This window comes from Mauremys reevesii, linkage group 27 (assembly GCF_016161935.1).
Source record: "Mauremys reevesii isolate NIE-2019 linkage group 27, ASM1616193v1, whole genome shotgun sequence".
NCBI classification, from domain to species: Eukaryota; Metazoa; Chordata; order Testudines; family Geoemydidae; genus Mauremys; species Mauremys reevesii.
In genome coordinates, this window is record NC_052649.1 from 7,428,118 (window position 1) to 7,711,514 (window position 283,397).

General features: G+C 42.2%; 10 protein-coding genes and 3 long non-coding RNA genes across 25 annotated transcripts; 3 read left to right on the forward strand and 10 right to left on the reverse strand.

Moving 5' to 3' along the window:
- The first annotated feature begins 915 nt into the window (after positions 1 to 915).
- On the forward strand, positions 916 to 18,045 carry LOC120392281. 6 transcript variants are annotated; one of them, XR_005591647.1, is made up of 5 exons: positions 916 to 1,020; positions 1,955 to 2,087; positions 2,959 to 3,162; positions 3,320 to 3,406; positions 14,978 to 18,045. It is a non-coding gene; the product is annotated as an uncharacterized LOC120392281 (long non-coding RNA). The 6 variants fall into 6 exon arrangements; XR_005591644.1 differs by having other exon boundaries at positions 1,020 to 1,122; XR_005591645.1 differs by lacking the exon at positions 916 to 1,020 and adding an exon at positions 1,046 to 1,109.
- A 5,972-nt stretch (positions 18,046 to 24,017) lies between these two features.
- On the reverse strand, positions 24,018 to 40,217 carry CCR7 (C-C motif chemokine receptor 7). Of its 3 annotated transcripts, none has more exons than XM_039516986.1 (3): positions 39,096 to 40,217; positions 29,690 to 29,739; positions 24,018 to 25,888 (listed from the first exon to the last, which is right to left on the reverse strand). In XM_039516986.1, the coding sequence occupies exons 1-3, from the start codon at positions 39,130 to 39,132 to the stop codon at positions 24,824 to 24,826; spliced, it is 1,152 nt and encodes a 383-aa protein (XP_039372920.1). In that variant the 5' UTR covers positions 39,133 to 40,217; the 3' UTR covers positions 24,018 to 24,823. The 3 variants fall into 3 exon arrangements, with proteins under 3 accessions (XP_039372920.1, XP_039372922.1, XP_039372921.1); XM_039516988.1 differs by having other exon boundaries at positions 39,088 to 40,217; XM_039516987.1 differs by lacking the exon at positions 39,096 to 40,217 and adding an exon at positions 37,375 to 37,468.
- A 15,224-nt stretch (positions 40,218 to 55,441) lies between these two features.
- On the reverse strand, positions 55,442 to 78,437 carry SMARCE1 (SWI/SNF related, matrix associated, actin dependent regulator of chromatin, subfamily e, member 1). 2 transcript variants are annotated; one of them, XM_039516692.1, is made up of 11 exons: positions 78,154 to 78,437; positions 75,500 to 75,552; positions 74,368 to 74,411; positions 70,823 to 70,990; positions 68,454 to 68,534; positions 67,154 to 67,285; positions 63,546 to 63,717; positions 60,386 to 60,558; positions 58,963 to 59,064; positions 58,118 to 58,328; positions 55,442 to 57,318 (listed from the first exon to the last, which is right to left on the reverse strand). In XM_039516692.1, exons 2-11 carry the CDS (start codon positions 75,504 to 75,506, stop codon positions 57,107 to 57,109), a joined length of 1,302 nt encoding a protein of 433 aa, XP_039372626.1. In that variant the 5' UTR covers positions 75,507 to 75,552; positions 78,154 to 78,437; the 3' UTR covers positions 55,442 to 57,106. The 2 variants fall into 2 exon arrangements, with proteins under 2 accessions (XP_039372626.1, XP_039372627.1); XM_039516693.1 differs by having other exon boundaries at positions 70,886 to 70,990; positions 78,154 to 78,436.
- On the forward strand, positions 78,406 to 181,750 carry LOC120392156. Of its 2 annotated transcripts, none has more exons than XR_005591607.1 (4): positions 78,406 to 78,535; positions 112,509 to 112,552; positions 180,452 to 180,511; positions 181,629 to 181,750. It is a non-coding gene; the product is annotated as an uncharacterized LOC120392156 (long non-coding RNA). The 2 variants fall into 2 exon arrangements; XR_005591608.1 differs by lacking the exon at positions 78,406 to 78,535 and adding an exon at positions 81,161 to 81,667.
- LOC120392157 lies at positions 79,836 to 80,983 on the forward strand. The gene is made up of 3 exons (XR_005591609.1): positions 79,836 to 80,018; positions 80,578 to 80,692; positions 80,833 to 80,983. It is a non-coding gene; the product is annotated as an uncharacterized LOC120392157 (long non-coding RNA).
- Positions 83,534 to 93,800, reverse strand: KRT222 (keratin 222). The gene is made up of 6 exons (XM_039516699.1): positions 93,681 to 93,800; positions 91,306 to 91,434; positions 89,894 to 90,114; positions 88,365 to 88,441; positions 87,339 to 87,447; positions 83,534 to 83,779 (listed from the first exon to the last, which is right to left on the reverse strand). The coding sequence occupies exons 1-6, from the start codon at positions 93,774 to 93,776 to the stop codon at positions 83,566 to 83,568; spliced, it is 846 nt and encodes a 281-aa protein (XP_039372633.1). The 5' UTR covers positions 93,777 to 93,800; the 3' UTR covers positions 83,534 to 83,565.
- On the reverse strand, positions 97,784 to 103,402 carry LOC120392145 (keratin, type I cytoskeletal 24-like). Of its 3 annotated transcripts, none has more exons than XM_039516689.1 (9): positions 102,890 to 103,402; positions 102,285 to 102,367; positions 101,690 to 101,846; positions 101,295 to 101,456; positions 101,074 to 101,199; positions 99,607 to 99,824; positions 98,544 to 98,596; positions 98,420 to 98,459; positions 97,784 to 97,916 (listed from the first exon to the last, which is right to left on the reverse strand). In XM_039516689.1, exons 1-9 carry the CDS (start codon positions 103,400 to 103,402, stop codon positions 97,784 to 97,786), a joined length of 1,485 nt encoding a protein of 494 aa, XP_039372623.1. The 3 variants fall into 3 exon arrangements, with proteins under 3 accessions (XP_039372623.1, XP_039372624.1, XP_039372625.1); XM_039516690.1 differs by having other exon boundaries at positions 97,784 to 97,907; positions 98,417 to 98,459; XM_039516691.1 differs by lacking the exon at positions 98,420 to 98,459 and having other exon boundaries at positions 97,784 to 97,887.
- LOC120392138 (keratin, type I cytoskeletal 12-like) lies at positions 126,266 to 133,294 on the reverse strand. The gene is made up of 8 exons (XM_039516681.1): positions 132,655 to 133,294; positions 131,953 to 132,035; positions 131,530 to 131,686; positions 130,055 to 130,216; positions 129,829 to 129,954; positions 129,202 to 129,419; positions 128,068 to 128,159; positions 126,266 to 126,772 (listed from the first exon to the last, which is right to left on the reverse strand). Exons 1-8 carry the CDS (start codon positions 133,255 to 133,257, stop codon positions 126,675 to 126,677), a joined length of 1,539 nt encoding a protein of 512 aa, XP_039372615.1. The 5' UTR covers positions 133,258 to 133,294; the 3' UTR covers positions 126,266 to 126,674.
- On the reverse strand, positions 140,105 to 151,594 carry LOC120392149 (keratin, type I cytoskeletal 19-like). 2 transcript variants are annotated; one of them, XM_039516696.1, is made up of 8 exons: positions 151,119 to 151,594; positions 145,827 to 145,909; positions 145,224 to 145,380; positions 144,256 to 144,417; positions 144,021 to 144,146; positions 143,672 to 143,892; positions 141,852 to 141,895; positions 140,105 to 140,848 (listed from the first exon to the last, which is right to left on the reverse strand). In XM_039516696.1, the coding sequence occupies exons 1-8, from the start codon at positions 151,551 to 151,553 to the stop codon at positions 140,751 to 140,753; spliced, it is 1,326 nt and encodes a 441-aa protein (XP_039372630.1). In that variant the 5' UTR covers positions 151,554 to 151,594; the 3' UTR covers positions 140,105 to 140,750. The 2 variants fall into 2 exon arrangements, with proteins under 2 accessions (XP_039372630.1, XP_039372631.1); XM_039516697.1 differs by lacking the exon at positions 141,852 to 141,895 and adding an exon at positions 142,538 to 142,594 and having other exon boundaries at positions 140,105 to 140,832.
- Positions 166,216 to 181,878, reverse strand: KRT23 (keratin 23). Its single transcript, XM_039516694.1, has 8 exons — positions 181,434 to 181,878; positions 177,535 to 177,617; positions 176,167 to 176,323; positions 173,010 to 173,171; positions 172,784 to 172,903; positions 169,653 to 169,873; positions 168,077 to 168,108; positions 166,216 to 166,659 (listed from the first exon to the last, which is right to left on the reverse strand). Exons 1-8 carry the CDS (start codon positions 181,848 to 181,850, stop codon positions 166,556 to 166,558), a joined length of 1,296 nt encoding a protein of 431 aa, XP_039372628.1. The 5' UTR covers positions 181,851 to 181,878; the 3' UTR covers positions 166,216 to 166,555.
- Positions 181,879 to 200,211: 18,333 nt separating this feature from the next.
- On the reverse strand, positions 200,212 to 207,175 carry LOC120392140 (keratin, type I cytoskeletal 15-like). Its single transcript, XM_039516684.1, has 8 exons — positions 206,455 to 207,175; positions 205,441 to 205,523; positions 204,074 to 204,230; positions 203,005 to 203,166; positions 202,585 to 202,710; positions 202,248 to 202,468; positions 201,200 to 201,225; positions 200,212 to 200,631 (listed from the first exon to the last, which is right to left on the reverse strand). The coding sequence occupies exons 1-8, from the start codon at positions 207,055 to 207,057 to the stop codon at positions 200,537 to 200,539; spliced, it is 1,473 nt and encodes a 490-aa protein (XP_039372618.1). The 5' UTR covers positions 207,058 to 207,175; the 3' UTR covers positions 200,212 to 200,536.
- An 8,650-nt stretch (positions 207,176 to 215,825) lies between these two features.
- LOC120392150 (keratin, type I cytoskeletal 19-like) lies at positions 215,826 to 224,639 on the reverse strand. Its single transcript, XM_039516698.1, has 8 exons — positions 224,042 to 224,639; positions 221,487 to 221,569; positions 219,871 to 220,027; positions 219,436 to 219,597; positions 219,184 to 219,309; positions 218,803 to 219,023; positions 217,929 to 217,957; positions 215,826 to 216,141 (listed from the first exon to the last, which is right to left on the reverse strand). Coding segments are annotated over exons 1-7 (1,188 nt in total). The 5' UTR covers positions 224,480 to 224,639; the 3' UTR covers positions 215,826 to 216,141; positions 217,929 to 217,956.
- Positions 224,640 to 248,042: 23,403 nt separating this feature from the next.
- LOC120392137 (keratin, type I cytoskeletal 13-like) lies at positions 248,043 to 257,487 on the reverse strand. The gene is made up of 8 exons (XM_039516680.1): positions 256,840 to 257,487; positions 254,154 to 254,236; positions 253,210 to 253,366; positions 252,325 to 252,486; positions 250,744 to 250,869; positions 250,278 to 250,504; positions 248,975 to 249,426; positions 248,043 to 248,266 (listed from the first exon to the last, which is right to left on the reverse strand). The coding sequence occupies exons 1-8, from the start codon at positions 257,485 to 257,487 to the stop codon at positions 248,241 to 248,243; spliced, it is 1,881 nt and encodes a 626-aa protein (XP_039372614.1). The 3' UTR covers positions 248,043 to 248,240.
- Positions 257,488 to 283,397: the final 25,910 nt, after the last annotated feature.

Sequence of the window (283,397 nt, forward strand, 5' to 3'; positions counted from 1 at the left end):
GGTGATACATTTTCTTACATCTACCCCTATTCCTCCTAGCTATACCATTTGTCTGCCGCAAACACATTACTTGCTCCTTTGGCAGTGTTGCTGTTTGTTATGTTATGCAGCATCTTCGTGTGTGAGTGCAACACTCCATGTATCACTAATAAATAATATTCAGGCCCCCCCCGGCTGGCTAGAGACGGCAAAATCCAGCCTCACGTGCAAGGCAAACGGGGCAGTTTGTGTACAGATGTGTTGTGTACAGACGGTGCCGTTCAGCATAGCTGACTGGATGTGAAGCACCTCACAATGGTTTCTCACATCAGCCCTCCAAGGGTGCAGCATTTTCCCTTCCACGGGGGTGAAGCCTTTGTTAGTGTTAAGGAAATTATGCTCTCAGCAGAGCCCCAAGTACCCTCTAGCCCGGCGCTGCCCACGGCAGGCCGGAGTCCTTAGCCACCGCACCATGCCCTGCAAGCCGCTAAACTACCGGGGTGGGTGGGTGGGTTCCCGGGCATCAGACCCTGCCACCGGGCCACGCTGCAGTGAGATCACGCAGGTGCCACAGCCAGGCCCTGCCAGGAAGCGGCTGCCAGTCCCAGCGCTGGGCGAGCTGCCCATGGTCCCAGAGCCCCCAGGGGCACCCCCCCCCGTGACTTGCTGGGCCAGGGGGCCCTGCCAGCCCCCAGCCCAGCCTCCCTGCTCCAGCCTCGGCCAGCACCCCCGGGGGCTGGGCCCCCTCTGCAGCACCAGCTGCTGCCCGGAGCCCCACGGACCGGACCCGACCGGACACGGCCCCCCCCCTTGCTCCAGCCCATAAGCCCCCAGCAGAGCCCCCCCCCCTCCCCAGCTCCAGCTAATGATGCGCCACGCTCGACCCCGCCCCCCTTTAAAACCTCCTGCGCCAGACGCCCCGCCCGGGCTGTTCCAACACCCCCCCCCCCGGGGGAGCGTCCCCCTTCTCCGGAGTGGGCGCGCCGCCGCCGGTCACGTGGTTTTGTGGTGGCCCCGCCCCCCAGCTGTGTTTCTGACCAGGTGTCCCCGCTGAGCCCACGTGGGGCTGGTCCCGGTCCCGGTTCCTCGCGGGGAGGAGAGGGAGACAAAAGCCGGCCACGCTCCAGCGAGTGGGGGGCAGCGGTGACTCCCTGGGGGCTGGTCTGGGGCTTGGGGGGCAGTGGTGGATCTATGGGGGTGCAGTAGCTCGGGGTGCAGTGGTGGCTGCCTGGGGGCTGGTTTGCAGCGTGGGGGCAGTGGTGGATCTATGGGGGTTGGGCTCTGGGGGGTGCAGCAGTGATTCTCTGGGGGCTGGTTTATGGCGTGGGGGGCAGTGGTGGATCTATAGGGGTGGGCTCTAGGGGGTGCAGTAGCTCTGGGGGGTAGAGGGCAGCAGTGAATCTCTGGGGGCTGGTTTGCAGCATGGGGAGCAGTGGTGGATCTATAGGGGTGGGCTCTGGGGGGTGCAGTAGCTCGGGGGGGTAGCGGTGGTTCCCTGGGGGCTGGCTTGAGGGGCTGGGGTGGTTCCCCAGCGGCTGGTTCTGGGGGGAGTCCAGTGGCTTCCGGGTGGCTGGTTAGCAGGTGGCCCTGGGGGCTGGGAGCTGGAGCTGTGTGGGGGGGGGTATTTTGGGGGGCAGGCTGCTCTTCCACACCTGGCTGTCAAATGGGGGGGAGTTTGCACCTGTGCTCCCCCCATTAAGCTGATAACTTTATTTTTAAAAACCCCACTCTTTCCCCACTTCATTGTGCCCCACCCCCGAGCACTGCCCCAGCCACCCCTTGGCCAGGGCTCTCCTGCCTCTCTCTTGGGCCATTGCTCGGCCCCTACTCAGCCCCTGGCAGGCCCAGGTCATTCCCTGGCGCAGAGGTTTGTGCATGCGGCTTCCAGGGTCTGTTTTGTGGCAGACTTGGGGGGGGGCAGTTGTCTTTGTTATGAGGGTGTTAATTCACCAACTGTGCCCCCTCCCCTTGGTAGGTAAGAATAATCGGGGCGCTAAGCGGGGTGATCCCCAGAGTCTGAAGAGTCCAGAGCGCTAACGAATGCTCCTGGGGTTCAGGCACGTGACTCGGCCTCAGATCAGTTTCCAGCACTGCCACAGACTCGCCAGGTGAATGTGGGCAAGTCAGAGACTCCTAGAACTGTAGGGTTAAAAGAGACCCCCAGGGCCATCTAGTCTGACCCCCTTTGTGCCTCAGCTTCTCATCTGTAAAATGGGGACATTCCCCGGTCCCATCTCATCTGTTGGGGCTGTAAAGTCTCTGAGGCAGGCGCCATCTCTTCCTAGGTATCTACGGCACCCGGCCCGGGGGGCTCTGCTATCGTATGGGCCTCGTAGGCATCGCTGGAACACCAAGAACAGCCTGCCCTGTCGCTGTGTGGCTGCTCTCCTGTGACATGTGTGGTGTTTGTGTAACCCACACACCTCCTGGGGGTGGGGTTCTGGACCAGCTAGTGGCACCGAGGCCACTTAGAGAGAGAGAATCTGAGTCTGCTCCAGCCTTAGCTCACAGCCCGTTGGTTTTTTGCTCATGCACTAAGCTCCAGAGGCCCCAGGTTCAGTCCCGCCTGCTGACGACCAGGCTCTGTCGGTGTTACGCTGGCCGTCAGTAACTCCACTGGGTGAGGGGTCCCCAGTGCTGGGGTTCAGCTCCCCAAACCGTCCTCCATTGAGGTGCTTTTCAAAGCTTCACTAGAGCCTATTGAATCTGTCTCCATTAACCCTCCGAATGTGCTGAAATCTGCTCCTCAGTCAGCTGCATGCACGTGCTGACTTAGTGCTGAGTCGTTCCTGAGCACTGGGCTGCTGGCAGCTTCCTTGGCTGGGAAGGGAAATGCAGCTTTAGGGGGGTGAAGCCAAAAGTATGTGGAATTTGCAGACTTACAAGGAGAGCACTGGGCAGGTCTATCGGAACCCCTCCCCCAGCAGAAGCAGGACTGTGAAGCTAATCGGCGTTTTCTTTGATTCTAACTTCTTTCAGTTGGGAAAAAGACCAACCTTTGCTGTCCCTGCCATGCTGGGAGTGCTGACTCCTCTGATTACACCGATATCCACGAATCACCTGAGGCGCACAGGGCGGGAGGCTACAGAAGGACCCCGCTGAGCTGGTACCAGGATTTCAGCCTGTCTGGCAGTGTTCAGCCTGGAGTTCTGGTAACCACGGAACTGCAAAGGGTTCTCAGTGGTAAGCCCCATGTCCATGTGCCTACAGCCGTCCTTTAATCACCTGTCTGGTCTTCATCTTCATCATTAATAGCCAAGCGTGTGTTTCTTTTGCATCCTGTTGCTTCTGTTTCTGCCTGTTGTGGGAGTTTAAATTCTTTTTCTTGTTTCTTTGCTAGGAAACACGTCACTGGTCTCTTCCCCAAAGAGTTCACAATCCGGACAGACAAAGGGTGGGAGAAATAACTAATATCGTCGCTTTACAGGTGAGGAAGGGCAGCCCTGAGGCATTAAGCGGCTTGCCCAGGGAGCCTGTGACAGAGCTGCCAATTAAACCCAAATCTCCTGAGTCCCAGTCCAGAGCCTCAACCCTGAGACCAGCCTTTCTCCCAAGGTGGGACCTCAGGAGGTATCTAGTCCTGCCCCCTGCTCAAAGCAGGGCCAATCCCTAGACAGTTTTTTTTTTTAAACCCCAGTTCCCTAAGTGGCCCCCTCAGGGATTGAACTCACAGCCCTGGGTTTAGCAGGCCAATGCTGAAACCACTGAGCTACCCCTCTCCTGAAGAATTTGCTGTTCTGATTCCAGGTGGGCAAAGCCAAGGGCCGTGCTGGCAAGGGCGCTATGTCCTGCGTATAAAATGGAGCAAACGCTGCCTCCTTTGATAGCAGGAGGGAGGTGCGGGCCCTGGAGATTGCAGGTTCCAGCGGGATCAGCGTCTCCTACTGCCTTGCTCAGCTGGAACAGTGCATGGTCCCTGCAGGCTGCACCCCCAGATGGTGTGTGAAGACCCCTGTGGGCTGCGCAGTTGGGTGGGGGTGGGGAAGGAGACGCGCACGTCATTGTTTTCTATGTGCCGGGATTATTTGGATTTCAGGTGTAACTTCCCCCGTGGGGGTTAACTTTGTTTTGATCAGGGGGTTAACTTTGTTTTGATCTCGCCATGACCACATGGGTGGTGATGGGGCCACACCAAGTCGCTTGCCAGCTGGAAGTGTGAAAACCGTTTGCACAATTGACGCTTTAGCAGGCAGCTCCTCCCAGCTCGAAGTTAGGTGTTGTGTCTGTTTGCTTTTGGAGATGAGCCTCAGACCCCACTTGGTATGAGAGAGCGTCTGCAGTGCTTGCGGGAGAACAGCTGTGCCATTTTTATTTAGCTAGTAGGGAAACCTGCATGGAGAAGAAAGAGGAGGAGAGGAGGAATAACACTTAATTCTTAACTAGAAACCCCCTCCTCCAGTGCAAACATCCCTGTATTCGGAGTGGGCCCACACTGCGATATAGGGGAACGCTAGTGGCGAAATTTTAAGATGACTAATACTGCGCAGGACGACAGGATTTTCTTACTGGGTTTGCACCACAGACCTGATAAACAAGCTATTGAGCTTGTCAGTGTGTCCCAGTGACGCGCTCTCTGCGTGGCCTAGCAGTTATGTGTGGATTGTGAATACCCCGGTTTTACCCAGTGTGATGTGCCCCCCCCTCCCCCCCAGTTGGCAGCCAAACTTCTGTTTCCTTTTGAAAAACGATGTCTTGACTGGAGACTGAGCCCTGGCGTGAACAGAGAGCTTCTAGCGCAAGAGTTCTGCCCTTCTACGGGAGTCGATCACATTTATCGTCCAGGTGGAGACATTGTGTCTTGTCCATTCCTGTTCGCATGCCCAACAAGACCCCAGTTCTGTTGCTTTGGGGCGGAAAACCCTCTGCCCCTTGTGCTGCTCTGAGCAGAGGGGTTGGGTGATGGTTATTTTGGGACCGAAGACTAGTCCTGCTTTGCCTTCGCTGTTTGGCTTCTTCCCTGGCTCTCACGCTCGAGCAGATGTTCATTCTCCAGCAGGTCTGGTGAAAAAGATTGTGGTAAGATATTGGGCATCTCTGAACCTGTCTGCTCTGCTTGGGCACCAAGACGAGATCTTTCCGCCTCCTCCCTGGTGCTCAGACCTCCCACAGGTTCATTATCATTAGGGTGGATTGCATCACACGGGGAGTAGAAACCATCTCTCTTCCCCTCACTTGGTTCTGTCTAAGCCCTGTGTCAAGCCCTAGCTTATGTCACGCGGGGAACTTGTTAGCGTTGTGGTTCCCGTTGTGCCAGGCGCTGTACAAAGACAGAACAAAAGAGCTCACGCTCGGAGCGTAAGACAGAGAAACGGGCAGCACAAGGGAACAAGTAGAGCCCAGGGGTGGCCAACCTGTGGCTCTGGAGTCGCACGCGGCTCTTCAGAAGTGAATATGCGGCTCCTTGTACAGGCACCGACTCCGGGGCCGGAGCTGTGGGCGCCAACTTTCCAGTGTGCCAGGGGGTCCTCACTGCTCAACCCCTGGCTCTGCCACTCCACCCCTTCCTGCTCCCCCCCCCCCCCCAAGCCTGCTGTGCCCTCGCTCCACGCCCTCCCCCCAGAGTCTCCTGCATGCCACAAAACAGCTGATCGGCAGGGAGGGGGAGGCGCTGATCAGTGGGTGGGGGGAAGCTGATGGGGGGGCTGCTGACGTGTGACGGTGGCTCTTTGGCAATGTCCATTGGTAAGTTCTAGCTCCTTCTCAGGCTCAGGTTGGCCACCCCTGATTAGACCACAATGGTCAGCGTGTTGTTAGAGACAAGCTGCAGGACATGGTGTCCTAAGTCCTTTCCCTGCTCTGCCTTCCCAGCATGCCTCACCTCCGATTTCCCATTGCTGGAGCACACACTAGAAAGCAAGAGGAGAGGGGACGGCAGGTCCCTGGGGGTGGAAGTTGTTCAGCTTCCCTTGCAGCTTCCGCGATTTATACTGAACTCCTCACCCCACTGCATGTACGTTGTTATTCTAGGTTGCCTGCAGCTGGGGTGGAAGGGGAAGTCAATGAACAAAATAGTAAAACACTTGGGGTTGGGGTGGGTGGGGGAATGTTTCTAGATAACAGACTTCACACATAGATATTTTTTTGGCAGGGGGTGGGGTGTGAAGTGTGGGCAGAGCGTCTTCCAGGTACCCGTCAGTATAGGTGGAGGAGAGACAAACGACAGCAGTTGTTTTTGTTCCTTTTAACCGCTGCGAAAAGCCACAGCTATGCACCTCTTCAATGCAATGAGAGATCGGCAGAGCGAGCCGCCATGGAGAGGGGAGGTGTCCGTTTGTGACAAAGGCTCTCATTTCCCCTTAAAGCATAGTGCATTAATACTGAGCAGTGCAGAACCAGCCCTTCTGGTTTCATGAATGGCAGAGTCCATGTGAAGATGAGGAGGAGTATGGTACAGTGCATCCCCAGTTGTGAGGCTGGATCGTGGGAATCCTTCGGCGAGAGGGAGCTGTACTGGAAGCATTGGAAATAGTGCCTGCAACTGACGTTAAACCCTTGCCAGTGTTAGGCTCCATTGAAGTAGAGCATCCAAAACTAACTTAGATTTTCTGCATATTGGACAAGAACTGCAGCTGCAGACGTCCCAGCAGCGGTGGGCAGCCTGCGGCCCATCAGGGGGAGCTGATTTGCGGCCGCGAGACATTTCGCGGACAGTCAATGTCCTCAGGCACAGCCCCCCCACAGCTCCCAGTGGCCGCGGTTCCCCATTCCCAGCCAATGGGAGCTGCAGGAAGCGGTGGTCAGCACGTCCTTGTGGCCCGCAGCTCCCAGTGGCTGGGAACGGCGAACAGTGGCTACTGGGAGCTGTGGGGGGGCCGTGCCTGTGGACGGTCAACAGCTGCAAAATGTCTCAGAGCCTGCAACCAGCTTACCCTGTGCTCACCACTGCTTTACAGGTCTCTGAAGTCTCTAAAATGACCTAGGGACCTGAACACTCCAGTTCATGGAAGGTGACATGGCTAAACCCCAGAGCCTGCTCTGAAAATCTTGTCTGCTGAATGCAAGCAGAGCGGTCTGTATAGGGACCATTTACCAACATTTCCCACAAGGTGTCAGCATCCCTTAAAGAGAGCTCAGTCAGTGTTCCTGTCCCACAATGTGCTGGCTATTTTACCCAGGCCGTCGCCTGATCCCAAGGAAGCTTTCCAGGAGTTAATACCCGTGCATCTCTTTATTCCCTAACCCAGCGGGAAGGGAGCAGGTCAGAGAGAAGAATATGCAGTAGAAATGTTCATGCTGCTGTGCGTTCTGCAGGTGTCAGGATCCAATCAAGGTCGGTAGCCGTGCACTGACTGCTTTCCACATGCAAAGAGCAGAGCAACTGCATCAGCGTCTGAGTTTTAAAGCATCAGCTAGACACGGCTTGATGTGTGCGGGCTGTTCCTGGAACCAGACTGGTGGCAGGCAGCCTTTTGTCGTACTCCTGAGACACCAGTTCAACATGTATGTTCTTTATAACTAGGTTGGGAAGTTGTCTAGCCTGGTGGTAGCACTTGCTTCCAGCATTGCTGGGCCTCTTACACGAGTTACTGCACAGCGTGTTCTGAGTTTGTGGCAAGGTTTAGAAGTAGCTGCTTGTCACTATTCTTTGTGCAGCTCTTTGCCTGTTCTAGCAGGCATTGCATTTCCTTGCTCATGCTCTGAGCACAAAAGACCATCTGGTCGCTTTCATTTGTTATACAGTTTGAGAAGCAAGCCCGATGGGCTCCCCTAATTAAGACGCTCTCTCTGCTCAGAACGGCAAACAGTCTGTGGTTGCGAGAGCAAAAGGCAACTCTCTGCCTTGTTTCTAATGGCTTCGTACAGCAGCGCAGCGTAATTCCCACCTTCAGACCATTGTCTGGTATTGTGATGTTCTCCTAACGCGCGGTCTGAGTTGGTGACTGCCGTGGAATTCAGATCTTGTGCAGGTAGCCAGGCTGTCCCTGGCTGGCTAGTGGCATCGTCCCGGTTACGTGGCTCTGGATAATGATTTCACTTAGCACGAAGACAGCTGTGCATTGTAAGAGTGCAGAGGACGCTGAGCCAGGGCTCATGCTGCTTTCATTTCAGAGTGAACCAAAATCCAGGCAGTGGAACAGATAAGAACAAGGCCCAGCAGCAGCATGTGCTTCCCCTGCAAATGCCTCAACCTGGGGCAGTTAGTCTCCATGGTCCTTTAAGGACCTTATCCTGCAAGGCGAATGGTGACCTCAGCTCTTATCAGAGTCCATAGGAATTGAGCGTGCTGGGCACGCAGCAGGATTTGGCCTCTCTATGGCCCAGGGGAGGCCTGCACTCCCCAGGGTCACATCATAAATGGCCCACTTTGGCCTTCAGATCTCAGCATTTGTCTTCGGCCTCTCTGCGGAGCCTGCCAGTAAAGGGGCCAGCTCTTAGTGCCTTTTCTGGTGTGGACCCCTATCCCAATGGGGGGCTGGACTGAAACCCTCCCCCCCTTCCTCCCACAGAGACCATGGGTGGGTTGGGTTCCAGTCTGTGCCTGACCTGAATGCCTGATATGGTGAAGAGCAAGTTGTCACATGGGAATGTTCTATAAACCCTGCTCTGGTGGTTTTCAGCCTCTTCGTTGCGGACAGCTTGGGAAATCTATTGTCTGCACAGTGTCTATAGTTGAATTCTGTCCAGTCAGTTTTCAGTCTGTCTTTCGCGGGACTCTAGACGCAGTCTGCGGACAGAGCACACGCTGAAAACCACTGCCCTAATCTGTGCATTTCATCTGTGTTCTGTCTTCAGATAGCTTCCCCTCACAGGAAGAGTGAAATGTTTCCATTTCAGCTGCTGGTCACTGCAGAATTAGTGCAGTGGATGGCTTAGGCCGTGACCCACATACCAGACACACGTCTGCGGGGCTTTACGGGGAAAGAATCCCTTTTTATTAGTGATAGAAAATAAATTAACTTTGCAAGCGGGGGATCACCACTTCTGCTTGGCAGGCGTACGCCCCCTGCCCTCCAAAACATTGGTGTGAGAGCCAAGGGATTAGCCAGGAAGCCTGGTGAATTGTTACAGACCTGAGGCATCCTGCTTAATCACATCCTGTTTATGTATCCGCGCCCACACCCATGTGTATTGATCCCTGCCAAACAATTCTTGGATGACTGGCGGGAAATACATGGCGTTGCTGGTGCGTGACTGTGCTGCAGCTCAGACAATGGCCCCGCTGGAAGAAAGAAGCAAAAGCCTCATGGCACCATTTCTATCCCCCATGCCGGTCACTGGAGCTGCAGAGGGGACATTGGGGCCGTTCCCTGCGACACGTTGATGCAGGAGCCTGGATTGCAAAGCGCAGCTCCTTCCCTGCTCTAGGAATCAGCATCTTCAGGCACAGTCCCAGCTCCTCGGCGGAAGTGGGTCAAATGAAGGCCTCACTGTATGGGTGAGTTTCAAAGGGCGCATCGTGTCCGGTCCTCTTTGGCCAGAAGAACAATGGCTCTGACATGGGGACTGGTGGAAGGGGCTCTGGTTATGACCAAATGTAAAGGGGCAAATGCATCTCATTGCTCAGTCTTCTGGGTGCGCCTTGGCAGGACGGTGCAGTGTTCAGCCATGCAGTGCCCTGAATAGGATGCTGGGCTGAGCAGCTGGGGTTTGAAGGCTGTTTCAGGTCTCGGTGGTGGTGGCTCACAGGCCTATAGCTATAGCTAGCTAGCTAGATCGATCTCCCTATCTGCGGTGTGCTTTAAAACAACCTCCAGTCTGATGCTGGAGCTTGCTGTCTGTCTCCGCTTGCTCCGGCATCGCAGCCATGAGGCGCTCTCCTTCGTAGGGTTACCTTGAAGCCACGTCAGAAGCAGCCGGCACCCAAGACATGGTGATAAATTATAAAATATTTTATTTGCCAGCCCTCTTGCAACCCCTTCTAACGAGCTTGTGAACTCAGGCCCTCGTGCAGCACGGCTCCGTGCAACCAGATAACCTGCTGCCTGTGGTTAGGTTTGGGGGCGTTGAGTGTCTCTTCTTGACACCTGAGACGTCTCTGGGAACGTTCAGCTGCGCTGAAGAAAATGGGCTGTCGCTGAGTCGTCTTAACCTCTTCAAAGGAGCCCTGCCTGGCTCCAGGCAGAAGCTGCCTGGCCCGCTCTTGCTGTTCGCTGTGTTTAGTCATTCTGAGAGAGGCTGGTTTTTTCCTTCTGTCTTCTCCCTCGCAGCCTGGACGCCGCTGTACAGATTGTGTCTGCCCGACTGAACGCTGCATGTGGGGTCCTTGGGAGCCTTCACAAACTCTTCCCACAAAACCACCAACTCTGACTTGCCAGGCTCTGCTGGTGGGACTTAGATACTGTTTAAATGTGTGTAATGGCAGCAGCCAGGGTCTGCCTGCGTTGGGCCCAGGGCCCTCCTGCGCTGGGCCGTTTGCGAACGTATATAGGGAGGTTCCCTGCAGTCTAGAGTCAGGACTAACACGATGTTAAAGTGGTTGGGGGGGGAGGGGAATCTCAAAGTTACATAGACCAGCTGTGCTCGTTAAATAAGAGTGAGTGATGGCTGTACAGGCTAGTCATCGTGTACATAGGTTACCTTGCTCCAGGTAGAAGCAGCAAGAAGAATGTTTCCCCTGCCTTGTAACTGGGGTGGGTGACGCTTCGGTGAATTAAATTGAAGGTTGTCTGGGATTAATGTCAGTTTGCAGATCTCTCTAACTCCTCCTCCTCCTCTCTGGAAATCTGCTGTGAGGAGTCGAGGGTCTGAGATCCCTCCTGCTGACGTATGGAGGGGCTGTGGGCGCTAATCATTTTGGGCATGTCTGAATTCCAAGTGACTTAAAAGCATAATTTCCCTTGACTTTGGCCAAGATTTTCAAAAGTGACTTGGGTAGTTGTAGTTTTTCGGTGCCAGGCATGAGAGACCTTAAAGGGGCCTGACTTTCAGAAGGTGGGTGTCTTTCTCCTTGACCTGCTTTCCAATGGGGCACCAAAAGCTGGAGGCACCCGAAATCTCTAGTCATGTCTGAAAACGTATGAGGCTTTGTCCATACGCCAGGCAGGTGCCAAAGTTGCTTTTGAAAATGGGCCTTAGGCTCGTCGCTCCTGGGTGTCTTAGGCACTCATGGAAACGTTACCCTTCCTCACGCACTCCCACCTGCGCTGTGTGGGGTGCGGGAATACTTGGGCTGAAAAGGTGCAAAATCGCATTTCTGCAGAAGAGTTTGCAGAGGATCTTCTGAAATTCTTTAAGCCTTTCTGTGCAGTTATGGAGGAACCTGCTGCTCCAGTATCAAGGGAGGCAGAACAGCTGAGGAACAGGTAATCGATGGCCACAATGTTTTATTCAGTAAAACTTAAAAATTGGTGCAGCTTGTGGGTCTGGGGGTCTCCTGGGGTTTTACTCCGGCACTGTTGTGTGTGTCAGAGTGTAGTGGGGGGGGGGGGTTACCCGCTCCTGCCCCGTGGGGCTTGGAACAGCCCAGGAGAGGGTGGGAGCAAAGCCCCGGCTGATTGGGGGAAGTGGCTGCAGCTGGGGCCATGCCCCAAACAGACTAACTGGGCCTTGTAAGAAGGCCAGGGCAGCCAGGAGCTCAGGACTCTCTCTCTGCTTGTAGAGGGAGAAGGGCCTGGCTGCAGGGAGCTAGTCCCAGGGTACCTGAGTGGAGCAGGGCTGGGGAAAGGCTGAGGAGCTGGGGAGCTCCAGCCTGGAAAGCCCCAGGCTGCGGCCTAGTAGAAGGCAACAGGTCCTGGGGGTTGCAGAGGGCAGCTCAGGGCCAGGCAAAGGCAGTAAGTCCAAACCCACCCTTGCCAGTGATGAGTGGCTGATGCTGCAGTCTGCCCAGGGCGCGGGGGCTAGACAATGGCTGGCAGTAGCCATATACTGAGGCAAGGTGGGGATAGTGGGTGGGGGTTCCCCAGGGAGGGGAGACCCTAAGACTGAGGGGTAACTGCCAGGGGGCAGCACCCCAGATAACAGGGCACCGGGTCCGGGAGGGATGCGGGGGCCAGCGGTAAGGCGGATCAGCAGCCTGCAGGGGGCGCTCCAGGACACTGGAAGAGCTAATTCCCATGGACGACCAGCAGGAGGCACCGCAGGGGTGAGTCACTCGCTGACAGAGATTCATACAGAAAGACTCCCATTAACTTCAGTGAGCTTTGGCTCAGGCAAATGGTGAAACAGGAGGGAACTAGAATCAACTAGGAGAGAGAACTCAGCAACATGTTTCTTTAACAGTGAAATACCCAAGACTTCGGTTACTAAACTGATGCCCATCTGACTGCTTTGCACGTGAGGTGGCTTGGGGTTTTTCCTTCCTTCTTAAAAATGTAGATCTACCCCAACTCGCACATTGTCCGAAATGGTAGGCCCAACCTGCGTATGGCACCTGGCACTTTTGTAAACTGCAGAACTGGGACTTTGTTAACGAACAAAACACAACTAGCAAGAAAATAAATAGCGGTTCAATACCTTGTTTTAGACAATTAAATTAAAAACAAAGCAGCAAGAAGGGAAGTGGTAGTTTCAGTTCCCACAATCTGCAGATTTGCATTTGTACTGCAATGGCAACAATACCAAATCCTTCCAAAAGTCGCTCTCTGTTGAGAACTGAAGGCTTCTGTTTGCTAAGGCAAGATTTTAAGATTTTGTACCAGTTGTTGGCATGGCAGCTGCCTAAATCAGTGTTGGGAGAGACAGCTAGCTGCCCTTCTGTGTCTCTCAGCTGTTTGCAGAAGAAATAGACCCTTGACACAATATCTTGCTGGATGATTAAAGTAAAAAATATCTTCCAGCAGTGCTTTATCTGTAACTTAAAATTCTGTGTATGTCTGGTGACTTGAGATTTTAATACACTGTTGCCAAGATCAGGTAAGTTTAACAAGCTTTTCCGTCTTAATGAGCAAGGGGAAAGCTCCCACATTTAATAATACGTAGCTCTTCCTTACCTCCTTTGTAAAGTAGCATTATCCCCATTTTACAGATGGGGAAACTGAGGCATACAGTGTAATATGACTTTCCCAAGGTCATATGGGAAGCCAGTGGCAGAGCTGGAACTAGAAACCACATCTCCTAAGTCTCAGTCCAGTGCTCTGTCCTGTAGGCCACACTACTCCGCTACGTACCCTGACTTTGGGTGGAAACATTGAAGCCCATCTAAAATTCTTCAGGAGTGTATAAAAACTGAACCCAGCTTAGCAGTGTCCTCTTCAGCTGTCTTCATTTGGGGTCAGCGATCTGGCTGCACCAAAGAACTGCAGCATACATGCACTGTAAGGGGCTTTCAAAGCAGAAACAGCTCACGTGGTGGGCCATGATTGCCAAATCGTCGTCTACCTCCGAACAGCAAACCTTTCGTGTGCATCTTCTTATGTCTGTGCTATTCTGACCTTTTTAGCTCGTCTCGTAATTAACACAGAATGGCTCCAGCCATAAGCTACCAGTTTTGAAAGACATCTTTAAAAAATTGTCATGTTTCCCCCTGTGACGGGTTGGATCACGAACCCCTCTTGGGAGCTGCCACATGTGCCAAGACTACTTCCGGGAGCTGCTTTCAGCTAGCCTGAACCTGCAGCTTCGGGGCAAGTAATTCAGCCCCTGGGCCTGTGCTGGAGCAGAGGGGCGTGTCTGGCTGAACAAGACAGGGTGCTGGGGTCCTGAGCTGGCAGGGAAAGCAGGGGTAGGAGGAGTCTTGGCACATCAGGTGGCAGCTCCCAGGGGTTTCTGTGATCCACCTGTCACCCACCCTTTTACATATTTCATTTTATGGTCACCCATCTTCTCAGCACTGAGTGCACTGTATTAAATGCCTGCTCTCGAATAGCTTATTCTCTTTCAGCTCTTCCAAGCAAACTCTCATTATAGCAGGAGCCATAATGAGGGTGAGGCTGTCTGACAAAGTATCTTGTTGCCTAGCGTTAAATGTAGCATTGTGTTGCTGTTCATGCCCTTAGCTTTTTCAGTGTGTGTTGTGGGGAGCTGTTTCCCTCCACGGACCTGTACCTCTTGTAGGAACAACCAGACAGAGAATTGTGTGTATGGCAGAGCCTGTCTTTCTTCTGGTCCCCTGCACATGTTGGCTCAGGAGTTCCTGACCTGGGCTAACTTCCCAGGAGGGAGGCAAGGGCCAGTTGCAAGAATGATGGTCCTGGCTAGATTGGACGGGGAGAGGGGGGTCCCTGGTACACACAGGTCTCAAAATTGCTGTATTAAATCTCTTAAAGCTACATTTGATGGGAGACAAACACCTCTGTAAAGTGGCTAATAACAATAAAAACGAGTCGTAAGGATAAAAATTCCTCTTCTAGAGTGTTTGTAGCCAGTAGATCTCTAAGTGTCTCGCAGTCACTCACGTATTTATCTTGACAACCCCCCTGGGAGTCAAGGCAGGGCTGTTATTTCCCCATTGTACAGCTGGGGGAACTGAGGCACAGAGAGGCTCGGTGGCTTGCCCAAGGTCCCATAGAAAGTCTGTGCAGGGAATTAAATCTGGGCCTCCCACATCTTAAGCTAGTGCCCAAACCACTGGACCATCCGTCTGCTAGTGGCCAACAAACATAAGAGCGGCCAGACTGGGTCAGACCAAAGGTCCACCTAGCCCAGAGTCCTGTCTTCCGACAGTGGCCAATGCCAGGTGCCCCAGAGGGAATGAACAGACAGGGAATCATCAGGTGATTCATCCTCTGTTGCTCATTCCCAGTTTCTGGCAAACGGAGGCTCGGGACACCATCCCTGCCCATTCTAGCTAATAGCCATTGATGGACCTGTCCTCCAGGAACTTATCTGGTTCTTTTTTTGAACGCTGTTATAGTCTTGGCCGTCACAACATCCAAAGAGTTGTGTGAAAAATACCTCCTTTTGTCTGTTTGAAACCTGCTGCCTATTCATTTCATAACGTCCTCCCCAATTCCCAAAATCTGACACTCCCCACCCACCATTCGACAAACTGAACCAGGCCTGTGCTAAGAGGTGGGGATGGGAGGGGAGCTCTTAGCCCGCCAGGGGCTGCGTGTGTCACTGCTTTTCCTTGTTTAGTTTTCAAGGCCTGTCCGATTTAGCCTCTACTCATTCTTCCTAGGGCAACGGAGACTTCCCCCTAGCCGCTGCCCAGGTGGCTCACCAGAAACCGCAGCCCTGCCTGGAGACGTTTGCCCCACAACGTCGCATCAATCAGCACATCCCCCAGCCCCGCAAGTGAACTGGCAGGAAGCAGCACCTGGGCCTGAAAAGGAGAATGAGCACGTGAGAGAAGGCTAAAATCAGCCCGGGGAGCAAAGCCAGACCTCGTGCTGAGCCACACAGAACAACAGCACCCTTTGTAGTTAGTGAGGCTTGAAACCAATTCACCCTTCATTTCTCCCTCCTCCCCCAAGGGTCACTCAATGTCTAGGGCTTTTAAAACTCCCTTTAAAACAGCGAGAGCTGTGTTTTAGAATGTATGTTTGGGGGGGATCAGGGAGCTGCCCTTAGTAAACGGGCGTCGTCTGTTCATGTCTGGAGCAATCTGGATTGAATTTGGATCCCAGCCCTTGAAATGGTGACAGCTTTCTCTTAAGCTCTCAAAGTGACTCAGAGGAGCAGTAGCAGTCGTCATGCGGACTCCAGGTGGCTGAATGGCTACGTAGCCGGCTGTCCTGCTTTGTATGTGGGGCAGTCATTCATTCATTCATGCCCGTCACCCCAGTCGGGATATGTGGGGCAGTGGGGTCTTGTTAATGGGGACAAGAGGTGCAATGCTTGGCTGCAGGAGGATGGGGTGGACGTGCTTTGCACCGAACACCCACCAGAGAGGGAGGAAAAGAGGGTTTCCTGTGACTTGCACTATTTGATGTGGCTCTGGTGTAGTGACCAGAGACTGAAGGGGACTGGGAGTTCGGGAGGGGCCAGCGAACTGCTTGGCTATGGAGCAGCCGCAGTGACAGCAAGGCTCCTTTTCAGTCTTCACTGAGTAGTGAGATAACTCGGTGCTTTGAAAGGGAACGTACCTGTCTGAGTTCGGATTGGTTTTGCCTTTTGGAGGGGACCAGCTGAACCTTCAGACTAATTACATGGTTTCGCCTGGTCCCTTCTAATGTCCTGGGAATTTATCTTCACCCCACTACGGAGCTGGCGAGCTGCTCTTTATGGCAGGGGCTGTGTTTTATTTCTCTTTCTGTGCCTGTATGTTTGGGATTTTTTTTCTACATTTCAAACTATCAAGTCCATTAGCAGAAGAGTTCAGTATTAGTCCAGATTCATTACTGATTGGTTTGGTTTTGCCCTGCCCTATGGTTAACGTAGCTTCCAGAGACTGAATTGTGCTTCCACGTTGCTGTTTTGCCATGTGTATTTTGACAGATGTGTGATCGGGAGCTGGGCTCTGAAAATGCCTGAACTTGAGTGTCATGTAGCTGGCTCCAGACCCCATCTGTAAAATGCTCATGTGACATGTTAGTAGTTAAACCTGGAATCCCCTCTTCTAAATTCAGGCATCAGGGCCCCTTAATCTTAATTACTAAGATTACCTTGACTGCATCATGCATAACAAATTCTTTCTGGTGATCTTGAGGTTGGTTTGTTTAATTGACTTTTATTAAAAAAGGTTTAAAATTGAAATGCTCATGAATCCCCTGAGCTGTTAGGTAACTTTTCTTCTAAGGCTGTAATCTGAGAAGGTTGTTAATGGACCTTGGCTGCAACATTCTAAATGAAGATCTGAACTTGCCCGAAGATCCAGGGTTTTCAGATTGGGACGCCTGGGTCAGATCCACCTCTAGCAGGACAGGTTGGTTACCCACACCACAGGAGACACAGATTGTAAACTGCGGCCTGGCAGGAGCTCAATGGTCAGGCAGACTTGGAGGTCTGATCCAGAGTGCGGTAATTAGTATATTATTGCTTTCTACGCAGTAGAGTTGCTCCTGCTTAACTAGTTGGTAAATTTGGCCTGAGATCTACCCCTAGACTTGTGACCTCAGTGTGGCGGTGTTGCACCCTTTAGATATCTTATTGCTACCTGAAGTGTGGGCCAACTTTCAAACTGGTTGAAAACTTTAGCTCTAGAGAGGAACCATTAGTAACTTGCGTTGCTTGGTGAAAGCTGAAATAAGCCTTATTCTCTAGGTGCTGAAGCCTAGGTGTGTGTGAGAGAGCGAGAGAGGGGTCTCTGGTGTCGCCTGAGGTTTTGTTCCCGATTCCACACACCTCAGGATGCTGACTGACTCTCACCTGACCTGCTGTTATTGATGGCAAAAGGATATTTTTGTTTGCTTTGTGTTCATCCTGATTGATACCTGCCCAGGAGCAGATGGCAAACTCATGCCTCTGAGCTCTCACAGGGAATCCACATGTGCTCTGCAATCGGGAATCCAGCCATTTGTCACTGCATTCTTGTGGCTTGTTTACAGATCTTTCATTCACTTCTCTCTCCATTGGTACTGTTCCCAAAATACAGTTTTGCTCTGACCATGTCACCCAGTTATTTCAGTGACTTGAAATTGGCTTGCTAACAAGGGATGGAGACCACTCTGTATTTCAGGAGCAGTCTGTATTTTATAAGACGAATTGGAAGCTGTGGTTGTCCCTGGTATGTGAAAAGACCTTGCATCATGTTAGTCCAACATGAGGAGTTCGCCATTAGTGAAATGGCTCTTTGCAGAGGGGACAAGTGTGTGCCCTTTGAGAGCCCAAAACTGGGCCAGAGCCTGGTGTCTCATGCCTGTCAAGCATCACTCAGTGTCCCAAAAAATTACACATACTGCTGCTGTGTGTCTGCCAGCAGATCCTAGGGATTCTCTAGTGATGAGGTCCTTGTGCATCAGAGATCAGAATCCAGCCCAGACTTTGCAAGTGCACAGGATGCTTGCAAAATGCTTCACATGTACAGTTCCAGATATCGCTACATGCCCGTAGTTAGTTAAGCACCTTAATTCATGGTTAAAATGTTAGTTAGTCAATGGGATGCAAATTACAAAAAGGCGATTTTAAAGAAAAAAATATTTAAGCCTAGTTTTGTTCATGGCCCTTTGAGTTTTTTAGGCCATGTTGGTTAGATCATCTTTTACCAAAGTGTGTATGTAACTGAATATTTTATACGATGTGGTTGGTCATTTTAAATGGCTTCGGTTATTTCCACTTGTAAAATAATAAAGGTTGATGGACTGAGAAGCATCTTTCTGCTTCTTTATCATTAGATCCCATCCACATCACAGGCCAATTTAATTTTCCAACAGCAGTAACTCCTCCTGATTTAACTGTTGTCATGTCGTTAAGGGTTAAAAATATCCCAGGATAAAACTGCCATAGTTAAATTATGAGAATTTTTATATGGATATCAGCCCTCATGCTTCAGGTAAGCCAACCATGGAGGTTAGGAATAATTTCCCTCTGTGTATAGATTGTAGGATAAGTGTCCATCATGGGGTGTTTTTGTTTTGTACCTTCCTCTGTGATATCTGGCACTGGTCAAAATCAGAGACAGGAGACAAATAGCTAGACAACTGGTCGGATCGTTTATAGGAATCCTGCATTTAAAAAATAAAAATAAGGGTGAATTCCAGCCAGGAGCAATGCTGTCATCTCATTATGTGAACGACTTCCACAAAGTTCCCAAAAAATAAGACCTTCTCGTTAACAAATTTGTTTATCTTTAATAAAAAAAATTCAGTAACAGTACAAAATACCTTCTTACATAAGCAGTAATAAAAAAGGCATCAATTTACACAGTAATTGAGCAGCATTGAGGCACATGGGTTATGCATTAGAATAAGGATAAACACCACTGTTTAAAATACACTGGTAACTTGTTTTACTGTATTTATCACCTATAGGTGAAGGAAAAGAAGATCTCCAGATCAAGTCCCAATTAAGGGTATTTTACACACCCTTTTCTATAGGGTAATATTGATGTGAAGCTAGGCTGGGCAAAGGAAATGAACCAACAACCATCTCTCTAGAGGACTAGACGGATTGAACATTAACCTTTATGATCCGTACAAGCTTCACATCATGGAAAATATACCAGTGGTGGGAAAAAACAAGGTGTGTTTTTTCAGTTAACGGTAATGTTACTTTTTGCACCACCAGCAAAAACTCATTTTGACCCAGTCTCAGTTTTCAGTTTAAAACATGGTTAAGAACAGGTTAGAAAAAAACATCTGTCAGGGCTGGGCAGGGCAGGGCAGGTAGACTTAAGCTTGCCCCAGTGTGGGGAAGGAACTAGAGGATCTCCTGAGGTCCTTTTCAGCCTGACATTGCTGTGATTCTATCGGGGTCCTAAAGTTAGGGTTCTGAGTCAATATTCGACACCTAAATAAGTGGCTGGTTTTGGAGTAACTAGGTACATTGAGTTCAGCAGTATCTTCTATGGAAGGTGCATTTGAGTCTTAAGAATCAAATCAGAAGGGGCCACTTTGATCACCTAGTACAGCAGTTCTCAAACTACGGGTCAGGATCCCAAAGTGAGTCGCGACCCCGTTTTAATGGTGTCGCCAGGGCTGGTTTAGACTTGCTTGGGCCTGGGGCCGAAGCTGAAGCCTTGGGCAGATGAGGCTCAGGTTACAGGCTCCCTGCCTGGGCTGAAACCCTGGGCCTTTGGCCCCGCCACCTGGGGCGACAGGGCTTAGGTGAGCTCGGCTTTGATTCCCCCCCCCCCCCTTCTGGGGTCACAGAGAGTCATTTTTGTTGTCAGAAGGGGGTCGCAGTGCAGTGAAGCTTGAGAACCCCTGACCTAGTGTGACAGAAGCCACAGGACTCGCCTGAGTAATTCCTCTTTGAAACAGAGCAGATCTTTTAGAAGGAAAATCCAATCTTGATGTAAAAATTTCCAATGATGGAGAATCCACCATAGCCCTTGGTGAGTTGATCCGGTGGTTAATTTCTCTCTCTCAAAAATGTACAGCTTAGTTCCAGTCTAAATGTGTCTAGCTTCAACATCCAGCCCTTGAATCTTGTTAGACCTTTGTCTGGGAGATTGAAGAGCCCTGTATTACGCGGCGTTAGGAGGGCTAGACACGTGGCTTGACTTACCAACTGCCTAATGTGGACTTAGAGCTTAACTTAAGGCCCCAAACTTTCAAAAAAATCTTGAGCCAAATGTTGAAGTATCTGGTTCTTCTGTATCTACATAAGTTGTGTGTGACTTTACCCAGCATTCGGTTCCTATTCCTTTAACAGTCTGTCTCATGTAGGCACTGATGCCATAAAGGCTGGAAGTGTGTCCTTATTTGAGAGGCTGGAATGAGGATTGAGAATCAACATGGCTTTGGTGAGGCAGGATTTTCCTCTACAAATCTACTACAATTCTTTGAGGATGTTCACAAACATGCGGACAAGGGCAATCGAGTGGATACAGGGTAGTTGACCTTTCAGAAAGCCTTTGACAAGGTCCCTCAATAAAGGCTCTTAAGCAAAGTACGGAGTCATGGGATAAGTGGTTAAAAGATAGGAAGCAAACAGTAGGAATATGTGGTCAGTTTTCACAATGGAAAGAGGTAGATAGTGGGGCCCCACAAGGGTCTGTACTGGGCCCAGTGCTGTTCAACATACATTCAACAAGTAAACAGTGAGATGGCAAAGTTTGCCGGTGATACAAAATTACTCGAGAGTTAAGGCTAAAGCTGATGTGAAGAGCTACAAAGGGATCTCACAAAACTGGTCAGGAAACTGGCAGATGGAAATTCAATGTTGATAAATGCAAGGTAATGCACACTGGAAAACATCATCCCAACCATAGATACAAAATAATGGGGTCTAAATTAGCTGTTACCACTCAAGAGCGAGATCTTGGCATCATGGATAGTTCTCTGAAAACATCTGCTCAACATGCAGTGGCAGTCAAAAAAAGCAAACAATGTTTGGAGCCATTAGGAAAAGGACAGATAAGAGAAAATACCATATTGCCACTCTATGCCCACAACTTGAATACTAGGTGCAGTTCTGATTGTCCCATCTCAAAAAACATATATTAGAACTGGAAAAAGTACAAAGAAGGGCAACAAAATGAGAATGGGTCTGGAATGGCTTTCATAGGAGCAGAGATGGAAAAGACTGGGCCCAATCAGCATGGAAAAGAGATAACTAAGAGGGGATATGACAGAGGTCTATAAAATCATGCATGGTGTAGAGAAAGTGAATAGGGAAGTGTTATTTACCCCTTCACTTAACATAATTAAATTAATAGGATGTAGGTTTCAAACAAATAAGAGGAAGTATTTCTTCACACAATGCACAGTCAACCTGTGGAAATCATTTCAGGGAATGTTGTGACAGCCAAAATATAACTGGGCTCAAAAAAGAATTAGATAAGTTCATGGAGGCTAGGTCCATCAGTGGCTATTAGCCAAGATGGTCAGGGAAGCAACCCCATGCCCTAGGTTTCCATAGACCTCCAGCTGCTAGAAGCTGGGACTGGATGACAGAGGATGGCTCACTCAATTGCTGTTCTGTTCACTCCCTCTGGCACTGGTCCCTGGTCTAGATGGACCATTGGTTTGACCCCATATGGCCATTCATAGGTTGTTCGTCTAAGACTTGATAAAATTACAATTGCATTTTCTTGGTGAAATAGTTTAAAAAAAAAAAACCACACTAATTCGCTTGAACATGTTTAGGCCAGAAAAAGCTCAAGGTTTGTCTCCACAAACGGTTCGCCGCAAGCTGTAGCGTGACTCTACCAGAACTTGTCTGCCACAGACTGACTGTTGGCGTAGGCCTTGCTAGTGCCTGTTAACCATTTGTTAATGCGCTTTGATCTAGTCCCATTTCAAAGAGGATTAGATCAAAGCATATTAACAAACTGTTAATGCAAATCAGCAGAGTGTACTTGAACAAATTAGTCCCCAACAGATTAGTGCAGGGAAGATTCACACCCCAGGTTCCCATAAATGAATTGTTTGTATAGAACTAGGGTAGGCAACCTGCGGCACGCAAGCTGATTTTCAGTGGCACTCACACTGCCCGGGTCCTGGCCACCGGGCCGGGGGGATCTGCATTTTATTTTAATTTTAAAAGAAGCTTCTTAAACATTTTAAAAACCTTATTTACTTTACATACAACAATAGTTTAGTTATATATTATAGACTTGTAGAAAGAGACCTTCTAAAAACGTTAAAATGTATTACCGGCATGAGAAACCTTAAATTAGAGTGAATAAATGAAGACTCGGCACTGCCGACCTCTGGTATAGACAAACCTTGTTTCTAGGCAGTACAGCCTTACAGAATATATTCATGTACAAATTCACCTCTTGTTCTATATATAGCAACTTTATATGTCTGAATATACAGTACAAGTCTATCATATTGATGCACCAAAATAAGACCCTGTATTAGACGTATTCCTTGCGCTGACAAATACATTGAGAGATGATTGGTAGCTTTCCTGAATAAGGAGTGCCGGATCAAACCAAAAAAACTAAATATCCAGTGTGTCAATTCACAGCCCTCATTACTAGGGCGGCTAAGAAAGCAGCGCTCATTAGGCAAGAGACATGGGCACCACAAAACACTATAAACAATCAGATAGGAGAATTTGTTTTCTCCTTTAAGGCCGTGTATCATTTACTGGAATCTCTTGCTCCCGACCAAAAGCTTTCAAAAGGGTTATTTTTATAGTGGACTATTGTGTAGCAGGTGAAGAAGGATCTGCTAGAGGCTGTTCGGCTTCTTGCCAGGGAGGACAGAATTTGTGGTTAGTGTGCCAAGAGGATGGGAGTTAAGAGCTTCCTTCTGTGTCACTCGGATGGCCCCTGCCACAGACGCTGGGATAACACCAGGACCTTTTGCCCTTGGTATCTGGTTCAAGGGAGACCTGTGTCTGTGTGCGCTTTAGTGCTGACGGCAGAGCTGTAATAACAGCTGCAATGGCAGATTGAATTACGGCGACTCGCACTCAATTGATATTCAGCCATCCCATGACAGCAATTCCCAGGATGTTCCTCCACAAGAGTCCTTCAGGTTTCCACTAAATGCACCAACTGGCATTACACTCTGGGCTTATTTTCCATGTCTTAGTTTACGTGACAGTAATCTGTTGCTTAGCTGCCACAGCCACATGGCTGGCTGCCACTCTCAAATCAAACTGTAACGAAGAGCACCATTAATAGCCCTGACTGTACGAATGTAGGATGCGCTTTCAGGAGTTTATGGAGGTTTATTTTTTAACTTTTCCCTTGCTTTATCAAAAGGCACCCGTTACAGCTTCTCCGAGGGAAAAGTGAGGTTGGGTGGGGAACTCACATCCACATGGTCCTCTATTAAACTGAGGTCAGCAAGTGACAATAAAGAACACGCCTCCTTGAGGAAAACCTGCCTCTCAGCTCATGAAAAGCCTGAGCAGCCTTTCTGACAGGCACCAGAGATTGGCATACGTGAGCTGTCAAACCAAGGGCAGATGAGAGCCTTCCACTGAGAAATATATTGTAGAGCTACGGGGCCCTGGACTCATTCCTGCTCAGAACTTTGGCCCAGTCCAGCAAAATGCTTATTCCACATGTGCTTAAAGTCAAGCATGTGAGTAATCCTGTTTGACTTCACTGGGGCGGCAGGGGCTGGGGACTATCCGAGTGCTTAAAATTAAGTATATGCTTCAGTATCATGCTAGATTGGGGCCAGAGTACTCTGCCATTTTCAGGATCATGCAGTAAAGCTCCAGATATTCTCAACTGGCAGTTTACAAACACCGAGGGCGTGTCCACACAGACACACTCAGGAAAGTAAAACCAAATTAACTAAAGGTGTGAATTTAAAGCACATTAGTTCTACTTCATTAATTAATTAAATCAGAATTAAAGTGGCCTTAATTTGAAGTGTCCACACAGGGATTTAATGTGGTTTAAACTAATCCACTTTAAAGTCACACCGTTAGTTAATTTGGATTATTTATCTGGAGTGTCCCCTTGTAGACAAACCGTCCCATTCAGTACTGAAGTGGCCTTGGTGCAGTTTAGCTTAATCCACTGCCGTAATGGAGAGGCTGCCTCCCATGATGCACAAGCCCTAAATCAGGGGTTCTCAGACTTTTGTACTGGTGACCCCTTTTCACACAGCGAACCTCTGAGTGCACCCCCCCTTATAAATATATTTAACACCATTATAAATGCTGGAGGCAAAGCGGGGTTTGGGGTGGAGGCTGACAGCTCGCAACCCCCCATGTAATAACCTCGTGACCCTCTGAGGGGTCCTGACCCCCAGTTTGAGAACCCCTGCCCTAAACCAGATGGAACTTTATAGGTGAAACCCCAAACCCCAGCACAAACAAAGTGAATTGAAAGCCATTGTTTCCCCCAACAAACTTTCGAGATTTTGCATTAACAGTGACTGTTATCAAACTTACTCATTTTAAAAATCTGTAGTTTTAGGGTTAATTATGCAAATCTGACTTTTGGAGTGGGGAGGAAGGAACTGGGAGTGGCATGCTAGGGATACTGATTCATTCCAGCATTCAAGCAACTGAAGCCTAATCAAGAATCACAAGTCAATGCTAGCTTATACCATGTATTGTGCTGAGCTTGGAGTTTGAGGCATGGCTTAGTCACGTTCTGTCTTACTAGCTGGATCAGTGCTACAAAGTTTGTGTGTGTAAGAAAGGGCAAAATGCAGTCTTGTTAAATGCGGCATTCAAAGCAAGGAGGTGCTCCGGAGAGCTCAGCTGTAACACAAATAAGAAAAAGGTTTTATATTGGAGCAATGAGGAATGATGCCCAAATGGAACAATTAACACAAGGTCTAATTGCTCCCCAGCTTAGTACTTTCTTGTAGCCTTAGCCGAGTCTCTCCCACCTACCTGGATTTCCTGAAATGCGGGGAAGTTAATAGGTTTTGTTCTGCACTGATACAGCTCTCTGGCCAAGGTGAGGCTGGCCCTGCTCAAATCAGTAATTCAAGAGGGCTGCAAGATGCAGGAATACCCCAGCCCTGGCCCAGTCAAAGCAGGCACAGAACACCCCTCACGGTGAGAAAGTGGTGGTTGTCTCGGTCTCCATAGCAAAGGAGAACCGCCTGTTCTCCCTGCAAGTCGACCGATGCCAGAGCCGATCCTGGCTCAGGCAACCCAGCTCCTTGAGAAGCTTGACGAGGTCACTGCGGAACTTGACGCCAATGAAGGCATAGAGGAAGGGGTTGAGGCAGCAGCGGAAGCAGGCCAGAGTGTAGGTCACGTCGTCTGCCACGTCAAGCTGCTTACTCTTCTCGCACTGGCTGTCAGTATTGTTGAAAGCTGAGATGGTCTTGGCCAACATGACGCCGTTGTAAGGCAGCTGGAAGACGACGAAGACTATCACCACAGCGATGATGACCTTGATGGCCTTGTTCTTCTCAAAGTTACGGGCTTGGAGCAAGGTCTTGACGATGACAAAGTAGCAGACGGACATGACCAACAGGGGTACTAGGAAGCCAAAGACCATCTGGGACACTTTGATGCCGGTGTCGAACTTGTGCAAGTCGGTGGCGATGATGGAGCAGCGGGGGGTCTCGGATGCGTTCATTCCACTGTGGACCAGTTCTGGGATGGAGAGGACAAAGGCCAGGATCCAGATGGAGAAGCACGTGATCTTGCTGATGAAGATCATGCGGGAGCGGAGACGGTGGGCGGAGGCAGCCTGGACAATGGAGAAGTACCTGTCAATGCTGATGGCCAGGAGCAGCAGCATCCCGCTGAAGAAGCTCATCTTGCAGATGCAGTAGACGGCTTTGCAGGCAAACTCCCCAAAAAGCCAGTACTTGGCTGCGCTCGCGGCCCAGAAAGGGAGCGTCAGCAGGAAGAGGATGTCCGCCAAGGCCAGGTTCAGCAGGTAGATGTCGGTCATCGTCTTAAGCCTCTTGAAGTAGATGTAGGTCAGCATCACCAGCCCGTTCCCCAGAAGCCCAACGATGCAGATGACTGAGTACATAGCTGGGAGGAAAGCGGCGCGGAAGCTCCGGACTTCGGCCTTCTCACAGAGAGTCTCGAACATGTTGTAATCGACAGTGATGTTGGCGTCATAGTAGTCAGTGACATTGTTGCCTGTGCACAGCTAGAAGGGGAAGGAAACAACCGTGCTCAAGGCCTTACCCTGCAATGAGGCAGATCCCTGGTAAATAACTCGTTGCAGGAGCGAGGCCTGAGCTGGGAGTGTAAAGGGAGTAAAACCACCAAGCCTCCAAAAGCAGAGAAATCCCAGATCACTTCCAAGCCTTTCCCTGGCAAGCGTCATGAGCAGAGCTGGTCAGAGCTTTTCAGTCAGTCAGGTTTTTGTTTGTTTGTTTTTTGGGGGATGAAAAATGGAAATTCTATAGGAAATGCTGGAGTTTAACTAACATTTTTCATGTTTTCATAGAAAAAACAGAAACTTCAGAAAAAAAGTCACTTATTGGAAGAAAAACTTTTCCTGACCAGCTCTGGTCACGAGGAATTTTCTGCTTTTCCTCCTTGAATGTTCACCCACACCACTTCCCTTAAGATAATGGGAAGTGCATATAAACTCTGGGAATAACAAATGGCATGGGACAGACAGAGCGGTGCCATTTAATAATAGCTGGCTTTTATACAGGGGCCATGATCCAGGATGGGGACCCTAGACACAACCATAAATAAATTAAAATTAGATCGTGGCTTTTGAACTTTTGGGGGATTCTTAGTGATGAAACTGCTAAACGAGAGTGATTGCAGGAGGTAAAGCAAGAAATCACTCTCGTTTAGCAGTTTCATCACCAAGAATCCCCAAAAGGTTCAAAGGCCACTAAACTTCAGGGGAGAAACAGACGCGGTATCATGAAACACCCAGCAACACATCAGGGTAGAAAATGTAGGCAACAGACCCTGGAAATCAGTGATTCTCAAACGTTTGTCCTGGTGACCCCGTTCACACAGCAAGCCTCTGAGTGCGACCCCCCTTATACATTAAAATTTTTAAATACGTTTAACACCATTATAAATGCTGGATGCAAAGTGGGGCCTGGGGTGGGGGCTGACAGCTCCCGACCCCCCCATGTAATAACCTCGCAACCCCCTGAGGGGTCCCCACCCCAGTTTGAGACCCCCTGCTGCAAATGGAAAGTAATGACCCAAGTAAGCCTAGCCAGGAAACATCAACATCCCTGTTCTCAAAGTGTCCTGTAGGTTCTTCAGAGACGCCCCCAGGGAACAGAATTTTGGATAAAATTAGAACTGACCGTGACAGGTCCCTAAAGGCCAAACAAAACTGAACCTTAATTTGAGCAGTTCAAACTTTGGTTGGCCTAACACTTCATCGACAGGCAACTCTGCAAGGGGGAAGCAGCTAATTACTGCATGAGCGAAACTGATCCTGTGAGGCTTGCAGCCCCGGGTGGCAGGGCTGAAAGCCCTGGATCAGTTTCAGATGCATGCTTTCATCTACATCCTTCGAAGGCAGTCAGTTGCTAATATCAGGGTGGCCTCTGCACCGGTGGGAATGGTGCCCTCGTGAGCAGACCTGTGGGTACAGCGTGAATTTGCAGAAAGACCTGAGGGGTGGCATTAGTCCAGACAATCTGGCCAAAGCTTCCCTTGAGCAAGAAAGCAGCTGGATGCTGATGAGGGAGTTGGATTCCTTATAGATTTTCAGGTGAGACAGTCAGTCTGGCACAGCCCACAGCTCATTCCTTAAAGAGGCTCCTTGTTTCAAGTGCTGTGCTCAGTGGTGCTGCCTGGAAGATTTTTTTTTTAAAAGTTTCAGCCTATCGTGTATTAAAATGTTGGTGTGTTTTTTTAAACTTAATCTGTGTGCAGGTGTGCTTTGAACTACTAGACTCCCCACTCCGCTGGGACCGAATTTCAGTGGCCCTCTAGTCATCTCACTAAAATTGAGTGTATTGTAGAAATGCCAACATGCACACCGACTGAATTACAAAACACCACTTGAATGCACCACAGTCACTTCACTGGTATGGAATGTAGACATGGTATTGCCAATCACAAGTGTTCAAAAACTGAGTCAGGTCCCCCCAAAGTCATGAGATTGGCTTCAATTCGGGAGGGGGGGGAAATTAAGATTCCTATTTGATTTCTGGTTTTTGGAGCCTTTAAGGGTCACATTGTCAAGCTTTCCTCACCAGCCAGAACGATTACAAACACTGGCTTTTTAAAAATGAAAGCTGAACACTCGCACATTTGCATGATGCCGGAGCCGGGGCTATAAGAAAAAACACCACATAGCGTGAGATGAACCTGAGGAGGAGTGAGAGAGGACTATATAACTAACAATAAAGGGGGGGGATAAAATCATGGTGGCTGGCTAAGTATGGCTATTAGCCAGGATGGGGGAATAAGGGTAATGTCCCCCTCTCTCTCTCAGAGGATGAGGATGGAGATGGATGGAGAGAGATCACTTGATTTTGCCTGTTAGGTTCACTCCCTCAGGGGCACCTGGCATTGGCCACTGTCGGTAGACAGATACTGGGCTAGATGGACCTTTGGTCTGACCCAGTACGGCCTTTCTTATGTTCTTATGAGATTCATGATAGAATGGTGAGAGTAGGCAGCTCTGAGACAGCTCTCCTTAGATGCTTTCTGGCTCTCCTAGATCCCAAGGCTGGATGGGTGCACTGCCATTATCTAATCAGACCTCCTGTGCAACACAGGCCAGAGAACTTGCATAAAACAATTGCTACCCTTGCTCTCCCTGTTATGAGTAAGCCTGTGAAGTAGCAGAACCGAAGAACTTTGGTGTGGTTGTGGACAGGGCCCCTGGGGGAATGACATGACTGGGGGCCCCCACCTCAATGACTTTCTGTATAAAACAATAAGAGAGGGTCCCTACAGCCCAGACAAAAGCCAGTGAGTGAAGCTGCCAGGAAATGAGTGACACTCTCTCACTCGTCTCCTGCTGTTTGACTCAAGTTCTGTTGCTGCTGCTGCTTCTCTCTCAACTTGTCTAAAGAGCAGCAGGAGCTTGTGATATCTGCACCCAGCTTGTCTCTGTGCCATGTCTCTACTACCCTCCCTTCCTCTCTGCAAAGATGAAAGGCTTCCCCTCTGGGTGGCATCTGCCTGTTATCGCCGTGAATCTTTGTGTGCTCTTCGGCTCTGCCAGGCTTGGCTTTCACCACATCCTGCACGGATCTGAAGCCTGCGACCCGAAGTGAAAGGGGAAAGAGACCCACCACAAAAACCATCCCTTGTGTCACGAGCCCCTTGCAGAGTCTCATACTGTGGGGCGGCTGAGACATGCTCCCAAAGATGCAGCAGTCCTAGAGTACAGCTGGTCCTGGCACAGAGTTCACTAGCAGGTCAGAATGGACAGTTCAGGAATGCTAGATTCTTTCACGTTTCCCTTTTCCAGCTCTAGTTTTACTCCGAACTGGAGGAAGAGGAGGCGTTCATGGCAGATGAGGAACTCTTCCTCCTCCTGCAATGTGCCACCCATCAGGCCCCAATCCTGCAGCCCTTTCTCACATGAGCAAAGGCTGCAGTATTAAGTCACTATGAGCAGATTTTTCCAAAGAGCTCAGCACCCAACAGGTGGGAAACCTGTCCATTTGGTTAGGTGCTGAAATGGGAGCAAGGCTGTCGGTATGGAAGCCCTTCTGGACATCCCAGCCTTAATGGTCACTTTGCATTACATTCCTTATCTGTAGTTCGTTCTTTCTTTCCTCAGATCTCACTGGCTCAGACAGTTGTTCTGTGAATTCTCCCTACTTTGCTCTAGGTGGTCACCTGAAAACCCTTTAGGATTCTAATGTGAAAAGTAGTTTCTATCAGAATCACTTTTGCTGCTGCTTTATCTATCAAAGTTATCCGCACCGTCACCTCTACATTCAGTGCATGAACGCAGCTAGATTTCAACCAAGTTCCTTTCTGGTTTTTAACTTCTTACCTGGAAAATGAAGGGAAGACTCAAAACAACCGTCACCTTCACCTGTTTACCTAGAAAAGGAGGAAGCACAATATTAGTGGTTCCCATTAAGAGGGGTTCCCAGGTAACGTACATTTGTCCTGGAAATAAAGTTTGAAAATGGTCTCCAAGTTTTAACATAATACATTGCACTGCTATAGCGTCTCTCATCCATGAATCCCAAAGCATTTGACAAACCTTATTAAGCCTTGCACTGATGGATAAACTGAGGCATAAAAAAAGAAGTTAAGGTCCAGATCCTCAAAGGTCTTTATGTCCCTAATTCCCACTGAAATCAGTGAGAGGCGCCTAAAGACCTTTGAGTTTCTTGGCTTATGTGACAAACCCCAAGTCACATAGCAAGTTAGTACAAGAGCAAGAAATAGAAACCAGGTGAATGAAGTTAAAGACTGAGTGAACTTGTGCTTGATTTATCACGATGTCTGGTTTATTTTTAGTTATTTCTTTACAAAAAGCCTACCACGGTTGCAGGGGATGAGGACACCGTCAGCAACCAGCCATGCATAGCTCATACATGCCTCTTAATTGTGGGCTAAAGCTTCCTTAATGTGAATTTAAAAAAAGTACGGCTGTGTCTGTGATAAATTTGGCCTGGCTGTTCCCTGACAGAAGACTACAGAGCAAGGAACTGAGCTCACCTACAGGATACATTTGACTGAAATTTATTATACTTGTCTAAGTGTCAGAGCTGACTTCTGCTTTGAACTCAGAGATGCTGCCTGCCGAAGACAGGGAAGGAAAGAGTAAATTCAGAACCAGGAGTGATGTGCTAGAGCAATCGCAGACAAGCAGCTCTTCCTCCTGTGGTTAACGAAGGCGCAGAGGCCAGTGAAAGCATTTTGCTTTCCGCTGTTTAAAACAAGCTCTGGTTTCTTGCCTCAGCCACCTAGGTTAGAAGTCGATCCTGCAAACTGTGAAAGCCCTCAGTTCCCTCTGGCTCTGAAGCCCAACTCCCTCCCTAGGCTTCAGAGATATACCTACCTATCTGATAGAGCTGAAAGGGACCCCGAAAAGTCATCGGGTCCAGCCCCCTGCTTTCACTAGCAGGACCAAGTGCTGATTTTGCCCCAGATCCCTAAGTGGCCCCCTCAAGGATTGAACTCACAACTCTGGGTTTAGCGGGCCGATGCTCAAACCACTGAGTTCTCCTGAGTAGACTGGGCCCTTCCTGCAGCTCTTAGGAGCAGGTGGGTTTGTTTGCTAGGACATCTGCAACCCCCTAGTAATATTTAGCACTTGCTTCACACAGGGATCAACCAAGTAATAACCCTGAGAGACAGACCCCATCTTATCAATGGGGAAATTGAGACACGATAAAGTCAAGGGATTTGCCCAAGGCCGCTTAGCAAGTCACTGGCAGAGCCAGTGATGACCCATTGGTTCACAGCCCTTTGTTTCTTCCCATGCTGCCTTTGTACCTTTAAACCCATTCATTACTGAGTGTGAATTATTCATTCATTCCCATTGTTGTTACCATCCTCCTCTGTGTTCAGCTCTACGCTCTCTCGGATTGCTAGCTGCTGTTTCTCTGCAGTGCCTTTGCAATGCCAGTTTGTGCCCGGGGCTCAGCTCTAGGAAGCTCTTGTGCAATTGCTCCCATGCACTGGGCGGATTGATAGCCATTATCTGTTGTCACTTTGCCGTCTGTGGGTGCTAGGTCTGTAGTACAGGTAATGGCTTTATTCAGATAAATGGTTAGCTCAGTACTGGGTGACAATCAGACTGTTCATGTTGATGTGAGAACAAATGAGGCCTAGTCTCTCTATAGAGCGATGCGAGAGTCCTGGTTCTCTTCCTCCCAGAGCCTTCTGGGAACTTACCACAAAGTTTCTCAAAAGTCAAGGCCTTGGCTGGAGATGGGACATGGGCAGGGCTCTCTCTCTCAGGGGCTTGGCTGGCTGGTGCTCCCATGCTCAGGGTCTAGCAGGTCGCCACATGTGGGGTTAGGAAGGAATTTCCCCCCAGGTCAGATGGGCAGTGACCTTGGGAGTTTTTCACCTTCCTCTGCAGCATGTAGCTGTGGGTCACTTGCCAGCTTCTGTCATCAAACATCTGATATGACTGTGTCTTGTGCACACACCCTTCCCTCCCGCAGGATCCAGGACAATCCCCCGTCTGGGGGCTCCTAGGTGCTACAGCATTAGATACAATACAGAAGCACACTTTGGCCTCCATGTTTCTCTGACCACACTACGTGGGGTACCAGGGAAAGCCGCAGATGAGCAGTGAAGACAAGTAGGACCAGAAGAGCTGCCAGAATGGATTAGACCAGTAGCCCATTCAGTCCAGTATCCTATCCCTGACCGTGGCCAGCACCAGATGCTTCCAAGGATGAAGTAAAACACCTCCTCCCACCTCCGAACTGGCAGCAGGAACGACCGTGGAGAGCTGCTACCCCCCACTGAGAGCAACACCACCGCATATGGGGCAGGAAACCTGGAGGGGGCCCACCATCAGCTGAAACAGCTGGTGGAATTTACTGAGGCAGAACCCAGTTTGGAGGGGACACAGGGGCGAACACCCCAACTCTTCCCAGAAGCCCAGTGGGATCTTCAGTGATTAGCGAGGCCTTTGTCTTTTGTTCATCTCCTCCAAGACCGCACCTCCAGCAGCGTGCAGCCTCCTAGCTCCGGGCTGTGGCAGGAGTTCTGTAATTTAAAGGGCACTGCATCTCTCATCCAACCGCTGACCAGATCTGCCCCCACTTAACCTCTGAGTGACAACATCACAACCCCACAGCGGTCTGGTTTTCGCTTCGGAGAGTGATACTGAACTGAAAACAAAAGTGACTCACTTTTGTTTTCCTGTGAAGAGCCCCTGTTTTGCTTTCTTTAGGAGTTTTCAGTGTTACTTGATTTCCAGTCCCAAGAAAAACTGCTCCTCCCCCCCCCCCCGCCCCCCGGGGCAGTTGACAAGCCAGAAAGGACTGACTAAGGAGACAACTCCTTCCTACCTGGCTTTCCCTCACCAGCTTGTTGAGCCAGTCCCATTCTAAGTGCAGTGGAGAGAGAGCCCACCGCCCTATCTCGCTAACCCCCCTGCTGGGAGCCAGGCTTCCCAAACGCACTGGGGAGAGGAAGTGGCGGGCAGGAGCGGAGTGGAAATGGGCCAAACAGCCCCTTGAACTCTGGAGTTTCATGGGCATGTTTAAGACTTTTTTTTTTCGTTTGCCTGTGGCTGTTCTTGGTATTTTCCTAAAATTTCATCTCTCCAAATACTAATAGAAAATCCCCCCCTTGAAAGTCCCTGTAACGACAAAACTCACAACCATGCTAAATCAAATCGAATCTCCAGGGCAGGGAACTCGTTCAGACATGAGGTCCAGTGGCCCCCCCATTCCAGGTCCCTTGGCTGTTTTCTGTACAATGCTCTTCAACCACTGGTTTCCAAATGCACCACGTCATTCCAGGAGACGTGCACAGAGAGGCTTCCAGCTCAGCCTGGTTCCTCTCCTGGATCAACATGGGCACAGCAATTCCCAGCTGAGACCAGCCTAGCAGTGGGGAGGAGGGGCCCAGCTGAGAGCTCCTCACTCCTTCTGGAGACAAGGTAGGATTAAAAAAAAAGCTCAGAATTGGCCCATCTCTGCTCCCATTAAATCACTGGCAAAATGCCCATTAATTTCAGGGGGCATGGAGGTAGGCCAGCACTGAGTGCTTTTGGCTATCTCCCTGCAGTGTATTCATTATCTCATTGCACAAGGGGACAGATCTCAAGCCAGATCAGGGAAGATTCTGCAGCAGGAGGCATTTGGGTTCAGCTGCACAGCCTATGCAGAAGTAAAGAGATGGAATTAGGAACAGGAAACTTTAGGCTGAGCATCAAAGGAAATGCTTCCAGACCATGGGATGTATTTGGCTATGGAACAGCCTCCCAAGCGTAGGAGCAGAAACCCCATCAACTGGGGCATTTAAAACTAGACCGGACACAGTCCTGCAGAATGGACCAGAAAACCATCCCACACGGACTCTTGCGCAGTGAACCACAAGTGACCTAACAGGTCTGCTCCACCCTCACCTGCTCTGAATCTATGATTCATGGACTGGGGTAGGCTAAACTCTCATCCAGAGATGGTCGTTTTACACCCATTTTGCACTGTAAATGGCTGCACCAGGTGCAGGGTTACAGGGAGTTCGCGATGCCACTGGATTTTCAGAAGATGGCTGGAGAAGACTTTGAACAGTAGCAGCAACAGACCCAATAAACTCAGCAGAAAACCTGCCCGGCTCTTATAGAAGAGAGTCTGCTCTGGGGCTACGGCCACAGGCGAATGATTATCGCGCACTAGCCAGAAATACAGAACCTGCGTTTCAAAGACCTAAACCCACATTTAGACTAAGGGCACATTTTCACGGCAAGTTAACGCAGTGCGGTTAGGCAGACGCATGGTAGATTTAATCTAGCCAGTGCGGGTAACAAGACGAGTGAAGATGTAGCCATACAGGATTTGGTGTGGGCTAACCACCCCAAACAAGCCCATTGGGGACCCTGGGTACATACCCAGGAACTGTCATGAGCTGAAATCCATGCCGCCACATCTGCACTACTATTGTCCTCGTTAGCTAGATTTAAACTGGCATGGGTAGGCATAACTGTGCGACCAATCGTACCTTCCAGTGCGGTGTAGACATACCTACGGGCTAATGCAATGGGTGTTTGTGGGCTTGTCTTCATGTGCAGTGTCGCTGTAGTGCTTTAGTGAAGACACGACTACACCAACAGGAGAGCTTCTGTCGACATAGTGCTGTCTACAGCAGGGGCCAGGTTAGGATTGCCAACCTCCAGGGTTGTCCTGGAGTCTCCAGGAATTAAAGATGAATCTTTCATTAAAGATTGTCACGTGATGAAACCTCCAGGAATATGTCCAACCAAAATGGGCAGCCCTAGGCCGCCAGGCTGGTATAACCATGTTGTTCAGCGGTGTGGATTTTTCACACCCTTGAACCATGCAGTTATGCCGATGTAAGTGTGTAGCGTAGACCTGGCCTGTGTTTCAGACAGGATGTCTGCTTAGGCAGATGCTGCTTCTGACGCCTCCCTCACTCTCTTCAAACTATGTGACCTTCATGGAAACAACCAATTTCTGAGAACGAATGGTTCATCATCATTCATTGGCATATTCAGTCTCTCTCGCGGAGGTGTTAGTGCCCATAGCGCCCCTCTCACGCTCTTATTCTGTCACTCAGCTCTTGCCAGAAAGGCCTAGTCCCTCATTTCAGTAGCGAAAAAGACCAGTGAGGTAAAACTGGGCCTTTCATCTCAGGCACTCGCAACACGTTGTGAGAGCAGCAAGAAATAAACGCTTTCCCCACCCCCTCATGGAAATTGTGAACCAAATGAGAGTGCTGCAGAGATAAACAGATTAGCAGAAAACTCATTCTAAAAAACAGTAACTTGCGTTTTCTGCCGTAAATGCGGTGTCAGTAATAATCACTCAGCCCCAGTCTGAAAAAGCACTTTAGCATACGAGTAGTCCCAGTGGCTCCAGTTGTGCTGGTAGTAAAGTTAAGCATGTGCTGAAGTGCCTTGCTAGATCAGGTCCTACGTCCCTTGAGCGGGAGCTTGCTATCTTTACACAACTGAGCAGGGATTTGTAACGTGAGTACATTTTGCAGTCTAGGGTTTCTAATCCATAATCTAGTGTCTTGTAGGCTTTCACAGGGCATGGACAATGAGGTGACCTCCCTGTCGTCTCCCCATATTTATTTAAGCAGAATGGCCTTCTGCACCTCCCTCCTTTGCCCGGCACGCCAAGGCTCAGGATTCTCTACCCCTGAACGGAGCACACGTTCCATGACAGCTGTCCTAGACCTTGCCCTGCGTTTGTCCGTTTATTATTCGCAGTCTATGTTCACGGTGGGGACGTGCCGCTGGAGTTTCAAAAACTCCTTCAGGAGGAAGCATGGTCTTGGGATTCAGACTGGACTGAGATATAGGAAACCTGGGTTCGTTCCCCAGCTCCACCACCATCTCCCTGCGTGACCTTGGGAAAGTCACTTAATTTTTCTGCATCTCAGTTTCACCATCTCTGAAAAGGGGAAAATACTTCCTTGAACCCACCTTTTCTCTGCCTTGCCTATTATGGGTGGGATTTTCAAAGCACGCACGGTAACTCAAAGATCCCACTGAAATAGTTAAGGGGCAGGGACTGTCTCTATGTGCACGTACAGCACCTACACAATGGGACTCATCTCAGCTGGGGCATTTAGATGCTACTGTGAGGCACATCCTAATAATGGCCCCCAGGCTGCTGTGCTGGCAGAGGCCTAAATGCACAGAGAAGCCTTTTAATTCCCTACTCGTTCCAGACTTCACGGCATGAAGATAAGGCAGCAGGACCCACCTTCCCTCTCAAAGCAAAGCCCAACCATCTACTGATGCCGTGAGGCTTCACTGTTCTGTACTCTGTGGTTTCTGAAGCCAGTACCTCAGAGCAGAGCATGCCCTGAATCTGTACCACACACTCACCTAACTATAGCACTGACCAGCCATTCATTCCCAGAAAATGATCTGGTGTCTTTCAATCCTACTTTGCTTAATTCATTTGCAAAGTGGTTCAAACCTTCTGCTTTCTTCTGATGGCAAAGCTGTTGCCATTCTGCATTCTCTGTTCTGCTCTCTCCCCCACCCCCCACCTCTCTTTGCCCCCTTCAGTCGTCTTGGAATTATTTTTTGCAAGTGTTCTGAGCACTAAAGAAAGTGAAAAGAATTATGTTTAGAAGCAAGCATCAGGAGGAAGGAAATTACTCGAATAGGGCCTGGAGTCTGAAGGATAAAAATATCTGCACTCTAGCTGTTCGGCCACATCTCTGACCCACTATTCTAGTTTCCTACGATTAATTCTGTGGATGCAACAAAACCACTGAAGGCAAATCTGGAACAGGTTCTTGCAAAGCAGACCTGAGCTATAATCAAGCACTCAAGGAGAGTCTTAAATGTTGACAGTAACAAGCTGCAAGTTCTCTCTCTCCAGGAACAAGGCTGATGCCATATTCCCAACAGCAGACAGCACCAGTGCCTGCTGCTGCTCATTTTGATGCTTAACAATGAAATAATCCATGGAAATACAACTCCAACTTGATTGAGTCCCCCACTGAGAGAATCCAAAACAACTCTGCATGGATCCACGGACCTAAAAATGCTTTGCAGACCTTCATCCACGGAGCATTACGAGGCCCCTTTGAGAGAGAGAAGCACTGTAAAATTATTCCCACTTCACACATAGGGAAATCAAGGCAGAGAGAGAGGAAGTGACTCACTCAAGTCTGCACAGGGAGTCTGTGGCAGAGCTAGGAACAGAATCTAAACATCCTCACTCCTACTTCAAATCACTAGACTGTATCAATGATGCTCGGGAGAAAGGGTCCTCTTTGCCATTTAAAAATAGGAAAATTACGGTAAGTAATTTTAAAAATCTGGTTAGCAAGATGTTTCCCCTGTTTGTTTTAAGATGTGACAATTGAGGAAAATTAAAACAATTTAAAAAGAATATTTTAAATAGAAATTTAAAAAAAAAAAAGCCATTGTAATGCCCGGCTGCTCCTTTCCTCTCAGTGCCATTTGGAATGCGGTGGGGAGCATCCCTCATAGCGCAGATGAGAACAGGAGCATGGGGTATAGCCAAAGGGTGAGGAAGATGCACTCACCACTGTCCATGGTCTGCCTTCTGCTGGCGTTACAATCTCAGGGTGGGTGAAAGCACCATATACTCCAGTGTGGTGTCAGAGTGCAGCATTTCGTGTGAAGGGCCCCTTTTGGGGAACTCTGGCTTTTATACCCTTATCACTAAGAAGCAATCACATGCTTGGAGGCTGCTGAGATTTATTATGCTCCTCCTACCACCTCAGTGAGGCATCCACACTATGCCTCACAGAGTGGCAGAGTGGCACTATGCCTTGGCAGTGGCTCTATTGCCAAGAGCGGAGCTCTCCCCAAACAGTGAGTCTGGCGCACGAGGATAGTGGCTATATCCAAGAGGGGAGGGCTTGTCATTCTTTTGTTATTTCGCCTCCACACTGAGGTGAGAATAGACTGCAGCACATTTAGCACATCTACCAGAACCCACGTACTGATGAGAAACAGAAAAAAACCACTCCTCCCCCATGACCATCTTTTCCACTCAACAGCTATGTGGGAAGGGAACAAGTTTTCTCCAGTGGTTTGTTTACAGCGAGGAAGCCAAGGTAAATCTATCTAGGTTATTATATTGGCTCCCATCGCCAAGCTGATCTCCCCCGTCTCTAAATGCTCAACAGCTTCCAAGTCAGCAAACAAATTGCCTCCTCTTCTTCTTATTTCTCTGTGGTTTGCATTATCATCTGCTAACTATCTCATCTCACACTATCTGCCTCGAAAGTCTCCATGGGTATGTGATTCCCCTGCTCCTTCCCCACCATCATATCACTCCAGGAATTTCAGAGAAATCAAAGGATCCTGAGTAAAGGTCTAGTTTCCGCAGCAGTGTCCTCCCCTCATTGTGGGACGGTGTCACTGCAGGAGCTTTGGACTCTGAAGGATACGGTATCCCTCCTTTGGCCTGATTCTTCCTTTCTGGCTGCTCCCTCCCAGGCCCCTCAGTACACAGGACGGACCCCAGGAGCTTCCCGAGCATACTGCCTCTGCAGAACTCCTAGTGCTGTGAGCGAGCATGAGGAGATGGCTCCTCCAGGTTAGCAAGGAGGCACGCTGCAAAGGTGGAGAGAGTGATCCTCCATGCTGGACTGTGTCACCTGCTCTTTGGAGGGGCTTTGTCCCGTGCTGCTCTCCCCTAATTGTGCTTTGCGTAATCCTAGTTGTCTCTCTCACACAACGGACCAAATAAATCCATGATGCAGCCCCAGTGACTGCAATGCATTTACGCCAAAGATGAATTTAGCCCAATAACTAGAACCATTACACTAGCAAATCGTTCTCCTGCAAGCATTACACTGATGGTGAGGGAGGGAGGGAGGGAGAGAGGGAGGAAGAAAAAATATTGCCAATGATTTCTGTGCCAACTCTGTAAAATTGCAGAACACACAATGTGGAGTGGCTCTGAAGTTTTAATCAGTCCTCACTTGGGATGATCTACAAAAATTCACTTGTGGCTTTCTAAGCACATACCACCATGATATAAGTCTCACACACTCTTTCTTTCTCCCTATTTCTCTAGGTATATGTAGGTCCATTTAACAACTGAATCTCTGACACTTTTTACTTTGACTGCACAACTTGCAGAAGCAGATGTGCTTCTTTGAGAGATATTCCCTCCCCCCCATTTTTTTTTTAAATACCTCTTCCTGGAATGAGGTCTGAAGAGAAAAACCATATTGTAGGCAAGTAAAACGTTTAGAAATGTAGATGGAAAGGATTTGACTTACACACTTACTGTATATAGGAGTGAGTGGAATTGGCAGGATGGTCATATTCTTCTGAACCCTCTCTTGGCCAGCAGTTACCAGATGTATAGGAGCCAACCTGAGCCTAATGCAGTGTCAATACAGAGTAATTCTGGCTGCGGTCAGAGACAACGAGAGTGGGGTAGCCAAGCAGATGTTGCAGTGTCTTCTGCAGCTTCCTGTACGCTCTTCACATGGGTTATCTTCAAAGCTGTCGTTCCTGCTACAGGTTAAATTATAAGCTGTCAGAGACGAGTGAATCTATGTAAATAACTTTCTGCAAGGTGCAGCTAGAAATGTTAAAAATAACAATGCACTATGTTTTCACTGTAAAATATCATCACCCCCGTTGCTTAGCAGCCATGTTCGTGTTTTTTCCCGAAAAGGAGATTGTGTCGGTGACCATTAGCTCAGAATCCTAGCAGACTGTTATAACTGCCTTCTCTGCAAGCACAGGTACACTGGTCCCTCGGTGCCCCTCCTCCATGATTGTCCTGTCCAGGTTACCATACTTTACAGACAAAAACAGAACAGAAGAGGTTAACGTCCCAATGGCAGATGACTGATTTCAGTAGTCAGGTGTATGGAGATGGATTTTCTGTAGGGAAAACTGATAAAGAAGAGTATGGCAATCCAGTACCCCACCCCCATTCCTCTGTTGTCCTTGATGCTACTAACTTGGCTGGAGGGGAGTCAGGAGGAGGAAAGGATAGATTAGGAGTGCTCCCTTTATTGAGGAGATGTGTCTGCTTCTGTGCTCAGTGGTATGGTTTCTTGCTGCTCCTTGGTTATCATATGACAGCACTAGCTCAAAATGCTTCTTATCATTTTTCAGGTAGCGGGGTCAGGACAGGGGGTCAGGCCCTTCCTCCCTGATGTGCTCCAATCCACAGCGCCCCATGCTTTTCTTATCTCCAGGCTGGAGGCTATTTGGAAGCTTCTGCTTGTTGAGTGGAGGATCATATAACACCTATGCCTCCCATCCAGTTCTGGGTGCAATTCAAAGTGTTGATGATTACCTATTACAGGGGCTAAACTGACACTTGACATTCAGATTACGCGAAGTTTTAAGAAACTTTTCATGTTGGGCCTGACCCAGTCAAGTCACTGCCAAGTGGCCCTTTAGGAGAGGAGAAAACGTACTACATTAAAATCCAGATTAACATTTTTTTTTCCAAACAAACCATACGAGAGAGAGAGGATTCAGGAAGTGACAGATATCATTATGCTAGATCCACCTTTTACTACTGCCAATCAAGACTGCAAGAAAAGAAGAAGAAGAAATCAGCATTACAATTCATTACATGAAAACCCAATTCTAAAACAGGTTAGGAATTGTCCATTAGAATGATGTTTTGGTAGCAACCTCCCCCCTGCCCCCACATTCACTTTCCACAAAATTAGACTCTTCTACAGGAAATTAAAAATAAATCGAAACAAAATTTGGTTCAACCTGATGAGAAACATTTTCGTTTGCTGCAATGAACTGAAACATTTTGTTTTGAATCAGTTTAACATTACATTGAATCTGCCTAGGATGTTGTAGTGCTTCATGGGAATTGTAGTTCAGATACTTCATGTCCCCATTCTCTTCTATGGGCTGTATTTCTTGGCTGGACTATATCTCCATGATGCCCTGAACCATGTGATGCATCATGGGAATCAAATACCTGCAGTGCATCATGGGAGATGTAATCTGGCCAGGTAGCCTGGCCCACAGAGAGTAATGATGGCAGAAGGCACCTGAATACACCACTCAAGAGGCTCTGTGCCAAAACAGATATTAAACTGTATCTGCATATCTGACCCAAAAGGAAATGATTCAAGATTTCCAAATCAAAATTTTTCTGAATTTTTCACTCCACAAAATTTTTTATTATTTTGACTTTTTGTCCCAAACAAACGTTGAGATATCAGAATTTCCCATCAGCTGGAAATTCCAATTTTTGCTCACTGCCACCTATTTCCATGTATTGAAGTGCAAAGAATCAGCCAAATTGCATTTCATGGATTATCTCATAAAATGCACTGAGCTAGCAGTATTAACAAATCCTTTCCAACTAAGGGATTGAAATCATCCCAGCAGAGAGTAAAGCTAAGGGTACGTCCGGACTACCTGCCGCATCGGCGGGTAGCAATCGATTTATCAGGGATCAATATATTGTGTCTCATCTAGATGCGATATATCGATCCTCAAACGTGCTTCCGTTGACTCCAGAACTCCACCAGGGCGAGTGGCAGTAGCGGAGTCGACGGGGGGAGCCGCGGCCATCGATTCCACGCTGTGAGGACGGGAGGTAAGTCGAAATAAGATACATCAACATGTGTATCTTACATTGACACCCCCTGCCCCAGTGTAGACCAGGCCCAAGTATCAGAAAAAAGGTTTTGCATTGCCAAGTAAAACGCTGAAGGCTAAATTCAAATCTCAGACATACTAGTCCCTGCCCTCCCTCCACGCCCTTTCTGTACTGCCACACATTACGGTACTGTGGAGGAATGCCTCTTGATGTATGGCGGCCCAGACTACTACCCACCCTTCTGCTTGCCCTCTGACCCAGCTAGGAAGATTTCTCCCATAATCACTGAAGGAAGCCCAGACTCATCTAGGCTGGGAAATCAGTAGGTCACTAAGGGGGAGGATTTCCAAAACCACTTAAGTGCCCAACTCCCACTGATTTTCAATAAGAGTTGGGTATCTAACTGCTTTTGTCAACTGCCCCCTAAATGAAAGTGCAGTGAAGCACCTGAAACTTTGTGGAGACAACTCTGCCATCTTCTCCCTATGTGCACAGTTACCCTTTCTGTGCCAGAGAAGTGCAGAAAAATTCCCTAAGCAAAATAAGATACACAGGAGAGCCAGAGTGTCACATCTCTGGATTCTCTCACCAGAAGTTTTGCTTCTAACTTCCTAAATGTGCCTGCCAGTTCTCAAGCTGGTAATACAGAGTTGCGGGGGGGGGGGGGGGACCCCTGGAAAAGTTCAGTTTCACAGAAGTCAGTGTGCCCTTTAAACAAACAAAATAGCAGAAGTGAAATCTCGAGGGAATTCCTAACATTAAAAGCCAGGGTGAGCTGGCATACATCAGCCGGGGGTAATTTTGTGATTTTAGGGGATATCCTGAAAGATCATGTGAATATTCTCTCCTGATGTGGTTGTTCCAGTGACACCCATCCACACGAAGGAGGAAGCAAGCGCCTGTGCAGCAGGCACATCTTGCAGATAATCAGAGCCAGGCAGTTCGCCAGAAGGATTCAGAATCCCAGCTAACCACCAGTCCATGTGACTCAGCCAGGGGCGGCTCTAGACACCAGCGCGCCAAGCAGGCGCTTGGGGCGGCCGTTTCCCGGGGGGGCGGCATTTGGCCCCGGTTGAGCTCCCGCCGGCATGCCTGCGGCAGGTCCACCGGAGCCCGGGACGAGCGGACCTGCCGCAGGCATGACTGCGGCGGGTCCCGTCTTCCCGCGGCTCCGGTTGAGCTCCCGCAGGCATGACTGCGGCAGGTCCGCTCGTCCCGGGCTCCGGTGGACCTGCCGCAGGCAAGCCGGCAGGAGCTCAACCGGAGCCGCGGGAAGAGGGGACCCGCCGCGGGACCGGGGAAGGGCGGCGCAGCGCTCCGCGCTGCTTGGGGCAGCCCGATTTCTAGAGCCGCCCCTGGACTCAGCATTCTCTGTTGGCCACACACATGTAAAGGGCACACACATGCTGTCACTGGGAATCCACCTCCCTCTCAATTATGCTACTTTGCTTCTCTTCAGTTCTCTTTTTGTTTTAAGAAGTAGGATAGTTTGGTGTGGGGTTATATTTAATATGCATTTTAGGGAATAATTTAGCATTCAAAGCAGGAGCTGAGCGTCAGGACTCTTGGGTACTTTTCCTGTTTCTTCTACTGACATGAGCAAACCACTTGGCAAGTTCTCTGCACATTTACCCAATGTCCATATGCTAAGGAAACTGGCTCCCAGACTCTCACATTTGTGTCATATGAACTAAGCAGAGCTGCTTTAGACAAAGCTGCCAGGCCTGTAGCTTCAGGGAGGCCAAAGGGCTCAGGCTTCACCAGGAATAGGACACTAACCGCGATGGGATTTAACTAGAAGCCAATGTAAAGCCCAGAGCTGGCTAAATGTGTAGAAAACCCTGAGTTTTAGTTCTGCCCACGGTAAGGGCTTTATACAGCTTTCCAGACAGACGTCTGATGCAAATCGATGAGATGAACAATAGTACAGGTAGGAGAGATTCACCAGAGTGAATATATGCCTGCAAGCAGGCATTGTTCTTTATAATTCAGGTGGAAGCAGTAAACAAAGAAAGGCACGAAGAACTGTTAATAATAAGCACCGATGTGGTGAAGTCATTGACACAACTGAGACAGCTCCAGAAAGCGGGTGTGCTGGCAGCAAAGAATGAACCTCCAACAGGAGGATGAGAGAGGAGATATTGAGAGGAGGCCAGACCTGGCAGAGCACAGGGTGGTTGTAGAGTTTGTATAAAGATGAGATCACAGGGATAGCTGGGGTCATGATGCCTATGAAGGACCTGGAAGAGAAGGAGCATGGTTTTGTAGATGAGGAACCAACAGAGGTCTTCACAACATGGGTATGAGGGTGAGGGCCTGCTGCAGCCTCCTGAAATTAGGATATAAAGCCTGGTTTACACTACAAAGTTAGGTTGATGTAAGGCAGCTGTAAGCGTCTACACTGAAATGTAGCTCCTACCAGTGATGTAGTGGGTGAGTTACGACTTCATAACTCCACCTCTGCAAGAGGCGTAGCACTTCAGTTGATGTAGTTAGGTCGACACAATGTCAGTGTAGAAGCTGCATTGCTTACGTTGATTGTTTCTGCCTTTCAGAAACTGTCCCACAGTGCCCCATACCGGCAGTTAAATCGGCGCAAGCACTTCTGGTGAGACGCACAACAACAGATGGAGTGTAGTGTGGATGTGTACAACTGATTAAATTACTGCGGTGGCTGTTTCTCGACGTAACTTAGGTCCACTTAATTTTGTGGTCGAGACTTGCCCTTAGAGATGTAGGATGTCCCAAGGGGAGGGAGTTTCAGACATCAAAGTAAGAAGGAGCAAATGGATGAAGGAGCCATTCAGCTGAGTGAGTGGCAAGGAGAGGCAGGCTGGTCTGGGCTGCAGAAGGAATAATGCAATAGTTTAGGCTTGCAAATTGGATCAACGTGCAAAAGAAAGTGAGGGCAGTTAACTCCTGGAGCCGAGGAAAGTGCTGGCTTCTCTATCACCCAAAGTCTTTAAGTCAAGACAGGACGTCTTTCTAAAAGATCTGCTCCAGTTAGTTGTACCACAAATCACTGAGCCTGTTTCAGAACGAACTGGGTGAAATTCTCTGGCCTGCATTATGCAAGAGCTCAGACTTGAATGATCATAACAGTTCCTTCCAACCTTATATTCCATGAATCTATGAAATCTCAGAGTCAATGATGCTTCCAAAATTACACTGAAAGGGTGGAGGTCAGAGTTGAGGAAAGAGAGGTAATGACTTATGAGACATTAAGAGAACTAACTGTGCATAGGTTGGCTAATCAATGGCTAAGAGGGGATACAATAGTTAACAGTCTCCAAGTATCTGAAGGGTGTTAACACCAATGCAGGAGAATAATTATTTAGGATGGAACAAGGATGTGTAATTAGGTTTAATGGGATGAATCAAAAGAGGGAATAATTAGGCTGCATAGAACAAAAAACTTCCTGCATTGTCTGGATCACTTTAATTGTTATTCTTCACCTCAAAAGTTCTATGATTCTCTGAACACACTCCATCCTTGATAGAAAATAACAGGGTATGCAGACTTTTAGTTTGAATTTTTATGCTCTCATCACCATGCCAATTCTCATTTTTATGTTTGTTTGTTTCTTTCATGCTTAAGGACTCCAGAAATGGTGATGGGATTTCAAAGGATGCTTTCTTGCCCCATCTCAACAGAACAAGAGAACAAAGAACAGAACTAAACTCTAGCTGTTTACAATGAATTGTGGCCTTTCACATCTAGCAGATGTGTAAGCAGGGCTAACTAAGAGTGATGTTGCTCTGAAATGATGTGCCGCCTTGACAATAACAAAAAGCCACTTCAAAGAAAGCCCTGAAGGTCAAAAAGCCAACGAAAGGAAAGAGGAGAGAACAAAACAGCAAGAGACAGGAAAAAACCACAGAAAGGACCAATCCTGCAGACCTACAGCTTGCCAGATGAACGCCCATTGGTTTCAATACGAGTTTCTTATGAGGAAAGTTTGCAGGATCTGGCTCCAAATCACTATCAAAAGCCAGTAAGATAAACAACGCCGCTTTGTACTTTTAGAACATCTGCCATGCTAGGTCACCTCACAGCACTTTACAAATACTGATTAAGCTTCAGAAGCCCCTGCGAGATGTACGTAATTATCACAGGAGTCATTCTGCAAAGCAGGAAACTTAGGCCTGGTCTACACTAGAGAAGCAGCTTACGTCTACACTACCTCTGTATCTACAACGATGCTTCCGCCGATATAAATCGCCCACTACATCAGGGGTTGCAACCTTTCAGAAGTGCTGTGCCGAGTCTTCATTTATTCACTTTAATTTAAGGTTTCGCGTGCCAATAATACATTTAAACCTTTTTAGAAGGTCTCTTTCTATAAGTCTATAATATAGAACCAAACTATTGTTGTATGTAAAGTAAATAAGGTTTCAGAATGTTTAAGAAGCTTCATTTAAAAATTAAATTAAAATGCAGAGTTCCCCGGACCAGTGGCCAGGACCCAGGCAGCGTGAGTGCCACTGAAAATCAGCTCACGTGCCGCCTTCGGCGCCCGTGCCATAGGTTGCCTACCCCTGCACTACATCGACTTAGTATCTCCACCTCTGCAAGAGGCGCAGCACTTAGGTTGATGTAGGTAGAGCAACGCAGTGTGTGTAGACACTGAGTTACTTACATTGCCTGTTGGGTGTCAGCCCCGATGATGACATCTGACAGCTGGAGCCCTGCTGCCACCTCCTGGTGAGGAATTGCAGGCAGGGAGAGGAGAGCCCCAGCCTGGCCACCGCCTGGCTCGGGCTCTCCTCCTCTTTCTCCCTCAATCCCTCACCAGGAAGTGGTAGTGGGGCTCCGGACTCTCAGACCTAGCAGTGGGACTGGCGGTGCCCTGCAGTGCCAGTTAAATCAGCGGAAGCGCTCGGGGTGAGGACGGGCACTGCCGACAGGAGCTAGTGTGAACATCAAAAACCGCAGTAATTACTTGGTGGCTGTACATCGACCTAAGTGAGGTCACCTTAATTTTGTAGTGTAGACAAGGCCTAAGAGTCACACAGAGAGTTCATCTTTCCTGCTGCAACCATTAGAAAGACCACTTGTGATCACTAACAAAGAACGTCTCTGTCCCAGTCCCAGAGAAGAAGGGATTTGGGGATTCTGGCAACAGAGGACTGTTATACCTATTCTGTGAGCACTCACTTCTGAAGTTAAAGGGTTATGGTCAATTCAGTAAAGGAGCGAAGGCCACCCAAAAGGATGACAAGCTTAAGATGTTGTCCATTCAAGACAAGATCCAAATGCTTAAGAATTTGGCTCATGGCAGCTTGTGAGAGCCTGTATCTTGTCCAAGTGCCATTCCCAGCCAAGTGTATAAAAGAAACTGAACAGAGCAGTCTGCACTCACGCAGTGCCCCCACTGTGAACAGGGCCAGCAGCTGGGGATACTCTGATCTGGTGAATGCAGGAGATTGTGTCTAACTCCCAGGCATATGGGTGCTTTTGAAAACCCCACTAGATGTCTAACTGCATATGCAGGGGCCTAAATACCTTCAAAAACCAGGACCTTTGTCTTCACTGCCTTAAGGTGTGTTCTTATAGCGAGAAAGCGAACGCGTGTTAGTGCTCTCAATGTAAAATCCTAGCGGAGGCTAGGCACTGTAGTTTTTGCCACAATGTAGCTAGTTAAGATCAAACTTGGCAGGAGGGGCAGGGGTATAGTGTTGAACTTGCCTAGTTACATTGTGCTTAAATAGCCGACTCCTGGTCTTCACTCAGTTTTACAACGAGAACATGCATTCGGTATCCCGTTCTAAAAACCCATCTTTTTTGGCAGTGAAGACACATCATCAGTTTAGTGTTGTTCTGCACCACAGACTGAAGTTTTTTGCACTTTCTTATCACCTTTCCCCAAGAATCATAAAGAACTTTGCAAACATTAGGGACCAAAATTTGCTCTCTGTTAAATAAGTGTAACTCCAGATTACTTCCACTAATAATTGAATTGACTGCAATGGCGTTACTCCAGATTTACACCGATGTATCTGAGAAAATAATTTGACATATACTAATTGCATGGCAAAGCCTCCATGTAGCAAAAACAAACAAACAAACAAACTCGTACACACTGAGTGCCTGGAAAGTTAAGAAAACAGGTATACTTGGCTGTATGATGTGTACTGACTCCTTTCTGTAATGCATGCAACAGACTCGGCCAGTGGATTCTGAAGGCATTTACTGACATTCTATGTGGTTCTTCTTCCTTTCGACCACATTTTCTCACATTTTGCAAAAACAACCTGAAGTTAAAATCTTGTGCAAAAAACCCACAAGACCCTTGAAGCTTTTTAGTTTTGGGGGAACTCAAGGTAGGCTGCAGATCTTGGGACAAGGTGCACAGAGCCACTAAATCCCGTTGACAAGATACTTCATGCAAACAGTACCTGGCAGATTGACACTTCACTCTGATGTGCGTCATTTTCAACTGCTTTCCTTTGCATGTAAAATCGGGCTTAGCAATCAATTATATTCCATATTAAAGGGACTGCTGTTGGTGACACATAGAAGGTGTCATTAAATTTCTCAGCTGTTCCTGGATCCCATCTTTTCTTTCCTTTCTTTAAGCACACGCAGAATGGATTCTGCACAAGTTCTTCCAAGGCATCGCTTTGCTTTCTGCTTGCTGCATGTGAAAAGTGGCTTTACATTTGACAATAAAAACATATTATGGTGTTTTCTTGATTTGTTCACTTATTTCTCTCATAGCTTGGGACAGGCAAGAAATCCACAGCCGTTACTCACAGTCAGTGATGGAGGAAAATCAGAAAGTTTGTATGAAATATATTATAATATGGGATCAATGTCTCTTACAGCCTTAACAGGCAGGGAAATATACTTCCAAATTAGATAACTGTGCAGTTTCAAGCTCTGATCAGAATTTGATAAGCCGTGTGTAATGTGCCTAACTAGAGATTCCTGCTGCTGTCCTTTCTGGAGTTCATTGCTGATAGCCTTCCAAGCCAGAATAGAATAAAATCTACATTCTTATCCCTGACAGCTACTTAACTGTAATTCTTACTGTATCTTGACAGCTATAGATAAAAGCTGACGAGGGACACCTAGTGGCTGCATTTGCTGTAGTCCTTCATGACCCTCATTCATTAATCCATCTCTCTCCAATTCTTGCCTTGGCGCCATATAATGGAGACAAACTGTCTCGGTAATTCACTCATTGATTTATGAACCTGGGATCGGTTTGTTTTGACCTAACTATTTGATTGGCCCTGGTAGCTACTTCTATTAAGGAAATGCATCTTTATTTTGGCAGGGGGGGATAAGCAAAGGTGCAGATAAAGGACAGTTTATGCTTTATGCATAAATGAAGGCATAAAAGCTTCCAGAGCCAGATTCTCCTTTTCATCCCACAGAAGCTGTTTCCCCCAGATCAGCTCAACAAGCCAGAAGGAGTCTCTTTACTCACTGGCTTAGGCAGAATCAAATTGCCTATCTAAATTCCCCACTTAACTTTCACATAGATACATTCTTCTTCTTCAATTCCTGCCCTGAACTGTTGTACAACATTGATGTATGTTTTAAATGGCAGCCTCATTTAACTAGAAGGCATTCAACCTTCATCCCCCACCACACAAGTGAGTCATCCTAGTTACCACCCATGTAACAGTTGATATTTACTTTATTCATTTTGATATTTAATCTGTCTTGGTCTCCCTGGAGATTATTTCTTAAATAAACAGCTATTTACATAAAAATGCATATCCTACTTGATACGGACGAACTTTACAAAAGTATTCCAAAGGATACTCAAGTGATTTTTCCAAATTAGTAGCATTAGTCTAAAAGAAATGCACTTCCCTGTTACGTAGAAAACCAACTTCAGCCAATTTGGGACAGATTTTTAAAAGGTATTTTAGGCACCGAAAGGTGTAGGCAGGCACCTGGTGGGATTTTCAAACATGCCTAAGCAGGTTAGGCCCCTAAATCCCATGGATTTCAATGTACTTGAGGCAGCTAACTTGTTTAGGCACTTTTGTGCCTATCTATAGCTTTAGGTCCCTAAATACCTCTGCCGATCAGGGCCTGATGTTGAGATTAATCCCATATCACTCAAAGCTTTCTGCACTTTTCCTTTTCTTATGCTTTCACGCCTGGGTTTCACTGTATATAAATCTTTTAAAAAGTCTCAGAGCCAAGCAGAGTGAGAATGACTCTGCAGCCTGGTTGTCAGGGCACGCACCTGGGAGACCCAGTATCCAATCCCCCATATGTATCACCAAGAGGTATAGGAGACCCCAATTAAAATCCTCTCTCCCCTGTTTGAGGAGGCACTTAACTCTGGGTCTCCCATGTCCCACGCAGGTGCTCTAACCATTGGTGCTATAGGAGATTCTGATGAAGGGCTCCCTCCTCTCTCTTGCTGAAGCTGTTCCACTCTGTGTAACTAATTAAAGAGAGTCATTGGAGCCTGGTGACTGGACTCTGGGGAAAGAGTCAATTTGCAGTTTAGCCACAGTTCTGTCTGCTGGGGTGCTCCTCAAAGCATTCTGGGAAGTCTCTTCTTGACTTGAAGGAATACTGCTTTGCTGGTGCTTCCTATAAACTAGATGTTAAAACCAAAACAAAATAATCCTAATAAGCTTTGATTTGGCCACAGTTCTCCTGGTTGGGCTGTGCTCCCTGATTCAGGCCGATCAGCTCTTCCACCCCGGCATCGTTTTATTTTAGTCTTTTCCCCCTTGGTGGTCCCCTTCCCCTGCGGGTATCTCCCTGTTCCGAGAACAGAGAGAGACCTCTTTCCCAGAGCTGGTCTTGGTTAGCTGGGAGAGACAGGAGCCTTGCCCTGCTCTCTGTTCAAGGCTCCTGGTCCAGGGACTTAATGGGAAAGTAGACCAGGTCTCCCCTCCTCCCCCCAAACACAAACTATTCCCCCAAGACTGCTTCCTCTCTCCCTGTAACTGCCTCTCCCATTTTCCTAGGCTTTTGGGGATCTCAAAACTCCCCAAACCTTAACAGGGGCATTCTATGGAACGTGGTCTGGCTGACCCCGTAGGCCCTACTACCCTTAAGGGGACAGATCACCCATTACAACTCCCCACTTCTTTCAGACCACTTTAAGCACTGGTTCTGAGCCAATGCCCTGTCCCAGGCTTAGGAGGTGGCGTCCTGCTTTCTTTTGGCTGAAACATAAAACAAAGGTCCTCTGAGCTTCATGGGCATTTAAAACAGCACAGCATTGCTTTGAGGGTGGACAAGTTATTACACCAAATTAGATGTGTATTCATTTCAAGTTTATTCTATGTCCTTGAGCTGGTACTTAAAATGTTTTTGCGGGTTTATCACTTACTAGGGATTATGTAAAATGGGTTCCATGGTGCTCAGAATAATTTTTATCACTGAAAAATTTACCTGCTCCTTTTCATACACACCCTTTACTGCAAGACACCCCGTCTCTGCCAGTAATTACTGTCAATTAAAATATGCCATGAGAATATGTTCTTGATGAAGACACAAAACAACTTAAAAAAAACAATCTTGCAGATAAAAGCTGTTACAACATAGGAGTTCACAATAACTAGGTCTCTTAATGTCAGCAAAGTCTTATTACAGAAGAAAGAAATCTCTGCATCTAATCAAAGGAATGACTTACCATTTTCTGAATGGGAGCTCAGCCAATAGCACCAACACTTCCTCATTTCTGAAGAACCTACAATATTGATCGGATCCAGCTCAGCAGCATAACTTGAAAAAATCCCAGGGCTATCCAGGGAGAATAAAAAGAGTTAGTGTGTGAGGTATTCCATGTTTTATATCTAAATTAACCATTCTACTAAGAAATATAAAAAGTGCTAATTAGGGCCAAAATGTTAATCAGTTAAGAAGGGCAACAGCCCTGCCTTTCTATCCTCTTCCAATAATTATAATCATTGGATTTTAACAAGGGGAATTCCCCACTGTACGTGTTCTGTTGCTAATTATATGTTTCAAATGCGATGAGAATAATATAATGGCAGATGCATGCACAATGTTTACCCTTGAGCAACTGAACAGACTCAAATAAAAGTAACAGAAATTAAGCAAATTTACAGAGAGGTTACTTTAATTGTGGAGTAAGAATAGGTTAGAGCAGGTTACAGTTTAGTATTGACAGTTGTCAGAGTTTTCAGACTTAAGAGCCTCTGCACTAATAGCGCAAAACAAAGAGAACTAATTATTTGCAAGAATCAATTACATTAGTAACTCCGGCCCATCGCCACACAGGTACTTAGGCACCGAAGTCTTGTGTTCGGGGTCTGTCCCACTTTTAGTCTCCACTATGATCCACCAAACTCTGTATGCACCTAAACTCACTCGGTGCCAAATTACTGGGCACATACACCGGTGCCTCTGTCTAGCTGTCCAGACACCGTATCTCCCACCTAAACCCCTGAGCACTTCGTGACCTGGGGGAAGGCAAGTGTGAATCCACCTAAGTTGTTTGCAGGACCCGACCCCATGGGCAGCCTCTGACTGACCAGATTTTAAATGCGACCCGATTTGGTAGACGCGGAGGAGGAGGTGCTGCTGCCACCCACCTTATAATTTTTAGCCCAATAATTAGAGCACTCATCTGGGCTGTGGGAGACCCAGGGACAATTTACCTGCTCTCCCGGAGGGTTGGCAGGGGAGGAGGATTTGAATAGGGGTCTCCCACCTTTCAGGAATGTTCTAATCACTGAGCTCTGGGATACTCTGATGCCGGGCTCCCTCCGTCTCTTCTGTTGACGCTCTTCCACTGTGGATAATGAGCGATTGGAGCAGGTGGGCTGGCCCCGGGATCACTCACCACACGTGGGTGCCAGAGCCGCTGGACTAGAGTCATTCTCACCACCTCTCTTCTCTCTCTGACCAAATGACTGTTGCACTGTGGATAAAGTCTCAAAAGTCATAGAGCAAGGGAAAGAGAACAATTCTAAACTCTACATCCGAGGTGGGCAAGCTATGGCCCACGGGCCTGCCCGGCCCTTGAGCTCCCGGCTGGGGAGACTAGCCCCTGGCCCCTCCCCCTCAGCTCCCCGTGCCACCAGCACTCTGGGTGGCGTGGCTGGCTCCTGCTGGGAAGCACGGTGGCGCGACTGATAGTCCTGCTGCTCTGAGCGGCATGGTAAGGGAACAGGGGGGTTGGATAGGCCTGGGAGTCCCAGGGACCTGTCAGGGGACAGGGAGAGTTGGATAGGGGGTGGGGTCCCGGGGTGGTGGTTAGGGGCAGGGGGTCCCAGGAGGGGGCAGTCAGGGGACAAGGAGCAGGGGGGGTTGGATGGATCAGGGGTTCTCAGGGGGTGGCCAGTGGGAGGGGGCGGATAGGGAGTGAGGGCCAGGTTGTTTGGGGAGGCACAGCCTTCCCTAACCAGCCCTCCATACAGTTTTGCAGCCCTCGGGCCAAAAAGTTTGCCCACCCCTGGTCTACATAGACTCTCTGATAGTTCAGTGGTTGGGGCACTCTTCTGAGATGTAAGCGATCCCTGTTCCAATCCTTTCTCCCCTCTGGCAGAGGTGGAACTAACTTAGGGCTCAAACACCCTAGGTGAATGCTCTAACCAATGGGCTAAAAGTTACAAGCTCCTTTGTGTGGACCGAGCCAGGCATCTAACCCATTCGGGGATCACTAAACAGAGATAGGCACCTGCCTCTGACAGAGGGGTGGGATTTAGCACAATCCCCTCTCATCAGTAGCTCCCTACTTATCGCATTGAAAGGCGCCTCTCTCCCCCCATTCATTGTATAGGGAGCCTACGTGCCTAATTCAGGCTTTGTGGATTGCAATGGTGTTCCTGTGATTTTCCAGGTACTATGATGCTCAGCACTGCCATACCCAAGTCCCTTTGTGGATCAAGGCTTCTGTGATCCAAATAAAGTATTTGTGTAACAATTTGAATATAGGAACTAAATGCTTTTGGAGGGGGTAGTTAAGACAAGTTTAGATTTCTTTGTGGCAAGTTTTGCCTTTGGTCTGGAAGGCAATTTTAAAAAGTCTTTTGTAGTGACAAGTATATAATTAATCTGATACTGCTTATTAAAGGTCTCTCTTCCACCCAAGAGAGCAAGAAAATGTGTAGCTGAATTTAGCAGGAGCACCTAGATTATCAAGCTTGTTTTGTGTCTGAATCAGATTTTTTTTTCCCCAGGGTGGTACATTTCTTTAGAAATGACAGGCCAAATTGTTAGAGGGACTTTTAAAACCACACATACACACCTACCTTTCTGGAGCAGTTACAATCAAACATGTAATTTCTAGAAAAATTCACTCCTCTCAAGAATCTTATAGCTGTGTTTCCAGGAGAAAATTTGTAAAGCTACAGGTGGGAAACTCCTGAAATGTAATTTAACCAATACAGATACAACTGTTTAAGCATAAAGTTGGAATACTCCTCTCACCTGCGGAGAGCCAGACTTTTTACAGACAGTATTTAGAACAGCTTTTAGGTTTTGGTCTTTGTTTCACGTGACTTGTTTTAAAAAGTATACAAAGACCTTAAAAATCGAGCAATCTTTTCCACAAGACTAAGGTGCAGCCAAAATTTCCATCAACACTTCCTCACTCACATTTTGGAATTCCCTGCCCCCACCCCCATGACCACCAATAAGCACTTTTCTCCCCAGGACACATGCCAAAATCAGAACTATCGATTTTCCTTTTAGAGAATTAAATGAGCCATTTTATTTCTGCAAAGCTACGAAAGATCCATTAACTACCATCCTTCCTTACTTCCAACTGTATTTTGATCTTTGTATTTTATGCTATTTAATCTGCAGTACTAGTTAAAAAGATAGGTATGTACATTTTAACAAACAAACATCTAAAGTTAAATTATCTGTAGTAAGTGGTTAATAATAATTCCTGGTGTGCTAGCAATATTCAGTTGTCACTGGCATGGTTATATAACAAGTGTATTCTTCTCTGTCTCAATAAGCAAATGTTTTGAAAATGTGTTGTTATTCCAAGAGTTGCCCAAAGGGTAAAACAAGACAAAACACGTCCATGCTGAGGCTAGGTGAAACTTGTGAGCATGTGTGTGTGGAGGATGTTAGTATAATTTCCACAATAAGGACTTAAAGCAATACTCTAGATGCCAAGTTCCACTGCTGTTTCACACAAGAACTCACATGTTCTAAAAATTACTGAAGGCAGTCCAGCAAAAGCCTCTACTCAGCACCAACTGTCAAGAGGTTAAGAAATAGCATCTGACATATTCAGTTCCCATCCTGGACAGTGTGTACATGAATCTAACCAGTATGTACTGCAAGAGGAAATGATATGCCCATAGTGCAATTTGCATGTATACACCACAAATGCACAATTTAAAAGGAAGTATTGCAAAATATGAGTTAGTGACAATTTGCCTGTGGGAACCCAAAGGCCAAGTCCAACCCTCCTTACTGTTTGTGAAATCCTCTGATGTCAATGGGGCTGCACAGCAGTGATTCATGGCAGAATTTAGGGTCGGATGTTAAAATACTCAGAGAACACAGCTGATTCTTCATCTCTTGCAAACCGATTATTGCTTTTAGTCCAATCCAAAATATGTTGTGGAAATTTCACTTTGTTCTAACAACATTTAAATTATTATTTCAAATCAGTCAAGGGGAGCTAAATGTTTATATGCAAAGAGATCACAAGTCAGCTGCTCCTTATGGCAGTTCCATTTCAAATCTTGTGTGTTCAGTGGTTTAAACTGAAAGACACGATCAGAATTATTTTCAGAGATATTTGGCATGTAAGCTCTCAGGACAAGAGCAAATACAAAAACAAAAACCCCAAACCAACCCAAAAACAAGTATTATTGCAGAATAACTTTTTTCATTTAATATACTACAGAAATGAGGCTTGTTTATAGTGGACTTGAAATTTTAGTTCATCTCTGATTTAAAAGGGAAAAGTGCTGGGGGGCGGAGAGCTCTTTGTATCAAACATAGTCAATGTCTTAATAGACAGATAACACAGACCGATGCAGATTTTTTTATAAAACACGTTCCATTTTATTATGTTTAGAACATTTTAAAAAAAGGCCAAAAGGGTTTTATTTTATTTTTAAAGAGAACACACTATCAGAAATACTACTATTCAGTAAAAACACACTAGAGTTTACATAAAGCAAATGCATCATGTGCTCTCTTTAGCTGGAAAAAGTCATGAAATGTCCGGTGTCTGCCTTAATTTTATCAAAAGTTAAGGAGCATTTTATTTGGAAGGGGCGGTTTTTGGGGTGGGGAACAACAGAATTTTCATGTTTTTAAACTGCTAGAGATTTTGAAAGTTCATGTCAAGGGAGGTGTCTATTTGTTACTGTTTGTTCTGTGTTTACAGCAGAGTCAGCATGGGAGGGCAAGAAATATGACGTTTAAGTATTCCCTTGCTTTATATTTTGCCACACCTTTGGATAAAATCGTTTGTATTGAACAAAGGGATCAAAGAGCATAGATAAACAAGGACTGATGCGGATATGAATCCCACATTACATAAAACAGCCCTGAGGCATACCATAACCACAGTAATAGCACTGGGAGCAGATCGAGCTTCTGATCATTTGGAAACGTGCATGTGACACTTCAGAGCATACAAGAACCACCTGCCTTTTCTCTCTTGTGAAACAGTTACTGTACAAAAGAGAGCACAGACCACACAGAAGAATTAGGACTAAGTCCTGCAGCCCTTTTTGAGGAAAGTTCTTCATAGATTTAAAGGCAAGTTTTCAGTGAGCAAAGGCTGAAGGACTTGGCACTTACTGGAGGCGGCTATAAAAGCAAAGCAAAGCGGCAATACGTGTCATGCCGCTGTGCGTTTATCCCTTCTAACACTTCATGCTCTTTTCCAGGCATATGGGTAACAACATGACACAACTACCTGAAAGACGAAGCCATTATTTTAGCCAGAGGAATTTAAGTTAGTTAGTGTGAGAGAGAGCGCGCAAAACCAAAACAAACCGTGGAGGAGCTTATGCAATAAGAGGTCTGATCTCGCTATTATGGCCTGGAACCAGTGGAGTTTCTTGGTTGGCACCAATGCAAACTGCACTAAAGCATCTAAAAATTTTAATCCCAACCAGTGTTTATTATATAGAAGTGAGTACAAATGCTGCAAACAGAAGTTTCCCCAACAGCCAATTCAATGCAACTTCATTAGCATCCAGGGTTGAGATACATATTTAGTACTCCCTTATGATAACCAAGATGATGGATTTGGAGGAAAACACCCGAGGCTAAGGCAGAGAACTGGAATGGTTCGGTGACCCTCACAAAAGGTCAAACCCAAGCTGTACTTTACCCAATCTTCAGCTGAATGGGAGGGGATGCCACACCAGTCATTGAAGGAATTCCTAGTTAGGACAGAGTAGGTACCTGACATTTCTTAAGGAAAAAATCATTAACTTGGGGGGGTGGGGAAGCAGGGGAGAGAGAAAACCCAGCCCAGGAAGGATACTATCTCATATTTATCAGAGCAATGGTTAAAGACACAAATACTGTCTTTTCCTTTGTAGGTTACTATTAAGACATTCCTCACCCCCCCAAAGGTCCCTTTAGGTTGGCCTTGCTGGTATTGATACATTATGTTAATCAAGTAGTTAATGCCCGTATCCTTTGGTGACAAATCATATGGACAAGGACGATTCAAATTAAAAAAAAAAAAAGCACACAGCACATTTTAAACTCAAAACAATACTTTGTTAAGAAGAGACATGGAATAAACCAATATTTATTCTTTCTTCTCACTATCCTCGGGGGCAGGGTCTGCTGGAGGCTCTTCAACGGTTGCGCTATTGCTCTCTGAACCAGTGTTACTATCACTAGTTCCTTCCTCTGCAGTACTGTCAACCCCTTCCTGGCCACTCTCCTTATCTTCTGGTGTGGAGGTTCCTTCTTCACCGTTCTGCTGGTTCTCTGTGGTTTCTTCTGGGTGAGCCTCCTCTGGAAGAAGACATTTCTCAGTGTCATTTACACCACTACAGTTGGCAATGCAAATACATTTTAGGAGCTAGAAAGCTACAGGGGAGAAAGAAATGTCAGCAATATCTTTGATACTATTTGATATCAATAATCTACATTGTTTAGAAATTTTTAGTAGTTACTGCTCTGGAAAAATCTCATAAAACATGCATGAATATACAAGGTACCTTCCACACTACTTCTTAGAAATAACCTGCAGCCTCTACCCCTAAGAAGAATGCTAGCCACAAAGAAAAAAAGAAAATTGAGCAATAGAACTCCAACTCCCCTACCACACTCACCTACCCCAACTGTTATGACAACAAGCTGTGGTTCAAAATGATGCAGTCATGTTTACAATATCCGATTCTTCCACTAGTGCCACCACTTTTGGTTTGGCAAGGAAATTTGACAGTGGGGAAGGTAAGCAAAGGTTAAAATAGTCAGGTACAGCCAGGGAAGTGCAGCTTTCCTATGTCTGCTAAAACCAGAGGGAGAGCTCCCTCTCCTCCTTCACTGGTGCAGTGAAAACGGCCTGTTTTGTTTCAATCTACATGAATGACTAAAAGATATGGTGAGATTTAGGGAAGGTTTGGAAATCAGACTTTTTCTGCTGGGTGCACCACAAATCCTGCACAATATACTGGTTTTGTTGCTATTCTTTTTTCCCTTTTCAAATTGAGGTTATTTAAAGGTGAAAAAACCCTAAATGTTAGTTATGGCCCTTCCTGCTTGTTCTATTGATGTAAGAATTCTGAAGCCAGGCTCCACGTGCAGTTACCTGTCTCCATGGGAGTGCTCTCTTCTTCCTTCTTCTCCTCTGTCTTGTTAACTGCTTGCTCTTCCTCAGGTGCTGCATTCGTCTGACTGCGTTCAGCTTGCTCAGCTGCTTCTTTTTCCCTTTCCTCCTGCCTCTTGCGGGCCTGTTCCTCAGCCTGAGCAATTTCAGCTGCTATTTTTTCCATGTCCACCTCCACCTTCAAACTGCATAACTAGCAATCAGAAGAGAAAAGTCCTTTTATTAATGCGGTACTTTGCTCTCTTAGTTTAGCATTTTGGAACATAACAGAGAGGAAATCCTCATTCTGAGTTTAGTAGTTCTGCATGGGAAAATGTTTGCACCTTGGTTTGCTAAATTTAAGAATGTAAAATGGAGAGCTCCAGCAGCTATAGAAGATCAGTTCTCTCAGAGATCTGGGATAAGACTATGCAGCAAAAACAGAAAAACAACGTAGGCCTTGATTCTCAGCTCTATTCAAGGAATACATAGTGCATTTGAGAGGCGTGCACACAAGGGTGGCTTTAAACCATCTTTGCCATCTCTTGACCTTGGGAGCACAGTGCTGGTCTCCTTGGCTACAATTAGATCAGTCTGAAAGCTGCTTTTAATTATGTTGGCTGCCAATAACCCCACTGGGCCATTGGAGAAACCTGGAATTACCGAGGGACATGGAAGCCCTCTGGCCAAGACTCGCTGCATTCTATAGCTCTGGGGCACAGAAAATATTCTAGAACATGAACCCTCTATATTTAGAAGAGCGAGACAGAAGCTGGGCAGAGGACTCTTGCTAAATAATGTGCAACACGTAGTGTCCTGGAAGGAGAGAGAACATTTTAAAGCTGTACCCTCTTCAGTTCATTGTTAAAGGATTCTGTGCTTTCCAAGAACTTCCTCTTCTTTTCCTGGTGGCGCTCTTCTATTTGCAGGAGCTCAGCTTCCAGTTTTCGCTAAAAATGAAAGTAACTGAGTTATGAAACTTAATACTCAAATATACCAAATGCTGGATAAAATGCTTTGATGCATACAAACAACGTAGATCAATTTTTTTATAGCCATCTCACCCTTATGGTGGAATCTGACTTTCCTGATTTGATGCTCAATAGCTCAAATGTGCAAATGAGGGAAGCCCCCCATCCCAAGTCGTAGTAATAAGAAACCATAAAGAAATTGGATGAATTATATTGTGCCCTAAGGAGTTCTAAGCCCTTTACAAACACATAAGATGATAGGTGCTTGACCTGAAGAGCTTGCAATCTCAGACATGCAATCTATGTCTTTCTGTACATTTACAGTGCTTAGCGCATTACTAGTACAATACAAATGGAGATTAAAATAGGAGAAGGAAATCGGATGCAACACATTTTCCCCTTTCTTTTGCAATTTAAAAAGAAATCTTCACTCTTTCTTGTCTCTGCCTAATTTGCTCAAGTGCTATGTATACGCATACACGTACAATATATATCAATCAGCCTTTTCTTTTCAATTGGTACACACACACAAAACACAGGAATCTGGTGTTGAAGTTAATTGAAATGTGTCTTAAATGTGAGTTATTAGACACTCACTTATGCTTTTAATTTTCAGTTACGAATGTTAAAAAGGGGGAGATTTACCACATTAAAAAGAGGGCCACTAACAAATACATAGCTATAGGTAACAAGCTATTGAAAGTCATAACTGCACCAATACCTTTAAATCAAAAGCTTTTCTTTACATGTTGAAGGGCTATATAACTGCAGAGGACTGTGACCTGATGTATAATTAAGAGGTTAATCTACAGCTCTTAATCACTGCATTGCATCTTTTAGTAGATACGATGTCACAATTTTGCATGATGCATGGGAATCACAGAAGTTTGGACTTATTCCTTGCTCCTCCCAAAAAGCCAGGGAGAGGTTAGTTATCTGGGGCATGAAGAGTACTGACACTTCAACAAGTACATTCATGTAGATGATCCAAATTATTTTAAACTTGGAGTACAGCCCAGAAACATTATATTTAATAAGTTTTAGGTAATTAATATTTACCGGATGAGTACTTGTGGCACCTTAGAGACTAACACATTTATTTGGGCATAAGCTTTTGTGGGCTAAAACCCACTTCATCGGATGCATGCAGTGTATTTTCCATTGCATGCATCCGATGAAGTGGGTTTTAGCCCACAAAAGCTTATGCCCAAATAAATTTGTTAGTCTCTAAGGTGCCACAAGTACTCCTCTTTCTTTTTGCTGATACAGACTAACACGGCTACCACTCTGAAATATCTACCTGATGAACCATTAAGGACTGAACTTGACGTTTGAGAACTTGCATTCTAGCTGTAGTGACAACGGAGCGGACGTCTGGTACCACACTTTCACTCAGTATCTCACTAATCAGACGGTGGTTCCTCTGGAAGCGGGCTGTAGCTGTGTGCTTCATAGAAAATCCATCATCATAATCTGAACCAAAAATTTAACAAGTTAGACAAGTCGAGTGGCAAGTTTCATTAAAATGTATCCTTAAAAATACATTGCAGTCTTCAATTCAACCAGGAACAAAACTGCTGCCATGACACCATGAATAAGTTTATGTACAAAGATACTAGAATTACAGAGCAGTAAAATAATCACACTCAATTTTGAGACACAGTATTTTATGTGCTGTGAGACAGCAGAGCATGGGAGCTATGATTTTAGCCAGATCCCACACATGGCTACAAACTGATCTATTCTCTTTAAACAGCAATTATCAGTGCCTATGCCAATGCATTACTCTTCATGTGTCAAGAACAAGAGAGAGAAAAACACACTGATTACTCAAACTCTGATAATGAAACTTCACAATTTATGGTGCTCACTACAATAAATTCCTCATTAAAACACAACAAGAGTTCAACGAAAGTAAACTTTGTGCCTCAAACCTAAAGGGCCTAGTTTTCAGAAGTGCTGAGCACCTGCAGCACCAACTGAAGTAAACAGAAATGGCAGATGCTCAGCCACTCAGGTCCTAATGTAAAAAAGCCACACTAACAAAACCTACTCTAAGTTTGTTCACAGAAGCCAAGCAATTAATTAGTAAAAATCACTTGGTGGAAAAAAAATTGAGATAAACATGCATTAGAAGAAAATTATAGGTTAACAAATGTCAGGTGCTAGTCTCCTACAAGCTTCTTGAGGGAGGAGAAGAAAATACCAGAGAAAGGTTTGGTCTCAAGCCTATGACAAACTGCCTTTTTTGATACATTTGTAGAAGATGAACTACCACAAAAGATATATGACAGACCAAAGAAATTTTTTCCTTAATTAAAATGGAGTTTTAGCTCTGTGGCAAAATAGGAGTTTAGGCAGATGTTATTCTGAGGATTATATGTAACTATTTGTGAAACTGTTATATTAACCAAATATTACTGAATGTACTAGATATCCACTTTAAAAAACAGAACAACATTTTGAGGCCACACCAGAAAAAAAAAAGTCTCCAAGCTTATTAAACTGGTTCTCTTATTTTAGGACTTCTCTACAGGACTGTTTAGTTCAGGCCAAACAAATGGGTCAATCTACCCTGCACTAGCCTGCCACAGTCTGCTGTCCGTTTGGAAACGGCTAATGCGCATTATCAATTCATTAATGCACTTTGATCTATTCCTGCTTCAAAATGACCCTGCCTCAGCAGGATCATCAAGGACAGTTAGACTGCAGCAAGCTAGCTGAGCTACATTCCCACTCCAGCTTGCCACATGACGACATGCCCGTAGTGTTTTCAAATAGTCCCATCACTGTAATCTCGAAGAGGTTCCTACATTTTAAAGGATGATAGTCCTCCTATGCTTTCATTTTCTATCCTCATTGTCATCACTGAAAAACCTTTCCCCATCTCCTTTAAATGTCTACGTTCTGTTTTTTATTTTACACAACTTTCCCAGTTATGGGATACACGTTGAGATTGATGCTTCACTCTTTACAAAACTGGAGGGGAAAAAATTGAAAATAAAATTCTGTTATGCCAGAAAGTATTATTGAGAAGGCCGATTTTGACTGAAACTCGTCAGACTGAACATTGCTTTTCTGGAAGAAGAAGAAAAAAAACCCAGTTTCACATTTGGGATGTATAAAGTATTAGATTAATCTGAAAATAAAAATAAAGTGGAAAATAGTAACAAATCCCAGGCACATTCATGTGCTTTACATAGCTTATACCGCACACAGCGGAAAGTGCTATTTACCATCGGAATTATCTCATGGCTGTGCTTGCTTGGGGGGTGATGGGGGAGAGGAGAAGGTGTAATTGCCTGGCTGCATTTTTCATCCTCAGGTTTCAACAGATAATTCAGTCAGCCTTTTAACATTTTAAAAACTGAAATTGACAATATCTTTGCCTGACTCTTCTCAGTGGGTGTGATATGGATGCCAACGTGGTATTTCCTTTCAATTAAAGAAAATGTTTTGACAGTTTCTTCATTAAGTTGCACTTTGCGTTGACAAGTTATCTTCTGACTGACAGAAGCCTTTAAGTTCAGCTGCCGAGGTGTGTTCAATCACCATAAGGAAGAAGTCAAAAGACAACAATTAAGTAGAGTCTGCCAGAACTACCTGCTGCACCTATTATTAGAGCACAACATTCCATCCAAGCAGGACTGACGGAGCCCTATGAAGTACAAAGTACTGCATGGACTACAAATAGGTCTATGGATCTTGTCACTGAGATCACAGAAAACGTGAATTTGAATAAAGTCAGTGAAATCTTAGAGATGGCTGTAAAAATACATATGATGAGGCCCCCAAATCAAGTGTTGCCACCTGTTCTGTGACCCCATATGCTAGGCTGCAAAGCCAATCAAATTTGACCCATCAGCTCCTCCATTTCCATTTACAGAGGGGCAAATGGGACAAGGCCTGAGTGGCACTGCAACCCCGTGCACAAGGTTACAATGATCAGAATGGGACAGGAGCTGCAGCACTAGCTTGCTCCCACTCTTGTGTATGTTGCTGTAGTGAATGCTACATTTTTTAACCTCTGCTGTGAAATTTAGAATGGAAATTTTTAGCACAATTGCAGCCTAAACCACAAACAACCATCAACTCGTCAAGTCTGAAACAGACATTTTGAAAATATTTTTAGCACCATTAGACGTTTACAAGAATTTTTTAAGAGTGGCCTGGCTGCTGGTGGTCAATTCAGTCTTAAGCGTAAGAACAGTTGTGTCACCTTAACATGTAGTTTGAGATAAGATGATTCTGAAAGTTAGTAATAAAAAGTTATACATTTCACGTTTTCTTTGTTATATGGTGTGCAAGTATTTCCCATTATAGTCCAGGAGTAAGTCAGTGAAATATTAACCGTTCTCAATACCAAGGGAATACATAAAACAGCTGCCTGAAACTTACTCTAGATTCTAAGGTAAAAATATACCTCACCAAAAGTGTATACCAATCTCCTTTCTGCTTACCATCTGGGTCTTCTGCTGGCTGGATGCTCATATAGGGTTCACCTTTCTCCATGCGTGATTGCCTTTGTCGGCTTTCTTCCTCTAACGCAGCCTCAGCCCGACTCTTTGCATTGATGTAGGCAAGGTAAGCTGGCGAGTTATGGTAGGCCTTCATGGATTCATTGTACTCTATCTGAAATTTGACGGATACTGTTTTACTGAAATAAAAATTATCTATTGTACCCTGGCAGCCCTGTTTTGCTTATTGACATCGGCCAAATATCCAAAAGGACAATTTGGTATAGACGATTTGCTTCCCTTTCTACCGCATTTCTCTTTTAGGTACATACACTCAGGGCTTGGCTACACTTACAAATTTGCAGCACTGCAGCAGGCACACACACACTCTCCAGCGCCACCTCCAGCGTGCGCGCGGCGCCAGTGTGTGAAAAGACCCCAGACTGGAGCGCCCCAGCCGGCGGCTGTTATTATTCCCCACAGGGAGGGAGGAGGTGCGGACAGCGGAGGGGAGAGAGCCCCAGCGCTGGTGGCTTGCTTTGCACCAGCACTTCGCGCGCGCGGGCAGCGCTTTGAAGTGCTAAGTGTAGCCACAGCCTCAGAGACTAAGGCCAAAAGGGACCATTGTAATCATCTAGGTGATCTCCTGCACATCACAGGCCACGGAACCTCCCCCATGCACTCCTGCAATAGACTCATAGCCTCTGGCTGAGTTACTGAAGTCCCCAGATCTTGATTCAGAGACTTCAAGTTAGAGAGAATCCACCATTTAATCTAATTTAAATCAGCAAGCAACCCATGCCCCATGCTGCAGAGGAAGGCAAAAAGTCCCAGAGTCTCTGACAATCTGACCTAGAGGAAAATTCATTCCCAAATAGAGTGATCACTTAGACTCTTAGTATGTGGGCAAGACCCACCAGCCAGATTCCTGAGAAAGAATTCTCTGTAGGGGAAAGAATTACACAAACCTCTTTCATATTGCTCTTGATTTAGGGTGCACTACTAATTTGAGTGGTGGTGGGACACCTACACACAAGAGTCAAGAAGAATTTAATTCTGGGAAGTCTAATGCTATCCTCACTGCTATGATTAAAGATTAAATCTTGCAAGCAATTCTTTGTTTTGTCTATAACTACTGTACAGTCATCCCAGGTTTCCAATTCTATCACTTCCAACTACTTTACACATCTAGAAATCCTGAGAGTTAACCTTGATCCTGATGTCCTCTCCTCCCTCACCCCAACACCTCTTATCTCAGAGTCTGCCTATCATTTCCTCCAGGACAGGCCAGAACCATTTTTTATTTTTGTCAATTCCATCATCATTTATTGAAATTCCCATTTTCATTCTTTTATTGTGTTCTTCAGTCCCTCCCTACACTTGGCTAGGGGTGATCCAGACAGTCTATTTTCTCACTTCAGGTAGCAGAATTGTATCACTCCACCTGCCTGCATTGATCTACTGACCATTTCAACCACTTCTTTAAATCTCACTTTTAAACCTTGCTTTAAAAACTCAAAATAAACATTTTCACAGAACCACAGAAATGTAGGGCTGGAAGGGAAGTCATCAAGTCCAGCCCCCTGCACTGAGGCGGGATCAAGTAAATCTAGGCTACCTCTGACAGGTGTTTGTTCTTAAAAATCTCCAATGATGGGGATTCCTCAATTTTCCTTGCAAACCTATTCCAGAGCTTAGTTTGGCTAGATATCAAGAAAAACTTTTTAAGACTCTCTTGCTTCAGATTAAACCCATTACTACCTGTCCTACATTAAGTGGACATGGGAGAACAATTGATCACAGTCCTCTAACTACCCTTAATATATTTGAAAACTTATAAGCCTCTCCCCTCCCCAGTCTTCTGTTTTCAAGATTAAACGTGTCCAGCCCATTTAACCTCTCTCACAGGTCAGGTTTTCTAAATCTTTTATTGTTTTTGTTGCTCTCCTTTGGATTCTCTCCAATTTGTGCACATCTTTCCTAAAGAGCGGTGTCTAGAATTCGACACAGTACTCCAGCTGAGGCCACACCAGTCCCAAGTAGTGTGGGACAATCGCCTCCCAGGTTTTACATACAACACTCCTCTTCATACACCCCAGAATGATATCCTTTTTTGCAATTGCATCACATTGTTGACTCCTATGCAATTTGTGAACCACTATAATCCCCACATAATATTCTGCAGTACTACTGCCTAGCTATTTATTCCCATTTTGTAGTTGTGCATTTGATTTTTCTTTCCTAAGTGTAGTACTTTGCACTTATCTTGGTCGAATTCAGTTCTCCAATTTGTCAAAGTTGTTTTGAATTCTTTTCCTGTCCTCCCAAGTACTTGGAACCCTTCCCAGCTGGGTGTCATCTGAAAATACTTAAGCATACTTTCCACTCCACTCCATTATTCAAGTCATTAATGAAAATATTGAATAGTTCTGGACCCAGGACTGACCTGTTATAGATACACCCTCCCAGTCTGACAGCAAACTATTGATAACTACGTTTTTGAGTACAGCCTTTCACTTGTTTTGAGATGCTCTGTATTAAAGGTCAGTTATACTGTATGATAGTGCTGTATGTACGTGAAGGTGCCTTTAACTTTTACTAAATTAGTCCTTTTTATTGAGTTAAAAAGTAGGAATCCTTGATTTTGCTTCAAATGGCAGAACCCTAATTTAAAATAATTTTTCTCTTTGTTAAAAACAGTAAGGTGGTATTTTGGATGAAAACAGTTCTAAGCACCTATTTGACCAGGTTACCTATGACCTCAGATGCCTGCAATTTTAACACAACACAAGAGATGTCAAACAACCAGCTTGTAATTGTCTTACATAGCTTTGGATATCTATTACTGTAGCAGCCTTGCAGAACTTTAAAACTATCAGCATGGACAGAAAATTATTGCTCTTTGCCATGATGATCAGTAATGAAAAACTAGTGATATTTTACTTGCCCGTCAAAAACAACAACCAAAAAAACATTCTGGCAGAGTAAAATTTTGCAAGGCTGTACCATGGAAACTAATTCTTACACACATATTCATAACTGACGAGCTGAAGCTACAGAGAATCAGTTTTGAAAGAGGATTTTGGTGTGGAAAAAATCAAGTACACCCAGTTAAAATTCCTATTAAATATAAACATTTCATTTTGAGTAGGGTCTAAAAACTGAAGTCCTTGTTGACATACGATTATGATCAAGAGGCTTATCAGTATACACAGGGCTTAGTAAATGACACACACAAGCCACCATATAGGAAAGATGAAATTTGATTCTCAGAGTAGTTTCTAGAATAAAAACCATCCAACACCACAAGATGGAGGACATATTGTGGGGAACAATCCTAGAAAGGATTAGCTGACCTAAGAAGTTATTTTCTATTTATATGTACTGTGAAATGTTACAAGGCCCTAATTCAGCAAGGCACTTAAGCATATGCTTAACTTCGAGCATGAGAACACTCTATTAACTTCAATGGGACTACTCGTGCTTAAAGTTGGGCACATGCTTAACTATCTTGCTGCACTGGGGAATAAGCTTAACTCTTCTATGACAGTGGTGCTAGGGGCATAAGGTGAAAGAATCAGCATTAACAACAAAAGATTTCATCCTTTTACCTTTTCTGCTTCATATTCATTCAAGTACTCTTGTTTCTCCTCATCAGTGAGATCTCGCCACATCCCTCCAATGATCTTGCCAATTTCCCATAACTTCAAGTCAGGGTTGGATGCCTTCACTTGATCCCAGACCTTAACAGAAACAGCTGGAGCTTTACTACTGATATGTAAACACTTCCAAATTAAATGTTTTATGGTATCATCTTAGTATTCTTTCTGAAAAGATCACTATAAAACAAAGCTATATTAAGAAAAAAGTCTGGCTACCTCCAGTGATTACTTTTTGGGGCAGGAAGACAGTAGTACAGTCATCTACTGAAACTGGCAACAGCCTGATTTATTGACACCAGCTTCAGTTGTGAATCTTGCTCTGAAACCTGTGAATTCTAACATGCACATCACTGTATCTCTGGGGAAAAATTAAACATATTACCATGCAAACACGTCAAGCAGCATTTATGTTCAGATACATGACAATGTGCATTGAACTTTTAAGATCAGAACTTGGACCTTCGTGTATTCAACAAGTTTTCAGTCACACTGATCAATTTCAATTCCAACAGGTTCTGATTCCATCAAAACACAGTTTCTAACTTTATATAAAAAAGAAAGCCATGTTATTCCTTGCCATGTGAGATTAGGAATGAGGGCTGTTGGCTTAATTCAGGCTGCTGGTAAAGACACTTTACCGGAAACAGGAAGGCATATATATTTCCTTCTGGCTCACCCACTCCTTGAAACTGGATCACACACCCTTCCCATGCAGAATCAGATTCCAGACTCTTCACAATACTTAATTTCCCATTGCCTCTCAAACAGTTCACAGAATAAATGAAGTAGTGCTACATGTTAGGTAGGTGAACACACATTCCTGCAATTGCTACTCTTCAAGTCTAGCTACAGCATCGCACTATGCCACAATGAGCACTTTCTATTGGATCCTTGACAGCAGGGGCAATGGTAGTTAATAACCATTGCAAAGAAAAATCTTAATTTCCCCTCCCCAACCCTGTAGATAAAATACGTAACACAGGAAAATAGAGGGTGCTGACCTTTTGTCTGAGGGATAATTTTTGTTTTCCTAGATGGTGGCTACCATATGGTTAGACCATTGTTGCCGTTATTCTGAGGGGGAAAGCAACTGTGTTTTAAAATCCCCTTTATGAATAAGTAAGCTCTGCAGGTTGTTAGAATTCAACAGAGTTTAGAAGTTGGAACTAAAATAACTAATCAATTGTTGCCATAAACTTAACCTTTAATGCTACTTATTCAACCTAGATCCAAAACACTGTGTACCCACCTTCCTGCTGTACCTCATGTAGGGCATCAGAGGCTTATCTGGTGGCTTTGGGGGTTTGGGAATTGTAATACCAGAGGAAGCCTATAAAAAACAAAAACAAAACAGATAAATCCATTTCGTAAGATGAAAACTAGGCAATTTCAATACACTGTAGTCTGGGAATATAAATACTCTTGTATATTAAATACATGTACAGGTACTATAACTGGTCCTCATAATAATTTGCAAAATTCCCCCTCCCCCAGCCCCAAATGTATTTGTCCAAGTATTAGTTTGAAAAAGGTTACTCAATAAAAGTCCAAAAGGGGACACTTTTCTCAAAACCAAAAGAGTCTAAATATTTGCTTCTGCTCACCAGTCCCAATAGTTTGTTTTCCTCAATTTTGATGAGAATCACTGTTATGGTACCTGCTCTGACAACTAAAGAAATTACTACTGGGAAAAGGATAAGGAGAAAGTGTGAAAGAGCAGGAAATTATCTAGACAGTCTTTCATTCAATCCGTCTTAGAAATACACTTCTTCCACGAAATCTTTCAATGGGAACTTGGGAGTCAATCCAAATATTTAAAAAATCCCTATGAGACTGATCCCTCAACCTGTGCATCATTTGTGTCCGAATTGCATTGTTCTTGTCCAAATTAGATTGTGAGCTCCTTGAGAGACCTTGTCTTCCTTTAGGTTTGTACAATGCCAAGCACGTTGCCTGCACTTAAAAAAAAAAAAAAGAAAAAAAAGACACTAAACAGTAAGTGTTATTGATTGAAAGCTGCAGCATCCACTTATTCTTCTGTTCTCTTCCATCTACACACGATCTCAGTTAAAAATAGTGCATTTATAACAGGACAAGGTTTGTTCCTCCTGGAATAGTATATTGACATCATATAGTTTGTAAGAGCTGTAGATTCTAAAGGCCCCAATCCTGCAAACACCCGTGAGCAGGTCCATGGGATTATTTTCAAGTCTAAAATTAATCAGACTCAAATAAGTATTAGCAAGATTGGGGACTGCGGTTCCACACTTGAAAATGGCCAAGAAGGTTAATGTTCAGTGTTTTTGCTTTCAGTATTTTTAATTTGGATATTTTTATGTTTCACTACATTTATGAAGTTCTATGAAACAATGCATACATACTTGCATAGAGTTATAATGTACATGAGGTGTATGCATTACCAAATGTATACATATATACACACACAGAGATGGATTTGAAAAACAGTAACTGAAACTGTTTAATGCTTTTAAATTAACAGGAATTTAAAGATACCATACACATTGATATATGCATGGCAGAGGAAGCTGTATATGCTTATGACATACAGAAAATGAAAATTCTGACAAATCTAACCTATTCATGTATTCAGTAACAAATGTAAGTTCAGACACTACATTCAATCAAACGCCAGCTCATACCTTCACTACAGGACAGGGGGTCTTTTCTTTAGCCACCTTATTAAACAAGCTGAATTTACGGAGTTTAAAAAGGTATACTGCATTAAACAGCAACATCTATAGATTAACTGAAATTCTTATTTGTATTACACTCTGAAGAGGCTAGAGTTGTGTAGATAAATTTTATACCTTCACAAAGAAATTACATAAAAATTAAAATGATCATTTTTATATTAATAATTTAAAAGAATACTGTATGTCTCTAGTTTTTACATTAAATATTAGGTGAAAAGTGTGCATTTAAAAGTTTATTTTCTTTCTTGCCTGTATGTGAATCGTGTTCTGCATCTTCACTCAAGCTCAGAGGCACCCCATATCAGTACATTTCCTCCCACTTTATGCCAAGTATTCCTTAAAGGGTCTACAAAGCATCCACATTTCATCCAGCAATGGAGGACAGAGAGCAGGCTCCCTCATATTTTATCGACACCACTCACTTGGTTGGAGAAGTCACTGTTGAATCTGGAGACCTGATACTAACCATACAAAGTAAGACTGGAATGGAAAATAGAAACATGGGTTCCTTACATGGCACAATAGTGCGATGTAATCACCAGTTACAATTTCTAGTTTGGAACTTGCCTTTCCTCTTGTTTCATGCCTATAATCTCAATAAAATGTATAATTCCCTCCCTCCAAGAGGAAAATATAATCCACACCCATACTTAAGGTTCTTTCCTTAAATGTGCAGTGATCACTGAGGCTTCAAGCCATGGAATGCCAAAAAGAAAGACTTTCCACATCTCAGATGGGAATAATAGATCTCTCTCGATCTATTACACTGAAGCTTATTTTCCAGTACAAGGCTTCAAAATGAAAGGCGGGGAGGTAGGAGAGGGGAGAAGATGGGGGAAAAAAATCAGAGTTAATTTTCTCTCTTTATAAAAGTGGCAACAGCCAAGATTCAGAAGAACCTAACTCTAAAGCCATTTCTGGTCAATTCCTGTTGTTTGCCGGATGATGTAATAGTTGATTCTCCTACCGTGACCCGGCTGTTGGTGCCCGGGTTCCCTCCCAGCCTGTAGTTGTTGTAGGCCAGATGGCTGTATGGATTGTATCCCACAAACCCTGGTGTGCTGGGCATTTGCTGATGGAAACAAATGAGACAAAAACACGAATGAGAAATGAGCTCAAACGAGGAAAAACACAGAAATGAAAATGATCTGCAATATGGCATGCAAAAACAACTAGAATTTAAACAAGCAAATGAGGTGTAGCAGTTGGTTTCCTCTCAACATGTGAAGTATTCCAATAGAAACCTGTTCAGGAAACAGGATTTTTAGCTGAATGTGTTACTATAAATTCACAACTGTCATTTGATGTTTTATTATCAAGCGTGCTTACTTTTAACATAAGTGTGCCATACATCCTGCTTATGGCTATTAAAGTTTGCCAACTTTTCATAAGTGGCTAAACAATTTGGGAAGAATCTAGTATCCAACGAAACAAAAGAATTTAACATACAAAGCAATACAGTGTATATGATTATGTGGAAATCACCAATACCATCATTCATTATATGCACCAATGGAAGCACAGGCTATTGATCAAAAAAAGTAAAAAACCCATAAATACTGATAGTAGTAGGACAGTGGTTCTCAAAGTACAATCTGTGGACCAACAGTGGCGTATGAAGCCATTCCTGCAAAATTAAATGTTTTAGGAATTATGCACCAGGGGATTTGATTAGAAGGCTGGAAGAGGTGGTGATCCATAGAGGTATCTTTCCCTTATGAAGTACTCTGCAGAATTAAAGAACTGGAGAACCACTGCAATGGAATATACATGTTAGATACAATTTTTGTAGTTATTTCATCACATCACTATTTAAATTGCTTCTAAAACAATTACATACGTTAATTAACATGTCCATATCTATTCCAGAAATTAAATTCAGTGGGTCAGTTTGTGTACATGTCTCTAATATTGTAGGTCATTAAATCTGGTTTCTTGGGGATTCAACCTACTTGTTAAACCTTCAATCATTACTGTCTCATTCTCTGTAATTCTCCCTTCCAATTAATTTCTGTCTTGCCCCTTCTCCATGTTCCCTAGTTTTTTTGTTAGACAAAACCCCAGCTGTCTAACAGTGAGCTAGTCTCACCCCAAACTGTACTGGTGCTACCATCCCACTATAATTCTTCCCTTACAAATCTTTGTATCTTACCCTACTCTGTTCCTTGATGGTTTTAAGCCTCATTCATGCAATGTCTAGCCACATTCTTCAGCAGAGTTGTGGCCTTAATTAGCAACACATGCTGGAATAATGATTTCATGGGTCTCAAAGTATACTTTGCCAGTGGTATGTATTAGAGACTACTGCTATAAACACAGTTAAAATGGAGTTCAGTGTTCATAAGACCCAAGACAGAGGCTACATATCAAAGGGAAGAGTCTTATAATCTGAAGTGCACATGCACTTTATAAACGCTTCAGTGCAAGAATACATTGACACATTGCTGTCAATTTGACACAGAAAACACAGTAGTAAAGTTACACCTTACTTGCCAATCTTTAAACATTAATGTGTTTTACTGTTAAGCCTCTCAAACAGAAACAAAGCAGTCGCTTATTCAAATCTGTCACATGTAACTACTGTATGTAAATTCACTTTTCAATAAGCAGCCACTTCACTACAAGATCAGCAGTATTTGAAATACAACAGAATTTGTTTAAGCATATTATATTAGATCTCTCCTCCAAAATAACTGGACACTATAATGTACAGACACTAAATCTTTGTGGTTGCAAAACAGACAAATCCAATATTACAAAAAGAAAAGCACCACAGAAATGTTTATTTCATGCACATGGTCTCAAGTAAGGTGGATTACTGCCATTTTCAGTACTAAGCACAATAAGATTTGTAAGTGGAGGAAAAAAGGCAAGAGATCTGTGTCTGTTTTTCTGTTTTATCATCTACATTCATAGAGTGTAGATTAGATTCTCAAGTACTGTACATGAAGTACAGTGAGTAGTACAGATAGATGATGCATACAAGATAGGCAACACACATTGCTAACTGCACATCTGAGCTCACTCTTTAAAAGACTTGCTTACTTGACTAAAGAAAGTAACACATCTAAAAATGAACATGAATAAACAAATACTGTATTCATGGAGAGCCCCACTGAAATCAATGGTGTTCCACGCATATGCAGGGACCTGCATGCTCAGATCTGATTGCAGGATCAGGGCCTGTCACATCAATCTGAATATTAATATAAAATCAAGAAAGGTATTTGGAGAGCAAAAAAAAAATTAAATAAAAAACTTTGGACTCAAGCTGTTACCCAAACTGGCACACTAATGCAAAAATAGTCCGTCGTCATCGTCGTCCCCCCCGCAAATTTATATGGGAAAGTTTACAAATTTCTTTGACATCAAATATATTTTTCCTGCTCCCCAACCTCTTTAAATGTGGCCTTTGGTTTAATAATAATAATAAAAATTTCCTATTTTGTAGTCACTGTCTACAGGACTGGGGAATAAAGTAGATCCTAGGCGCACTAATATAATTAAAAACTCTGTTGACATTTTCTTTTGCAAGCCATTTCACTTGTGCCTGTTTACTCTTCTATAAAATGTGGATAATACTCCCCCCCCCCCCCAATCACAAAGCATTGTGATGTTTACATTTGTAGAGTGTTCCAGTCATCGGATGCAAGTTGTTATAGAAGTATAAACATATTTTCAGATGCTTTCCTGGCCACATGATGTCAAGAAAGATTGGCTATTATATAATAAAATTTTCCAGGTAAGTCCTCAACAGATTGTTTCCTTTGCAAACAGAGGCACTTACCTTATACTGTGTAGGAAACTTTATTCACACAATGCTCACATTACAAAAGGCCATGGATTTCAATACATTTGAGTAGTAAGATTTTCATCATGAGGGTTCCATTATTCTGACCCAATATAAATGAAAGTTTGCATAATTCTACATAACTGTGTGAATGCCACTAAAAACAAACTATACATACAAATTTAAATTCACTGTAAAAAGTACAAAAAATTATGTTCAAAACTTGGACCGACATTAAGCTTTTAGAGGCAAGAAAGTTTCGAATTAAGTATGCTACTTAGCCCTTAGTTTACTGTTATATCGAATTGGAATATTTACAACGGATACATGGATATCAGGCCCAAAGCCGAGAAACATTCACCCCTGTATTTAACTTTGCTCATGTAGGTAGTCCCATTGGCTTCAATGTAAAGTTAAACACAAATTTAAGAGTTTGAACGATCTGGCCCTAAGTACTGAGTGAGTCTTATCCCAGTTTCCCCACACCTTTTTAAAATTCTGAGGTCAATTTAATTTAAATACTAAAATGTCATTTCAACAGTTCAGTGCAAATAGTTTTATATTCATAGAATTTTAATATTGATAGCTGTGACTACCAAGTTATTGCCTTAAAAGCCAGACTACCAGATCTGTGTTAATTTGAAATTCATTATACTTACGGTTGTGGGAGCAGGGGTGGGAGGTGGGGCATAGGATGGCCTTTCTGTTTAAAAGACAAAAGCAAATACATAACTTCCTGACAACTCAGATATATTATGCATACGGTATCCAAAAGTGTACTAGGCACACAACAATAATTTGGTAAGAAACTTATGATAACAAGACAGATCCCTGTCCCAAAGAGTTTACAATCTACATTGATGAAATAAAAAAAAAAAAAAGGATGAAAGAAGAAGGGATGCGTTTTAAAAAAGGCGACACCAGTGTCAGATTACTAACCTTTTATTTAGATGTACTGGGGTGGGGAGAAATGTAGGAAGAGAATTCGAAAAAACTGTGCTAGCCTCCATGGAAATTAAAGCACACTAGATTTTCTTCAGAGGCAAGCAAATGGATTTGAAATGTGGAGTTTGACATGTAACAGTATGCTTTAAGATTAAACAATTGTAGGCTAAATTTTACATTCAGTTGTGCAGCTCACCCCTTCCCCAAGTGGTTTCATTCATGGCTTTCAGTAGCATATAGTTGGCATTAAATAAAAGCATAGAGAGGGAGCACATCTTTTCCTATTTCATTTAGAAGTTGCACAAGAGTAACTGAGTGCAGAATTTAGCCAATTTATATTTACTGAAGAAGGAGCAAATCCTGCCCCTTGGTGTGGAAGGTCCTGCCCATTGGAGGGGAAAATTGTGGGGACAAATGGTAAGGGAGTATGAATCCCCAAGCCTAACTCTATTGGTGATCAACACATTCCACTGAGGTAGGCATGATGGGATGGGTCTTCTGCCACAATGGAGGATGTACCCAGATGGCAGAGACTATTCCAGCCTTAAGACTGGAGAAATGGCTACAGAGCAATTCTGCAGCTTGTCAGGTAGTATGCTTGCGTGTTTCTTTTATCGTTTGGGCACAAATAATTCCTCAGTGCACAGCCCTGGCTCTGAGCTGTGGCAGTATCTAGTACCAATTGATGGGTAGTTCACTTATAATTACTGTATATGATAACATTCCTCTTAAAATGAACCTGGTCCAGTAGCCTTTTCTCATGTGACAGCAATGGGATATTCATATAAGTAAAGGCTAATGAAACAGATCCTTACTTGTTAAATTAAAAAACAAACAAAAACTTACTTGACATTTTGGTAGATAAATTTTCAGCCTGCTAACACATTATATCTCAAATTCTGAAAGACAAAAAAGAGAACACAACATCAGACTGTTAAACAGAACAATTTTTGTTTTCATGAACCATTAAAACTAAGAGCATTATAACCAGAGCATCTGCTTTTCAGCGTTTATTAATTTCATTTGGGAGTGTGTGGTTATTTTTTAGCAATTTTGGGGTTTCGGCGAGGTAGCACTGGGGCGGGGTGTGTGTTTTGGGGGGGCGGGCAGGGCAGGGCAGTGTGTGTGTTTCGGTGGGGCCAGGGGGTTTCGGCCCTCAGCTGTTTTCTTTGGAGTAATATGGCCCTCGATGCTTTACGAGTTGTGCAGGCCTGATATAGAACATAGCATTTGGAGTGAATCATCCTGTTTTCCTTTCCTGTCTTCTGGAAATCAGAGCTTTAGAGCTGCCACGAACATGGCATTACAGCTCTGACAATCTTGGATAATAGCTATTGATGGAATTATTCTCCATGAATTTACCTAGTCGTTTTTTTCTAAGCCAGTTATATGCTGGGAATCATTTCCACAGGTCAATTGTGCACTGTGTGAAAAAGTATTTCCTCTTGTTTGTATTAAAGCTGTTGTTTACTGGTTAAAACTTAATTTAAGGAGCCCTCATTATAACCATGTATTGCAGGTAAAGTCACAAATTTGTCAGCTTTGCAGTGAAAGAAAATAAACAACTTTCCAGAAACTAGGTCTACATTTTCTTGTAGTGACTGATAAACTTTCTGTGAACTAGTCTGACCCTTAAGGATGAACTACTAGGATGAAATAAACAGCTCTGAAACTGAAATCCAAGGTTCGTCTGATCTTCCTTGTAAAGATTTTACTTGTGCATCGCTTTTAATAAAAAATGACAGTACTATATATTGGATTTCAATCACTTGTCTTATATGGCTGGCTTCAAAGACTGGATATGAATGCAGGAGTGTGCACATATGGTATCCTAAATAACATCATAAAATGTAAACAAGTTCATAGTAATACATTGTCACACAGCTAAACTGCACATCAGAGTAACAAAAATAGCAAATGTTCCCATTACAGCTACTAATGTCATAGTCAATGAGATCTGGGCACGTGCAACTGTTGCAGGAGTGAACCCACATATGTAAAATGCTCTGTAAAATAACAGCAATATCCTGCTAGCCTTTCTCATGAATTAAATCCATTGAAGACTTAAGAGAGCAAGATTTGGGCCCAGTCCTGTAAACGCTCAGCATCTGACATTAATAATGTTTATCACATCAAATACTAAAACTGCTATACACATGCTTCAATTTTGAACTCGTGATGATTCCCACACATAATGGACTATTTATGCACAAAGTTCCATGATGCTTGAGTATTTTTATGCCCAAGGCCTACAGATGGACTGCACTGTTGACAACACCAGACAACCCTTAATAAAGAAGTTGCCATTCCCACACAAAGTCCAGTGAAAAGAACGCTTACACAGATCAATTTTAAATGGAGACTCTACTCCAGAGCAACAGAAAGATCTCATTACTCATCCAATTTGGGGAAGACTGGGAGGGAATGTGCTAAATATACAAATATATGTAATATGCAAATTCCACCCTCCCCCCCCTTTTTTTAAAAGAGGCAGTAGATGCTAAGCACTCAAGTGATAAAAACACAAGCATGTCACTTCTAAACACAGGGTTCAAACCTTGATAGTTTTACTTCAATCAGTAACATGGTACCTTAGAAAATAAGACCCACTTCAAAAAACACCTAACTACAGCAAGAGAACTTGCTTAGCGGAGGCTAGTACTTGCCTCCTCCTCTACCACTTTTGGGATGCATTATGGGGATGGGGCAAGAAATGTTTTTGACTGCCTTTCCTCCCTCTCCCATGGAGGTGTGTGGGGGGGATAGCTCCCCGCACCCCCATGGAGGTGTATGTAGGGGGGAAAGGGGTCACTCCCTGCACCCCCATGGAAGGGTGTGGGGGGAATGGAGGGTGCGGGGGGGAAATGGGGGATAGCTCCCCGCTATCCCATGGAGAGGTGGAGGGGTTGCTCTCCTCTCCCCCATGGAGGTGTATGTCTGTGTGTGTCTGAGGGGGTACCTCCCCCATGGAGGTGTGTGGGGGGGGACAGCTCCCCCCGCCCCAATGTAGGTGTGGGGGGGGGACAGCTCCCCCATGGAGGTGTATGTGGGGGGGAACGGGGGTCACTCCCCGCACCCCCATGGAAGGGTGTGGGGGGAATGGAGGGTGCGGGGGGGAAATGGGGGATAGCTCCCCCCATCCCATGGAGGGGTGTGGGGGTAGCTCTCCTCTCCCCCATGGGGGTGTATGTCTGTGTGTGGGGGGGGGTACCTCCCCCATGGAGGTGTATTTCTGGGGGGGGTGTAGCTCCCCCCTCCCCCATGGAGATGTATTTCTGGGGGGGGTGTAGCTCCCCCTCCCCCATGGAGGGATGGGGGGGGGATCGTCTCCGTCTCTCTCCCTCAGCCCTTCCCCATCCCCCTTCGTAGGCTCAGGCTGCCGCCGAGGCCGCGTAGGCTCCGGGATTCCCGCGGCCGAAGCCCGAGCCCCGGCACCCGCTGGGCCGGTGCTGCAGGCCCCACTCACGCGCCCCGCCTCCCGCCGCCCCTCAGAGACTCACCCGCTCCAGCACCGGCCTCGGCCCCTTTGTTCCCAACCAACACCGAGCTCCCGGGTATCCGGGCAGCAGCCACTCGCGGGAAGCCGCCTGCCCTTCCGCCTCAGCACATTCCACACGGCGTCCCAGCTCCCCCGCGCTTTTGCTCCCTGCCCAGGTTTATCCCGAGCCAGACACCTTCGTACATCACCCGGGGATTTTTATCGTCTAAAATAAGGGCAGAGGAAGGACGGTTATTCTATGGCGAATCTGAAGAGCCGAGCGGGTAAAGAAAGCCAAGAGAGGAACGCAGGCCACGTGACGTGCGGCCCTCGCAAAGCGAACGGAGTGACGTAAGGAGAGCCTGTGACGTGCCAGGCGGAGGTCAGGGAGCAGAGACCACGTGGTGCACGGCAGTTGGATGGGAGGGAAGGGGGTGTTTGGAACGTTGGTCCCTCTCGGTTTTGACGTTCGTCTCGTGCCTCAGGGAGGGGTGGGGGAGGAGCAGCTGGGTTTGGCGCCTTTTTCTTTCTCGCGGCGGTTAGTCTCGCGCCTCCCGCCTTGTAGGCCGGCAACCGTCGCCTGAGGAGAAGGCAGCGAATTGGGTTGGGCCGGGCGCCTTTTCCCGCCTGCTAGCGCTGCCCCTGGGTGTCACCCTTCCTAGGGTCCTGTCAGCCCGCCCTTCGCTCTCAGGACACAGCGTCTGCAGGCACTACAGCTCTGCCGTACAGGCCTCTGTTACTGCATCACCACACAGGGTTATGATTATAATAGGAGGTGTCCCTGGGCCACACACAGGGTTATTGGTATGAGAGGCTACAGCGGATGGTACTAGCGTATGGTGGTTTTATAGCCCAAGGGGTGCACCTGTGACGACACATTGCGAAACCCTCCCGTCTTGCAACCAGCTGCAGTTTCGGCCGCACAACGAAACCATCTGGGCTCCTGCTCAGGACTTGCTGCCGCCTGGTCCCTGGGGCAGGGCCGGCTTTAAGTGTGGGGGCCCAACATTTACATTTTGGTGGGGGGGAGGGGACTAAAAAAAAAGTTAAAAAAAAAAAAAAAAAATTTCTAATTTGTACTATTTGCTTTCCATAGCTATATAAATGATACAATTATATATTATGTACATTGCATCATATATGCTGTTGACTGGTTATTAATGACAGCCGTTTCACATGTGTGGGTCCCCACCACTCCCTGGGGGTGTGCACATATGTGAGTCCCAGCTGCTCCCTGCCCCCCTCATTGAAGCAGGTGTGCAGGGTTACTGCCCTGGGAACTGCAGGGCAGCAGTGGACATGGGGCTGGCTGGAGGCAGGGCAGGGGCTGAGTGGAGGTAGGATCTGGCTGCAGGCAGGGCAAGGGGTGCAGGGCTGGCTGGAGACGGGAGTGTGGGGCGGGCTGGCTTCAGGCAGGGCCACAGGGGGGTGCTGCAGGGGTTGGCAGGGCTGGAGACAGAGGAGTGCGGGACTGGCTGGCTTCAGGCAGGGGGGTGCAGCAGGGGTTGGCTGGAGACAGGGCAGGGGGGTGCAGGGCTGGGTGCGGGCAGGGCGTGCAGTGCAGGCAGAGGTGTGTGGGGCTGGCTGGCTTTGGGCAGGGCTGCAGGGGTGTGTGGCAGGGGTTGGCTGGAGACAGGGCAGGGGGTTTGGCAGGGGTTGGCTGTGGGCACAGGGTGCAGAGCTGGCTGCAGGCAGGGGGGGCAGCAGAGGACCTTTAAATAGCCCCCAGAGCCCTGGGGTAGCAGGGCTGCAGGGTAGGGCTTGCCGTGCTCCGGTCGGAGCTCCAGCCGGGGCCGCGGGGCTTGCCGTGGTCCAGCCAGAGCTCCAGCCGGCGCTTTGGTCAGGGGAGCGGGGCCACGGAAGACCCCAGAGCAGACCGCAGCCGGGGTAAGTAAAAAAAGTTAAAAAGGCACCGAAGGTGTGGGGCCCTCTTAGGCACAGGGCCTGATTCCCGGGAATCAGGCAAATCGGCCTAAAGCCGGCCCTGGTTACAACTGCAAGATTCATCTCATGCACAGTGCACAGTGTATTAGTAACACGTTATAGCCACTTAAAGAATTCCCAAAATGCGGAGAGTAGTTTACCTGCTACACACAGGCAGTAGCAAAACCACAGGCACACTCCAGTACAAGAGAATGCTATAGCCTAGTGGTCAGAGCCACAGATTGACAGCCAATAAATCCTACCTTCTGGATTAGAACAACTCAGACAGACCTATATTCATTTTTTCTTTTTAGATAATATACACATTTTAATGTAAGCTTAGGCCAGACGTGTTCAGCAGTACAATGCATGCAGTTTATATGGGTAGTGAGAACAGTCATAGTTGCATTAGACAGGATAAAAAATACAGAGAATATCATGTTTCATGGCATATGCCAAATGATAGATGGTTAAAATGAAATTTTCCTTATGGGCAAGGTCATTCCATAATTGCCCATTGCAGGGATTCTAGCACCTTCCTATGATGCATCTGGTACAGACCATTGTCAGATACAGGATCCTGAATGATTGCTCTGATCTGGTGTGGCAATTCCTATGTTCCTGTGCAAACTTTTTTTGTGAGTATCCATGTGCCTAAATAGTTTTTCTGTCATATATGTCAGTCTAGACTTCTAATACTTATTTGCTGTTTGTCTATTCTGTTTGTGTTGTCTTTTAGATTGTAAACTCTTCTGTTTTCTATTCTGTATTTGTGCAGGGCCTGGCACAGTGGGGCTCCAGTCCTGGTCAGGGTCACTGGCATACCCAAATACTAATAGTCAATAATAAATAAATGATGATATACCAGGCAATATACCCCGCCCCGCCATGTGATATGAGAAGATCCATAGGAAACCTGGATCATAATATTTGTAGAGAAGATCTATAGCAGGCATGGGTTGCAATGCTGGAGCACCTGTAGTTTTGTGTGTGTGTGTGTGTGTGTGTGTGTGTGTGTGTGTGTGTGTGTAAGTGCATGTCAAAATCACATAATATGCAGTTTCAGGTTAAATTTTATTATTCTTTATAGCAGTGGTATCATTTACTTTGGTAAATTCATATCCCTGTTCAAAGTGTCTTAAAGCAGTTTTAACTTAGTTTAAATCCAAGTATTGTAAAAGATATATATTATAAACACACAAAAGCTGCATAGTGGAATTACTAGAACAGTCTATTACATTCAGGATGCCAAGTACTCAAGTATTAACATGACTAGATCAATATTTGACTGTCAAGGTTAATGTTAATTAGTTGGCTTAGTACAGTAGATATAGAACAATGGCCTACAATATAAATGCATTGTTTTTTACATTAATACAATTTAGAAGCAGTTAACTAAATAGTGATTAAATTTGCAGTGCCAGTATCTGTTTTGCATGCCATAGGTAATAGGGCAATTGCTGACACCTGAATAAAATTTTGACATGCTAATGTGAAACAGCAGAAAACAGAGATACTGGATGCATTTCAGAGATACTGAATGCTTGCAGCTCCCATGAACTTCAATTAGAGTTTGGAAGGTCAACACCTTAATTATTCTTCATAAATAAACGGTCAGTCTTACCTAAACATATATGTTGTTTAAACCTAGTTTCACAGTCTATTAAAGAAAATGTTTGTATAAATTTGTATTTCTGTTTTCCCGTGGAAAGAAAGCTATCTAATGTAGTTGAGGTTTGCCCATGCTGCTTTGAATTAGCAGTGGAAGATACCATAAAAGGTATAATAAAATTTGTGACTTCAATTTGTAGTCCTTATTTGGTTAATTTAATTAAATATACAGTAAATAAGCCCAGGCATAATAATGATGTGCCATATACTGTAAGACAGTAGCATAAATTACTTTTTAAAGAGGATTTTATATAAATTACTTTAATTAAACACTTACTGTAACAACTGGAAATGTATGGAAATAACTATTTTTAGAATTGTGGGATGGCTACATTTTTAACAGCTTCAAGGAACTATTTTATTTATTGCTCAGCTGATAATACAGATGTATTAGTCAGGAGGGAAAAGCAGTTCTAGGATTTTTCATTTGATATTTATATAATGCCAATACAGTGGAACCTCAGAGTGATGAACACCTCAGGAATGGAGGTTATTCGTAACTATGAAATGTTTGTAACTCGGAACAAAACATTATGGCTGTTCTTCCAAAAACTTACGACTGACTTAATGCAGCTTTGAAAGTTTACTATACAGAAGAAAAATGCTGCTTTTAACTATCTTAATTTAAATGAAATAAGCATAGAAACACGATCCTTACCTTGTCAAATCTTTTTTTTTAATTTCTTTTTATTTTTTCCATAGTTTACATTTAACACTGCTGCCTGATTGTGTACTTTCAGTTCGAAATGAGGTGTGTCGTTGACTGGTCAGTTTGTAACTTTGAGGTTCTACTGTATTCATAGAGCCTGTGGATATTTCTAGTAAGATATTGGGGCTGATCCTACAAGACTTCTATGTGTGGAACTTCCATTGAAATCATGAAACATCATGCATGGAGGGCTTGGGGACTAGGCCTAGTATTTTGTATTTCACATCAGGTAAAATCCTGGCCCCAGTGAAGTCAGTTGCAAATCTCCTATTGACTACAGAGCAGTCCAGATTTCACCCTCTATATTTCACTAGAACTCAGAGAGGCAGTTAATGGGAAAACTATAAATGTAGTAAGCTCAAATGGCCTATATCAGACCTTCAGTTTTAAAATAAAACCCTGCATTGATTTTAAAGGAGAATTCTCCTTTAAAAATCAATGACATGATATCGCTCAATGTTATTTCCTTGTAAAACTGGTCTTAAGGAATGTGTGCAGGGATTCACAGGAGAAAACAGACTATTTTGGATGGGTTACTTTCTCAGATACATTTAAAAAATATTAGCAATTTCCTTTTAAAGGAAAATTTATTTGTAATTATTTGTAATAGTTTACATACTTAAGACTTTGTATGCATTTACCTTTTGTCAGTTAAAAAAATGGTTTTAGATGTATACCACCCAGTATGATACTTTTGTGTTGTGATACAAGGATACATTATGACTTTTATATTGAAGAACTACGAAAATAAAATGTTCAGTTTTCATTAACTGAAAAGAGAAAACAGATTCTTTGTTAGAAAAGTAATGTAAAGTATAAAGGTATAGGTCAGTTCTTAAATATTTGACAAAATTCTACAAAGCAAAGCAAGGTTTTTGGAAAAAACAAATGAGAAAATAAAGAGTAAAAAAATTAATAGGAGTTAGGTTTCTTGAAATATAACACCTTTACCCTGCACTCTTTCATTTAAGAGAATCTGACATTATTCATATATTTATTAAAGCATATACTTAGTAACATTTCATAGTTGTGACAAGATGAGGGGAAGCCATGTGGTCCATCTAGATCTGTCTTAACGTTATTTATTTCCAAAGCCCATCATAAATGACCCTTGAGTTAGTTTGCTGCAGGTTAAGGTTTGATAGATGGAATACTGCAAGACCTCCTCATTACCAGCCTGACTTCAATGTCAGGTAGGTTATTTTGTTTAGTCTGTAAACATCCATCATCTGTTGCTGCTAGGTGGAGATCAAAGCGCAAAGAAACAGACTTTTTCCTTAAATGAGGATTGTCCTTAAAGAAAGATCCTTCCCATTCTTTAATAACTTCATCCACTTTTTCTGTCCTGAAACAATAAAGGAAATGTAAATGTGATCCTGAAGACACAGTAATACACATCTTCAAAGTATGCCTTTAAAATGTGATGAAAAATTATGTAATGGGATATGGAGATAATTTTAGTAAATGCAAAGATTTCAGAGTTCTTTTTTCACAGCTACATTCTCAAGAAATATGGACTAAAGAGTTAGACTTCATTATATATCTACTTATTGTAGAAAAATAGAAATGGATCAAAACCATGAGTCTAAACATCCCCAGGGTTTTAGTGGGAAGATTATTTGAAATCCAAACCCAGATCTGAGTCGTGCAGTTATCTCTGTATCTGTAATGGGCAGAACCAAGTCCCTGGATCTAAATGCATTCAAAATAAGGAGGGTTAGAAATCCAGATGCAGACTTCAGAACTTGAGCCTACTTTTAGTGTAAAGATAGAATTAAGTACATAGTAGCTGAGAACCTGATTCTAGAGCCTTCACTCACATGAGTAAACCTTTACTTAAGCAAGTAGTCCCATTTAAGTCCATCAGACTGTTGGTACGAGTATGGATTACTTACATAAATAAGGATTTCAGGATCCGGCTCTAATGATTTCAATGAGTAATTGTAATTAAATGTTAGTTACACAGTTGGCCCAGTTTTCATTAAATATTAATGAAAAAAAGGAAGTGCAAAAACAACAACAACAATGCCGTCCTATATTAGTAAAGCAAGTTAAGGTAAATAATACTTAATAATTGCTTTAATTAACAACAAGGAGACCTAGCAAATTTATCATGCATCTGTAGTTCATAATGAAAGTAGGGAAGGGGCCAATATGAAAAACACAAGAATATAATATGAAAAAATAACGTATAAGGGTAGTAAAATACCTGGGGTTTTTTTAGTAGTAAGATAGTATAGTTCACAGTTCTTAGGTCTTAAAATGCTTTTAACATTGGCTAGATAAAATATAATTTTATTCTATTCTGTTTCATATTAAAAATGTAGAAAGTCACTTGAAGATGGTATGTCTTTATATATCCTTTAAGTACTCTACTGCAGATTTATGTAAGTATTCCTCAACTGATAACACATAAACAGTGAAATCTGGGCCCCACTGATGTAAATGGGAGTTTTGTCATTGACTTCAATGACACCAGGATTTCACCCAAAGGGTGTGATTCTGAAAATAATCTATTTGGATTCCACACCGTGGAAGTACATGGAAACCCTTAAAAATCACATTTTTAGCCTTGTGCAAGCAGAAGGTAGACAGCAATTTTGTTGATTTAAATAATAATTATTTAGCACTCTGCAGCATTTACTGAAGTATTGCATTACCTTATTTTTTATTATTAAGGTTACTAATTGACACAATATTGGAAGGGAATCAGATACTAGAATTAATAAAAAATTGTGCAGTGCAGTACAACTTGAAGAGTAGCCATTGCTATTCTGTGTGGTGTAATAGTTGCTTATAGAAATCAAAGCATTTATTGGGATGCTGCAAGTAACAATTCCAGCGCGCAAGGGCAGGGTAAAAACTTCCTACATGCCCCACCCTGATCAGATCCAACAACATAATATCAAAACAAGACAATTTAGTAGTTAGAGAGAGATACAGCATCACTTACTGGTGGAAGTGCGGTCTTGATAATTACAACTTTCCCCCTGCTGGTTAAATAAGAATTTAAAAACAGTAACAAAAGTTTGATTATAGTAACTCCTAGGAATCCAGGTAGTTTGCCATCCACACAGATTTCCGTGTTGGTCTGCTCTCTTGAGTCTTCATTCATAGTTGGTTCTAGATTATCAGTGAGTGCAGGGTTCATGTCCTCCATGTTAGGCTTATCTGTTGTGGACAACACCTGTTGAAGACTACAGTGTGTTGAGGTTCTGAAGACACCCTGACAATTCCTCCTCCATGACTGGTCTCCCATGGCTATAGGAACCTGCTGGAATTCTTCCAAATCCTTCTGTATCCCTTTGAGATGATTATTGAATATCCTAAGTGTTTGTCCTCACCTTTCTTTCAATTAATCTGTGCACCAGTTCTTGATACACTAGAAAGGGGTGAGCTCTTGCTTTTTGTAACAGCAAGAATAAATCATTTATTTTCTTAATTATTGTGTAAAGTTCCCCCCTAAAAGGTATAAATTTGGAATTTTTTCCAGGCTGCTTTTTCCAGTTGTGTAGCCATGCCTTCTCTCCTTTCTGTGCTTGGGCAATTTGACTCCAGTAGCCTTTTCCTCCACTTTGCCTGCAAATGTCATCTGGTCTGCTGTCTCATGTAACCCATGAGACACCTGAGAATAGCTAGTATCAGAGGGGTAGCCGTGTTAGTCTGGATCTGTAAAAGCAGCAAAGAGTCCTGTGGCACCTTATGGACTAACAGACGTTTTGGATGGGTGAATACCCACTTTGTATCCGACGAAGTGGGTATTCACCCACGAAAGCTCATGCTCCAAAACGTCTGTTAGTCTATAAGGTGCCACAGGACTCTTTGCTGAGAATAGCTTGCACCCATGCCTCCTCCAGCATTTTAGCCATCTCACAAGCAAATTATTTAGTGAAGTGCTGCATCTGGCATAAAGAAGTCACTATGAGTCTGGGCATTAACAGCTGATACTTTTAAGGAAACCCAATTTCTGCTTCCACATTTGTAACTCTATATATAATCTGGTCCATAGCATTATCTAGTGTGTTATCTTCCTTCCCCAGCAGTTTATGAAGTTCCCCTATTAAACTGTTTATAAACTGTCTTTTCACACAGGATTCTCTCATGACTTGCCACTGGGCATAGGCCCCTCTCTGCATTGTCTGTTCCAGATTTGGCGCAGCACATTCTGCTTCACTCAAGTCATGTTCTGGACAGGGTGGTGCAGGGAAAGCCCTATTGAACAATCTCCTTGATCCCCACAAATAACTATGCAGGAGTTCCACCATCCTGACGCCTCCTGGCTTGTCATTCCTTCCGGTACTTCAAAAGAGCCAACCCCCTCCCCAGCAGTGTATAAATGTCTATGTAACTTTTTGTAAGATCTATGATTTGCACTAGGAAGGTGCTAGCAAAAGGCTTTGGCATCACCATCCAGAAACACTTCTAAGTACTGTACTTCTTTCTCATCAATCCACTCATTTACAGAGAGCAATAACTCAAAATACTCACAGATTCCAGTCTCGCCTGCATGACCAATACATTTATTCTCAGGCCAAAGTGCTTTTGCCATCTTGAAGCTACTGCCACCAGTTGTAATACTCGCTTATAGAAATCAAAGGATTTATTGGGACACTGCGGGCAACAACTCCAGTATACACAGGCAGAACTAAAAACTTCCCCTCCCCTTTCTCCTCCCTTGTTCAGATCCAAGAGCATGCTCTCCAAACAAGGCAACAACTTAGCACTAAAATAATGATACAGCACCACTTATTAGTGGAGATGCTGTCTACACTGATCTTATAGTTGCATCCTTGCTAACTGGAGGATGCTACCAGGAATACAGAGTATAGATCAGAGAGGTTTAATTTAAATGTATAGAACACACATATATAATTATTATTTTGTTAAATTTATGTTTGTCTTACTGTATAGTGCCATGAGCTTCAGCACTTTCCTTCACAATGCTTCCATTTAAGATTGCTTGCTTTGTCAGGTTTTCCACCTTTTCATCTTCATGCTTCTTTACGGCACCAGCTGTAAAGGAAAATGCAAATATACTAGATATTTCTTCTGAGCCCTCCTAGGGAGCCTTCACTCCTTGTACAACCATCAGGAAAAGATCTCTTTATAATGTTCCAGAGACTAGTAGGAGGCAATCCTAGCTAGTATGCCAGCTTGTGTACCATCTCCTTAAGGGACTATAGTCTGTCACTTAGCTCAGTTACCAGATACGCCCCCTATCTGGAATATATGTTGTGGTCAGCAGTATGTGCTAGCTTTGGGCCCATACTACCCCCTTTCAGAAGAAAATATGTGTGTTTCTCTGCATGCCCTCCTAACTCACCCAGCTGAATTCAGCCCTGGCAAACAAAATTCCAGTGGAGGATGATACACCAGGCCATGTCTCTGGCCATCTTCTCCATTCTGGCCTGAGCAGCATTTAGCTCTAAATTGTTTATTTTACTAAACAAAATTAAGCATTTAATTGTTTTTTAAAGATACTGTGGACTGGAATATGTGACAATAGATGTGAGATAAGAAATCGGAAATAGTTCTTTCCTAGCTATGCATTAGTCAAATACACAATCAGCTATGCATCTGAAAAAGTGGATTTTTTACTCATGAAAGCTTATGCCCAAATAAATCTGATTGTCTTTAAGGTGCCACTGGACTCCTTATAGAATCAGCTATGTTTTTCTATAATTTACTGTAAGAAATCTGATGCACAGCATACATCAATATACTTTAACTCAGTAAAGTTTTAACTCCTGGAGTTTGGGGTACAAGTTTTACTCTCCTTTGGCTTTATCAATGAGAAGGAAGCATGTGGTCCATCACAACACTAATAGCCTTTTGTAGCTCCTGTTTAGGAAATTCAGCTAGGCAACATTAAGAACTGAGAAACTATTGTGGTTTTATTTTAGGAATGTTCCCTTGTCTTAAAAACTCACTTGAAAGTGGGATAGAAGCTGTCTTGCTGGTGGTAGGTTTTCTGTCATCTTTTCTATCATGTGTAGAACAATGAAACCTGAAAAAATGAAAATATTACAAAAATGTAATAATATTGTTATTTTAATCAAAAACTTGAATGATGAGCAACTGAGGGGAAAATATGTAGAAATAATGACAATGGGATTCAGATAGAGATTTATTGTAGTCACACCTTATTTTGATTGTAGGACTAAAGAATGTTGAAAATTTGTATTTGTATTCCATCATTCTTTCCTGAAAGGTTTTCAGTAATTTTGAATTCTGCCAGAAAGACCTTTCCTTAATATTTTTCTTTTATTTTATTCATAATGAGCTATGTATATTTTTACATAATTATAAAATAGTAATATATTGAAAAAATGCCAAATCAGTTCCCTCACTTGGGGCTCTAATGTGCAAACATTTTTGCCTGTGAGGTTCCGGGAGTGAAACCCTCTAGCTTCTTCTGCATGGGGCCGAGGATTCAAAATTCCCACCCACCCAAAAGTATTCCTAAGAAACACTTTCACTTGCAAAAATAGTAGAGTTTCATGTCACCTATTGAGGTTATCCCTATTTAAGGGAGGATGGGACCCTTATTCTTTAACATGTGAACCCTACCAATATTTCGATATTTAATAGAATTTTGTTAACAGATACTCAGATGTGCAAAACCCAAATCCTGCCTTTGATTTGCACTATACCTGAGATTTTCCAGATGAAATTTATCTAATTTATCTTCAGGGAATTCACATATTCAAAGCATGGGAAGGCTTAAAGGTGACAATGCTAATGTATGAGCAGTACAGTGTATGTGGGAAAATGAGAAACTGTTTAAACTAGTAGCTTTGGAATTAGAATTATTTAACTTTTCTCTCTTTAAAACTTTAAAGCGAAATCTGTGTTGAATTATTACAGCAGAATTTGTTTTATGGGTTTTGATCAATATATTTTACTCCAGTTTGATGCTGGTGTAACTCAATTGAAATAAAAATGGTGTAACACTGTGGTGAATCAGGTCCATTATGTATAATTAGGTTAAAACTGTACTGAAGCAAACATCAGGTTTACACACGCATACACACACACACACACTGTACTATCCTTTTTTCTTTTCAGTGAGGGTTGGTGAGTCCTAAATATTTCCTACTGTGGGGGCCAAACTGCCTTTAAATATTGGTTAAATAATGAACTTTACTTTAAAAAACAAAACCCATAATTTTTCTAAACAAAAACATGGAAAATCAGAAAAAATAAGCACTGCCTTTGTAAGATAAGATATTTTAATGGCATGGAAATGGTTCATACAATAATTTAACATATTAATTTGAGATTTTAAATATACCTGTATAGAACTTTGCACAAGTCAAAATGAAAAATCCTTTCATGACGGATTTACTGCTATATTTAATGGCGGCATTAATGTGATTGCAACTCTGAAAAGTACTGCAAACAGAAGTTCTAAAAGATAATATAAAAGCAAATACACTTTCTCCAGTCTGTAAAATACCTGTTTTCCTCTTTCTCCAGCAAACTGCGATACGTTGCTATCTCCTGCTCCAGCCTCATCTTAGTGTTCAGTAGTATTTCATGCTCTTGAAGTTGTTTCTCAATACCTCTCCTCACTTGCTCTAGCTCCTTCTCTAAACCTTCAATCTCAGCTTGTAAATTCTGCAGTTGCATCTGGTACTGCTGCTCTGTGGCATGCAGACAACTTTCCAAACCTCTTTCCTGGCAAATAAATCCAATATTAAGGTTCAGAAAACATATTTTTAAATTTACTTTTCAATTTATTTGCTAAATAATCTTTAGGAACTGTAATAATAATCCACCTTTATAACACCTTTTGATAAGAAACTTAAACTGGTGGCTTTTTGCATTTAATTTTCAGTAAGATCTGTAATCATATAAAAATCAATTAGAAGCTCACACACAAAAATTGTAGCCTTCTACTATGTGATGAAATCAGTCAGTTTTTATGAGTAATTTCACCCACCTGTCCAGAATCATGTGTTTTCTAATAGTCACAGGAATTCACAGTGTTGCAAAGTCATCATCATCAAGTTACAAACTGTGTCTGCAATAGGGAAATTGACTAATATCTGACATCTGTTGTCAGTAGTGGATCTCCCTGAAATCGTGTTAAAAATAGTGTAATTCCTAGGCTTTGTCATCAGTAGTGAATTTTAGGAAAAATTCCCATCAGTGCTACCACCACTTTATCTACACCAGTGGGAGGGCTGGTGTACACGAGTCTCTTTTGGTGTGACACTGGAAGCTGCCAGAAACTAATCTACACTAGATCTCCTACCGGAGTGGATGAACTGGTGATAGCAGTGGGAGAAGGATTGTTTTCTAAAGTTCCCTAATGTAGTCAGTCAGAGCAGTAGGATAGATGGACAGAATTGTTTTCAGCACCATTATAGACCTAAAACTGTGATTCAACAAAACATTTACGTACATGCTTAACTTAAAGTATATGATTAATTGTTTTGCTGACTCAGAGCCCTAGTTCCAAAGAATTAAAATAAACATGATTTGAATGAATCAGTGAGGCAGGATATTTATTAGCAAATTGATATGGGGATACTGTGGAAGAATTCTTGAAATCCGTGGGTACTGATTGGCAGGAGTAAAAAAGTAAACATAATAGCAGTATATGCAGAATTATAGATTCTGAATCAAAATATGTCATATTCTTAAGCATTGATAATGGACTGGGAGATTTTCTGGCAATGAATGACCAAGAGGAAGAGATAAAGGCCCAAGGCAAAGCCACTATGCATTTCTGTTCTTGCTGTGTTTCCATCATCTGTTGGGTGTCATTGATGTGCCTATTGAACTATGGGATATTGCATGTCAGAAGAAGAAATGGTTCTTTTTTTCAGGAAGTTGATAATATAAATTTTTGACCATGCTTACCACAGCCTGGAGAGATTCAATTTCAATTTGCATATGATGCCATTGTCGCCTGGCTTCAGTGAGCTCTGCTCTGGCTGCCTTTAAAGCTGCTTCATCTTTATCCATCCTTTCACTTGTAGCTTCTTCTAGCTACAGAAAATATAAACAAGGTAACAGTGTTACAAATAAAAAATATTTTAAAAGAATGAACATAAAATAAATTTAGTTTTGAAAAAAACCTTATCTGCTTCTCTTAAAACAGGCTTTTTAGGTTAATTTTTTTGTGTGGCAACTGAATATATTTGTTCAAGGTTGTAATGAAAAGCTAAACTGTCATTATCAGAATATTGTAAACTCCGAGGAACCTCTTGTATTGCAACCTCTACCGGAAAATACTTTGCTGCATCTTTAGTAAGTGCTGCACCTCTACGAAAGAGGCTTAAGAAAACAGATTACTTTTTGTCTCTACTATCTTAACAGAAATATTCACAGAAACAGACACAGCTTGGACATATTCTGTACAAAATCTCAGTTGATTAACTGTATCGGGGTCAGATACATTGGCATGGATTGAACAATCATATAGTAGAGAAAAAATGAAGAACTCATTGAAATATTTTATTAATAATTTTGAGACTTGTATTATCTTAGGTGCAAAAAAGTATAGGATAGGGATGGTCGGGCTAACCTATTAGAGCAGTGGTCTTCAAACTTTTTTGATCGCGCACCCCTAGCAGTAAAAAATTTTGAGCACGCCCCACCCTGCTGCTCCGGCTCTACCATTTTTGCCAAAGCAAAAAAGAAAAAGAAAAAAAAAGCCGCTTGGACTCTGCTCAAACTGCCGAAGGGGGGAAAAAACCAACAGCACTCCCAAGGATCCTCTTGCACACCCCACTTTGGAGACCACTGTATTAGAGAACCTAAACCAGATGTTTAGAACACTCCTGCACTTTAGACACTCTTGGTTGTAATGCTGAACCAGTATTGGCTTACCAACTGTATTATGACCAAATCCAGCCCTGTACTAAATAGGCCTAGCTTCACTGAAGTCAGTGAAGTTGCAATTCTTATTTCAGGTCTTATTCCACTATTTGATATGTTACATAAATTAGATTGTGAAGCAGCTTGACAGTAGCTGTAATTATGGGGTATATGACATGACTTTAAAATGGTCATTTCAGGTCAGTTTCTTCCATGCACTCTAGTAGGAATAATGCTCAGTACTTACGTAGTGTTTATTACGATAATGATAATTAGGGTTTCTTTCACATTTCTGTGGTGACATCACAAACACCTGAAGCAGAACATTTTCCTTCGCGTACTTTACTGATTTACCATAGGTTCGCGAACTTTACTGTTTTACCATCAGCTTTTACTGAGGAGAAAAATTCTTGAATTCAGGTCTTGGCAGGAGAGTAAAAGAAGAACTAATATTTTGTCTTTAAAATGTTAATGTGTTTTTAATGTTATCAATCCACCATGACAGTAACAAAAGCCATGTAATTCACACTTCACGTTGAACTCTGTTCTCTACCTAAGTATTGCAACACGTGAGGCCAGATTTCTCAGTACACTTTGACCGCTTTGCGCTGCCCTAGTGCAAAGAAAATGTAAAGTTGGCTTAATAAGACAGTTAAACTGTGTTTATGGGCTGCTTTCCATCTTCAGAGTGGCACAAAGCAGTCAGAGTGTACTGGGGAATCAGGCCTATGGTGAGTAAATCTCTCAGTATTCAGAATTTCTGCAATATTGAAGTACAACAGGGTGATATAAGACCCAAATTTCAGTGTGGATTTCTTGGCATTTGATGGTTGTAGCCAGATTTGTCACATTATTGTAACATTGTTGTTCTGAAGAGATGTGTTGTGTGTGAATTTATAATAGGGTATTTATAACCTTTAAACATATGACACAGAGAACAAGTAATATAAACATTGCAGACAAGTATGGCATAGTTTTATGAAAACAATAGAAAATCTGTCCTGAGAAGGTAAAGTTTTCCATAACATATGTGCTCAAAATTGTAAATCCTCTTTATAAATGGCTTCTTTACGTCATCTCTACATGATATTCAAGATGTTTTCCTCCTGAGGGAGAACTCTAAATGAGGCTAGAGGGTACCGTGTTATTGTATATGTCATCGTGTTTTTTTAGTCACAACAATATAACTGTCTTGTATGTACAGACAAACATCCAGATTCATTACAGAGCATTCCTTTAGAGTGAGTTTCATAACCTAAGCATAACACATTTTTTTTAGCTTCTAGGTCTAGTCATACTGCAGTAAATTCTAAATCCCTTATCCAGTAATATGCTGCATTGAAAAGGAAATACTGTACCTCAAAGAGGTTGAGGCTGAATTTGGTAGACATAGATTGTCTCCTTATTCTCATTACCTGGGTTCTTGTTGAGAGGACGGTCTCTATCTGATTTCTGGTGATGAGCATTTCATAGTTTGCCCTGATCTCATTGAGGAGCTGGGACAGTTCCATTCTGCTCCCATCCTCCACCTTGACTAAGGGAACCTTATTGATAGGATGAGCCAGCCGCTGCAGAGCCTACACTGCCTGCAGTGAAAGCAGAGAGAGGGAGAGAAAATACAGCCGAATTTTAAAGATGCAGAGCTCCTTTTTGTAGGAGCATTGAAAAATCATCTGCTTTTAATCGGTTTTGAAGATCATGTTTAAAGATACAAATATCTCTCAATTCTGCAGTGATTAAAAAGGTAAGACCTAGATAATGTGATGAAATGAACACAAGTAGTGTCTTCATGTGTTTATTACATTGTAAAGCCAGACACTTACCCAAGAAACTAGAGTCTGAAAGATATAATATTGATGATAATAAGGGCAAAATTATAGCTGTCCAGTATGAATTTGAAAGACCAGAGAGGGGGCACAGGACACTTTCCTGGCAGTACACTCTTGCATGTGGCAATCATAATTTGGTTGGCTGTACTCCTGGAATGCAAAGGAGGGAGGGAAGCCAGCATTGACAACGGTCAGAAAGTTTAGTGTTCTACTGGGTGACTGGGCAACTAAATGGCAGATGAAATTCAATTCTGATAAATGCAAAGTAATGCACATTGGAAAACATAATCCCAAGAAGACATAGAAAATTATGTGGCCTAAATTAGCTGTTACTACTCAAGAGAGATCTTTGAGTCATTGTGGATAGTTCTCTGAAACCATCCGCTCAATATGCAGTGGCAGTTAAAAAAGCGAACAGAATGTTAGGAACCGTTAGAAAAGGGATAGATAATAAGATAGTAAATATCAGAATGCTGTTATGTTAATCCATGGTACACCCACACCATGCAGTTCTGTTTGCCCCATCTTAGAAAAGATATATTAATGTGTAGAGGCGTGTAACAGCCTCCATATGAGGAGAGATTAAAAAGACTGGGACTATTCAGCTTGGAAAACAGACAACTAGGGGAGGATATCATAGAGGTCTATAAAATCGTGAATAGTACATAGAAAGTGAATAAAGAAGTCACAAAGCCTCGGACTGGCAAGTGCTGGGACTGGACAATGGGAAGAATCACTTGATAATTGTCCTGTTCTGTTCATTTCCTTGAAAACGTCTGGCATTACCCACTATCAAAAGACAGGATACTGGGGTAGATGAACCATTGGTCTGACCCAATATGACTGTTGTTACGTTAGAAATTTTAAATACCTAGATAGGTTTACAGTGTACAGTAGTACAATTAGGACAGCTAACTTATGCTTTTGGTGATAATATCATTTTCCAGTTAATTTTTGGTGTGAATATTTAGATAAAACTAATACTATACATCTTCATTTATCTAGTTATTTCTGCTTAATTAGATAACATTGATATATAATTTGCTGAAATGTACTTGTGAAAAAAAGTCCTTTTAGAAACATTGCAGTGTAATTTAGTCCAAAGAATGTTTCTATCAAAATCTAAATCTGTATGTAGAAGTCATTATTCTGTGCCAGTTTTATCTACTGTTAGCATAACTGTATCTTATTTTTTATTGGGGTCAAGAAAACACCATAATAGAGTCTCAGACTAAAGGTTAAACCCCAAATCAAAAAAAGACAGTAGGAGAACCAAAGAATGCCACCATGGCTAAATAGCAAAGTAACTGAGGCTGTTAGAGGCAAAAAGGCATCCTTTAAAATTTGGAAGTTAAATTCTAGTGAGTAAAATAGGAAGGAGCACAAACTCTGGCAAATAAGTTGTAAAAGTATAATAAGGCAGCCCAAGAAATAATTTTATAAGCAACTTGATAAAGATGAAAAAAAAATTAAAAAAAAAAGTAAATCAGAAGCAGAAAGCCTGTCAAGTGTGCAGTGGGGCCACTAGACAACAAAAGTATTAAAGGAGCACTCAGGGGAGACAAGGCCATTGCAGAGAAGCTAAATTAATTCTTTGTAATAATCTTCACTACAGAGGATGTGGGGGCAATAGCCACATCAGAGCTATCCTTTTTGGGTGACAAATCTGAAATATTGTCCAAATTGAAGTTTTAGAATGAATTGATAAAACAGTAATAAGTCACTAGGACCAGATGGTATTTACTCAAAAGTTCTGAAGGAACTCAAATATGAAATTGCAGAACTACTAACTGTAGTATGTAACCTATTACTGAAATCTGTCTCTGTATCAGATGACTGGAAGGTAGCTAATATTGCTGATTTTTAAAAAGGGCTCCAAAGGAGATCCTGGTGATTAAGAACATAAGAACATAAGAAAGGCCGTACCGGGTCAGACCAAAGGTCCATCTAGCCCAGTATCTGTCTACCGACAGTGGCCAATGCCAAGTGCCCCAGAGGGAGTGAACTTAACAGGCAATGATCAAGTGATCTCTCTCCTGCCATCCATCTCCATCCTCTGACGAACAGAGGCTAGGGACACCATTCTTACCCATCCTGGCTAGTAGCCATTTATGGACTTAGCCACCATGAATTTATCCAGTCCCCTTTTAAACATTGTTATAGTCCTAGCCTTCACAACCTCCTCAGGAAAGGAGTTCCACAAGTTGACTGTTCGCTTTTTATTTGTTTTAAACCTGCTGCCTATTAATTTCATTTGGTGACCCCTAGTTCTTGTATTATGGGAATAAGTAAATAACTTTTCCTTATCCACTTTCTCAACATCACTCGTGATTTTATATACCTCTATCATATCCCCCCTTAGTCTTCTCTTTTCCAAGCTGAAGAGTCCTAGCCTCTTTAATCTTTCCTCATATGGGACCCTCTCTAAACCCCTAATCATTTTAGTTGCCCTTTTCTGAACCTTGTCTAGTGCTAGAATATCTTTTTTGAGGTGAGGAGACCACATCTGTACACAGTATTCGAGATGTGGGCGTACCATGGATTTATATAAGGGCAAGAATATATTCTCAGTCTTATTTTCTATCCCCTTTTTAATGATTCCTAACATCCTGTTTGCTTTTTTGACCGCCTCTGCACACTGCGTGGACATCTTCAGAGAACTATCCACGATGACTCCAAGATCTTTTTCCTGACTCGTTGTAGCTAAATTAGCCCCCATCATGTTGTCTGTATAGTTGGGGTTATTTTTTCCAACGTGCATTACTTTACATTTATCCACATTAAATTTCATTTGCCATTTTGTTGCCCAATCACTTAGTTTTGTGAGATCTTTTTGAAGTTCTTCACAATCTGCTTTGGTCTTAACTATCTTGAGCAGTTTAATATCATCTGCAAACTTTGCCACCTCACTGTTTACCCCTTTCTCCAGATCATTTATGAATAAATTGAATAGGATTGGTCCGAGGACTGACCCTTGGGGAACATGATTACATGCTGATGAACCTAAGTATAGACTGTAAGACTAAAGATAAAAATTTCAAAAGTGTCTAAGTTACATAGGAGACTAAATCCTATTTTCAAAATGGAATTAGGAGCCTTAGTCTCATTGAAATCTGGTACTTCTCAGGGCCTGATTTTTAAAGGTATCTAGGTTCCTAAGGATGCAGATAGGTACCTAATGGAATTTTCAAAAGGACCCATGTGCGTAACTGCTATTGATTTAAATAAATGTTTCTAGGCTCTGAAAGTTTAACTCTGTTATTGTTTCTCATTGTAAAATGTCATGATTCAGTCTACCTATATGAATGTGTGTGTTATAGTCTGTGTAATAATAATTTGTAATTAATTGCTAACAGCTTTTGTATATCGCATATAAATCATAGGGCTGTAAAACCACAGTTTATTTAGGAAGTCTTCAAAGTTAAAAATAATCAGGGCTAATGCAAAAATAACTTGCAACAGTGAAAAAATTTATTGAAAAACATCAGTAAATAGAATGTACTTTTTAGCACCCATAAAAGATTACATTTTAGTGAAGTGAGAAGAGAAAGCAGATACCAGAACCCTTATTATTAAGATGGGAAACTGTTAAGCCACTTAAAATTCTACATTTATCCAGAACACTTCTTTGTTTTTGGATCTGTCTATAGGTACATATAAGAGGATCCTCTGTTCCATTTTCATGTTGCTTATTTAGCTGGCCTTTCTTCAACTGACTGGACTTTTGATGAGATTATTTTGCCATCCACCAGCTCTTCAACAATTGTCTTGACCACTCTAGTTTTAGATGGTTCTAAAAATAAAATATTAATAGTATTATCCATTCAAGATATTAAAATAAAGAATCAAAGTAAAAAGTTATGGTCCAGTTAAATAAACATAGGATAGTATGCCTTATGACAGTGTAAACTTTCATGGCAAAAATTACATATATGTAAGATCTTTATTTGTCACTTTGTTGAAATGCATAGTGCAGCAGAACGTTACCTCAAACATGAAAAAGAGGTTGAAATCTTAACTTGGATAGATAGTGATGTAAATTACAATTTTTGAGGCTTTTTTTTCTTTATAATGAATTAGTAATTTTATTTCACCATTTCATGCTCAATCCTCTGGGTTGCTTTTTGTCTCCTGCTGACCTCAGTGGGCGTTGAAGGTTCCTAGCACTTCACAGGAAGCACTTAGCACTTTGTAGGATTAAAGCCTTATATATAAAGAATTGGGGCCTGGTTCAGTGCCCAGTGAGGACAATGGGAAACTTTCCATTGACTTCAATGGGGATTGGATCAGGTCTTCAGTAAGTAATTACCTATACAAATATTTTGTTACCAAGATCTGAAAAGTTCTTTACTGGCAGAGGTAATCCTGTTTGATTTTAAAAAGTGCACTCCTACATCCTTGTAGTTCAAAGACACACTTGAAATAAAAACAGTAACTTATTTTAATTACCTTTGATTTGAACTCTTGATTCTTGATATTCATAACCATCAGATCTAAAGCTGCTGTTAAAAATAATTAATAATCATTCGTTATCTTACAGTACTGTTGAAAAGATAATTATTTTGAGAGTCGATGAGAATACCGGATTTAAAAGCAAGTTTATTGCTATCTTTCCAGAAACGGCAAGGCAGGCAATCAGTTTTGTAAGTGATTGGAACTGCTATGTACCATATACATCTGAATGCATTTTTTTTATGCCAAACAAAAAGGTGAATAATTGATTCCACCAAAATGCTTTATAGGATAAAGATTAAAGAAAATCGTTTATCAAATATGGATGTGAGATTAAACTGCTCTTTTTTCCTTGATTGATAAAATGAAAATTTTCTGTGGTGGATATTCTGTTAACTGGAGTCATTTTCAGGTATTTGCAGCTGCACATAATGTACAGTTCTATAATATTTGAAGATGCTGAGACAGCAATTTATTTTCAGTTCACTTAGGTCTATTTCAGTGGGCATCACAAGGCTCTGACTGACTTCAAAGTGTGTTGAATTCGGTCCTTGGATCCCACAACAGAGCCTTATAAATATTTTTATTTCTGAAGAACGTTTAATGAAATGTGCTACTAAGAAAGAAATATCCTTCTTTGTATGTATTTTGTCTAAATAATAATTACTAAGTCCAAAACTTTTAATCTCTCAATGATTTCAAATCACATTGAAGTCAGTAGATTTAAGAGCACCCTGACTCATCACATTGCAGGATCAGATTTATAGTGTGATAGAGAAGAAAAAATCCTCCTCTTGAAAAAGGTCATATTTGAAAGGTGGGCTCAGACCTGCATGGTGTTCAGCACTCATGCAAGATTATGAAGGCCCTCAGCTTCCACTGAAGTCAGTGGAATTTAAGGTAGTTAAGCACTTAACTGGAATGATCTGCACCTTACAGGATTTATCCCTATACGCACAGAACATGGAATAAGGTCTATTGATGTTTATTTCTAGTGTTCTGTTTTTCAAAATAAATTCATCTAACTGAAATAAGTTTTTTCTTCAGGCTGTTTGCTTACCCTCCTTCTCCATTTAGCAGTCGCCTATAGGTCTCAATCTCCATCTCTAGATGTGTCTTGATGCCCAGGAGCTGTTCATATTCTGCATTCTGGCATTCCATTTCAGATCTGATCTGCTTTAATTGTTCCTCCAGATTGCTAATCTGAAGCTGTATTTGTGAAAGATGAGCACCGTAGTTTCCTTCAGTTTCTGACAAGGTGCCTTCAAGGGAGCATTTCTGTCAGTGCATAACAATGGCATGTTACTGATGAAGCTGAAATGCTTGATTACACACAAGGAAAATCTTCAACAGTGAAAATAATTTATACCAGACAAGTAGAAAAATTTATTTTCCTAATCATAACACTTACATACAACTAAAATTACATTTTTTTTCTCTATCAGTTTTCAATACCACTAGTTTTTGTGTTGAAAATTATTTCTCTGAAATAATTTTTCCTTTCTCTTCTCTCTTTCTCACTATAGTTTTCTAGTATTATATTACTAGTTTTATAGTGTTTTATTGCTATATACACTGCTTATTCTGTAATACTTTTCTCAAACAATGCAAAGTACAATCTATTAAATTAATTGGCTATGCACATAAAACAATTTTACTTGTATGTTAAGTTTATGAAAACAAATGAAAGGTCAAAGTGGGAATATAAGAATTTAATCTGTTTGGTGTATGATTATTTGCTATACAGGTGTTTGAAAGGAATTCAGATTTGTTCTTATTGGCGAGATGTTGGAGATAAGTAGTTTGGCTATTGGCTGCTCTTCTGATGAAATCCGTAAGAGCCTTTCAGTGTAGTCTTTTTTGCAGATCAGAATGAATGAAAAATACAGTCACTAAGAGAACATGATAAAACAACTTTATGCCAAAATGTTGGATGGCATTAATTTTAATATCCTGTTGTTTTTTATTTACATTAATGGTTTATCATATGTAAATATTAAAATACTGAATAGGCCACCAAGGGATTATTCAATATTCAGCATTCCCTATACAGATATTCAGTCATTTTACATTTACTTAAAAGGCGGTGGGCCATATTCCATACTGGATTCTTGCCAAAAAAAAGTGCCATTGAACGTGGATAAACTTGCATGTGTGTAATGAAGGTGGAATATTGCTGTATTGCCTCTTTTGAGGCCATGTCTATTACAAAACTTTATGAAGTGTTTTTGAGACTGTTCAAAACAAATCTGTTTCTTTTGATTATTCTTTCTAACTAGTCAAACTCACCATTCTTAATGTTCTATAGACTTTAGTATTTAATTTAGAATTACAGTTGTTTCTGTGCTTAGAATAAATACAGGAGAGCTATCAAAACACGTCTATATTAGAAACAATTATATATTAAATGCAAATATGCCCTTACATAATGCAGAACTAGTGGATAAAGCTATTATGCACACTGTAAATGTTTTTGAATAAGAATTTTGAATTATAAAGGCTACCTTAAGTGGCAGCTATTACAAACCTTGGCCAGAAGGGCTTGTAGCTCAGTGTCCAGGGTTTGAAGAGTACGTTTGATCTCAGTTATTTCATGCCTGGCTGAGTCTGCTGCACCAGCATCATCAGAAATTTGTTGCTGCAGCTGTTGACTCTGGAAAAGTCATAATACAGTATAGTGTACAGTGTGATAAAACAAATATTTGGATTTGAATATGCTTTCAGATAATTTATCAATCATATTGTTACCATTTTATTAAATTGTTCTTCGGCCTCCCTACGATTTTGCTCAGCAAGGTATTCATACTGAGCTCTCATCTCATTCAGAAGTTTTGTTAGATCAACTCCTGGAGTAGAATTAATTTCGACATTCACTTCACCCGCAGAGCCACGCTGGAGGCTTTTCATTTCCTGGTTAAATGAAAGACAAGGAGATTTTAAATTTTAAATATATTGCAATTGCTGAAGCAGGGAAAAATTAAATAACTGAAATCATTAAGTGTCAAAATCTGAATGTTTTGAAATAGTAAATTGACCATAAATCATTTCACTTTTAAACCCACTTTTAAATGGAAAGACTCTCATTGACTTCAGTGAGAGTTCGACTGGGACCTATATTTGCAAAAGGAAGGCAAAGATCTTACTTCCTCATGGTTCTTCTTAAGATACACTAGCTCCTCAGTCAGGCTTTCAAGCTGTGCTTCCAGGGTGGATCTTGTCATAGTCAGGTCATATAGGACTCTACGCAGACCATTAATGTCAGCTTCAATACTTTGGTGAAGGAACAGTTCATTTTCATACCTTTAAAGTGTTAGGAGAATTTTGAGAATATAATCAGATCAGAAAGAAAGAAAAATTAATTTTCCTTGCAAGAAAAATATGTTATCAATAAAGCAGAATTTCATTAGAGAAGATGTGAGAATAATGCATTTTTATTATCTGTTTATTTTATATTCTATTTTTTGTGTTTTGGCAAAAGTTTTAATAGTTTTTAAAATAAAAAATATAGCTCTATTGCATATTATGGTTATAAAATTGATTTTAATATTGTTCTCATTTTTGGAATAGTACGTCATATTTCTTATAATACTAAAAATTGTAGAGAAAAATGTCTAAGGATCATATGAGATAATCAGTTTGTAAGCAGAAAACAATGGTGAGTTCTGCTTTAAAAACAAATGAGATGCCCCTAGTTGTTACTACCCCATCGTTACTAACTGTGGTTTTCACTGAACTCACTTAAGTCTGAAGTCATCAGCAGCAAGCTTGGCATTGTCAATCTGCAAGACTATCTTGGCATTGTCAATAGTTGCAGAGATGATCTGGATAAATAGAAAGATAGATAAGGAAAGAGGCAATATTTTTATGACTACTGTGAAAATATCCTTTGCATTTAATTTTGAGGCAGCACTGGGCAAATTTAGAGGCTAAAAGGAAAAATGCAGATTTTAAAAATAATTTGTTTATATGCAGTTTAAACATAGAAGGAGATATAATTTCTTTCTCTTTTTTTAAATTAAGTATTTCCTTTCCAGATTAACAAATTAATTTTCATACATAAACAGTAAAAAAAAAGAACATGCTTAATAGTAAAATAGATACTTTTATAGTAATATTAAATTAACAAGAATGTGTGAAAAATCTGCTGGTAGAAATATTGCACCTTAAAGTCAACTACTTTAAGTATTCTTAATGTCAACAGAAAATGATAAATGTCTGAAATTACTCTGAGCAGAATTTCTCATTTGGTAACAACTCACGCACTGCTCATGAGTTATAGTTTAATACAAGATATGGTTACAAGGTGCATACCATTGTAAAGTGCTGAAAAAAATATTTATTACCTGATTCTTAAGATCTTCAATTATCTGGTAATATTTGCTGTAGTCATGGCGTAACCCAGCAGCAGCAGGATCATGTTTCTCATACCACTGCCGGATTTTATGTTCAAGATCAGCATTTGCCTCCTCCAGAGTACGCACCTTATCCAGGTATTTAGCGAGGCGGTCATTAAGGTTCTGCATGGTTCCCTTTTCGCCACCAGACAGAAGGCTGCCATCAGCGCCACTAAAGCCTCCACCATAGCCACTATCCAAGCCTCCAAATGAGCTACTGCGGTAGGCATCTCCATAGCCTCCGCCAACTGATACGTTACCAAAACCACCACTATAGCCTCCACCAAAGCTACCACCTGCTCCCCATCCTAATCCACTCCCTAATCCGACACTGGATCCCCCAGCCAAACCACATACACTCCTACTACCAAAGCTTCTTCCTATGCTGGATACTCTGACTGATCCACCACCTCCACCAAATGAGGAAGCCTGCCTGGATCCACTAGCAATACGAAGAGACATAGTGTGTTATTGGTGGTATTAGTTGTTAAAGTATAACAAAGGCATAAAAGTAGAGTGAAAGAATGTCTCGTCAAGGCAGTTCCTTTACCTTTTTATACAGAATTATTAGGGTGTTTCTTTCTGGATTCCTCCTACCTATGGCAAGATATTTTTTTGCCAACTCAGCATAGTGTTAGCCATGATTGGATGATTTCTCCTGATTAGCATTTAAGTCAACGGTGACCATTCATGTAAAGAGGTTAGTGCCCTGAAGATGTTTATTATATCAGCAATAGAGAAGGGTGGAACAAAGCTAAAGAATCATTATTACATTTTAATCAGAGATGAGTAATTCCTTTTCTTCTTCCAGACCTCAGGCAGAACTCTCATAATTCCCGAAGAAGATAGAGCAAAATTTCAAGTGACATATATTTATCATTCTTACCACCAAACTTTTAATTTCTGTCTTTGATAATTAATAGGGCTGTCAAGCAATTAAAAAAATTAATCGTGATTAATTGCGCAATTTAAAAAATTAATTGCGTGATTAATCGCACTGTTAATAATAGAATACCATTTATATGTTTTGGATGTTTTCTACATTTTCAAATATACTGATTTCAGTTACAACACATAATACAAAGTGTACAGTGCTCACTTTATATTTATTTTTGATTACAAGTACTTGTACTATAAAAAAAACAAAAGAAATAGTATTTTTCAGTTCACCTAATACAAGGACTGTAGTGCAATCTCTTTATCATGAAAGTTGAACTTACAAATGTAGAATTATGTACAAAAAATAACTGCATTAAAAAAAATAAAACAATGCCTGCAAGTCCACTCAGTCATACTTCTTGTTCAGCCAATCGCTCAGAAAAACAAGTTTGGTTACGTTTGCAGGAGATAATGCTGCCCTCTTTTTGTTTACAATGTCACCTGAAAATGGGAACAGGCATTCTCATGGCACTGTTGTACTTGTAGCTGGTGTTACAAGATATTTACATGCTAGATGTGCTAAAGGTTCATATGTCCCATCATGCTTCAACCACCATTCCAGGGGACATGCGTCCATGCTGATGACGGGTTCTGCTTGATAACGATCCAAAGCAGTGCGGACCGATGCATGTTCATTTTCACTATCTGAGTCAGATGCTACCAGCAGAAGGTTGATTTTCTTTTTTGGTGGTTTGGGTTCTGTAGTTTCCTCATCAGAGTGTTGCTCTTTTAAGACTTTTGAAAGTATGCTCCACACCTCGTCCCTCTCAGATTTTGGAAGGCACTTCAGATTCTTAAACCTTGGGTTGAGCCCCCGCTCCCCACACAGCAAGCAGGAGGCTCTGGGGAGCAGCTCCAAGGCAGAGGGCAGGAGCAGCACAGGGCAGTGGGAGGAGGGACAGCTGAACTGCCCAGCAATTGATAGCCTGCTGGGCTGCTGCTGCACAGGGAACTTAGGGGAGCTGGGAGCTGATGGGGGGGCTGCCAGTCCACCCTGCTTCCAAGCCCCCACTAGCTAGTTCCAACAGGCTGCTTTTCCTGCAAGCAGTGGACAAAGCAGGCGGCTGCCAAATGATGTTATAAGGGAGCACTGCACAACTTTAAACGAGCATGTTCTCTAATTGATCAGCAACGTAACAATGAAACAGTGTTAACCAGGATGATTTTAAGTGAGGAGTTACTGTATTTGTAATCAAGAATAATATACACTTTGATTTCAATTACAACACAGAATACAATATAAATGAAAATGTAGAAAAATATCCAAAATATTTAATAAATTTCAGTTGGTATTCTGTTGTTTAACAGTACAATTAAAACTGTGAGTAATTGCTATTAATTTTTTTGTTAACTGCGATTAATTGACAGCCCTAATAATTAATAGAAGTACCATTAGTCCCAATGTTTGTTTGTTTGATTTACATTCAGTTTCCCTTCTTAACTGTTGTTTAGGTGGGATCTTCATATTTCTAAGTATGAGCTACTTACTTCAAGACTTTCAGTAAATTTGGGGGCCTTACATAGTTTCTTCAAATTTGCCTTTACTCCTAAAATAATCACCATTATTATCATCTATAATTTTATTTTCAGAGTGCCTTTCTGCAGAAGCAGTTAGTGTATTGCATGATATTAAAAATATTAAAATATTAATCTGTTATTAAATTTGACCTCTTAAAATTTAAATGAATAAAATGTAGGCATATCCTGGAATTCTGATGCTTAATTTTTTCTTAGGCGAGGCAAAGAGTGTGTCAGATATTGGCTGCATATGTGTTCATTTAGCATGCTGTCCCAGCTTTGCGCAGATGGTGGAGATGGCAGACCTCAGTTAAACTGCCCAATAAATCCACAGACTAGGTTTTTAGCGAAGGCACCTGGCCAGATTTATTGTCAATGAGGCCTGGTCCTAGTATCCTTCAGACTCTACTGGACCACTAACACATGTATGCCTGTTACATTGGACCAGCTTAGTGAATGGTGGGACTTGACATTCCCTACAAGGCCAGCCAAAGACATTCCCTCTGAGATACATCTTTATACCCCAATACAAACAAGTTATGTACGACCCCTCTGACGTAGTTAGGTGCCACCCTCTGATGTTAGTTACTGCTCCCTCTGACGTAGCTAACCACCACCCATTACCTTGTACCGGTTGGTTTGATTAAAACATCTCTATCCATCATGCTGTCATCCTGACCTTATCTTTAAAATGGGTCAGCATGTTTCTGTTATCTTTTGGGGAAAGTGTTGGTATCAAGGTGTTCTGATACCACCTTTCTGGAATGTGTTTGTGTTATATTCTTGTGCCTAGCACTGGTTAGGAATGTGTGTTGCTGCAATACCAGCCCTGTTGTTGACAGATTCTGTGAGTAGGGCCTGCCTCTTGCCTACAGCTTAACTTTGCTTTATATCAGCAAAGTTTTGACCACTACTTTAGCTCAGGCCTCTGATACAAGGGCTTATGTTTCAGGCCCTTTTCCTACTACAGAGAGCTTTGCAGCTGGGAATTTTATCAGCACTACTCAGATAAAAATGTGGAGTCATTTAAAGTAATCTCCTCTGCAGAATTTGCCCCAATTCAGAAATCAGTTACTCATGCACTTACCTTTAAAACTTGAGGAAGTCCATCCTTGTTCTCTGAAGCACTTGAGCACATTTTTCAATCTGTTAAAAGTTAAGACTGTGCTTAAGTGCCTTGCAGAACAGGGATGGATTTACATGCTTAAATTGAAGCATGTAGTTAATTGGTTTGCTGAATTGGGCCAACATGCTGTATGAATGCATGAATTTTTATGAATTTTGTACCAACATTTTAGCTTAAAATCCAGTGAATGCTAGGCAGTCTGAGTTGATTTGAGGATGATCTTTGCAGTAACCGAGGAGTGGATAATGTACGTGGTGGTTTGAATGTTCTGTTGTTTAATAAGTTGAGGTTCCTTCTGCATGTCATTTATTTTAATTGGTTGAGGTAATGAGGCTACTAGTAGAGCTCACCCTTAGATGCCTGTGCAAATCCTTCCTTTGGATCTCAGTGTCATTGTGCAATTGACTGAAGTTCAGAGTATTTGGGTAGAACATGTAGGTGACTTTGTGTTGAGCAGTGTTGTGTTTAATAGATCATAACAAGAGGGTGAAAAGAGAATGCTTTGTCTGCCATTCTCTCAACCGGGGAGATGATTTTCACTACTTTCTCTTGTGTTAATGGTCTTTTTTCAGTGAACATGTATACTTATTTTTTAAACTTATATTTTATTGTTTTTAGATACTTAAAAATCATTAAAATATGAAATAAGTCTCTTTAAACTGAGAAAAATACTGTGTAACCTTTTGTCACTTTTGTATTCAGCTTTAAACAAAAATAGCTTTGTCAACTCATGCCTGACCTTTGGATCAATGCCTGTAAATGATCTACATTAGATCTTTCTCTAATCCTAAAAGAACCAAAACACTTTCCAGCTTTCTGTACAGTGGGAGGGGAAAGATGTTTTCATCCCAGATGTAATTCAGCTAGTTGGAAGCCTCAGTGAGAAGAGAGGAATAAATAATGTATCTTACAACGTCCTCAGGATTTATTTAAACTTCCCTCAAAATAGAGCAATCAAAAATGAGCCTCTTTCCAATACTGAGTGCTTCACTCCTAGATATAGGTTAGTTGTTACTTCAAGTGTTTCTAGGGCACAAAACAACCACAATGTTCTCGTTTGACTCAGCTGCTCATTTTTTACATATGCTCAGTCAGCTCTGTTACTGTGAAGGCAAAGAGACAGACTATTCCTTACCCCGTGTGGATATACGGAGCAAGAGGAACAGAATGAACCTCACCCACATTTACTCACTACATGCAAGATCCATGGACAGGCTCAGTCCTCGTGCTCAGAAGTGGGTGAGGACTGCTTCATACATGTATATGTGCCACTATAAAGGCAGATGTTTCCAAAATGATAGTAGGAGGTAGAAGAAAGTTGGCAGGACATGCTGGGGGATGAATAGGCTGCACACTCAATGGGTGGTGCACCTTGCATCTCCCCTCTATATATTCATCAAGGAATTGGGACAGAGGTTGTGTTTTTAAAAGATGAATTGAAGTCATTGGGCCACCTTTGCAGCTCCTGTTGTTGAGTCTAGCTGGAGGCCACTTCAGCCCCTGGCACAATTTAAAGCAGCTGCATGGGTTCTACAATATACCGGTATGTCTGTCTACCTGTGGCTCTAAGAGGACATTCTGACAGTAAAAGAACATGAACATAGAGGCACTCTAGCCATGCTGCCTTTTATCCAACCATGCTCCCTATACTGGGGACTGCAAGGTAGTGACTATGTTAAAAATTCCACCTGGAGATTCCCATATGCTGAGAATATCCTCAGAATATCCATGTAATCCTCAACTAGTGAATTAAACCAGTTTTCTGACTCCTTCATGCTGCCCATGTAAAGGGTCTGTAGCAAATAAGAGAACCTGGACCACAGATTTTGTGCTGAGGTAGAAAAACTGGGACAGGTGGAGCTAAAGGCCCAGGAGATTAACAAATCATTGACAAAAAATGGAACCAGTCGCCTCAAAGAAATGTATCATTTCAGGAATTCCAGTTAATTTTAAATTTTTGGCTCTTCATTGTTTTTCAATTCATTCAGGCATGTACTGTCACTAAGAATAACAGTCAGTAATGCAGGACAATAGAACTGATGATGTGAGTATATTCTAAAGCAGTAATTCGAACGTCAATCCTCTGGAGCATAGTAGTGACATCTGTTTTGTGCTTAATCACCATGAGTGAAATTCATATGGTATCATAACATCTTGCTAAGCAAAGTGAGCCCTTGGGTTATATAGTAGGCAGGGGCGGCTCTAGGTATTTTGCTGCCCCAAGCACGGCAGGCAGGCAGGCTGCCTTCAGCCGCTTGCCTGTGGGAGGTCCCCGGTCCCGCGAATTCGGCGGCAGTCTGTGGGAGGTCCGCCGAAGCCGCGGGACCAGTGGACCCTCCGCAGGCATGCCACCAAAGGCAGCCTGCCTGCTGCCCTCACGGCGATCGGCAGAGCGCCCCCCGTGGCTTGCCGCCCCAGGCACGTGCTTGGCGTGCTGGTGCCTGGAGCCGCCCCTGATAGTAGGACCAGTACTGCTCCAGTTGAAGTCAACAAGGGTTTTGCTACTAATTTAAATGAAAAACAAAGATATGAAAAGCCCCTTACTTGGTAGTATTTTTTGAAGGATTGTAATTTTTACCACTTTGATTGAAATGATACCTAATGCTTGGAAAATAGCCAGGGTTGAACTCTGGGAAATGGTTGCTTCATCAGAAAGAAAAACCCTAAAGCGAGGGAGGGAACAAATTATAGGAACAGTGTCTCCGCTGGTTTACATGGGAGAAATACTGATAGACTTTTTAATGGATATTTTAACAAAATACTACACGTTTCAGTAGAATCTTAAATAAGATCTTTTGCATGCTAGGTTGGAATCCTGCACTACTGCATGTGGGGGCAGAGGATATTTTATTTTATCTAATCTAATCTAATCTAATTGCACCTATTACCTTGGCATGTAATGCTTCTTATATCTTTGTTCTTAAGCAGCTCACCTATGTAGTATAGGGTTACGGTGGGTGAGTGGCACCTGGTGGATTTGCCCCCATGGCATTCGCATTTTTTGAGTACAGAGTGACATGTGCCCAGCCTGCTGTGCTGGCTATGGCTCCACCACTTCCACGTTACTTTTGGGATGCTAACAGGGAGCAGTTTAGATTGCTGCAATTTGTGTAACTGTAATGTACATATTTGATATATTATCTCATTAATGATGAGAGCATTTTTAGTCAAACTAGTTTATTTTATCATCTCCATTTTATTCCACTATACTTTAGATCAGCAGTTAACAACTTTAACAACCCAAGGGCCCCCATTTTGATTTAAAATTTTTTGCAGACCCCCCAAGCTTCCTGCTCAGTCCCAGGCCCTGCCTCCACTCCACCCCTTCCCCCAAGATCCCACCCCACCCCCGCTCCACCCCTGCCCCTCTTCTTTCCTGCATTTTGGTGTGCCTGGCCCCTGAGGGTGTGGTGCCTCCTCCCATTGCCCCGGCCCCCCTGCGACATGCAGGAGGAGCTGGGAGGGAGTGAGGGCGGGAGTTGATCAGTGGGGTCCTCAGACCCCAGTTTAAGAAACACTGATTTAGATCATTCTTTTGTAGAGCCTCCTTGAAGATTGCTATCTTGTAGAGATTTCTTTACTGTCTTCTCAAATAAGAACATAAGAATGGCCATACTAAGTCAAACCAATGGTCCATCTAGCCCAGTGTCCTGTCTTCCAAAAGTGACTGGTGCCAGATGTTTCAGAGGCAATGAACAGAATAGCAATTATTGAATGATCCGTCCCCTGTTGTCCAGTCCCAGCTTCTGGCAGTTGGAGGCATATGGAACCCTAGGGCATGGGGTTGCATCCTACACCATCTTGCTGATAGCGATTGATGGACCTATCTTCCACAAAGTTATCTAATTCTTTTTTGAACCCAGTTATACTTTAGGCCTTCACAACATCCCCTGACAATTAGTTCCACAGGTTGATTGTGCATTCTGTGAAAGAAGTACTTCCTTTTGTTTGTTCTAAACCTTCTGCCTGTTAAGTTCATTGGTTGACCTCTGGTTCTTGTTATGAGAACCTTCTCCACATCATTTATGACTTTATAGACCTCTATCATATCCCCCTTAGTCGTCTCTTTTCTGAGCTGAACAGTCCCAATCTTTTAACTTCTCCTCATACAGAAGTTATTCCATACCCCTAATAATTGTTGTGGCCTTTCTCTGTACCTTTTCTAATTCTAATACATCTTTTTTGAGATGGGGTGATCAGAACTGCAAGCAGTGTTCAAGGTATGGGCGTAACAGATTTATATAGTGACATATTATTTTCTGTCTTATTATCTATCCCTTTCCTAATGCTGTCAGCTCTTTAAACTGTTGCTGCACATTGAGAGGATGTTTTCACAGCATTATCCGCGATGACTCCAAGATCTTTTCCTTGAGTGGTAACAGCTACTTTACACCCTATCATTTTATATGTATAAAATGTTGCATTATTTTACACTTATCAACACTGGATTTCATCTGCCATTGTGTTGCCCAGTCACCCAGTTTTGTGAGATCCCTTTTGTAATTTATTGCAATCTGCTTTGGATTTAATTATTTTGAGTAATTTTTTATCATCTGAAAATGTTGCCATCTTACTGTTTACCCCCTTTTCCAGATCATTTATGAATATGTTGAATTTATGATAATCTGATAGCCATATCATAACAGATGATAAAATGATAGCTCCTAGTTCCAAGTGACTGAAAATAATGTAGACTGACACTTTGGTCTCAGGCATGTGAATAATGAATTACTCAGATAGCTGTGTCTTTCTGTGTATTAAACTACTGCACTAGCAGTGTTTCTTTTCAACAGTGTCATCAAAGAATCTTGATGACACTTTGGATTAATGGTATCAGAAAGGCCCATTCTTATCTGTAGATGGGCCGGTGTGCAGGAAAAGAGACACTTGATTGTTGTATTGTGAATAGCGGAGAATGGAACTCAGTTTTTACTAAGTGAACTTGGAAGTGGCAGGGCTCAGTCTCTTGGTGGCAGATAGGCCAAAGAAAGGGTTATCTGGTCTCTAATGGATTAAATGTCACAGCCCTTACTTGGCCACACAAGGAAGTAAGGGGGAGTAAGGCCTGTATATATTCTCTCCTGTGGCCACGCTTAGATTACGATTTTGACTGCAGTGAAGATAACGAGATAGTGCCCAATACTCCCTAGTTTGGGGAAATGTGTGGGGAGGGGGCAAAGAAGGATGGAAAGTGGAAGGAGCTTTAGCTCTGGTCACTCCCACCTCTAGCCAGAGTAGCTGGCTAGGTGCACAGCAGGGAGTAAGCTGCTTCATCAAAAGTAATTTACACCCTCTCTCATCCCCTTCCCCCCCTTGATCTGTGGGCGGTGCGGTGCTCTGAAGTAAATGATAAGGTAGTGCACAATCTTGTAGTGAAACGGCAAAAATTGTTGAAATCCTGCTATGACAATTACTTTCTAAAACAGGCATTGGCTAAATGAAAAAGATGTCACATCTACACAAAGTGTTTCTTTCTCTAAATATATCATTTAACTGGATTCCCACTCTTGATTTGTAGGTCCTCAGCACAGGATAGGCCAGAGCATCTTTCAGATCAATCAAAAATTGCATCCCAATTCTTTTCTGACCATGGTTAGCTAGACAGCTCCCGATTGGAATTGCAGCCGGTTGCAGCTGTCTTTCACCCTTATAGACCTTGGCTTTGGAAAATATTTCTATATACCTTGATTGGTTTGCCATCTTCTTCAGTGCCCAGGCATGGCTTCTTGAAGCAGCAGTTTTCTTTGATGTTTTTAGCTGCATAACCAAAGTAATCTGTGAGCTGTTGGCTCTTCTAGGAAGCGAGGGTGGTTTTGGACATCATGGTTCATATACATCAATCATTTTGTAGTGTGAAGGGAAACATCTGGTTTAAGAGGGAGAACGTTATGTACTGCAAAAAGTGTGTAGGTAGTGTATTTTCTTTAGTTTTTATTTAGTTAGCATTAACTTTTTTCTTTCTTTCTTTTTGCCATTCCTGTGTAGAGAACGTCTTCCTGGCAAGGCATGGAAATTTCCGACAGCAAAAGGTAAGTGTGAACATTTATTTCTTTGCTGTTTTTTATATCTTTTTGAATGCTAGTAACTTTGAATACTTACATTAAATTACTGATGTTGCCTTTTCGTTAGTTTTGTACTCTGGCTATTTTGAGTAAATTTTTTTGCACTGTGCGGGCTAAAAATAGTGTCATGGTAGTTGCTAGCTGCTCTGGTCAAATAGTCGTCATTGGTGCCTTTTGTTGCTGCTTTCTAAAGAGTACGGTAACTGACTTTTGAGTGTAGTTGGTGGTGTTGTAGTTGCTGCATACTATACAAGTTTATGCTAATATTTCTTCTGATGTCATAGTGTCTGTTTTGATGATAGTGTCCAGTTTAGGAAATAATGTAAATGTAGATACACTGAAAAAATTATTCAGTAGAACAACAAGAAATAAACTAAACTCTAAGTTACTGTGTTTTGATTTTTACAGCAACCATAATTCTGCTTTTGTGTGTATATATGGTATTTCTTATTGGGTAATATTTACACCCTAAATACATGTACATTTGGGGGAAAGGGAATGAGAAGTGGTACATTTTCCCCATCAAAAGGGAGATACTGATAAGAGTGGGAAAGAGATGATGGCCTCAGGTTTCCTGCATATGAAAAAGAGATGTTGGGAGTGGAAGAGGAAGACCATGAGTGGTGGCCTCCATTATTAGGAGGTGCTGTTCAGAGGAAACTTCCCTCTTGAAGAATTCCTGTCTGAAGAGGGTCAAGGTGGGATTTGGGTCTGTACCCCTGAAGATAATGGAAGGTGATGGTGAAGGGTAGTGGAGTTGATGGAGTTAATTCTAGCATTGGATGCTGCTGCAAACTGCTGTTACTGTGTTTGTGTGGTGAACAGGATAGAAGGATGTCATTCTAGAATTGGCCTCATAAAATGTGGGTAAACATTCATAATCTCTATGCTTATCAGAACTGAGACTAAATTCTAAATATTTTGACTTTCTCTCTCTCCGCGGGTATTAACAAGTGAGGTGCAGAGTTTCACAGCTTAATGTAACTATAGTTGTGACCAAATATATAATTTGTAACAGTAAAAAAGTTTATTGAAATAGACTAGCTAATAGAATTAGAATATCAGAATATACTTTTTGGTTTTCATTAAAGAATTTTCCAATTAAGTAGAAGAAATGAGAAACTCTTGATGTAATTCTGATTTAAAAAATAGAAATTATTCCTCAGGACACTCAGGATGCTGCACTTGTTTTGGAGATTTCCTCCTTTCTTGACTCTTGGTTTTGACACCTGTAAAAGGATCGTCTGTGCAATCTTGATGCTGTTTATCTAGTTGGTTTTTCTTCACAAAGTCACAAGGGAATATATTTTCACGGTGGAATATAAATCCCTATCAGAATAATTATACATGCAGCAAAGATCTATTGTATTTTTAATTATGAAAACTGGTGTGACAACTGTTACATACCTTGGCAAGTTGGGACTAGAGCTCTAATTCCAGTGCACGAAGAGTGCCTTTCAGACTGGTTATTTCACTCTTTCTTGAGCTTTGTTGATCAACATTGGCAGAAATCACTTGTTGCAGGGCTCCATACTGTAATACCACAATCAAATAAAAATAAAATGTTAATTAAATAAAATCAGTTTCACATACTTGCTATACCTTCCAAATAATGCCATTTTTACCTGAGAGTTGAACTGTTCTTCTGTCTCTCTGTGATTCTTTTGTGCAAGAGCTTCATACCATGCTGTCATGTCATTTAGTCAGATAAACTCTTGGAGCTGCATCCATTTCAACATTGATATCACCACTAGTAACCCTTTGAAAACTTCTGAGTTTCTGGAGATAGAGAAACCCAGGAGGACTTTAATAACCCAGTGACGTAACACTATAAGATATGAAAAAATGACCACCACCTGGAATAAGTTTAACACAGCCCCTACTGTATCCACAAAGTGAGACTGTCTTTGGGTCACCTGATCTAGGCTACGATTCAGTGAGGTATTTAAGTACCTGCTTACTTTTAAGCACATGAGTAATCCCATTGACACTTTTTCTGAGCCTAGGTCTACACAATGTGCTGAGGTGTGATTCCCTTGCTCATGTATGCGTACGCGCAGTAGATCTCATTGACCTAGCATGGCTATAAAGAGCAATGTTGTGTGGTAGCACGGGTAGCGGCAGCTTGAGGCACAGCTCCTTCCAAAACTGGGATCACTACTAAAGCCCAGGCCACTAGATGTTCTGAGAGATCCACCACTACCACTAGTACTGAGTGAGGAAAGCTTCCTGGAGCCATCAGACGTGAGAGCAGAGACAGATATGGCATTAAAACAGAAGTGGGACCTGCCCCCGTATAGCAGAGGGTGTATCAGCCAGGCAGATTTTTAGCCTGTATATGTAGAATTAACAGAAAATTTCATTCCTGAATTCGGTCTCCTTATAGCAAAATGTAGTTTGACAAGTTAATGTCTATTATCTACAATTGGGTAATTTTTTTCTGAGTAAGGTTTTTACTAACTTTATTAAGTACACTTTCATAGAAATATGTCCTTAGGATATTAGTTACACCAAGGATTGTTATGGCAGTAGGTGGAGTAGAGCAAAACTTATTTCACTGTTCATTTAATCTTTTATTTTGATGAGCAATCTTTTTTTCAGCTTTTAAGTTTAGCTCTGTTACATTCTCTTCATCTTTCACACTCATAATTTCAACAGGAAACAGAACAAAACTTAGAATGACATGTATGAACAGCACTGCTACCTGGATTATTAATTTTGCATTTTTTATTTTTAGCAAAGAAAGGGACATCAGATCCGTTGTCATTGTTTGACTCAAAGCCATAATTTAGCTGATGTGCTGATTTCTTCTTAAGTTATTTTTAAACAAATTTGGTACTAGAACCTGAGCTGTGCATTTGTCCCACAGAAGCCTGCCAGGGAAAGTCCTGAGAAAAGGGGTGGGGGTGGGGGAATTCACTAAAGCAAGAATTTCTTTCTAATCTGGGATTTATAAGAGGCTGAGATATTGCCTGGTAAATTCATTTTATAATCTGAGCTCAGTGGAATTCTTTAGCAGATATTGATTGTAAAAGAGGATTTCACTGGTTGCTGCAATAAATCAACTAGTTTATTTTGTGTTGCGGATATCAATGCATTTAATAATAATAATAATTATTATTAATAATAAAATATATAGTGATTTTGTGTAAGGGGCTGCTTCCTGACTTTGAACTTGTCTCCTCCTCTTCTCGCCCCACTGAGGGGGCATTGATCACCCCCAGCAGTTCCCTCTGCCTCGGCACTGCTGCCCTAATCCTGGCCTGGTGTGGAGGGGAGACCCCAAGAAAATGGGGTTGGAGAGCAAGACTGTGCTGTGTTCACTCAGCAGCAGTAGGTCCTGTCCCACAGGGCTGGGCCTGGCTCCCCACTCTAGGCAGCCCACCCTGGTGCATGGGATCACAGCCCCATCAGGTTTGGCTCAGCCACCCCTCCGTCATGATGGAGGCGTAGCCAGGCCAAAGCCAAGTGGTGCAACCACCCTGTGCATTGGATTGGAATGCCTGGAGTGGGAAGCCAGGCCCTGCCGGACAGGAGCTATCGCTGCAGGGTGAGTGACTGGCAGGTTTACTCTCCAGCCCTTCTGCACTAGGCCTGCGACCCATGTAGAACCTTCCGGAAACCCACTGGTGGGTTGGGGTCCGCCATTTCGGAAACATCACTTTAAGCAACCTTTATGTCCTCCTAGTCCTGAGCTGGACGAGGATCTGGGACCGGAGCCCTATGGGCTGCAGTGCCGCCTGGAATCGCCACATTGTTGCATGTTCCAGTCTTGGGCTTGACATGCTGTTCCTGCCTCCAGCCCCCTCCCTGACAAGTCCATATTCCTGTGCTTGCAAGGGAATCCCTGGAAAACAACTATATGACTGTCTTTCACAGTTCCAGCCCTGGGGGGTTTTCTACCAGCTGGAACCGAGGCTTGTAGAGTCCCTTTACATTGGTCCTGCCCTTTTATCTGGTGTAAAGGGGCTGCAGTATGAGTGACGATTTAATCTGCAGTCCCTGCCCAAGGAGCATGCATTTCAAATGAAACAAAGAGTAATCCGTTTCAGACAAACTGTACATCAGATCACATGAAAGTTTGATATCGAAGTAGTACTGATGACCAGTTTCAAGGAAAGGTTTTGTGGTGAAAGGTTTGTGTTTGTTTTAAAAATGGATTTGAATGAAGAAATGGTGACTCTTTTACACAAAGGAGGGAGATATTTACCATATAGTAATATTAAAATTTCAAGGACTACAGAGAGATTTCAAAAGGGAATCAAAATTGTATTACTCAGTATTTTAAAGGGTCGTAGAAAACATAAATGTTTAACATAAGATTTTTTTTCTTAGTAATTTTAATGCAATATGAAATTAGATCCTGCTAAACAGCACTAATGTGAAGTGGCAATGGTCAGGGTGCAGTGATACATGTAGAAATCTAGACTAGAAAGTGGATAAGACATCCGGAGCTGGGTGAAATTTTTCTGACACATAGTTTAATTGCTGAAAACTGCAGTTTCTGGCTTGACCGAAACTATTTGTGAATTTAAGTTCAATTCGATGAATAGTTTTGGACAATTTTTTTTAAAAGTTGATGCATTTTGGTGTGTTGCTGAGAAATGTACTTAGATATATTTTAAAAAAGACCAAAAAGAGGTTAAAAACACCTGAAACCAAAATGAACCCCCCCCCAAAATAAATTTGTTTTGGGTCGAATGAAACATTTTGTTTCATCTGAAACAGAATTTTTGTTGTTGTTTTTCGTTTTAGCAAGGAAAACCGAAAAAATTCCCTTTCTAGTCGACCCCAAAAGATTTTTTTTTTTAATTTTGTTTTTCAGTTGGCCACTAACCTGAAAAATCGGTTATTTGTTCAGCTGTAAATACATTGTTTTCTTCAGTACTCTTCCCTTTTCTTACCTTCCTCTTCATCTAGCAGGCGGTGGTAAACCTCAATCTCATTTTCCAGATGAATCCTGATGTCCAGGAGTAATTCATACTCTGAATTCTGGCATTCCATGCCATCCCTTATCTGGTGCACTTGTGTCTCCACGCCGCTAATCACCACTTGTATTTCTGAAAGTTGTGCACAATAGCGACCTTCTGTCTCTGTCAAGGTGGCTTCAAGAGATTGTTTCTGACATAGAAGAAAAATGCACAATACTAATATGAGGGGGTGAAAGAAAAAACTTGTTTTAATAACAATAAGATATGAGCACATGAAATTTAGGAGCCTAAGCCCCATCTTCAAAAGCAATGTAGGCACTTAGGAGCCTAAGTCCCATTAACATTTTACGTTAGATCTTTGTTTTAATAACATGGAATATAAAGATAAAGAAAAAAGCTTTTATTATTTAGTATAACAACCTACTCAACAGTTAATAGTGTATGATTTTAACTCTTTTAAATGGTTACATATTAGTTTTCTTTGTTCATATACTATTTGTGCTTTTAATATCACTACAGAAAAATGGAGCCAAAAGGTGAAGAAAGCCACTCTCGTTTTTAGTATACCAAACTACATGACTATTAACAGAACATGATTTCATCCCTTTGATTGCCAATAGAATATTTGTTTCCTTTGTTAGTAGACCCTTATTGTGTCAGTTTGTGTCAATGTACGTGTATATCATTCCATTTTATCTTGAAGCACTGCAGTTCTTTTGCAATGTTACCCCAGCTATCATTTTTTTATGCTTTAGTGCAAAAGTTGTTTGAAAGACAAACTAAAAGGAGAAATGTATAATGCATCATATATCTTTTGCACATAAAGTGCAACACCCTGACTTCATCAAAGCCCATGGCAAAGCTCCCATTCACTTCTATGAGGGCAGGATTTCACCCAAATGCTATTTTAGAGGTACAGATTTCAAAAATGCATATAAGATTTAGGAGCTTAAGCCCCATCTTCAAAAGCAATGTAGGCACTTAGGAGCCAAAGTCCCATTAAAAATTTTACCTTATATCTTTAGAAATTAATCTAAAACGTATCTGTTCTCATACCAGAACAAGTTGGGATTTCAGCTCTATCTCCAAGGCTTGAAGAGTACATCTCAGTTCAGTAATCTGACTTTTGTTGGTACTGGTATCCTTTTTTCTCTCTTTTTTTTTTTTCCGACTCTTGAGGCGGCAAAAAAGCTGGAGCCAGCCCTGTTGGGACTCAGACAGATCTGCTGCTGCTTTGTGAGGGGGAAACTTGGTCGCACTTGTGATAAAATAAAATCATTGTTATAAAGAAGATGTATAGTGTTTTCCAGCGCAAATATGCAGTTTAAGTAGAGGCTGTGAAGATAATTTTAAGGTTTTATATACAAATTTGAAATTGCATCATACTCTTCTTAAGTATATACATTTTTTTGCTGATTTACTTTCCCTAGCTCACCATTAGATAAATTATGATTATTAATAGCCAGCCCCAAAATGTCCATGTGTGTTCTTTCTTCTGGTGTTTGTCGTGTCAAGATAGAAAATGGATGTAATAGAGTAATTCACACCTTTCTTTATACTCTTCTGTCTTCATCTTTTGAACAAAACCGAGTAATTCTTTTATTTCTTTACAGCTTTATTTCTCCCTAACCCGAATAAATTATTTTAATGATTTTTTTTACCTGTCCTTTCTATAATTTGTGACATGTGTTTGCAATTTTTGAAGTTCCTTTTGCCAGGAGGCTGTGCAAATACTTCTGGGCTGATTTCAGCTTATTTTGTTTCTTCAATCAGGGTAGTGCCTAATACTATGGGCTAGATTGTCACTTTACAATTTTCCCTGAGCAAGGGGATGCATGTAATGGTGTTGCCCCAGAAGCAGCCTGGCAAGCCAGCTTTGACTCAGAGCTTTTTGGTCTCTTCACCGCACTGTGCTGGGTTTATGCCTGGCTTAGCATATATAATCTGGCACATCACACAGAGGGTTGGAGCCAAGGCTTTATCTAGTCCCTGCCCCATCCTGCTCACTTGCACAATGGGGTGGGGGGGGATAGTGGTTCTTTTTCTAGTGGCTCTGCATATTCCCGTGTATGGGTATTGTGCCACCTAGTGGTGCATAAGAGTAGAACCTTTTCTAACCAGCGTCTGTTAGAGTGCTTATGCGTCCGCTTCTGCCCCCTCGGCTCAGCATTTCTGAATGCTCTGAGGGTGAGGCTATATAAAGGGGTGCAGAGCCCTCCACCACCTCAGCGCCTTCCAGTCGCATGCCAAAGATGGAAGTGAACTGCTCTGGTCCATTTGGATTCGAGTATTTTTCCTCCATTCTTAGTGTTCTGTTAATTATTTAGTATTGTGACTCCTGGAAGGAGGCCCGAGTCCTTGAAAAGCGGGGTCCTCCCTCTCTCGTGAAGGCAAGCTGTACTCGCCTTATTGCCGAAGGAGGAGGACCTCCGCGACCTACAGAACTGTCATCCCGTCTCGCTCCTCAGCACGGACTACAAGGTCGTAGCAAAGGCCATCTTGCTGCGGCTGGGGTCTGTGCTGGTGGACATGGTCCAGACCTACACCAACCCGGGCTGGACCATCTTCGATAACTTGTACTTGGTCCGGGACCTCTTGGAGCTGGGGTGGAGGGATGGTCTGTCATTTCGCCCTCCCGTCCCTGGACTAGGAGAAGGCATTCAACAGGGTGGACCTGGGTATCTCCTGGGCACTCTGCAGGCATTTGGCTTCGGGCCCCAGTTTGTGGGCTTTCTCCAGGTGCTGTACGCTGAGGCGGAGTGTCTGGTCAGGCTCAACTGGACCCTGACTGAGCTGGTCAGCTTTGGGCGGGGAGTACGGCAGGGGCGCCCCCTGTCAGGCCACCTGTACGCTCTGGCGATTAAGCCCTTTCTCTGTCTCCTCCGCCAGAGGTTGACGGGGTTGGTGCTTCAGGGGCTGGAGCTGCGGCTGGTCCTGTCAGTATACGCCGATGATGTGTTCCTCATGATCCAGGACCAGGGTGACCTTGTGCGGGTGGAGGCCTGGCAGGAGGTTTACTCATTGGCCTCCTCCACCCGGGTCAACTGGGTCAAGAGCTCTGGCCTGGTGGTCGGAGTATGCGGGGGTCTGGATGCATGGGGGTTGGGTGAATGGGGGAGCAGCTCCCTGTACAGGGATCCCTCCCCCTGCAGCTGAGCAGCAATGGGTGAAGGAAGTGGTGGTGGTGGTGGTGGTGATGGTGGTGCTTGCAGAGCTTCCTGCAGCTGGGGGAGAAATCTGGGGGTGGATCTGACCCGGCCCCAGATGCCGTGCAGAAGGGGAAGTCCAGTCCTTCCCAATCCAGCTGGGACTAGCAGTTTAGCAACTGCCAAGTCTTCCCCAGTCCCACCTCCTGCCCCACAGTGATTTACTTCTCTCCCGGCTGCCCTGGACACCCGAAACCTACTGCTGGGGATGACTGCTTGTGGCTTCCCTTTGCTTCCCCATCAGAAAGTCATTTTTTGTGGGGAAGCAAGGAAATCTGCACATGCGCAGTGGCACAGAATTCCCCCAGGCGTAAACAGGAAGTGTTGCCTCTTCTGGTTGAGAGCAGGAAGGGACAGTCAGTCCATGCCAGGTGCTTTCCTTCTGGACTGGAGATGAGACCTTCTGTATGCTTTCCCCCCTCATCCCCTTTCCATTGATCTAGAAGGTGGTAGGAAGACTCATTAAGACAGGGCAAAAATAATTCTGATTGTCCTGGCTTGGCCATGTCAGCAGTGGTTTACATATCTTCTTGAACTGTTCAGCTGGATCTTCATACATCTTCCTCTGTCACCAGATCTCCTGTCTCAGGAACAGGCAAGATTCTTTCATCCGACTCCACAGTCCCTTCACCTGATGGCTTGGGCAATCGAACTTTGAACAGTCATGATCTTCATCTGTGCAAAATGTACTCTTACTATTTGAAAAGGTCCAGATTTGTGGTTTGGATGCGAGGAAAATCTGATTCTCCTGGCTCAGCTTCCATATGTTGCGTTGTGGGATATTTACATAATGCACTTAATTGAGAGGTTATCCAACCCATCTTTGAAAATTCATTTGGCAGCTATCACAGCTTACCATATTGTGATGATGGTAGATGTCTGTTCGTGCATAATGTGGTTAAGAAGTGTATGAAGGGGTTATCTAATATGTCTTTCCTTATGAAAAATCCTGTCCTTCCTTGGGATCTTAATTTGGTCTTATCAGCAGTCATGAAACCACCTTTTGAACATTTGTCTGACTGTTCTTTGTATTATCTCTTTAAGGCGGCATTCAAGGATGAGTAAATTAAATGCCATGATGGCTGCTCCATCATTTATGTCTTTTCATAAAGATAAGGTGGTTCTTAGATCTGTCAAAAGTCATTTCTGAATATCACATTCATCAGATAATTAATTAATTTGCAGGTATTTTTTCCCCAAAGCTTCATACTAATGAGGAGTAATCTGTTTTACATACTTGGGATACAAGAAGAGTTCTTTCATATTATTTAAATAGAACTAAAAGTTTTTGAAAATCATCTAGATTATTCATGTCATATGCTAATAATCACATAGGTTATTCTGTGTCTCTCCAGACAGTTTCTTAATGGATTGCATAATGTACTGTTGAATGTTACATATTAACAAGATTTCCTGTACCTGCTGTTGGCACCAGGGGGCTACTACCCCTGAATGTATCTTTAATGGCTCCCAGTGGAGCAGATTACTGTCATAGAATCATAGAATATCAGGGTTGGAAGGGACCTCGGGAGGTCATCTAGTCCAACCCCCTGCTCAAAGCAGGACCAATTCCCAAGTAAAATACCAATTCATACCAGTGAAAAAGGTCCAAAGTAATTAGCTTGCATACACTGCAGTTTATTCAAGAAGGAGTTACACAAGCAGTAAAGGGTTACATTAAGCACATAACTCCTATGTTAGACATTAAAGAACTATACAGTAAGAGCTGTACAATCCTCTTAGCGAGCCTCTTTCACAAACATACACAAACAGGCCCTGTGCTAGGCTCACACCGTTCCTGCTTGGCAAACAGAGAAGATGGTTAACAATTCTATGGACGATGACTTCTCTACAGGTCTGGTCTCCTCAGCCCTCTGGTCTGTCTTGGATTCTCTCAAGGCAAGGCCTTGGCTGCCTGGAAACCCCTCTGGTCACAGTCCTACTCGAGCCCACGGAGCAGAGTTTTGGCCACTCTCTCTAGCAGTGTTTTCAAGCGTCAGTCAAGGAATTCCCCCAACAGTAATTTAATTTGCTTGATTTTTATATTCTTTTTCCTCAAAGGAGTCACATGTCTTAAAAGCATGCCCAGTAGGCGTGTAGCTACTAATTTTTACCTAATTAATACTTTAGGATGAGACTGCAGAGTGGTGCCAACTGAACATTTCCCCACATCACTCCTTTTTCAATCATTCACTTCAGCCCCCTGCGTGATGTCCTTCAACAGGGTTGAGATGCCCCGGTCAGCCCATTCTCCACTCAGGATTTCCTACACATGTCATTTGCTTTCAAGTGGACATATTTGCTGACCCAAAGATAAGTATTGATCATACACACAGCATGGAGCCAGTCCGTTTCACCTCTACCATCTGCCTGATGCTAAGAGAAGGATTCTGCTCCCAGAATCTTCTTTCGCAGTTCAGTCATGTCAAGCCATGTTCTAACCATTCATCTGGGTCAGCAAATTCATTTTTCATTACCCAAGAGCTAGCCGACATGTACATAGGCAGGCTTGCAGGTTAACAAACCCATTCACAGTTCATTGATTCTGAAGCACCCTTAATGGCTTCCACTTAACATATTTATATCAGTAATACAAGTTTATATCTTATTCTCCTAACTCCAGACATAGAAATAATATATGCAAACAAATAGAATGAACACACTCAGTAGATCATAAGCTTTGTAATAATACCTGACACAAGACCTTTTGCATGAAGCATATTCCAGCTACATCATATTTACACTCAAAGCATATTTTCATAAAAACATTATGGAATGCAACGTCACAGACATATCTTAAGAAATGCTCTTTTCCTTGCAACATTGCATAGCATAGTCCTACAATTTGTATGAGACTTCATCTGCCATCTTAGCAAGTTTTTCTCATATGCCTAGCAACACATTTGTGAAATACATCATAAACTTAATATAAAAAAACTACCTTTTTTAATTAAATAAAAAAAATTAGTACTGAATGTATTTTAAGCTGAATAATAAGTTATGTTGTTCTAGTAAAAAAGATTTAAGGGTGAAATTCACCCCTGTGCAGAACGCCAGCGCAAGGCATATTAACGACTGAAATCTCACTTAAGCTGTTTTGAATGCTTAAAGTCTTGTGATGCCCTTGTGCACAGGGTTGGATTTCACAATAAATTAACATCAGCTCTGTTATATACTAAGAATCATGAAAAAACATTTCCCTGCAGTTGTCATGAAATATCTGTCAGCTCACTTGAGAGGTCAGACACTGAGAAGTATATTCTAGTAAATGAATGCTGTCAGTTTTAATTGCTTTATCAAGAAGAAAGGTAGCAAGGATAATAGTTCTGTGAAGGTATCCAATAGAACACACCTGTAAAATCACTGAAGTCATGGCCGATTCCTCTCCCCTTGCATGCAAGTTTAAGATTTTTGTTCATTTTCAGACCAGATTGTGAACCCTCATCTGGATAGAGCTATGCTTTTCAGATAGCCTCATTGAATTCAATGGGACTATTTAAGAAGTAAGATTCTGTTCAGTGGCTCGCAATCTGTCTCATACCTTTGTTTCAGGTGAGATGCTTTTTAATAGTTACTTAAGTGTTGTGATTAAAAAGTCAAACATATTTGAAAAGTTTGTTTTGTGAACCCCCAATAGATGGCATCACAGAATAAAATCTGGTTTATAATTGGTTATGATATTATACTTTGAAACGTAGATAGTCTATCTATCTACTCTCAAACACTCTTTTCATTTTCAGTAAGTATACAAGCATGATTCTGCAAAAAGAATGTTTATTTTAAATGTCTTTCTCCATTGTGGCAGTACCAGTTTGGCTAATTTTGCCCTTCATGAGTCACTCATTTTCTGATTTCAGGTGCAGTGGGTTCTGCCAACATGAACGTCCATTGCTGGCAAATGGGGAAAGCCATGTCATATACACTGGTTGTCCGCATCTCATGCCCCAGCATTGGGGCAAGCCATTTATGTCATGCTCACCCTCCTTTAACACACACCACACCATGACAAGTCACAGCTTGTAGAGAATGTTCCCTGTGATAGTATCTCGGTCATTATCATGTAATTCTTTGCTAACTCTGGTTCATACTTTTAGGCAGAACACTATAGGTAAATGCTCTGTTATAGTTGCTTGTGTATTCATTAATGAAGGCACTTTTGACACTGCTTCTCAGTTTTCTGTTGTGCTACTCAGGGTATTCAGTAAAATTTACAGTTGTTTATGAAATCTGACTGCTGTTATGGAGTCCCCTAGTGTAATGTGCCCTGTATTCTGGGGTATTGGAGCAGCTGAGTCATATTAATAATAATTATGAGTAATAATAATTATTTTATATCACCACAATACATGTTTGTGATGCTTTACAAAATACAGAATAAAACAGTTCCACTCCAGCAAACTTACAGTCTGAGTCATACGTGTTCTTTATTTGGAAGCATTATGTTGAATTAATTGTGACTGATTAATGGAATTTATTTTCCTAAATGTTCTTAGTGCCCCAGTAGTAAAATCACTAGTATGAACCTTCCTTTATTATGTTTAGGTTAAAATATGTTTATGTTTAAAATAAATAAAATCAAATCTCATCTACAACATTTGTGCTCTAGAGTGTGTTGGGTGGTTCCAGTTGGAAAAAAATTAGGCAACAAGAGAATGTATTTACATTTTATAATAAATGTATCTTGATACTCCGATTTGTTACAGCGTATGGTATTTAAATTGTGCGCCATCGAATACTGCTTTGATCACAAACTTCAACAGTGCTTGAATGTAATGTTCTTGTTTCAGGTACAAACACTCTTTCTTAAATGAGGATTAAAATTACAAACATACACAAATTCAGGGCCGGCTCTGACTCTTTTGCCGCCCCAAGTAAATAAAGCAAGTAAATAAATAAATAAATAAGACAGGGCGCAGGGCGGCCAGACCCGGAGGCAAAGCAAAAAAAACCCAAAAACCCCTGGGCGCAGGAAGGCTGGACTCAGAGGCAAAGCAAAAAGAAACCCCCAAAACCCCTGGGTGCAGGGTGACTGGACCCGGATGCAAAGCGAAAAAAACCCCAAAACCCCTGGGCTCAGGAAGGCTGGACCCAGAGGCAAAGCAAAAAAAACCCCCAAAACCCCTGGGTGCAGGGTGGCCAGACACAGAGGCAAAGCAAAAAAAAACCCAAAAACCCCTGGGTGCAGGGTGGCCAGACATGGATGCAAAGCAAAAAAAACCCAAAAACTCTGGGTGCAGGGTGGCTGGACCCGGAGGCAAAGCAAAAAAATAAAAATAAAAATAGGGCAGCCGTGCAGCCCTAGGAGTGGACGGAAGCCACCCCTTAGAAACTGCCACCCCCAGCACGAGCTCGCTTGGCTGGTGCCTGGAGCCGGCCCTGCACAAACTGTATGATAAAGCAAGGTACTGAACAGGAAAAAGTATATGGTCAGTAACTACAGTTCTAAAGTTCTGATAGCACCTCTCAAAGAGTACTCATATTTTAAAAGCTTGTTTATTCCTTTTTTATTGGTCAAAAACTGTATATGGGGTTTAGAATAGCAGAGTAATTATATTATTCACTTATCAAAATTACAGATAAAAAGCCTACTATATAATAATAAACTGAAAATGTAACATGTACACTAGAAATCTGTTTTTTTTTTTCAGGTATTTACTAATGACATAAAAATAGCTGGATTTGAATGGTGAAAGTAATAAAAGTAATTTTGAAAAGTAATAAAGACAAGTATAATTTGAAACAGAATGTTTATTGCATTACCAAACTTCAGAGATTCAGAAATGTATTTTAGTTTTGTATAAAAGAATCCTAATAAAATCAAAAGAAAAAGAAGGCAACATATACTCATTTCTTCAGACAAAAGAATAGAGATCCTAAGTTATGTCTCTTCATTGGGATGCTTGTCAAAGACACAGTCTAATGACTGGATCCTCTGCAGTGTCATGCTGTTGCTTACATCTTCTCTTCAACTTCCTTTACATGGGATGAGACAACTTTACCATCCACCACCTCCTCAACAATTGTTTTGATCTTTCTGGTTTTGGTTGGATCTAAACATTAATAAAAAAGAGTTAGTTTATGAAAGTATTAATGTTATTAAAAAAACCCTCCAAATGCACAATGGAATTTGGAATGCTGCCTAAGGAATGACAGGGATGTCAAAATAAGCACTAAGCTACATGTCTATTGGGCAACTGTGCTTACAGTGCTTCCATATGCTTGTGAGACATGGACAACATATTGTCGCCACATTAAGAAACTTGATCAGTTACATATGCTCTGTCTTTGATCTGTTTGCAGGGTCAAATGGTATGACAGGATTCCCAATATCAAATTCCTTAATCATTGTTGGATGTATGTCATTCAGAGCACACTCAGTTCAGCTGCTTTGGACTAGGCATTTAGTTCGTATGGCCAACTCGAGAAAAGCCAATGCCATATTTTATAGTCAGCTAAAGCAAGGCACCCATTCTCATGGTGGCCAGAACAAACAATATAAGGACAAGTATCAGAGGGGTAGCCGTGTTAGTCTGGTTCTGTAGAAGCAGCAAAGAATCCTGTGGCACCTTATAGACTAACAGACGTTTTGCAGCATGAGCTTTCGTGGGTGAATACCCACTTCTTCGGATGCAAGCATCCGAAGAAGTGGGTATTCACCCACGAAAGCTCATGCTGCAAAACGTCTGTTAGTCTATAAGGTGCCACAGGATTCTTTGCTGCTAATATAAGGACATACTGAAGTCAAACTTGAAAGCATGTTGGTATGACCCCAGCAACTAGGAAGCAACAGTTATGTCGCCATTCACTGCTTTGAAGCAAGACACATTAACAGCTTATATGAAAAACACGGGAATCACAAAGCAAGGATACAACAGCTTGCAATAGTCAAGAACAGGCTTTTCTGTCCCACATATAACTGTGTTTGTGGTTCTCACATTGGTCTGACCTTGCATATATGTGTGTGTTTGCTGAATCTTCGTATGTTGACACTGACATTGACATCAGACTCCATCAATTAAAGTTATAAAGCAGAATTATACACACAGATAACTAGTTATGTCCTTAATCCTTTTAAAATGAAAGATTAAAGATTCTTGTCATGATGAACTTTACAGGGTAGTGGAACAGAATGGCATTTACTAATTTAGTTACAGCAATTGTTCTATAAAATCATTTTATATATCACTGGGTATTTCCTCCCCCATACAAACATTAACAATTTTACATCTACAGTTCACAGTACTCAGTAGTATATACACACAAATCTAATCATCAGTTGAAGTTAAATGCTCAGAGTCAATGGGGACTTGCAAAAATAAATATTATCCCAGGAGACTCAACTCACCATTAGAAGAATCCAGTGATTGTGTTTGTGATTTGGAACCTGTCAAAGATGAACTTTCAAATGAACCTCCTTGTCCCCCAGCAAATCCATTTCTGCAAAGAAATCACAGATACACAATGTCACAATAGTTGTCAGGATCAGGAGGATAGAGCAGCAAGTTTTTTGTTGTTTTGTTTTTTTTAAATCCTGGATGAGTCAGGAATAAGTTCTCTCTGATTTCTTCTGCTTTAAAATACTGAAATCATCAGCATCATGGGTGAGAACGTTACTTTTAAAAAAATCATTATATTATCCCGCTTCGATTAGTCACTGAGATTGCAATTCTTACCAGACTACCAAATGTATTAGTTGAAAAGGACAATTTATTTAACCTCAAAAACATATATGACTATATCTCCTTCAACATTTTCTTAAGTCAGTGGTCTGGTAATTTTGCAGGAACTCCATGAAAAACAAAATTTCTGGAATGAAATGGCCCAAAATAAATTTTGTGTGAACAGTCTCATTACTTTTACATAGGTTTAATTCTGTCATATCTTAGTTAAGCCCTGAAATTCAGGGCTGCCCAGAGTGGGGGGCAAGTGGGGCAATTTGCCTCAGGCCCCGGGCCCCACAGGGGCCCCGCGAGCCCCGGCCCAGCAGCGGTCCGGGTCTTTGGCCGGCATTTTGGCGGTGGGGGCCCTTCAGTGCGGCTGAAGACGCAGAGTGACTAAAGGGCCCCCCGCCACCGAAATGCCGCCAAAGACCTGGACCACCGCCGGGTGAGTACAAGCGCCCCAGCTCCCCCGCTTTGCCCCAGGCCCCCTGAATTCTCTGGGCGGCCCTGCTGAAATTCCATGTATCTCTAATTCAGGCTAACACACTAACTCCACTCACGTTCAAGGAGTGACTTAAATCTAGGATAGAATTGCTGATTCTCCTTAAATGGTTTCTATATTTAAAAATAGCTATAACTTTAATTGTTACAGGATCTTTTACAACCAACGAATGTATTGTTGAAATATGTCTAGGCCTTACTTTCTGTTGCTTCCAGTCTGCACCATTCCTGCTTCCTTGGAATTCACATTGAAAGATTGTGAAATTCATCATGGGAATGAGTAAAAAGGGAGTTTTCAATTTCAGTTCTTTACTTACCCAAACTCCCCATCTAGCAGGCGACGGTAGGTCTCAATCTCCATTTCCAGCCGGGTCTTGATGTCCAGGAGTTGCTGATATTCTGCATTCTGGCGCTCCATATCAGCCCTGACCTGGAAAAGCTGGGACTCCAGATTCCCAATCTGAAGCTGTATTTGTGAGAGTTGAGCGCAGTAACTTGCTTCTGTTTCTGCCAATGTGTCTTCAAGGGATTTTTTCTGCATAAAAAGATATGTTACTGATTAAATGTAGTCTATGAATGGGGAGAAGAAAACAATTTAATAATTAGGAAGAAAAATGGGCTAAAATGATGGAGAGACGTGGTATTCTTTCTCATTGTGTATAGTGAAATATTTAAAAACTTTCTTCTTAGAATGAAATATTAATTTGTAGAATTCCTGCTTTGGCTTCTTATTTAATATGTAATCCTGTTTTTTGCCATACCCAGTCATAACAATGTATTTGTTTTATAATGCATTACTTGCAATTCATGTATTCCAGATATTGCTGGAGTTTATGGAGTAAAAAGAACACAGAGTTTCCTGGGATACTTAAATGTGAATCTTAAATAGCAGTATATCTGAAATTGGAAACGCTGCTCTGAGTAGCAGCTGTCTGTGAGCATACCATGGCAAGTTGAGATTGTAGTTCAATTTCCAATCCCTGAAGAATGCGTCTTAGATCTGTGATTTCACTTTTTCCTGATTGAAGCTGTTCAGTGTTGGTGGAGATTTCCTTTTTCAGTTCCATGCTCTGAAATGTCAAGGAAAAATAGAACGTAATTCAGCGACTACAAATGTTTTTCCTATATTTAACTGTGTTTGGCTGAATTTGTTAGCTCTAAGATGTTTACTTTTTCATTGAACCATGCTTCAGCCTCTTTACGGTTCTGTTCAGCAATGACTTCATACTGTCCTCTCATGTCATTCAGAAGCTTGGTCAGATCAATTCCTGGAGCAGCATCCATTTCAACACTGACTTGGCCAGTGGCATTACCTTGGAAACCTTGAAGTTCCTAGAAGGATAAAAGGAAATAAAGGTGTTTCAGTGTAATAATGAACAAAATGATCAGCTCTAAATTATGTATAAAGAAAAGTGTATGATTCAAGATCACTTTAATTCAATATTAAACCTTCCTAAACTAATCTACCACTATCTGTACTGTTAAATTTACTCCATTTTAAATATGAATTTCTTTTCACTGTATCACAGCAACCTCAGCAATTCATATCTACAATCTTGCTATTTCAATTTTTTGGACATTTCTAAATTACAGAGAAGTCATCCCTTCCCCACCCAGTGTCCTAGTAAAAAATCACTGAAGGGAAAGATAGGGTACTAGTTTAATTGACTTCACAGGTTCTTCTGGTTCATTTCAGTATTAGCTTTCAACTTGAGAGAAAACTTACCCTTGTGGGAAAAATATTTTTTCATACATTATTTTATATTTCATACAGTTTTGCCACATGTGTTGAAAATGCATGTAAACATCCATTGTATCAAAATAATACATCTGGCTGATTTTCATGATACTTTGTAAAAGAATATGAAAAGATCTTGCAAACCAGTTTCATTTCATTCGTCACTGAATAGACTGACCAAAAACTAAGAAGAGCTGTTGTGTTGAAGTGACAGCAAGAGTTAAAAATGTGTTGCATACTAGTGGAAGCAAATATGCCCACAGCTCAGTGCCCTGTACATTTCCAAAATAAACCCAGAAACTCAGGAGCAGCTGGAAAGAAAACACGTTGCTGCCTACCCAAAGGCAAAAGATAAATAATTGAACTTTGCAAAACCAAAACTAAACAGAATGTAACATGCTGGTGCATTTTAAGGGGCTTTTGCACCTGATGTTTTTTTAAAGCCCAGAAAAGTAATCAAAAGATGCAGTCGGAAGCTTTTTCCATTCCATTCTTCCATGGCAGATCCAAGCCTATTTAATCCTTTTTCAATAAAGTAGTTAGGCCAAGATGGGTGTGGCAAAGATACACCTATCTGTTGTACCTACACAAAGAGGCCTTACACAAAGCATATATTCTTGGGAGTGAATCTGAGAAAACCAGTAATACTAGCACCATTAAGCGCTCACAGTTTGTCTCTTTATCTGCCTCTTTCGGTGTCTCTCTCCCCCAATTCCTTGATTGAACTGAAGACAAAAAAAACAAACAAAAAAACCCAACAACAAAAAGAGCTCTTTCTCGGGATAAAAAAAAGTCAGAGAAAAGACGGACATTGCACATCTCATCTCCTTTTTTCTAGTACATTTTGAGTTTTACTATTAATCAATTTATGAGAAAACTGCAATTCTGAAGCAAAAAATCTGTCTACCTCCTCATGGTTCTTCTTGAGGTAAGCCAGCTCCTCATTCAGGCTTTCTATCTGCATCTCTAGATCAGCTCTGGTCAAAGTCAGCTCATCCAGAACTCTACGCAGACCATTGATATCAGCCTCCACACTCTGGCGAAGGGCTGCTTCATTCTCATATCTTAACAGAAACGATAAACCAGGTTTTGTACCATAAATGGGATCAGTGTAACATACAAATAAAAATAACATAACTGCTTTTTACTAAATGGTTACATCTTTTACTACCACTTCAAAACCAATGTATTATGATTATGACTGTTATTAAATTGTACAATAATGTTTCATTTACATTTTCTAAGAGAAATACCTGAAAATCGCTGAATCGATTTGGAATTTTTAAATAAAACATTTATAATGGGTTTCATAATAGTACTCTCTGCTTACTTCAGTCTGAAGTCATCAGCAGCCAGTCTGGCATTATCAATCTGCAAAACGATCCTGGCATTATCAATAGTGGCATTAATTATCTGGAAAGACAAGCAGGATACCCAGAAAGTGATTCTATAACCTGATAGACTTACTGTTCAATGTATTTAGTAATATAGTAATGCAAGGGACATTCATTAGACTTTTGTATAATATATAACTAATATATTTAGGACCAGATTCTTGCCTAATGTAAATAAGCAACCAATTTATGCCAGTGAATATCTGGCTCGTGGGCTCTAAAGAAGCTTTTCAGATAGTCTCTTTATTGCAGAATGAATAGGATGAAAGAATGTATGGGGTGAAAGAAGTATGAAGGATATTAACATGAAAACCTTTTTTTAACTATCAAGAAGAAAAGTAATCATCTGAGTTAGTATTAGTTCATTTTATCTCTACCTTCTCTTTAATTCAAATGAGGCTTGGTGAGTTCACATCATCAAAAGGGATTTCGCTACACAATTTCAATAAATTTGCTTTATCTGCACTACAACAAAAATGTTCTTAGTATCAGCACAATATGATAGATGATCATTACAAATAACAGTATCATATAGAAAATTTGCTGTTAGTTTCTCAAAAGAATTATTGTAATTTTCACCTTGGACAATATTAGGTGAATTTAGATTGTAAAAAGATGCAACAGGTGATTTTTTTTACCTTATTCCTAAGGTCTTCAATTAGTGGGTAATATTTACTGTAATCATGGCCAGCTCCAGGGCCACCAGCACCAGGACCATTTTTCTCATACCACTCACGGATTTTTTGCTCCAGGTTAGTATTACCCTCCTCCAGAGAATGTACTTTGGTTAAGTAGGCAGCCAGACGGTCATTCAGGTTCTGCATGGTTTCCTTTTCCGTGCCAGAGAGAAGGCCACCATCACCACCACTGCCAGCACCAAAGCCACCTCCAAAACCAGCGCCTGAGCTGCTACCAAAGCCACCTCCTAAACCTCCACCAAAACCAGCACCTGAGCCGCTACCAAAGCCACCTCCTAAACCTCCACCAAAGCCACCTCCAAAGCCACCACCTGAGCTGCCACCAAAGCTACCAACCAAGCCTCCCCCCAAGCTACTACTACCGAAACCTCCACCAAAGCCAGAACTAGAACCAAGCAGAGAAGCAATACCAAAGCCTCCAACAGATCCCGCACCAAAGCCTCCTGCACCACTGGAACTAGATATTCTTACAGATCCCCCACTAAGACCACTCCGGGACGAAAATTGCTGAGATCCTCCCCCTGTACGCACAGAAAGAGCCATCGTGTTCAAGTTGCCCTGATCTAGTGTAACAAGTAGATGAAACAGAACAGGGTAGCTCAGAGAGCCCTTTTAGCCTTTATATACAGAAAGAAATGGGTGTTTCAGTTGTACAGTCCACACCTCCTCAAGCAAGCACTTAATCTTTTTCTTTTTTTCCCAGCTCAACATCTCCTGACCAGACTAAATGATATGTGCAAATCCATATTGTCCATTCATGTGAAAATATATCACCCTCCAGATATTTGTTCTACTAATAGGGGATATGGGTGGAGTAGAGCTAAGCTTTCATTATAATGTTTCATCATGTGCAACTGAGCACAGAAAAGTATCTTTCATTTTAAGCGCTCATACATAGTTTTTTTCTCATTCTAATATTAATCTCCTTTATTATTTGTGGCTGTTCTTGTAGTAATATACCTGAGAGAATCAGTAGAAAGATTCCTTTAATCTCATTATATTTCTCTTTCTGTCAGTTGTCACAAAAGAGAAAGAAAAGAACAAAAATGTGATTTTCTATAGAAAATCACTAAAGATTGAGCAGAAAGCAATACCAGCACTTAGACACCAATAATAAGTATGGATGGGGAAGAGTTTACAGAGAAATATTAGTGACATATTAGTCCATCATTCTATATTGGACTCTTTAAAGGTTTTTTCTTTTCTCTAAGTTGTTTGAAAATGATTCAAGACTGTACTGTGTTTGTACTTTATCCCAATGAGAAGGGGGTCTACAGCATACATGTTTTCTTGGGGATCTAACAGGAATTGTATTTGAGTCTCCCTTGTACTACCATCCCAAAGTTATGTATTTATGAATAAAGAAGGAAATATTTTACTAGGTCCAAGAGTCACTTTTTAGGAGCACTAATTGTATTATTCACCTACATTAATACTATCTTTCCTAAAGAACTCATAAATAGACTGTGCATAGACTGGTATATCCTTTTTGTTTTGTTTTTCTTTGAGCCATGTTTCCTTCACAATAAACAGACAACTTATGTAGTAAAACTCTGTAGTGATGGGAGGGAGAGCGGTTGAGTTGCTATACCTGAGCCTTTTTAATACACAGTAACGCCTCACTTAACGTTGCTACATTGCTAATCTGTTAGGAAACAAGCTCATTTAAAGTTGCGCAATGCTCCCCTATAATGTCATTTGGCAGCTGCCTGCTTTGTCCACTGCTTGCAGGATTCTCTGGAAGAGCAGCCCCTCCTTGTGGGGATTAGAACCAGGGGGGGCCAGCAGCCCCCCCCCATCAGCCCCCCTAAATTCTCTGTAAAGTATGTGGCTCGGTAGCTGCCCAGTAGCAGTTCAGCTGGCCCTCCCCCCACTGCTGTCCTGCTCCTGCCCTGCCCTCTGCCTTGGAGCTGCTCCTGGGAGCTTCCTGCTTGCTGGGGGGGGGGGGGGGCTGGAGAGGGGTGCTATCAGGATATCCCCTTGCCCCTCCCCACACTCCGTACCCCGCTCCACAAAGCGGAGGAGGGGGCCAGGGCTCAGGGACAGAAAGGAGGAAGCTTGCTGGAAGCTGTTGCTTCCTGTCTGAACTGGCTGATCTGCTTAAAAAGGCAGCATACTTGAAGTGGCACCAGCGTACTTAAAGGGGCAATGTATGTTCTTCTCTCTCTCACTCATGTGTGCCTCCCCCACCACTTTGGAAGGTCAGCACCTCTGCAGCCATGCATGTGCTGTCAGGAGGAGGGCGAGTTGCGCTCCAGCTGGAGAGCGTGAGCTCATCGTCATGTTCAGTTTTTGCAGGGAAGTGTTTGCAGTTTCTGCCCTGCATCTATTGTGTTTCCTCCCTCCTGCCTCGGTCCATACAGCCTTGTAGAGTGTTAACAACAGCGTATTAACCCTTGAGGGCTCAGCCGAGTGCTAGTTCATCATTTTTCAGCAAGACATTTCCTGGGAAATATTCTACCCTCTTACTCCACCACCTCAACCAAGCTTCACTATCATTCATTGCTGTGTACAATATTAAACTGTTTGTTTAAAATTGTTTAAAACTTATACTGTATATGTACATAATGTCTTTTGTCTGGTGAAAAATTACTCTGAAACCTAACCCCGCCTATTTACATTAGTTCTTATGGGGAAATTGGATTCACTTAACATCATTTCGCATAAAGTCACAGTTTTCAGGAACATAACTACAACATTAAGTGAGGAATTACTGTATCTATAATTGGATATATAATGCATTACTATATCAATTTTACGTTTTAAAAGGAATATAGTTCTTGAAAATTTCTGTCATGCATGTGTTTTTAAATCTGGACTAAAAAATTGCAGCCTTCTCCAACCAGCATTTAAAATTAGGAAAAAAGGATATATTAAAAAAATCATACAGAAAGTTCAATAAGAGGTAATACAAATGACATACACAAAGACTTTCTGTTGTCAAACTGAAATCACCTTTGTTTCTTTTATATAATTTGTTAATATCCCAAAGTCGGGGCACTAATCTCTTGGGTGGCTGGTGGGTCATCTTCTGTTATGACTGGAGCTTGGTGAAAATTTTAGACTGAAACTTTTTGACAAAAAATGTGGATTCAGTGACACCAAACAGTTTGTGAATTAATGTGAATTTTGCCTAGTTGTTTCCATTAAAAAAATTCAAAAAATCAAAACAATTCACTGAAAAGTCTAGTAAATATTCCTTGTTGTTTGACCTGAAAGTAATAAAAATAATAATTATTAGTTATTATTATTTATTATTGTTTATTTTATTAAATATATTATTTTAATTGCCACTGAACCAAAATCCATTCTTTTCTTAGCTCTACTTATGACAGTGGACTTAAAAGGGAAGAGGACACCCTAGGAACTGCTGTTTGGGGGCCTTGGGGACTTTCAAACTTCATTAATAATGACATTATCGGCCCGTTTGTCATGGGGGCAGTTATTAGGTAGCACTGTCTTTCTTAGCCATGCCTGTTCCAAAGACTAGTGGGTTATCTGAAAAAGACCTCTTTTCCTGCTACAGAACTTGTAAGGTGCACAGAGAACCTTAAGTAAAATTGTATCATAATGTAAATGCACAAAGTGGTAGATTGCACATGCATTTTTAATTTTGGCAATTTTTGATGTCTGGGTGTTTAACCATGCAATCCTAATGTGCTTTTAGCATAGTTCTTTGTGTGAAATACTAGTACTATAGCATTTTAGAAGATGATTTACAATCCCCTATCAGTACATATTTCTTCTCTTTCTGCCATTTTCAAAAACTATATCACCTTTGGTATGAATTGTACCAATGTTCATGAGACTCAGAAAATGCCAGTTTTCTATATAGGTTCTCATAATTGCACTCGTCATCATGCTATTTATTCCTTATTAAACTGTGGAACATAAAATAGATTCAAGTGCCCTCCAGTCAGTGTGTTTTGTAGATGTGGGAGGGCAGAACCACAGCCTGGAAACACCTTATGCTACACCGACAGCACTATATTGTGATATGTTACTAGCAGGATATTTTACACAAACACCAATTTGAATCATTGGAGGTACATACAATGTGGGACAGACAAATGATTGCATCTGTAATAATCCTCAAGGAAAAAGGGAGAGGGAAGACAATATTATATATTTATTGGACCAACAATTAAATTAGACTCCTTAAACAAATTTCTTGGCCATAAAATCTCATTTTTAGGTGTAGATGTGTGCAAATCTTTAAAAATAGTTATTGGGACTGAAAGCTCATAGATAGTACAATATTTTTTCCTGACTTGTATCTAAAGATCATATATAGGTTCTTGTCACAGGTTTAAACATGGGAACACTTAAAGTCAACGCACTTTCCTTTTAAAGTTATTTCAGTAAAAAGAAAACTTATTTTTCTTTGTAATGACTTAATTATATAGTTATAGATATGTCATCTCAAGTTTAGCACTTTTTAATTTATCCACATCCTGGAGCTTGGGTATGCATTTGGCAGAAATTTGGTATGAGCTGTACTGGTCCCAGAGAACAAAGGAAAAGACAGGTTTCATTAAAAGCATTGTTTGTTTAGAATAGAATCAGTCTGATGGTGTCTGATTCGTGGTTTTGAAAGATAAAAAGTATTTTCTTTGACAGCTGTGTGTATACAGTTCATAATAGAATGGGTAGGTGACTTCAAAAGGAAGATTTTTGTGTTTGTTTTGTCAAGAGGACATTATGAACTTACTTACTAAACTGGTACTCTGTGGGAAAGATCGTATGCAGTATGCATTTACTGCTGGGAAAAGGTGTTAGTAAAACATTTCTTAATAACTTTTACCCCAGTGATTCAGGTACTCACCTAGGATGTTAGTGACCCCCAGTTCAAGTCCCCTCTTGACGTGAAGAGAGAAGGGACAGTATCTGCCATCTCTCAGGAGAGTGCTGTAATCATTGGTACCTGGGATATTCCAATGTGGGAAATCCTTCAGTCTCTCCTATGGAAGCTGTGGCACTGTGGATAATATAAATAATTAAAAAGCCATTCAAGCAAGGGGACTGGCTTGTGGGTCACTCACATCCTGAGTGAGTACTCTAATCACCAGGCTACAGAGTCATTCTCATGCTTATGCGCTCTCATGGATGTAGTTGGGCCAATGACCTGGCCAACGCCAATAGGAAAGAGATGTATATTGATAGAAGTGTACTTTGCCACTAGATACCCAGAGGCAGTTGCCTATTCTAATATAGAGGCTGAAACAGTGGGTAGGGCTCTGTTCACTGTATTCAGATGAATAGGTTTTCCAGAGGAGAGCTCAGACTGTGAGTCATATTTCATGTCCCAGTTACGAGGTGAATTATGGCAGATGTGTGGGGTAAAACGTGTGGGGAGACAAACGGTTTAGTTGAAAGGATCAATGGGACTCTAAAATTTATGTTGAGAATGTATGCAGCCAAGGGGTCAAATGACAGGGACGTAATGTTACGTTTTTATTTATAAAGATAAAAACGAGAGCCAACATAATCCAGAAACTAGCAGGTACAACTGGGGTGCATCAGTGTTGCGAATATCTGCAATAGCACTTGTATATTCAGTAGCTGAATACTGTGGACCAGTATGGAGCAGATGCATCCACATGTGACTTGTGGATACCCAGCTGAATATAGTGATGCGTTGCATCACGGGAACCCTTAAGTCAGCTCCAACATCATGGATACCCGTTCTGTCCAACATTGCTCCTCCGCCAATACACCAAACTGCTGCGACATTCCATGAAGCTAAGCAAATCCAGGAAAACAGATGTCTTCCTACCCACCAAGACCTTGACAGCGCCTCCTCACTGCAAGGTCTTAAGTTCCGCAAGCCTTTCTGTGCACATTCATTTAGTCTCAGGCAATCAGGCTACGATCAGAAGGCGCCAAAAAATCTTACCGCGTTATAGGTGAAACCGTGTTATATCGAACTTGCTTTGATCCACCGGAGTGCGCAGCCCCGCCCCCCCGGAGCACTGCTTTACCGCGTTATATCCGAATTCGTGTTATATCAGGTCGCGCTATATTGAGGTAGAAGTGTATTTTGACTAGAGTATGGTGAATTGTTGGAACTACAAGGACCACATTAATCTTCACACTCAGCAAAAGCAGGCACCAATGTGCTGTATAGTATAACACCAGATACACAGATACCATGTGTCACATGTAACGTTTATTACCAGAAGTACAAAGGAAACAATTTTGATAGTTTAAGAAAGATTCAATAACATTGAACTACATGGCTCACGCATCATGCTAAGTCTTTTGTACTTATATGATCGCTACAGTTTTATGAAGCTTTTTCATAAATATATAGCTACATAGTAATTGCATATTGCTGAAAATTATTGGTTAATTACTCTTAGAAGATACATAGTAATTGCTCTAATCGTATGTACCATGGTTAAGATAAACAGAAATAATCATGGATTTTTAACAGCACGGCATGCTGTGTCTATACACAGTATTCACTCACTTAATGGCCCTCATTTGGTAATCAAACTGCCAGTCACCATGTAAGTAAAGAGCTATTAAAGGATATTTGTGCCTTGCAACTTAGTGAGGCAAAGCAATTTTTGATTAATAGACAAAAAAATGAGGATATAGCATGTTGTTTCCCAGTAGATAACATGGCAGTTTTCTTTCAGCTTGATCCAAGTGCCACTGAAGTAAATAGAAAGTTCCCCACTGTAGTTATGTGGCAGTGTCTACACTGCAGAGTTTTGTTGTCAAAAGGCAGCTTTTGGTGACGAAACAGTGGAGGTGTACACACTGCAATGCCACGTTTTTCAACAAAACTCTTCAGTTTCAGCAACAAAATGAAACCGCTTCGACGAGAGGCATAAAGCTTTTTGTGGAAAACTTAAAGTGACAAAGCATCAGTGTAGATGCTGCCATTTGTTATATTGCCATACTGGCCTCTCCCAGTATCCACAATGCCCGCTGTGACCACTCTGCTCACCATTTTGAATTCAGCTGCCCTGCATCCCCTTTCATAGCTCCGGGAAGTTCTGACAGCACTATGAATTCAGAGGCAGGCAGAGGCGTGTGTGTGTCTGTGTCTGTGTGAGAGAATGGTATGTAGGGGGCAGTGCTGTGTGCAATACTGGATGGGCACTGTGATGGAGTGAGAGTGGATGAGGTAGTGAGTTAGTGAGGGTAGTCGTGTTACTCTGTGTCCACAAAAACAACAAGAAGTCCGGTGGCACCTTAAAGACTAACAGATTTATTTGGGCATAAGCTTTCATGGGTAAAAACCCCACTTCTTCAGACGCATGGCTTCAGATGCTTGGCTTCTTCAGATGCATGCCATGCATCTGAAGAAGTAAGGATTTTTACCCACAAAAGCTTATGCCCAAATAAATCTGTTAGTCTTTAAGGTGCCATTGGACTCATTGTTTTTGTGTGAGAGAGAGACTGCTGTGCTGTGCAGAGCCAGGGCGGGAGCTGATGTCAGGGGTGTCCCCCTCCCCCTGCCTCAGGACTGGTTGCTTCCAGTGACTGTCTGAATTTAGAGATTTGTTGGGGAGTTTTGTTCACTCTCCCCCAATGCACACACTCCCGCAACACACACTCTGTCTCTGTCTCCCCACACACACACATGCTCTCTGACACACACGCTCCCCGCTCCCATCACACACTTCTGTTGAAAAGCAGCTGGCAATCTAGTAGGATGTCCATGGGCCCTTGGCACGATGGGATTGAGAAAACTGCAACACGTGATGCTGTATCTGCCCCATGAGGCATTGTCAGCCCTTCCCAAAGCACCCTATGGTCAGTTGCACAGTGGATAGCTACCCACAGTGCACTGCTCTCTGTGTCGATGCAAGAGCTGCTAATGTGGATGCACTCTGCTGATACAAGGAGCATACTGTGGACATACAAAAGCGGTTTAATTAAAGCAGAGTAACTTTTGGCGACAAAACTCTGCAGTGTAGACATAGCCACAAACAGTCCAATCTAACTCCCACTGAAGTTTAATCAAATAATTTTTGCCGTCAACTCTAAGAAGTTCAGAGGCTTCTCCCTGCTGATGCTGCTTATATCTTCTCTTCAATCTCTTTGGTCTCGGAGGAGACAACTTTGCCATCAATCACCTCCTCAACAACTGTCTTGATCTTCCTAATTTTATTTATTTCTGGAAATAAAATTGCAGAGTGCTAATTAAAACATTTATATTAAAAGAGTAATACGTTTTTAATGTTTACTTCAGTAACTAGCTCTATATTTTTAGTTTTCCAGCCTGTTGAGCAAACATATTTAGAAGGACTCCCTTCATCCCCCATTGGTGTAATCAAGTGGAACGTCAGTAAATTTGAAACACATATGAAAAAGAAAAATTAAATTACTGATCATGTATAATTTTGCTCTTCAGTTTAACAGTGGGTTTAAGAATGAAAGTGCCATTTATTGTAAAATAGATACGGAGCATCTTCTTAAGTGTAAATGATAGTCAAAATTCTGGGTTTTCAGGTGTCAGATTAGTAGAGTGCCTGCTGGTCATAGCTGGGGCAAATGGAAGGATACACTTCCAGGTATTGGAAAAAATCCCTCAGTATGGAAAAGAACAAACAAAATAGTACTGTCTAATTCATGTGTGGGCGGAGGCCAGTTCTAGGGTGGAAGTGGGGGAAAACCTATGTAAAAGGGAAGCGTGGACAATGCATGTGATTTCTTGAAGAATATACAGTTGAACACAAGGAGGCGCCAGTCCCGTAAGTGTGAATTTGCAGAGGTTACACTAGTAGCTGATTTTTGACAGTTAATAAACTTTCTTTCTTGGTGTACAGAATATAGTTTCTCTAATTACTGAACAAGATGTTCAGTAATTAGAGAACTTTTTACAGAACATTGTTTTGAGTGAATCTTTTATTCCTCCTGAGCATATTTTGGTGCTTGGGTTTTGTACAAACTGAATAGTTCTAAGATGCTTTTAACAGAAACATTACATGGAGAGTTATATAGTCAGACAATTGAATTGGCAATTTTGCTACAAGATTTCACTGATTTAATATTTGTATCTGAAAGACTTATCGCACCTCAATTTGTTTTATATCAGCTTAATACATTTTAATGCATTTTAATGCAAATTAGTAGCAACCAAATATAAAAATATGAAAACAAAAATGTAAGTGACATACCTTTCTCAGTCTCTTCTATAGTAGATGTCTCTGACTCGAAATGTCTGTTAAATATATGAATGAAACGTACTTTGTAAATACAGGTGCTTATTACATTTAAGAAATGTTGAGATCACTGATCTTTGTACATTTAATTTGTTCACTTAAGCCCCAATACTGCAAGGTACTTAAGCATGTGCTAAACATTGTTTTTCTTGTTAAATTCCTTGGATTAATCTCACTCAGTTCTACAAACAGTTATCTCCAGGGGGAATGGAACAAAGCCTAAGCAAATGAACTTTGTGTCAGGTACTAGGAGGAGGCTTAGTGGATACTGAACCAATTAACTTCTTTAGCAGCCTGTAGAACAGGGGTGGGCAAACTATGGCCCGCAGGCCGGATCTGGCCCACCAGCCGTTTTAATCCGGCCCTTGAGCGTCCGCTGGGAGGCAGGGTCAGAGGCCGCTCCACGCAACTCCCGGAAGCAGCGGCATGTACTCCCTCTGCCTCCTACGCGTTGGGGAAGCCAAGGGGCTCCGCTCCACACACCGCTCCCACCCCAAGCGCTGCCCCTGCAGCTCCCATTGGCCAGGAACTGCACCTGTAGACGGGGCAGCATGCAGCAGAGCCGCCTGGCTGCACCTCCGCATAGGAGCTGGAGCGGGGACATGCCACTGCTTCCGGGGCCCGCTTGAGGTAAGCGCTGCCCTGAGCCACCCCCCCATACTGCAACATCCTGCCCCAGCCCTGATCCCCCTCCTGCCCTCCAAACCCCTCATCCCCAGCCCCATCCCAGAGCCCGCAGCCCCAGCCAGAGCCCCCTCCTGCACTCTGAACTCCTCATTTCTGGCCCCACCCCCGAGCCCGCACCTCCAGCCAGAGTTTGCACCCCAACCCCAATTTCATGAGCATTCATGTCCCACCCTACAATATTAGATGTGGTCCTCAGGCCAAAAACTTTGCCCACCCCTGCTCTAGAATGTCCTCTCTGTAGCTGAATGTGGTGACTGACTCTCTGTCAGCAGGAAGAAGGCGGCAGGGCTCCTTGAAAAGTCCCAACCACATTTGTGTTATGAGGAATGGAATGGAAAAGGGAGACAGACTTACCTGAGAGGAGCCAACGAGTCAACAGGAAGTGGCAAGACCCGTTGGGGGCACTGACCCGCCATGTGCACCGGGGAAAGGGGAGGGTATTTTTACCCCGTACATTCCGGAACACACTCTTTCTCTGTCTTTCAATCAATAGTTATTGCAAGGAGGTGTGACAATGCAGCAATGGCTGCAGCCTGCTTTACCAAAGAGTGCCACATTGTTTTCAGACCCACTGGCCAAGTCCCAGATTGTCCCCACCCTCTCTCCCCATGCTGCTTTGCAGTGATATCCAGGTGAAGAGTGCCCTTGTGCTACCAATCAGGGTTCCCCAGAAGCTGAGCAGTTAAGTGCCATCGCTTAGAAGAGACATATTACCATATGCAACATTGTAATTGATCATTTCACTGTTACTTTTTGTGGGGGAAGCATTTGTACTAATTTTTTTAAGCACAAATATTGTTCTATTTTAGAGCATAATTACCTTCTCACTTCGCTTGTTTGTCTTTGACTTTCATTCTCTTTAGTTTCAGCCAGACTTACCACCACCAGTAAAGTAACCAGTGTTAGCAGGAACAAATTTTGGCATGCAGAAGCATCCTTTATCCATTCATTTTATTGAATGCAAGTGTAATTCAACATCTGTCCTCTTTTTACCCCTAGGCAGCCTTTATAAAGAGTATTTAGGATAATTGCTGACTTGATATAAAACTGAACTAAACAACAGACTTCACAGATACTCAGTTCCTTACCTACTATCCTCTCCCTCCAGTAGGCGTCGGTATGTGGCAATCTCCATCTCCAACCGTATCTTTATGTCCAGGAGAGTACTGTACTCAGTACTCTGGCTCTCCATGTCAGCTCGAAGCTGCATTAGCTGTGCCTCTACATTGCCAATTGCAGCCTGTATTTGGGCAAGTTGTGAAGCATAAAGTGCTTCCATCTCAGCCAGTGTGTCTTCTAAAGCCTTTTTCTACAGAAGGTGAAATAATAGAGGTCTTACTTATTTGTGTTTTAAAATTATGTTTACATTAAAAGACCTTGTAGTTCCTGTGTTTATCCAAACAACTATCTGTTAAAGCTATTTTAGATATGCTTTACCGTACTAAGCTGGGACTGCAGTTCTATCTCCAGGCCCTGGAAGGTGCGTCTCAGATCTGTGATCTCCGTTTTTTTGGTTTGCAGTTGTTCAACGTTAATAGCGACTTCCCGGTTCACTTCTTCTGTCTGAAATACAAAGAATGGAAAAGAAGGTGTAAAGGCAGTGAACTTCAATTTTAAATCTAGACTGAACACCTTGTGAGGTGCCGCTGTTATGTGATCAGTGAGACTTTACCTGTTTATCAAAGCGGTCTTTGGCCTCTTGACGATTCTTTTCTGCCATGATGTCATATTGCTGTCGCATGTTTTCCATAATCTTGGCGAGATCAATGCTCGGAGCAGCATCCACCTCTACATTAACCGTGCCACCTAGCTGTTTACGCAGTTCACCAACTTCCTACACACAATAGCGATTATAGATAATTTCATATTTATGAATATCAGTTAAGCTTTTAAATAGGAAGAGAAATGTATAGTCATGTTAGGACAGAAAGACAGAAACAAATTCAAAATGCATAGAAATAGGAGAGCTATAAAAGACTCCCAGTCACTTTACAAATATTAATTAAAGCCTCACAACACCCCGCTGATGTACTGTTTTCCCCATTTTATGGCAAGGAAAACTGAGATACACAGAGGTGAAATGATTTCCTCAAGGTCATAGTGAGCAGTGTCAGAACTGTGAATAGAGTGCAGGAGTCTTCGCTCCCAGGTATCTGGTTTTGTATTTAGTGGTGGTCCATAGAACCAAAGGATATTCTTTAAAGGAGGACCATCCCGCCTTAATTTTCAGAGCCTCTAAAATGTCATTTTTCTACACAGTTAGAAAGAATGTAGGTATTAAAAAGTCAATACTATGACTTATGATTGCTAAGAGGAATCATTTTGTGTTATGGATTGTAACAAAGGAGGCCTGACCTATGTGACATAATTCAGGCTTTCTGTTGGCAACTAACAGAGTAGCAGGTTAATTCCAGATTTCAGTTATGTGATCCTACCTCTTGAAAAGAATGGGAGAAACCAAGATTGGTTAACAGTCATAGTTTTATCTTTTCAAGTTATGTCTCAAATTATAAAGTTTATGTTTTTTCAGATTAACCATGGAATTTTCATTATTCTGAACAAGATTTGCATGTGTCAAATGTTTTCTGTGTCCCCTTGAGAAATGTGTGAATTCTAAATGACTTTCTCTGCTGCTCTCACCTCTCCATGGTTTTTCTTGAGGAAAGTCAGCTCTTCATTCAGACCTTCAATCTGTAGCTCTAAGTCTGCCTTTGACAAGGTCAAGTCATCAAGGACTCTGAGGAGTCCAGCAAGATCATTTTCCACACTTTGTCTGATTGCTAGCTCATTCTCATACCTGGAAAAGAAATGTTCATTCCAGCATCATTAATATATAATGACTAATGTGCAATTCATAGATAATTACTATATTAATATGTAATTACTTATATGCTTTACCGTGATAAGCTAGGACTGTAGTTCTGTCTCAGAGAATCACTAACTATTACTGTCTCAGTCTGCAAATTGCCTTTTTACTGATTCTTTAGGAACAAACAGTTTAATTCTCAATTTTAACTCCAATAACTTATTACCAAGATATACAAGTGTATATGTAGGGTTTCTCTATAGGAATAGGGCAGGTGGGAGTTATGTAATGTATCTGTTTTGTATTACAATTCAGTTTCAGTGATCTGAAGAGGTTCAGTTCCCTCCCTTTGCCAGAAGACCCCGCTGGCTTTTAAAGAGATCACTTGACTGACACGAGTGGGGAGGAGATCACATTAATTCATCATAGAAACTTACTTCATTCTAAAGTCATCAGAAGCCAGCTTGGCATTGTCGATCTGCAGGACGAGCCGGGCATTTTCCAGATGTCCAGCACCAATCTGGAAAAGAAGATGATAGATTGTCAAGTAATCTGGAGTTAGCAAAGCAAACCAATATTTAAATGTTATAAAAATAACTTTGGATGACATTTTAAAATATGGAATCTGTGCCAGCAATCAGATTGTTCTGTTTTCAGAAAATCTTGATATCTAGGAATATACATTCTTCTCTAATTTATGGTGTTAAGGGAAGCAAATCAAAGGTTCTCTGTACACTTTGGAGACTACACTATATGCTGTCAGCATAGCCGGGGCGGCTCTAGGAATTTGGCCGCCCCAAGCAGGGCGGCATGCCGCAGGGGGCGCACTGCCGGTTGCCGGTCCCGCGGCTCCAGGGGACCTCTGGCAGACCTGCCTGCGGAGGGTCCGCTGGTCCCGTGGCTCCGGTGGACCTCCCACAGGCATGACTGCGGAAGGTCCACCGGAGCCGCCTGCCGCCCTCCCGGCAAAATGCTTGGCGCGCTGCGGTCTGGAGCAGGCCCTGAGCATAGCCCCTTAGAGTAGATGAAGCCTACATTGACAGAAGGAGTTTTTCTTTCAGTGCAGGAACACTACCACCATAATGTTAGTTATGTTGATGGATGCACATAGCTATATCTAGACTCAAGGTCAGAGGATTGTCAGCATAACTGCGTTGCTCAGGGGCGCAGTTTAACCTTGACCCATGTAGCTATGCCAATAACTTTTCCGTGTAGATCAAACCTAAGTAAAAGAATCTTCCAAAAGCAGTGGAAGGAGAAAGCAAGGACTCTGACATTTTCCTCCCTTCCCTTCCCTGCTGAAGTCCCTCTCATTAACTGTGTGTTTAGAAGTCTGTGGGTCTACATAATGTGTCAAGGCTCGTGAGAATTTTGGCATCTGGGAGCATCCACTTTGCATTGCATGCTCCACTCAAACACTGGTGGTTTTCTGAGAGTATTTAGTGCTGACAGAAGCAGGATTAATTCTCCTCTGTGTCTTCTCTTCCCCTTGGAGGGAGGAGGTGGAGCCAATTTACTAAAGGTAGGCAATGCCCTTTTCGCAAAAGACTTGAGATCAAAAAGGGTGGAACCTCATGGATCCTCAGTTTTTATGTGTATACATGGCTATGTGCTTCGCCATGCTCCACAAACTCATTTCCATAGGTGTAGGGGCAAAGATGTTGGTTTCTCTGTTTTCTCTACTGGTGGGTTTAAACATGAAGGAGAGTATATAGACCGTAGCTAGGATGGTTCTCAAAGCTGATAAGAATGCAGGCAGGTCAGTAGCGGCAGTGAGAACTTGTTACTGTATGGTATGAACAAATGCCAGATGGAATGAATAAGGCCCTGACTGTTTAAAAAACTCAGTCAACATTTGTGCAACCCTGACCTGCACACACTCAATCTCCAATGCACCTTTGCAAGCTTGATATCTGTGCACACCTGCAGTAGCTGTGTGTGCATGCAAATTAGCGTTTGTGTGTTCATTGCAGCTGTGTTCACTCAGATCAAGAATGTGCATACACATTTCTTCAAGTGCATTTTTGAAAATCTGGCTCTAATTTAATATCAGACTTTTAGAATAATAGAATATCAGAGTTGGAAGGGACCTCAGGAGGTCATCTAGTCCAACCCCCTGCTCAAAGCAGGACCAATCCCCAGACAGATTTGTGCCTCAGATCCCTAAATGGCCCCTCAAGGATTGAGCTCACAAACCTGGATTTAGCAGGCCAATGCTCAAATCACTGAGCTATCCCTCCCCCTAATATGTATAATATAAAGTCTTTGTAATATGGTTATTGGATCTTTGTGTCTGCTCCAAAACCAAACATTCAGGTGTGCCTTAATATTCATAAAGCAGGAGGAGTCCATCGTCCACTCACAATGCTCTGTTTCATCCAGCCCTGCCTATGTATTTTCCATGAAGTATATCTTTTTTATTGTTGACATTTTTGTCAAGACGACAAAGCAAATGAAGATAAAAAAAAAAAACCCACTGAAGCCCAGATTATGTTATGGAAAAAGACGTCCTAAACATTGAACTTCTAGTTGTTTGTGATTTGTGTCCCAATCTTAAATATTGATTTATGTTGTTACAAACTATAACCCTGTCTCTACAAAGAATGGTACGTGATATTGTTGACATTTTGCCATTGTTTCAAGCTTATCATTTTCAGAACTGGAGGAAGAAGAAAGGAAAGAAAACTACAAACTTTGAAAGACCAGGGAAGAGATATAAGACATAAAATAGAAGGAAAAATGTAAATAGCATTAGTGCATGTACCCACACATACATTGTTTCAGTTTGTGTGTGTGTACGTACATGCATATGCATGCATATTTCCCTGCTTCTGGTGGATTTCATTCCCATCTCTAGATACAACTAAAGTGTTCCTGCCATGGCTTATTTTTATTCTAGATCTTAGCTACGTCTGAAGACCAATTACTTTGTTTTGCCTTCGGAATGCACCAGATTGTACCACAGAGCAGGTGTTTTTTGTAAAGATTCCTGGAGTGGAATATGCTTGGAGTGTCACAAAGAAATTAGGGTCATTTATAAAATAGATCTTGTAGGCTGGCCAAAAGGTCTGATCCAGACCGCTTGACGCTGTAAACAAGAAAAAAAATTTCAAGTCCATAGAAAAATTAAAACACAAACTGTGGGAAATGTTGAAGAGAGGCCTATCAAAATCTCAAGGCTCACATTTGCAGCAGAAAAAAAATGAAATGGACTGGGGAACTGTGGCGGGGCAATGACTCACTGGCACAGCACCTCCTGCTGGTCATCCTGGGAATTAGTTCTGTCCACTCAGGAGCGCCCGTCTTGCTTGCCGCTGGCCCTGTGTCCCTCCTGGACCCTGGTGTTCCTTCTCTCGGGGTTCTGCCCCCTGCAGCACCCCACAGTCTCACTGGGTCTCCCCTCCCTGGGGAACCCCCAACTCCCTATCCCCACCTCGCCTCAGTCTTTGGCTACTGCCAGTCACCGTCTAGCCCTCGCTCACTGGGGCAGACTGCAGTATAATTGCCACTCATCATTGGCAAGGAGGCTTTGGACCTGCTGCCTCTGCAACCCCAGTACTTTTCCCAGCCTTTAGCAAGGCCTGCAGCCTGGGGGCTCCGCAGCTCCTCTGGCTTTTCCCCAGCCCTGCTCCACTTTAGGTACCCTGCTCAGCTCCCAGCAGCCAGACCCATCCCTCTAAACATCTAGAGAAAGACTGCCTGTGTGTTCAGCTTCTGGCCCCAGCCCTCTTATAAGGGCCAGCTGGGCCTGATTAGGTGGGCCACAGCTGTGGCTGCTTTTCTACTCAGCCTAGCTGGCTCCGCTGCAGCCCTCCTCCGGGCTGTTTTATCCCCTCCAGGCAGGAGCGGGGTGACCACCCCGCTACAGGAACCCATTTTTATTAAAATTTATAAGAAGAGTGTTTAAAAGGCAGGCCACTTTTTGAAAAACTTTTGAAACAGCTTCAGGAACATCAAAAACCATGATGTAAATGTTACATTATGTATGGTGTCATATATGTGAATTGTTTATTTCCATAGTTTCCTCCCTCATCATGTCATAATCTTAGGAGCCTCGCTTTCGGTTAGTGGTGATATTTTGACAAGGGAGATTTTTTTGCAGGTATAAAGATGGAAGCTCATGAAGAATGCCTATAGGTCAGATATTGGAGAGAAAAGGGTTTCCTGTAAATGAAAGCTGCATCTAGTTTGCTCAGCATAGTAGTCAGAAAGCGACTTCCCTCTAGATCTACAATCAACTGGATTTTAAAATAAAGTTTAAAACCTTAATCCACATTGCTGAACATCTTGCTGTCAGAGACCATCTCTTTGGAATGTAATGTTTGTGACACTGGCAACACAGGGGCCGATATGTAAAATTATGAGACATTTTCCTTTACTGCTACTTTAACAGTTAAAAAAAAGATTAAGTATTAATGTTTTTTGTGTAAATAGTAAACAAAACGTTTAAATAAAAAATGACAGCTGAAATTACTTGGGGAAATTAGTGAATTATGAAACAACAAAGAGAACTTTAGATTTTTAGATTTCCTCAATAAACAGCACCTCCCAGGTAACAGCCATCTGTTTATTTACTGTTGTCCAGGTGTAAAAGAATAAGAGATTAGATTAAACACACACACACACACACACACACACACACACACACACACACACACACACAAAAAAGTCTGAAAGTACTTGTGTGCAGGCCACAAATACACGGCAATCCATAGAGATAACCAAAATGCTATCTTTAATACTCCCTGTTGTGCATAGATAAATAAAATTAATGGATGCTTGGAGACCTTTTTAATAGACAATTTATGATGAGCTAAGAAAGGAATTTTACCATTTACGCTAAATTTCCTGCCTTTTGTAGGTATAAATCTGATCCTTAATGTCACTTTATCTTGTGGGTTTTTTTAATTCAGTGATATTAAGAAAGATGTTACTTGTCATTGAATGTTTGGTGATCCATTCATATGTTGATTATGACAAACTGTAACAGCACTTTCAAAACCTTTAAAGCCTTCTCTGTACTTAGAACTTCTGAAATAATTTACATTAAGATGAAGGTAAGTGTCTTAACTTAGAGTGTCCCACCTTCAACAACATTGAGGAAAGAATTAAAAAGTTTTATATTCTCACACTCCAGTTGTGTGTGGCTAATTGGCTAGGGCAATGTAATGAGAGGCAGGAGACATGAGTTCTATCCTCACCCCTGCTCCTCGTCTGGTCTATGACCTAGAGCAAGTGACTTCACTTCTTTGTGCCTCAGCTGTAAAACAGGGATAATTATATCTTCTCTGGAAAGCCCCACTTTGAAATCTACAGCTGAAAACCCTATATTGTGTAATTATAGAAGAATTAATTCAGCCTTTATAGAATCATAGATTATTAGGGTTGGAAGAGACCTCAGGAGATCATCTAGTCCAACCCCCTGCTCAAAGTAGGACCAATCCCCAAATCCCTAAATGGCCCCCTCAAGGATTGAACTCACAACCCTGATAGATTTCGAACTGTTTCCATAGATATTTTTATAGCATCTAAAATGTGCAGTCAGTTTACTACATCACAATTTAACCTGAATCTTGCCAAAGTTAAATGATTAATGTATCTACAGTGAGGCCACAGTGAATTGAAAAAAATATATATTCTACAGTTAGCTGACTCTCTTCATTCTCTAATCATTGGCGTACAGAAGCATATAAAGTTGCAAAATAATGGATATTTTTATGATTTCTTACCTTGTTTTGGAGGTCTTCAATGGTTTTAAAATATGGACTGTGGTCATGCTGTGTAGTTGAAGAGCTATTTGCATACCACTCCCTGATCTGCTTTTCGAGCTGGGAGTTGGCTTTATCTAGAAAATGCACTTTCTCCAGATAGGAAGCCAAACGGTCATTCAGATTTTGCATGGTCAGTTTCTCATTTCCAGCAAGCAGGATGTCACTACCGCTGGTGTTGAGCTGAAATCCACTGCCAAAGCCACCACCAAAGCCTCCTCCATAGTTAGTGCTGGTGGAAATGCGGGTGCCATAGCCACCAGCTCCCCCATAGACACTTGGCGCCTGATACTTTCGGATAGCTGTTTTCCTGTAGGTTGAACCACTTAGACTGGGTGGAGTAGGCTGGAAAATGGAGCTTGTACCAGTAAGGTAGTTTCGGCTCTGGAATGCCATTGGTGGTTTTTGTTTTAATTAAATAACTAAAGCACCACAAGATTCAGAGCAGCTAGAGTGGAGAGCACTGTATGCTTCTTGAACCTTTATAGTTTATCTGAAAAAGAGGCATGACAGTTATAAACTCCACCTCTTCTGACACACAGTTTAATTGGGTTCAACACTACCAGCTCTCAGCGTCGTGCCCCCATCATCTGAGTAATGTAACAGAACTTTAATTTGTTCATGTGTGCACCAGGAAAAGTCCCCAGGTAGTGGGAGCATCTTTGTGATTTTTTTAGAGAAAAGGTAAAACACATTTAAGCTATTGAAAAATTTATTGCATTTTACCTGATGCCAGAGTCTCGATATCCCTTTTGAAAAAAAAACAAAGGAAATACCTTTACTCCTGATTTGTAGATTATGGTATAAAAAAAGCAGAAGTGTGTTTATGTAACCAGGGGCATAAAACTTGGTTAGAGTCAATAATATATTTCTATTGACAAGACAATAGTCACTGCCTGAGAGACTATTTAGAATAATAGTAGTATGTTTGTGTAAAAAAAATCGAATTAGACAAATGATTAGAAAGATTACTTTTGTATTTACCATGTTCATTTATTTTATAGTAAATGCAAAGCAGCATTAACATTTAAAACAGACATTAAGCATTTGTGACATTAGCAAAGGTATGTTACACATAAATATAATACTGGTTTTAAACAAGAAATCCTTACTATAATTGAAAATGAACTGACTTTCAATACACTTGAAAATAAAAAGAATATTACTTTGTCATACAATGTAAGTAAATGCAACTTAAATAACTGGGCAAGAGCATTTGTAATCTCGTTTCTCACTTTCATTTCCATAGCAGCAATTGAGCTATACTGGGGATTAAGTTTAGCCAAGTATTTTATCTGTAGACATACTTACCTGCCCAGTTTAGCTGCTCTCTAGCACTTTTTGCACTCTTGTGTGGCTGAAGTTAAAGTGAAACAAATAAGCTGTCATTAAATATTCTTTTCATGTATTATATGCTCAACAGATAAAAGTATATGTATTTATTTGAGCTGTATTTTGGCAACTACAATAGGCTGTACTCTGTGTATTAATGATTAACATTAACTGATTATGTTGGCATGTTAGTAAAAACCATTCTGCTTTTCCAGTACACTTGTTTCCTTTATTCAAAACATTTCAAAAATAATTTGCTTAAAAACCACATTTCTTTCCTCCAACCCACCCACACACACGTATACACACACTGTGTCCACTTGGCTATTTTCTACAGAAATTTGAAGATTTAGACTCGTCCCTGTCATTTGACAGAATGGTTTTGTTTCCAAATGTTGGTGATACTACATTTCTCCTCTACACAGAATTGTTGTATCTCAAACAAACAATTAGCCCTTAAAGAAAGATATGTTTGTATCATTCAGGACCAATAAAAAGGTAGGTTAGAGTTTGCAAATTCCTTAGGTATCTGGCATCATATGCACACTTTTACTTTCTTTGTTATAGATGTATGATAAAAACAAAAGGCTTGTGTGCCAGTAACAAATATTTTCTAATTTGAAAAATGTATTTTTACTTGCACAGTTCCATTTCCATTTATTTGAACTAGAAGAACTACTAACACTGTTGCTGCTGATAAAGGGAGGTGGGGAAGAAAGGAATGTGGCTAGTGGGTTCAGGATTGTGCAGATCCACTGACAACCCCATTTAGGGCAAATATGGAGACAGTAGCAGTGCTCTGATAAAAAGAACAGGAGTCCTTGTGGCACCTTAGAGACTAACAAATTTATTTCAGCTCACTTCTTCGGAGCTGTAGCTCACGAAAGCTCATGCTGAAATAAATTTGTTAGTCTCTAAGGTGCCACAAGGACTCCTGTTCTTTTTGCGGATACAGACTAACACGGCTGCTACTCTGAAACCAGTGCTCTAATAGAAGCAGCGTGGAAGTTGCTGCTGTGGTCTTGGCTTAGGAGGGAAGAAAGATTCTTTTGCCCCAGTATTGATGGAGTTCCCCTTTGTAAGGCCTGTTTTCTCTGGTGCTGTGCTAGGAACAGGGGCGAAATTCTGGCCCATTGAAGTTAATGGCAAAACTCTCATGGACTTCAGTGAGGCCAGGCTTTCACACCAGGATTTCTGCTTAAATGTCCCACTTCCACTCAGATGGTGAGTGATTCCACAATGAGGGTATAGGGTCTGTTTTCTACTTTCACTGCAATGTGCACACAGAACTATCAGGTTTCTATAGAAGGAGACTGACTGTCTTTTACATTTCATGATTAACCAATTACCAGAATCAGTGAGGCCTTGCTAATAGCAATGATCTTACTAGGTAAACTATTCTGTAAGCTGTACATTGGGCACAGGTGCTTATGTACCAAATACAGGGAGATAAAGCTAGGGAAGAAATGGGTTATTGAACAAATTTTGGTGTTTTCAGAACATGTATGGCGTAGGTATGCACAGAACAGACAGTAGCTCTAGAACCTCAGAGAATTGCAGTTACTTTACCTTATTAAGCAGAACAGTCAAAAAAGCACACCGGGCTTTCGTAGTTTAAAGCAGCTGTACCAGATGCTGATGTTCAGAGCTTGGCAGAGATTCTCAGATCAGATGCCTGCTTTGGTAGGACTACTTTGCAATCATTGTTTAAGTAGGACTCCTACTGTCCATCTCCAGGCAAACAGATAACTGGTTGTTAGTTACAATGACTGGAATCCATGTGGACAATCAATAGAAGAGGAAAGAACAGTTACTTACGATACAGTAACTGTGGCTCTTTGAGATGTGTTGTCCACATGGATTCCACAACCTGCCCTCCTTCCCTTCTACTACAGAGACCTACTCCTCTGGGATTCTGTATTGGTGAAGGAACTGAGGGATGGTTGCACCTGCTCCACTCTTTATGCCTCTGTGTGGGGAGGGGGTGACATGGGGACATCTAAGGCCCAAGTAATAAGAAGTCAATTTAATAGTAGAGGGCAGATATTAGATGGTGAAGAGGAGGCGGAGGTGTGGTCAGAGTGGACTGTGCTCTACCTGTGTTTAGCTGGCAGACTGTCCTTAATGGCCTGTTGTGGTGTGGCAGCTCCTAGGTTACTCTAACCTGCACCTGGGGTCAGGCAGAGAATCAGGAAGCAATAGCTAGCTCTCTGATGGCTTCCTTCCAGTTTGGTGCAACACAGATTGGCCCTAAATTTAAACATTTTAAGTACATTTTGAGAATCGGCACTTCCCTCATACTTTTTGATCATCACATAAAGTGCAATTTTCAAAGTCTGAAAGTTTTCCAACCCAATCTGAACAACATTTAAAATATTATCGCATGTTAACTTTTTATACAGGGATGCCCTGCCCTCATCAATGTGAATTGTCTTTGGACTTCAATCCTCTGTGTGTGTGACTGATATGTGTAAATGACTGAAGAATATTTATGAGAGTTGAAGTCAAGGTAAACTAATCAAATCTCTTAGGCAGTAACTATGGAAACCAGCAATAGATCTTTATCTGTTTATTAAAAACATTAAAACTGAGAGGAGTGGAGAATCTATTATAACAGAGTTAATACTTATGAGACCTTATTTTGAGTGCAGCAGGTGTTTGAGTCATAATAACTTCACTTGGCTAATTATTCCACTGATTGTCTGGCAGTGGCTTGTGTGAAAGTAGAATGAATTATACTGTAAAAATAAGAATGGATTACAGAAATGTTGTATGTACCTTTAAGCAGAAATAAGAAATGTTGAAATACAGGTGTCAGGAAAAGAAACATTAGGCACAAACAATGAGTCCACTTAAGCTAATGGTGAAACATTAACAGAAGATCGGTAATAGTTAGTAAGGAAATAAGATATACATGTCTAGCCCAGGTAAACTTATCAGATTCTGCTTCCTTTGTTATCTTGTTAAGTTCTCACCCTTTTATCTGTATAAATAAGATAGTTTGTGTCTTGCACGATCAGGGCCGCCCAGAGGATTCCGGGGGCCTGGGGTCTTCGGCAGCGGGGGGCCCTTCCATTCCGGGACCCGCCGCCGAAGTACCCCGAAGACCCGCAGTGGGGGCCCCCCCGCTGCCGAATTACCGCCGGAGCGGGACCCGCCACCAAAGTGCAGCTCGATCTTCGGCGGTAATTCGGCAGCGGGGGGACCCCACCGTGGGTCTTCGGGGCACTTCGGCGGCGGGTCCCAGAACGGAAGGACCTCCCGCCGCCGAATTACCACCAAAGACTGAGCTAAACTTCGGCGGCGGGTCCCGCTTCAGCGGTAATTCACCGGCAGGGGGTCCTTCCGCCCCGGAGCGGAAGGACCCCCTGCCGGCAAAGACCGGGAGCGGAAGAAGCTCTGGGGGCCCGGGCCCCGCAAGAGTTTTCCGGAGCCCCCGGAGCGAGTGAAGGACCCTGCTCCAGGGGACCCGAAAAACTCTCGTGGGGTCCCCTGTGGGGCCCAGGGCCTGGGGCAAATTGCCCCTCTTGCCCTCTCCCCCTCCCCCCCCGGGCGGCCCTGTGCATGGTGCTCACATTATCTGGGTGTTATTAGCAGAGTCCTGTGCTAATAAAACAGAGTGGTCTGACAAACTGGGAGTCTTGAGCCTAACTTTGACACTTATAATATCCAAATTAAAGAACAGAATGCATTAAGTGTTTCTGCGAATTTCGAGCAATAACTAACTTTGAAAGTTACACAGGCCCAGATCCACAAAGGGACTTAGGCACCTAGAAAATCACTGGAACAATACTGTGATCCACGGTGTCAAGGATCCCTATACAATGAATAGGGAGAGATAGGTATCTCCGAATATAATCCACAAAAGCCTGCACACTAAGCAGGGAGCCACAAAGCTACCCGACAGGAGATGCCCAGGGAAGAGATGTGAAGCATTTACCTGTGTTATGGGAGACCCAGGTTTAATTCCCCCCTCTGCCTGAGAGGAAAATAGATTTGAAGAGTTCTCCACACCTCTCAGGAGAGAGCCCTAACTACTGGGCTATAAGATATTCTGATGTGGGTCTTTCACAGTCTCTCCTGATGCAGCTGTTCCACTAACAACAGAGTACAGCATCCACCATCTGGACACAATGATTCACTGAGGTGCCAGAGCACTGCTCCTTCCATGGATAACAGAGTTGTTATGGTTGTGACAATCAATGTGTCTTTCTCTTCCTCCTGTCTCTGTCCACTTCATTTCTTTCTTTTTACTACTCCTCTTTTCTTTCCCACCATTGTCTTCTCTTTCTCCCCTGACCATTTTTCTCTCATCCTGGTGCATTTGTAGTAATAGTTATTTCTGAATCTAAAGGCAAATGGGAACATTCACAATAGTGTTTATTAAGAGAAATTTAACTGCAGAAGCAGGCTACAGTTCAAACCACCAAAAGGGATTGAGAGTAAGTCAGCCAATCAATGCAAATTCACGTTAGATGTATTACTTCATCAGAATAACTCTCATTGGGTGTCAAGTATCATTGGGTGATTGGTGATCCTGAAGGTGGAACATTGTTTCCTAGCAACTTCTGAAAGTTTACAATTAAACCTTTTTGTGGGTGTTAATATACTACATGCTTCTGTCTTTTTCTCTCCCTCCCAGTAAGTTTCACTCCTGAATATTCCGTAAAAACAGGCTACAGATTCATATGCAGCAACTGCTTTCAGGGAAAGGAGCTGCACAGGCTGAGTGGTTTGTGTCTAGTGAAATAAGGTGTTCACAGAAACATTCAGAGATTATTTAATTTCCTTAAGAAATTTTACCTGTGTGATATTTGAGAAGGCAGTGAGGATGACTCATGCAGGAGTGTGCTAACATGTGCGTGCCATTTAGTATTACTCATCTAGTTACTAACCAACCCACTGAAGTGCAAGGAAGGGGACACGCCTCTCCTCAGTCCTGTATTCATGCAAATCTTTGTGTGTAAAGTATGCTTTGCTTTTATTGTGAAGAGATAAAACAAAAACTGGCTGACTTTGGGAATTGATAATGGGGTATAGAACCTTTCATCTCAGCCTTTGATAGTTGCCCAGGTTGATCGGGTACAAAAGTCATGGCTCTCTGCTGCCTGTTAGTGGCCTGTGTGAAATGAGTTGCTGATCTCAGTCCACTTCTTAGGTTGGACTTTTGTATACTGAAGAACTTCACTGATGCAGTCTTGAATAGACTCCCTATGTAAATATGCATTGAGGGGAGAAGGGGTTCCTTGTTCAATATTGCAACATATCTCTTTGCAGTTCTCCTTCCACCTTTCAGAGGGGTAGCCGTGTTAGTCTGGATCTGTAAAAGCAACAAAGAATCCTGTGGCACCTTATAGACTAACAGACGTTTTGCAGCATGAGCTTTCGTGGGTGAATACCCACTTCTTCAGATGCATCAGATGCCACAGGATTCTTTGTTGCTCCTTCCACCTTTCTAATTCTCAGCATGGGAGAAGGTTTCTCTCTCTCTTTCTCTAAATATATGCTAAGGTGGTTCTTGCACAATGAGAAATGGTGCAGGAAAAAGCTTCTTAGGAAATAAGATGCTATTTATAGTGTAGTTAAGACCTAATCACAAATATGGGTAGGGAACCCTTTGAGCAGGAACAGCAAACATTGTGGCTACTTGTTTTTCCTCTGAATTAGGAATCGATCACCATGTGTTTCATATTGATTAGTATGCCACATATGGAGTGTAGCTGACATGCAACAAGAAAATGGCTATTTTATTATGCTATGTTTTATCCTTCTTTATCTGTTCTTTGCTGTAACACTATCTCTGATGTACCATGGTTCCCAGTCACCTGAAACCCTGTTAAAATTATTCTTACAGTAAGCAGGGGGTGGGACTAGATGACCTGTCGAGGTCCCTTCCAACCCTGATTCTATGATTCTATGATTCTAATAATGACACTTCATACACTGATCTGGCATGGAGTAGGGCAGCTGAGATATGTAACAGTGCCAGCTCTGTAGCAATTTCCTATATATTTTATAGCAAGTTGGCATGTAATACCAAGATAGTGTTCAGTTCTAATCTTCACCAAGTTATATGATTTTCAGCTGCTTTAAATTAAATATTTGTACTGTGAGATGAGGGGAGAAGAGAACTTGGGGCACTTCTCCACCCTGTAAGGAAATTATTTCCCACATCTATGTTAGTCCAAATAGTGCAGCCTCAAAATGCCACGTCTCTATCTAATGCTCAGAATGATTATTACTCATTCCAGCTGTGACCAAGAAGTACAGCGTATTGAAGTAAATTAAGAACAAAGCAACTGCCCTGCTCAATGACAACTTCAGGAAGCAATAATCCATGTAGTTTATAGGGGCAGCTCTTCCTCTGAACATATAGACTAGGATGTATTGTTCAGAGCAGGCCGACAAGGGGGTGGGGGAAGCTGGTACAAATTATCGGGGCCCGGCGGTCCGGAAGGGGGCCCGGGGCCCGGCTTCCCTGGCTTCATCATCCCTGTTTAGCCAGTCCGCCCTTGCTGAGAGGCCCAAAAATTTTTTTTCACCAGGGCCCGAACCCATTCTCGGCGGCCCTGGTTCAGAGTTCTGTGCTCTAAATTATCCAATATAACAAAAGTCCAAATCACTTGTATAAAATTGCTTTTTTGTAAAAGTAAGCAGAAGTTAGAGATAACGTTTAGCATAAATTGAATGTTTAAGTTAAAAGAACTGTGATAAGAGGTCTTCAGAGCCCCTGGTAAAGTCATGGGATGGCATAATAATGAGCTGAAAGATTCTAGAAACAGAAGGAAATATTTGTGGTTGAAATCACCAAATGCAGGGCTGCAAGTGAACGTCTGCACCACAGACAGAAGAGGCTGCCTTTTCTACCTTTGCTGTTCTTTTGAGACAGGGTCAGACTTCAGTGACAACCAGGGGCGGCTCCAGGCCCCAGCACGCCAAGCGACCGGCAGAGCGCCTCCTGCACCATGCCGCTGTGCTTGGGGCCGCGAAATGTCTAGAGCCGCCCCTTGGGACAACAATAACAGCTTAGGCCATCTTAATTAACCTTTTCTCTTTTTCTTCCAAAAAAGGACAGTAAATACCTGTTTTAATACCATCTACAAAAATGTCAAGCAGTGTTTTTTCTCTATAAAAGACTATGAAGCTAAGGGAAAGGACCCTTGGACTGAGTCAGGGAATGAAGGAGGTTCACAAACATTTTAATTAGTATTTTGTTGTTGTTGTTTTTAACATCTATGGGTTTCTGCATGCCATATGTGAGGTATGGATATCAAAACCAAGTATTTTCCTTTTGGGACTTGTCCAAATCACTCTAACCCACTTGTTTTACATATATATTCATCGCTAGAATCCTCCGCATGTCTTCTTAAATCAGCCATTTGTGGTGTAATTAGGACATTATTTTACAGGAAGAAATCCATGCTGGGACTTGAGCATGGCTAAGAAAGCAGCTGCTTCCAGTTGAAGCAAATGTACTTTGTCATGGTAGTCTTATATATATTACTCATGTTTTTTACATCTTAAAAATCTGTTCACACTATCCAGTAGACTAAGGGATTAAGGACTCTTACATCTAAATGTTTAAAGTGCTGTGAGGATTACCTTCATAATCTCAAACATTACATAAAAAGTGTTGAGTTTAAAGTACAAATATATTGCAATGGTTTTGTAACCTGTAGGAACAGCTATTATGTAGTCTGCAATTGTTTACGTATCACTGTGCACATTAGAAGCTGAATTAATGTTTACCAGTGGATTAGTCATTCCTTACTCTTTTTGGTAAGTGCCATGGTAGCCTTTAACTTCCAGATAGCAAAACCTCTAGAGATCAAAAGAAGAGACCTTTGTTAATACCTTATTTAAGGATACCTCCAACAGAGCAGAAAACTCACCCCAGTATTGCACTATGCAGCTCGTCTGCCTAAAGATCTTGTACTTTCTGAATTATAAAGCAGAACCATTTTAATTACTGGCTTCATTTGTCAACTTGGCTTAGTGGTATCCGAAATAATTTATGATCTGACTGGTTTTTCACTGCTTCCTCACATTTCCTTCCTCAGTGTAAAATTTAGCAATTTTAGAAATGTTTATTGCTAAATTGACTTGATCTACATACACAAGCTATGCTTCTCTCTTATGGCTGCTGATCTCAACTAGTTGTTTGTAAAATGCCACATCAGATGCCAGTGTTAATTGATTTATAATTGAGGTTCAAGGTCCTTTAATGGAAAACCAGTGCATGGTTGACAAAGTAACAAGGCATGCCATGTTAAGACAGGTGTATCTCTTTCTATTATACATAATGAAAAAGGCCTCCTAAAATGCTTTGAATGTGCATCATAAACTCAAAGGCGTACAAGCAGTAAAAAACAATTAAAGTAAAAGCAGTTCCAACAATTGTCTGGACTTTGTTGGGTAATTTATCTGAGTTTTCTACTAAAGATATAGTATATTAGGTAAACTCCACATCACATAGGATACATTTAATTTATGTTCATGGATGACTTGTATGATCAATGCACCATTTTGCAAATATTTATGTTTTCATTTAGCTTTTTACCATTCTCTTGACATTAGACGTGCCAGATTAGTTTAGACAAGAATCAGAAGAGGTCCCTGACCTGGACTGGAATGCTCTGAGCTATGACTAGGGATCAAGAGATACAAATAAAATTCAGTTTACAGAACTAGCTAGTTTTCCTATGAAATTTTTCTACATTTGGATAGGAGAACATTAGGAAGCAAGCTAAAGCTTTTGAGAAAAGAGACACGGTCAATTAATGGTACTTCTCTCTTGATAGGTTCTATAGGAGATAAATATTATTATTCAGTGCTATTGGAGGTGGGCCTCAAATCTGTTTCCTGCTTGATGGGAGCAACAGAATAAAAGTCCTTCTGACCACATTTCTGGAGGAAAGGGAGAAATTCTTAACAGTGAAATTTCATCTTGACGTCCCCACTGCTTGTAGCAAAGAAGCCATCTTCTCGGGCCAATTTTGTACCAGCCCTGGTGCCATTTTGAGAAGTATGCAGGTTGCTCTCAACTCCACTTGCTCAAAGGATTGTCCACCAGCTGATTATACCCAGAGTATGTCACACTCTGGCTATGCTACTAATATATCTCTATTTGCCCCTGACATGCCCACACAGGTAGGAAGGGAAGGAGGTGCAGATGTCAGCTATAGTGGAGCTACATCTACTGAGCAATCCCTTTTGCACTGCTTGAGTGACACAAGGGTCTGGTGCAGTGGGGCTGAGGGTTCAGAGAGCATCTGGACCATAAACTGACCAGTGTCTAGGAAACAAAATATTTCTCACTTCATCTCTGAAAATGTTACCAAAATGAGTTCCTGGTTTCTGGAAGCCTGCATGACCTAAGAGAAGGACATCACAGACTTCCAAAAGGTTTTAAAATAAAAATGTTTGGGGGTTGCATGAGAAAGCGAACGACACAGCAACATTTTATTTGAGGGGGAGGAATGTCACTCACATCTGCCCAGTGGTTGTGTCTATAGTCAGTGTCCAGACCTTATTTCTCCATTTCACAGTAAGCAGACATATTTAGAACAATCTCAGAGATGCATGTTCTTAGCTGTGCTAAGGGTGTACAGGCCTCCCATTTTTTTCCTCTCCTTGTTTTCCTGTTGATAGATCCTTCCTTTTTCCAAATGATTCATCCACAGGAATGGGCATCTCCCAGCAACCCTTCAGGGACTTTTGTAGATCAAGGGTGTGGACATCACTGAGTTTCAGTGTTCCAATTCTATTATAATAATGGTTCCTATTTCCTAATGTTATAAAGGTCTCATGTCTCTATTAACTGAATTTGAGCTATCCTGGGTGGGAGGAAGTCTGAGCTAATCATGAAGAATTTTATTTACAGGAAGTTCTGGTCTATCTTGAATCTTCAGTTTCAAAGTTTAAGTGATTCTATTTTCCTGTTTGCTCTTCTCTGCCTCCAGCAGCTACAGTCAGTGGTGATTTCCATCTTTCAGGTGGCTCTTGAGGTACAGCGTCATCCAGTACATTGAAGTTCCTTGTGCATTCTAATCCTATGCAACTTGTCTTCCGTATTACAGAAGGACTTGATGGGAAGATTTTCAAAGGCCTCTCAGGATTTAAGAGGAATTAAGTCTGATGGACGCTAGCTTTTGAAAATCACCCCTGTTATGCTCTGCAGGTGGTTGAAATTGCCATTCTCCATCTAAGATAGACTATCAGAATTACTTTCTAGAAAGAGAACAGTAAATAAACCCATCTCAAGACCTGATATGACACTTTTCTTTAGTCAGTACCTATGAAAATCAAGTCTTTTTTGCATAGCAGTTTTCACTACTTTTCTTGTAGCTTTACTCACACAAGTAGTTCCACTTTCATATTTCCCATACTTTCCATGATAAACTGACTGACTGGTCTGTAATTCACCGGGTGGTCCTTATTCCCCTTTTTATAGATTGGCACTATATTTGCCCTCTTCCAGTCCTCTGGAATCTTTCCTTTCTTCCATGAGTTTTTATAGATCCGCCTCTACCCCGATATAACGCTGTCCTCGGGAGCCAAAAATTCTAACCGTGTTATAGGTGAAACCGCATTATATCGAACTTGCTTTGATCCGCCAGAGCACGCAGCGCCCCCCCCCCCCAAGTGCTGCTTTACTGCATTATGTCCGAATTTGTGTTATATCGGGTCACGTTATATCGGGGTAGAGGTGTAATTGCTAATAGCTCAGATAACTCCTTAGTCAGCTTCTAGGATGTATTTCATCAGGCCTAGTGACTTGAAGACATCTAATTTGTCTAAGTAATTTTTAACTTGTTCTTTCTCTATTTTGGTCTCAGATCCTACCTCATTTTCACTGGCATTCACTATGTTAGACATCTAATTGCTACTGAACTTTTTGGTGGAAACTGAAACAAAGGAGTCAGTTAGCACATTTGCCATTTCGACATTTTCTGTTATTGTCTTTCATTGAGTTACAGGCCTACCCTGTCCTTGATCTTTCTCTTGAATGTAATGCGTTTGTAGAATGTTTTCTTGTTACCCTTTATGTCTCTAGCTAGTTTAATCTCATTTTGTGTCTTGGCCTTTTTAATTTTGTCCATATCTGCTTGTGTTGTTTGTTTATGTTCATCCTTTGTAATTTGACCTAGTTTCTGCTTTTTGTAGGACTCTTTTTTAAGTTTCAGATCACTGAAGATCTCCTGGGTAAACTAGGGTGGTCACTTGCCATACTTCCTCTCTTTTCTATACAGTGGGATAGTTTGTTCATGTGCCCTTAAATAACATCTCTTTGAAAAACTGCCAACTCTCTCAAACTATTTTTCCCCTTAGACTTGCTTCCCATGGGATCTTATCTACCGACTTGCTAAAGTCTGCCTTCTTGAAATCCATTGTCTTGATTGTGCTGTTTTCCCTCCAGTCATTCCTTAGAATCATGAATGCTATCATTTCACAGTTAAAGGAAAACACAAACATAACACATACAGCCTTATATAGCATACCTGAACATATCAGTAATTATGTTCCAGTTAATAATATAGTACCTATTATCAGAGGGGTAGCCGTGTTAGTCTGGTTCTGTAAAAGCAGCAAAGAATCCTGTGGCACCTTATAGACTAACAGACGTTTTGCAGCATGAGCTTTCGTGGGTGAATACCCACTTCTTCGGATGCAAGTGGTGGAAATTTCCTGGGGCAGGTATATATAAGCAAGCAAGAAGCAAGCTAGAGATAATGAGGTTAGATCAATCAGGGAGGATGAGGTCACACTTCAACTGCTAGAACAGGGCCTCATCCTTTGATAGCACAGAGCTGGCATAGCCACCTACTCCCCCCCCCATCCTTGACATAAGGGTTGGGAGAGTAACTATGGGACCAATCCAGCCAGTATCATTTAGAGCAGACTTTAGGATTGGGGGAGTGGAAAGGTAGTTTAAAAGAATGCAGAATTTTTGTTTAGAGTCAGCCAGGTACATTCCAGCCCAGGTGCTTTAAGTAACAGGCCTGGCTGGTTGGAGCTGCTGAGCACTAAGGAATACAGCTTCAATTAGCCTAGAGCCACCAATCCAGTATTACCAGTTTTACCCAATTTAGACAAAACATTAAGTAATTTGTTCAAGGCCCTTGGGGTTCTTTCTGCAACCAGGTGTAGGGGTGATCACTAACTTGTCCTAACATGCCAGTAAGAAAGGGCTGGGTCATGGGGGTTGGATTTAGTGCATTTTAGAAGTACATTTTTCCTGAGTTTTTGAGACTTTCACCCTCTTTTGTGATCTTTGTTTCAGTGCAGACTAAGCAACAGAATATATGTGCAAACCCATTAAGGCTAAGGATGCCCAGGTATGAAGGAACACAATGTAATTTTCTCCCATTGAGATAAGACTGGTCAGACCAGAACTGTTTTGTCTGGTGTGCATGTGTGCTGGGGAGTGCAAATCACATGCAGTTGCTCATGCTTCTCCATGCTGTCTATCTTCTGTTGCTTCATTTTCCAGCCTCCTGGCTGAATATTCACTTGTGTTGATTCTATTTGCCAGAGTCTCTATTTATTATACTTCACTGTCATCTGTCCCATCACTGTCAGGATTTTCTCCTGATTGGTGAATGTGCTGATGTGAAATATAGGAACTGCAAGCCTTGGCCACAGAGATTGTCAGGCTCTCTTTCTCCTCATTACTAGAGTAGAGTTTGTTGAGAATACATTTTTTCCTGCGACATTTTTTATGAGAATGAATTGTTTTTGTTTTCATTGAAATTTTTCTTCAACATTTTTATGATTTTTGTTGAGGGAAAAAACGAAAACCTCAAAACTGAAAATGGTTCAGTTTTTGGCACCCAAACACCCAAAATGTTCAGTTCTCAGTTGAAATTTTTGTGATGACCTCCACAAATTTTCACTGAAATCAAACATGTCCCATGTGAATTTCTGTTTTGATTAAAAAAAAGCCATTTTTCATTTTAAAAAATTTCAAATTAAAATTTTTTAACCAGTTCAGCTCACTTGTTCATGAACTCCTAAAATAATATGATTGACCTTGGTTCTATTCTTTGATATGTCAATAGACACCTATTTATCTATCTATGTTCTTATACAGCACTCATCAACATGGGATATGAGCGTCTGTTAGGAAGGCAAACAGTCAAGTGATGGGTTGGATTAATCAGATCACAGAGAAAATTTGGGAATTCAAAGATGGAGGCTGAAGGATGTATCTGGACAAACTCCAGATGAAAAAGAGGAATTTAATTATATTGACTGATGGAAGGAGGATTTTACAGGCAGATTTCTCTACAGTTGGTCTTCAAGAGAAAACACACATTTCCAGAATGGACATTTCATTAAAATATACTTTAAAATAATGCTAAAAACAATATATTTAAAACCTGACATTTAAAAAGTTGTACACAGGAAATGCCTAATGTACCTTGTTTATATATTTGGCAGGTGTAGGATTTTGTGCACAGTGTCAACCCTTTTCTTTGATTATTATGATGATTGATGATGATGTTACCATCCAGCTTCACACTTGCCCAAGACACACAAGGTTTTCAGGCCTCTTGGATCTGCCGCCCTCTAGTTTTTTAATGTAAAAAAACTACAGCTACCAGCGAAAGTATTTGAATAGAGTTTATTACAGACAATGAGATTTATTGTAAAAGATAAAAGGTAATTGAGACTGACAGCAAAGGTGGAAAATTATTACATTCACATTAAGTTACAGTCAGTTTGGAAAACAATATGTCAGTTATAGAAGGAGGTCAGCAGACTCATGGCCCTGGTGAGAAATGTATACCACATTCAGTACCAACATTCCCGACTCATTTTCATTACCTAGCTTTTCTTCCATGTCTTGGTGGGAAAAGAATTTTTCTTTAAAAAAAGATAATGCCATCTTGCTCTTATATAACACTTTTCATCTGTGGCTCTCAAAGTGCTTTACAAAGAAGGCAAGTATTACTATGCTGATTTTCCACAGAGAGAAACTGAAGCACAGAGCATGAAAGAGGTTTGATCCAAGGCCACATATTAGGCCATTGGTAGAGCCAGGGCCTAGGATGTGCCTTGCTTCACATCTGCTGGTTGATTTCATTTATGGTGGAGGACACCACCTGCCCATTCACGCTGTCCTGCGTGATTGTTTTGATCTTTCCACTGGTCATTCCAGCGTGTTCTGAAGGGAAGTAAATAAGAGATTTATTAGGCAAGAGGAGTATTGAAAAGAAACCAAGCAGGGGAAAGTTTGCTTTTGTACATTGTTTATGGGCCAGATCCACGGATATGGTAAATTGTCATAGTTTTCTTGAAGTAATTGGAGCTATTCTGATTTATATCAGCTGAAAATTTAATGCTATATGTTCGTTGGCCCTGACCTGACGTAGCCATGAAGAGATTTTCTAGGGTAGTATAGTTCATAAATAGGTTTATGGCATGTCATGTGGATGGTGAAACGTTTCTGTCTTAGCTGCTAGTCAAAAGCTCTGTATGTTTCACCTTTGGCTTGACATGGCAACATTCTTATGCTGTATGTTTAAATTGGTATTGAAGCAGGGTACAAACTGATTTCTAGTCTCTGATGCTGGTTTCTGACCCTGCTAGGGCTAAACTGTCAGCTGTAGCTTCCAGTTTTTCACTGTCACTTTGTGGATGCAGCTATTTGCTCTTGCAAAAATTAGTATGCACCTTTTATGCAAAACAAACACAACCACTCAGCGCTTGCATATTGAGTTTTGGACACCAGTTCACAAAGGCAGATTTTTTCTATACGCAGAATGGAGTGATAATAGACACAACCTAAAGGTGAACTATCTGGATATCACATAAATAAAGATACTTGCCCACGTCTCTAGTCAAAATGTCTTAATGTGTCTAAAAGAAATATGTGAAAAAGACAAAATTTTGTCTATAGATATATGAGACAGCACTGACTTGCAGCCGGCACAAACAGCCCAAACTTACTGGCTCAACCAAAGGGGATGCTACTTTTTAGCTTGCCTTGTGGAGCTGCTGTTCCTGTTGAGGACCATGGGGGCCTGAGCTAGAGTCTTAGCTGTGGATGATGTATTTCAGTAACTGGTGAAGTCTGTACAAGAAATGGCTACAAGCTGGTGGACACAGCAGCACACGCTGAGGATATGTCTATGCTGCAACAAAAAGGTGTGATTGCAGCTCAGGTAGACATACCCATGCTATCTTTAATCTAGCTAGGACAGCTAAAAGGATCAGTGACGCTGCAGCAGGACTGGTTTAATTGCAAGCTCTTACAAGTGCACCCAATCCACTTGGGTATGTATTCATATTCCTAGCCCACATCTAGCTTCACTGTTATTTTTAGCTGGGCTAGTTAGATTAAAGATAGTACAGGTATGCCTACCTGAGCTGTAATCACACCTTCTATTGCAGTGTAGACAAACTGAGTGAAATTCACCCCTGCATGAGACATATGCACCAGTTAAACCATATCAAAATGTGGCTTAAGTGGGACTTAAGTTGTGCATAAGCTTTGCATAGACCCTCCACACAGGAATAAATTTCATCCAATGTGAATGTGATTAGTATTTACTCTAGAGAACAAAATAAGGAGTTTTTACCTTTAGTGCTTGATTCAAAGTTTTTTGTTATTCTGTAAAGATAAGAAAATGAAGGTAAAATAAATGAATATTCTCAGGTCAAGTATCCATTCATATATCCATCAGTGGTATTTCTAATGTGACCATCATGCCAATATCTAAAGGGCAAAAACAAAAACTGACAACATGTATTTTTTACCATGAGGGATTTTGCTCTTCATTACTCTTGGGTCCAGCCATTTCTACTCTGAATGCCCTCCTTTGTGTTTTACTGTTGTTGCTTTTGAGGAAAAGTGTATCTTTCATCATGTCCTATAAAAGGTTAGTGTTGGGCCCATTGTGGTTTCTGATCAGGAGTTCAGTATTTGGAGGAGAGTGCTCTCTGGGAGTTTCAGCAGCAGAGCTGTAAATTACAACTAACTACACCTCTACCCCGATATAATGAGACCCAATATAACATGGTAAAGCAGTGCTCGGGGGGGCGGGGGAGGCTGCGCACTTCAGCGGATCAAAGCAAGTTCAATATAACATGGTTTCACCTGTAACATGGTAAAAATTTTTGGCTCCCGAGGACAGCGTTATATCGAGGTAGAGGTGTACTAATAACCTTCCTCCATCTGGTTAGTTAATTCCCAGGTCTCATGTGTTAGAAGCAAGTTGTGAATTTTAATTGACAGAACAAAGAACTGTGAGCTAAGAGGTTTCCAAATGCAGAGATTCATAGAGTCAAAGAGTGGCTAGACTAGCTAATTCATTAGTGAGGGGCAAAACTTCAGAGATGCAGTATGGAGACAATTGTGAATTTGGATGATTATCCAAAGCCTATTCAAACATATCTCCATTCTTCTTTTTAGACTGCAAATTGGGCTGGAAATAAAAAAATAATTTTAGGAAAATTTCCATCTTTTCCTGAGTCCAAATGAATCACATACAGTGTAAGAACATAGTAACAATTTTGTTTTAGTTAAATTTGTTAAATTTATAAATGTATATTTATATTTAGTTTATATATATATCTATATATACATAGAGAGAGAGATGTAAACAAATTAACTCTAAATTATCACAGCCCCAAAGAATCTAGCCTAGGTGTTACATAGTACGCAGCACATTTCATTACAAGACTTTGAGATGCTTCAGTTAGTACAGGGTGAATTCTAGCTTTGTGTAATGCATTTCTCTTGTCTATGTCTTGGTTTCCTTACCTATAAAATAGCATTAATTAAATGTACTTTCCTTCCATGGGTATTGTGAATTTATTTTGTTATATATTTCTAAAGTTCTCTGAGAGCCTGGGATGGAAGTTTCTATACAAATACAAAATATCATAATAATTCAAGTATCCCAATTACTAGACACAAGAGCAATACATGCAGATATTTGTTAAATAAATGTAGTTAATCAAAATAATATTGATGCAAGTTTCACTGTGCAGTAAGTATCTGGTGGGTTTTATTATGGTCCACACACATAAAAATACCAATGTTTACTACCATCTTCATGGTGCCCACAAATACTGATTAAACATAAATAAATACATTACCTAAACATAAGCACTCCCCTCTCCTCTACCCAAATTAGGCTAGCTTTGTCTTACCCGTCAGCATTTCCCTCCAGGAGCTGACGATAAGTGGAAATCTCCTTTTCCAGGCGGGTTTTGATCCCAAGGAGGATCTTATACTGATTGTTCTGGCACTTCATGTCTTGGCGGAGTTGACTCAGCTCTTCCTCGCAGTTAGAGATGAATTGTTGTATATTCTGGAGCTGAAATGTATAGTGAGCCTGGGTCTTGGCCAAGGTACCTTCGAGGGCATATTTCTGAAAGAGCAGAAAATACCAAGACTAGTATTATTATTTATGAGGTGGCTACAGTGTATACTGTACAAAAATACCAGAAGGCGCGGTCCCTAACCGCAAGAGCTTCCAAATGTAAGGCTCTAGTCCTTCAAACATTTAAGTTACATGCATGATTACTCATGTAAGTAATCCCATTGAAATCAGTAGGATTACTCACATGAATAAAGTGTTGTATGTGCATAATTGCAGGAATGGAGCCTAAATCATCCCATCCCTGTTCTCTATGCTCAAAGGGTAACCGAGTCAGTCTTTAAGGAAATCTTGGAATGGCCTTTTGATCCCACCTGACTTGAACTCTGACAATCTCCATAATTATGCACAATCCTCACAAAAAGGTACAAAAATGCATTTTTGCATTGTTGACTAATATATGCTGGCTAGCATATCTATCTATCTATCTATCTATCTATCTATCTATCTATCTATCTATCTATCTATCTATCTATCTATCTATCTATCTATCTATCTATCTATCTATCTATCTATCTATCTATCTATCCCCTTCCACCCCCTCTATCTATCTATCTATCTATCTATCTATCTATCTATCTATCTATCTATCTATCTATCTATCTATCTATCTATCTATCTATCTATCTATCTATCTATCTATCCCCATACACACCTATCTATCTATCTATCTATCTATCTATCTATCTATCTATGCATTAAACAACAATAACATTAAGCACAAATATTGTAACAGTGATAAACCCTAAACTAGTCTAAGTATACCATAACTCTTGGCATTAGATTAGGTAGGCAGTTGGCACAAACAGAAAGGAAACTTGCAAAATCAAGGTACATTTGTTCTATGTCTTAGTACATGCTAGGGAAGTACCTTCATGGACCAGTACCTGGAATGCTAGTATGAAAAAAAAACAGATAAGGAAGGGACAGAACAAGAAGTTAGAGAACTGAGACAAACTGATGGATTGGATTTTAGTGATGTGTAAAGAGATATGTAACTTGTAAAATCATCATATAAATGATACCAGCTGAAAAGTATAACGTGGAGAGCACACCATCTATGTAAGATGAATGTAACATCACTACAAAGGATAGCTCTTTGGAGCCTGGTATCATAGAATCTTTTTCCTGTACATATTAATAAACCCAACTGACACTGGTTATTTGGTCTCTAGAGTATATTTCATAATAAATCAAAGTGTGGTCAAACAATTGATTATTCTATTTATCAACAGCAGTAATGTAATAATAATACTTAGCACTTTTCTGGCCTGATTCACCACTGTGGTGCTGCACTTTTACAACAATATAGCTCCTGTTTTAAACAGAATTACACTGGCATAAAACTGCATTCATACTGTGATCAGTCATGCCCTTCTCAGACATTAGCTGTCATAATCAATCTGAAATTGGTCTCCACAAGGACTAAGTAAATATAAATAAATCTCAAGTTAAATTTTAGAAATAGTTCCTCTTCCTGGATATAACTTTTTAATATGATCTTCAGAGGTCACATTTCTTTTTTCTTAATAACCTCTGCAAAAGTTATTAACATAACATTGACATATCCAGAAATTTTTTTTAGAAAGGTGAAATGTTAAGGTTATATTTGCAGCTCAATTATGATGATTCCTCTGTGACTCTTTTTGTTTTTACAGTGGTCTAAAATGAAAAGGGAACAATAGGTTGACACCAAATGTACATTTTATTATGTAATTAACTTTTTTCTAAATTGAAAGATTATATCTGGGGTGTTAGCAAATCACAAAGGATAATTTTTATTAGTTTTTAAAAGGGAGGCAAATATACATGTTATACAATGGTATATCAGAATTTTTCTAACCTTATATTACTGACTTTGGAAGTTACAGATTTCCACTCTCTGGAGTTGCAAAATACACTTTTATATTTTGTAAATGAGACATTTCTTTGATCATTTTGTCAGTTTTCCTCTTATTATACAGTGTTACTCCAAGCTCTCCATGTCATGGACACAGGAGCTTTAATCTCTGGGAAATCTGAGGATAGGGTGACCAGACGTCCCGATAAAATTGGGACTGTCCCGATATAGAGCAGTTTGCCCCGCATCCTGACCGAAGTACGGTCGGGACGCCTTTTGTCCCGATATTTTGTTTCGTGCACTGCAGCCAGTTTTTGTTTGGTTGTTTGTTTTTGATTAGGCGGCAGTGACAGGCAGGGGGAGCGTCTTTTCAATTGTTACACTCACCGGCACATCCATGTCTTCGGCAGCATTTCGGCGGCAGGTCCTTCACTCGCTGACGGTCTTTGGTGGCATTTCGGTGGTGGGTACTTCTTTCTCTGGCAGCAAGATTTATTACCCGCCACCAAAATGCCACCGAAGACCTGCATGTGGTGAGTGTGACAATTGAAAAGGCGTTCCCCCTGCAGCGATCCCGATATTTTGGAGTTGTCATCTGGTCACCCTATCGGAGGAATTCTTAAGATTTTCAGCCAATATTCTTCCTAGTGTGTGTGACTGTTGGTAGTAGGATTTCACATAGCATCTCATGATCTTCCAAACCTGACATTTGGACCACTAGGAAAACTCCTCAGCCTTCCCCCTCCCCCCACTGGAGCACCTTGCTGGCTGGTTTCCAGGTCATCTCACTCATTTGTTCCTGTTCCTCCATGTGCAGTCATAAGAAGGGAAGTATCTAATGAATTTTCTACATAGTGGCGGTATAACAGCCTTCTTTGCAAGTGTCCATCAGTTTAAATATAGACAAAAGGGGTCAAATTCTGCTTTCATTTATATATAACTCCACAGAAGTCAATGTAGCTGCATGGGTGTGAATGAGGGCAGAATTTGGATGAAGGTATGCGTTCCTGGAGAACTTGCTGGATAAAAAGTGACCTGCCATTGATTTCCCCAGACGATACCTTGCTAAATTGTGCCTGCAACTCAATCTCCAAGGCCTGAAGAGTCCGCCTCAGATTCTTGATTTCACTTTCATTGCTCTGTATTTCTTCTGGGCTGATATTTGCCGCTGGAGACACAGTCTGTGGAGCAAAAGTAATTGAAAAGTTGACTGATACTGGTCAATCTTTTATGCAAATAGGGCTCTGTGAAATCAGCAGAAGGAAGTTTTATGTGTTCCTTTGTTACCTGCTCTTTGTACCAGACCTCTAGGCCTTGGTGGTTCTTTTCAATAATGGCTTCATAATCCTTTCTTATCCCTGCTAAAATCTTGGCCAAATCTTCTTTCGGCACTGCATTCACTTGCACATTGACCTTGAAATCCTGTGATGAATGATGCGCCCCCATATCCTATTCATATTAGCAGAGAAGAGAAAATAAGTAGATACACCTTGTCCCCTTCGTTCCTATTTTCAGTAAGTAGCACTAAAAGATTAGTTTCATTATAGTGAATTAATTGTTATACACACAGTTAACAACTGCTTGTTACTCTCACACTAGTTTGATCTGGATAATCTTAAAACACACTGTGATTTAATTTAAAAAGAACAATCTATTTACATTATTTTTTTTAAAGATTATTACTTTACACTTCCTGCAGAAAGGCTCTCGCCTGCCTATGCTTTGTGGTCTCTTAACTTCTTAGTAAAAGCTTGTATTTTCATACCACTTCTCTGTTCAGCCAGGAAAGTGCACTGCCTGCACTGACTCTTCATTTATAATAAGGGAACACACTCGTCTCTGGGTTTTAGCATTTACTCATCTGACTGATTCCAGACCCAACATTTTGGAACACTATTTTATCATATGACAATGTGAGTAAATTATTGTGCAGAATCAGCTGCAACAAAGACAATCATGGAAGCTCCCAAACCATTAGGGAATTCTGACTGGCTGGAAAGGAAGTTGATTTTATTCCTATTGCAAAATTCCATAATGGAAGAGTTCACTTCCTAAAAAATGTACGTGATTTTTGTTTGTCTACAGCACAATATATATTTAATCTGCAAAATATACTACAAGCCATCAGGGCAGGTGTGGAGCCCTCTATGTAATAAGAATTCCGTGGGGTTTCTTTACAATGTAGATGCCAGATCCAATCAGTTTTGCCTCACTAGTCTCACACCCATACCAGTCAAAAGATTAAACTCTTATAAGGGCTGCCGCATTCCAACCTACATACCCCTCCCCCACTTTCTTGCTTTGTAGGCATATTTAACAAAGAGCCTAGGGCTGGAAGTGTGCCTCCATAGACAAGCTGTTCATTCTGATATCTTTATACGGATACTTTTGAGCTGTGGCTATCTCCACTCGGTTGCTGGACTTCTGTTCACCAGAGACTGGTGCAGATAATCTGCAAGCCCTATTGACTGCTCTTTTTAAAATTAATATTCTGTTGGTGAAAGATGTTCTACTGACGATCCTGGAGACTGAAGTCCTCTATATCCACAAAACAGGTACAGCATGGACAAGAGCAGTGCAAACTTCCCCCAGGTCACCCACTAACATGACTCCATGACATGACTTTAAACTGGAAAGACCACCTCTTGGGTGATGAAATAGTTTGTTCTCCACTTGAGATGGGCGATTTTCCATATAAATGCAATTGTTTTTATGGGTCTGCAAATTAGTCTGGCCACAATAAGAGCCAGTATATATCTTTATCTAAAATGTGACTAAAACCAGAGCTCAACACTTTTTTGGGAGGTTCAGTAAAGTTTGATTGAATATTGTGGGTAGGTAAATGTCTCGGTGTATCTGACGTGGCCAAAACCAGCAGCCTTCTTCTGCTCCTGATGACTTCAGTGCATGTAGGACTGGGTCAGAGAACTCAACAAAAAACGCAAAAAAACTTGTTTTCATATTATTTCTAGATGCAAGACACTTGAAAGAAGTATTGCTACATTTGGATGTTTATCTGAATGGAACTTGAAACCATCCAGATTCATTCAACTCTAATTGTAATTTCACCTTTCAGAGCATACATAGTATTTATGAAACTATAGCCAAGTTTACAGAAGACTATAAAAATTCTGTGTAATTACTAGAGGAGCAGCCAAATTAAAACATATAATTACTGTGTAAACAACATAATTATAGCACAAGTCAAACAGGTTTGGTAAAATTCTCTTCAATGTAGCATAATCTCATGTTTTAAATACCATTTCCAAAATGCCCCCAGGAAAAGCAACACTCCAAGATATGATACTACAGCATTTGAAAGGTAGAATGACTAGACATAGTAACGTCCTTCTTGGTTGTCCTGCTTCCAAAAATTGCTATAATATAGCTTATTAATTTGTCTGGGCACACAAGTGAGTCAGCCAATGGAAGTGTGATCTTTTACCATCTTCCCTTTGGATTTCTGTTCCACTTTTTAAAAGATGATGATCACTGAGCAGGATATTTGGTACCTAGGTACTACAATGGATAACAACTAAGAACAACAATACAGCAGTCAGCATGAAAATGTCATGTTGTCAAGCAGTGGCACAGTGCTGTGTGGAGGTAGCAACATATACAACACAACAACAAAGCGAGAATTCAGAGTAGTAAGGTTTAATTGTCAAGGCTTAAGTACATTAAGTACTGTCTATTTAGCTATGTTTAGAGCTTTGGAAAAGTAATTAGTTTTTACTTTGAAGGGATTTGTGCAAACATTTTCTTCAGTTTTGATCTGTCTATTCATTCTTGCCCAAGTCTCTTTCAAACTTTCATTCTGAACTTTGGGTTCAGATGAAACCAAAATCTCAAAGCAAACCTCATTTGCAGAACTGACATATCCAGAGTATGAGGGCAAATCTGGGGGCGAACACACCAGTAACAATCATTTCATACCTTAGGAAACACAATATATAATCTGAATAATTTCACCACATTGCTAGTATCTGCTTTGCTGACCATAAGCATGAATGGTGCTGTATCAGCTAATGATGATAATTATCTCAGTGGTTTTCATCTGCAGTCACTGCACAAATATTATCTAATTATTTCTCACACTATTCCTGTAAGATAGGCAAGTTTTGTTATCTTTGTTTTACTGGTGGGGTAAATGAGAGGCAAACAGGCAAAATAAACTTCCCAAGGACATGCAGTGAGTCATTGTCATATCTGGGATTAGAATTAAAGAGGTCCAATCCTAATCCACTAGATCATGTATAATGAAAACTGTGGGTTGGGCCCAACTCTCATTGAAGTCAATGGAAAGAGTCCCATTGACTTCAGTGGGAGCACAAGTGGGCCTTGAATTATCTGCCTCATGTATAGGATGTAGATATTACACAAACTGCTCCATTCATTAGCAAAACTGTATTAGGAAGGATTTTAGGGTCTAGATTTCTCCTACCTTCTCATGGTCTTTCTTCCTGAGGATCTGCTCTTCCTGGATGCCTTCAATCTCCATTTCCAGATCTGTCGTGACAATGGTCAGGTTGTCAAGTTCCTTACGCAGGTTCTCAACACCGATTTGCATTCCCTGCCTGAGAGACTGCTCCGCCTCATATCTTTACCAGGAAAAAGGAGGCAAAACATGCATGCTGAGAACAGGTGAATTCATGAGTTCTCTATGAATAGCATCAAAAAAAATCAAATGCTCAGGCAAATCACAAGAAAGTAGGCTCTTTTAAAAACATATTCTTTACTATTTCTTAGAAATCCTTTAAAATGAAATGTCACCAAACCACTCCCCTATACGATAAAGGGAAATGAACAAGACAGCATTTTCTTGTTTGTGACTAGCACAGCTCTAGAAATAGGGGTTTCAAAACTCAAAAAAAAATTGCTATTAGTGATTTTAAAACAGAATCTATAATGTAATGTCTCCTGCAGTTTGCCACAAAGTGATGGCCATACAAACCAGGTGAAATCACTGTGTGTAAAAATTGCTTAAAAACTAGCTAGTACTATCCTTTAAAACTCTTCAGGTCAGCCACATTTAGGAAGTTGACACCTCCTGGGCAAAAAAAGCCCAGACAAAAACAACACTTGAAACTGCAGTTCTGGAACAGCCTTTGATTCTCTGATGGCTCCCCAATCTCAAATATAAGAGAAACCAAAATCTCTTCCTAGCTATAATTTTTGTAGGGTCAACCAATGTTTCCTCCAACTAATTCACCAGACTCTCTTCAGAATGCAATAATCACACACAAATCCTATACAGAGCAACATTCCCTTCCATTTAAGAAGCTTCACAGTTCCAATTTTTAATGGTTCTGCTCAATGAAATATCTTGGTAACCAGTAATGAAGTGATTCAGTTACGGTGGCAGCCCCACTGTGGAGGCCAGCAAAAGGTAGTGAGGGAGAGAAGGCATGTAGGGATAAGGAAGAATGAACTGAAGGCCACAGGAGAGAGAATAATTTGGTTGAACCAGGGGAGAGGATGAGGTGCAGACCAGAGTTAATTTATATTCAGCCTTACCATCTATACATACTTTTTGTGATAAGAATAAAACACCTGCAGTAAAACTTGCTCTTCAGGCCCTGAGCTATGATTCATAAACAGAGTGACTCCTGATTGTTCAGCAGTCCTTCGTCATTTTAACATTAAATTCTCATTCTTCTCTCTATTACTTTTGCTATACATTCGTTTTATTGATCAGATGTCACCAAAGAACTTCACCAGAAACAAGTTTTATTATATTATCATGGACAAAGCCTGGATTTATTTCCTTTCACCCTTCTTACAAATATGAAGAAGCTAAGAAAGAACTTACTTGATACTCAAATCTTCAGATGCTATTTTAGCATTATCAATATGCAGAAGAATACTGGCATTGGTGATCCTGCCATCCTCAATCTGTAAACCACAGACAGAGAGTTAAGTTCCCACAGATATGCCATATAGTGGATGGCTTTCGCTATTCTGCCATTCCTATTGTTTGAAGTGTGAATGGATTTAGAGTAAAATTTTCAAATGCACCTTAGTGACTTGGGTCCAGATCCTCAAAGGTATTTAGATGTATGTAACTCCTTAGGAGCCTAAGCCTCACTCTCAAAAGTGACTTAGATGTTTAGGAACCTGAGTCTCACTAAATGTCATCTCTTGCCCATGTTAAGACTACCAGCAATGTGAAATTAGTTAGTGACAATTCCACTGGTGGCTTTTGTGATGTGGAAGCCTGCTCTAAAGGAACAGAAGTAAGTAAGAGCACTAGCTCATTTTACAGAAGATACTGGGCAAGCCATCAAAAGGTAATGGCTTTCAGTCTCCACCAACCTGGGGTAGGTTTGAACACTGATGTGAATGTGAAAGGCTCAGTATTCCATTCCAAATCCTTAAAAGCAATCCAGTTCCCTTCAAACCATTAATTTAATATGTAATTAACATGAACTAAGAACTGTGACATATCAAGTCTTTTACTAATTAACGGGGAGGAGGAGAAAAGAGGTAATCACAGGGAAATTTCTCCCTTCAGCCTTCGCTAAATGCTTAGATGACAATAAAAAGGTGAAATATTCCTGAAACAGAAATATCTTTATCCAGTGGTTTTTCAAATAAAACTTTCTGTACCTAGTTAGCAAGAAACCAGGAAAAATAAAACATGACAAAAATATCTTGAAGTGTTCCAAGTTGACTTTTTAATGGAAAAATCAAGGTGTCCTTGGAATGCATTAATCAATGAATAGTACAAAATATACAGTACTGTACATTCCTGGCCAATTACAGCACATTTCAGGTTTTGCCCTAAGGCATAATGAAGGCCACCTGAGAAGTACAATAATATCCTAAATGTTTGGCAGCCTGGGGTTTGTTATTGCTGGCAGGGAAAAGAAATAAAGGTAATAATTGACCCCATTTCCTGAGTATTATAGATTATACTGTGAAGAGCATAACTGAGAGTCAATCCGAAAGCTCCATTAGTGTTTTGAGTTCTGTAACCATTTTATAATATAGCAAATCAACAATCAAAATAATTTACATTGTAAGGGCCTTAGTGTAAAAGAGACTCTGTCCATGGCATCTAAAAAGCAAAGAAGTGAAGGACTTAATCTGAAATATACTAAGTAGGATTTACTGTCATTGCACTGTGGACTGCCGAAGAATGCCAGTTAGAATGCTAGCTGCTGCTGATTTTGGAATGCGAATATCTATCTGCTTAGAACTAGACCGAGCCTTTCCATTTGTTTTACAGTGACCATGAAACAGCTATAATTTAACAACTTTCCATCCCTAATGCCAACACTAAACCCTATTGTTTGAGGCTGTAAAGGTAGATTTAACAAAGTACTAGATAATATGCTGAAAGGCCTGTATCATTTGTACCATATGCACGGAGGTGGGAGCTGTTAGCTTAGGAAACTGCAAATTCCAGGTTTTATTGTAAGGAGGGATCTTGATTTTGAAGAGCATGCGTCCACAGCTAAAATAGCAGTGAAGTCCTCAACAGTGAGGCATGGTCAGGCAGTAAATATTTGCAAGCAGTAATGTAATACCATAACCATTTTACTTCTCTATGGATGTATGATGGATATTGATACAAGCTCTTTTTGGACATATTCCACATTCAATCAGAAAATATGGGCACTTTGACTAATACATGATTAATTCATTATGATTAATAAATATTTATTTCATTGTCATTCACAATGGTGGCAATTATGAGGTTAGCTGGAGTTCCTTCCAAAATAAATAAAAATTCTGGATTAAGCTGTCTGCGGTGCCCACTGTAAATAGCCATCTGCTATCCCACCTCCTCTATGAATGGTATATAAAATAATACATACTTGGTCTAAGAGGCTTGATGCTAGTAACTACTGGATAACCCACCTTAACTGTGAATGGTAGATACAAGAGTTATATTGGTGGTACAGTGCTTCCCTCACTTAGAGCTTTATCCTGATCAATCCTATGATTTGGGTCTTTTAATCTTTCTGAATCTCTCTTTCTTTTTTAAGAAAGGTTCTGGCAGGGTGAATTCTGTAGGTCTGGATTTTCCCCCTGAATCAGAACTTCTCTGGGCTCTCATACAAGATGTGAGAAAATCTGTTTAGCTGGAGACCAAGTATTTATCTCTGGTTTAGAGATTTTTTTTTCTTTTAAAATGAATTTCACTGCTGAACTGACAGGCCTGGAAACTGGTTTTATCCTCAGAACAGGCCAAGGCAGCAGTAGAACTAGCTTTCCTTATGTATTGCCTGGGGCCAGTGTCCCTCATCTTCTGCCTGAAGGGAACACCTTTAGCAGTGAGAAGGAATGTTTATTCAATCCCAGGCCTCCCTACCATAAGTCAGCAAAGGTGCCAGTTAATGCCAATGTCCAGGTATCTCTGGAAAAGAGTTCTCAAGGTCATAGGAAATCCCAAACAGCCCCATTCCAACAAAAAGTGCCATTTAAAAACTAAAAACATAGTGTTATTGAGTAGCTTTGCTTCTTGCCTTATATGGTCATGTAAAGTTAATTGTTCTGATTAGTCACAGGATGATTACTGAGTTAATTAGGCTTTATTATGTATGCAGATTAATATTATTCTTATATTTTTAGATACATGAGTTTGAAAGACATATTGTTGAATGCTAATATGATATAGTGGTAGGAACCATAAATTCACTTTTTAGTTACAGTGAAAACATGTATTTGTCAGTGCTGTTTTCATAATTAGAATGGACATTTCATTTTTTCTTTTTTATTAGGATATGATTATTATATGTCCCTCCTCCACCACCACAGGAATCAGTGAACGAAATACAAAGGTACCTCTAAGAATAGCCTGTGTGAATGTGTATTTCTGCTCATTCCATTACAAACGTGTTGTGAGCTCTTCTATGTTTCTGTTATTTCCTAAGGCATTGCAAAACCTATCCCCTTCAAAAGTGCTATATTTGGGAATGCTGGAGTGACATCATTTTGGCATGTGATTTCAGGAATGATTTCATTACTTGGCTATAGATATCTTTGGTATAGCCAAAGCCTGCTGCAAGGAGCTTCTAGATAGGAGGAGGAACAGTTGTAGGTAATGGTTTCTATATGGCATCTGCTGACTGACTCATATTTCTAGACTACACACAAGACTTTTATGGTTTTTTGGTATAAAACCTACAAGATTTGGATTATTTGGAAGATTTGTAGTATCTTTGTCAGTGCTCTTAAGGGACATGAATGACTTTTGCAGATTTTCTGAACTTTTAACCCCCCATTCTCCTAGTTTCCACAATAGGCCAGCGCTTCCCCTCGCTCCCATAGTCCTAGACAGTCCAATCTGCCGTTCTCCCCCTTTGAAATAAGGCAGTCTCTTCACTCTTCCTGCTCTACAATTTTTCTTTGTTTGATTTACCACACTGGGCATTCAATGAGAACGTTACGCAAGAAATCGCAGATCAGTCCACAACTTCAGGTAAAAAAAAAAAAAAAGAACATTTCACAGTATTTTAATTTCTATCTATCACAGACATCTACAGACTCTGACACCTCTCTTTCCTTCCACCCTTTCCTATCCCCCTCCCGCCTCCTTGAGTGCACAATGGACTTTTATGCACAGCTCTGGTAACCACTTTCATTAATGTTTCTAATATTTTATTTATGCTTCTGTAAAGTAGAGCTGTCAGCCTGAAGGAGTTCCCCGGTTTTACAGAGGGGGGATGCAGAATGGCGTAGCCAAATGCAGCTCTGACTTACCTGTCTTTGCATGTCAGTGATGTTTTGCTCATATTGGTTGAAGTCACGCTTCTTTTCATGAGACCTCTTCTTGTGCCACTCCGAGATACAGCTTTCCAGCTGAGCATTAGCTGCTTCCAGAGAACGTACCTTCTCCAGATAAGCAGCCAAACGGTCATTCAGGTTTTGCATGGTCTGTTTCTCATTCCCGCTCAGAAAGATGCTATCCCCATGGCTCTTGCCAAAGGCTCCCCAAGATACTCCCGCTCCAGAGGTCAGCCAGAGGGGCCTGGTGGAGGAAATGGAGACAGATGTGCCAATGGCCCCTCCACGTGCACTTGAAGGTCTGTAGGAGCTTCCTAGCAGAGCCAAATCACACCCTGCACTACCCCTGTGGGATCCAGAAGAGAACTGGAAGTGGCCTTGGCTGGAGTTCATGGTCACATCTATTAGGGATCTAACACAACGTTTGACTTACTAGCACCAACTGAGCAGTTTCTCAACCTTCCCTAAGCATTTTTATGCCTTTCTCTGTGGGAGTTCCCTTACGTGAATGACTGTAGCAACAGGATTGTGTCATCATTAAATATGTGTTTCCTCTTGGTCAATTCTGAACCATTTATGAGTCTGCACACACTGTTGTTATTTGGAACAACAGCAGCATACCATGTTCAATTATTTTTCTTCTTTTTTCCCCTTCTTATTATTATAACAGTAAGGTGTGGCTAGCCGCAGTAGGTGTGGAGCAGGATCAGCTCTGCCTCAGTCTAATCTCACAGTAAATATGTTGTGTTTTCCTGTCTATGGTGGGAAGAGCTTCTTGAATTACACAGAGTGCTAAAGGTCAGAACAGGGTTGGGTTTCCCCATGTGTCTTTTTAATAAACAGACTTTTTAAAATATATATAAATGTCAGTATTTTTATAACAAGCTTTAGAATTTTAGCTGCATGTTAAACAGCACTTCCTACGAAGCTGTTATGAATGCTTCAAAAGCGGGATAGACCCTCAAGTAGTATAAATGAATGAAGCTAGGCCAGTTAACATCAGCTGCAGACCTGGCCCTGGGTTACTAATTGCTTTGCTGCTACATTCCACTTGTTCTTTCATTCTGCACGGGACCAAAGGAGAAAGGCCTAATTTCCACTTAAATAGGAACTTCGTATAGCAGGTAGTTATGGGAAAATGTAAAAAGTTTGCAGTTTTGAGTTTGTGTAAAAGACACTGAAGAATGCTGAATGCTTTCTGATAAATTATGCTCTTTTAATATATCCAAACATTTCAAAGCCAATTTTTACAGTTATCACAAGTGTTTCCTAGGTATTTACTTTTTTTTAAAAAATCATATATCAGGTTCATTTGTTCCCAAATTACTCTAAATGTTCCCCTTTACTACACATTAGTTTTGATGTCTTGCACTGAGAAATATATAAAACAACCAACTATTAAACTTCAACCAGGACACATAACTGACCCATTTGTTGGTACATTTTAGATAATATATTAAACTGTATAGCCAGGCAGCAGAGAAATCCATCTTTTTAAAAGCTACCCAATGTTACTCCAGACCTGGGACCATATGGTGGCTGCTCTGATGTATGATTTATTTTAGCTGAAACATAACCTTTATCTTGTCTTCAGAATGGGGTATGAACAATATCCTGGCAATTTCTGCTGCTGTTATTTCAGCATTTATGAATAAGGAGGCATCATGCTCTGGTAGTCTCAACAAAACATGGGAAGACAGAAACTCTTGTCTTCTATTTTAAGCTCTGCCACTGGCTTACTGCCTGATATTGGGCAAATCACAGTCCTTCTTTGTGCGTCAGCTTCTGCATCTAGTAATTTGAGAATGTAGTTTGTATTGTTTGTACACTGCTTTATGTGTATGTGTATGTATGGGGAAATTCTGTTGCCTGTATTACACATGAGGTCAGACTAGATGATCACAGTGGTCCCTTCTGGCCTTGGACTCTCTGAATGCATGAGACCAGCTCCTCTTTGGGCAGCTTCTCTTGAATATTAATGCCTAAGAAAATAATTGGCACTGGGCTGTGTTTTAACAGATTCCCATGTACTTTTGCTTTTATTCTGGCATTATCCCATACATCACAGCTATCACAGAAGTTTATTTTTTTCCTTAAAACTGCAGACAAACTCATTGTGGATGAAACCAAAACAACAACAACACTGGTGAAGATTTTCAGAAGAGACTAGTGGTTTTGAGTGCCTCAGTTTTTGAGTGCCCTATTTTAAGGGGTCTGTTTTTCAGATTGTGGACGCTCAGCACTTTCTGAATGTCAAGCCCCTCTGAGGTGTCACAAGTTGAGTACTCAAAATTTGACTTGCCCCAAATCACAATTTACTTTTGAAACCTTGGCCAATTGCTTTCTGAATGATCTTATGGTGAGTTCTTTTACAACAAGCTGTTCAAGTTTTGCCTTAATGAAAAGAAACCATTATCATGCATCACATTCCTCTGACATACCAAAGCATTTGCTCATCTGAATGTATGCATCTGTTCTAAGAAGAGTGTCTATTATATAACTAAGTGTTTTATCAACTAGCTTTTCTGTCTTTTCACAGGTGTATTGATACTAGAGAGAATAATGTTGTGTGGCCATAAAAATATATATAGTTGAGATCTACCTTCAAATTACTTCCTAAAGCCTTCCCCTTTATTATCTCTATGTTAATAATCACCCTCATTGTAGAACTATGAGTGAGAGAGGATTTAAATACAATACCCCTACTTGTCACATGGGCACTCTTCACTTAATTACATCCCTGCCTATCAGCACCTAGAACTGCCTCTCTTCTACTTCATTCTCAACTTTGCACTTCACACATTATCCTTAAGAAACTATTATTACATCATTATTTTGGATGTAATCATCAATTTATCTCCATTAATCTATCATGTCTTTACTGTTTAGACTTGCTCAGGAGGATTAAAATTTCATTTCGGTTTACCTAAATGTAACTTGCTTGGCAATTTCTAATCTATCCTAAAGGAAAACAAGCCTCACTTCTCATTAGATCCTTAATAGGCTTGTAAAAAATTAATGTGTTCTTGTTGAAAGGCTAGAATCACTTAAAGATTTTTCATTTGCCCTTATGAGACTCCTTTCTTGCCGTCGTTACAAGTTTAAGTATGTTTCTTTCCTCTTTCTCTCCATGTCTCTGTACATAATTTTACTTACAGAGCTTCACTGCTCTGCTTATGCTTTTGTCAGCTTCCTCTTCTCCAGAGGGTCACAAACTGCAACTGGTTGATCACATAGTTCTGGTCCTCTTTATTTTCAGCTGCTAAATCTCATTAAAATAAGCTGTTAGACATTAAAAAAATCTGAAAACTCCTCCTCTACCACCATCTATTAAATAATCATATGGATTGTCAATGATTACGTAGATGGTGAAAGAACTCATCTGTGCCTAAGCCATGTGTTGTAAATGCAAATTGCTCCTTTGGCGCTGTGATAGCCTAGCTGGGATTCCATGGGCTTTGGACACATATCTTACTTGGTATCTCCCTCACATAGTCTTCCCATTCACCTCTGAGAAAAGACAGGATGAGCTGGTTTAATCTGTCCAAATATATTTATTTATGGTTGCTTTTTTGTTCTTTATTTTAGTAGAGTGCAGTAGAAGACACATACTGTGCTCCTAGCCTTAAAGTCAGAGATTAATACAAAGAAAGATAAAGGTACTTATAACAGAGTGCAGAGGCCCTACTTGATTTCAAGAAAGCAAGAAATTAACTCTTAGCATATCTTTGACTTTTGTTCTGATTTCTGAGCCCTCTGTGATATTTTATTACCATTTCTGACCCTCCCAAACACCTCCCTATTATTCTTTATTCCTTGGGTGTTAAGCTAAGACATTGTGATGGGGTGCTGTACTCAGCACTGGATGGCACTGCCCTGTGGCGGTTCTGGGGATTAGCTCTGCGAGGCTGACACTCCTGCCTGCAGTTGCCCTCTGTCTCTCTCTCTCCCAGTCTGCAGTTCCTTTCTTGCTCCAGGAGCTGCTGCTGCCTCATCATGGCTCGGCCTTTCAGCCAGATTGCTGCGTGGTTTCCACTTCCAGGGGTAGTCTTTCAAAGTCTCTTTCCATAAGTGGCATCAGGCGTTCCTCATATCATCTGTCCTGATTATGTCACTCTCGCCCTGACTCCATCAGTCTTCATATCCACAGCCCGTAGCAATACCACTCTGCAGTGATTGGTAGGGGAACCCAGGCCCACCTTGTACTTTAGATTCCAGTTCAGGGCCCTGTAGTGAACAGTTAAGGTCTGCATCTACACCACCTTACTGCTCTCACCTCTGAACTTCTTCGTACTGTGCTTCTCCCTTACCACAGGGAGAGGAACTGCAGGCTTCCTCGCTGCTACTTCCCCACATTATTTCCAGCCTCCTAGCTTTATAAAAGTTCTGGCTATTCCCTCACCTTCTGATTAGCTTCATCCAGCCTAAATCTCTCCTGTTTGTATCCTAACTGGAGGATTCTCTGCAGCTTGAGGTCTTTAAACCACAATTTGAGGACTTCCGTAATTCAGACATAGGTTAGGGGTTTGTTACAGGAGTGGGTGGGTGAGGTTCTGTGGACTGCATTGTGCAGGAGGTCAGACTAGATGATCATAATGGTCCCTTCTGACCTTAAAGTCTATGAGTCTATGATTGGACCCACTTGGCCTAATGCAGCTCTTGCAGGGCCAGTGTGGGGAGTACACCCCATCACAAGGCTCTTTGAAAATGTACTCCTCATTCTCCATGGACCTGGTGCTTATTGCAAGTTAGGCTAAACAAATGTAATAACACAGAAGCAAGAGAGTCGATGGAAAAGGCTGGCTGTCCTAGGTACTCTGGTAATTCTTCTCACCAAATATTAGCTGTTAAATAGTGTATTCAGTCTGTGGTTCAAATAGCTCAGCTCCTTCACTTTGTTATATCAACAAGTGAAATGATGATTGATTTAAAATGTTGATTGATCTAATCGAACCCTCCCATGGACAATCAACATTACATGCAGAGTCTTAGGGTATGTCTACTGAAAAAGGGAGTGAACAGTGAGATGACAATGTTTTCAGATAATATTAAATTAGTCATGATAGGTAACTCCAAAACTGACTGTAAAGAGTTACAAATGGATCACACAAAACTGGGTGACTGGGCAACAAAATGGCAGATGAAATTCAGTGTTGATAAGTGCAAAGTAATGCACATTGGAAAAAATAATCCCAACTATACATACCAAATGATGGGGTCTAAATTAGCTGTTATTACTAAAGAATGAAATCTTGGAGTCATTGTGGATAGTTCTCTGAAAACATCTGGTCAGTCAAGAAAGCTAACAGAATTTTACAAACCCTGAGGAAAGGGACAGATAATAAGACAGAAAATATTATAATGCCATTATATAAATCCATGCTGTGCCCACACCTTGAACACCACATGCAGCTCTGGTCTCCCCATTTCAAAAAAAGATATATTACAATTGGAAAAGGTACAGAGAAGGGCAACAAAAATGATTGGGGTAAAGAACAGTTTTCATATGCAAAGAGATTAAAAAGATTGGGACTGTTCAGATTAGAAAAGAGACAACTAAGGGGGGATCTGATAGAGGTCTACAAAATCATGAACGGTATGGAAAAAGTGAATAGGGAAGTGTTATTTACCCCTTCACATAACAGAAGAACCAAGGATTACCCAATGAAATTAATAGGCAACAGGTTTAAAACAAACATATGGAAGTACTTCTTCACATGCACAGTCAAACTGCGGAATTTGTTGCCAAGGGTTATTGTGAAAACCAAAAGCATAACTAGGTTAAAAAAAGAATTAGATAAGTTCATGCAGGATTAGTCCATCAATGACTGTTAGCCAAGATGGTCAGGGATGCAACCCCATGCTCCGGGTTTCCCTGAATCGCTGACTGCCAGAAGCTGGAACTGGACCACAGGGGATGGATCACTTGATAATTGGCCTATTCTGTTCATGCTTTCTGAAGTATCTGGCACTGGCCACTGTTAGAAGACAGGATACTGGTCTAGCTGGACCATTGGTTTGACCCAATACTTTTCTTAAGAGCCTTGGTGTGGGACCTTGTCAAAGGCTTTCTGAAAGTCCAGGTAGATTATATCAACTGGCACTCTTTTGTCCACATGCTTGTTGGCATCCTCAGAGAATTTTAATAGATTGGTGAGATATGATTTCCTAAATAAACATAAATCCCTCCACCAAACACCATCATCTCATCCATGCATTGAGATCCTGCAGTTCTCCTTGTCTAAGCGGCTCTGCATATGGAACTGGAAGCATTTCAGCGAGTGGTAGCATGTAGGTCCTAAACTTTAATCTCTGACCTAGCAACCTAAATTTAGCCTCAAGGACCTCTCTCCTACCTTTCCCTATGTCATTGTTATCTACACCTACCCTGACCACCGGCTCCTTTCTAGCACTATACATAAGTCTGTCTAGATGTCTTGAGAGATCTGCAACTTTTGCACCCGGTAGGCAATTCACCATGCAGTTCTCCTGGTCATCACAAACTCAACTATGTCTTTTTCTAATAATCAAATCTTCTGTTACTGTTATTTGTTTCTTCCTGCTAATGAGGGTTCCCTCCCACAGAGAGGAATCCTCAGTGTGAGTGGATACTATGACATCGTCTGGAAGGAAGGTCTCAAATATGGGATTGTTTCCCTCCTCTCCAACTTGATGTTCTTGGTTGTGAATCAAATGGATACTATGTATATGTCAGATTATTAATAAATATATTAAAAACACAGGTAACACGAGCATCTTAATAGAATGGCCAAATCCTGCATTTGGATGTTCAAATAAGCACTTAATACCTACATTATTTTTATGCATTAATTCAAGTATCTGAATGCAAGATTTAGATTGTTTATTAAAGAAAGGAACATAGATTTGAAAACGGAACTTTTTCTATGAGGAGTATTAGCTGCTGGTTTGCTTTGATATGGACCCTATACAGAAAAATTCATCTGGACATTTGGATCATGAGGTTACTGGGACTGGGACTAAAGAGCTGAGGATGAATAGGAGAGGGTAAAAAGCCACCCAATTAATTCTGATAGCCTGCAGAAAAGATAGGTGGGGTAAGGGTTACCATTATGCGGGAAATATTAAATAATGTAGATAATATAATTCTCATTTTCATACAGTAAAGCAGTTGTGGACATTAATCAAAACCAACAAAACTCTTCAACAGATGTCTGGAAAGCCCTTTATTAGTGCAATTGCTGTAGCATGCCAGGTATGACAAAGCAGTTGAAGAAGAAATGTGCACATTTGTACCGTACATATTGTCCCAAGTGGAGTATGTTCATTCTGGTGGAATGAAGCCCTCATAATATATGCTTTGTGTTGCTTTTATATTGGGCCAGTTCTTGATTAAGAGACCGGCTCTGCAATTTGGAATGAGCTGTGTGTTTTTTGGCACTAGGTCCCAGGAACAGACACAGAGGAGTCTGGTTTGGGGCACTTTTCACTTACTGCCTCCTCCTCTTGCAGCTTTCTTCTGCCCTTTTCTGTCCCCTCTCCTCCTATGATATTCCTTCCCCATTCCCGTGTTAATACTAACTATTGACCCAACTGACTGTATACTAAGTGAACAAACACTGCCTCTCAACTCTCTGCCAGTCGCTTCAAATTCATATGCATTACATTCACCATTTTAAAATAACGCGGTTGAACTGAAAAGACTGGTAGAGAGGGAGGAATTGGCACATCTGTGCACCTAATCAGCATTAAGTTAAGAGCAGAAGAGGCAAGAAGAGAAGATAGGAAGAAGAAATTCACTTGGGGAATAGAGAGAAATGAGCATCCCCCATGAAGCAACCTACCTCCCAGCCACTGCCCCCCACGCATTATTTTCCCATCAGCTGTAAAATGCCCCCAAGTACTATACCTAGAACAAGTTTCCCTCAAAAAGCATCCTTACTTCCAAGAGTGATGTCCAGTTTTTAGTGTTCAAAATCTGGTCACCCATGATTTTTTATGACGACCTGAACATTTACAGGTTCCCAGAGGATGACAAGAGATGGGACCATTCTTTCTAGAAATAGTCCAGCATTTCTTTCTCTAAGCGAGTGCAGGTCTGTGTATCTGCATGTGATTGCTCATATTCAGAGCTGCTACTCTCAATCAGAATGATGGGGTTGTCATTCCTTTCTACTGTCTTGCACAGGTGCTATCTTGAGAGAGCAACTCAATCTGTCTTCTGACTTAGGGATTTGAAAACTGGTTCATCAAAAATTGTTTTACCCATTGTACCACTTGGGGTCCCTTTATCCACATTGGTATTATATTAATTGTAACAATCTTACATGTCCAATGTTTGTCTCAACATAAACAAACAAAAACATCTTTACAGACTAAAGTGAAATAACTGTCTTCAAGGGAGTTTGGTTTACATTAAAAAGTATTGAGAGCACCACCTACTGGTGAAAAATGTAGAACTGAAATGATTCTAAGTTGCTGTTTCAAAATGCAGGGAATCGTGTGGGAAGACACTATATTTGTCCTGGATAAGGAAGTTTTCTATTCATTTGAATTCTTTACAGTTGAAATGTTTGTAAATATGTTATTTTATATATGAGACAAGGTGGGTGAGGAAATATCTTTACTGGACCAACTTCAGTTGCTGAAAGAATCAAGCTTTTCTTCAGGAGCTCTTCTTCAGAAGTAAAAAGAACAGGAGTACTTGTGACTAACAAATTTATTTGAGCATAAGCTTTCGTGGGCTACAGCCCACTTCATCGGATGCATAGACTGGAACATACAGCAAGAAGATATTTATACATACAGAGAACATGAAAAGGTGGAAGTACCCATACCAACTGTAAGAGGCCAATCAATTGAGATGAGCTATCATCAGCAGGAGAAAAATTTTTTTTGAAGTGTTAATTGTCTGTAATACAATTACACCCTTTTACAACTGGGCTAAAGATAGCTTTTTATATTTTTATTCTGTTTGTTGAAGTTTCCAGTAATATCACTAGCAGTAGGTATTGCTGTCACCTTTACCCATTCTTGATGAGGCATCCTTACCAAAGAAACAAATACAGGAACATTATATAATACACTCTCATCCAGATTTCGCCGAGTTGCACAGGATTTAAACTCCCCTTTGTAGAGGTTTCTCAGAGCTAGCAAAGAGCTTTGAATTTTCTTTTTAAAATTCTTCCCAGGTCATATTCCCATTCAGAGTATATCTTCCTTCTTTTGTGTGTATACATCATTGCATGTGTCTAAGCCATGTTGGGCACATAACATTTTAAATTGCTGAGGGCAATTTATCCACTTTTATAAAGAACTTCAGCATACTCAAACAAAGAACACTATTATCTAGTAAATACAAAATTATTGTTCTCTTTCTGAATTAAACTATTCTGACAGCAGATGGCACTAACAGCTAAGGTTTGTTTTCTGTTGTTTCCTGCACAAAATTAGTGATTGGTTAAAGTGAAGAGAGCTTAGAATTGCTAGCCAGAAATTAAAGCTATTTAGCTTAATCTAATCAAATGGGGATATGATAAGGGAAAACATGATTTCTTGGTATCCAGTATAACTTGTCATTGATAACACTCATATCAAGTCTGCTCAATTTTCAAGTCCAAATGGGACTTCTGAGACTGACAGTTTTGTGTGTTAAGTCTAGTGTATGAAAGTTAAACTGCAGCCTTTCTGCTTCATACTCACTGTGGAGTCAGAACATGGCTAGCAGTGCCGCTGATGGTTCACGAGAATATACTCCATCTTACTCCATGATAGCAATACTGATCTTTATACTGACACCAATGACTGCAGTTCTCTTCATCCAGCAGGTTGAATCTCACGATCTGACATCCAAGAGGACCATTTACTCACAATTTTGGTTCTCTGTGCCAGATCAAAGTTCAGATAGCTCTTGCTCTCCATTGCTCAACAGACACAGGAGCTCCGGTAGCTGGTTGCTAGAATGAGTTACTGTTTCTGCCAAGGTACTTTGCAGAGCAGCGTTCTGAGATGAGAAAGGAACATGAATGTAAGGAATATTATTATTCACGCAGGACAAGTCCCAAGCAACCAATATTGCCTGTGCTTTTTCTGAAGTTTACAGACAGATGTAGTCAGTTTTGTTCACTTCTAAATGTCTGGTTTTATAGATTAGAAAATTCCAGATGACCTGTGATATACTTTGCTTCTAGCTACTTTTTGTGCAGTTGGCCTGCCCTGCTGCACTTAATTGGGAGGCCCTCCCTCTCAAAACGTGGCTTATTTTGAGAATGGGATAAACATCTACTAAGGACGAGGCTGAGACAGGTGAACTATCCTTACTTGTGTCCAGTGTCTGATTTAAAATCCATGCCATCAGAGATGAATGGCAAGTCCCTTATTCCCCTTGTGCTACAAAGCAACTTGTCAGTTAAAGGCTGGTTGCCATTTCAGTGTAAGTGTGTAAGTGTGTAAGAGTGCCATTTCAGTGTAAGATCCTCAGATCTATAGATAAATATACAGCCACCAGTTATTTAGATCTTCTGCTGGAATACTGTGTCAGACATACCTGTTAATTCATTTTCAGAAATGTCAAAGGTATTGTGAGTGCTCTGAGTATTACACACCATGCTGAGATGAGCCTGCAGGTTGATCTTTAGAGCAGAAACAGCATATCCTAGCTAAGTGGTTTTGATCTGGCTGCACTGCATCTGTTGTCCACTGTGATCACCTCTGTGTTCAGTTCCTCCAGCTGAAATACAAATAAGACAAAAGGAAACAGTCAGACAATGGTGGCTCCACTTTACATGACAGTTGGGCATCCTGTGGGTTTGGAATTTTGTGGTGACTTGTCTGCCACAAAATACTCACCTGGGTGCAAGTACCAGTTCTAAACTCAACACCAGTTCTTCTCAGCTAAGTGTTGTACTGATATCTTATCTCCCCCTCGTTCAGATTGCATGAGGGGGTTGCATCCACTTCCATTCTGATTCTGTCACTGACCGACAGCAAAGTGGATTAGCTTCCAGTAGAGCTGGAAAAGTAAGAGAGTGAGTGTGATAAAGGGATCCATTCATCTGACTGCTCACCATATGCCTCTTAGAAAGGCAGTCAAGGCCCACAGAAATCAGAAATTATCCTTACATTCAGCTCTATTCAGTTCATTATGAATAAAAACAAATAGCCAATATCTCATCTGTTTAGAGCATTCCACAAAATCCATTTTCCGGTGCTTAAACTGAATGAGGCAACCATCTTTATCTCCCACCGGGAATTCATATATTTCATGGCCAGATGGGACCATTATGATCAGTTTGTCTGCCCTGCATAGCACAGGCCATAGAATTTGAATTCATCTAAAAAAAACCCCAGATCTGTAAAAGATATGTTTCAGAGATCCTTAAAAATGCAAGGAAACCCAGAGGAGTGCTTCTATAGAGGCTCCATTCTCCAGGGAGACCAATCAACTAATGATTCTGAAAGAGCAAACACATTGCTTTGAGTAGCTTTACTCTGATTTGGTAAATTTCATCTAGGGATGTCAAAATTCTCCACAAAGTGCTTGAATTTGGGTCAGTCTGGATATGCAAGGGGAGGTTCTATAGCTATTTACAGAAACTAACATTTGGACCCTTGCCTCTTATGTCTTGTGAAATCTAGCTGGAAACACAAGAATTAGTAAGAGAACTACGAGTAACTAGGGAAGTGGAAGTAGGGAAGTAGCTAAGCCGTGCTTCACTGTTCCAACGACCCGACACGGGTGGTAAGAAGGAACTGAAGGGCCGTTGGGTTGGCAGGGGTATATATCCAGCGCCATGGCGGTGCCACTCTAGGGGGCGACCCAGCCGACCCACCGAGTGTTGCTAGGGTAAAAATCTTCCGCCGAGTGCGCACACCTAATTGGAATGGATATGAGCAACACATCTCGAAGAACAACAGTTACAAAGGTGAGTAACCGTCTTCTTTCGTGGGCGAATACCCACTTCGTCAGATGCATGAAAAGAAAGCAACAAAGAATATATAGTAAAACATTAAATCCAGAAAAATCTCAATTTTGACAAGTTAGATCCCTTTTCTTTTATATGTGTAAAGTAAAAAATAATATAGGGCAATCAGACAATGTCATTGTGTGAAGTCTTGAAAGGCAAGGGGATTTTCCTTTGGAATAGTTCACCTCGTCATTCAGGATAAATAGTTTTCTTTTTGCTGAGCCCAGTTACAAATGGTCCTTGAGCACCACCAACAGCACACAATTGGATCCCCCTGTTAGGGGAAGGGGCAAAGAAAGGAGAGGGGAAATCTATGGGAGAATCAGAGATGGAATTATGCAACTGGGGAAAATGGAGTGCGAAACACTATGAAACAATCGGCAATTGGAGACAGCAACTTCATCAGAAGGGTATGTGCTTTAGATAATTAAATGCCGCTTTCAGTTGATCCTTCATGCAACCATAAAACAATTCTTGAGAAAGCCTGAAAGATTTCCTAATAGGTACAGAAGATAAGCACTGGAATGGAAAGCTTCTTAATAAAGTATTATTCAAGACTTTCCACTTTTAAAATATACTTTCATGTCCTGTGAGTTTCAGGTACTGTGGATGGGTACTTACTGCCAATAGGTTCGTATAGATGCACCTGGCTTAACCAGCAATCATTTGTGGTATACATAACTTGCAGTCCCCTCCTACCAGCAGCCTGCGGTAAGCACTGATCTCACAATCCAGCTGATTCTTGGCAGGGACCTTATTTTATACCTGTGTGAAACACCTTTGCATGCTGTTGGCACTATATAAATAGAAAAGTAATAATATTAATTAATATTAATTGATCCTCTTGTATGTGATTTAGAATTTGGACTGTTATAAGACCTTCTGTGTACTAGGTACACTTAAGAAAATGTTGAAAGAATGAAAGAGAAACTGGTTAGATACATTAAAAAAGTGAGAGGGAACCTTGGAGGGGAACACATCTTCACACTTTTTAAAACTTTTTTTTCAACTGGAAAAATGTATATGTGGGTTGGGGGTGAGGGAAGGGCACTAAGAAAGAGAGGGAAAAGTAGTACTTCCATTGGGGAAAAAAGGGAAAGAGTTTAAAAGAGGGGCCGGGAGAGAAGTGGGAAACCCACAAAATCAAAAGTTGAAACATTTATCCTTTAAAGAACAACATTTTTAAAATTTGATTTTGTTGTTCAAATTAAAATTTAAAATGAATTGAACATATCAGTTTTATATTTGAATTTTCCATAAAAATTACAATTTTTGAAAAAATAATTCCTTCAAAATGTTCTTGTGAGGAGAAACCCTGTTTTTCCATCAACTTTAGCATGCAGTGACTCTGGAAACAAATGAAACATTCAGAGTGAGCACAGCCATAGATGTTAGAACTTACTGTATTGAGGGAAAGTTATGCAATACACCAGATTTCTCTCTTATTCTTTATGAAAACTACCTGGTGATCACTGTCTTCCACACAGACAATCCACATCAGATGAGTATATGGGACTTCGGTTCACCCTTATCCAAAGGACTACTCCTCTAACAGTACAGTACCCTGTAATGTTGTACCGCATGGTCAGTATTTGTTATGAGCCCAGCCCTGATGTGGGTCAGTTGAAAAGGCAGTTGCTGAAATGCACTCTCTTGTTCTGGGAGCAGCTATCTGTGCGCCCTCGTGTATTTCTTTGATATGAGTAAATCTTCATCATTTTATCTTGATACAGTCCACTGGGTGCACGGAAGACCAGATTGTCACTGACTCTTGTGTTATGGCTGAAGAATCAGAGTGGAAAAGTACAAGTACAGTTATATGTCTCATGGAGGGACCAGCCACATCTGCAGTGCCTGTGCTGTCTTGAGGGAGGGGATTGCTTCCTGCTAGTGTCCCTTGGATCTGATAATCTAACCCAAAAATGGCAGGAAAAAGTCAGAATCATTCCTCCTTATCCCCAAGCTGGCCAGCAGGGTTGGTTGGTCTGGAAGGTGAGTTCATGCAGTACCCTTCTTAAGGCATAAAAGATGGTACAGTGACTCACTGCCACCCATATTGGGCAATGAGATTCTCACATTCTGATCTAGAGTCAGTCACAGATTGACCAAAATGCCAAACAATAATGAACAAATACAACCGGTTAAGAAACATTTCTTGTTACTGAAATATATCTTACTGATATTTATCAGATGTTTATTTTTCTTGCAATGAGAAAATATATTTCTTGTATCATACTTTGAAAAGGAAATTGTATAAATTTAATTGCTAAATTTAGAGTTTATTTTGCTTTGGAATTTTGAAGTGTTGGCTTTAGTTTTTATTAGTGTTCACATTACGGTATTGTCTGGAGCCCCCAGTTGGGCCCTATGTGAAATCAAATAAACTATTTCCTAATTTGTGTGTATTCAGTGAACAAAACAAACACACAGAAAGGAATGAATAGCAACGGTAACTAAGTTTTGCTGTGCCAAAGAAATGAAAATTCACAAGGCAGCTTTAGACTGCCTTAGGCACTGAAACAGAATTAGAGACAGGAAATGCAATACAAGTGGCAACAAAAAAGCAGGAGAGTATGTTGAAATGGTAAGACGTTCAGCACCTTCAAGAGAATAGGACTGAGATTCGTAAAGCCAACTAGGGGATTTAGACACCCATTCCCATTAACTTCCCTTGGAAGTGTGCATCCAAAGCCAAGAGGTGGCTAGGAAAATCTTAGCCGAGGCTCTTCATGGTAAGTCTTGAGTATAGTGTATTTTCTCTACTACCGTTCTGTGTCTTTGTCCTGATGCCTTAAATCAGTGTTTCTGCTGCTGAGGATTTTCAAATCTGACAGATTTTAGTGGTGACCCAGGTTACTGATGAACAGGGACTGCAGCCTGATGCACAGGCTGGTGCACTGACTAGGCCTCAACTGGAGTATTGTGTCCAGTTCTGGGCACCACATTTCAGGATGGATGTGGACAAATTGGAGAGAGTCTAGAGAAGAACAACAAAAATGAGTAAAGGTCTAGAAAACATGACCTATGAGGGAAGATTGGAAAAAAATGGGTTTGTTTAGTCTGGAAAAGAGAAGACTGAGAGGGGACATAAGTTTTCAAGTATGTAAAAGGTTGTTACAAGGAGGAGGAAGAAAAATTATTTTTCTTAACCTCCGAGGATAGGACAAGAAGCAATAGGCTTAAATTGCAGCAAGGGAGGTTTAAGTTGGACATTAGGAAAAATGTCCTAACTGTCAGGATGATAAAGCACTGGAATACATTGCCTAGGGAGTTTGTGGAATTTCCATCATTGGGGATTTTTAAGATCAGGTTAGACAACACCTGTCAGGAATGGTCTAGATAATTAGTCCTGCCACGAGTGCAGGGGACTGGACTAGATGACCTCTCGAGGTCCCTTCCAGTTCTATGATTCTATAATTCCTTGCAAATCTTGAGGGAGCCAAAAGATGGAATAAGGCCCTGAAGCTGAAACAAAAGATGTTGCACGACATCCCTGTTAGTGTGACGAAAATTTTGCTCAGTCACACTAACAGGGATGTGGGCTGAGACTCATACACAAATGAAGACTTTGCATTTTAAGGATTACCCTCGTTCAACTATATGATGTTTGAGCCAACAGTGACATGAAGGAAACCATCACCAGAGTAGTGAGGCAGCATAGCCAGTTGAAAACTGAGCTTATGTGACTGGGTCATGGTAAAACAGATAGGGAATGACAAGAAGCTGGGTACACTCTAGTTGATCAAACCCATTTAACAATTAATACTGCTGCACTGCTGCAGTCTTACGCACCAGAAGAAGATGGAGACAGATTTCTCATAGCTGTTGACTAAGGTGGAGAAAGCTGTACAGAAGTCCTGGAATATTGAGAGGCAATAGCTGAGAAGCAAAAATGAAAAGTCATTGATATGCCCTATGAGAGAACGTGAGAGCCATAAATATATTCTCAAAGAACCATGAAAAAGAACTGACAAATAAATATAGGGGTATGTCAGCCAGGTGGATGCAAAGATAAAGTTGCAGTGGGGGATGTCTAGGTTGGATAGTAGGAAACACTATTTCACTAGGAGGGTGGTGAAGCACTGGAATGGGTTCCCTAGGGAGGTGGTGGAATCTCCTTCCTTAGGAGTTTTTCAAGGCCTGGCTTGACAAAGCCCTGGCTGGGATGATTTCAGGGGCGGCTCTAGGCACCAGCAAAACAAGCTGGTGCCTAGGGCGGCCAAATCTAGGGGGCGGCAGGCTGGGCCGGCGGACCTGCCGCAGTCATGCCTGCGGGAGGTCCACCGGAGCCCCGGGACGACTGGACCTGCCGCAGGCATGACTGCGGAGGGGGCGCTCGTCCCGCGGCTCGGCTGGACCTCCCGCAGGCATGACTGCGGCAGCTCAAGCGGAGCCGCGGGATCCGCGAACCGTCCGCAGCCGCAGGAGGTCCAGCCGAGCCACGCGGGACCAGCGGACCCTCTGCAGTCATGCCCGCGGGAGGTCCGCTGCTCCCGCGGCTCCGGGGCGCCTCCCGCGCATGACTGCTTGGGGCGGCCAAAACGGTAGAGCTGCCCCTGGATGATTTAGTTGGGAATTGGTCCTGCTTTGAGCAGGGGGTTGGACTAGACACCTCCTGAGGTCCCTTCCAACCCTGAGATTCTATGAAAAAAGACTTGGAACAAACCAGTCTTGCAAAAATACAAAACTAAACCTAAAAGTAGAACGAGGTCAATGGAAGAACGTGAATGAATTGCACCAAAACAGATACAATTAGTATGGTGCTCGCCTTGGCAATGGAAAATGAATGTTGCTGAAAATACTGAGAACTGCAGAAGCACACTCAGATTTCCTAAAGAAAATAAAAGTTGTTCAAAAGATACATTGTGTTCTAAAAGCAGCTAGAATAAAGGCCACTGGGGTCAGAAACAATTAAATTGAGTCTGCTTTTACCAAGCAAAGAAAATACCATGGTTAGAGGGCAAAATTAGATTTGATTCCTTTACTATCTTATGCTTTATTGGAAAATACCTAGAAAATAAATGGTGCTGTAGTGGTGGAACATCAAATCTATACACAAGTGCATGGCCAGCCCAATAAGAGGTGAGAACACTGAATACTATACAAGTTAAATGATGGAAAGGGGATGGGGAGAGAGCAAAGAGGAGAGAGATGCACTGTGCTGTTGAAATATATTAACTTGAAAAATTGTATATGTTTCTGAGTGTCCAGGATTTAATGGTGTACCTTCTGTATGATTGTTTGGACTGGTCCCTCACTGTGGGCTGGCAGGGGCTAATAGCATTTTGATTGCAGTGTGATCAGGTCCTGTGGGAGGGAATGCTGTTACTTTATATCAATCCTTCTGGTTGATTGATAGCATTGAGGGGTTTACTGTTGACGCTTTGGAGGAGTTGTAAACAAGGAGACAAATGGGAAAATATTTTTTCAGCTAAGCTAATGGGGATTTCCCATTGCAGTACCTTACTGTTGCATCGGGTGTGGTAGGACACGGCCCAGGGCAAGAGGTGCAGGAGATGGGTCTAACATATGCCATCCCATGCTATCACACTTTCAGAGCCCTGGGCTGGGATCCAGCAGAGCAGGAGGTCCTGGATCCCCCTAACAACCTCAAATTCCCCTACGCCTAGCCCTAGGATAGGCGGGATTAGGGGATTATCAGCAAAGAAGCTGACCCAACTGAACACCATTCAGGGAGCTCAGAACACATTGAACTAAAAGGGAGACTGGAGCAGCAGGCTCTCACTGATTGAACAGCCAGCCCTGCTACACAGTCCTTCAGTCCTTGTATAATTAGGACTCCATTGTCCCACTGTTCTCGGTCAGAGTACTGTTTATTAATCTGTCCCATAAATGGGAATATGCAGAGGACAATCAAAGGAGAAATGGAGATTACTTACCTGTAACCGAGGTTCTTCGAGGTAGACTCTGCATAGTCACAGACCCCACCCGCCTTTCTCCACTACCTCAGAGTCCTACTTTCCTATTTCAACGCTCCAAATGACATTATAGGGAAAAGGAACTTCCTGGTCTAAAAGGACATGTCCGTTTCTCCTTTTCAGGAAGTAATGAAGACTCCATATGAAAAGGTGCTAAGCAGGGCTTCAGCTGTTTGGAGGTGGTTATTATATTTGTCCTATTGTGTCCCTAGTAAGCCATGGCATAAATGTTTAGTTCTTTAAATCTTTCCTCTTAAATCAGTCTGTCCAGTTCCTTGATCGTTTTTTTCTTATTCTTTCCTAAATCCTTCCAGTTTCTGGATATCGTTCCTCCACTGAACTGGTGCCTAAAGGTATATCCCAGGTGCAATCTCAATATTACAGGTATAAGCACTGGATATCAAGGGACTATTGCCTTCTTGCACCATGACCTAGTGCCTGTATGTATGCAGCCCCAAATCATACTGACATTTTGCTTCCAAATCACATGATAAGCGCATGTCTAGCTTGCTCTCCTCTATCATCCGTCTCTGTAAGCATTACTGCTTTCCAGGGTTCCCCCTCACCTTCACTACCTGTATTTTAGATGATTTTCCCCAGATGTATTAAATGTAGCCTAATTTTGTTTTATTTCTGCCAATGTATTATTAGGAGTAGTGTTGGGAACTTAATAGTATATAGAATTATTCATATCTCAGTTACTCCAAAAGCTGTTCAGAATTAGAGACAATTGCAGGCAGGTGTATGATGATGGTAATTTGGTTTGGATTGTCCTGGACACGTGACATGGGTGCCACACCTAACACACAAAACCATGTTGCTGATTATGAAAAATTTTTAAACAAAAACTCAACATACATTTATTTCGAGCCAGGAGAGAAATTTTATTATCCAGACTCATACAATACAGTAAAGCTGCTGCTATGCAGTAAAATGAGCCCTTCACCTCAGGATTTAAGAACAGATAGTCAGTGTAAAAGACAGAGAGGAAATTATAAGAAAGACACCAAGCTGTGTGCACTGTTGGATTACACTGTTATGACTATATAATTATCATTTCCGTTAGCATTTTCTAGTGTGCGTATTGAACAGATTCCTTGTTACTCTGTTGGCAGGTATTTCATGATTCCCCTCTCAGATGCCTCCTGTCGTTAGAGCTGGTACAATACAGGTGGTCTCATGCTGGTGAAGGGAATCAGTATTTCCTTTCCTGGGTCGAAATTACTTTTCCATCTACTGAATCTTCCACACTGATGCGAACCTTACCACTGCTGCTGCTGCTAAAGGATGCTGTGATGAAGAGAAAGGGAAACAGTAATTACAACTGGGGAAATAAATATACATTCATAGAACACTGAAGAATCCTGTTTTTCTCCCACTAGAAGCTTCCTTCACTTATCATACACACAGCCCTGTCTCTTCTCACGACATTAGACTGTCACAGTCTTGAAATATGAGGATCATGAGATCTAAGTAAAGCTTACGTAATTTCCATATGAAAATTACATATCAAAATTGGCAGTACCTTACTGTTGGTATGACTCAGCAGAAGCCGATCAAGGGACAACCCGCTCTCCATAATTATTTAGGTTTCAGAGGTATGAGTACAAGTGATCAGGTGCCTACCAGTTTGCTAGACCAGGGATAAAATAATTTTGGTCCTAAAAAAGCTGTGGGGGCTATGGAGACTGTATGATCAATCTTTGGGGGGAGAAATGGAGATACTGTCTGTAATCCCTCTAGTCAATAGAGGGTGGGCTTGTTCAGTTCTATTTTGCCATAAGGATGGTGATTGCATCCACCAACCTCACTACTAAATGTATTTTATTTCCCCTCTTTATTTCAAAATCCTCCTTACCATCCTTAGAGCTCCATCCCGACAGCCTGTGGAAGAGAAGAGATATGGGATTAAACTAATGAGTCCCACTGCAACTGTGCACTGTGCAGCAGATTCAATCCTACTGATATAGTCTGACCACTGAACGGCCTCTAAGTTGGAACATGCAAATTTTGTGTACAAAAGATCAACTGTGAAAAACTGCAGATGCAAAATGGAGACTCTTTTGAAAATGTGGCCCTTAAATGACCATTCAGTAGTTACAATGTTTTGGTTGTTATTGATCTTATTGCTTATCCTTTTTTGATAATTCTGAAGGTCCAGTAACAGTAAAGAACGTGAACAGCAGTCAGTACAGCTGTAGCTCTTTAGATTCCTATTCCCATTCTTGACATTTCTACATTTTTACTTCTCTTAAAATTTCATTATTTAAAAAAATAAAAACTAAGAGCTGATTCCCCCCTCAAAAGTAGTGCTTCAGTGCACCCACAAATGTCCGACTAGCATTAATGCCAGTTCTGTTTGTGGATCAGAGTCCCCAACAAGTGAAAAGTTTATTTAAGAAGTGTTCTACACACTGGAAACATGAGGAAATAACTTAGAATTACGCTGAATAACAGTGCATATTTTCATCGTTCTATAGAGGAAGCAGGGGTGTGACATTTACATGAGTAGTGAGAAGAGACTTTAATAGATGGTTCTATACTTATGGCAATGATTCCCATGCAGCAAGAAACGTGCAGGACCTTTATCTATTGCTCATCTTATAGCTCATCTTAGTTAATATGAGTGCATTCCCCCCACTTGCATCATTGAAGTTTTCATTATCAGCTCATTTGCCTTTGAAGATGGACTTGCATTTTGGCAGCCTTTGGGGTTTTCCTGGACACCTATTGACAGCCCAGTACCCAGTCAGTACAATTCAGAAATCTGCAGTAGCCCTGGTTGTAATGAGGCTCAAGTCCACCTAATTTCAGGGCAGATTCCACACATTACTGTTATAACATATGCCATGTTAACAAGACTATGTAATTGCCATTAGGGTTTTCTTTTGGACATAGTTACATACTGGGAGTCCTGGCCTTCCAACAGACGGCGGTAAGTGGCAATCTCCTGCTCTAATCTGGTTTTGATGTCCAGGAGCATCCTGTACTCTTGGTTCTGCCGTTCCATGTCACATCGAAGCTCCGACAGTTGCTCCTCAATGCTGGTGATCATGGCCTGAAGTTGTGCTAGCTGTGCACAGTATCTTCCCTCTGTTTCTGCCAAGTTGGCTTCCAACCCAGCTTTCTAATATAAGACAGTTAAAGTGGGTTATCATGCAGATTCATTCCGTAGTAGAGCAAGAGATCAAAGGGAGGCATGTGCTAATAGTGACTTATTGTGTGCATGGAACAGCCACATACCATGCTCAGCTGGGATTGGAGTTCTATCTCCAGGCCCTGCAACGTGCGTCTCAGTTCTGTAATCTCGCTCTTGCTGGTATGTATCTGTTCAGTACTGGTGGCTACTTCACGGTTCAGCTCCTCAGTCTGGTAGAAAAACAAATACAGTAAAAATCAAATGCAAATTGGATTACCAAATGTTTTATTTCCCAAAAGGAAAGTACCATTCTAATCACTGTCGTAGTGCTGCTTGCTTTGGATCTCATTCTAAGCAATGGTCCAATGGTGAAAAGAGGATGAATGTTTAAAATCTTGGTAGGTGTATCAGGACTCTTACCTAATGCAGAAACTGATCAGCAAATGCAGGAGTGTTGCAAAGAAATTGGGGCCATTGATGAGCAGCTAATGCATCAATTTTTTTGTTCATTGGGATAGCCATACCTGTTTATAGAACCAGGCCTCAGCATCTCGACGGTTCTTATCAGCCAGTATTTCATATTGCTCTCTCATCTCAGCCAGGATACTGGTGAGATCAACCCCAGGAGCAGCATCCATCTCTACGCTGACCTTTCCACCCAGCTGATTGCTGTATTCTTTCATTTCCTACAGAGACAGAAGGACACAAAAGAGATTATACTTTCTTCCCTTGTACACTTTCTGCCCTCAGCAATCTATATAACTTAATTGGGAAACGTGTGGTTTGAGTTATGGTTATTACATACCTCACTGCCTGCTACCCTTAATTCCCCATTTCATTTTAAATGGGCCCCTACAGCATGTGTAAATCCCTTACACTTAACAATCCGTCCCAATTTGTAATTAGCTCAGACACTATGATTTCCTTCCCCAGACTTGAAGATGAGCTCTGAGAAGCTCGAAAGCTTGTGCCTTTCTCCAGCAGAATTTGGTCCAAGAAAAGATATTACCTCACTACCTTGATACAGGTTGCAACATCCTCTGTTAAATTAGAAGTTTTTATTTTCTTTCCTTATATAGAATTTAACTTTAGTATGTATAATTTCTGTTGCATGTATTATAACTTTAATATCTTAACTCATGGGTTCTTTAGCAGTTCCTTTTCATAAAGAAATTTATTCAGACACTGAATTTTTGTTTGCATATGTGGTTGGAGCTGAAATTTTTAAATGAAATATCTTGATTACTGTGGATTGATGTTTATCTATGTATGTGATCTTTTTTTAAATAAAATATCTGGAAAAGTCATATTTTGTTTCTAAATGAATGGGAACATTTCATGTAACAAATGTTGTCTATGGAGTAATTAAAAAATTTCTGATCGCATGCTCATGCATGTCAAAGCAGGTACACAACTCACATCTTTAACACAGTTTGGAATCAGAGGGATGTTAGCCTGAGGATTTGTTTTTAAGGTTAAAGATATTTTATAAGTCATCCAGTTGTGAAACTATCATTCCTTGGGGTATTTTTTAATCCCAAACTGAATTCTAAATGTGGATGGTTCTCCCCACTCCATGTTTAAAGCACTCACTTCCTCATGGTTCTTCTTGAGGAAAGCCAACTCTTCCTTCAGGTTTTCAATCTGCATCTCCAGATCAGCTCTGGACAGAGTCAGCTCATCCAAGACTCTACGCAGGCCATTGATATCAGCCTCAACACTCTGGCGAAGGAACAACTCATTCTCATATCTGCAATTTTAAAAAAAGAAACAGACATTTGAAAACACATGGCTTTGTAGCCTATGTAATTATAAAAACAGGGAATCTTATGCCTGTTGTGTCAGAGAGGAACAGGACAACAGAAAGTCAGAAGAGAGACCAAAAATAGTAAGCTAGAATGTTTGTTCCAATTTTAAAGTATGCTAAGCAAAATTTGTGATAGCCATCTTGGTCCTTTGTTGACATTTGACACCATCATACCACCAAATAAATTGGCATTTTTGGCAATCCCAAGATGCCAGCACCTAATTACAACAGTGATACAGTGATTAGTACTATAAGACAGACTGACAGACAGATCAGCATTTCGGTGCAATGCCAGAACTGTATGTGGGAACTTACAAAATGTCCACCTACTGGGTTATCAGGCTGGTGCTCATAAGCAGTAAGAAAATCACTATATTTAAAGAGGAAAACTTGAAAATAACAAATGTATTTGGACTTGAACTAGATTTCTGAAGTACAGATAAATATGAGCTTTATGGGTTTGTATAACTAGAGGGGGATATTAACATCTATAAAAAAAATAATGGACAATCCAGTTTTAGTGCCCTGTCAGTTATGAAGAAAGGTCTATGCTGTTAGCTTTGCCCAGGCCACTACAGGAGAAAATATAATCCCAGAGCGACTTCACTGTAAGAGAAAGTAGTTGGTGGAATCTTGGTATCTTGACAGCAGTGCCTTGAAGATAAGCTCATTTCAACAGCGTCCCTGAATGTCACTAAACAGTCACTCTTTGGCTGTCCTCTCCTAATGCCTACATCCTCTGAGAGAGAATGAGTACAAGAAAGAGATTATCCCCCACCCCATCCTATCATGCCACTTCTAGCTGAAAGCAAATTCAGACGCTTTCTCATTTTAATATCTTTAAGTGATATTTTTTTCAGTGAGAATGAACTGTACCAAAAGTTAATAACGGTACAGAAAGCTAAGACGTGAGGTATAACAAAACAGGAAAACATCTTGATTGGCTTGGTGTCATTGCTGATAACGTTTCTTCTCCCATTTCTTCCTTTAGCACATCTATTCTTTTGCCAGGATTTTCTCTTGTAAATTATAAGGGAGAAAATTCCATCCCTAAACTTGTGAGCAGCGGTTGGGAATCCATACTCTCTGCTACTATGATGAGATATTCAGCTTCAGAAATATTCATTTGAGACAGAGAGCAAAATTAACTTACTTCAGTCTGAAATCATCTGCAGCCAGCCTAGCATTGTCAATCTCCAAAATGACTCTGGAATTGTCAATAGTAGCTGCAAGAATCTGGCAATTGGGAGACAGAAAAAAGATTCCTGTGAATAATGGTGAAAAGTGACTGTACAGGGATGGGCAAACTTTTTGGCCTGAGAGCCACATCTGGGGATGGAAATTGTATGGTGGGTCATGAATACTCACAAAATTGGGGAGGGAGTGAAGGCTCCGTCTGGGGGTGTGGGCTCTGGGGTGGGGCCAGAAATGAGGAATTCAGGGTGTGGGAGGGGGCTCCAGGCTGGGGCAGAGGGTTGGGATGCGGGAGAGGATGAGGGCTCCGGCTGAAGGTGCGGGCTCTGGGGTGGGGCCAGGGATGAGGGGTTTGGGATGCAGGAAGGGGCTGTGGGCTGTGGGTGGAGCAGAGGGGTTCGAAGTATGAGAGGGGGCTCTGGGCTGAGTCAGGGGGTTAGGGGGTGGGAGGGGTTAGATAGTTGTAGATAGTAGATAGCTACTGAGACATGTAAAGCAGTAAAGAAGGGAGAAGGATTGGATCTGGGTGAGAAATCATTAATCAAAACACGATTTAGGGATTCCAAAAAACCACATTTCATTATATCACCCTTACCCCACACCATACTATTCGTAGCTTATACATGGAAAAATAAAAAAAAGCTAAACACTATTCATATTCTAAACATGGACCCGGGAGCTGAGTGGATAAACTTTAATGTATTGTGTCACGTTTTGTTACCATCTTAGAGCTTTCAATTAACATAAAAAAAAAGCCTCCGTTTTCAGTGTGAGACTTTTATTTCAATACAATAAACAGCAGTAGCTGTTCCCTTCTTTTCTGCTGGAGTGTTTTTATCTGCAACACATTTACTTTTTTGGAAAGAAATTATGACTTTGTAATTCTTTCTAATTGGTTTAAAAAGTTGGAATGTGAAATTCACTAATAACAACAAATTGCTATAACAATCCCTTCTAAATATGAATGACATACCTTGTCTCGGAGTTCATCAATTATCTTGTAATAAGGACTGTAGTCACGGTCTGGACTAGTGGGGCCTTGGTTCTTATACCAGTCTCGGATTTTGATCTCTAGATCAGAATTTGCTTGCTCCAGAGCTCGCACCTTGTCCAGATAGGATGCCAGACGATCGTTCAGGTTCTGCATAGTTATCTTTTCGTTTCCAGATAGGAGGCCTCCATCACCACCACCCAAGCCACCACCAAAGTCATAAACACCACCAAAGCCGCCACCAGCACCTCCTCCAAAGCCGCCACCAGCACCTCCTCCAAAGCAAGCACCAGCATCTCCTCCAAAGCCAGAATAAAAGCCACTACTTCCTCCATAGCCCCCACCCAAGCCAGAACCATATCCAGCCCCATAGCTACTCCCCAAGCCACCACCATATCCACTTCCAGAGGAGACGTACTTAGTGGAAGAGACAGAAACACCTCTGCCACCAGATCCTCCATGGATACTTGGGGCTCTGTAGGATCCTCCCATTCGGACTGAAGAAACACGAGAGGAGCCACCGCCCCCACTCCCCAGGCCACCACCATAGTTAGAAGAGGCGCTCTGCATAAAGGAAGTAGCCATGGCAGCAGCACTGAAGGATCTGGTGTCAGTTACTCAGCTTGGCCTAGGAGAAGAGAGTAAGTCTTTGCACTGTAGTGGTGCTCCATTTATACCAACCACGGTGGGTGTTATATGACAAACCCACTCTCCAACCCTCCCCCAAAAGATCTCCACCCTTAAGGATGGTGCCAAGTTATAATAATTTTGCTTACTAACACAGCTGGCTGTACATCCCGCAGCTGGCTGTACATCCCGAGGAGTGGGACTTTTTTTCTTCAGTTAAACAAAAGGTATGATTCAGGATGAATGCATGTTGGTTTTTTTCTTGAGGCTACAGTTCTGACACTTGGATTATGTTTTACTTTTTTTTTTACATTCAAGAAAAGAAAAACCAAGTGAGTTTGACCACACCCAATTTATGCATTAACGAAAACTGCTGTAGTCGCTTTAAGAAAAAAGTCTTCCACAAAAGTGAAGTTTGTTTTATATGAAATTCCACAGTCATTTAAAATGCATCTTTAGCGGCTTATCCATTGCTGCTGCTTGTCCTCCCACCCCTTTTGAAAAAATAAATCAATCATGGTTTGTTTCCATCAAGGCTTTGGAATCAGCTACTTTTTTATTTCTATTCTTTGCTCAGAATCATCCTTAAGGGTTTGGAACTTCAATGTTTAAGACATAAAACACATAATCCTGCTGGTGTGTGAATCTCAAATGAACAGTGATCAATGACCAGGAGACAGTATTCATAGTTATTAAAATAACTGAATAATTATTGGGAGGTAACAGTCAAGAGAAAACAGAAGAACGGGGATGATACGAGATGAGTGAAAAGTAATTAAAAGGCTGCTGCAAAGAAGAGGTGGCAGAGCTTCCCGCTGCTAACTATTGTGAAGGCTAAACATACTGGATAGAACATTACACAGAAACGTTTCAGTCAGATAGAAGTTAACGTTTTCATGGTGATATCCACTTGGAAATTGAACACATTTCTGAAAATGAAGGTGCAATCAATATCAAATTGTTATGGTAAAAATCACAGCCTGAGGAGAACCTATCAGAAATTATCTTAAGATATTAGTCCTGCATTAAAAGCAGGGGAGTAAACTATGTGTCCCTTTCAGTCCTAACAATTCTCTGATGAAATTCCACACCACAGATCAATCATCTGTTAGTGTAATTGTGCAACGTGAGCTGGATGCTGTTAAGAAACATCTTTATTTCCTCTGTGGACAGGATGAGACTGAACTTGTGAGATTTCTGATGCAAGTGTTATTTGTTCTATCCTGCTAGAGTTGTGTGTGTGTCTATGTGTGTGTGTGAGAGAGAAAGAGAGAGAATGGAAACAAAGTAGCATTGCTCTTAAAACCCCTTTCCCCTCCGCCCCTGCATCCCTTTTGCGGCGCTTGAATGACAGTTTCCAAGGAGATTGATTTTTGGAGGAAAGCAGTGTTTTTTATTGGGGACTGGGGGTTAGCATGAGGAGTAGTAGGGCATCCTACAAGTCAGAATTGTAAGTTTAGGGAGCTGGAAATGCTGCTGGTCAGGACTTACTGTCATTGGCAGTGATGTATACGGAGCCAAGTACCGGAAGCAGAGGTTGTACTGTAGGACCTGATGTGTATTGACAGGGAGAAATTTTTCCTGCCCTTCACTTCATAAGCACCAAATGTACATTAAAATCAAACATTTAAAGAAGAACAACAAATGTTATGTGTTTGCTGGCAACATCAATAAAAGAGGTTTCTAGCCATCACAGCTGCCCAATTGGATAAAGATAAATACATTGGAAAATGGGATGGGAGGTTTCACATTAACTCTCCTCAGTATCAAGGTTTTTGTGAGGTTGCATAGTTGACATTTGAATGGAGCACTAGAGATGCATCACCAGAAAGACATGGCACTGGGAACCAAGAACGATATCAACTGCCCGTCTTTGATCCACACCTTAACCATCTGCTTATGATACTGCCTCTCACACTCTGTTTTCTCACCTTTCCTACTCTAGAGAAGAGGCAGTATATTTCCAAATTTTGATAGCATGTTTCAAACTGACCTTGGAATTAAGCCATGGAGGCTTTGTCTTGCCATGGGCTTGATTGATAGTTTTTAGTAGCTTGCCAAATCTATAGATCACTAAGTCTTTAGTATCTTAAAGAACAAGTTTCAACAAACTCTTCTAACAGTGAAGAATGTTCCATAAAACCCCTGTAATGTCAGCATGCTGAAACTTACATGCTACTAGGCTCAGTTTAACTCCTACTGATCCTCTAATAAGCAAGATCAAGTTCTGTTTCACTAAAATCCTGGGTTTCAGCAGAAGCCTTTGTGGAAAATATCATAGATTTTAAAGGGATACTGGACAGATTTTTCATAATTTTAAATCTTTTTTGCATTTACTGTTCATAATAACCCCTTTGGAAGCTTGAGAGTGAAATATGCTTTACTGATTTTATTTTATTCCGTGCACACACTGGATTGTTATTGGACAGGATCTCATGAACAGTAGGTAGCAGATGCAGCCAAAAAAATAAAAGCAATCTGGTGGCAAGACAGCTTAATTTATTCTCCTATAACATAACTCAGAAGAGAAGCCTGACAGAGAGTCAGATGTTTTTATTCCTCCTTCTGGAACATTGAGCCTGAATTCTCAGGGTATATTTCACGTGATCAAGATCCTGCAATCCCAAAAGGCCACAGCAGTTGCAGATCTCAGCCCTTTCCATCTTTCCATCTTCTTATTCTTGATTTGTCTTTCATTTTAAATGACAAGGCCAGCTTTGTTCCAATAGTTTATAATATTTTTTCTCTATATTGTTGGTAATATTTTCTTACCAAAGGTGCCAAACACCTGTGAATTTTGGAAAAGTTCAGTTCTGGATCAAGTCTTTACAGCATGAACCAACTGCTGTTTCTTACAGATGCTTTCACAATAAAGTTCATTTCAGTGAGTCCTAGTCTGAGTGTTGCTTCTTCTTATGAAAGAAAAATGATCAAATTGTCCACAGTGAGTGAAGATTGCTGGTAAACAATTTGTGTGTATCTATAGTTCACAATTCACATTCTGTTGGTTATTTATATAAACCTCATAATATTATCACTGGCTCTTGTTTGGATTACTTCTCTAACTAGCCAATATATTATTTTATAGTCAAATAGACAGTGTGAAATTAATTGGCTTTTGTCAAATTGAGCTAAGATGTTGCTTTTCTTGAGTATTCACATTAGTAAAACTTGAGAGATCAAAAGTTACTTTGGCTAATCAAAGTTCATTTTTGAATTTGAATAAATATTCACTGAATTTCCCCCTCCCCCCCCCATATTAGCTCAGCTCTAGCTCTAGGTGTGAATCCTGATATTAACAAATGTGGGTTTCTTTTTCTAGAGACTATTTCTGTATGTTACTCTTGTTGTATGAACCGCCTAAACAATTCTTTACATTTCCCCAGACATTGACTTCTCCCAGTTTCACCATCCTCCTGTGTTCAAATGACCCTTTCTTTGAGGTCAGTGGAGCGATGCCGTTTTACACCAGCTGAGATCTAGTTCACTCTCTTGTTCATCCAGCACTTTTCTGCGGCTGGGTATGAAGTGGAAATGACGCTACTTAGGGAGTCACAGCAGAGCCTCCCATCCACTGAGATGGTAGGAGCTGTATTGAGCTTGCCAATTGTGGTCTTTGCACACTTCACACTAACCTTTCCCTAAGATTTAATACCTCATGACTTGACCCTTCCACTCCGTACGGTGCCTCTGCAAATGAGGAATTCCAAACTAAGCTGTGTATAAACGACTCCATTTGTCCTGTCTTGGCAGAGCTTTGCTGGCAGACGTACTCTGGCATGTCTGCACTTTGCAAACTCTGTTATTGTCATAGTGTTGTTAATGGATTTCTAAAAAAGAATAGCCTGTCAGCTCATGCAGACAAAGAGTTCCATTCAGAAAGAGGCTTGTTTGTCACCATGACCTACCCAGCCTTTGTGTGGTCAAACCATAACGATTCATCACATACCCTAGGCTGTCTATTTCTGAATGAACTGAGAGAGCCAGACTTCAGATTTAAGATGACACTATCTGAATGATTTTACATTGAATATTTCACCTGAAACCTTCCAGTACAGTAAGAGTATGTGCCAACATTTTCAAATTTTGGTGCTTAAAATTAGGCACTAAAATCCATATTTTGGTGCCTAAATAAAGGTGGCCTGATTTTCAGGGCTGCTGAGCATCTGCAGGTAGGGCTTCAATAAAATTTGTGAATATTTAGCACCTCTCAAAATCAGGACATTCCTTTACATGGTTAAATGTCCATTTAGTACCTAACTTTAGATACTGAAATTTGAAAATGTTGGCTGTAGGATGTCCATGCAGGAAAGTGTCCCCATACATCTTACTTTCTACCCTGTAGCATTTAATTACACAAATGATGCATGATAGAAATACTCAGCCTCCTGAGTCCACATAATGCAAAGCACTTTGAGGTTTAAGCATTTTTCACATATTGTTTTAACTATTGCGACGCCAAAGAACCTGACTTACTGTGTGAGCATGTAACTTGCTGTAAGCTAACTAATGTCAGTACTCTCTTGGGACACCCTCTCTGTTCAGACACTTGGAATAAAGAGAACTTTGACAAAAATTACAAACCCGCATGGAATGGGCTCCTGTGTATAGCCTTTGGAGAATAAAGACAGAACTGGAGATCTTTGCTGTTCTGGAATGGATTCCAGGTGTAACCACTGAGTTTAGGAGACAAAGGATTTGCAATTTGATATGAAACATTTGTTAGAAAGTGAGTCAGCAACTTTGAATGAGAGATACAGAAGCCTCTTTGTGTTTGATGCGTTACAGACTGCTCCCACAGGCAGATGTAAAATATAAAGGTATACTGTTTTAGAACAAGCTTCATCTCTACCAAAGCTAATGCTTTTATTCATGACTGCAATACTCCCAGCTCTTCTGATTCTGTGCTCACCTCCAGCTCTGCCAAAGCACCTCAGTGCAACTTCTGTTCCTCTCTTAGTCTCCCCCTCACTCCCTTGCCTTTGTCAATGCACCTCAGTCCTGATCTGCGTGGGTAGGATTCTGTGGTGGGGTCAAGAGGTGTTTTCATTATTTCCCGCCCCCCCGGTTACTTTTCACTCAGACAACTTTCTAATGTGATCTTGCCAGAGTCCAACAAATTAAGCAGGGACAGGTTGTATCAGTACTTGGGAAGAAATGTCCAAGGAATACCCAGGGTGCTGCAGGAAATGGTGTTGGCAATTCCCATGAGTCACTATCAAATGAATGCACCAGTATGGTGTTTGCCTCCATGATTAAAAGGGTTTGCTCACACTTTGTGGATGAGATTCATGGTCTTGGGATACTTCTGGATACCCAGATGCTCTCACAATCCCAGGTACTGTATTAGCCAGATGTGCCTTTTCTTGTCCGTGCTTGGCACAGAGAATGCAGCTGTTCTCTCTAATGTGGAAGTTGTCACAGTACTCCATGCCTTTGCCACCTACAGATTAGAATTACTGCCGTGCTACACTTGAAGACCATTCTGAAACGAACATCGATGCAAAATGCTTTGGTTGGTTTACTTATCAGTGCTAATTAGAGGGGATGTGTTACATCAACACTGCAGAGGTTGAACTGGCTTCCTGGTCACGTCCCAATACAATTCAAAGTGCTGATAATAACCTTTAAATCCCGGCATACTTTGGGACCCAAGAGCTCTCCTTTCTCCCCATATCCTACTGCAATGTTGAGATCTGCCTCTGTGGTTTTATTCAGAGTCCTTATTAGAGGTAAATGTCAGTGCTGGTAGCAGAATGTTTTAAATAGAGATGCCTCAACTATTGAATTCACTCCACACTTTGCTCTAACAAACCGCAAATGTATCCATTTTAAGGGCACATCTAAATCTGTGTGTTTGCTTGAGCTTTTGTCTGAATGGGTAAGATGGGTGTATTTTTATTTAGAGCTATGTGTGAGGTTGAGTTAATAGGTTTTGGCTGACATTGGTCAGCTCATCATAAGGTTTTTAATAAAATTATTATAATTGTTCTTGTTATTTATCTAACAATTACATTGCACTAGAACCCAGAGGCCTGATTTAGGATCAGGGCCTCATTATGTCAGGTGCTGTGCAACCACATAACAAGTGACAGTGTCTGCCTCAAATGGTCTCTGCACATGTGACTGAAATGACTGATTGGCACATTTTTTAAATTAAAAAAAAAGCAAACAGGAAATTTAGAAAAAGCATTCTTCACTTTCTTTCCAAAACTGTTGGATACTATTGCTCTGTGCTGTTAACCAGCTGATACGTAGCTGTAATTAATTAAATTATCTCTGTGTATAATATTTTCAGCACTCTGTTAAGTTTGTAAAATGCTCTGGGAAACTTCAAGACGAAAGCAGTATATAATGTACAATAGTACTTCCTAGTAGATTTATCTCTTCATTTTACTTCAGTTACCATTAAAAATGCATAATTTCAATGTTTTTTAAAAAAGCCTCTTTTAGAGATGAGATTAAGAACAGCAAATTCATTTCACAACCGACTGAGTCTCTTTTTAGAGATTTGAAAACAGCTCGCACTCTCCAGCTGTGGAAAAGCTAATTTGCTAACTTCTGTTTGTCTGATTGTAACTTCTAAACTGTGTATCTTCCCTAGCTGGCCTCATTCTTCTGCAGCATGGCTAGAAACAATTTTCAGAAAAATGTACATAAAAGTGCGATTAATTCCAAGAGGGTTACCCCCTCTTACTTCTCTGCCAAACTCTGCTTGGACTGTGACTCAAGCCCTGGACAAGAGAGCAGGGCTCCTCCCCACTGTGAGCAAGTAGGCAGGGAGGAGGTGGGGAGGGAGAGGAGCAGAGCCTCAGCCCTGGCTTACTTGCTGACCAGAGTTTCCGGGTGGGTGCTCAGAGAAGAATTCTTTATTTCATAAAAAAATGGAAAGGTATTTTACTCCTTCCCCAGAGCAAGGGGAAGGAGGGGAAACATTGTTACCCTCTGAGACACAATTTGCAATTTGGTCTGTTCCTAGGGGATACAGCTATGCATTGCCCCTTACTCAGGGCCCATTGTAAAGCAACTCTCCAGCCCTTGGTGACTAATCGATAACATGGCCATCATGATACTTGGAGATGCGGATGTGTTATACTACAGGTAGGCAGGTACTCTGAGTATTTTGCATGTTGAGCTGCCTTTTAACATGAAGCCGATAAGGATGCCACTGGTTTATGTCACAACCCCAGTCATAACATACGGTTTCCAAAGCAATGGCTGCGAATGAAATTTGATACTTGGGGGACTGAACAATTCTCTTCAGTGCCTCAGCTATGATAAATCTTCGAGAGACTTTGGAATGAAAATTGTGCCCTTTGAATCTTAAAAGACATCAGCTCTTCTGCTTCTTTGAACTACTTTGTTTTGTTTTTAAAGTTATTGTTTTTCTTTCTGTGAATCTATAACTCTGGTTAATTCCTGCCTCTTAGGGGGTCTGGGTGAAGGAAATGCAGGAATGCAGAGGGTTAACATTGGAGAAGATTGCAGAAATCTGACTTAATTCTGTGTGGATCACTGACTGAAATTTCTCAGATCTCTGTATCCTGTTGCACTCATAATGCTTTATCAGTGAAAAACGTTATGGGATGGAATAGCCTTCAAAACTAAAGCTGGGTCCCAGCTTAAAGGCTCCAGAATTCTAGGTCACAAAGCCAGCTTGGTTAGAACATATCATGGCTTATACTGGTTGCTATTTGCAGAAATCAAGGAGCCCTAATAACCTCAATAAGGCTACCACAGCACTATTTGATGGTTGCTAATGTTGTAGAACAGGGGTAGGCAACCTATGGCACGAAGGTGGCACACAAGCTGATTTTCAGTGGCACTCACACTGCCCGGGACCTGGCCACTGCTCTGGGGGGCTCTGCATTTTAATTTAATTTTAAATGAAGCTTCTTAAACATTTAAAAAACCTTATTTACTTGACATACAACAAGAGTTTGGTTATATATTATAGACTTATAGAAAGAGACCTTCTAAAAACGTTAAATGTATGACTGGCACGCAAAACCTTAAATCAGAGTGAATAAATGAAGACTCGGCACAGCACTTCTGAAAGGCTGCCGACCCCTGTTGTAGAACAACCAAGTAAGTATCAGTGCCAACTCAGCAGGCATACAGTATAGCAAATAATGAACCAGTCTTGTGCTCCTGTCTGGGAAGCTGGAAAGCTTTGCAGTCAGGCATTGGAGACTACTACCATTCACTCTAAATGACTTTGGGTCTGATCCTGTCTGATCCTGGCTCTAGTGTGCTGAGTCTGCTCAATTCCTGTTGAAGTCAATGGAAGTTGAGGGTGCTCATATCTTGCAGAAGATGCTCAGCATGTTGTAGGATAGGATCAGGCCTTTTACAATGGCACAGTTACGTTGTTGTAAGTATTCAGAGACTGAAGGTTTGTTGCGATTGGATGCAGATTGGATATGCATTTGCCACTTAACGGGGTATGGAGTAGAGGTTTATCTTTTAGTTTGAGAATAAATGTGTTTGAACATATAGTGCATGAAAAGATTTTACATAACTTTCCATCTTGAGGGATCCTATATGTTTCAATTCAATCTCACTCCATTGACATACTTTTGACATACTTCATTCTCCACCCATGAACACCGGTTCCCACTCACCATGTTTTTACCAAGAGTACTTTAATAGTCCTTTTCAGCTGGCCACAGTCATTGCTATTCATAATAATATCTATTCAGTATATCACAATAACCAGACAGAAGTAAAGTTGCATAAATCAGGTGATTTTATTAGACAGTAGAAACAGCAAAGATAGCAGTAAAAGAGAAATGAAAATGTAAGAACAGCTAACCCAGTTCATAAATCTATCACTAATAAATGGCCCTATTCTACCTTGACCGTTGTGTGGTCTAGAATTTCTTAGAAGTGAAGATCTCAAAGCACTACTGTCTGTCTGTGATGGCACCCTTTGGTTCCTGCTTGTCTGGTGTTTTTATTCTTCGAGAGTAAGATAGTCCGAGTCTCTTCAGTAGTTCTTTCCATCAGCTACCTTGTCTCTTTTGCTGCTGCTTTGAGAGCCTGCAGTAAATAAGGAGGTAAAGCACAACGATTACACAGGTGAAAACAGCTTCAGCGGGTGGAGAGAAAAGTTTAGCTCCAACCTCCACTCTCAATCCTCCCTCTCAGAACTTTTCTTTGTAATATCATTGAATTTGAAGCATGTGTCACTTCCACAGTATTTTGCAAGATACCTGGGACCCAAGAACATTCACAGCAAATTCTCCTTCGATGTGTGCATAATAGCTCTGAACTGGTCAGTCTTGAATTTCTTCATAGTCCTCTCACCCATAGGAATGACTATGTGCTTGGCTGTGTATATCGCCATTTATTGTGCTTAGATACTTCCCCCACACACACACCTTTAGTATCTTCCTGTGACTATATAAAGATCCCTAGCAAGGAGCTGTAATCTGTTAAAACTTTCTAACTAGACTGAATGGCATTCATTGTTTGAACTCTACCAGTCACGGGGAGTAATGTAGGGCTGCCAACGCTCTGATTTCCCTTTCCCTGCCCTGCCCCTTCCCTGAGACCCCACCCCTGTTCCGCCCTGCTCCCAACTCACTCCATTGCCCGTCCCTCCGTCGCTCACTGTCCCCCCACCCTCGCTTACGTGCTCATTTTCACCAGGCTGGGGCAGGGGGTTAGGGTGCAGGAGGGGGTGAGAGCTCCAGCTGGGGTTGCAGGCTCTGGGGTGGGGCCGGGAATGAGGGATTTGGGGTATAGGAGAGGGCTCCGGACTGGGGCGTGGGGGTTGGAGTGCAGGGAGTCAAGGGCTCCAGAGTGGGGCCAGAAATGAGGGGTTCAGGGTGCAGGAGGGGGCTCCAGGCTGGGGAGTGGGTTGGAGTGTGGGGAGGGTGAGGGCTCCAGCTGGTGGTGCGGGCACTGGGGTGGGGCTGGAAGGGGCATGGCAGGGGGCAGGGCAGGGTTGTTCGGTTTTGTGCAATTAGAAAGTTGGCGACCCTAGAGGGGGTGTGGGGTGAAGGCTTTAGGAGGGACTCAAGGCTGGGGCAGGGGGGTGGGATGTGGGAGGGGGGTGCGGGCTCCAGGCAGCACTTACCTCAGGCGGCTCCCTGAAGCGGCCAGCAGGTGCCTGTGGCCCCTATGTGCAGGGGTGGCCAGGGAGGCTTCACGCGCAGCCCTCGCCTGCATGCACTGCCCCTGCAGCTCCCATTGGCCACGGTTCCAGGCCAATGGAAGCTGTGGAGCCGGCTCTTGCAGCAGGGGCAGTGCGCAGAGCCTCCTTGGCTGCTCCTGCGCCTAGGAGCCGCAGGGACGGTGGCGGACGATTCTGGGAGCCTGCCTTAGCCCCGCTACACCTTTAACGGCCCAGTCAGCAGGGCCAGCGCTTCCATTTAGGCGACCTAGGCAGTCGCCTAGGGCACCAGGATTTGGGGGACGGCATTTTGCCACCCTCGGCGGCAATTCGGCAGCGGGGGATCCTTCTGTGCTCTGGATCTTCAGCGGCAATTCTGCAGCGGGTCCTTCACTCACTCCGGGACCCACCACCGAAGTGCCCCAAAGACCGGGAGCGCGGAAGGACCCCCCTCGCCACAGAATTGCCGCCAACGACTGGGAGCGTGGAAGGACCCCCGCCTAGGGCGCCAAAAACCCTGGCACCGCTCCTGCCAGTCAGCAGTACTGACCGGAGCCGCCAGGGTCCCTTTTCGACCAGGCGTTCCAGTTGAAGACCCGACGTGTGGCATAGGCACCAAGATGGATACCACTCATCAATAGATTCTTCTTTTTATAACATAGAAATACTCTGCCTTTTAAAGGTTTCCATAAAGAGAAAGAATCCTTACCAGCAGTTCCATAAAGGGTCCGAAACATCCTGTGGCACAAAGAGAAAATAATTATAGCAAAGAACAATCACAAATATCAAGTGTTGGATGAGAGGAAGATATGAAAAAGTCAAGTCTCTCTATCAGACGCCCTTTTCAGCATCAGGAAAGAGAGGTTTATCTCCTTGCTGGCTCCTGTACTGACTCTTCTGCTCCTTAGCTCAGGGAAGAGGAGACTATAGAAAATGTGTCAGAAAAGGACAGAAGTGGCAAAGAGGATTCTGGAACTAAGGAAATAAATTAAATATGAGAAATTTAAGAATCTGTCCAACCCCAAATCGTTTTTCATGTTCCAGAATATGAGGAATGTTTTCCCTTTGGTGCCACACATGAACTGAGAGAAGGCTATGGCACCATGTCTGGGGTAAAGTTATACTGTTTGAAATTAGCTAGATAACTGGGTCTGCATTCAAATCCCTCCTTAAGATTTGCTTCCACCATGATGCCTACAAGAAAAGAACCAGCTGTGAATATTTGGAGATAATCTATTTAATTTATAAAACAACACTAACAACATTGTGTTATTAAGACATTGTGTAACTATGGTGTAGGCATTACTGGAAACAAATAATAAATTAACTAGAAATAATTAATAACAGTAATAAACAATTAATGTAGATATATATAATGCAAAATAATAATTCCCATCTGCACAACATTGGTAGGATCACTGACATTTGCGGATTTGTCATGTATCCTGGAAATGTCGTCCACTGGACATTTTAGAGTCTCCAAGTGTATTTTAAATTGAACATACTGTGGTGCAGTTACCACAGAAGTATCATGATAGTGTAACAACCCTCAAATGTCTTTTGCAGTGAGTATAGCTACATACTAGGAGTCATGGCCTTCCAGCAGCTGGCGGTAAGTGGCAATCTCCTGCTCCAGACGGGTCTTGATGTCCATGAGTATCTTGTAGTCACTGTTCTGCCGCTCCATATCAGCTCGAAGGTCGGTCAGCTGTGCCTCAATGTTTCCAATCAGGTGCTGGATCTGTGCCAGCTGGGCACCATAGCGATTCTCAGTGTCTGCCAAGGTGCCTTCCAAGGCAGCTTTCTGAGAATAGAGAAGTTGGAAGAAAAAAAATTCAAAGGCTGTCACCAAATACAGGATTGGTCTTTAGAAAGGAAACACCCTTGATTAGGGGTCACTTATCACTATATCTTTCCTAGCAGGGATTTATAAATTGCAAACCTTGGGAGAAATTGCCACATACCATGCTAAGCTGGGACTGAAGCTCTATCTCCAGGCCTTGGAGGGTGCGTCTCAGATCTGTGATTTCAGTCTTGCTGGTCTGCAACTGTTCAGTATTGATGGCTACTTCTTGGTTCAGCTCTTCAATCTGAAGCAGGGAAAACATTTGAAAACCGGAGCAGTTTTCTGAAGATCATGAAAGGCTGTAGGAGCCCTTTTCTACAAGAGGCAGGAAATTCTTTTCTTCTGTCTTGTATTGTTTTATTTTTTTTACCTTGCTGTTGAACGAAGTTTCAGCATCCTTCCTGTTCTTCTCAGCCATGACTTCATACTGGTCTCTCATGTCAGCCAGGACCTTGGTCAGATCAATACCTGGAGCAGAGTCAACCTCAACACTGACTTGGCCACCTGTTTGCCCACCCAGGGCCTTCATTTCCTATAGTAACATTGCAGAGAAAGACACAAGAAGGCACAAGCATTAGTGAAAGACACTACTATTCTCTCTTGAATTCACCCACTCTCCTCAAGGGCTAACCTCTGATTGACCATTCTCAAATATTTGCAGATGGGAGGCTTTATTTACCCAATCTATAAAGAAGCTTTTGATATTCTATTAGAAAGCCCAACATAACTGAGAAATTTCAGATTCCCTCCTACATATCATCTTTTTCCTACTGCTATTTTCAGATGTATGCTTTGGGTTTTTTACCTCCTCATGGTTCTTCTTTAGGTAAGCCAGCTCCTCCTTCAGGCTTTCTATCTGCATCTCCAGGTCAGTTCTGGCCAGGGTCAGTTCATCCAGGACTCTTCGCAAGCCACTGATGTCAGCCTCAACACTCATGCGCAGCGCCTGCTCTGTTTCATACCTTCAAAAAAGCAGACAAAAACAGAACAACACCAAGAGTTATTAAAATCTAGAACAAGGGGCAAATAGTATTTATTACCATTTGCATTTGACTTTGACTTTAGTTTTCTTCATCATATAACAAGGCGCTATATTTGTAATAATCAATCTATCCCAATACTTTGCACATAGGTTTATATGAGCAGTATAACTTACATGACATGTACAGCACTGCTCTAATTTAATGTATGGAATTTAATGATACACCTCTACCTCGATATAACGCTGTCCTCGGGAGCCAAAAAATCTGACCGCGTTATAGGTGAAACCGCGTTATATTGAACTTGCTTTGATCCACCGGAGTGCGCAGCCCTGCAACCCCCCGGAGCGCTGCTTTACCACGTTATATCCGAATTCGTGTTATATCGGGTCGTGTTATATCGAGGTAGCGGTGTATTACTTTAATAGAGCAAGACATTGTGCAGGAAGGTGTTGTGTGACCTTCCCTCTACATTCTATACATTTACCTTGTAGGATGCTATACTACAATTTTTCTAATCCTTATAAAGCTCCTTATATGGTTCTGCAGAGTCATTTTCAGCATCCTCATTATTGTAGCTATTATCAACTTTGTTGAATTGTGTCATGATTTTATAGACTGGTGTCTGCTAACATATAGGAGGAGGTCCACCCAACGCATTAAGGTTGGTTGATTAAGCCAGGTACATTGTGAAACCCATATTATATAGTGGCGATATCCATTTTCAGACCATATTTTTATTGTCTAGTTTGAATGCATGGGCTTTAGTGACATTCCTTTTGCTTTTCCAAATAATAATGACATGAATATCTGCCTGCCTTTCAGTTAGGGTTGCCAACTTTCTAATCACACAAAACCAAACACCCCTGCCCCGCTCCTTCTCCGAGGCCCCACCCCTGCTCACTCCATCCCTCTTCCCCTCCATAACTCACTCTCCCCCACCCTCACTCACTTTTACTGGGCTGGGGCAGAGGGTTGGGGTGCAGGCTCCTGGTGGCACTTACCGCGGCTCCCAGAAATCAGCTGCCAGGTCCCTGCAGCCTCTAGATGCATGGGTGGTCAGGGAGGCTCTGTACGCTGCCCTCGTGCCCACAGGCGCCACTCCCACAGCTCCCATTGGTCATGGTTCCTGGCCAATGGGAACTACGGAGCCGGCCCCCAGGGTGGGGGCAGCGCATGGAGCCTTCCTGGCCATCCATGAGCCATGGGGCTGCAGGGACCTGGTGGCTGCTTCCAAGAGACATGGGGAGCTATGGCTGGCAGGGAGCCTGCCTTAGCCCCGGGTCCCCAATGCACCACTGACCGGACCTTTAATGACCCAGTTGTGGTGCTGACCGGAGCCACCAGGGTCCCTTTTTGACTGGGTGTTCCAGTCGAAAACTAGATGCCTGGCAACCCGACTTTCAGTATGTATCTCCTTGCCTTAGAGGAATTTACTCACTTGGTTTTGAAGTCATCAGCAGCCAGCCTGGCATTATCAATCTGCAGAACAAACTTGGAGTTGTCAATGGTGGCAGCAAAAATCTGGAAGAAGCCAAGTGGCACAGCGTGAGTCACAGTCTAGTCTGAAATGGCCATATGCCTCCATTCATTACAATCCGGGATAAAAGACATAAGAAATTCAGGTGAAATTCTAACAAAACTATGGGGGGCTTTAAAGTTGAGTAACTGACATTTCAGGTCCTTTTGTTTTATTCTTAAAGTAGGCCTGTCTCTCTTTGATCAAGGGCAATAGGGTCTTCAGGTAACATACTGGACAAAATTAATCTCTGATGTAACTCCACTCAAGGCTGTGAAGCTACACCAGGAATGGATTTGCCCCTTTCTTTGTGTGATCTGCCATTAAGGATCTACCCATCAGTTTCTGAGATGTAGCATGTAAATCAGGAAATGGCTCCTCCTCTGGGCAGGCTCACTGAATTCCACCGACATGGTCAGAGTTAACCCTACCACCGGATTAAAGAGCCACAAGAAGACAGAGGTGCTGAGCAAAGGAAGTCTACTGAGTCTTCCCGGCCAGAAATTCTGCTCAGGAGGCTTTTATCTGTGTTAGCCCTGACCTGAGATTTGGGGGTTCATATTACTTTTATATAAATAAAAACAAATTATGCCTTTGTATATAACTCTGTAATGGAACACAATGTAATAATAATAATAATATATGAAAATTCTATATCACATTTGTATAGAGTTTGAATGTATTTTATCTCCTAGCCTAATCATACAGCAGGTTCCCCAGCTCCAGAATGCTGAGTGATTCCTGTAACACACCATGAAGAGAGAGTTCTGTTTACTTAAAACTTTTTCCCTGTGTACCTTACCTGACAAATGTACTTTTATGGGCCACCTTATGTGGAGTTGGGAAGGAATTTTCCCCCGGGTCAGATTAGTGGGGACCTTGGCAGGGTTTCACCTTTCTCTGCGGTGTGTGGATGCAGGTCACTTGCCAGAATTATCTGGATATATGTCACTTTATCATTTCCCTTCCATTGCAGGGCCTTGGGCATTGGTCTCTCCAGTTCTCTGCCTGTGGCACATAATAGTCTGTTCTCTTGTGGGCTGTAATACTTTGCTCTAATTTTGATGGTTGAGTTTAGTGTGTGGATTTTGGGTGGTGTTGGTGGCCTGTGGTTTATGGAAGATCATACTAGTTGATCTGGTAGTCTCGTGTGGCCTTAAATTCTATGACTATCAGAAATCAATAGGTCACCTGGAAAGCAGCGGAAGCTGTTCACTCTCATGAGTTGGGAATAAAGAGCAAGAGCCCAGGAGATTTCAAATGAGAGAATCTAATTCCAGCTCTTCTTTTTCGGAGGTTCATTTCCCAAATCAGTACAGTGTGAGCGAGGTAAGCCCTAAGGAAAGGAAACTGTGTGGGTGGGGTCATGAACTCCACACTAAGATCTGAAAAATAAACTTTAGGTTTTCTCATGAGACTGAGTGTTTACATAGTTCAGTCAGCAATCGTGCATGTCTTCTAAGGTGTGTACCACCCTTAAACAAACTGTTATTGTGCACTAATGGATTTGCTGAGGCAGAATAAATCCTGTATTGTATGCACTTAATTTAGTTAATGTCGGCTTTTTCTTTTTTCATTAAGTAACATATTTAAACACTTCTTCAAAGTTCAAGCTCAGGAGGCAAAATAAAAAGGGTTAAAAAAATCTCAGTTTCATGTGTTAAAATTCTGAAGTGCTCAAGTTCACATTTGCAAACCCCTATATTTGGTCAGTTCTTATTTTAACTGTAAATATCAACTCAGAGATAGTCATCTTTTCCGACAACTGTTAAAGCAGTGCACATACTGGCTGTCCAGAGTCTTCAACAAAAGTGTATGATTGGTCGGTGATTGCAGAGATAGACAGATACCTACAGTAGTTCCACAAGATTTAAATTGAAGGATGCCAAATTCATTCCAAAACCAAATTGATACGACCTCGTTGACTTCAGTAGGAATTACCTTCACTTACACCAAGGCTAAATTTGGTACAATAACTGTGCAGAATTAATTGAGAAAAATGTAAGGACTTTACTAGTATTTTCAGGGGCATTGAGCAAATGTGTTTGTGGGTTTGTGGGAGTTAGTGGGGCCCTCAAATCATTTCACCATTGACTGTTAAAGGTGTCACTTGTGCACATTTTCTTAGCTAACAATTTTAATAGCAGATACATTTCATACTGGGCATTTTCATTGTCCATCCCTTCTGATTCACTACATACTCACATCACCCTTCTACTCTCCCATAACCCACCATTCCTTTTGGCTGGTTTTCTATTGAGGCTTTTCTTTTCATTTCTTATTAAATTTCAGAAATGTAATTGAGGCTGAATTTGTCTTTCATTATTACTGGAAACTACATAATAAAACAGTTATCATTATTTACAGATAATAACATTTTCCTTTCAACTGCTAATAATAGTCACATGATATATATGCTGTTTTAACAAACATTTGGGTCTATCCTTAGGTGCTTTTTAATAAACTTTAACACCTACCTTGTCTCGAAGATCTTCAATAGTCTTGTAATATTGGCTGTAGTCATGGGCTGGCCCTGGTCCTTGTTTCTGGTACCAGTCTCGGATTTTAACTTCTAGCTCAGAATTTGTCTCCTCCAGAGTACGTACTTTCTCCAGGTAGGACGCCAGGCGGTCATTCAAGTTCTGCATAGTTGTCTTTTCATTTCCAGAAAGGAGGCCATCACCACCACCAAAGCCACCACCAAAGCCACCGTACAAACCACCACTATAGCCACCACCAAGGCCACCTCCTACCCCAGAAGAGACAAACCGAGCCGTAGAGACAGAAATACCCCTGCCACCAGATCCTCCATGGATACTTGGAGCCCTGAAGGAACCAACAGCCTGACCTAGTGAAGAACCACTAATATTACCTAACCCAGAAGAAGTTATTTGCTTCGATCTGTAAGTGGACATGGTGAGTAGATAGCAAGGATCCAACTCTAAGCACAATTCACACAGTTTGTGCTCTTGAAGCAGGAGTGAAAGATTCTTTCTCTGACCTGGTGTCTTTTATGCCTTTATGCCTGTGACAATGGGAGTTGTCCATAGAACATGATATGTAAGCCCTGTGGAATTCACCAGCCGTAAGCCTTTTGCCAACATTGAAATTCTTCTTATTGGTCAGTCGATATGAAGTGGGCTGTGTTTCTTTGCCAAATACTTTCAGTCATACCAGATTTCTTTTTTTTCTCCCTTCTCTTCCTCTTCAGACAAAAGGTGTGATTTACAGTATGTGGCTCTCTGCTCAAAGAGACATTTGTGACTCTAGAATGCTAGTTTGCTTATACTGAAACAAAAGACTCTTAAGCACACACCCCTTCTGCACTGTACAGTGCCTCTATTGTGAAAACTTTCCTTAGGTAATTTCAGAAGAAGGTTTATAATACACAGTAATGCAGTTAGTGGCTGCTAGGCTGTTAATAGAGCCTTGTACAGACGGAGCCCAGATGACAAACAGCACTGTGAGGAGAGAGCTTTGGAAAAATAAATTCCCACACTTACCCAACTTTTTCATTACTTCTCCTATAAAATTCTTCGTTCAAAGAAAAAATTCTCAAACGCTGGTTCTTTGCTCTCAGTTCCTTCTAGGAGCACCGCAGGCCGAAGGGTTTGATCGTAGAAGGGGCTTTACATGAAAATATTTGTTTCTTTTCCTAATCTGACAGTCTCTTTCAGTGAGCCATGGTTTGATTTTTTTCTTCCTCTAGCCCTAATTCATAGAATCATATAATTGTAAGTCTGGAAGGGGCCTCAAGAGGTCATCTAGTCCAGTCCCCTGAACTCCTGGCAGGGCTTAGTATTATCTAGACCACCCCTGACAGGTGTTTGTCTAACCTGCTCTTAAAAATCTTCAATGATGGAGATTCCACAACCTCCCTAGGCAATTTAGCCCACTGCTTAATCACCCTGACAGTTAGGAAGTTTTTCCGAATGTTTTTCAGATAGTCCTTTAACCTTCACTCTCACAGCATTTCTGGATTGAGCAGCAGAGTGACAGGTGCATGATTATAAACTCGTCCTTTCACTTAGCAGAGGGTACAACTGCCACTGAAAGCAGGGGAATAGGAGCAGGTGGAGCAGCATCCCTTACTCCTGTAGTCTTTGACATTAATGGAAACAGTATTTCTAAAATGTGTAAAAATCCTTTGTTTTCCAAGATGAATTGGCCAGAAAAGTCTTGCTGTTGGTGCTTCTGACTTATCTACAGGAACCCTTACAGCTGGGCCTATCATTGTCCTTTTGTTTGCTTCTCTTTCTTTAGTTGTTTCCCCTCAGCCCTGTCAAGAAATCTTACTTATAGAATGGCAGGAGCAAGGCAGCCCACCAGCATTTTGCATTGCTGTGGAACAATCCTATTAATACCACTGCAGGATGGGAGCAGCCCTTCCAAGAACAGAGGAGCATTGCACCGTTTGGAAATGCTTCCACTATGGGGAACATTTGGAGTATAGGGTGCCAGACTGGGGCACTCCTCAGCACCCACCAGCAGCCCTGCAGATCAGTGCCTCCCTGTTCCCCCAGTGCCTCAGGCCTCACCGATCAGCTCCTCCTCCTCCCTTCCAGCGCCTCCCGCCCACTGTGGATCAGCTGTTCAGCAGCATGTAGGAGGCGCTGGGGGGGTGGGGAGCATGGGTGGGAAGAGGTGGGGTGGGGGTGAGGAAGGGGCAGGGGCTTAGGGGAAGGGGTGGAATGGGGGCAGGGCCTGTGGTGGAGGTAGGGAAGGGGTGGAGTGGGGGTAGGACCTGTGGTGGAGCAGGGCGGGAAGAGGTAGGGAAGGGGTGGAGTGGGGGTAGGACCTGGGGTGGATCAGGGGTCGAGCACCCCCTGGCAACTGAAAAAGACGGTGCCTCTGCTCCTGGGGTACAATCCGAACAATACAAAAATAAGAAAATGAGAGCTAAGCCAAACAAGATACCTACTCCAACTCAGTGCCTGTGGATAATCCTCACGTACACAGTGAAATGCAACAGGTGTTTAAAAGTGCCCAGCAGTGTTACATGCAACTTGTTCAAATAACTCCACTGACTGAAAATTTCAGGCCAAATTTACATAGAGAGAGTGTAAATACCCAAGTTGCAAAGCAGAAATTGCAGGTCACCTGGACCAAGAAGTTTATTTTTTCTTCCAAAAAGTTCTATGCACAGTCAGTGGCGGCGCAAGCTTTCCCCACATTGCTCTTTCAACCCTGCTATGAAAGTAACACATCTGGGAGAGCAGAGTTTCCATGCTTCACACTTGCTCAGTGCTTGGCCTCTCTTCTGGGTCTTAAGGAAGCACTAAGATACTACCGTGCAACTAGAGCCAATTCTAATAGTATTTGTTATGCCCCCTAGGAACTGCACTGAGACCACCAATTCATTTAACAAAGACCATGATCAGACATCAGATGGTAACGATTTTTAGTCACCAGTTGGTACCTATGACCAATAGATGAAGAACTCCATACTCCATTATTGTCCCATGAGTCATCTATACCATTAAAAAACTGTAGCAAAAAGAACTTTCTGTCTCAAGAGCTGGGCTCTTCAAAGTTTCACTATATTGATCAACAGGTTAGACTTGTTTAATGGTACCAGCAGTTCTGCGCACAATTTCTTCACCAAGTATTGGGACTCAGTTTCCAGAGGACAGAAATTTGAATGAACAGATAAATAGCTTGTAGCTAGGAGCTACAATCCAATTTAACAAAGGCTTGTATGCTAGTTGGGCTTATTTTCTTTCTTCTTGTTTCCTTGTATATGTCTTTTTTTAAACATGTCACAAGATAAATCACAGAGTGTAATCTATTGTATTCAGGCATTGTTGTTTTGAAAGTTTGTGATTTGCACTTACATTTAATATGAGAAATGTCCACTTCAGCGTCTGGTTTATATAGTCCTGTTGGCAAATGTGTGACAAACATCAGACTACCCATCCTAAAAATGCCTACTATATCCTGGATAGGGCTGGCTGTTAATGGCCATTTCTAACATATGGTGACTAGATAATTGAGGCACTTCCATATTTTGCCGTGCTGTCTGTTTGAGAGAGCCGTATTTCCAACACAAGCTCCTCTAAACCTCACTCTGCCTCTAATTCCTCTGTTTTAAAAGGCCAGAATATAAAAAAAGGCAATGCAATATTTATTCCTTTCCAAAATATAGTGTTGTGCCAACATCGCAATGCCATATACAAAGGTACAGTCATCCTTCCACTTTTACTCACTACTTACCTCTTTATACATCCAAGGGTCGCATTGGCCCTTTTTGCCTCAGCATCCCACTGGGAACTCATGTTGAGTTGCTTGTCCACCATGACCCCTAAATCCTTTTCAGTCACTGCTTTCCAGGATACAGTCCACCATTCTCTAAGTATGGCCTGTGGTCTTTGTTCCTAGATGTATAACTTTTCATTTGGCTGTAGCAAAATGCATTTTGTTTGAATGTTTCAGTTACAAAGCGATCCAGCTTGCTCTGTATGATTGTCCTGTCCTCATCATTGCTTAGCACTCCACTGGCAGTGGTTTTATATTTATTTCCAGATCATTTATGAAAATGTTGAATGGCATCAGGCTCTGATCCCTGTGGAACGCCACTAGAAACACCCCCCATTTAATTATGATTCCCCACAGACACCTACTTTTGGTCCATTTGCCAGTTCATAATCGACTTAATGTGTGCTTTCTTGATATTGTATGGTTCTACTGATTTAATCAGAACCTCATGCAAGACCAGATCAAATGCCTCATAAAAATCTAAGGGTTGAAAGCACTGACTGCCAAGCCACACCCTGGGACTTTCACTGCACTGTAGCATTGTCCACACAGTGAGTTAGTGCACACCACACTGGAGCAGCATAGATTGACATCCTGGCTAGCCACACAGTAACATGGTATGTAGACAAGCCTAAGTATATTGCATCTCTATAGTTACCTTTATCAACCAAACTTGCAATCTGCCAAAGAAGGAAATCAGGCTTGTTTGACAAGAGCTATTTCCCATAAAGCCAGGTTGACTGGCATAAATTATATTCCTATCCTTTAATTTTTTATCAGTTGAATCCTGTATTAAGTTTGCCATTATTTTGCTCAGGACTGATATCAGGATAACAGAGCGATACTTATCCAGGTCATCCCACTTGCTGTTTTTGAATATTGGCATGACAACAGCACTCTTCCAGTCTTCTGGTATTTCCCCTCTATTCCAAGATTTATTAAAAATTAACAACAGTGAACCAGAGAGATCCTCAGCCAATTCCTGTAGACTCTTAGGTGAATGTTATATGGGCCTGCTGATGTAGATATCATTTAACATCTTCCTCTGTTACTAATGGACTGGAAAGTACATCATCCTTATGTGATTCAAGTACATTATCATGCTTTTTTTCAAAATATTGAACAGAAATATTTGTTGAACGCTTTTGCCTTTTCTGCATCATTATAAACAGTTTTACTGTCTCCATTTAGTAATGCTAGTAATCCTACCATTGCTAGGATTTCTTTTGTTCCTAATATACATAAAAAACTTCTTATTGGCCCTAGGCCTGCCAGCCATGGATATTTCCCTAATGTCTTTAGCTTCTCTTATCAATTTTCTATACTTCATAATTTCTAATTTATATTGATGGCTATTTCCCCTTTTTTCCAGTTGCTATATAGTGGTTTTTCATTTCTAATTACTGTTTTCACTTCACTAGTGAACCAGCAGTGGCTTATGATAATACATAAAGAGCAAATATCTGCACATCACCTGACAGTTCATTACAAGGCATCTGATAGTGATATGGTCACTCTAGAGCAGTATTTCCCACCAGTGGGTTGTGGGAAAGGTGTATATGTGTCACCATATCCAGGGCTGGATTAACCCATCACTGGCCTTGGCCTCGGCAAACATACACTTCTCCCAGTGCGGAGAGGAAGCCTGGTGCAGTGGGGTAGGTTGGAGTGTGAGTCCACCTGGTACTTAACCCCCAGCAGCAGGCCTGGTTTTCTGCTCCAGGTGACCTGACACAGGGGGTCACAGCACCAAACTTGAATGACACTGTGATTCTGTGCATCACGTCACAACACTCAGACTGGGGAGCCAGGACCAGCTTGACAGAGCCCTGGCTGGGATGATTTAGTTGGGGTTGGTCCTGTTTGGGGTTTGGACTAGATGACCTCCAGAGGTCTCTTCCAACCCTAATCTTCTATGATTCTAATACCCATAGGACAGGAGCTGCCCTAGAACCCCCCTCTCTCCTCTCCACACTGGGCCAGGATTACAGTTGTGGTACCAGGGTGGAGAGTGGATATATATAATGGTGGGTTGCAAAAAAAGACAACTAGCGGTTGGTGGGCTGTCTTAGTAAAAAGTTTGGGAAACACTGCTCTAGAGGCAGCACAGTCGAATTCCTTTCTCTCAATATGGGCTGCTGTGTTCACACAGCTCTCCCAAGCTTGGGATATAAATATAGAATGGCCTTTAGAAAGAAACAAAGATGACAGTTTTGCCTGCGGAAGTTCTGAGTGTCCTGCTCAGCCCAGGGCAGGAAAAACCTGCCCAACAGGTAACTGATCCAAATTTGCTCAGGAGGTGAAACATCTCAAGGAAAATCATGTGTAGCTACAGCAATTTTACTGTGTTATATGGTCATTGTGAACGCTGAAGTGTGTAGTTAGAGCATAAAGTGGCATCAAAGAAATTTTGGATCTGTCATTGCCCAATGATGGAGCTTCATGAGGGAGTTCCATCGACTCTCTGCCTTTTCCACCTAAATGTTCAGCGGAACAACTGGGCAGCCATGCCACTCTACATCCCCTATCACGCCAGACACCACATCCTCAGGAGAAATCAAGCCAGTGACAAATAGGACCTTCCATCATTTTAGGATTTAAAATATAAAACCTTTTATAAATGATGAGACACAAACAAACAAAACAAAATAATATCAGGGTGCACTAACCAAAGCAGCCACATGATCTTGTAACTTCTGTCTCCTGTCCCTGTACTCCCTTGAAGCTAGATTCTTGCCTGTTAAGTCCACTTTTGATTAATTACATAAGAACATAAGAATGGCCAGACTGGGTCAGACCAATGGTCCATCTAGCCCAGTATCCTGTCTTCCGACAGCGGCCAATGCCAGGTGCCCCAGAGGGAATGAACAGAACAGGTAATTGTCAAGTGATCCATCCTCTGTTGACCATTCCCAGCTTCTGGCAAACAGAGGCTAGGGACACCATCCCTGCCCATTCTAGCTAATAGCCATTGATGGACCTGTCCTCCATGGACTTACCTAGTTCTTTTTTGAACCTGTTATAGTCTTGGCCTTCACAACATCCTCTGGCAAAGAGTTATGCATATGTGGTGCAAAGTGAACTTAAAATGGCTGGAGATGGCTAGGAGACAATTCCCTCCGTGCAGGAGAACTCTCCATCAGTGGAAAGCTGGCAGCAGCTCAGGGTCAGGAACCCAACTTCAATCAGTGAAGAATCTTCTCCTCAGTGTTCGGAACCAGCCCTCACCTTTGACATCTTAGATGTTAAGTTATTGGGAGTGGACATTGTCTTTTACTTGTCTGTACAGCCACATGCACATTTATGGTGCAATATGAAATGTATCATGATCATTAAGGTCATGCTCTGGCAGCCTTCCCGGATTCTTGATTCACTGAGATCTCAAATACAGACATTAATTGCCCAGACGAGACAACAGAAGAATATTAATAGTGTACTATAGTCAGATTAGATCTGGCTCAGGTCATAGGGACTAACCATTGCACCATGGCTACACCACAGATACCACTGCAGCAAAATACTTCTAAAATTTCCCGGTGTAGATGCACCTTTACTGTGATCATCCTTAAAGCTTCTTGGTGCCTCAGTATGAGGAGAGTCTAAGAGTCCATTTAGGTTCGGAGATTTTATCTTTTTCGCTGTGATGGCCACATGAATTCACTTTTTCCAGCACTCCCCAAGCCTGGCTGTGCTCACAGCTGCAGCTCAGTTTATTCAGTTGATCTAATTTACCTAAATGCATGGAGAAATGCTTCCCAGGCCTACTGAACTTTGTCCCTACCCTGCCTTTTGATCACTGCTGCTTTTTTTTGTGATGTATAATTCTTCTTCGAGTGATTGCTCATGTGTATTCCACAATAGGTGTGCGTGCTCGCCACGTGCACCGGTGCTGGAAGTTTTCCCCCTAGCCGTTCCCGTAGAGGAGTGCCCCAGTGACCCCTGGAGTGGTGCCTCCACGGTGCAGTATAAGGGACGCTGCGCGCTCCCCACACCCTCAGTTCCTTCTTGCCACCGATGAAGGTGCTTCAGAGCTGCTCTGCTTCAGCTTTGCTGTAGCTCGTCCCCAAAGCTTCTTGATCGTTCAGCGTATGGTACCTGTAGATAGACAGTTGTTTAGTTTAGCTAGAGTACCCAGGCCAGGGCATGCCCCGTGTCCTGGGTTTTAAGTCGTGTGACACTTGTAGGCGATCTATGCCAGTGAGTGATCCACACATGGACTGTCTACGCTGTTTGGGGGAAACCCATCTCAGTGATTGCTGCACGATTTGCAAGTCATTTAAGCCTCGGGCCAAGAGAGAAGGGACATTAGGCTTTGGGCTAGTCTGATGGAGTCAGTGCTGACCCTGGCTCCGGCGCACTGCTCTGAGTTGGCACCGGGCACCGTGGTGTCAGTACGTGGTGACCCTTCAGTGCCATTGACTAGTTGGCACCGCTCCCCATCCCCGGGGCACGCCAAGAAGGCTAGGAAGAGGCCTTCTTCGCCGCGGCACGGGAGTAAACCCAGGACAGAGGCTAGACCCATGATGAGTGGGGATGGAGCCCGTGACTGTAGCAGCCACATAGAGAGTTTGTGAGCCATGCTGCTGCACAGACCACCTTACTGTTGCTCCAAAGAGGAGCAGTTCCCTACCCCCATCATGTGCTATCAACTGTAACCTGCACACTAAGGATCAGAGGTGAGGCATGGCACACTGATTCTCTAGGATTCAGACTCAAATTCTCCTTCATTTTTTTTCCTTTCAGTTTCTTGTTGGAAATAACACACAGTAAAAGGAGCTAGTCTGAGGCTCTTTATGACTAGGCATTTGGGAAATGACTGTATAAAATGCAATCCTTAGGGCTTCTTGTCTGCATATCTCAGCATATCCCATCATTAATCATTCATTTGCAAATCTCCACAGTGTTTGCCTATTCCATGTAGGTGCCAACAAATTCAAAGACAAGAATGTTTACATGTGTCAAAGGCAGGTTCTAACACATACACAACCGTTAATAAACTTGGAAGAAACATTTATCAAGATGATTTTCTAGGTGAAAAAGATACTGTATCGTTCTCTCTGCTGGATTTGAATGTGTTACCTTTCACTGGTGTGGAGGATGAAGCACATAAACCCTGTCCCCACAGAGAATGAAGCAATGTCTGCTCTTTTAATCTCCCTGCACTGTTTCTTAGTTCTAACTAAGGACAACTTCCAGATCTAAATATCACTTTTCCATTTTAGAATACACAGCGATCTGCTATATTGTAACCTTCCCAATATTACTATGCAGCCAATAAGAAAGAAGTAGAAAAAGATAATTTTGACAAATGAGGAGATTGTGACTAGGTGAAGGATGTACAGAATGTGAGAGAGACAAATACTTCCAGTAGATGGGCTGGTAGATCTAATAGTCTGTACAAACTGATGCATAGATACTCTGAACAGATCAAATGAAAGCAGAGACAGAGAGATGCTGTATAAAGGTCTGTTTTAGAGAAAACTCCAAGAATAGTATCCCGTATTATCCAGGGACCCAATTCTTCCAGTTCAGGAAAGGAAAGATGATCCCGTGGTTAAGACGCTCACCTAAGAATTGCAAGACGAAGGGTGAATTCTCTGCTGCGCCACACACTTCCTGTTTGACCTTGGGGCATGTCACTTAACCTATTTTTGCTATAATGGCACTTCCCAAGGGTGTTGTGAGGAGAAGTACATTAAAGATTGTGACGCGCTCAGAAACTGTGATAATAGGGACCATATAAGTACCTAAAATAAATAGATATGTGAAATTCTCATTAACCTCACTGGGAGAATTGGGCTTCAGGCTGTATTATACCAGGACATTTCAAGGCAGGTTAAAACCGATGCAATAGAGTTTCACACTGTGCTCTACCGGGCCAGGGCCAGAAACTGATCAGTGGTCAGTTTGAGCATGAATTGCGAGATTTTCAAAGCTATTTAGGTGCCTAAATATGTGGCTAGAGGGATTTTCAAAAGCATCTAAACCAGAGGTGGGCAAACTTTTGGCCTGACGGCTGCATCAGCTTTCATAAATTGTATGGAAGGCCGGTTAGGGGTGGGGGTTGTGGCCCGGCCTCCACCTCCTATCTGCTCCTCCCGGACTCCTGCCCCATCCAACCCCCCATTCCCTGAAGGCCCCCCCGGGAGCCCTGTCCCCTGACCACCCCCGGACCCCGCTGCCCCATCCAACCCCTCCTCTCATTCCTGATGACCCCCCTGGCACCCCTGCCCATCCCTTCTCCCTGTCCCCTGCCGCCCCATCCAACCCCCCTCCTTCCTGACTGCCCCCCAGACCCCTGTCCCCATTCAACCCCCTGTTCCCCCCAACCGCCTGACCCCTAGCCACACTCCCGCCTCCGACCATCACCCCAAACTCCCCTGCCCTCTATCCAACTCCCCCGCTCCTTGACCCCTTATTGCACTGCCTGGAGCACCGGTGGCTGGCGGTGCTACAGCCCCGCTGCCCAGCTGGAGTCGGGCACTTACGCCGCCACCATGCAGCACAGAGACCAGGTCAGGTCTGGCTCTGCAGCTGCGCTGCCCCACGAGCCCACAGCCCCGCTGCCGAGAGCATGGCAGCGGAGCGAGCGAGCTGAGGCTGCGGGGAAGGGGAGCACCAAGGGAGGGGCCGGGGCTAGCCTCCCAGGCCAGGAGCTTGGGGGCCGAGCTGGACAGTCCGGCCCGCGGGCTGTAGTTTGCCCACCTCTGATCTAAACAGATTAAGTGCCTGACTCCCACTGAAAGTTAGTGGGGCGCAGGGGTTGTCTACATGGCGGAACAAAGTGCATTAGAGGTATGCGATTTGTAAAGAGTTCTGATGTGCTGGCACACTCTAAAAAGTACCTAGTTTGCATTAATGTATTTAATGTTGTTCTAAAATGGATTTCCATACAGAATGGTTACAAATCATGTGGCGAGAAAGAATCTGGTGCTATGATCAGTGAAAAATAAGTCCCTGAATTTTTCTTATACATCTTGTACAATCTGTCCTGTGCTGAGTAAATACTAGCATGGATGTGCTGAGACTGGAGTCTGTGATTAGGAGCCAGACTTCTGAAACAAACATGTTGATTTGTCCCAGAAGTCAGGTTTCAGCAAGCATCCAGAAGTAAAACCTGTTCGGAGGAAGCCACCAGAGCCAATTAGATTAAACCTTTCCAGGGCTGCAGGGAATTCCACAAACATTTTGCATGGTTCACATGTCAATTACAGCCCTGTCCTGAGTCGTTTAGAGCAGAAACGGAAAATCAAAAAATCTGAGTATGGGGGAAGTGGCCTGCAGGGCTGTAGTTCTCTTCTGCCTTTTACTCCCCAACCATCCCCATTAGTTGCATTTCACAACTTTTTATATCTCTGTTAATTGCAACCTGATTGCACATTCATCAGGTAGGAGACAGACCACAACCTCCCTGGACCTGGGCGTTGCGCTGAGGACAGGAATACATAGTCACGTAGGATCAGAAGCAGCTGCAAACTTTTCATGTTCTGAATGGTTTGATGATGACTTCTCTGTATCTCTAATATTGTAGGCAGAGCTGGTAGCGCTGCCTATTATTCAGGTTACCTGATATGTCCCATTATAAGACCTGTTTACAGTTGCTTATTATTTTGCCAAGCTTAAGTAGTTCAGCAGTTTCCAAGAATGAGGCCAGGGAAAAACATGGCCCATGTTAAAAAATTATGGCAACCATTTCTTTGAAGAGTTCTAGAGTTCTAGCGCTTCCATGGTTTGGAGCAGGGACTTGAAATTTGGCACGGGGGATCGGAGGGGAAAGGGGGTCCTAAACTGAGTGAAGCAGAGGGCCTGTGCAAAAAATAGTATGTGGCTCTGTAATAAAGATGATATCATAATGCATACACACAAGGGAGCCGAATTAAGGTGCACAGGAAGCCTGAATTCTGGAATTTCCAAATCTTCAAGTGCTTGATTTTGCAATCTTAATAACATTTTAAACATATTTTTGTGTGCAATATAGAATCTTAGAATCATACAAATGTAGGGCTGGAAAAATACTTTTAGGCTGGGATTTTGAAAAGAGCCTAAGGGAGTAGGGAGCTCTTGTCCCATTGAATATTCCTGGGATTTGGGCAACTAAAATAAGCAGAAACTAAAAAAGCCTATGGACACAGAGGAAAGCAAAATAGGCGAGGAAGGATGCTTGCTAAAACAGCACGTGGGGAGATCTTGCACAGATTTGATTAGCTAATGGTTGTAAACTATTTTGAGGATTCAATGTGCCATGTAAGTGCTATATCATTATTTATTATTATTATTATTATTATTATTTTGTATTCTGGTAGTACCATTCAGGATCATGTTCAAAAGTATGCAAGACATTACACAAATATACAGGTAGGTGAGAACAGGCAGCTATGCCAGAAAGCAAGGATGTCTCTTCAGGTCCTTGTTCTCATAGCAGCTGGTCAGGTGCTGGGAGAAGGCACACTGCAGCCCTGGTATTCACCTGACCAATCTGGCAACACAAGTACAAGGTAGGCGAGGTGACATTACTAATCAGTCTAATATTTCTCTGTGGATCTGGAAGATTGTTCCATTTTTTAAAGAAGCATGCAGAAAAACTTGGAAGAATTTATTTATATATGCCAACCGGGTGCAAGTCAGACACCCAACTGGATCACAAGATAGATGCCTGCCTGAGTTGCCTGGCTACATTAACTGTAGCTGAAACTTGGATGTATGTGGGAGTCTCTGGAGAGGTTGTTCACTTTACAGTCTCTTTATAGTTTGTTTGTTAAACCCTAAAATCTACCCTCTGTTTAGCAAATAACTTCAGTTGCTTTTGGTGCTGCTGCCCCCAAATGCAGCCACCTGGAAGCCCTTAAAAAGGTGTGTTCCTTAAAAATGCTATTGTGGAATTAACCAAAAATGCAAATGCTAAATTTTGGTTAAATGTCAAATTTCCACCTGAAAGTAATTTATTTTAATTTCCTCTGTGTGAGAGATTATTATGGGCTTTATGGACCCCTCGGCTCCTGGTAGATTTGTGTCTAGGGCAGCGAAAGGCAGAGTAAAACTTCAGTTTGTGTGGCAGGCTCTCTGTCATCAGGCTGTGGGACAGGTTTGACCTGAGATCATAAATACTGTAGGAACAAATAGGCTTACATGATTTGAAATGCCTCTAATGCACCCTTGTGTTAGTTCAACCAGGCAAGACTACATTCCAGTCAAAAGATATTCCCTGCAGCCAGCCACTCTTCTGTACCTCTGAGTGTAGGTTCATAGATAATGGGCTATTAGAATTAATTACAGAGTGCATACATTTCTCTCTAGGCACTACTAAACAAACTTTTAGAAGTCATCTTATGTGGACCTGAAATTGCCTATTCAGTGCACCAGTCGTAAAGGAGCATTGTCTCTTGGGGTTTGTTTTGATGATGGGCAAATTTCAAGAAGTTCCCAAATTGTTTGGATTTCTACTCAGAATTGTGAATGCTTATCTTGAAATTTAACAAAAATAATTTTCATATAAGAATTCCTGTACTTCCTTAGTTTGACCATTATTATGTTTATTATTTCTATTGCTATAATACATATTTAAAATACTATATGAGCAGCTTCCCTTGCAGTATTTTGTTTCCAGTGTTTCTTGTCAAAAGCATGGAGAGTCACAAAGATCTTTTTTAAGTAACCAAGTTGTTTGGAAGGGGGAGTTGCCTCAGAAAAGGCTTATTTGGCATTCTGTGAGGAGATTAGACCAGACTACGATTTTATCCAGATCAACTCATGATTGTCTAGTCATATATTTGGAAATGCAGACACATTCTGGAATGATCTGTTTGTCAGCTCATAGAAAATTTCTCTCTCCTGTGCAAACAGCAAAAAATTGAATTTGAGTTACAGTTGGATAGTGGGAGTATGAGACATTGTAGGCATTTAAAGTTAGATTTTCCAAAGAGACTTCAATGAAGGATCAGAATACACACCCCTAGATTACTACACAATCATCTGAGCATGGAAGGATATCTCTGTTGATACACATTTCTTATGCTGACTTACAGAAATGCAGTCTGCAGGCATAGTTTTCCATGACCAATACAGTGGATTTCCTCCTTGCACACATCTGCTGAACATTATTATATTAACACTGGCAATTGTGCCAAACCAGGGAATTACTACAAAGCCTACGTTAAATTCTGCTGCCTAGGGTGAGGCTTGGTAAGGAACACAAACCACTTTCATTTCACTAATCATGACATTACCATTCTATCGTTCTTTCTCAACTAAAACTGACCCCTGCATGTAAGATTTTCATGTCCATAGCTAGATCCCAGAGATGGCATGACAATTTCAAAAAGCCATTTTCTCCCCCAAAAATATTTTGATGGAAAATTTTCCATCAGCTGTAGTCATCGCTTTGTGATAGAGCAGCATAGCATCATTACTTTATCTCAGCCTTGAAGATATGGTATTTTGAGATGCTTTTAATGCAAGATGCAAGTCAGCTGTCAAAATCAGGGGTATCCCATTAAATTAGGATAGATAGTGACCCTGTTTGAAATGTCATTGGTTCTCTAAAATTTTCCCATAACAGTTTTAATAGTATTTTTTAACTATTAATGGGTTTGTATCCCTCTCTCATCTTCAGTTCCCACAGATGGTGGATATACAGCCAGCATAAATTACCTATCTTTGAGGTCGCTGCAGTAGTATGCTTTGTATTCTATAGCTATGTGCTTTGTCGTGCCCTCATAGACCCTTCAAATGAATTGCACTCTCTGGAGTGAACGCAGCGTTTCCTACAAAACAATGTAGAGCCATTTTCGGTGCAGTGTATAGCAGGTAATAGCCCAGGAACCATACTGGGGATGTCTCTTTATTCACCAACTTGTGTTGGCCCCTCTAATAGAAAAATCAGGTCTCCCAAGTTCTTCTTGGCAAGTTTATCTTTAATGTCTATTTGCTGTAAGCTAAGTCTAGGGTTACAGTCTCATTTCAGTCTTTGGGGGAGATCCTCAGGCGGTGTAAATCAGATTCAGTGGAGCTATGCTAATTTACACCAGCTGAGGATCTGTCCCTCAGTGTTTAGCCTGATTTTCATGCTCTGAGATCAGCAGACTGTAGTGGCTGAAAGTGTATTGTGCTGCATGAAGCAGCAATGCTGTCAGAGTCACAGAGGAGAAGATAGTTGGCTGCTACAGGGAAAGAGATAGGAATAGAATCTGTGCCAACTCATGAACAGGTGTCAGTCTGGGACCTCACCAAGATGAACCCTTATGCACTCAGGATACGGCACTGGGTTCTTATCTTTGTTTTCTCCTTTTCAGTTAGCACATTACCCACAGGATCATCTATCATCACATTCCACAGACATGGCCTCATCTGCTTTCCTGCGTGTTTCTGTTATACAAGCAGAGATTATTAATTCCCAGATTTAAAAAAAACAAACCCTTGAAGGTTGAAATGTAGTCTCTCTCCTCCCTTGGAGACAGTAACAACATAACACAAAGCAACAGTAACAAATGCAGTCGTCTCTTGAGGACTACATTATAAACACATGACAGATCCATTAAACCTCATTCTTAATAAAAGTGCCCTCATTTTTAAATTGACAATATCAGGCTCCCCCTCATTTTATGATTGTGGCACCTCTGTCAGTATGTAGGTGAGCTGGCCACAAGGACAGAATAACATGCCTGCTAAATCAAGTGCACACAAACACAGCACTGGCAAACTCTGGCTTCAGTTAGAGCTCCTGGCTCCTTATGGAATGATCTGAAAAGATTCAGAGACAATCATGCCTAAATAACCAGAACTTCCTCTCATTCTCTCCCTTGTTCTTTAGTGCCAGTGACATTTCCATTATCTTTTTTTCTATGAATGTCCATCTGCTCCTTCTGTTTATTCCCCCATTTGAAATCACAACACTGCAGTTGTGAAAAATGTATCAATTTTATTAATATATTTTGCATTAAAAGCCAATGTTTTCATGAGCTTGTATGTGAATTTTCTCAGAAGCAATTTGTTCCTCCATTTCTGTTCATCAAACACATTAGTGAAATTTCATCCTGGAAGAAATAGCAAGTGCATGTTTACACACTTGTTCGGGGTTAGAATAAATTATTTTCATAAACAACTTTCACCACATTTGCTAATGAAAAATAAGCTCTTACTTTTTGTGGAAAATAGCAGTTAATTCAGAGAGAAACCACAAGATGTTCTTGTTTTGAGGAACTGGTTAAGAATTTTTTTCTCTGGTCTATTTCAGAATCGTCTATTTGTGATGTCATCAACTTCCCAGCAAACAAGTGTGATGTCTTAACAGAGAATTATGCCTTTATGTGGGGAAGAAGCAGCAGGAGCTGGGTTTTTTAAATGTTTCAAAACTCATTCATATACTGGCCAAAGTGTGGAGAGGATGGGAGTGGGTTGGTTAGGATCAGGAACTAGAGGGCATGTTTTCTGGGAGGTTAAGGGCACATATTGGTGGGGAAAAAAGGTCACAGTGTGTGTGAAAGACTGCTGTATCTTGAGGATACAGAACAAGGAGACGGTAGAAGCTTCATAGTCTTTTAATGGTAGCTATTACGAAGTTATAAAGTATGTTACTTTCATGAGGCTGTCCCTTTCTCTAGTCATATATGTGAATGATGGTCTCTCAGCCTGTGAAGCTTGGGACTATATTAAAGAGTTTGTGTTTAAATTTTCTGTGCTTGCCACTAGAGGATGCCACATGAGCATATTATGTGATTGGCTATGCTAAAGAAGACGTCTTCCAGCAGAAAAAAGGAGATACCCAAGTACATAGAACTACCTTAAGCCAGGAAAAAACATATTGAAACAAACACCTGAAAGCTGAGAGTTCAAGCTGTATTTCCTGTCTGAGCTAAGTTCATGCCATTGTGTCTTGATACAGCAGCAGACAAATTATACCCAGTCACACCATGCCATAAGAATTTAGCCATGATGGCTTGAGTGATACCAAAGATGGGTGGGATCAGGTGAGCCACCTGGATACAATTGTGAGGATCGTTTCTTTCATTCACAGATAATAAAATGATACGCTAAGTTGTTTACAAGTGTGTCCAGCAATGAGCTTTTCTTCCTATTTCACAAGTAATTAATTCAGCAGAGTTTAAGTAGGGAATCACAATCATGGTTCCAGAGAAAGCCTAAAAAACAAGCCTGTGAACTCTAATTTCCTGGGTTTTAAAACATTCTTAATGCTTAAACCGATCATCAGCTGAGGTCAGAAAGACATTGCATCCCAAGGTACAGTATAATTAGGTAATACAACTTGGTATAATCTGGAGGTTTTAGCTCTTTCTCTGATGTATTCAGTACTGGCCACTGTCAGAGACAGAACAGAGGACTAGATAGACCATTGGCCCTATGTGCTTTGTACTGTGACATGAGAAGGCTTTTGTGTCTTAAAGGGGGGTTTCTTTGTTCAATCGTATAAATCTCTCTTCTTTTCTAAGCAAAGGATTCCGGTTGTCTCCTCACTTCTTGTGTTCAATAACGAGAAGCATGCTTTGGAATGTAAATGTGCCGAATTTACTGTGAAACTGAATTTCCCAGATATCCCCTATTTCCTCCCTCTAGGTGTCACTCTTGTGTCTAATAACAGTATTTTTTTTCTAGTCTAGTAATTTTATTCATACATTATCTGATTAATGTTATTACATGACAGCTTTCTTTGGGAAAGTGTAATTGGCCCAACTTTATCTACCATTTATAGCTTGGTATTAGTACCTGAGTTAGAATATTGATAAAAATTTTGTTAAATTAGATCACTTCCCAGACACAGGTTTCTTATTTGCATAAGAAAGAAGTAGTTTTGTCAGAGAATATTTTTCAGCAAATGGTAGGTAACCAATCATGGTACCGACTGACTTAATTGACAGTGATTGGATGAAAAGAGCATTATAGAGTGGAAGACGCGGGTAGCATGATAGGCTGGGAAGTGTCTCATCTGAACTGTTCTATTAGCATTGATAGTGCTGCACAACGACTTGCTCTTTGCATATGTGTGCAGCAAATGCCCTGGGTGCACTCTCACTTTGTCCATGGGTCTGTTCAGAGAGTCTTGGACTGGAAGATACCAGTATTGCTGCTCAGTCCTAACATTTTCTTGTCTGCCCTGGGGAAAGACAGAGAAAATTATTAGTTTGCATAATGGGGAAATCAGATCTATCCTGCAGCACTGGGCTGTGAAACGCATCATGTTAGCAAAATGGCAGGAGAAGAAACTCAAATTCAAGTTTAGAAATACTCTAGAACCGTATTTCTGAAACTGGGGGTCCACAGACCCCTGGGGGTCCACAAGGTACTCCAGGGGGTCCACGAGTCACATCCAAGGCCAGCGACCCTGCTGATCAACTCCTCCCCCTCCCTCCCAGTGCCTCTTGCATGCCACGGAACAGCTGACCGGGGGGAATGTAAATTTGATCCAGAAGCCCTGTGCAACTTACATCTTCCTACCTCTGTGTTCTCATCACTTCATAATAGCATCACTACTACTGTAGGTCACCTAGTGGAGTCCAATTCAGAAGTAAAATGCTAATAAATCAATATACCCGTATAAAGCTAATTCTTCCCTATCATATTACCATACGAGGAGTGACACTGAGACTGGGATGGTGATGAGTAGCCCTACTTGAGGGATACTGTGAAAAGGAGAAAGTTTTGGGGACTGAAACAATAAATAAATTCAGAAAAAGGGATCTGTGCATTTTACAGGAGGGGTATGAGAGCTGGACCGAAGCTTTGAAATGTTTGGTTTATTTCCTGATTTTTTCCCCACTTTTGTTGCTTGCTCCGCACTTCCTGAAACTCTCAGGAAGTGGAAATAACAAAATACTGCAAGAAAAGTTCTTCCCATTGTATTGCTGAGCTGGTAGAAGGAAGTACAATACAATATAATTTTGTATGGCAATTTTTCTCATGAGATTTGCATCCCCATGGTGGTGCAGAACAAGTTGGATAGGGTGAGGTTGGGATCAATTTTTTGGTGCTTATCTGAACTACATCTCCAAATCTTTTGAGGTGTGCTCATTACAATAAGAATAATCCCATTTCAATGCAGATATTGTGGCTGCACAATCCAGTGCACCAGCTTCCCACTCACAGAGTGTTGCTAAAATAACTAGAAGTCACTTTAAACAGACAACTGCACTGGTATTTTACTTTATGCCCTGACTTCTCTACAGGGTATATATACAAGGTCTTGCTTTCCTTCCTGCAGCAGCTCCCAGCATTGACAGATCTGTTCCAGTTGGGTCTTAATGCCAAGGAGCGTTTTGGACTCTCAGTTTTGAATCTCCATGTCACCTCACAAACAGGCCAGTTCCTCTGTGGGGCCCCGCCTGTCTCCCTGGAGCTGAGCCACCTGGGGCTGGTGTAGAAGCCTGGCGAGTTTCGGCCAATTGGGGAAGAGACAGGGGGGGGGGGGGCTTGGCTTTGCCACTCCAGGCAAGTGGATCCTGAGGAAGCCCTGCTGGGGCAGGCCCATGCCTGGCTGATCATGCCACTCCCAAGGGGCTGGAGCGACTCCCCACCCGGGGACCAGGCCTGGCTGCGCTGCCGGCTCAGCCCAGCAGACACTGTCACCCCCCAGAAGGGCTGGTGAGTGTGGCTGGGAGGCAGGGCGTGGGGCAGTGAGTCTCTGGAGGGCCTGGGGGTGCTGGGAAGATGTGTATGTGTTGGGGCACTAAATATGTGTGTGTTGGGGGTTCTGTGTGGGGTGCTGGGAAGTTGTGGTGGCGCTGTCAGCAGGGAGCGCTGGGCAGGGGTGGTGTTGTGCAGGGGGCTGTGCGTTTATGGCAGGGTCTGGGGGGACACTGGGCATAGCAGGTTTAGGGGGTCTCTGGCCATAGGGAATCGGGGGTGGGGGGGGGTGTTCCAGGATTGGGCAGGGGGCTGTGAGGGGAAGGGGCAGGCTGGCAGCACAGGGCCGGGCGGTCCACTGTGCGCCTGGCAACCGCTGGTTTGTAAATAGAACCTTCACACTGGGCTGGATGGAGCGGGGCCGCCCCTGCCATGCCATGCCCCTGGCCAGTCCCTGGCTCCGGGGACCGACCTCCCCACACCATGCTCCATTGCCCCCATGGGGGCTGTGATGTTTTCTGATTAAAATATAACCATGCAAACCATGGTTGCTGCCACTGTTATATAACTGTAACAAATCTTATGCAAAGTATAACACCTGGCCAGAAAGGGGTAAACAGTTTGCAGGCTAACTAACCCAAAGCCAACCTTCAGAGACATGTTCGAAAGTATGCAAATGGTCATTAGGGCCATTCCATGTTAAATGGGCTAGAACTTTGAAATGCAAACCTATATTGTTAGAAGTTAGAGGTGATGCTAATTGTGTGTGTAGACTTATATCTTAGATGCTAGCCATGTAAACAGACAGTTCCTGTCTGTCACCATAGCTGTTAATTCAGAGATCAAAAGGGAATATTAACGTTTAGATGAATCTTGGGTGCAATAATGTCATTGTCTATTTGTCTCTTTAAAGTTTGTGATAAACTGCTTAATGGATAAATTATTTTATGTTAATCCATGTAGTTAATTACCGGTGAGGTTTAGGAAACAGAAGGTTACAGCAAAAGCCTATTGTTCACCTAGTACTGTATGATCAAATGGCTGCTAGAAAACTGTATAAAAGACCCTTGGGTCCCAATTCTTTTTTATCTCAGATTTGCTTGATGCTTCAATGCAAGGGAAACTTAAACCACAAGATCGAGATCCCAGCTCTGACTGGACCCCCCTGAATATAATTTGGACTCTAACCTATGGACTAATTCTGAAAGAACTCTTTGCAGCTACAAAGCTCCCCATCTCTGCTATGAATCTGAATCTCAAGAACTGTACTCATGTCTGTGTATACTGATCTTTTAACCAATGCTCTCTGTCTTCTCCTTTTTAATACATTTTAGTCAGGGGTGAAAGTAACTTAAGGGACTTACCGGTAAGCAGGGCTGGGGTCCTGAGCAGTGGGGGGGCCTCAACTGGAAGGGGTGGGGGCTTTAAATCCCTGGGCTATTTAAATCGAGATTTAAAGGACCCGGGGCTCCAGCTGCGGTAGGCAGTGGCTGGGAGTGCTGGGGCTCTCAGCCGCTGCCACTACCCCGGGGCTCCAGCGGCGATTTAAAGGGCCCGGGGCCCCTGGCTGCTGCTACCCTGGTGGAGCCCAGGGTCCTTTAAATTGCCACCGGAGCCCCAGGGCTCATGGCTGCTACCCAGGGCTCCGGCAGCAGGGCTCTGGCAGCGATTTAAAGGGCCAGGGGCTCTAGCTGCTGCCCGACGCCCAGGACCCTTTTAAATTGCTGGCCTGGGGAAGCTGCCCCCTGCCGGTATGGTCAGCTGTATACCGGCTCTTGCTGGAACGCCGTACTGTACCGGCTTACTTTCACCTCCAATTTTAGTGTAGTTAATACGAATTGGCTGTAAGCATGTATTTGGGTAAGATCTGGAATATTCACTAACCTGGAAGATAATGTGTCTGATCCTTTGGGATTGGTAGAACTTTTTTATATGATGAATCAAGATTTTCAGTAATCCTCAACATATTTGACTTGGGTGTTTTGGTGGAGACCTGAGGCTGGGTTGCTTTAAAGGAACTGTGTTGTTGTCTTCTGGGTAACCAGTGAGGTATTATAGAAGTTGTTTTGTGCTGGCTTGGTAAATCTAAGTATTGGAATATCCACCAGTTTTGGGGATTGTCTGCCACATTCTTTGCAGTTCACCCTAACTGAGTGACCACGGTTGGCTCCCCTGGGATTCCGGTCACAAGGGCCCACAAATATGTTTGACACCAGGCCCACAAAAGGTTAATCCGGTCCTGCTTTCTGGTGGTAAAGGATTCTCTACTTCGTTATCAGATTACAAATGCTGTGCAAATGGTTTTCACAAATGTGTATAAATAAGGTTTTCTGTCTGCTTTCACGTGTACACTAGTTAACAGAGACAGTGGAAATGTTACCATCAATGGTAACATCTCAGAAGGAACTTTACAAAGCCCCTAGAATAAGATCTATACAATAACAAGCCAGATATTATCCTTCCCTGAGTACTCAATCGATACTGACATTTCAGGGAAGAAACTGATAGCCCGCTGTGTTAAAAAAGACATTCTCTCCATGTTCTAATATAGGAAGGGAAATTGGGATGCACTGTGTGAGTTTTACCTCGTCCTCTGATGTGTCCAGCACCGGGTACTGTCAGACACAGGATACTGGACAAAACAGATAACTGCTTTCTTCCAACATGAGAATTCTTTTTTCCTTGAGGGAGACTGTTTCTTGGTTTCTATATTACAGAACTATCCTCTTTTCTGAGAAGGAGATTCACATGCAGCCATCTCTGTGTGTCTGAGGGCCCACGACACCTGCTTTGGAATTTGCGATATTTACAATAAAACTGGCTTCCCTTGACTTCCCCCATTCTCTCTCTGTAGCTATCAACTTTGAGTTTGTTTAACAGTATTTTCTCTTCAGGTCCCATAGTTTTATTGAGTCATGCAGGATCCCAGGGGGATACAACCTCAGATTCAAAAAGGTTTTCTTTAGGGAAGAAACAGAAAATAATAATGAGAGGGAAGCCCCGCAAAAGATCCCAGTTCTTATTGGCTCTATATAGATCCGTCCTCTTCTGCAGCAGGTTAATTGGGTGATGATAATTACTAATTAGGTAACAAATTCATTTCATGTGGCTTTTTTCACTTTTAAAATCTACAATTATGGCATTTCTGTTTGTATTTGGCTAAATCATTTGGGATTATGAATGATTTTTCTTGTCTTCTTCCTTTTTCTTTTAAATTGAATGTTTCTGCACAAACTGATCACTAGATTCCACATTTTCAAGTTTACACTGTACAGTTTTATTCATTCAAGATCTCACAAAGCCAAAACTGGATCAGTGCTTAAATCTCACGTCTGGGCTGTATCATTACTCAGATCTCATTGAGTCATGACCAATTGGTGTTAGTTGTGAATGTTTAGAGCCACTATTCAGAGTGGTCACTAGGGGCAAATAGTAAGGAAGTAAGAGTTTGTGTAAGTCAGTCTTGTATTCACCCCAACCATCACGCTGTCCTGGGGCACTGTTATCTCTGCAGACTGGACCAGCACTGATTTCGCACAGTCTTGATTCACATGGTTGAGTGATCTTATGGAGTCTGGCTACATTGGCACTAAGAACATAAGAATGGCTATACTGGGTCAAACCAATGGTCTATCAAGTCTAGTATCCTATCTTCCGACAGCGGCCTGTGCCAGATACCTCAGAGGGAATGAACAGAACAGGGCAATTGTTGAGTAGAGTGACCAGATGTCCCAATTGTATAGGGACAGTCCCGATTTGTGGGTCTTTTTCTTCTATAGGTTCCTATATCCTCCACCCCCTGTCCTGATTTTTCACATTTGCTGTCTGGTCACCCTACTGTTGAGTAATCCAATATTGAGTCATCTATTCCCAGCTTCTGGCAGTTAGAGTTTTAGGAACACCCAGAGCTAATAGCCATTGATGTACTGATCCTGCATGAACTTATCTAATTCTTTTTTGAACCCAGTTATGCTTTTGGTCTTCACAGTAAGCCCTGGCAACAAGTTCCGCAGTTTGACTGTGCGTGTGAAGAAGTGCTTCCATATGTTTGTTTTAAACCTCCATGAATTTATTCAATTCTTTTTTGAACCTAGTTATATTTTTGGCCTTCACAGCATCCCCTGGTAGTGAATTCCACAGGGAGACCTGCCTTGTGTGAAGCAGTACTTCCTTATGCTTGTTTGTTTATTATTTGCTGAGTGCCACAAGAGTAGTTGGTCCATTACTAAAAGATGAAGACATGGTCGCAGCCCCAAGGAGTTTACAATCTACACTGAACAGTCAGAAAAAGACCGGTGTTAAATGCACTGGATAATCTGGGACTGAAGTACATGACCACTAAGAGATGCAGATGTATTTTCTCTCAATTTAATTCTTTTGCTTTAAGTATAACACCTTCAACTACTGCAATGTATAACTGACCCATATCCTCCTATATACTCTGGGTGAGGATGGGTTGGTATTTGCATCTGAATTGGATACCGACAAAAAGTGTATTAAAGAAAAATACTTCCCAGACACAGGTTTCTGATTGCATCAAGCAGAAATAAAGCTTTATTAGAGACATTTTTCACTGAAAGGCAGATTATCAACCTTGGTACAGATTGTCAGAACATTACAGAATGGAATTACAGAATGGAAAAAGCAGGGAGCAATAGGCAGGAAAGTAGCCCATCTGAACAGCTCTGATGGACCCCTGTGGATAGATGGCAGCAGCACTGAATAATTATTAGGAGCATTTCTCCTTGCTCTTTGTTTAGGCATGCAGGAAATGTGGTGAGTTCACGCTAACTTTGTCTGAAGTTTGCTCAAATGGATGGTGTTTGGCTGGAGGATCCTCGACATGTCTGGTTAATCAAAGGATTTTCTTGAGTATCCTGTTGAGAGATAGGGGGCCATTAATTTGTTTAGTGAGGTGGGGGAATCTCTTTGCACTACTGTTTAATACACAGAAAACAGGCTGGGGACAAATGCTAGGATGGCTGTAAGTACTCCAGAGCTTTATTACAAATTTTTATTTTTGATGGGGTTCTGCAGAAAGTACATCAGCTGTGGTTGTAATTAAAGGCTTAGAGAATTGTGTTAGGTTTGAAATAAAATATTACAATCATCTAACCAGATATAGATGAAAAGGGTGGTTTTGGCCAACAGTGCAATTTGGAGTCGAAGAACACTCCCAAATTGCAAACTTCCTCTGTAGCGGGGGCAGAAACTTCCCCTCTGTACTTTTGAGATCCCACCCAATCAACTAATATCATTATTGCCATGTCCAAATTGAGCCTCATCCAGCTCACTCTCATTAAGGCTCTGTGACACCCAGACAATGGAAAAGACAGAGTATTTGGGCCTGATTAAAAATGAGGTACAGAGCAGTGCAGTGTACCAGTTGCATATCAATGATACTGCAATCCAATTCACTTCAGTCTCTCCAACAGCCTCATGTACACTTTGAAGAAAAAAGAGACTTAATAAAACATTGCAGAGCCTCACACAAGGAATCCTTTGAGCCAAATGAGCAATTAGCCTACTGTTTGAATTAGACCGTAAAGAACAAGGAAACAATTATCCTTAAAACAAGTTCTTACCGTGGATTTCACCAGACTTGGATGGCTGAGAAGATGAGTGGCCATGGGTAGATGAATAGGAGTGGGTAGAACTACTACTACCTCCTGAAATTCTCTCTCCTCCTCCAGTTATACCACAGGGTCTTCCTCCTGATCCATCCCCTGAGCAAATTTCACCTCCTCTTACTGTGCTACCTCCAGTATAATGGATACTACTTTCTCTTGTTTCTGTTCTACTTCCTGATCCTCTTCTTTCACCTCCTCTTCCTCCCCCTGTGCTACTTCCATAAGTAATGCTACTTCCTCCAGTTCTGTCGCCTGATCCTCCACTGACAGTGATACTTCCTCCTCTTCCTCCACCTGTGCTACTTCCATAAGTAATGCTACTTCCTCCAGTTCTGCCTCCTGATCCTCCACCTCCAATGACTCTTCCTCCTCCTGAAGAAATGACACCTCCTCCTCCTCCTGCAACACTGCAAAAGGAAAAGAGAAAAGTGAATTAAACAACAAGTCATTTCACAAAAGGAGACCCACACACTGAAGATGCATGGAAGCCTGACCAGCACTCTTCTTCCTGTCCATTACCCAGCACCCTCAACCCCCAGAGCCAGTGCAGATCATCAAGAAAATGACACTCAAATTCATCCCCCCACCAACCTCAAGTCCACAGGTTGAATTTTCCCATGGCCCTGCTCAGAGATTTTTTGCCAGATTTGGTTCTGCTGCCCCACCAGTTCTGAAAGCCTACTGTGTCACTGGTATCCAAAGTTGAAATGCATAAAGCTAACTAATTTTTGCGTGTTTCATGGTATGGGTTAAGACCAATCAGAATTAAGGACAGGCCGACTGCTTCAGGTAAAATAAAGAATAACCTGAATTTTCACCAGAACTTCAAACTAAAATTCTTTTCTATTTTCACTGCTCCCTCTGTACTTCCTAGCTTTTTCTAGAATCAAAAATAACAAGAGAATGGAAAAAGGCTCTTTTCGTGGTATTTCCTGCCCAGCCCAAAGTAGTACAGCAAAAGAACAATTTTTAAATTATAATTTTACTCATAAGATTTCTATTCCAATTCTAAAATCCAAGAATGCCATGAGTTTTGGAGCACCTTATGGTTTATGAAACAAATCTCCAAATATTTTGAGGATCACTCAGTGGCATGAAATTAGGCCCCTTTCCTTGCAGATTTTGTGACTGCAGAATCTGTTCTACCAGTTCTTCACCCTGCATGATTCCCTTTGCTCCTAAGTACTATAATTCACACTCAGGAATTACCAGCTTTGAGGTTTCATGTAATGCCCTGATATCTCAATAGTTTACATACCTAATGTCTTGATTTCCTTCATCAAGTAGATGCCGGTACTGAGCGATCTCCTGTTCCAGCTGGTTCTTGATGCCAAGGAGCAGCCTGTACTCTTGATTCTGATTATCTATTTCACATCGGATACTTGCCAGTTCTTCTTCCACAGAGACAATAAGAGTCTGGAGCTGTTGCAGCTGTACGTTGTAGCGACCTTCTGTGTCAGCCAAGGAGGACTGCAAAGACTGTAGCTGAGAATTGAACAGGAAGAACAGGGTCTGTAGGAATGTGGCAAGTTTAACCTATTTTGATGCAGAAAACTGGGATTCTCCAGGGCAAAAAGAATAAGGCAAATCCTTCACAGCAACAGATGTACCAGCCATCTCACCCTTTACTAATGGAGCACTAGCTATGGCTGGTCTCCCATCATGCCTGTAATCCATATGTCCTGTTTCATTTGTGAGATACAGAAGCAAATGCTGTTACATACCGTGCTGAGGAGGGACTGCAGCTCGATTTCCACGTTCTGATATTCACGTCTCAGCTCTGTGACCTGTTTGTTGCTTGTCTCTATGTCGTGACCACTCGAGTGGACTTCGTGATTAACTTCTGCAATCTGAAAAATGCAAATACACAATCAAGATGTTTTCGCTTTAATTATAGGGTGAATATGGTGAATTTATCATCATGAAAGCAACTACAAAAATAAGTAAATCTGGCTAGAGGCTGAATGAGTTGGTGAGGTTCTGTGGCCTGCAATGTCAGGAGGTCAGACTGGTTGATCATAATGGTGCCTTCTGACCTTAAAGTCTATGAGTCTGAGTCTATGAATAATGTAAACTGGGCTGTGTAAACTTTCCACACACAGTTCTGCAGTGCCAGTGCAGCCCAGGCCTGGTTTGAATTCCCCTTGCTATTTAATACAGGGATTCCACATATCTACTAGTCCACCTCAGGGAAATGTGGTCTAGATAAAGTTACTAAATGGTGGATGCACAACTGATTGAAAGATCGTACTTAGAGAGTAGCTATCAGTGGTTCGCTGTTAAATTTGGAGGGTGTATGTAGTAGGTTCTTCAGGGGTCAATCCTGGATCCAGTGCTATTCAATATTTTCATTAGTGACTTGGATAATGGAGTGGAAAGAGTGCTTATAAAATCTGCAGGGGACACCAAGCTGAGAAGGATTGCATGAGGAATAACTGTTCAGATGGTGGCACTGCTGAAAAATATCTGGGAGTTCTGGTGGATAGCAAATGGAACCTGAGTCAACAATGTGATGCATCTGTGAAAAAAGGCTAATATCATTCTGGGGTGTATTAACAGAGTGTTCTATGTTAGACATGGGAGGTAATTGTCTCACTCTACTCCGCACTGTTGAGAGAACTGTGTCCAATTCTGGATGCCCCACTTTAGGAAAGACAGGACAAATTTGAAAGTATCCAAAGGAGAGTATCAAAAATGGTTAAAGGTTTGGAAAACCTGACCTCTCAGGAAAGGTTAACAAAAACTGAGCATGCTTTATCTTAAGAAAAGGAGTCTTGAAGGAAGACCTGATATCAGTCTTCAAATATGATAAGGGCTGCGGTAAAAAATGATCAATTGTTCTCCCTGTCCACTGGAAGTAGGACAAGAAGTAATTGGCTTAATTTGCAGCAAGGGAAATTTAGGTTAGATATTAGGAAAAACTTTCTAACTATAAGGGCAGTTAAGCTGTGGAACAGGCTTCCAAGGGAAGTTGTAGAATCCCCATCATTGAAGGGTTTTAAAAACATGTTGGACAAACACCTGTCAGGGATGGTCTAGGTTCACGTGGTCCTGCCATAGGTGCAGGGAGCTGGACCTGACTTCTCAAGGTCCCTTCCAGCCCCACATTTCTGTGATTCTGTGAATTCTAGCTCGCAGCAAACCTTTCGCTCCAATTCTGAACTTCTCATGCTAAACTGTCAGCATAATTTATAGATGATCTGCCTTAAGTAACATGTGAACAATTGTCCTACCACTATTATACTTGTGTGTGCTAACAAAGTATATCAAGTTTTTTTGTGAGAGATATAGCTACTGCAACTTACCTTGGTTTCATACCATTTTTCCACCTCTTTACGGTTGTTCTCAATGATTTGCTCATATTCTCTTCTCAAGTCATTTAGTATTTCTGTCAGATCATAGCCTGGAGTAGCATTGACCTCCACATTAACATCACCACTGGTCTGTGGGTGCAGTCCTTTAATTTCCTGCAGTGAAAACCCAGGCCCCCGAAAATAAATATCTCATTCTGAGCTCATATTTTAGCAAAGAAGGTTTGGAAGACAACCCTCCTACTGCCAACACAACCCTTTCTCATGTGGCCAGATTCTGACATTCACCCCTTATGTCTCACAAGACCCTCCTCTGTCATATGCCAGGAGAGGAGCAGGATCCACACCTTTGACTCCCTAGTTAAACTACACAATGGCCAACACTGTTTTACTCTGTGAAAGGGCCAGTTTTGTATGCTCAGCCCCAACTCTGCCTCCTGTGGGGTGTTTGATTTGCAGGGGACTTTGCATGTTGAGTGTTCATTATGGTAGTCAGCTTATGCATCACACTTCTTCCATGAAAAATATTTTCACAAGAAGCTTAAATATTTCCTTGTGGCTTTTACATACATGAAATCTATTGTTTTCTTCCCTGGCTTCACCAATGAATTGAATTTGGGACATGAAAGCTGCTCATTTCCCTAATCTAGTTTGGTCTAACGTTCAAAGTAGACTTCACCTAGCCATCCCTTTCCCGAACAAGAAGGGTACCTGGTTAAGTCAATGAGAGCGGTGGGCAATCAGCAGCTCTGAAAATCAGACCCAGGATGTCTCAAGTTGGACACTCAAAATCAGTGGGCAAAATTTGGCAACTAGTAGCCAAGGAAACTCTTTGAATATTGAATTTTCATTAATTATTATTTTAAGGGGGGATTTTACCTCCTCGTGGTTCTTCTTCAGAGAAATCAGTTCCTCCGTCAGGGATTCAAACTGTATCTCCAGGTCAGACCTGGTTAGGGTCAGTTGGTCCAACAGGGGGCGTAAGCCATTAATATCACTCTCCACATTCTGGCGGAGGCCCAGTTCAGTTTCATATCTAAACCACAGAAAAGAAAGTCAGTAAGAGCGGTGCCAGAGGAATACTAGTATTCTGAGCACTATCCGGTGTGTTTATGAACAGGTCCTCATCACCCAGTTGCCCTTTTCTACCTTATTTTAATCTCTTTGCTTATTCCTGATTCTCTTTGCATTTATATTGACTTTACACTGTTTTAATCCCATTGGCTGCAATGGAGCTACTCCTGATTAACACTGGTGCAGGCTCAGACCCACAGCACTTCCTGACCATCTGACCTATTAGTTCAATGTCATGGACTGGATTTTTAGTACTCCTTCCTCAGTCTTCTCCATGTTCCCACTCACTGTAGGCATTGTACAGATATCACCTACCAGTGTCTCCTGTTTTCAGTGAGGAATCATCAATTTTTTGTTCAGTTACCGTGTAAAACTAAGGGTCAGATCCTCGGTGGGTAAAAATCAGCAAAATCCCATTGTTGTCAGTGACGCTACACTGATTTATACCAGCTGAGGATCTGACCCTAAATTTGTAATACCTAAGAAACACAAGAAAAATTGTGGGTGACAACGAACTGAAGTCCTTGAAATGCTCCTGTTCAAAAGCATCTCTAGAGAAAAATGATAGTGTAACTCTTAAAAAGCCAGTGGTTGCTGGAGTACTTCTCTTTCCAATAACTGGTCTGTCATGTAGCTGGAAGTAAAATACTGTAACCCCCTGTATGAATTGCTTTGGATAGTGGATTCATGGAACTGATGTGAAGAGGTGGAAATGACTGGATCAAGCAGGAAGGAAGAGAGCTACTCACTTCAGTTTAAAGTCATCAATAGTCATCCTGGTGTTATCAATGTTCAGAAAGGCCTTGTTAAGATCCACAGATGAATTAACAATCTGAAAAAGAGGTGACAGATGACATTCAGCCCTGCAGTCTCTTTTGTCTGACACAGAGAAAAAGGGAGCAAACAAGTGCAGTATCATATATAAACAGTGTGGGAGAATCCAAAGCTCTGAGAAACAAGTGTCTGTTGCTTCTTTTTCACCTACAAAGCAAATACAATGGTGCTCTTCCTATGAAAATCAGCAGATGTATATTAATGAGGCATTCACTGCACTAATGATTTACATGCCTTGTAAAACCTTGTTTAAGAGAATAATTAAACAAACATCCCATATCCTGCAAAATAACAGTGCAAAAAAAAACAACAACCATTATTCCCATTGCATGTAACAACAGGTGCATTCAAATAAAGGATGCTGGAATATTCATACATCTTGGAGGCCTACTTCGGTTCTGTGTAAAGATTAGAAACTAGGCTCATCTCGTGGCCCATCCTACACACCCACGCGGGGCCAAAATGCACACACCCTGTGCTGGCTATTCACATTGCAGATAGCAGGACAAGATTGGGAAGCAATCTTTGCAGTCACTCCATCGTCTCTCATGCAAGTGAGTGAGGTATGGGCAGGTAGGGAAACTGGGAATGAGTGGAACAATGATCAGGCCCCTATAATGTGCTGGATATCAGTTAGTGTATGACTGCTTTCTAGACTTAGAGTTCTCTTCCTTTTATTGAAAAGATCCACAACACTTTAATTCATTGACGTGATGTCAAAAGCATGTAATTTTATGTTTGGGCTTTTTACCACCGAAAATAGCATTGGCGGGATAAAATAGCATTGACAAGATGACATTTGGAAAATTTTTACTTTTTGTCATCTAAACTGTGAAGATTATATATGAAAGATTAAGTATGAATATTTAGTTATTTAGTAATATTTAGTAATATATTTAGTAATATATACATATATAGTTAGAGAGAGAGAGAGTTAAATATATATAGTGATATTATAATATATACACAGGTATATAGATATAGATAAGACTATTCTGTGTGTTGTCAAATATGATTTAATGTTTGTGGTATGAGTTAATTATTTACCTTCAAAGTTTGTTATTCAGTCCTGTGCCTTAGGTTGGTATCAGTTATTTATACATTTCTTCAGAATAAACTTTGAAAGCAATTTTTTTCTAAATGCCTGGTTAGAGCTAATTAGATCACTGAAATATTTATTATTTTATTTTAGGAAAAAGTCTTTTCATACTTCAGTAGAGAAGCTTGATAATTGTTGTTACACCAGACTGTGTTGTCCTTTTACTCATTATATTTAAGAATATTTTATTAAAACATCCTAGTTCCAACTTCACCTATAAGGAATATTTTTCATTAACTCAGATTAGTAAAATTTTCCCCATAAACCATGACTAAAACCTATTTGTCTTTTTAAAAACGTTGTTCTATTAAGGAAAGGGTCCATTATAAATGGATTACAAGAGTATTGATGCCCTCACAAAAGAGTTTTTTATAATGGTCTTCATTTGTGTCTGCAATATGTATTGCAAGGGGCACACGTAGTGATGCCTAAAGTTAAGGTTGCCTGATGCTTTCCTGTACCAGCCTGTTTCAGTTGCTTATAGCTTTACCAAACGTTACCAGAATTTTTCCCTGCCAGGTGTCTGCTTCAGGTTGTTTTGTTTTTTATCTCCCGCCCAGTGGCGTGCGCAGGGATTGAACTGTGAATACTTTTGGAGGGAAATGACAGGTTTGCATGACACCCCATTTCTTGGGACGCCTCTGGGGTCGCCACCCAGCAGCGAAGAGGCAGCCGCACCCCCTGCAGCAGCTCTCTCCGTGTCCCTGCAGCCTGGGCCGAGAGAACTGGAAGCAGCATGACAGCTGGCTGCAGGGTCCTTCCCCAGCCCTACAGCTGCACCCTGCTACGGCTACGGCCATGCTGCTGGAGTCCCAGCACCGCCAGCTGCTGTCCAGGTGCGGCAGGGGCAGCACGTGGGAGTCCAGCAGCAAGGAAGGAGAAGCAGCGGCCTGCAGCTGCAGGGATGAGCAGAGCAGGAGCTCTGAGCCGGCAGCCAGTCGCCCTACTGCTTCCTCCCTTTCACCGCATGGAGATTGGGGGGTGCCCCTGCTTGCCCCTCGGCTTATGCACGCCAGAGTCCCGCCTCCTTTTTAAAATATATAATTTAGCAGAATCAGTTCAGCTATTTCTCTAGACAAGGTTAGGTAAAATACAATGTTTTGTCTATGTAAAAAAAAAAAGCTCTTACTAACATTTTGTTGAGTTTTAGTACCTCCATCTTTTGGAACAGAGACTCGGAATTTGGCAGGAGGGTGTGCCCTGGCATAAAGGACATGCCTTTTGCTGATTCCCTAAAATCACCCCCAAACTGGCCAAGTTATGAGCCTGTGAAAATCTGAGATTGCACATGCTCAGTAGATACTTGTTAGAGTTTAGTAAAGCCTCCAAAGATTCCATCTGTACAGGTAACCTTAATGCTGGCATGTCCTAATTTTTGATTGCTTGTATGTAATCTCATACTACATGAAATATTTTACCTGCTGTCTGCCTAAGTAGCTGTGCATAGTCTCAAAGAGAAGCCTTTATAATTAATAGAACTTGTCTGAAAAATAATAGCTTACCTGATTGTTAAGGTCTTCAATTTCTTTATAATAGCGATTGTAGTCCTTTAATGTAGCAATTGGACCTTGCTTCTGATACCATTCCTTGATTAAATTCTCAAGATTAGCATTTTCTTCTTCCAAAGCTCGCACCTTATGCAGGTAAGAAGCCAGGCGGTCATTAAGGTTCTGCATGGTTATCTTTTCGTTGTTGGAGAGGATGCCAGTATCATCACCACCAAAACCACCACCTCCACCAAAGCCACCAAAGCCACCTCCGTAACCGCCATCAAATCCCCCGAAGCCACAACTTGATCCAAAGCCCCCTCCATAACCACCACCAACTATTCCCCCTCCATAACCACCACCAACTATTCCCCCTCCACAACTGCCACCGCTTATTCCCCCTCCATAACCACCACCAACTATTCCCCCTCCACAACTGCCACCGCTTATTCCTCCTCCATAACCACCACTGCTTATTCCCCCTCCATAACCACATCTGGAACCTCCTCCACCATAACTTCTACCAGAAAAGCTTCCACCACTGGTTATCCTTCTAGTGGAGCTTGAAGAATGCCCACCACCACCTCCACTAGAGCTACGTCCTCCACCGCCACCTCCAACAACTGAAGAAGAAGTAATCGTAGTCTTAGTGCTACGACTCATAGTGATAGCAGTTAAGCGTCCAACCCAAAGCCCAAGTTTAGTTGCACAGCCTGATAAAGACTCAGACTGTAAATTTTTGATGTCCTCCAGTTTCTATTTATACCTTACACATTGGGTGTCACCATTAGGGTGTTTCCTCTTCCCAGGGCATTTGGCAACCATATTGTTGATGCCAAGAAAAGTTTGCCAAAGGGATTTTTTTAATATCAAAACAATCAAGCACACGTTGCTTATTTTTTTCAGTGTATCTTTGTTTGAGACAAAAAAAATGTAATTTCACTCATCTCATTTGCACCTCACTCATCTCATTTGCACCTCTTTCATCATAGCAAGAAGGTTTCTGTAGTACAATAAACTGCAAAAGGCAACTACTGAATAGTGTCTCTCTGGCATAATTGGTCAACAAAGTTCTTTTCCAAATTCCATTTCCCTGTATGAAATAGAGAAAATTAATCCTAAAGCCCTCAGATTCATGTTGGGTATTTATTCTTCCATTTTGTTTGCTCTGATTGTTGTAGTTAACTTCTGTTTTAGAATGTTACTGTTCTCTTTTGTATTTTCACATTCTGTATATTTCCATTTTCATTCTGCTCATATTTTTGTCTCAGTGGACAAAACATTGCAATATATTTTTACTACTGAAGCTATTTAACTTGTCTGGAATGTGTATTTTTGCTACAACAATCCTGGTATCAAGACAGTTATTATACATATCCGAAGTCTATTCCAACCAATGCATCAGTATTAATATTTTTAAATCATCAACTTTTCTTTATGAAGAAAACTATACTACAGCCCTCAGAATATTACAGAGAAAGAATAATTACAGTTTATTTGCAGCAAAGAGCTCTTCAGCATATACCTCTTTAACTATTCTTATCTAGGAGAGCGATATTCAATATGAAATCATAATAAAATCAATTGTACTATAATGTTGTTATAAAATCAGTTGCAGTGCAGTGAGAAGCTGGATTAAGCTGAAGAGTTTTCATAAACCATAGTGCTGAAAGGTCTTAGAGTGGTAGAAAGTGTCAATTCCATCTATTGTTAGAGTGTTATGTATTCTCATAGTAAAAAGATCTTAGAGAGTCTGAAATAGTATCCAGGGAAAATGTTGGAAGTCCCATAACTTGAATCAATTAAAATTATACTGGACAAAGCACTAGAGAAGATACTTTATGGAAGAATCTTGCTCCGACCCTAAAGGGTAAGGACCACATGGCCTATACATCTTTTCTATCTTAAATTTTGAAATTCTGTGCTAAAATAGGGAATCAAAAGGTGTGGGTAGCTTCAAAAATTCTGCTTGTTGAAGCAGTCTGTGGCGAGGCAGTACCCCCAAACAAGCCTAATATTTTCACTTTTTGGACACTCGCCCTGTTTCTGAGAAAGCTAAAAGAGTATTCTCAGTATTGTCATGGAAATGGCCAGCCAACACTGAGTATAACAGCTTGCTTCCAGTGTCAGTCACCTCCAGAAAGCATTTGTCTGATGGTATGAATTGTTGTTAATTGATTAATTAACTTTTTCCTTGCCAGATCCAGAACCTCAACCCCACTGCAGCCCAGAAGTCTGTTCTTGTGAGATTTCCAGCCCATATTTGTATACATATGAGGTTTAGTAAATTCAGGTCAACATCCAAACCCTGGATTGCTTATTTGAAGTCAGCCTCTGAATGTTGTAAGATTCACCTATCAGTACTCTTGTGATCTTCCTCATGCAGATTAAACCTCAGAGGACCACAAATCCTCTGGCAGCTGTGGTTTGAGGAAACTGGACTGTTTCTGCACTATCAAGTGTTGGATAGTACTGAATTATTTTTAACACTATCCTGCCTTTGTGATATTTTGTGCTTGCTGGTTTAGTGAGTTGTGATGCTGTTGTGAGATTTAGCAACTGGTATGGACACAGTATTTTCACCCCATACTCCACAAGCTAAGAGCACAGTGAGGCACGCCTAGAGTGTCATCATCATTTGTCCTTGTATCTCTGATGGCCCGTTTTGCAAGCTCTCTATGGATTTGCAAATGTTACCTTGACTATGCAACCTGTTTGGTTTGCTGCAGTCACATCTCACGAATTGCCATCTGTCACAATGTGCAAGGTTCTTTTTCCAGATATCTTTCTGCGTCTTCATTTCTGGCTGTTTTTACTTTAACATCATTATACAACATTTCCTTTCTCAGCCCACTGGGTGCCATCTGGGGACACGTCCTGTCCGATAAACCTATGCATCTGTGTTTGCTTGGTTGGTCTTTATGCATTCTCTTTGTAGAAGCTCAGTGTTTATGATTTTATCTTGCCATTTGTTATGTATAATAGTTTAATGGAGATGAAATATTTTATTCTCCTTGATGAGATGGTAACTTGTCCTTGTTTCACAAATGGAGAGCAAGGTGGCAACCTACAAGAGAGTAAATGTAGACTTTGGTCTTTGGTGTGATACCTTACTGGTACCTGACTGAAAGATACAATTTGCCATATGCAAAATGTCTTTTCTGTGTCTTTTTTATTCAGGTAGCATATTTTTGGTCAGTGAGGGCCCTCTTTGACAAAATTCCATAAGGTAACTGAAATCAATTATCACGCTGAGTTTCCCACTGATTCTAGTGCTATGTCTTACATATGCTGTCCCAGGCGCAGGCTAGTACATTACTTTCATTTTATCATACCTATTTTATATACATTGGGTTGATAATGAGCTGAAGGTTCTCTGGAGTGTGTGCAACAAGAGCAAAAGTATTTGCATCAAGTTCTCTGATATAACCTGGTCACTTTTATGGAGGCTTTCAGTCTGCTCAAGCTAAAGAACCTGCATCCTTTCCCCTCCTCCTGTCTTATATGATGTATTTTAGGTTGAAAGCTCCTCAGGGCAAGGTCTTGTCTTACTGCCTGTCTAGAAATGCCCAGCACATTTGCGGGGCTGTAAAATAATAATAAATTATAAAGATTTTTAAATGTTTTAAATCCTTTCCCCACAATATTGCCATTATTTCATTATCATCACCTGAATCCTAATGCCTTCTTTTTATGAATCCACTGATGTTTATTTTGGTGTAGCAAAGATCTGCTGCTGTTTCCATTAGCTACACTCATCCAGTCAACCCATAATAGGTGGCACTGTCAGCTCCTTCTTGGTCACTGAAGTCACTTAAAAGGAGACATGTCTCAGCATTTGGGGGTCTTTTGATAGCTTCATCTAATTTGCTGTACAAATTCCCCTTTTTTCTCATTGCTATTAGTCAAACTACACGCATTGTACAGGACACTGCAGGAAGCATGGCCTTTTTGTTAAAGTGGCAATTGAGTATCATACACCACACACTTATTACTAGAGCTGGTCAGAATTTTTTCCCCACTGAAAATTGACTTTTTGTCCTATATAGTGTCAAATATTTTCAGTTTTTCAGTGAAAAACCTGAGGAAATCAGACACTTTCTATGAATATTTTAATGTAGTCAAAATCCCATTTTTCCATCGAAAAAAGCTTTTGATGGCAGATTTTCAGCCAGCCCTACCTTTCCCATTTCAAAGCTATCAAGTTGTTAAATGAAGTTATTTCAAAGTTGAAATCCAGTACCAGCAAGTTTGGGTTCCTGTGATTTCCTCCACTAGGTAAGCACTCCATCGCACACAAACTTTGGTTAGTTCAGTCTTCTTGGGAAGTGACTTAATGCAGCTGTATCTGTGTGGTTATATGTCAAGTATCAGAGGGGTAGCTGTTTTAGTCTGGATCTGTAAAAAGCGACAGAGTCCTGACTAAGTGAGTATTCACCCACAAAAGCTTATGCTCCAATCAGTGCCGTAACGAGGGCAAGGCGAGTGAGGCACTTGCCTCGGGCGTGGAAAGTGAGGGGCGCAGAAAGTCTCCTTCAGAGGCAATTCGGCAGCAAATCCTTCCCTGTGTGAGGGACTGAGGGACCCGTCGCCGAATTGCCGTCGGTCGTCAGCAAGGGAGAGAGGCGGCAAATCTGGCTCTTTGGCGGTGGGTCCTTCCCTCCAAGAGGAACCCACTCCCGAAGAGCCAGATGTGCCACCCCTGTCCCTCGCCTCGGGTGCAAAAATCCCTAGTTACGGCTCTGGCTCCAATACGTCTGTTAGTCTATAAGGTGCCACAGGACTCTTTGTCGCTTGTATGGTTATATGTTAATTATTTGAAAAACAGGGCACACTTTCTCTCTGGCAGAATCAATCTGTCCTATCCCGAGCTGTTTTGGTGTTTCAAGACACAACAATAATCATTATTTTTTATCCATTTTTGTTCACATAAGTAACTGCCAGATGGGTGACCTACAAGCCCTGGTTTCCTGGGCTGCCTAAAAGAAAGTGACAATTTTAGGGCGGCTGTTCTAGACCCTTTTTTCCTTTCTATCTTTGAGGAGCACTGTGATTCCGATCCAGGTACGCTCTTGAGCCGGCCAAGATGCACTAAATGCTGTTGATATTTTCAAGTCCAGTGCAGAATGACCAATGTTCTGGATTGCCTGCATACAGATTCATGACTACTACTGCCGGCATTACTGAGGGCTGTCTACACTGCTGCTTAAGTCAATGTAACTGACATCGCTCAGGAGTGTGAAAAAGACACACACTCCGAGCGAAGTAAGTTACATCAACCTAAGCACTGTCCACACTGGCACTATGTCTCCCACTGACATAGCTTCCATCTCTTGTGGAGGTGGAGTAATTATGTCGACAGCAGAGTGTTCTCCCCTTAGCATAGCGCATCTTCACCAGATGCCATGCAGCTGCGCCAATGTAGCGCAATAGTGTAGACTCGCCCAAAGTCTGCAAAGGATTCAGATCTTATGGTATAGCTTTCCGCTGGTTTATTGCCACCATTGAAACTAGCTGTTAAATCTACATGCATGTGATGGATTTAAAATTATGCTGATTTCCTTCGACTCTCTCTCTCTCTTTGCCTCTATCCCAGGCCCCAACAGTACATCTCAATGATAGAGCTGGTGAGCATCAGACCATTAGACAAAGTCCACAAACAGTTAACCCCATTGTGTACTTCACCACAACCCAGAGACTCTTAATTTAGGCAGTTCATGAGGCTGTTGTATACGAAATGGACTTGCAAAAAAATACACCAACGCTTGTGTGTCTGTCCGAGGAAGTTAAATATGTACGAGTACATCCAACGTCTAATACCTTGTGGCAAACTTTGTAAACCTTTGTGCTGTTATATATGACAGTCTCTTCCCCCCAACTGTTACCAGAAACTTCTGCTTGAAAACAGGATTTTTTGATTGATTGATTGATTTTGCTTAGGAATCTGCCCTAGCTGTTTATGTCCAGCTAATTTCATAATACTCTGTGAAATCATGACAATTTCCAAAGGACCTTACTCTGATATTACAAATAAATTCTGGTTGGAAATAAATATTCAAAGTAAATATGTCCCTAAGCAACCAAGATCCCTTGCTCATAAAAAGAATAGGGAAAGCACCAGGAAATACATGATGGAGATGGATGGTTTCTAAGGAGAAAGTTTGCCAGTTTACCATCAAACTAAAGAATGTTGCCTCTTTTCTTCCGTTTTTTTCCCCCGCTGTAGTCCAATAAGGGGGCAGTTTTCTCAGCAGGAAGTATTTCTGTACACTTACACGTGACCCGGCGAGTTAGATCAGCCTAAGAAATAATGGGATTAATTTAAATCTTCTCTAGGCAATTTGAAATGTGCTAACAAATTTACATTTGTTCTTTCAACTGCAGAAAACAAATTATTCTGAGAGTAAAAGGTTTTTGCAGGATTGTCTGTGCTAATTTATTTTTGCCTATGGCTGTTCAGAAGATCTTGCTCCAACATGTATTGCAGTAAGCTTCTTGAGTAACTAATGGAAACATCAGATACAGTCTGCAAATTGCAGCACTTGGTGCTTATAAGATTAGAGCTGATAATGCTGATTAATCATAATGAATGCAGATACTGTGCAAGGTTCTCCACACAGCTCTATCAATACTACCCAAACTTCACCTACAGCAGTCCCTCCATTTTCAGCTATGGTACCCCACACAGCTCTGCTAATGTACTTAATTCCTGGCCTTCAGTGCTTCTGCTTTTCTAGTCCTGTGTCTATCCCCGCTTTGCCTGCACTATCCCTGCTATTCCAGATCTGGATTTCCCGTACAACTCAGCCAGTGCACCTCAATTATAACCCAAAGCACGCCTTACTATACTGGCATCAAAACACAAGCAGAAAAAAAATGAGAGAGGTTGGCAAGCTATACTCCAGGGAGCATAAAATATTAAACCTGCCTGGCTTGCTCTGACTTTGTTCATGCTTCCCTGCTCTAGGTAATGTAAGGGGGGATTCATTAGATTTTCTTTTACTTTCAGGGTCTAAAATAAATGATCTAATGATGCACTCTAATTTTATAATGCGTCTTTACTACAACCTGCTTTACAAAGACAGCAGTTACAACCATGAAATTCTGCATGATGTGTGAGAACAGGTGTGGACTTTAGATAGGGAGGAAAATACTGCAGGAAGTGTTGCGTTATAGTACGTTCACATAGCATATTCCATCTTGAAGAATCAAAAATTCTTTTGCAAACTGTATATTATTATAACCCTACTAACTGCAAATATAACTCCTAATAGGTCAGCATCATTATTTGACAGGGTTACTGGCCGAGTGGATGGGGGGAAGCGGTAGACATGATATATCTTGATTTTAGTAAGGTTTTTGAAATGATTGTAAAGTGGGTGCACAACTAGTTGAAAGACCATACTCAAAGTGTGGCTATCACTAGTTCACCATCAGATTTGGGGGCTGTACCTAGTGGGTTTCTGCAGGGGTCTTTCCTGGGTCCAGTACTTGTCAATATTTTCATTAATGACTTGGATAATAGAGTGGAGAATATGGTTATACAGTTTGCAGTTGATTCCAAGCTGGGAGGGATTGCAAGCATTGTGGAGAACAGGATTAGAATTCAAAAATAGCTTTGACAAATTGGAGAATTGGTCTGAAATCAACAAGATGAAATTCAGTAAAGACAAGTGCAAAGTACTTCACTTAGGAAGGAAAAATCAAATGTGCAACTACAAAATGGGAAGTAATGGTCAGATGATAGTATTATTAAAATGATCACGGGGCTATCAGGGATCACTAAACGAATACGAGTCAACAATGTTATGCAGCTGCAAAAAAAGATAATATTCTGGAATATATTAACAGAAATGGCATTTGTAAAACATGGGAGGTGATTGTCCCAATCTACTTGGCACTGGTGAGGCCTTAGCTGGAGTACTACGTCCAGTTTTGGGCAGAGCCGCCCAGAGGATTCAGGGAGCCTGAGGCAAAGCAGGGGAGCGGACATAAGAAAAGGCGCCACCCGCTGCAGCGCTTGTACTCACTGGGCGGCTCTTCGGCGGTGGTGGCAGCGGGTCCTTCACTCGCTCCGCGTCTTCGACAGCACTGAAGGACCTGCCGCCGAAGTGCCGCCGAAGACCTGGAGCGAGTGAAGGGCCCATTGCCAAAGTGCCGCCGAAGACCCGGACCACCGCCGGGTGAGTAAAAATTAAAAAGGTGCCTCTAGCCAGGGAAGGGATTCTCGCGCCCCCCTCCCCCGCCGGCCCTGGTTTTGGGTGCCACACTTTTTGGAAAGATTTCGATACAATGGAGAGAGTCCAGAGCAACAAAAACAATAAAAGGTTTAGAAAACTTATTTGACCAATGAGGAAAGGCTAAAAAACTGGACATGTTTAGTCTTAAGAAAAGAAAACTAAGGGAGGACCTGATATAAGTCTTGAAATATCTTAAGGGCTGTTGTAAAGTGGACTGTGATCAATTAGTCTCTATGTCCACTGAAGATAGAACAGGAAGTAATGGGCTTAACCTGCAGCAAGGGAGATTTAGGTTAGCTGTCAGGAAAACCTTTCCAATTACAAGGGTAGTTAAGCTCTGGAATCGGCTTTCAAAGGAGCTGTGGAATCCCCATCTGGGTGAACACCTGTCAGGGATGGTCTAGATCAGGGGTGGGCAAACTTTTTGGGCCGAGGGCCACATCTGGGTGGGGAAATTGTATGCAGGGCCTAGGCAGGGGGTTGGGGTGTGGGAAGGAGTGTGGGGTGTGGGAGGGGGTGTGGTGTGCAGGAAGGGGCTCAGGGCAAGGGATGGGGCAGAGGAGGGGTGTGGGGTGTATGAGGGGGCTCAGGGAAGGGGGCTGGGGTGCACAGGGGTACCGGGTGCAGCAGGGAGCTCAGGGCAGAGGGGGTTGGGGTGCAGGAGGGGTGCAAGGTGCAAGGGGGGGCTTAGGGCAGAGAGTTGGGGGTGGGATACAGGAGGGGTTCGGGCTCTGGCCTGGCACAGCTTACCTCAAGCGGCTCCAGGGTGGCAGCGGCATGCACCGGGGCCAGGGCAGGCTCCCTGCACGCCTGCCCTGTCCCCGGCCCCGCATCACTCCCAGAGCGCTGCAGCCCCTGGGGGTGGGGGGGGCGAGGGCTCTGCATGTGCTGCCCTTTCTGTGCCTCCAAGTACCTCCCCCGAAGCTCCCATGGGCTGCGGTTCCCCGTTCCTGGCCATGGGAGCTGCGGGGAGCAGTGCCTAGATGCAAGGGCAATGCATAGAGCCCTCTGCCCCCCCCCCCCGCCCCCAGGGGCTGCAGGGATGCGGTGCCGCGAGCCGGATCCAAAGCCCTGAGAGCCCGGATCTGGCCCACGACCGTAGTTTGCCCACCCCTGGTCTAGATTTACTTGGTCTTGCCTCAGCACAGGGATCTGGATTTGATGATATCTCAAGGTCCCTTCCAGCCCTACGTTTCTATGATTATATAACACATTGAAAAATACAATATATTAATATTGATAACATTCCAGTTAGTGCTAGTTCAGGAGTTTGTCACATGTAATATTTAACTGTCTGCTCTCAGACAGGTTAGTGTTCAACTATTTAGTGAGTTCTCCTCCCAATAGCTTCCAACCTTGCAGGTTGTGTTCTGCCTGTTGTCACTTGTAACTCTATTATAATGAGGTTCTGCTTTAAGCAACAGTACACCCTGGTCTTTTCTGAGCAATTGGGCTCACCTCAGCTGTGACTAAACAGCTGCCTCCCAGATGATGCCATCATGCGAGAGATCAGCTGATAGCTTGAAGATCAACACCAGCTCGGCAGCCAGGCAGGCATCTGTAGATATACTGGCCAAGGGGAAAGGGACATATTACACTGGATGAAAGGGGACTAGAATCCTATGTCTAGAGATTGTTCTTTGGTTCATAGGCAAGTGAGTTCGCTCTGTGGCTTATATCTCTGCAATAAAAGGAGACAGTTGGGAACAGAGAGAAAGACAGAACTCACAGAGCCAAGAGAATAAATAGGGCTAGAGCAGCGGTTCCTAAACTTTAGCAACCTGTGAATCCCTTTCACTAATATGTCAAGTCTCGCTAACCCCCTCCTAAAAATGAATCTTTCCTGGGATGTTCTCCTTTATCTGAGTATGAATTATAAAAAGTAGTGAGCCTGGAAATGTAAGCATGTCATAAAAACACATTTTATTACACACTGTTTATTATTTATTATTATTTATAATTACAGTATTTTCATTACATTAAGAAAACAGCAACACTCTTCCAAGATCTCACTTTCGTAGCTTGTATCACTTTGAATAAGCCTGTTATAAGACAAGGCTCCTATGTTTCATCAAGAAGTATCAGATGTGAAACAGCATAAAGGTATTTAAGAAGCCAACTCAGAGTTCCTCCTACACAAGCATTCAGGTCTTGAGCAGTCCAGGCAAACACACATTACAACAAAGCTTAAACTTGTTCTTCATAATAATTTTAAAAACAATACTAGCTGTCTATTTATTTAAAAAACAGCAAAAAATATCCACCTCCCTTTCCATTTCTTATAAGGAGTTTTGAAGTTTAAATCTCCTCAGTGTGATAAATATGCTTGCTGTGATCTGCTTAGCTCTTGGAAGTCCAGAGACTCCGGGCTGCTTACCCCGTGCTGCCCGGGGTCCCTATGGACAGCTCTGTCCACCATTAGGGATTTTTTTCCCAAGAACCCCCTCTAATGCTGGGGGTTCACGAACCCCAGTTTGGGAACCACTGGGCTAGAGGGAGAGCTAAAAGTGGAGAATACCTAAGAATGGACTTAAAGATGAGGAGCATGATTTTGTAGTAGCTAGGGACACAGTGAAGGTCTTACTGAACAGCTGATGTAATCATGTTTGTATTTTAGGGTGAGAATATTAATAATGCTTAACATTTAGATGGCACTTTACAAACATTAACCAAATCCTGACAACAACCCTATGCGGTAGGCAAGAAAATGCTTTTATCCTTGTTCAAGATGAGGAAACAGACCCACATAAACTGAGTGACTTAAATAAAGCTACACAGTGAGTCACTGGCACAGATGGATGAGGAGCTCAGGTGTTCGAGACTCCCATTTCCATGATCAAACCACTTCTGGGGTTGGCAATCCCTTATGTGAAGTCAAAAAAATGTGTTACCTCTTTATATTTGCTATAAAAGTAACAGTAAAAATGTATCCATGATAAGCCTGTATAATTGATGTGTGTGTGTGCGCGTGCGCATGGTGCATGTGTTTTGAGAGGTTCACAGAGAATACTTGACCTTGAAGATGCGTAGGGAGTGAGGGAGAGAGAGAGCAGGAGAGGGTTACGTGTGTGAACTTGAAATGGGTGGTGCTATTAATACATTTGACGTCACAAACTTTAAAGATTTTGGCTACCCTAAAGTTATTCTGGAATTTTTATTTTCTTTGCTTTAAAATCATAATTAAATTTTCAACACCTCACAACCCCCTTTTGCCTTTTAGATCAATCTGGGGTTTGCGACCCACTGGTTGAGAAACAGGGCACTAAACAATGCTCCCTCACTGGATGTGCTACCCTATTCTGAACAGACTGGAGTTTGTCTATGAGTACCACAGAGTTTAAAGAGGAGGGAATTGGAGTAATCAAAGAAGGAATGGTGAATGCATGAAAGTAATAGATCTAGTAGACCGATATACAGATTTTGGATAGTGGACAGAAATACAGATTTTAACAATATGAGGTTCAAAGAAAAGCTATGGGGCCTCCAAGATTATAGACAGTAGAGACCAAAGAGAGGCCAGAATTGAGAGAGTTTGAGAGAAATTCATTTGTCAATAAGTCAGGTGAAAAAAGTTACGAAAGAGCCAGATGTTGATATTTGAGATAGGTGAAGATAGACTCAGGGGTGGGACTGGTGAAGGATTTAGTGATGGGTGTCGTCAGCATAATAATAGCCTACGCCTAGCTTGATGCCATTTCTCTGTTTGGATGGAACATGATAATTTTGAAATGCCACATCTGCTCAATTCTAAAATTTCAGAGAATGTTCTAGGCACCAATGGGCAGAATCTTATTGATTTTGGTGAAAATTGAAAAACTGGAAAGGGAGGATGGAGGGAGACATGGAGCCTGTAGCATCTGGTTAGCAGACTCAGCAACATCAGCCAGGTCTGTAATTGTCTATACAAATTTGAGACTTCACAGAGAAGGATCCTCACAAAAAGATCTTCCACCTCTGTCCTGTCAGGTTTTCCATTGATGTTGGGAGGGGGTAGGGGTTGTTGTGAGAGGAACAACATTTTCTCTGATGGGAGAAAATAGCCAAGTTTGATAAAAACCTGAGCTAGGACTGGAAGAGTCCACCTGCCTGTGTCTAAGGGAGAAGCAACTGCTACAACCATGCTCCAGCTGTTTCTATCTGGACCTCACACATTTGTGCTGCCAAAAGCTACTGTGTGACCCTGCTTGGGAATCTTTAACTATCAAGACGACTCTGGCTAGGAGTTTTTCTAAAATGCATCCCAGAATCACCTTGCAGCTATTAAACCTGTATTTTCCATTTACAGCAAATAAGCTACTACAAAAACAAAAAAAGTGACCTTGCTCCCTCTGCAGCATGAGGGGCAGGTTGCCTTCCAGAATCATCTGGGTCCATCTTGCTTAATCAATTCCCCACCATTTCAGGAGCCTTGGGCACTGATGCACCTTGTTCCCTCCTTGCCTGTTGCACATAATAGTCTAGTCTCGTGTGGGCTGTAATACTTTGGTCCAATTTCAATTGTTGCATTTAGTGTGTGGGTGTTGGGTGGTGCTGTTAGTCTGCAGGAGGTCAGACTCGTGATCCCTTCTGGCCTCAGACTTTATAACTTTATGTTCTCTTCCCTTGGGTACAGCTTTGACTATAGCTTTCTGTCAAGGCTTGTTTGCTATTAACAAACCCTTGTATGCATTTTGAGCTGTTGTCTGTACAGATATATGGTTTAAAACAGTAGGTTATGTGGTTATAGGAAATGATTACTAAACAATACAGAATCATAGAAATTAGCAGAAGAAGTGAATTCTCTGGCCATCTTTCCCACCTCAAGCACCCTCGCAGAATTTTTCTCTGTACTATGTTCCTCAGGGTTTTGCCCAGTCAGTTTTAAATGGTGCGTATGCTGGGACTTCCACCACTAAACTTGGGAGATTGTTTAATAGTCTTAGTGACCCATCACTGCACACTCTGCATATATGGCTGAGTATTTGCTCCTGAATTAGATTCCAACAAAACGTTTTTTAAAGGGAATTAAGAAATTCCCAGACACTGGTTTCAGGTCGCATCAGACAGAAGTAAAGTTTTATTAGAGACATTTTTTTACCAACTATGGTAAAGATTAACTCAAGTAACAGTGATTGGCACACAAAGAGATCAAAGAGATCAAGATGAAAGAAGCAGGTGGCATGATAGGATTGAAGGTGGCCATTTGATCAGCTCTGATCGGCCTCTTTGGATAGGTATGATCAGCAGTGTTGAGTAATTGGAAGAAGTATTTCTCCTTGCTCTTTGCATAGGTGTGCATGGAACATGCAGTGTATGCTTTCACTTTGTCCATGGTTCTGCTCGAAGGGGCTAGCACTGAGGGATGCCAGATTCACTGTCTTGAAAAACCTACTGAGAGACAGAAGAAAACATAATTTTGCTAAAAAGGGGGAATAAAATATCTCACACCACATTTTTATTACTTATTTAGCACTGTGTGCTAGGTCATTTCCAAACATTCAAGAAGAACAGTTCTGGCTCTGGGGATCTCCCAAAGTAAAGACAGACAGACAAGTAGGCAGGTTAGGGTATGGGATAGGAAGAGATTCATAACTCAAACATTTGGATGGTTTGTGAGAACAGAGAAATTCAATAACTTTCTAAGAATGTTTATTCGAGTTTAACTAGGAAGCGTGGGCAGAATTAGATAGATAGTAATTTACCACTAATGTAAATTAGTGCAAAGTGGGTGTGAAACACTTCTCATTCTGTGTTGGCAGCATTTTACATCCACATTGCACACTTTGTACTGGTGTAAAGGTCTGGAAAAAGTGTATGGCAACAGAGATCAGACTGTGTGTGTGTGTGTGTGTGTGTATTTATAAAATTATATAGGCCTCATTCTGCTCTTATTCTGCTCTTTTTTATACCACTGTAAATCAGGAGTAGCACTATTGAAATTAAAGGAGTTATACAGGTGTAAATCCAGTATAAATGAGCTCAGAAACAGGCCTTACATGAGTGTGTGTGTGTGTGTGTGTTTACAATAATTTTTCAGAAGTTAAAAAAAGTGATGCATAGTTGCACTTTATTTTGCTTATCACAAATTAGTTGGTTAGTGGCAACTGCCCATGTCATTTACATTGACATAGAATCACAGAAGTGTAGGGCTGGAAGTGACCTAGAGAGATCATCATTCTAGGCCATCCCTCATGCTGAAGCAGGATCAAGTATGCCTATAACATCCATGACAAGTATTTGTCTAGCCCTGTTCTTAAAATGAAGGGGATTCCACAACCTCCTTGATAACCTGTTCCAGTACTTACCTATCCTTATAGTTAGAATGTTTTAGTTAGAAAGACATATTACCACAATACATATCTGCAGGTCCAAATCCTTAATAATTAAAAATTAAGACTAAAGAGTATGTTGAGGTATGCAGTTTAGGGTAGCCTGGAACGCAAGTAACTTCAAACCATCATTCAGGTTGGTGTCATTATCGTAATGTTTATTGTAATATTTCTGACAATTAACAAGTGAAGATTTGCATGGTTTGGTCACTATCAGTAGGCTGTCCTATGCAAATAAAATTTATGTTGATCATTTCCTGCTTTAATAACCCAATTTAGCTACATTTTTTAGCAAGAATCTTAATTAATATACAACCCTGATGTTCTATGATTCTATCCTTCCTCAAGCATCTCCCAGTATTGGCAGATCTCCTGTTACAGTCAAGTTTAGAGGCCAAGGAACATCTTGTTCTCTTGGTTTTGATTCTCCATTTCACACTGTGCATTGGCCAGTTCTTCCACAGAGACAATCATGCCCTGATCTGTTGCAGCTGCATGTTGTAGTGCAGAGGTGGGCAAACTCCAGCCCACAGGACCATCCTGCCTGTCTCCTGAGCTCCCAGCTGGGGTGGCTAGCCCCTGGCCCCTCCCATGCTGTCCCCCTCCCCTGCAGCCTCAGCACGCCCCACAGCCAGCGCTCTGGCCCACTGCTCCTCCTGGGCAGCATGGCGGCATGACTGGCTCCGGCATGGTAAGGGGGTGGGGAGCAGGGAGTCCCTGGGGGCAGTTGGGACAGGGAGCAGGGGGCGGTTGGATGGGGCAGAGGTTCTGGGGGGGGGCAGTCAGGGGATGGGGAACGGGGGCAGGGGTTGGATAGGTGTGGGAGTCCCAGGGAGCCTGTCAGCAGTGGGGGTGTGGATAGGGGTCGGGGCAGTCAGGGAACAGGGCGGGTTTGCTAGGGGGTGGGGTCCCTGGGAGGCAGTTAGGGGCAGAGGGTCCCAGGAGGGGACGGTTAGGGGACAAGGAGCAGGGGGAGCTGGATGGGTCAGGGGTTCTGAGGGTGACCGTCAGGGGGCAGGACGTGGGAGGGGGCAGATAGGGGGCAGGGGCCAGGCTGTTTGGGGAGGCACAGCCTTCCCTACCCAGCCCTCTATACAGTTTGGCAACCCCAATGTGGCCCTCAGGCCAAAAAGTTTGCCCACCCCTGTTGTAGTGGCATTCTGCATCATCCAAGAAGGATTGCAAAGACCGTACCTGAGAATTGAAAAGGAAACACAGGCTCTGTAGGCCTGTGGCAAGTTTAACCCATTTGTGATGCAGGAAATTGGGATTTGGGGCCAATAGAAAAAAGCAAATCTTTGGCGGCAACAGATGTACTGCAGTTTACCTTGGTGTCGTACCAGCTTTCCACCTTTCTTCGGTTGTTCTCAATGAGGCATTCATATTTGCATCTCATTTCATTTAGTTTGCCATCAGAGCCCCTCCTTGAGCTACACTGACCTCTCATCTCCTGCAGAAAAGCCCAGACCCAAAACAAATAAACAAACAAAAACGAATGACGAATTCACTTCCGTGACAAAGTCTGAAAAGTGACTTTCAGCTGTTAATTAACTTTTCCCTCATGATGCCTGTCTCTGAAGTCTGCTTCTTGCATCTCTAACATGCCTTCTCCATTGTACACCAGAGCTTGGAGGCAGTTGAAGGAAGGAGGTGATTTTCTTTGCAGGGTGGTTGATATTGATGAAGTCAATGTTGTGAGGACAGGAATGGGGGACATTTGGGGCAGGCTGGGAGGATGATCGATGGAATTTTCATTTTGGACTCACTCGTTGTTTACTACCAATTGCAGAACCAAGTACAGAAGAGAGAGCCAAGAGCTCTGCCATCTCCACATCAGCTGGATGTTACACGGTTTATTTCAATGCAGCAATTGCCTTTAACTCAATTCTGCTACCTTTACTCACCTTTCTCCATGAGTGGGGCCACTGATTTCAATGGATTTGTTTGTGTGGAGTAAAATACTATTTAACATTTAAGTGAAGGTGGAAGAATCAGGCTCTATGTGACTCGGCACAGTGGTATCACTCTGTTCCATTTCCAGTTTCAGGTGAAAATAAAATGAGTCCAGCAGTCCCTCCTCCCAGACCCCATTTGTGCACAAAATCCCCTTGGCAATTTGACAAATGCAGGTTCTATGCATGAATAGCAGGGAGTGTTGCAGTTCCAAGGGCAGGTGCATCAGAAAAGCTGGGGGTTGGGGGGCTGAGGACTGGACTAGCGAGTATGACAGATTAGGAGTGCAGTGATTTGGGAGACCTATGTGTGAGAAGCAGCCCGTGCCTGCATTATGCCTGGCTTGAGCCAGCTGTCTCTGAGTTCTAAATTCATGAAGATGTTTTGAAAAGTAATCCTTCTGATTGTGTTTTGGAGTGAGGATTGGCATGAGCAGCTCAAGTATTTTGGCTGCTGAATATATCTTGGGGTGAATACTGTTGATTGTGTTTTCAGGTGAATAAGAGTATTTTGTCCCTGCATACATCTGTTAGTCTATAAGGTGCCTCAGGATTCTTTGTTGCTTTTTACAGATCCAGACTAACACGGCTACCCCTCTGATACTTTGTCCCTCCTGTTCACCTGTGACTGGATCATTGCCAGGAAAATTCAATTTGCCTGTGTTGCTACACAGAAAAAATCCGTGGCTCATCAGCTTGAAGATTATGATTCATTACCATAATTACACATTATAATCCAGCTCCCATTGTTTAGTAAAACCATGTAATTTTATTAGTATCTCGTAATCACCAGTGAATTAAAAGCATTTCTCTGTGCTAAAGATACAGTATGGTTCTCCAAGCACATAAGGGGCTGAAGATAAGACACTGTTCTCCCTCTGAGGACCTGTGCTATCTCTCATTCCACCAGCAACAAACAGCTAAGAGCTAGGCAGGAAATGGTTTGTCCATCCTGTGAAACAATTCGAGATTTCAGAAAGTTTCCCCATCTCAAACTGGGACAAAAAGTCAAAATCTTGAAAATTTTTGCAGACTGAAAATTCAAACAAAATGTTGGTTTGGGTCAATGGAAACGTTTTGTTTTGATAACATTGAAATTTTTTTTTCAATTTCAACCATTTTTACCTCTAATTAGTTTCAACAAAAAGTCATTTTCAACTGGAAAACCAGATTTTTTTTCATTTTGAAAAGGTCAAAACGGGATATTTTGACATTCTGAAAACTTTTTTTCAAAAATGTTTTGAATCCAGAAATTAACCCAAACTGACCCATTCCCATGAAAAGTTTGTTTCAATGAATCAGCCTTTTACCATGAAAACACATTTTGTTGAAAAATGCCCAAGCAGCTCTAGTTCTGACCTTGAAATAAATTGAGAATACTGCCACTGTCTGCAGATGCAGCTGGTCAAAGATCATATACCCTTACTCCCAAAGAGGGACTTCAGCAGCAGGTGTTTTTAGGATTATTTAATAGCAAAATAAGGTACTATTCATTCTCTCTCTCTCTCTCTCTCTGTGTTTAAAACAATATCAAATTAATTATTTAATATCTTAAAACGATATATTTTAAGAGACCCGCAAAACTCTGCTGTGTTTATAATATATAAAAAGTACAAATTCCAAGAGAAGATTGTGCGCCCATTGCATCTGACCCACACCCCATTGGAGGCAGTCACTCACTGTGGTCACTGATTTCAGAAGATGAAGATCAAATAGAACATTCATCCTGCACCCATCAATGAAAAATTGCTTTGCACATCATCCCTCATAGGCAGTCTGCTGCCCCCTAGTAGGTGCAGACAAGAATACACTATCCTAACCAAATATTTGCCCTTTAGAGAATAAACCATTGTTTCATGCAGTATACTTAATCTATTTACTAATTTGTTATGTAATCTAGTATACACTAGTATTCACAAAATACTACAGAGCAGCCTGTTGAAGATGCATCGACCAAACAGCGAGCTGATGGTTATGAGTGGGCAGATGTATTCAGTACTCATATCTGCCAGACTCCAGCTCTAGCACCGAGCTTTGGGAAAGAGTTTTGCTCCCCGAAGCACGCCAGCTCTTCAGGGCAGGTATCATCTCTTTGTTCTTTGTTTGTACAGCACCCAGCACAGTGGAGTCGTGGCATGGTCCATGACGAGGGTTCCTAGGTCCCACAGTAACACAAAGAATAAATAAGAAGTCCAATAATTTGCTCAACAGAGGGGAGAAACTACCCCAGTGCTGGGTCAAGAGCTGGAGAATTAAATGAATTGCTCAGTGTAGACACAGCCCAGCTGGTACAGCCAGGAATACACTGTGCTTATTCCTAAACACATGCCACAATCTCTACTAGGTAAAAGATGCCAAAGTCATTCTGACAGTGCACTGGTCTATCGCTCGATAAATCCAGCAGGCCTGTCCAACGTCATCTGGTCTCTGGCTGCTGGCAGCTGGTTGTAATCACTGCCACAACCTCCAGAGCAGCAGGCAATAATTCCATCAGCCATACAAAGGTGAATGTGGTCAGGAATCCCAGAGAAGGTGGGAAATAAATTTACACCATTTCCCAGGAAAGTAACCTAGGCAAAGTCAGGCTCATCTCAAAGTTCTCATGGACCTGACTGTTTAAGATGAGTAGCTGGGCTGAGGCAACGGGCAGCCAAGGCAGGCAGATGGAATCTTATCTTCTTAGTCAGTTTCCTCATTTTCAGTTGACGGGATTTCCACAGGATTACGTTTTATCACATTCCACAGATAGGGCCTTATCTGCTTTCCAGACTATTTCTGTTAAACAGCCAGAGATTCTTAATTCCCGGAATTAGCAAAACAAACACACCTGAAAGCTGGAGTTTAAAATATGGCTTTATTGCCTACGTGAAGAAACAACCTAGACAATGCATCATTAACCACACAGTGCCCTCTGGAGAACACGATGGGAACAGCAAAACTGAACCTTCAATCTTGTGCTGTCGTTTACACCTGCGTAAATTGAAGCCAGTGATGTACAGTGCTTCCAGATCAGAATTCACCACTCACCTATGTCAGTGGTAGCGTTAGACAGCCCTTTTGCACAGGTATAAGCAATGACATAAGGTGCAGGACTGTGGAGAATCATACTTTGTGTCATTAGAGGGCAGGGGTTGTGTTTCCATATGTGTTGGAATAGAGCCTTGTACAATGAGGTTCTGGAAGCTATTGCAATTTATATTATATTTATATTTATTAATCAAACACTATCCCCTTGGAACTACACCTCTATCCCGATATAACACGACCCAAAGTTCAATATAACCTGGTTTCACCTATAACCCAGTAAGATTTTTTGGCTCCCGAGGACAGTGTTATATCGGGGTAGAGGTGTATTAAAAAACTTGCTATACATCTCACTACCCTTAGTAAAATGTTCTCCAGTTCTTTACCTAGCATTCTCAGGCTCTCTTTCTCTCTTTATGATTGTGCACAGCTGTCAGCGTTTGGGTGAGTTGGACACCAGGGCAGGATAACCATTCTACTAAAACAAGCATACGTAAGCACAGCACTGGCAGGCTGGGAATTCATTTAGATTTGTCTGTTAAACAGCTTCTGACATCATAAGAAAATTCTGAAAAACATCAGAAATGATCTTCCCTCCCGGGATCTATCAAGCACTTCTATTTCTCTTGTTATTTATCATTAGTGGCATTTGCATGGAAACATAATGATGGCTTCTTGATTATAACTGCTCTTAATTTACGTTTGCCTACCTGAAATCACATATATTTGAGTCATAACAAAAAGACTTTTCAAGATTTGATGCAGATTTAATAAAGGGTAATATTTTTGCATTTCTTGCTGAGCTGAGCAAATAAATTTTTTTCCTGCAAAAATCTAATGAAATTCCTTCCCAGAATAAATTGTAAACATAAGTTTCAGGTTAGTTTGCTATTTTCACATTTGAGATGGCAGAAATGAGCTTTGGATTTTTGTGTAAAACAGTGAAAAAACAGTTGCAAAACTATCAGAGGTTTTGTTCCTGTGAAAAACTGGCTCCAACTTTTCACCAACTTTCCACTACTGTAAACTTTTTCATTCTCCTTAGTCAGAATCTTCATTTTGTGACCTCATAACTTTAAGTGAAGAAATAAGCAGCAGGAGCCAGAACTTTAAAATATTCCCACATTTTTTTCATGCTTTGTAAATCAGACTAGCGGTCGGCACTGAGCAGCACTCAAATACTATAGAGAATAGGTACTAATATAAGAACACAGGAAAATAAATAAATGGTCTCAGAATTACAAAGTGCCAGATGCTGTATAATGCTAAAAGAGGCAGGTATCTCTTCCACAGTATCTTCTGCCCCTTCCCCACGCTTGAATTAGAAGGCGCCCTGTGAATAGTGGTATTAGAAGATGTCTCTTGCCTTTGTTTGATATTTTCTGTGCACTTTTGCTAAGCACTAGAGGCCGCTGTCTGAGCACACTGCTTTGCCTGTTGATCTAAGGAAGCCTGTTTCTTCTGGCAAAAGCTGGGAAACATTCTTGTTTGGCAAGAACTGAGACTTTTCTGTCCATTTGAAGAGTATGTCACCCCTTGCCAAAGAAGTTTGTATTCTTTTAACTCCCTGACTTCTCTTGGCTCCCTATATACCAGAGGTAGGTCTTGCTTCCTCTGTTGGTGTGTCAGAGCCAAAGTCTTATCCCTCCCCAGGTCCTCAGGGCACAAACTGTTGCAGGGCACAAACTGATCCCCAGCTGGGGTCAGAAAGACAGTCCCTCCTAATGTATGGTATAGGCAATATAATGACATACTAGGAAATTTTTATACTTTCCTCTGAATCATCCAGCACTAGCCACTGCCAGAGATTGGATACCAGACCAAAGAGATCACTGCTCTCTTCCAAATATGATGATTTCTTTGTTCCTCTAGGGAGAGTTTATCTGTTTCTGCATTATAAGTAATGCTTAATTTCTAAGCAGAGGATTCCCACACATTGCTCTGTCTGTGGGACTAAGAGACATGCTTTGGAACCTGCGGTATATGCTAAAAACTTGCTGTCCTCAAACACCTCCTATTTCCTCCCTCTAGGTGGCTCTCTTGTGTTTGTTAACAGTAATTTCTGGTTCCATCATGCAATTTGTATGATCAAAGTGACAGGACACCTGACTCTGAATGATTTTCTTTGTGGGTGATTGTCGATGAGAGACTGCTCACCCCAACATATTGTACCAGACCTTGCAGTACTTGCATATTCCCCACCCTGTGCAGAAAGCTGATAGGGAGAGTGTCTCAGAAAACGTTTCCAGGGTGTGCTCACCATTCCTGTGCACCTACATTTTTTTAAATTAAGACACAGAAATGAAAGAGCAAATTCTGCACTTTGTTTCACCAGTTTTATGCCCATGTAAATTGATTGAAGTCCATAGAGTTAACCTGCTGCAAGACCAGCATGACAGAGTGGAGATCAGGCCAGATGTTACGATACGACTGAAATTTTTCAAATATTGATTTAAATTGCCAATTGTGTAAAATATGACTTTGATGTCTAATTGCTTTTCACATTTATTCATAGAGATGTGTAAATAACTGATTTTAAATTCAGTGGCGGTACTGAAAAAAAAATATTTCAACTTGGCCAGAAATGAAACTTCTTTGAAATTTTTTTGGGGAGAAAAAAATCAAACAATAATTCATTTTAGGTAAAACAGAAAATGTTCAACAAAATATTTCCTGTCATTTTTGAGCTTTTTTAATTTTTTAAAATAAAACTAAAGTACATTTTTTAACAAAATGTCATTTGGAATTAAAAAATAGAAATGTTTCATTTTGGAAATGTCAAAATGAAACTTGTTTTTTTCTAAAATATTTCAACTCTTTTTTTTCCCTGGCCAAAACAATTAGGCAAAATTGATATGAATTCATATTTTTTATTTAAAAAAAAACCCATTATGGACAAAAGGTTTTGCCAGAAGAGACCATTCTTACCACCTGAGCCCATAACTTATTGTTAAGCTAAAGCATGTCTTTTAGGAAGATATCCAATCTTGATTTAAAGACGTCAAGTGATGAACACACAGTTGCACCGCTAGATAAGTTGTTCTAATGGTTAATTACCTTCACTGTTAAAAATGTATCTTATTTCCAGCCTGCATTTGTCTAGCTTTAGCCTTCAGCCTCTGGATGTTGTGTTTCTGTCCGCTAGATTAAAGAAAATCAGAAATCGATCCAAAATCTTCTCCCAGTGTATTTATAGACCATGATCAAGTCACCTCTTAACTTTCTTTCTTGATAAATACAATAGCTAGAGCTTCTTGAGTCTCTCACCATAAGGTAGGTTTTCCAGACTTGATTTTAGCAATTGCAGCCATAATATTTCTGCTCGGATTTGGCAAAATCATTCTGTTTATGTATTGTCCATTAGGCTGAACCTGGGCTGATTTTTACATCTTTGCAAAGTCCTGCTCAGGATAGTCAGGATCTCTGAAAGTCTTAACTGGACTGGCACTCAGATTTCCCAAAGCCAAGGGTAGACATGGTGGAACCTTGTGGCCAAGCATTCAGCATCCATGGAAACTACAGTTCACGAGGGTCCTCACAAAACTAGTTGGATTGAATTAATCTTTTATTTCTCTGGTTTAAACCCAAGTTTTTTTCTCAGGTGATTCAATCTATTTTAATTATAAAATTATAAAATTATTTTTTGTAGCTAAAGAGAAGTGAGTTTTCTGTGTTAGGAGTAGAAGAATCCTTGCCCCTGCCAAAATTGGGCAAGCACAAATGGATTCCTTGAATTTGTGTTTTCATTAGAATCTTTCTTTGTCTCATGACTGCTCATTTGCCCCCCTCCTCCCTCACACACACATTTTGGTTTTTTTTCACAGCCATAAGAATATAAGAGTGGCCACACTGGGTCAGGTCAAAGGTCCATTTAGCCTAGTATCCTGTCTTCCAACAGAAGCCAATGCCAGATGTTTCCAAGGGAATGAATAGAATAGGTATCTGTTGCGTGATCCATCCTCTGTTATCTAGTCCTGGCATCTGGTAGCCAGAGACTTAGGACACCCAGAGCATGGAGTTGCATCCCTGACCATCTTGGCTAATGGCCATTGATGGATCTATCCTCCATGAATGTATCTAATTCTTTTTTGAACCCAGGTATATTTTTGGGCTTCACAACATTCTCTGACAACGAGTTCCACAGGTTGACTGTGCATTGTGTGAAGAAATGCTTCTTTTTGTTCATTTTAAACCCTCTGCCTATTAGTTTTGTTGGGTGACCTCTGGTTCGTGTGTTATGACATGGAGTAAATAACACTTCCTTATTCGCTTTCTCCACATCAGTCATGATTTTATAGACCTCCATCAGATCGCCCTTTAGCTGTGTCGAGGTGTCACCCCCACTCTGAACTTTAGGGTACAGATGTGGGGACCTGCATGAGATAACCCCTAAGCTTATTTACCAGCTTAGATCTAGTAGCTGCCACCACCAAATAGTTTAAACAAATGTTTATGGAAGAGTCATTTGGAAACTCTGTCTTCCCCCCAAATATTTCCCCAGTCTTTATCCCCTTTTTCCCGTCAGGATTGAGACTGATTCACCTCCCACCAATTCCTGGTGAGCCTAGATCCAAAAAACCCTTGGATCTTAAAACAAGGAAAAATTAATCAGGTTTTTTAAAAGAAGACTTTTAATTAAAGGAAAAGAGTGAAAAGAATACCTCTGTGAGATTAGCATGCAAGCTACTCTCACAGACAAAAGATTTAAAACACAGAGGATGTCCCTCTAGGCAAAAACCTTAGTTACACAAAGACACCCAGTTTGATTCTCCCTCTTATGCAAAACGAAGTCACAAAGGAAAATAAACATAATCTAATACATTCCTTCTCTAAACACTTACTACTTTTAAGAAACGTTAGATGGCTGATTCCTGGACCCTTCACTCCGGCACAAACTTTTCTAAACAGACAAAAGACTGATTTCCCTCCTCCCTCTTTGAAAACATCTTGTCCCCCCATTGGTTCCTCTGGTCAGGTGTCAGCTGGGCTATGTGAACTTCTTAACCCTTTACAGGTACAAGAGGAATTAACCCTTAACTGTATGTTTATGACAAGCTGTCTCGTTCCCAAGCTGAATAGTCCCAGTCTTTTTAATCTCTCCTCATATGGAAGCTTGTTCCATTCCCCTAATAATTTTTATTGACCTTCTCTCTACCTTTTCCATTTCTAATATATCTTTTTTGAGATGTGGCAACCAGAATTGCATGCAGTATCCAAGGTATGGGCATCCCATGGATTTGTATAATGGCATTATGATATTTAATGTCTTATTATCTATCCCTTTCTTAATGGTTCCTAACGATGTTCACTTTTTTGGCTGCTGCTGCATATTGAGCAGTGTTTTCAGAGAACTATCCACAGTGACTCCAAGAACTCTTTCTTGACAGCAAATTTAGAGCTGATCATTTTGTATGTCTACTTGGGAATATGTTTTCCAATGTGCATGTAAATAAGGGTTAGTAGTCTGGATAGCTCTGCACGTCAAAGGGCTCTGCCTGCACTAGTCTTTTCCCCGCCATCAGTTCTCCACATTGCTGTTACTGATGCAGCTCCCCAATAGCGGGCATGTTCCAACATAAAGCGACTGTCCTCAGAGGACACCAGTTTGTGCCCCAGCACAGCAGACAGCTAAAAGTGGCAGTTACGAGGGGCCTGATTCTCACAGGATATGAGTAGTCTCCCAGGTCTAAAGCACATGCATGCTTATGCACACACACTTCTTGTTATGTCTGTGCAGCTGCCTCGTTGGCTTTGTTGGCATCTGTCACTTCTGTGTGTGTAATATTCACTTCCACGTGGCACGGTTTCATACTTATTGATTCACCACATTGTGCCGTTACATATCACTGAAACATCTGTAGGGCCCGGCTCTAAAACAAAGGCCAGCAAAGTTCTTGCTGCTGCAGATATTTGTGACTTCCTGTGTGCAATGTACGACTGTGGGATGCTGTGCTTCCGTGGTGCTGTTGTGGAGGGCACGACGGGGGGTGTTGGCTTTGTTTTTGTTGAGGGGTGGGGTATGGTTTTGGCTTTCTTTCTTGGACTGTGCTGGCAAAATGCTAACAACTTATGATGCTTGCTTGCTCCAAGCATGGCTCTCCTGCTTGCCACAAAGTGGGCACATGGAACACTGCTTGTTGTGTACCGCATCTAAAGGAAGTGGCCCAACTGCCTTAACTACGTTCTGCCCACCTCACCATCATCAGTTGTAGCCAGAGCACCTTCCTTGCGCCTCTGCCCTCCTTCTCTGTCACTGTTCCAAAAGATCTGTGAGTGGATGCATTCAAAAGTTTTAAAGGTGTAAACAGTTCTAGCAACATTCCTATTATTTAAAACAGGGAATATTGGTGGAGCCAGTAATACCGATACAATTTGTATTAACTTTTTTAATGCTTCCATTTTATTTGTATAAAATATGCATACGATGAATAGATCTACACCTATAAACATTCATACTAAATGTTACATTCTTTCTCTCTCTCGGCCTCTTTTCTCCCTATCTAATTTCTACCCATAAAAGGAATATTTTCAAGATGGCCACTGTCCTACTTTCACTTCTGAGTTGAAACTATAGTTTCACAAAGTCCTAGAATTTGAGAAAACATGTTTGGTTCAAGTGAGTCCTCATGGGCACAAACACAGATGACCAGGTTCTGACAGAAATTGTCACAAACCCATTGAGAACCCAACCCAGTGTGTGTCTCAGAGTGGGACTGGATTGTTCGGGGGTGGTTACATAACCTTTCACCTTTAGGTTACTAACCTGAGTTCAGTTTAGGCTGGAGTGGTAGTGACCAAAGGAGTGGTCCCATGAGTCTTTGGTGACCTGTACAAAGGGAATTGGTTGCTTCAGTCCATTTCTTAGTGAGAAGGTGTCAACATTGTCGAAATAGGCCTGTTTTTTGGTGATCTCAGCAGAGATGCAATGGCTTATAGAGAACAACATTTCATCTCACCCCTCACAGAGATTGTCACTGCAATATATTGCTGGTGGTTAGTGTGAGCGTGTGGGAGCTTGTACTGAAGCTGCCTGTTCAGTAGATCTCCGA

Coding starts and splice junctions, on each gene's coding strand:
- CCR7 (XM_039516986.1), bottom strand. CDS start 39,132: ATGACCATCCTGCCAATTCCACTCACTCCTATATACA. Junction 29,740..39,095: donor TCCACTCACTCCTATATACA/GTAAGTGTGTAA, acceptor CTCCTTTTCTAG/GTAAACAGGTGAAGGTGACG. Junction 25,889..29,689: donor GTCTTCCCTTCATTTTCCAG/GTAAGAAGTTAA, acceptor TTCCCCTTCTAG/CTGTGCACAGGCAACAATGT.
- SMARCE1 (XM_039516692.1), bottom strand. Junction 59,065..60,385: donor AGTCCTTAATGGTTCATCAG/GTAGATATTTCA, acceptor TTTCATTTTTAG/CGAAAACTGGAAGCTGAGCT. Junction 57,319..58,117: donor GAGCACTCCCATGGAGACAG/GTAACTGCACGT, acceptor GTCTTCTTCCAG/AGGAGGCTCACCCAGAAGAA.
- KRT222 (XM_039516699.1), bottom strand. CDS start 93,776: ATGGAACTGTCCCAGCTCCTCAATGAGATCAGGGCAAACTATGAAATG. Junction 90,115..91,305: donor TTGAATCTCTCCAGGCTGTG/GTAAGCATGGTC, acceptor TTTATTTGCCAG/GAAAGAGGTTTGGAAAGTTG. Junction 88,442..89,893: donor CTGGAGAAAGAGGAAAACAG/GTATTTTACAGA, acceptor TCATTTTTTCAG/GTTTCATTGTTCTACACATG.
- LOC120392145 (XM_039516689.1), bottom strand. CDS start 103,402: ATGTCTCTTCGTATTGCTAGTGGATCCAGGCAGGCTTCCTCATTTGGT. Junction 101,457..101,689: donor TTAAGAAGAACCATGAGGAA/GTAAGATCTTTG, acceptor TCATTTAACCAG/GAAATGAAAAGCCTCCAGCG. Junction 98,460..98,543: donor ATCAAGAGTTCAAATCAAAG/GTAATTAAAATA, acceptor AAAATCAAACAG/GATTACCTCTGCCAGTAAAG.
- LOC120392138 (XM_039516681.1), bottom strand. CDS start 133,257: ATGGCTCTTTCTGTGCGTACAGGGGGAGGATCTCAGCAATTTTCGTCC. Junction 128,160..129,201: donor CTGCTAGATGGGGAGTTTGG/GTAAGTAAAGAA, acceptor ATTTCTTTGCAG/AAATGGATTTGCTGGGGGAC. Junction 126,773..128,067: donor ATCACTGGATTCTTCTAATG/GTGAGTTGAGTC, acceptor ATTAATGTTTAG/ATCCAACCAAAACCAGAAAG.
- LOC120392149 (XM_039516696.1), bottom strand. CDS start 151,553: ATGGCATTCCAGAGCCGAAACTACCTTACTGGTACAAGCTCCATTTTC. Junction 144,147..144,255: donor AAGACCGCTTTGATAAACAG/GTAAAGTCTCAC, acceptor TTTGTATTTCAG/ACAGAAGAAGTGAACCGGGA. Junction 141,896..143,671: donor CTGGAGGGAGAGGATAGTAG/GTAAGGAACTGA, acceptor TATATTTAACAG/ACATTTCGAGTCAGAGACAT.
- KRT23 (XM_039516694.1), bottom strand. CDS start 181,850: ATGAACTCCAGCCAAGGCCACTTCCAGTTCTCTTCTGGATCCCACAGG. Junction 176,324..177,534: donor TCTGAAGATTTGAGTATCAA/GTAAGTTCTTTC, acceptor TTCCTGGTAAAG/ATATGAGGCGGAGCAGTCTC. Junction 173,172..176,166: donor GGAAGAAAGACCATGAGAAG/GTAGGAGAAATC, acceptor TAATATGAATAG/GATATGGGGGCGCATCATTC.
- LOC120392140 (XM_039516684.1), bottom strand. CDS start 207,057: ATGGCTACTTCCTTTATGCAGAGCGCCTCTTCTAACTATGGTGGTGGC. Junction 203,167..204,073: donor TCAAGAAGAACCATGAGGAA/GTGAGTGCTTTA, acceptor CTGTCTCTGTAG/GAAATGAAAGAATACAGCAA. Junction 201,226..202,247: donor TTGGAAGGCCAGGACTCCCA/GTATGTAACTAT, acceptor TCTCTTCCACAG/GCTGTCGGGATGGAGCTCTA.
- LOC120392150 (XM_039516698.1), bottom strand. CDS start 224,479: ATGTCCACTTACAGATCGAAGCAAATAACTTCTTCTGGGTTAGGTAAT. Junction 220,028..221,486: donor GCTGATGACTTCAAAACCAA/GTGAGTAAATTC, acceptor GCTTTTTTGAAG/GTATGAAACAGAGCAGGCGC. Junction 219,598..219,870: donor TAAAGAAGAACCATGAGGAG/GTAAAAAACCCA, acceptor ATGTTACTATAG/GAAATGAAGGCCCTGGGTGG.
- LOC120392137 (XM_039516680.1), bottom strand. CDS start 257,487: ATGAGTCGTAGCACTAAGACTACGATTACTTCTTCTTCAGTTGTTGGA. Junction 252,487..253,209: donor TGAAGAAGAACCACGAGGAG/GTAAAATCCCCC, acceptor TTTTCACTGCAG/GAAATTAAAGGACTGCACCC. Junction 248,267..248,974: donor CAAGTCTGGTGAAATCCACG/GTAAGAACTTGT, acceptor ATCTCTCAACAG/GATACTCAAGAAAATCCTTT.